At 43.9% G+C, this 239,306-nt stretch overlaps 21 protein-coding genes and 1 long non-coding RNA gene across 36 annotated transcripts; 13 read left to right on the top strand and 9 right to left on the bottom strand.

Annotated features, from left to right (window-relative positions):
* Window positions 1–2,632: 2,632 nt before the first annotated feature.
* Window positions 2,633–3,657, top strand: LOC117188570. Its single transcript, XR_004472664.1, has 2 exons — window positions 2,633–3,000; window positions 3,086–3,657. It is a non-coding gene; the product is annotated as an uncharacterized LOC117188570 (long non-coding RNA).
* A 27,239-nt stretch (window positions 3,658–30,896) lies between these two features.
* LOC108162760 (laminin subunit alpha-1) lies at window positions 30,897–106,027 on the top strand. Of its 4 annotated transcripts, XM_017297642.2 has the most exons (17): window positions 30,899–31,129; window positions 31,180–32,643; window positions 46,362–46,726; window positions 57,895–59,783; window positions 60,083–60,885; window positions 96,835–98,194; window positions 98,256–98,511; window positions 98,578–98,974; window positions 99,664–101,351; window positions 101,411–102,163; window positions 102,223–102,505; window positions 102,588–102,738; window positions 102,806–103,463; window positions 104,515–105,133; window positions 105,202–105,335; window positions 105,399–105,627; window positions 105,694–106,027. In XM_017297642.2, exons 2-17 carry the CDS (start codon window positions 32,202–32,204, stop codon window positions 105,846–105,848), a joined length of 10,182 nt encoding a protein of 3,393 aa, XP_017153131.2. In that variant the 5' UTR covers window positions 30,899–31,129; window positions 31,180–32,201; the 3' UTR covers window positions 105,849–106,027. The 4 variants fall into 4 exon arrangements, 3 of the variants coding, with proteins under 3 accessions (XP_017153132.2, XP_017153131.2, XP_017153133.1); XR_004472775.1 differs by lacking the exons at window positions 105,202–105,335; window positions 105,399–105,627; window positions 105,694–106,027 and adding an exon at window positions 103,651–104,452 and having other exon boundaries at window positions 30,897–31,129; window positions 104,515–104,606; XM_017297643.2 differs by lacking the exons at window positions 104,515–105,133; window positions 105,202–105,335; window positions 105,399–105,627; window positions 105,694–106,027 and adding an exon at window positions 103,651–104,506 and having other exon boundaries at window positions 30,897–31,129.
* Window positions 48,508–51,346, bottom strand: LOC108162761 (modular serine protease-like). Its single transcript, XM_017297646.2, has 3 exons — window positions 50,200–51,346; window positions 49,600–50,137; window positions 48,508–49,537 (listed from the first exon to the last, which is right to left on the bottom strand). The coding sequence occupies exons 1-3, from the start codon at window positions 51,254–51,256 to the stop codon at window positions 49,078–49,080; spliced, it is 2,055 nt and encodes a 684-aa protein (XP_017153135.2). The 5' UTR covers window positions 51,257–51,346; the 3' UTR covers window positions 48,508–49,077.
* Window positions 106,028–106,681: 654 nt separating the features above from the next.
* Window positions 106,682–112,155, top strand: LOC108161131. 4 transcript variants are annotated; one of them, XM_033393617.1, is made up of 8 exons: window positions 106,682–107,017; window positions 107,075–107,451; window positions 107,725–110,957; window positions 111,019–111,173; window positions 111,233–111,321; window positions 111,400–111,443; window positions 111,493–111,600; window positions 111,657–112,155. In XM_033393617.1, exons 1-8 carry the CDS (start codon window positions 106,780–106,782, stop codon window positions 112,027–112,029), a joined length of 4,617 nt encoding a protein of 1,538 aa, XP_033249508.1. In that variant the 5' UTR covers window positions 106,682–106,779; the 3' UTR covers window positions 112,030–112,155. The 4 variants fall into 4 exon arrangements, with proteins under 4 accessions (XP_033249508.1, XP_033249507.1, XP_033249506.1 ...); XM_033393616.1 differs by having other exon boundaries at window positions 107,078–107,451; window positions 111,233–111,443; XM_033393615.1 differs by having other exon boundaries at window positions 106,683–107,017; window positions 111,233–111,443.
* Window positions 112,156–115,454: 3,299 nt separating this feature from the next.
* LOC108161132 (nardilysin-like) lies at window positions 115,455–118,848 on the bottom strand. Its single transcript, XM_033393628.1, has 3 exons — window positions 117,388–118,848; window positions 117,015–117,299; window positions 115,455–116,961 (listed from the first exon to the last, which is right to left on the bottom strand). Exons 1-3 carry the CDS (start codon window positions 118,806–118,808, stop codon window positions 115,926–115,928), a joined length of 2,742 nt encoding a protein of 913 aa, XP_033249519.1. The 5' UTR covers window positions 118,809–118,848; the 3' UTR covers window positions 115,455–115,925.
* Window positions 118,849–121,212: 2,364 nt separating this feature from the next.
* LOC108161673 (non-lysosomal glucosylceramidase) lies at window positions 121,213–134,696 on the top strand. 2 transcript variants are annotated; one of them, XM_017295980.2, is made up of 7 exons: window positions 121,213–121,775; window positions 130,093–130,362; window positions 131,697–132,214; window positions 132,286–132,541; window positions 132,600–132,973; window positions 133,038–133,271; window positions 133,341–134,696. In XM_017295980.2, exons 1-7 carry the CDS (start codon window positions 121,525–121,527, stop codon window positions 134,198–134,200), a joined length of 2,763 nt encoding a protein of 920 aa, XP_017151469.1. In that variant the 5' UTR covers window positions 121,213–121,524; the 3' UTR covers window positions 134,201–134,696. The 2 variants fall into 2 exon arrangements, with proteins under 2 accessions (XP_017151469.1, XP_017151468.1); XM_017295979.2 differs by having other exon boundaries at window positions 131,619–132,214.
* On the bottom strand, window positions 124,025–124,900 carry LOC108161688. Its single transcript, XM_017296001.2, has one exon. It carries the CDS (start codon window positions 124,754–124,756, stop codon window positions 124,502–124,504), a length of 255 nt encoding a protein of 84 aa, XP_017151490.1. The 5' UTR covers window positions 124,757–124,900; the 3' UTR covers window positions 124,025–124,501.
* LOC108161679 lies at window positions 126,547–128,412 on the top strand. The gene is made up of 2 exons (XM_017295986.2): window positions 126,547–126,757; window positions 126,809–128,412. The coding sequence occupies exon 2, from the start codon at window positions 126,813–126,815 to the stop codon at window positions 128,229–128,231; it is 1,419 nt and encodes a 472-aa protein (XP_017151475.1). The 5' UTR covers window positions 126,547–126,757; window positions 126,809–126,812; the 3' UTR covers window positions 128,232–128,412.
* Window positions 134,692–136,278, bottom strand: LOC108161680 (transcription termination factor, mitochondrial). The gene is made up of 3 exons (XM_017295987.2): window positions 135,724–136,278; window positions 135,085–135,665; window positions 134,692–135,020 (listed from the first exon to the last, which is right to left on the bottom strand). The coding sequence occupies exons 1-3, from the start codon at window positions 136,172–136,174 to the stop codon at window positions 134,778–134,780; spliced, it is 1,275 nt and encodes a 424-aa protein (XP_017151476.1). The 5' UTR covers window positions 136,175–136,278; the 3' UTR covers window positions 134,692–134,777.
* A 1,180-nt stretch (window positions 136,279–137,458) lies between these two features.
* On the bottom strand, window positions 137,459–139,968 carry LOC108161684 (defense protein l(2)34Fc). The gene is made up of 2 exons (XM_017295996.2): window positions 139,878–139,968; window positions 137,459–138,070 (listed from the first exon to the last, which is right to left on the bottom strand). The coding sequence occupies exon 2, from the start codon at window positions 138,063–138,065 to the stop codon at window positions 137,586–137,588; it is 480 nt and encodes a 159-aa protein (XP_017151485.1). The 5' UTR covers window positions 138,066–138,070; window positions 139,878–139,968; the 3' UTR covers window positions 137,459–137,585.
* Window positions 139,969–140,791: 823 nt separating this feature from the next.
* Window positions 140,792–141,410, top strand: LOC108161685. Of its 3 annotated transcripts, none has more exons than XM_033392848.1 (2): window positions 140,792–141,069; window positions 141,132–141,410. In XM_033392848.1, the coding sequence occupies exons 1-2, from the start codon at window positions 140,868–140,870 to the stop codon at window positions 141,386–141,388; spliced, it is 459 nt and encodes a 152-aa protein (XP_033248739.1). In that variant the 5' UTR covers window positions 140,792–140,867; the 3' UTR covers window positions 141,389–141,410. The 3 variants fall into 3 exon arrangements, with proteins under 3 accessions (XP_033248739.1, XP_017151486.1, XP_033248740.1); XM_017295997.2 differs by having other exon boundaries at window positions 141,123–141,410; XM_033392849.1 differs by having other exon boundaries at window positions 140,974–141,065; window positions 141,123–141,410.
* LOC108161675 (nucleolar protein 10) lies at window positions 141,405–143,923 on the bottom strand. The gene is made up of 4 exons (XM_017295982.2): window positions 143,760–143,923; window positions 143,302–143,703; window positions 142,528–143,249; window positions 141,405–142,461 (listed from the first exon to the last, which is right to left on the bottom strand). Exons 1-4 carry the CDS (start codon window positions 143,823–143,825, stop codon window positions 141,459–141,461), a joined length of 2,193 nt encoding a protein of 730 aa, XP_017151471.1. The 5' UTR covers window positions 143,826–143,923; the 3' UTR covers window positions 141,405–141,458.
* Window positions 143,924–144,179: 256 nt separating this feature from the next.
* Window positions 144,180–147,500, top strand: LOC108161682 (ras-related protein Rab-14). 2 transcript variants are annotated; one of them, XM_017295992.2, is made up of 5 exons: window positions 144,180–144,509; window positions 146,075–146,188; window positions 146,247–146,427; window positions 146,495–146,677; window positions 146,736–147,500. In XM_017295992.2, the coding sequence occupies exons 2-5, from the start codon at window positions 146,083–146,085 to the stop codon at window positions 146,911–146,913; spliced, it is 648 nt and encodes a 215-aa protein (XP_017151481.1). In that variant the 5' UTR covers window positions 144,180–144,509; window positions 146,075–146,082; the 3' UTR covers window positions 146,914–147,500. The 2 variants fall into 2 exon arrangements, with proteins under 2 accessions (XP_017151481.1, XP_017151480.1); XM_017295991.2 differs by lacking the exon at window positions 144,180–144,509 and adding an exon at window positions 145,736–146,012.
* An 82-nt stretch (window positions 147,501–147,582) lies between these two features.
* Window positions 147,583–151,235, top strand: LOC108161681 (odorant receptor 13a). The gene is made up of 3 exons (XM_033392952.1): window positions 147,583–147,729; window positions 149,884–149,900; window positions 149,969–151,235. Exons 1-3 carry the CDS (start codon window positions 147,593–147,595, stop codon window positions 151,195–151,197), a joined length of 1,383 nt encoding a protein of 460 aa, XP_033248843.1. The 5' UTR covers window positions 147,583–147,592; the 3' UTR covers window positions 151,198–151,235.
* A 1,113-nt stretch (window positions 151,236–152,348) lies between these two features.
* LOC108161687 (nardilysin-like) lies at window positions 152,349–153,407 on the top strand. The gene is made up of 2 exons (XM_017296000.2): window positions 152,349–152,650; window positions 152,703–153,407. Exons 1-2 carry the CDS (start codon window positions 152,589–152,591, stop codon window positions 153,379–153,381), a joined length of 741 nt encoding a protein of 246 aa, XP_017151489.2. The 5' UTR covers window positions 152,349–152,588; the 3' UTR covers window positions 153,382–153,407.
* Window positions 153,408–154,233: 826 nt separating this feature from the next.
* LOC117188662 (insulin-degrading enzyme-like 2) lies at window positions 154,234–155,406 on the top strand. The gene is made up of 3 exons (XM_033392847.1): window positions 154,234–154,320; window positions 154,404–154,688; window positions 154,742–155,406. The coding sequence occupies exons 2-3, from the start codon at window positions 154,459–154,461 to the stop codon at window positions 155,385–155,387; spliced, it is 876 nt and encodes a 291-aa protein (XP_033248738.1). The 5' UTR covers window positions 154,234–154,320; window positions 154,404–154,458; the 3' UTR covers window positions 155,388–155,406.
* Window positions 155,407–157,252: 1,846 nt separating this feature from the next.
* LOC108161677 lies at window positions 157,253–158,941 on the bottom strand. The gene is made up of 5 exons (XM_033392541.1): window positions 158,448–158,941; window positions 158,232–158,386; window positions 157,968–158,172; window positions 157,811–157,918; window positions 157,253–157,754 (listed from the first exon to the last, which is right to left on the bottom strand). Exons 1-5 carry the CDS (start codon window positions 158,627–158,629, stop codon window positions 157,379–157,381), a joined length of 1,026 nt encoding a protein of 341 aa, XP_033248432.1. The 5' UTR covers window positions 158,630–158,941; the 3' UTR covers window positions 157,253–157,378.
* A 2,279-nt stretch (window positions 158,942–161,220) lies between these two features.
* On the top strand, window positions 161,221–163,315 carry LOC108161676 (polypeptide N-acetylgalactosaminyltransferase 35A). Its single transcript, XM_017295983.2, has one exon. The coding sequence runs from the start codon at window positions 161,315–161,317 to the stop codon at window positions 163,169–163,171; it is 1,857 nt and encodes a 618-aa protein (XP_017151472.1). The 5' UTR covers window positions 161,221–161,314; the 3' UTR covers window positions 163,172–163,315.
* Window positions 163,316–164,252: 937 nt separating this feature from the next.
* LOC108161674 (DNA mismatch repair protein spellchecker 1) lies at window positions 164,253–167,926 on the top strand. The gene is made up of 6 exons (XM_017295981.2): window positions 164,253–164,399; window positions 164,455–164,504; window positions 164,555–165,333; window positions 165,389–166,473; window positions 166,553–166,785; window positions 166,842–167,926. The coding sequence occupies exons 1-6, from the start codon at window positions 164,351–164,353 to the stop codon at window positions 167,388–167,390; spliced, it is 2,745 nt and encodes a 914-aa protein (XP_017151470.1). The 5' UTR covers window positions 164,253–164,350; the 3' UTR covers window positions 167,391–167,926.
* Window positions 167,505–201,678, bottom strand: LOC108161672 (voltage-dependent calcium channel subunit alpha-2/delta-3). 2 transcript variants are annotated; one of them, XM_017295977.2, is made up of 11 exons: window positions 201,234–201,678; window positions 172,112–173,441; window positions 171,864–172,040; window positions 171,728–171,805; window positions 171,290–171,666; window positions 171,080–171,231; window positions 170,510–171,015; window positions 170,212–170,454; window positions 170,054–170,147; window positions 169,559–169,983; window positions 167,505–169,479 (listed from the first exon to the last, which is right to left on the bottom strand). In XM_017295977.2, the coding sequence occupies exons 1-11, from the start codon at window positions 201,257–201,259 to the stop codon at window positions 169,369–169,371; spliced, it is 3,519 nt and encodes a 1,172-aa protein (XP_017151466.1). In that variant the 5' UTR covers window positions 201,260–201,678; the 3' UTR covers window positions 167,505–169,368. The 2 variants fall into 2 exon arrangements, with proteins under 2 accessions (XP_017151466.1, XP_017151465.1); XM_017295976.2 differs by lacking the exon at window positions 201,234–201,678 and adding an exon at window positions 179,075–179,884.
* On the bottom strand, window positions 173,355–191,928 carry LOC108161683. Of its 3 annotated transcripts, none has more exons than XM_017295995.2 (2): window positions 191,205–191,928; window positions 173,355–173,441 (listed from the first exon to the last, which is right to left on the bottom strand). In XM_017295995.2, the coding sequence occupies exon 1, from the start codon at window positions 191,837–191,839 to the stop codon at window positions 191,255–191,257; it is 585 nt and encodes a 194-aa protein (XP_017151484.1). In that variant the 5' UTR covers window positions 191,840–191,928; the 3' UTR covers window positions 173,355–173,441; window positions 191,205–191,254. The 3 variants fall into 3 exon arrangements, with proteins under 3 accessions (XP_017151484.1, XP_017151483.1, XP_017151482.1); XM_017295994.2 differs by lacking the exon at window positions 173,355–173,441 and adding an exon at window positions 185,143–186,250; XM_017295993.2 differs by lacking the exon at window positions 173,355–173,441 and adding an exon at window positions 186,170–186,247.
* A 169-nt stretch (window positions 201,679–201,847) lies between the features above and the next one.
* LOC108161689 (accessory gland-specific peptide 70A) lies at window positions 201,848–203,281 on the top strand. Of its 2 annotated transcripts, XR_004472660.1 has the most exons (3): window positions 201,848–202,005; window positions 202,080–202,586; window positions 203,267–203,281. XR_004472660.1 is itself a non-coding variant. In XM_017296002.2 (2 exons), the coding sequence occupies exons 1-2, from the start codon at window positions 201,888–201,890 to the stop codon at window positions 202,133–202,135; spliced, it is 174 nt and encodes a 57-aa protein (XP_017151491.1). In that variant the 5' UTR covers window positions 201,853–201,887; the 3' UTR covers window positions 202,136–202,541. The 2 variants fall into 2 exon arrangements, 1 of the variants encoding a protein (XP_017151491.1); XM_017296002.2 differs by lacking the exon at window positions 203,267–203,281 and having other exon boundaries at window positions 201,853–202,005; window positions 202,080–202,541.
* The last annotated feature ends 36,025 nt before the right edge of the window (window positions 203,282–239,306 follow it).

Here is a 239,306-nt window from a genome sequence, read left to right as displayed (position 1 = left end):
AAAGGGTAGTCTCTCATACGAGGTTGCTCCCTGTCTTACCATATCTGTCGGACTGTCTGTTGGTGCGTGGAATTGTCAGGCACTCATTCACATGCAGACTTCCGAGATGCGACAGACAAATTGAAGAGCAATGAGTGGTCATAGCTGCTGGGCTTCATCTGTACGTGGTAGTCCTAGCAGAGGACCGAAATGTGCTAAAATATGTCAAGACACAGTATGCTATAATTAATTCGAAAGGAAGGGAGGAAGCGAAAACTGGATTAATCCTTAGGATTTGTATCCCTTTTCTGTGCTACTTTATACACAATTATGGACTATTTACCAATAAAAATAATAAAATAAGGTATTAAGAGACTAGATTCAGGGATTGATTCAAAAATGTCTTAAAAATATATGAAGAACTTTCATTTCCACATCTCTGTTGCGCTGTTAACATCCGTGTAATGTTACATTTTCTTCACATTATAAGAAATCAGCTTTATATGGATTGTAGGCACAGTTGAATAGAAGGAATACGTGTGATAAGTCATGGAGATATTGGAGCTCAGACTTTTGCTGGTTGTCTTGGCGATTATCTATATACCGATCCCAATACACTGCGGTAGTAATCAATGCTTTCCTGTTGTAACCCCCGATTGCCATGATATTACACACAACAAAGAGAATGGTATACCCCCACGTGCACCTCCAAGCAATAAAAAATATGACGAAGATATATGGGATGGCGAATGTGGTTTTGTGTATCCACAAGGAAACAGAGGAAATCCACCAAAATATCTGGACTATGACGATTATTCCGGCCCTGGGACCCCCTCCTCTTGGACTTGGCAGCCAGAGCACAATTCATACACGAAACGCCTAACGTATAGTCAAGTCCAGGTCAAAGGTTATCCAGACTCTAGTACGAAAGGAAACGCTAACGCAGGAGACTCTAGTAAGAAAGGTCTAAACCCCTCTGGGATTTGGGAGTCAATAAAAAATTCATTCAGGAAAATCATTAATGAAACGATACCTCAGACAGCAAAGATAAGCCGTAGGCTTAGAAGCAGGAACCTACTTAGAAGATCAGTAATAAGGAAGCTTTTAAGAGGATAAGTTGACTGGTGCTCCTATTTTCACAAAACGCAAGAATTTTCCATTTTCAAAACGAAATGAAAAGTAAACGCTCTTTTATACAACAAAACTAACTTTAATTACAAAAGAAAAAAATTGTTGTCTTATTGAAGCATTAACATAAATTTGATACCATTACCAGTTTAATTTTGTTTGTGTCTTCTTTATATATCTTTTTTTTTTAACCCAACCTCAAAATTGGTTCTGAAATATTTATTGAGCTACTAGTTGTAGGTGTTTTGCAGAGCCAATGAGAGTGAAATGCTTAGCAAAGCGACTAAAGCGGAAGAAATGAACGAAAAAATCCTATTCTTGCTTACAGACACAAATAGGTGGATTACCCACTATGACAACAATGTTTCTTCTTGGAGTAGTATTTTTTAGCCTGTCTATTTTTGAAAAAGGAGCTCGAGGCTGAGGGCGATGGTTAAGGCGGACGACCAAATGGTCAAATGGAGATAAGTAAATTGTCAATTAAATTCCTTAAATATAGGAAGACTTTAATGGCCTTTCGGAGCAGAGCGCCGCAGATTATCTGCTTGCCAAATAGCAAATTATTGGTCTTCAGCCGCACATTTTTATTGTTACAAATTTCTATGTTATTGTTAAGAGTTCTCTCGAATCTTGCTCTTCGTTATCAACGTGTTGTGCTTGTTTATCTATTTATGTGCGAAGCTGCGCTGGATATCACACAACTTGTTTTTACTTAATCAAAACAATTATTCGGCCGATCGGGGATAAAAATCGTTATCCCCACAATGGCTATTATTGGGAAACACTCATCTAAAACAACTAATTGTTGGGAATAGGATACAGGAGCAGCTCGTGTGGTATTAACGAGTAGATGCTGATGCATCATCAGTAGCTGGGGTAGTCCCCCACACGAGGTTGCTCCCCGTCTCCCCATGTCTGTCTTACTGTCTCTTGGTGCGTGCAAATTTCAGGCACTCAATCATATGCAGACTTCCGAGATGACACAGACCAAATGTAGGCAAATTGAAGAGCAACCAGTGGCCATGGCTGCTGGGCTTCATTTGTCCGTGGTAGTCGTTGCCAAGGATCCCGAAATGTTTAAAGATACGTCAAGCCACATTGTGCTATGAATAATTCGAATGGAAGGGAGTAGTCGAAAACTGGTTTAATACCTAGGATTATTTGTATTGGACTATTTACCGGTTAAAATTGTCGGGCAGCTTAAATATTGTAAATTATTTCCAGTAGTGGGGCCCAAAGGAAATGCATTTTGTTGTTGGTTGTCATTTGCAATGCCCACTGTAAAGAACATTTTTTACCGCATATGCAGCGGAATTCTTTCGTCTCTTTATATTGCCTCGTCTTAGCAGCGGACCCGAGCAGCTCTAACGGTCTCGGGTTATCCATTAGATTAACATCCTCGCATTAATCGTTCACCCAATTACCCATAAGTACAATATACATATGCGATAAGTTGGTTTACATATGCAAATAAATTGTGAATTATATAAAAACTCTAGACTTTCATTAAATTCAAAACTCTCAACAGTTAATAAAAACGCTTAGCATCTTAACAAAAATAATAAAATAAAGTATTAAAAGAGTAGCTTCAGGGATTGATTTAAAAATTTCTTGTATCTATGAAGAACTTTCATTTCCACATCTCTGTTGCGCTGTTAACATCCGTGTAATGTTACATTTTCCTCACATTATAAGAAATCAGCTTTATATGGATTGTAGGCACAGTTGAATAGAAGGAATACGTGTGATAAGTCATGGAGATATTGGAGCTCAGACTTTTGCTGGTTGTCTTGGGGACTATCTATATGCCGATCCCAATACACTGCGGTAGTAATCAATGCTTTCCTGTTGTAACCCCCGATTGCCATGATATTACAGACAACAACGAGAATGGTATACCCCCATATACATCTCCAACGAAAAAAAAAGAAGAAGAAGATGGATTAAAAGAAGTATGTGATTTTGTGTTTCCACAAAGGAACAGGGAACATCCACCAAAATATCTGGACTATGACGATTATTCCGGCCCTGGGATGGGATCCTCTTGGATTTGGCAGCCAGAGCACAATTCATACACGAAACGCCTAACGTATAGTCAAGTCCAGGTCAAAGGTTATCCAGACTCTAGTACGAAAGGAAAAACTAACGCAGGAGACTCTACCAAGAAAGGTCTAGACCCCTCTTGGATTTGGCAGCCAAAACACAATTCATTCACAAAACTCCTAAATTTAAGTCAACTGCTAGTGGGCTTCAAAAGGAAACCTAACAGAGTAAAGAAAAGCCGTAGGCTTAGAAGCATGAACCTTCCTAGAAGATCAGTAATAAGGAAGCTTTTAAGAGGATAAGTTGACCCTACTTGATAAAATTTTGATAAAACGACTGGTGCTCCCGTTTTCACAAAACGCAAGATTGTTCCATTTTCAAAATGGAAGCATTTTCCTCGCCGAAATGAAAAGTAAAGTTAAGTTAACGTACAACAAAACTAATCGTGATTGCAAAAGAAATGAGGGACGGACGGACGGACATGGCTCAATCGACTCGGCTAATAATGCTGATCAAGAATATATATACTTTATGGGGTCGGAAACGCATTTTCCCCACATTTTCAGCACAAATCTAATATACACATGCCCTATACTCTTTTTGAGTATTGGGTATAAAAATAGATGTCTTATTGATGCATTACCGTAAGTTTAATACCATTTGGTTTTTGATACCAGTTCGTTAAATAAACAAGTGTTGCATCTTTGAGGTCCTTTTGTTTCGTTTTGCTTCAAAACAAGCAATTGAAAAAATAAATTCAATTTTGGCACGCTGTTTATACCATACGCAGCAACCAGGTCATGGAGAGAAAGATATCACAGAATCATGGGCCTATCAAAAATTTGTGACTAGAGATCCCCGATGCAGATTTTATAAATTAAAACGAGTCGGCACAGAGGGGCAAGATTTGACTCACACTACGAACTGTTTCACAATTCTCGTTTCCTTACTATCAGGGGGGGCACTGCTGCCATGGTAAAGGGGGCACACAGAGGCACACCTCAAGGTGGAGTCATGTCGCCACTACTATGGAATTTGGTGGTCGACGACATCATTAAGAGATTTGAAAGGAAGGCCCCAAAAATAACAGCTTATGCAGACGACATAAGCATACACGAGGTTGCTTCCTGTCTTAACATATCTTTCAGACTGTCTGTTGGTGCGTGGAAATGTCAGGCACTCAGAATCCCGAAATGTTTTAAGATATATGTCAAGCCACATTGTGCTATAATGATTATTTACTAATACAAATTGTTGGGTCAAGCAGATTAAATATTGTAAATTATTTCTAGAGGTGCGGGCCAAAGGAAATGCATTTTGCTGTTGGTTGACATTTGCAAAGCCCGCTGGCTTTGGCTAGTTGCCTTGGCGATCCCAATACACTGCGGTTGTAATCAATGCTTTCCTGTTGTAACCCACGATTGCCATAATATCACAGGCAACAAAGAGAATGGTATACCCTCAGGTGCACGTGCATGTGCAAAATGTTACTTAGGAGCTACAAGAAGAATATACGTAATCCACTGGGCTATAGATTCCTTCGCGGGCATAAAAGCAACTGGACTCGACGAAATATTATACAACTGCCCGGTTATCTTACTGGCAAGAAGAAAATAGCTGGGCGCCCCGGGCGAGAAAGGAATTACTTGCCTTTGTTAAAACTTTGCTTTAAAATCTCATAAGCACTCCCGCGACAGTTAATACTCTCCCATCCGGATAACTTAGGGCCAGCCGAGTTCGGGCTATCTACGGCACCCTTTTACCAAGCTGGTAAGGATAGAGGGTTTATTCAAAGCAATCTATTAGGGAATGACGGAAATCTCCAACTTGCACCTCAGTTGAGGCCACACGACGAAAAAAGTAATAAGTTCTTCTGTATAGATTCTTTACGGTACTAGAGTACTTTGTACTAAAATCGGACGAACTATGTGCATATGTATATAAAATTACGATCATCAACTAACAAGGGGCCGGAACAATGAAATTACATGACATTACATTTCAAGGCATTAACAAATTTAACAAATTTGCACAACACCAAGGGCCTAGATCAAAGGGCAGCCATCCAGTACAGCAGTACTCCCGAAGAAACCTTTACTGGTGAAGAGAGACAGTTTTTAAAGAGGACTCTCGTAGACCTGAAACAAAGGTAGCTAGAAATCCTAGCTACAGTTTTTGTGCTAAAAGTCGAATGCTTTACAGAAATAGCTGTAAATAACATCCACCTGTAAATTTCCTTGAAAACCTCTAATGATGAAACAGGTGAACTCTAATAAATTTGCGGTAGTTGCTGTCAAACCACCTTGTGCTATGATTGATGCGAAAGGAAAGAGAAGGCGAAAACTGCTTTAATCCCTAGGACTTATATCTCTATTCTGTGCCATTATATATATATATAAATATGGCCTATTTACCAATTAAAATAATAAAATAAAGTATTAAAAGTAGCGTCAGGGATGGATTAAATAGTTTCTCATATGTATGCATGAAGAACTTGCATTGCCACATCGCTGTTCCGCTGTTAACATCCGTGTAATATTACATTTTCCTCACATTATAAGAAATCAGCTTTATATCGATTGTAGGCACAGTTGACTAGAGGAATACGTTTGATCAGTTATGGAGATACTAGAGCTCCGACTTTGGCTGGTTGTCCTGGGGATTATCTATATACCGATCCCAATACACTGCCGTCATCGACGTGCACCCCGATCCGATGCAACAAAGGCTGAAGATTTTCGAAATTTGAAATGGGATGGAACATGTGCTTTTGTGTCACGAAGAGAAAACAACGAAGATCCACCAAAATATCTGGACTATCAGGACCATTCCGTCACTATGAGAGAAAGCAGACCAGGCTTAAAGCCAGGGATAGACCCCTCTTGGATTTGGCAGCCAGAACACAAGTCCTATACGAAACTCCTAACGCCAGAGCAACTCATGGTGAAAGGTTTTCCCGAAAATCGCAAGAAAGGAAAAAAAAACACAAATAAGAAAGGGCTAGACCCCTCTTGGATCTGGCAGCCAGAACACAATTCTTTTACGAAACTCCTAAATAAAACTCAACTCGAAGAACCGATCAAGAAAGATAAACGTAGGAAACCAAGCAAATCAAGCAAACCAAAGAAAAGAACCGGTAGGCATAGACACAGAAAGGCTCTTAGAGAATCAGTGATAAGGAGTTTTTTAAGAGGATAAGTTGATCCCACTTTCGGTTTGATAAAAAGCCCACGGAGAATCGCCAAGAGCCATGGTATTGAATGGTATTGCGGTACAAAAAGCACCCAGCGAACTCTGAAATAAATATAAAAATATATATTGCTTAAAATTCTTGCAGTTATTTTTAGTCTAATTGAATTTTCACAAGAACCGATCGCCAGCTTTTTAGTTTTTGAATGTATATGATGCATGAAAAATCAATCATAATAAAAATAAATGTATATATTTTAACAACTATCTGTTCTTAAATCATTTTTAATAGACTTTCGACATCTCCCCGTATATATAATATATTTTCCTGTGAATTTTGAAACACGCGTTTATTTCAACGTCTCATTTCTGTGAAAATCGCATGGATCATTTTCAGCGAACTCATTGACAAATGGTTTTAGCAGTCTCTTAATTGAGTCAAAAAGTATTTCATGGAATGCCTCGTACACCGAATCCATTGTGAAATAAATGAAAAGCCGAAAGAAATTTCAATAAATATGTACAGAGATTTCCTTTTGTCTGCGTTCGGTATACGGAAGCTGGTTTCAGATGGAAATAGCCAACAGAGAATGATATCGGGCGGGCATATTTGGAATGAAATATTTCACATTACCGAATTAATTTGCCGCAGATCGGGGGAACAGAGTCGGAGACAAAGCACGAGGAAATGGGAAAAATGGGAAGGTCAGCCACCTGAACCGGGTGCTGGAGAGAGACTGACTTCTCTCGCCTATTAATCAACAAGTGTCTGTGACAGGTCCAGACAGGCGTGGCCTGGCCTGGCCTGGCCTGCACACTGCGAATCGACAAACTGTGAGTAATATGTTGTATATTATATATTTCAATCCATGTAAAACTCTCACATCAGATTTCTCAAGTCACGCAAATGTTTTTTTCAAGGCGGAAATTGCACAGAGTTCGATACAAAACGGAAGTCAAGTCCCCGCGTAGCAAAGGATAGCAAGTAAAAGTCTCTTATGGACAGATCGCATGCCAGCCAACTACTTGAGAAAAAATGCCTTGTCCAGGAGTAAGAAATGAGGATTGGATGATCGGATGATGGCGTAGACTTGCGTGTTTAATTTTCACAGCGAAATTAAATTATTAAACGAAAGGAGCTTGAGGAATATAATTTACGCTCACACGCCGAAGAGGGGGTGCTCTTCAGAGATAATAAAATAATATTCCTTGAGTAGTTTAATATATTGATAGACTGATAGATGAAGTTAAAATAATTTCGTATAGTAGGAAATGGTAGGGGGCAGCAGCAGCCAGCACACGGGGGGCAGGGGCCTATGAGTGACGATGCTGCTCGGAAATAGTATCTTGAATTTCTCATCCTCTTTAAATTGATCTAACAAAAAAAAAAACACTCACTATTTTAAATCTCTTTTAAAGAATCTTCTGTCTCATACAAAAAAAAAAACCAACATACTCAAACAAGCTCTTCTCTAAAAAATGTTAACTATCTTTTGTTTTTGATTGTCCGGCAGCCAAATATATTTAATGGCCAAAATTGCCCGAACAGCGTTTATAAAAGTTATTAGAGTGCGTCAACGCCAGCAAACGCAAACGCAAAGGCAAACTCCAAACAAAACAAAACAAAAACAAAAACAAAAACAAACAACCTCAATGATTGCCTGCTGTGGGACTCGATGGATGATCAAATTTGCTGTTGCCGCCGCAGTCGTTGCCCAAAAGTGATCATTGACCGTCACGCCTGACGCCCGAAAGCGCTTTCCAAATCCGTGGGCCCCGCAGGTGAGTGGGCGGGTGGGTGGTCGAAGTGGGGGACGGAGATTATCGCTTTCATCGGATGATATGTACATATGCACGGGTTACCTAGAGAGGCAGAAACGAAAACAAACGTTCGCCCGATGGGAGTGCGCCATGGAAAATTAGATTATAGAAAAAAAAAAAAAAACAAGAACAAGACCGAGCAAAATCTACCGTAGTGTGAATAAACTTTTGTTTTGCTTTGGTGTTGTAGGGGCAGCAGCAGCCAGCACACGGGGGCAGGGGCCTATGAGTGACGATGCTGCTCGGTTGTGTTTAGATTAAAATAAATTGGTAGAGGTCGGCGCTGGGGAACACGCTTCCGAATGGTTGCCATGTGTGTGGATTTTACGGCCACGTTAATAGATTGCCTTCAAAATACATACATATATGTTTCAGCTAAATACGCGCAACGGTGTGTAGTGTATTCGATTTTGATGGATTACAATAGGAATTGACGGCAGTGGGAACTGCCTTCATCGAGATGAAGTTACCTGATTTCTCGCAAAGCTATTGCAGAGTATGCGACTATCGTTAGGTATAGAATAAAGTAATAAACTGATAGAGATAATATCTAATAAAATAAGTAAGAACGAAGGTAAAGTAGTTCTTATAGATTATGGATTGTCAAATAGTTGTTGAATATACTGACCATTTAAGCCAACAATAGAGAGTTCTTGGCTTATCCGTTTTGTTTGTCCTCTGATGATTCACTGATTCAATCAATCGTTCTTCGTTATCCCTTTTTATCACTCATTTTCCAAGCGAATTGCACAGCTTGAAGCCCTTGCTTTAAGCCCTAAAAGAAATCCTCATAGATCCCATTTGAACGCCACAAATGTTGAAGGGAGTGTTGCCAAGCATCAAGCTGAATTACCCACCCCAGGCTCAACGCAAGCAAAACGAAAGGCCTGCACAGACAGAAGTCATCATTCCCTTATGTGTCTATAGACTGGTGTTTTATGTATCACTTTCTCTTGTTTCCAGGCACAGCCCGGACATTTACGGGGAACAGGAAAGGCGGGGAGGCAAGTCCTGTCGGATGGCCTGCGCCACAGAATCCAGGCAGACGGCGAAGGGTGCCCTGGATGCATCATCATCATCTATCCGCCATTCGCTTTCAAACAGGATACAAAAACAGTCCCAGCCAAGCCATCCTGCCAAATGTGCTTTCGCCTTTCGTTTAAGATACAACATTTTAGCCTAATTATGCATTTACTTGGCAACTCTCTCCGTTTTGCCCTGCAACATCTAGCAAAAAAACGAGAAACGGAAACGGATGGGACGTTTTCAATGTTTCCATTTTACCAAAACCCCAAATTTGTTGGCATTTTCCCTTAACATTTCAGCTGTTGATGCTTTTTGGGAGGCTTTGCCTCTGCCTCTCTCTCTGCCTCTCTCTCTCGGTCCTCTGTCTGTCTGTAAGGACTCCCTTTGCTATCCTCTGTGTACTGCAGCCTCTTAATTTTATCGATTTCTATCTGCCGAAATGTTGTTCTTGCTTCTGTCGTTTGGCGGCCGTTGCCAAATGGGTTTGGAGAGAGGTTGAGGTAGGGAGAGGCGGTTAGACCATACAAAGTGCTTTTTATTGGTCAGGCGTGGTAAGAGAGAGAGGCAGAGAGAGAGAGAGAGAGAGAGAGTACGGCATAGCCTTGACAACGTGCAGATGATGGTGGAAGGTCCAGTAGCCATGGACTGCGCCTTTTCAGGTTTTTCTTCGCAATTTTTTGTTATTTTTTAGCTCTATAGATTTTTGAGTTTTAAGAGCTAAAAAAGACCATATTGCATAAAGATGAACAATTTTGGCTATCGAAAATCAATATACAAAAGCGTATAATTCAACAAATTATTCGTCCAAAGGCTGGGCCTGCTGAGGCAGCGTAGTTGGCCACGTGCAGAGACTTGACCTTTAGCGGGTTGGTAACTATTTAAATATTAACGAGTGAAGGAAAACCCATGCCGTCAGCTGACGGAACTGTTGCCCACATAGAAGGGAGGGCAGACGAACCCTGATAAAAGAAGCGTTTCTATTATCCACAGACGAATGGAGTGGGAACATGGTATGGTACGAGTATATTGCACACAGACAGGATGCTAGCATCTATGTATCTGCCGTTCTCTCTGTCCAATGGCGAACAGCATTGGCCACAATGGCCTCCACAAATGTTGAGTTCAAGGAGACGTCACCGATGGAGATGTCGCGGTAGCAGCATCCACATAACAGCTGTTGGCCAAGAGCGAGAGACACCAGCGCCTCTCACAGAGAATGCGCAGTACTGTTTCTCAAACTCTAGTTCGCTCCACGAGTATATCCCTGTTGGAACTGCATCTTCAACACTCAACAATTATGCAATGCTACCCTGGCCCCCATATTTGGGGGCTGCTGTGAGCCGAAGCTCTGTAGCTCTCATCAAAAGTCCCTGCTCTTATATTCACCTCACCTCCTCGACGATGACGTCGCAGAACGAAGACTTTTATACGAGTAGCATAGTTTGGTCTCTGCTGCTGACATACACACAACATAATGACGTCAATGTGGGGCGACGTCACTGTTGGGGCCTTCCGTAGTTGAGGCCACCCTCAGGCCAGCATCAGTTGGCCAGGGCTTGGATACGAAGTTTATGGCAGCTCTCAGTGTGGCATAGGTTTCGATTAGACTGAAAGGGGATTCGCCTTCCAATATAAATAGTGAAAGCTATTTAGCAGACTTGATGGAAATCAGCTCTTAAGTTTTTCTTTTCGGTCTGATTTCCTTGAAATAATGCTGCAGCCACGATGAGTGAAGTAAATGACTGACAAAAGCAATAATATGAAATGAAGCATTTTTAAAACCATAATAAATACTCAATGCATGGAGCGAAATCTTATTATTTAATAATAGCCATTAAGGCGCTCCGATGTTCTTGATAAGCATTCTCCGATGGTTCGATTCAATCGAGCTCTACGTATAGTGATGTGCTGATGTGATGTCCGTTCCGTCTGCTGATGAGTGTGGTACTCAGGTGTTGGTGAAACGAGGGAGAAGCGACTAGATTTAGGCATTTGATAATACAATGTTCCTGGTTGATAAATGTTGTTATAAATCTATTGATATGGAATTAAAATCATAAGTATTGTCCGGCAATTATTTCATAATTTATTTTAAGAGCATATCATCAGCCTAGTAGATATGGGGATACGACTAGGCACCCCATTAATAGTGCCGAAGAATATGCTCCATCGGGGTCATGTTAGGTTATACATAGGTGACTCCTACTTTCATTGCGATCTGCGTGCTCTCGTGTATGTTTTAGTCGGGATCGCGCATGTCGGCACCCATACCAAATAGAGATTTCCGTGCGTTTTGTTTATTTGTTGTGAGTCTTTCCTGCGGCTGGCTGCCGTTCGATTCCAGTCGTTCAAATACAACGTTATATTTTTGGATGTCTTTATCGTTAGATCTGTCTGCTAGATAGGCGCCATTTCGGAGTCGATTTTATTTTTGATCTTGTAAACAAAAAGCGCATTCAACACACGAGAGACTGAAATTCAATTTGAATAGACATAGACTAGTCGAAGGGGTCGCATAGTGACCAAGGTTCATCAATATTTAGATATTCATGAAATCGTGGCACTGGAGTTTTCCGGGGAACATGTGGGCGGCTTTTGATTTGGTTTGAATTGCAAGACAATGCCTTGGATTGGAGTTACGTAAAGCCCATGGATTGGTTTGATTGGCTCAACTGATTACAACCCATTGAGGGCATTGAAATGAAGTTCAATCAGTCGATAAGAGATATGTATATATAAATATTTGTATCAGATTACCTAATAAATGTATGCATTAAAGCCACCAGGTACATACGAAAGGGCCAAGTAGAAAAATCTTTTTCCTAAAAATATATATGGGATTATTACTATTAAGGACTTCTTCTCATACATGAAGACACTATAGTTTGTTCTTGGACTATTTACTTTTTAATACTTGTTTTATTCACTTTATTAATTAAGCTTTTTGTTTGAAACACCCCTCATTTGTCCGTACATGGAGGTCGTGCCCGTGCCCGTCCTTCTGTTCAAACACCACGTCCACGCAAGGTGAGGCACACACACACGGAACTGCTTGAATCCCAAGAAATTTGCCATTGGATGGGTTGCCTCTAGTTCTGTTTATTGCATTACTGGTTAAATAATAATAAATACAAGTCAGGGATCACAGAGCGTGCACAGTGTACACGGAAGAAAACCTTGCAACTGGAATATATATTTCCCGTTGCAATCAACATGCTCTGAATCTGTCCATCCTAGAGACTTGGGGCAGGAGTACGAGTATGTGCATCCATTAGAGCATCTGTGCGCCACATGCCGCTACCTCTACCTTGGCCCCAGTTGGCCAACTGGCGGCATCTGCATCGGACTGTCAGCGCAATGAAGTTAAATGGCTTTAAATTCAAATCTCTCAGATGGTTTTTTGCTTCCCATCTGACAGCCTTCTCTTGAATATCAGCCAATCTGTTTATTGACTATATAAAAATATTTCCAGTATACTTGCGAAATGTTTTTCTCCCATCTCGATAATCAATTGTTATCTAAATGCAACTGCAACCTCCGCCACAGACAGCCGAGAAGCACCCCAAGTGCTTCTGTCAGGTCGGACCATTCTGACTAATGGGCTGCTCTACGCATCGGGGCGAACGATTTATGTGGGGGCGTGGCAGCTGTCAAACGGCAGCGTGTGAAAATTGTTAACAAATTGCGGTGTCGAAAAGTTTTAGGAACCGAAATTTCATTGAATTTATATTTAGAAAATATTTATAAATATATTTGTTTCGTTTTTCTGTTGCTTTTGGATGGCATGCATTGGGTCGGTGCACTCAAAAGTGAAATGTGTGAAAAATTGGTGTTAATTTTTCAAAATTGCTGCTGCTGTTTTACTTGGGCTTATTTTTCAGTTAGGCTTTTCGTGTGGGTGGAAATATAGCTTTAATTGACAATTTACTTGGCTCCGTTTGACTAATGGGCTGTGTTCCTGGCACTGTAAATAAGTGCAGGCCGCTTTTTGCTGGAATTTATCAGAGAAACAGTGGTAGTAAAGAAACTATTCAGTATATAGTAATCTAGAATCTTCGCCCTCAGACTCGACCTTAGGCTCCCTTATTGGCCAACAGACTGCGCTAAAGGAGACTACGTTTCTACAGAAAACGGCTTAAATTTTAATATTTACACTAACATTTAAGTGCACCAAAATTTGCCTTTAATGAGGAAATTGTTGAATTTTGATATTAAAATGAAAACATTTGATTTGAATATGTTTCATATTTAAAATAAAAATATATTTTAAATTTAAGTTAAAGATTTTCATATTCATTATTTTAAAGTTTTTTTGTATTTATGGAAATTGTTGTGAAGGATAATTATGTAACTACTTTTGATGGCCATTCTATCGCAATGAGAAGATGGGTAAATACGAACATTGACGAGTGCCACTTGAGTCATGCCCCATCACCATAAGTATTAACGTGATTATTGACGGATCAGCAAACGAATTCTGCCTGCTCATTGGGCCGCATTTGGGTCACCCTCTGGCGAAAATTGATTGCAATTCACACCTGAATATGGAACACATTTCGAGCAATTAACCCACTTTGGAGGGAGGGCTATCTCTGCGCCTGGAGGAGCGATCCGATCCTCCTGCAAATCATGGCCAATTGCGGTAATTTCTGTAAATTACTGCCCCATCAGTCGAGGCATTTTATTGTCGTCGCTTTTGGTACTACGAGTAAGTACATATATTGTAGTAGTACTTTCGCTTTGCTGTGCTCTCTTTCGGTTTTTTCCCAGCCTTGCTTTGTGTTTAATTTGGACTTTTGCCTCATTCGCATTCTACGCACACGCACTTTCTTTAAAGGCAAGACGAAGCCACATTAAGAGAGCAACACCGATGCCTGAGATACCCTTAAAGATTTGTCTCTCCTGTGGAATTTATTTATTTATAATCTATATAGCTATATCTTGGTATGTTTGGATCGTTTCTGGCAGATCCAGATAAAGTACTGGCTGGGCATCAGTATCCGGCTGTCCCCTACTCTTCCTGCTCCTCTGCTTTGCAAGCATCTGAGCAAAATCAAGGTACCCAACGCCACTGTACAGCAGAAATCTTGACTTGAATTCAAGTGCAGAAACGAGACCCGTTACAAGAAATGAGGCACTTCACTCGCCATCTCCCTCTCCCCCTGGGTGGAACGGGGGGTGTGCTGTAATTTCGCAAGATTTTGTAATTTGTGCGCATGCGTCAGTCAGGGCGAACCGTTAGCCGCCGCGGCGGCCGAATCTGCTGCTAAATTCAAAAATAAACAGCAAATGCGCACACGGTTTGCGTAAAGCATTTCGCGTCCAATGAGTAATGGCAAACTGATGCATGAGGCCACTGTGGGGCCTGTCAATTTTGACAGCTTGGCCCATTGTTTGGCTCTCTGTCTCTGTCGCTCGACCGCTTTGTGGAGCAAGGACGTAAAAACCTCCGATTTGGCCAGACCTTGTATTTCCTGCTTTCACCCGCCTTCGGGGCGGTTCGCCCCCACACCCCCCACACCCACACCCACGTGCGCAAGACGCCCAAATACGGTTAGGCAACTCGCGAGTTGCTCGCGGCTCTGACCAAAAGAAAGCTCCATTAAAATAAATCACCTCTTTTAAATGCCCGTGAGGTGTGCCTGTCTGTCCGTCTGCCATCTGTCTGGCTGGGAGCAGATGGTGGGGTGTCATGTGGGCAGGAATATAGGCTGGTGTTTGGGGCTGCCAAATTCAATTTGCATTGAAATGCAGCGAATGTGAATGCGTTGAAAAGGCATGCTAGGGCAACCGTGCGAATTAATCTGGGGAAATAATCTAAATCTTTAATCGGTTCAGCGAAAAGAGCAGCCATATCCCTATGCTTCAAATACTCGTCAGCGTAAAGACATGCCCTCTCATAGAAGGAATTGTATCAGAGTTCAAGGTCAATGACCAAAACGTATATACATATTTTAAAGGAACCTGCGATTAAGAGAGACTAAATGAATGAATCTTTCCTAGTTTTTAAATTCGGGAAATACCGTTTCCATTTCATTGTGCTGTTCAGAGGATTGATTGGCTTTAAATTGAGCTCTGGTTCATCAAAGTTCGAACGACGAGTACCCTAACATTGGCATTGTATTCTCCTTTCAGCAATTAGACGGAAAACATTCTTGGGTCCAATAGCCTATCGATTTCCTCAGGGCGTAGACAAAGACACACACACTTGGACGAAGCCGAAGCCTCGGACTGCACAATCGAAATAATCCGCTTAAGAGACTCGATTTGCAGCCAGAAGCAGAAGCAGAAGCAGGAACAGAGATACAGCCAGAACCAGAAATTGAGCCCAGACGACGTCTGACGACAATTTAAACGTCGTTCGCCCAGTCATTTGCAGTTGGAAACTAAGCTCCAGCCATGTGGGATTTGAATAGATATTGATTTTCACCTGTGCAAATACACGAAAGCCACTAAGATAAGAAGATGGAAAAAGGGCTACGGATAGGGACAGGGACGGGACGGACACGTGAAAAGGCAGGTGGCAGACATGTGATTGCGCCTGAGAGGGGCTAATAAGACTATTTTTATCCACAGAGAGCTACAGGGGGTATCTAGTGGCCTGGCCTGGGATAAGTGGCCAAAGACACCGGCTAATCAAGCCCAAAGCCAAGTGAAGTGCCCCACCCATCAGGCCACCACCCTACCCTGCAGAGGTGACCCACTTGAACATGCGCCGCTCGTGACATTCGACTGGAAAACGTGCAGAAGCGACGGGAAATCGACACATACGAAACAAAGCTGCAGCAGAGGCAAACAAAACGTCGAAACGTGCAGAACGTCACTTTTGGCCACCTCGCAGCGACAGCACCAGAGCCCGAACAGAGATGCGTCACAGCGGAAAAGCAGCGTCAGCCGACAACAGACTGCCGCCAACCGACAGCCGACAGCCGACAGCCGGCAACCGACAACGGCTAAAAGTGTTAAGAAAGAAATGCACTGCACAGAAATAATACGGGAAATCAGGAAATGTAACCAGCGAGAAATGCGCATCGAGGCAACCGGCAACACGCACCACAGACAACACCAAAGGCCCCACCAACAGCAACTTAACACGAAGATAACGCTGTCTTTGTGGCCGAAGCTTCAGATACCCTAGCAGATATATCGCATGGGATGTGCTATCCGATTCAGATAACATTTAAATGAGTTATACTGTGATAATGTGATCCTCTAGTTCGCTTAGCGATTAGCAGGGATCTGTTTTGAAATAGTAAAAGACGCCGCCGGACTTACAGAAGAAAATATCTGTTTAGATGACATGCTTGTTTCCTTGGTTGGCAAACATCTCGTCGAAAACGTAATGCGCACTGCAAGGGTAAATGTATATTCAAATAACAATGTTCACAGTTGTTGAAACTGACAGCTTGACGTTTCGACTCACGCGCCAAACGTCGAACAGCAGAAACAGCAATAGCAACAGCAATCCAAGCAATTCATTCCCGCAGCCGTAACAATAGACGACTCAATGAGGACTTTTGATAGACACATCTGACGACGGCAACACGGCAAATGAATAATATCTGACAATTATTTATGCTTGATTTCTGCAGCATTAAAAAATCGGAGACGCAATCTATTTGATACTTCAATAGAGAATAATCGCAAAAATCAGAGGTCATCTATGCTAAGCTGTCAACTGGAATCGGATATAATTGTAAAATATTTTAAAGAGCTACTTAACCCGATATTTGTACAACTAGGGAAGCAAAATTATGCGACAATATAATGAGACCCAGAACGAGATGTATAGTATATAGCCGGTTATTAAAAAGAAAAGAGCTATTCTAAAGTTTGATGGAGGAGTATCACGAGAATGGAGTTATAAGCGAATAGCCAGAAAGGTGTCTATAACAATGATTCGATCGCAGAATCTCTGTGGTAAAAAAAAAAACCTTTCTTATTTATGATTCTGCTTTTTCGGTTCGACCAGAATGGGGTATATATTTTTCTTTCTTTAGTAGTCTGCATACAAGTTTCGGTTGCTTTAGATGAAATTCGATTTTTTGGAGTTATACAGTACTGTTTTTTTTCCAATAAACGCACAATTGGAACATACCAGTGGAACGAACATCATTAGCGAATGTAAACGTGGTGTTATGCATGATTTTACACTTTTCTGTGTAATCGTAAAAATGTTAAAAATTTCGATTATAATATTTCTTAATTTGATTAAATATATAACCGTAATATGTAAAGCGAACACATATCTCGACTTTCTTCCACAAAACAATCGAAGTGGAATAAAGTGAGAGCATCCTGGTTGGCGCACCACGTTCGTTCAGTTCGAACCCTTTGGAGTCACTAACTATGTAGCCCAAGTAAATGCAATGCTCTATTTCGCGAAAGTTGTCTCAGACTGTTGATCCTCTGGGCATTGGTGAACCCTTTGTGGGTTCCCGTCTTGCCAAGATCACTCTCTGAGGACCAGGCATTTGATACTTGACAATGGCATTGAATTCCTGGTCTGTCTTGACCCAACGCGTAACCAACTCGGCGTCCAGTTCACGGCATTCCTCGTTCGCCACAGACCAGTTCACTGTCTCCCTACCAAAGAAGTACTATCAATTGATGATCTTGGTCAATGGATACGATTTTAGGACAGCAACGATGTGATTACGAGATGATTAGCACAGAAATTGATTCGCTCACTCCGTTTTCGTAGCTCACTCTTTTACCATTACCATTTACTTAACCATCAGTCAGTTGTCCCCTTCTTCTGTCCCAAGCCTTCTCTTGCACTCCAGAACCGTATAATTCAGCATTTAATTTAAAAAATGCTTCAACCGAGAGCTGCTATAATAATTTCTGTTGAATGTTGTTTCTTTGCTTGTTTTATATTTACAATTGACATACGATTTATTGACACACACATTATCCCGGGAACGCCAGATCTGCTAACTCGGGTTTTATGTTGATTTATGGAATAAGACAGTTCACTTTCAATTCTAGTTCAAAGTGTTTGTTTTATTGCCAAGGTTTTCTTAAAGCTTGCATTTGCACAACAGTAATTAGATATAATATTATCTTTGCAGATGTATATTACAAATTTTGGCTAATGGTATCAATTTAAATGTTTTTATTACCATAGGATAAGCAAGGATAAGCAAGGGGAAAAGTGGCAGATGAAAAACCTTGTAAAAAAATTAGGCCTAAAAATTAATAAATTACTAATTTTCAGGAAAACTAGTAGTACTAGTGAGTGATTGAGCATCCAGGATGTTATTTTTGTTTCCAGCAATGAGATCATTAGTCGGCTTAATATTAGCTTTCTCGTGCAACATTCGGGCTGAAAAATACTATGGAGCTTATTTTCTACAGAAAATTTAGAATAACGGTTTATAAAGAAAGAAGCTTTTTATCCAGATTGATCCCTAATTAATTGACCGTGCTTGACCATGATATTTTATTGTTTTCGATTTCTCAATCTTGATTAGGTAGAGAAAAGAAAATGCCACGCTTTTTTGTGGTAAATATGGCTTTGGCAAGGAATACTAACTAATATTATTATTATTAGAATATTAACTAATGATAAATAATTAAATAATGCCATCTGCAAGGTTTAACTCTCGGACATCGTATACTCTACAAAAGCATGCGCATAAGACGAGAAATGCTAAATGACTTGTAAAATATCACCTGGACCCCATATGTTCAATAATAATAATATGTTGATAAATTTCAGGATAGAATAACAAGAGCTAAAAGTTTGATTCAGGCCTTTGCCCACTTAATGGAATGCCAGTGTAGAGATCACGAGAAAAGTTTAACATCATTTCGAAGCACAAAAATCAAATTTGTTGAATGTGTTTTTTAGTGTTTGGAAATCCCGATAGTTTGTTCTATGCACATCTTGACTGCGAGCATATGGAAGCATTTGCATGAAAGAGAAATGCATTCGGAATGCAGTCTTGCCCCAGTTGACCCAGCTGTGATCATTAATAAGTGAACCAGCACCAGGAATAGGCAAACATGCAAGTATCTTGTCCGAAGAACTTGACATCAGTCGCGTGCGATTCATGTTGCTGATGTGCAGTAGGTTGTTATCTTTATATGGTTGGCAGGCAACTGACACTCTCAGCCCAGAGCCCACAAATTAATAGCAATTGGCGCAATATGCAGCTGTAAATTACTGGTTGACCAGCAAAGAAAAGATCGAAAGAAAGAAAGATGCAACGACCCGATCTCTGTGTGGGTTGGCTGCCAGTCGCAGTCGCAGTTGCAGTAGTGTCCCCATAAATAGAGGAATGACATGGGATAGAAAGGCATGCGCTTCAGCACTTGAATACACACACTCGTACATATAGTTAGAAAGAAAGTCGAGTGGAAATTAGTTGGACAATAAATGTCCCGAGTGTGTGTAAGTGTGACCAGGAAGAAATGTCTAGCACTTTGTCATGCTCGGGGCTTAAATTATTTAATGGGTTCTCTGGCTCGTGTAGGAACGTGTTTCGATGTGCAGAGAAACTTTCCTTATTGATAGTACTCGTATCTAAGGCAATTCAATGTCTAATTATTCGTACCTTTTTGGTTGATGTATTTCGAAGGTGACCTTTTTATGAAAGAACAACATTTTCCTTGCCTCTATTTGTCTTGCCTACGCACATGACACTGAAGTTGGTGCATTTCGTAAAATGTTGGAAACCACGCCCAGACCCCCCGATTAGGTGCATAAATATATTAACATAGATATAAGCACCATTGTTATGCGAATTATTAGGTTTCGCAAGGCAATGACGACAACAGCGACCTAGAACAAAACAAACGTATTCCGTGTAATTGGACAAGCGTGTTATTTATTACATCACACAAACAAATTTGCATGCCAAAGGAAGGAAGTTGGTACAGTATGGTAGAAGGAACAACAAGTATCCCAGACATTCCTCGTACCATCCTATGGGGATATCCGGGGCAGCTCCGATGGAAAATAGCAAAGGAAAATGTTGTGCGTGCGTCAGCAAAACTTAATTTGATTTATTTTGCATGGCGGAAAAGTTAACTTAACCTCGTAGAAGCAAAGAAAAGGTGAAAAATTGGTTTATTTTTATGAAACCTGTTGGTAAGTTTCCTCCCTTTGCTAGCAGATCGAAGTAATTAAGGGCTGGTACTTTTTGGAAGCTTTACAATATGTATTTTCAAGTAACTTAATTCAACGCAGCGCAAAAACGGGACTACTCGTGGAAAGCAGAGCGGAAGTATCAGGTATCTGGAACTCCTAGGGACCTTGAATTAAAAATTCAATAGCCAGACTTTTGCGCCTCAGCTCATACACAGTATTTTCTTCTTTTGGAGTGCAATCGTTTACCAGTAGGTGGCGCTATGATAATCGATTTGAAGTTTTTTCGTGGCATACTTTTGGGGATATATACATTTTGCATTAAAATGTATTTAAATGGAGAAATTTGTTTAAAAATTTCTAAAAAATTTAATTCAAAATAAAATTAATTTTTACTTAAATTATTAATTTTTAAATACATTTTTTTTTCATTTTAAATTAAATCTTGTCATTTACATATTTGAATTATTTCTCGGATATTTATTTCGTAATCTGGGAGTGGCATGCTCTTTTATGGGCCAAAGGATCTCCATGATCCAAATCGCTGAATTTTCAAGAAATATTGTAATATTATATTGCGTATTTTGTTCATAACGCTCTAGTAGTATCATAGTGCAGTAGCTCTAAAACTGCAGCGCTTGACGTAATTACTAAGTACTTGTATCTATTGTCTATTTATGTACTTATCCTTATAATTTCTTACCTCATGAGCAGAACAGAAGCTAAATGTAATTTTCTCACCTAATTTGCATGTAATTTGTTGCATCGGCATCCCAGCCTAGCCCTTTGCCCCCTTATATTTCACTGCATGCATGAGAGACCAAAACGCAGTCAATATTTCGGAGCCCTGTTCAGTGCCAGAAAGATGCTTATCGAGGTGACAACAACAACTGAGCCAAATTGGGTTGCGGCTGGTGTTGGCGGTTGGAACGGGGATCCTGAGACAGCACTTTGCATACGTACGGTACGATGTTCCTGTATCAGCGCCAACAAATATCATGTTCATGCTGTGCTCTGTTTTGGTAACCCGATCAGCATTGTTGTTGTTGATGGTCTCTGGGATCATGTCTTCTTTTGGGCAAGCCCAATGCAAGATCATTGGCCCGGCTGGCAACTGTTTGGCTTGTTTGCCAGAGCTTCTGGGATGAGCATGAGCTCTTCGTGGTTCTTGCCTGTTCCCTGATCTGGTTTTTTGTAATGCGGAAGCTGTTTTGGTTTCTACCTTCGGAGGTGTCATTGTTTGCATTTTGGCCATGATTGATTGGATGCTGTCAGAAGCGGTTTATTTTTGTTTTGTCGCAACTAGTGCGAATGCTTTGTTGTTTGTTAGGGCAATGAGAATAGAAGTTGAGCTATGAAGCAGAAGAAGGACGATTTAGGAATCTGAGATTGTCGTCTACCAATTACCAATTTCTCTCGGAATTCTTCCTTATCGATAGCAACACTCTCCGCTTTCTCCACCTTCTTCACACTAGTCGTGCCGTTCGTTCACACCAGCCCACGTCTGCGATTTTCTCCAGTCTCGCGACTCGGAAACTAAACGCTTTCGGCCAACACTTTAATACCTTTAATTACGCCCCAAAATATTATGGTTCAGACTGCAGCTACTGCCTCTTCATACCCGACCCGACACACGATATGATCTGGTGTTTAATCAGAAAAGTAAAGAAAATAAAGTCTGCCCAACGGGATAGCAGGTGGGAGGGGGAGGTGTGTGCGGTACGAGGATACGGGATCCCCTGCGAAGAAGACTGGAATGTTATCAGAGGCGAGGGATCAGCGGCCAGTGTTCAGCAGCCACTGCAAAAGCAATTACATGCCACATACGAGTACTCGTCCATATGAGTGTGCAGTACACCAGTTTAGCCAGCTTCTGCCCGCATTACACCTGACAATGTTGCACGCTGCACACACACACACACACCCCCTCCGATTCCCCACCTGTTGTGTCTCAGCTTACCTTGAACTTCTGCCACTTCTGTTCCGCGGCAGACTGCCACAGCGACTGCTTCTGTTTCGACCAGCTCAGCGCCGCATGCAAATCGTTTGGTTAATAGACGATAATGTACATATAATATTTTGTGATAATTTACGGCTTACATTTCGCTGCTACAAATGCTGTCCCCGGGTCCCCAATCATAAATAATCCCATTGCTGCAGCTATATTGAATATATTTTACGATTCTGTAATGGTTCACTTTATAGCCAGGTGAGGTGTTATTTTTTCTTGTGATACGTGAGTTGCCTATGAATATGTCACATAGTGCGGACTACAGTACCAATATTTCGGGAGAGCTTTTTTTATTTAAATAAACAGTAATCGTAAACAGTATGCAGCCACCTTGAAGTACATATTTACTTTTCCAAATATATCCTCTGTCCTCTTAAAGTGAAATGAAGTTTGTTTCAAATATCGGTCCTCAGTGACAGATCTCGTTTATAACCCATTTGTGCTGGACTTTGCTGGTATTCATAGAAAGGAATTTCGTGGTTCAATCGCACCCACTCCTATCTCTCCCCCAACTATAAATGATCTCTCAATTACTATTTGCATCTCTCGCTGTCTTCCTATCGAACTGCAGACTCAGATATCCGAGCCGTGCAAAAGCGAGAAATGGGGAAAAGTTGATGTTAACCCATTTATGACCCTGTTTCTTTATTGGTGTGTCTAACAATGGCAATTAATGGAGATGCAATACATCGAGCACCATTTTCTATGGCATACCGAACACACTTGCACACAGCACAGAGCAAACTCAGAACCGAGCAGAGAACAGACAACTTTATTAGCTTAATTAAAACTCTTCAAAGGTTCATCAAAGCCTAGGGGGCATAACCGAACCAAACTGAACGGCGGTCCATTGGTTGCGCTTCTCTTGGAAAGAAAAATGCGTTGAATGCCGGCAATTTAGCAAGTTTACAGCTCTCCCGCTCTCCGGTCAGACCTTGCAGCAAATAATGGAAGCCAATCCCCAAGCACAAAGCGCCCAGCACCCCAGTCCCAGTCCCAGTCCCAGTGCCAGTGCCAGTACCAATCCAGTCCCGACTCCCCAGTTGAATGACGTTTTACTTGATTGCAGTTAATTTTTTTCTCTCTTTCTCAGCTGTCTGCTGTCCCTGGTCCCGGGTCCCTGGTCCGAATGCAAATTCCCCATTTCTAGGCTCCCTTCCAAGTGGCTTTGCGGTCGGTCTTGTGGCGCTGAAATCAAATCCATTGAAGCCACAAACTTTTGATTGTTTGTCCCTGGCTGTGGATTAGAGGCATCTTGGTGGAGATCTGAGAGACTGTGAGGGAAGTCGTAATAAAAAGAATTAAGTTGTAAAAGGTTGGCAAAAACGTGTTGAAAGATCTGGTTAGGTCTAAACGAATTCCTTGACTTGCTACAATTTGCATTTGTCTCTGTGGGTTGTTGAAATTTTATCGACCATTAATGGGGGTTTTGTTTAATTCTTGTTTATGAAGTTTATAAAGTTTGTATCTGAATCTGTGATCTGTTGCTACTACTCTTTATAATCGGAGTAAATTAAGGAAAATATTGAGGGCATTAATTTGATTGATATGAAATTTGTTTAACTATATAGTGTTCTATTTAATGGTATCTCAGTCTTCTACAACAAACGAATAATCCCCTTCTGTAGGGCAATGGGAAATGTAAGTTTCATGACTCTTTGATTGTGGCCTCCTCCACAATTCACCGTTGAACTGTTGACCTCTATAGTCCCACAAAGTTGCCCACGAAGTCGTCATTCGAATGACGTCGATGCTGACGATGCGGTTGATGATGACTTGTGTTTGATTTGGACAGTCCCAATCGCCTTCCTCGGGCATGCCTGTGGATTGAAACATTTCGCCAATTGCCAGGGGCAAAGGTTGCAGGAAAGGTCAGTCAGTCGAATGAAGGGAATATGAAAACTGCTCGCTAATAAGCCAGCCAGCCAGTCTCTTAGTCGCTTAGCCATTTACCAAGCCAATTAGATGGAGTGACAGCTTCCGCGGAGAGGAGCCATCCCGTTTTCTGGGACCATGACAAAACGAAAACTTGTTCTTTCCGACTATCCGAATATCAATTACACAATGTGGGGGCTGGGGGCTGGTTCAAATGAGTATCGCATCGGGGAGCAAGTGGGCCTACTCGCTTATCTAATAGAGTCATAAAATACCCACACACATATGTCGTGAGTGACTTTTTCAGCGCTTTTTCACAGATTTACTAATAATGCCAAAGGGGAAAAATAAAAACTTGGGAGCCATTTATGGACGACAGCATTTTTGTGGCAATTAACAGCGTCAGTTTGGTGCACAATTAAACGAAACTGTCAACAATTTATCTTCAACGACGTGACTTCCCAGGAAGACTTTTGCGCCTCCTTAACGGGGCCTAGACGCGGTGGCAATGAGTCTCTCCGACTGGCATGGAGGTGGACTGCATCTGCGACTGCGACTGGAACTGCCACTGTCACTGCCACTGAAAAGTAAAAGGGTCTCGTCTCTCTTCTCTCTAATTGGCACCAAATAAGGGGCCAGAAGCTGGAGCATGGAACTAAATGTCGGCTCAAGGCTGAAGGAATTTCCCTTGTCCATATGAGTTATGTCAAAATGTGACAAAATGCGTGTAGTTGTAGCCTTTCTCCTTTCCCGATAAATCCGCAGCACATTCCGACGAGTCCGGCGCACTGATCACCATTTAAGGTGTTCATTAGTCGCAGGTCACGCTCTAGAAGGGACCCAGAGGCCAAAAATGGTTATAAAATCTCATCAGCAAAAGATCACAAGGCAAAGATCATCATTATCTTCGCCATCGGGATCATCACGATCATCACGGACCCAATGATGAACGCATTGATAATGTCTGGGTCTGGAGCATTGACCATCCATCCATCGATCGATCGATCGCTCAGGGGCCAATCAACTGCATCTGTATGTATGGTTCTTTGTCTTTTTCTCTTTTTGTTGTCGCTTTCCGTGGGCATAACTGTAACTTTTTGTGTACCCTTAAATGCCAAAAGTGGCCTGGCCCGAAACTTGTCCAGTTTTGAAAACGAAAATGAAGCGATTTTCGCGTACCATTTACATTTCGAGCTGAATTTCGATTATTGTCTCTTGATCGGGTACTCCAGGAGGTGTTATGCCCAAAAAGAAATCCGATAACCGACAAGCCAGACTTTCACTTGTCTGGCAGTTGACATGAGGGCAGGGACGGCCAAAGGAGCAACCAGAGCTGCTGGTATCTGCTACTCTCGTACTCTGGAATTAAGTGATTTGTTTGGAATTAAAGATACATTTCCAAAGATAAATTGATTGCCTAAGGTCCAAACGAAACAGAGAAATTAATGACCTTTCGGTAGCCAAAAGGAGGGAGATATCCATGCGTTGGTGTAGGAGTTGCACACTCGAGTTGCAACTTGCAAGTGGCGTCTGGTTAATCAAAATATTTAAAACAGCTTCCCTTGGGGCACAAGACTGCACTTTGTATAAACAAGTCGGGGGCTATAAATAGCTGGCAATGGCAAAGGCAAGGCACAGGCAAAGGATGAGCCGCGGCGTCCAGCTGGCTTCATCAATTATGAGAGGAGAAGAAACTCGAATGGGGTCTACTGGACCCCTCTCTCTCTCCTGACAATTTCATAATATTGCATTAAACAATATGCAACTTAACGAATGCGCTTAATCATTGCATGTGGGGGGAGAACCCTGGGTAGAGGGAGGGAAAGGCGGATGGTGGGGGAGGGCGTTGGAATGGCTTTGTAATTGCGCATGCGCGACATGCCCCAAGCGGCGACAACAACGGGATGGCGGCCCCTTTATATCTGACTCGAGCGCACATTATTCGTATTGATAATGCCTTTTACGCGAGCTGCATTGATTGGCCTCGAATCACAGCTCCCCCAGACACATCTCCACATGGCCCCCATCTCGGACCCAGCTCTTTGGGTGACCTACTAAACGCAGAAAGGTTGCCCGCTCTCGTCACGCAACGTCGAACAGTTCTGGGCGTGATCTGGCATTTCCCTTTCGTTGGACGGAGTGGAACCGAGGCAAGCAGGAAAGTATATGTTGGCTCCAAAGAAATACGAGCATCCATATATATTTCTGGAACTAATAGCTGTGCTAGACTGCGCTAATCTCTGTGTTTAGCGGGAAGATTAGCTGAACCAATGAAATCATGGGGATCTTATAATTGAATTTTAATGAAATGAAATTAGAAATAAATTTCTGTACGATGTGAAAAAGGATAAGAGGAACTCGAAGTGAATTTTATTATCTGTGTTCTCTTTCATAATAAGCATTTCAGTAATAGAATATTCCATCACTCGTTGGGTCCCCTAGAACCCTTCTCAATATGCATGTTCCGCCATCAAATCACCGACTTCAGCCACTTGTAACCCCGCCACATGACTATGCATACCAAACATCTCTTACGATCTTGTAGTCCCATAAAAACGAATAACGAAACTCCTTCGATCCAGTGTATTATGCGCAGACGCAACCTGCCCCAAAACATCTTCTCAGAAATTCCTTTGAAATGACAAAATTATGCCAACCGAATTCCTAATCAACTGAGGGATCAACTGAAGATGCAGCCCAATAGAAACAACTTTTTAGGCAACCACTCGAGTCGTCAGGCTCTTGAAAAACCGAAAACCTCGACCACCCTGTGAGAGGAAAATGTATTTACTAATTTTTCACTGCCTCCACAACAAGAAGATGTTAACGCCTCTTTTTACCCAGCCGAAAAAGGGTTCAGTTCATCCAAAGTTTATGACCTTTTAAGTGTCATGCAGCGCATTTGGATATTGACACTTGGCTCGGTGCGGTTCTGTTTGGTGCGGCGGGGAGTGGAAGTGGATGGATGTTGGGGTATGTAGCCACCAGCTGTGCCCCTGAGCGGCGCTTTGAATGGAGCTACTAATTAGAGAATTTTATGGGAAATTAATTTGACTGCGCCACTTGAAAAATGTTGTAAAATTAAGTTATAATTGTGGGTTCGTTTTCTGGTTTCCAGGTGTTTTCGGGCAACCATGGACAGAGCGGGCAGAAGGTCTACAATCGGAAAATCAGAGCCAGGGGCGTCACTCAAGGTAATTTAATTAGGCAATCCAATTTCATGTGGAAAAACCTATCTCCAGGTGGGAAATTTCAATATGGATAAGTGAAGCAAACGTATGGGATATCTGAAAGCTCACATTTCTTTCATTTCAAATAACAATTAGATCTTTATTCTTTATGAAACTGCCACAAACGTGTGATTTTGTGACTAATAGATGCATCATTCTCGAAGCAAAAAGCATTCACCCACTCAAAGGATCTGTTCCCACGCTGTAACCATTAATTTTCATGGTAAATGCACCAAAAATACTGCCAGGCATTTCCATTTAACAACACTAGCTTATGGTCTTGATCGTACTTGACTTGCCTTGTTAGCACTTGGACAACACTTCACCCACGAGACCGATACTGGGACCGAAACTCGTCGGCAATTTACATAACAAGACCAGTTCCCAAGGCAGTCCCAGGCAGGCAGGCAGACAGACACACATTTTGGGGAGGAGGAGGAAAGACAATCAGTGGCGCTCTACAAAACTCCCGAAGCCTGTCAACGCATAATCCATCAAAAACATGAACAATCCGAGGGACATGTGAGAGTTAACAAACGGGGAACTGTGTGGTGGCAACTACTAGAAACAAACATTAGGAGGGGGCTGGGGCTGGGGCTGGGGCTGGGCTGGGGCTGGGATGGGAGAAGACCCCCTCTGGGCGATCGAAATCAATTTGGCGCTTTACCACACGAACATGCCCCACACATGACACGCCCACCCGTCCGTCTGCGCGTCTGTACGTCCGTGCGTCCGCCTGTTCGTCTGTCTATCTCCACTCGGAGTCGCACAAATGCCCCACAGGAATAGCTCGAACCAGGCCTAGTCGAGACGGAAAAGCCACAGTTACAGCTACTGCCATAGCCAGAGCCAGCGACAGAGCCCAGTCCGATTGAGAGTCAGAGACAGAGCAAGCACCTAGCTCTAATTGGGCATAATTTAAATTCCGCTCGTGAGCGCCATGAATTGTATTTAACGTTTTGGCGCTTCCCCAACTTGGACTGCGACTCTCTTCGGGCTTTTGGCATTGGCGGTAAATTTCATTTGATTTTATTTGGTTTTCCACAGTGTGGCTACTGGCTACTGGCGCAAGGAGCAGAGATCGCAGACGATGATCCTCATGAATACTTCCTTATTTGTTTCCAGCTCTTTCTGGCCTGGCCGGGCACAGCCTGGCTCAATGTGTGTTTGTTTTCAGCTCTCTGCTTAATTGGTTTTGCGCCTCGAGCTGCCCGAGTCACACAGAAATAGAAAAGGAAACAGAAACAGAAACAGCAACAGCAACAGGGAAGATATAGAGAGAACGACGATTGGGATAAAGTTTCGATGCCTTAGTTTTGATTAGGAGGCGGCTATTAGAAAATTGAATATATGTATGTACAAATGTGTGTGGGCTTGGTTCTGTTTTTGCAGTGTGTGAAAGGTTGGGGAATGCGATTTGTATCCAGTGAATGGTATGCCGGCAACCGGCAGCAACGGGTAATGGTCGTGCAGCTCTCAGTGGGTCGTGTGGCGAATGGATGGGTGGGTCATCCATTGAAAAACAATTACTCGGTAATATCCCTGGTAATTGTAGTTTTCACTGTATTCGACATTTTCCCTAGAAAGAGTTAAACTGCAGCCAAATAAATTAACTAATAATGAGAATTAAAATAAATATATAACAAATGTACGTTAGCAGGCAGAGTAGAACAGATGTCGTGATGTGAAGGGCAAGGATGTTATTAATTCGCTAAGCTCTCATTTCATTTTCAATTATCATTCAAGGTAATGTGATTTTGTGGTGATTTTGCATTCAAGGTAACCCATTCGAGAAGGAGGATCAAGAAAACCAGTCCTCCCTGGGTTAGACAGATTGTTTTTCAATCTCTCTTATGACATTCCAATACTTAAAGACCAATTTCAGTGGAACTGCCGGCAGGAAGTCCTGTTCCACTTTTTCAATGACGCATTCTTAGCCTAAAACATCCCTTTCATTCCTTCCATTGGCATCCCAAGGCCAGAAGTGTCCTCTCACCGTCTCTTTCGGTGGCTTCGTTCCCGCCTCTCTTCCTGTTGCGCACTTGCGCCAAACAATTTGTAAGCCATCATTTCAATTAAGATGCATAAATCACGCCGAAATCAGCGGCAATAGCTTCAGCAACAGCAACATCATCATCCCCGTCATGGACATGGTTATCCTCTGCGTACACATCGTTATCCTCAAGTACGTCGGGCACTTAAACCAGCGCTGGGCATGCGCAGTGCGCACAGCCTCCAGAAACCCGTACACACTGAGAGGAGAGACCTTTTTCTTTCTCTCCAATCGCGTTCGAGCTCGTTTCATGTTGATGCCGCCTTGGGTTTGGTTCTCGTTTTTGGTAAACGAACCAATTTAAACGGCGCAACGACAATGGATAAGTGCGGGATGGAGGAGATGGTGTGGGCGCAGGTTAGTTCAATCCTTGTCATGGGATGGATGCCAAGGGATTGGGCATGCCGATGCCGATCCCAATCCCCGGCAATTGCAGCTCTTTTAGCGGGCTCGTGAAACTGCTGTTTCACGCTTCGACAAATGCCCTTTGTGCCGAAGTGCAGCAGCAGCGGCAGCGGCAACAACAAATTGCATCAGATACAAAAGGGCCTCTGCTCTGCTCTGCTCACTTGCAGATAATCGTACGTTCGACATCGGATGGAACGCAAACTTATTAGGAGCAACGAGGTATTTATGTAAGTGCCACACGATTGGGCTGCAAATAGCCGCGGGCAACATGAAACGTGCGCCACCGTAAAACGGCGAAGGATGAGCTCTCGCATGAGTGCAGCCGGCATTTGTATCTTTCAGATACGAGAGCGTTCGAGCCGGCGTTAAGTGCCACAATTCGATGCGCACCTTCAGGGCCTGGCTCTTCACCTGCTGCTTCGCCGAGGGAAACAACAAAATCACCGCAAGGATAATCATAAATGGCCGTAGGACATTTAGAGTCGAGGGAGCAGAAGCAGCAGCAGCAGGCCGTTTAGACCCTCAACCTCCGCCAAACTGTCAAATCGAATTGCCTGACAAACAATACATTGTACAAGAAGTGACGAAGGCAGGGAAAGAAAACAAGGAGCCGACAACAAAGACAAGGGCTTCAAGGACCACAAATATTTTCTTTAACGCACCGGGAGTTTCCCCACGGTTGAGTGCCGGATTTGTTCCCTAGTTAGCCGATACCCCGGGTAAATTCAAGCGAATTGGTCATCGTTTCTCGAAGAAACAGGTAAACATTGAAAGACCAGAGCTAAAGAGAACTGGCACTGACCAAAGAGAGTGTGCCGACATCGAAAGAGAACGAAACTATCGGTGGATCGTAAGTCAGTTTAGAATGTTTCAAAATTGAAAAAGCAGGCATTGAAAAAACAAAGAATCTTAAAATAAGAGAGAGATTTATTTAAATCATTTTGGTAACGGAATTGAAGGAATTTATTGAGGATTAGTGTGCTGGAGCCATTATAACTCAAACTTTCTTATTATCATTAGGTGTTTCTAGTATAACATAATATACCATAACAATCCATTAAGTATATTCTTATCCTGAGCTGTTGCGTTGTATTGATTGGACTGTCTACATGAACAGAAAGGCATCCGTAGCACTTGTATACTTACTTTGGATTTCCAAGGTATCTGTTTCCTTTTTCAGTTAACAGAATATCACAATATAACACTTCAACGGAAAGATCAATGAAATCCCCAATTATGATCAGAAGTGTAAGATTTCTCAACACCTGTTGGTCTGTGTGATAGTATTTTTCTAAGCAATAACTAAAGTAACCAATCACAGAAATAGAATTAAAGGGCCTCTGCGATCGCTGGCGTTGTAGATCCTCTATCCTCGTGGAATAAAGTGGCAAAGGACTATCAATATAATCAGCAGATACCTACTCCGTGGTATGCCCATACGACGTCGTCTGTTTCGTCGGCTTTTCTCCAGTCTCCAGTCTCCAGTACAGTTCGTTTTGAGTGCAACTTCCCGAATGCGATCGTGTCGACACACACACACTCGCGCAGAAACGAGCGACCGCTCGTTTCGTTCGGCCCGAAGTGCAAGCATTCGAATGAACGAACGGCACCAGTTCGCATTTCGAATTTGACGGTCGTTTGCGTAGGACGGAGAGACACGCGCCGCCTATGGTTCCGTTCCGTTCCGGTTGTGATGGGTGAATTCTAGATGATAGTGCCTTCGAGTAGTGCTGCAGTGCGATATATGAGAGTGCAATAAAGTTAAATGGAAATTAAGCGATAAGCCACTGCAAATAATCATAAAGTAATGAATGCAAAAGCAATTTATGCAATTGCCGAGGGCCTGCAACAAGATCGAAAGTGCTGCTGCTGCTTCTGCTGTTGAGTTTCGTCTCGTTTCGCTTCTATCCGCCGCACATCGAGGGGGAGACCGAAATAGCTGCAGAAGAAATTTGTGCCTGTCGCCGAGCGGGAAAGTGTAAATGTGTCTGAAGCCAAAATAAAATTAAATAGCGCAAAAATGTTCGAGTAGAGAAGTTGCAGCAAAATAAAAGTGAGAAATTCGCAAGAGCAAATGTGCAAGAAATGTGCAAATCGAAATAAAAAATTCAAGCGGAAATCGTAAATGAGCTGCAAGCAAATAATACAGCAACAAAAACTACAATCTGTGTGGTGCATACGAGTATTAATCAGATTATGAATGAAAATATCAAGCAATGTGAAGCTTGAGGCTGAATAGGCTTTCTGTGGCAGAAGGAAAAAATCTAATAATTTAAAATAGTTCCAAGTTCAAAGTCGAAAGTGGGAAATGTGTTGCTAGTTAGTGCCTTCAAAAGATTTAACATGCAAATCAGACAGCCACTCATCCGGGGGTACCTGGGCCTGGTCCTGCTCCTGGTCCTGTTTGCCATCGACTGCCAGGCCAAGCGTAAGGGCAAGCGATTACACGGCCTGTCCCCAGCCCAAATGCTCAAGGAATACGACCTGCCAGCTCTCAACGATAGCTCCCAGGAGCTGTCGCAGAGCATTGTCTCCTGGACAGGAGCGCGCATCCAGCAGAAGAGCCAGAAGAAGCAATCGACGCAGTCGACGCAATCAATGCGGCGGCGGAAAACCAAGAGTGGCCTCCTCATAGAAAGTAACATTTCGGAGGAGGAGTCAACTTCAACGGTGACTTCATCATCCCCATACTCGTCGGAGTCCCTCGCCAAGAAAAAATCATCGCAGCGTCGCCGCAACGGGCGATTGCAGAGGCCAGGGGGAGCCGGCAGGCCGAATGCCAATGGTAAGTGCCTATAACTATGGTCAAGTCTTCTAAATATGGTTCTCTGATCGATTTGCTCGAGTTGCTCGGGTTTGGCTTCCTGGTCTCCGTCTCCGGTCTCCGATCTCCGATCTCTGATCTGGTCGTGTGCAGCGTGTCTCGGCTCCATATTTGGTCGCTCAAGTTGAAAGAACTTTCATGTGAAAGTTGTGACAGGAGGAAGAGATTCTTTAATTTTTTGCTTTTTGTCTTTCTTTATATTTTTTTGTAATTCTATACGTTATTACGTGAGAGGTCCAGTTATGGTCCAGCAATGTCGTAGTTGTCGTCGTCGTCGTCGTCGCCTTGGTCTTGGCTTGTTAGCTGCCCCGGCCCTGTGTTGCCCTTGCCGTTGCCGTTGCCAATGCTGTCTGCAGCAGCTCCATGGAATGGAGGAGCTTTGCTTTGTGTTATGTGAACTTTGCCTATTAGGCGGAATATGAAATGCTCGCTCTGGCCTGGCCTGGCCAACAACTGGAGGGAGACTGATCGATCTCTGGCTTTGGCACTGTGAACTCTGTAACCGTTTGAGGGGAATAGGAAACAGTCGTGGTCTAAGGAAGACGTTTCATAGAGTTTTTTCTCCTGCTCATCTTTGGATTGGAACACCGCAAGCTAACCCAGTGCCTCATCCCATTAAAGCGGTTCAAAATCCAAACAGATTCAGACAGCAGTCAAAACAATTTACAGTCTTACCTCCGTACAACAATTGGTACGGCAATTGAATCGAACAACATGGTAATTCCAGTCATGGAACAAAAGCGATCCGCAAAGATGAATAGAGGAACACTCTAGAAACACACGAGTATATGTACAAAATGTGTACTCTGACGTTTAGATGTTCTATGCAGCCCTTGGAGAATGTCTGAGAGACGGGCCTGTGCGGGTTTGAGCACTTCCAGCCAGCACACATGACCCCGTGCTGCAGGAGGGAGGAGTGAAAGAACAGATTGAGGACAACAATAGCGCCAGGGACCACAGTTGTTGTCGCCGTAATTGTGGTCGGGAGTCTGAGGGGCAACGGCAGCAGCACAATGGACAATTGTTAGGTAGGTCGTTTCTAGAGAGAGTCTCTAGAGAGGATAATTGATGGAGGCATGCGTATCGCATTCGGGAAAACCTCACGCGCTAATAGGAACATATGTTTTCGGGCCCCTCTCTGCCGGAGCGGCGGAGGGAGGGATCATCGACCATAACCCACACACATGGCATAGCCAGAAAAGAAAAAGGGTTTATTAAAATATCTTCTCTTCCCGACGAATGCCATTAAATGGTTATAAAACCTAAGTGGCTTATCGTGTCTGCGGCGGAAAACTTTTGTCATAAAAATTTGTTTTGGAAACCGAAAATTTGCTCTGGCTTGAATGCTGGTATTCTTACCAATAAAAGTAGGGAGCTTCCAGGTTGCGTGTCGAAATATTTGGAGAAATTTCATTGTTGGGTTATTATGATAATCGCTCCTCAATGCCAGAGTGTGGCTAATACCGATGTGGCCGATGATTAGTCCAGAAAGATAAGAGCTAATATTATGTGAGAAAGAGTTGAAGAACTCAAAACACATCAGAATGGTCTTCTCAGGCATTCCAAAGTCCACGCAGCTACAAAATCAGGTATTACACATTCACATTCCCATAAGCTCACTCAACTCCTGGAAAAGTGTTTATCAAGTGGCTAAAACCGCCACATCGGGGCAACTTTTTAATGAGTGATCAATTCCGATTGATTTCCGATTCGATAATGATTGTAAATCAATTCCAAATCATTAAATGGTAAGTCGATTCAATGGTACACTTTTCAACGTTTAAGCCTTGAAGACATGAATGCGAATCGATAGAGCAAATTATTGACGATTATTTCGAGCTGCGATGAAACGCAGTTATAACGCCCAAACGAGACTACTTATTGGCATTAATTGATTGATTGATTGGCTTGGCCCGCTCCGCTTCGCTCCTTTCCGTACCGTTTCGTTTGGAGTTGGATTAGAGAAAACGAAAGTTTCCCCATGGCGAAATGGGTCGCCACAGATACGGATACTCGAACAACCAATTCAGAGATACAAAGATACGAGCGACGATTGACCCACGCTGCATTTCCGCTCTGCTCCGAACAGTTCGGGTGTTGTGCTGTCCATTAAGCCATGCCCAATCAGGCACACAGATGGATACCGCAGACACACACTTTATCAGCTCATTAAGCATCTTGTGGATACATTCTTTACACTGGCAGCCATAAGTCATGGCCATACATAGGTATGTATGTATGTACATATGGCCAGCGGCTGTTTGCTGTTCGCTGCCGTTTGTAGAGTGTTTGGGAAGAGTGCACTCTTCATTGATTTTCCCTCAGTTCGCTTCGCTTCGCATTGCCTTGTTTCTGTTTGTTTCTTGTTAACTGCATTACACAATGAATGCCCAACGCCAGAGCCAGAGCGACTGCTGCTTCTGGAAACTTAGATTTGTGGGAAAAATGTTCGGAGGTACAGTCCGTCCCCCTGCTGACTGACCCCTGCTTGTCATTCAGCTTTATTTGCTTTTAATGTTTTATTGACATGTGAAGTTCGTAAAAGTTGAGTGAACTCTGGTCTTTATGGTCGCTTTTCTATTGCCATCGAAAATGCCGCTTCGGCCAGTGCGTGAAAAGCAAAAGTTTTGAACTTGAAGAGGCTTCCCATAAGCCGAATCGATGGGAAAAGATAAATCGTGTATTTATGATGGAACTAATGGAAATGATGTGCCAAGACGGGAGAATATTTCATTTCATCGAATTGCGGCTGCATTTGACTATGATCTACCGCTCATATACGCGTATCGTTCCCTTTGTAACTCGGACTTGTTTATCGCTTATAAATCTCTCATCTCTCACCTGAATACCACCTGAGTACTCCCCTGACTGGCCAGCACAGACCCAGACCCTAGCCCTTTGTTGTGATAATTTATTTAAATGCACTTTATAGATCTGTCGAGTGAGCAACACCTGGCGGCCTGGTTCCCCCTGCACGCCCCAGCGGAAGTGCACATGATGGCAGAAGACAGCTGGCAAGCAAAATAAACGCAACACTGAAAGAAACTCGCTCCATATCCCAGTGTCCATCCAGAGTCCTTAGAAAACATATCAAAACTTGCCCAGAACAAAAGGAAGGATTCCCTTGATGGGAAAACAATTGCCGAACTCATTAAAACACAAACAATAGTCCCTGCTGTTGGATTGGTGGATTGTTCTTGTTCCTTGGTAATTCGATATCGAAACTTAATACATCTCTGGACTGAAACGGTTCTGACAAAGCCTTTTGAAGTCCCTCTGTAAATCAAGCACTCCCGCCGCCACATAAAACTAGAGTTGAGGCGCATTAAAATATTTTTATAGACCACACAACCGAACAGAATAGAAACCGAATGGAACAGAACAGAACTAAGGCCAAGAAGCACAAAACTCCACATGTACTCGTAAATATCCAAAACAAAATACCAACGGGGGGAGTGGCTGGAGTTCGTTTATAAACAAACAGTTCTGCGCTGTGGGCTAAACAATAGCAACTTTAACACCAACTTCGGCTGACCAACAGACGCCACAAATGATCTATGGAAATTCCTCAACATCACCATCAACAGCAGCAACAGCAGCGGCAGCAGCAGCAACAGGCGAAACAAAATGAATCGGAGTTTACACAAATGAGAACGTTTCCCTTTCCCCGTTTTATGCTTAATTGCGGGACCGAGATTTTTGATGGTGGCCCATCTAACCGATGGGATACCAGGTCTCCCAGAAGGGATTGGACTTACTTTGAAGTGACCCCAACTCTCCAGCTGTCCAGCTGGTGCCTGGGTCCCTGGCTCCCTGGTCCGTCCGTCCACGTGTGTTTTGTGTTTGCATTGGCTATAAATTAATGTTATAGACCAAGTTTTGATAAGGCATTGACGCCGTCTGCTCGGCGGCGACGACAACCGCCAGAGCAACAACAACCACGATGACGGCCACCGGAACATTTAACGGGTCAGCTGTGGTTGTTGATGTGCAGTCAGAGTCGGAGTCAGTCGTTGGTGGGTTAAGCGCGCGGGTAGTGTTGGGCGGCATGCCACAACGGACGGACGGACGGACGGACGGACGGGACGGGCCGGCCCGGGCCCAGAGAGTGTATAACAAATTCGAAGCTCGTTAGTGCAGACACTTGAGATAAGAGATGGGAGAGCGAATAAATTGTTTCTAGTCTCCGGATTGTTTTTTCCCCAAGAAGTGGGTCACCATTTGTTGAAGAAGCTATTGTGCAGGGAACAGCTGTCTTTGGTGGAGTTGATGCTATAGAAAGGTGCCCCTTTCGATGCAGACACTAATTGAATCAAAGCTGAATGAAAGGTTCATAAAAATGGGCCATGGGAATAGCAGATGATCTACTACACCAATATAGGAAGATTTATTAAACAAGTACTCCTTAATTATTGTAGGATAATGATATATGTGGGATTCGTCGTACCTGCTGGGCTTCCACAAACGAGGTACATATGATCCCTAGCCTATACCGATTATCGATACCGATACTGAGAGTCGGGTTGGAGGAGCTGGAAATCGTTCGAATCGAGTCGATGTTGCATCATCTGTAATACGTATAAAACTACGAACTATTCTAGACACAATGTACCCCATTTGAAACCAATAATAAATGATATAAGGACTAAATTCCTACATATGTACATATATATTATTTTAATATTATTAATAGGAGATGGCAAAAAGGTTTATCCACAGATTTCACAAATTAATTTCAAAGTATATGAATAACTTCGATCACCATTCGATTTGATAGAAGGCCGACAACTTCTTTGCGTTTATCATTCACAAATAAACTTCTCATCGCCTCCGTATCGTGTGGCAGCGTCGCCCAATCCAACAATACCAGTATATCCCCACATGATCAACAGGTTGAATGGAACACTTTCATGTCTCGTAGCCTCTGCCAAGAGCGGTCGGTCGTTGTCGTTATCAGGCTGTTTGTCAATAGTGTTCGGTCTGATAAACGATCGTTGATCGAATGCCTCGACAACTGTCATTGAACTTCATTGATAAATGCCCAAGGGAAGCAGGTACGACCCCAGGTCTGATTCGGGGAGAGACCAAGATAGAACCCACTGCCGAAAAGTATCGACTTGCGATCCGAGTGATATACTAAACACATACGATGTGTCCTCCAGTTCAGTCCCATGGCTTGCCCAGTGTCGGATTACAGTTTCTACCTGTTGTGACCGTTGTGATAGTCAAGGAACACTCTGGTCGGACGTAATGGCCTTAAATCGTGGCAAATACATCAACATCAAGCCCCTGCGTGTCAGCACAGCCAACTCCTACGCCCTGCACTCCTCCCATCTGTGGAAGATAGAACGCTTTAGTTTGCCTTTCTTGAAAGGGAAACTCATGATTTCCTTCGACGAACGGCGGAAAGCACTCGAAAGTCTTGTGTAAATATTATAGGCAGTCAATCGACTAATAATGCTTTATGTTCGCGCCGAAAGAAGTTCTTCCGTTCATCCGTTCTTCCGAGCTGTGGGGTATTGAAAGCGATTCTCCCCAAACTAATCAAACTGATGAAAGATCAATAAAATAATAGCGGCCTGGTTGATCTTCCCGATTTTTTCCTATGAAATGTGGCACAGGATGTGGGAGCGATGGTGGTGATGCTGGAGCGGGAGTTTCGGCGTTCCTGGGAAACATGCCATCCTATTGATACTCGTACTCCTCTGCTGAGATCAAGGCTGGTGATGAAAGTGCTTTGCTGATCAATCTCGTTGCTATATTACCGCACTGACTCATCCCTCGGACAGACGCAGACGACCTCCACAAGATTATGTTGCAGCATCCTCCTTGTCACTGTCTGTGTATCTTTTACCCACTTACAAGGCGAGTACAAGTGCGCCGACAATCAGCGACAACTTTCCGCCAATCTATTTTGAATGTGGTAGACGACGAGCGAGTGAAGGCGCAACGGTGGCTCATCCATCAACATACAATGCCCAGGGGCTGCTGGAATTAATAGTGGAGGACGGAGAATCGGGGGGAAACTACTGGCAGGCAGACAAGCTGACAGATAGCTGCCGAAACGTGCCTCCGAACATGAGTCACGCATAGAGTGTGAAAATCCGGAGACCCCTCCCGACGATGCAGCTTGGCCCACAAGGGAAGGAATGGCATGCCCCCTGGAAATTGCGGTGTGGCAACGCCCACGCGGAGTTAGTGCAAAATGTTTTCAGGGGACATGAGTAATGGAAAAGTGCAGGATGAGTGCAACCTGGAAAATGGGTTTCCACAAATACACACACACACACACACAGACACACATAGAGTTTTGCCCATTAAAATGCCAAAATCAAGTTGGAGCCTGAAAAGTAATGAAACGACAAAACAAATTGTCTGCAGACACGCGCTGCCAACACGCTGAAAGCCGGTAGAACCGACAGCCGAAACCCGAAAGCCGAAAGCCGTCCGGGAAAGCAGTGGAGCGCAGAAGATCAGGTTCAGCCCCTGGCTGGGGCTCTGGCTCTGGGTTCGGGCTCAGGTTCAAGTCTAGCTGTCGCCTGCCGTTGGCGGCCTGTCTCCTGGCTTGCGGCCTGTCTCCTGACAGCTCTGGGCACCATCAGCAGCAGCCCCAGCATCTCCGCTGGCATCGATTGAAACATTTGGCACTCGTATTGCCATTGATTAGTGTTCTAAATAACGCAACTGTCGTGTATCGGCGGGGAATTGACACGGCGCATGCAAAGCGATCAGCAGATCAGGGTGATCAGGGATGGGATGGGGTCCGATTGGGGCTGGGGGCTATTTGGGGACTGGGATCAGAGAGGCGACCGACTCGACTCGACACGACGCCTGACAAATTGCTTAATTAATACGACTCGAAGGCTATTTGTTGCTGGAACCAGTTATTGACATTTCTTTAATGAAAATTCGAGTTGCTCAGAAAATATTTCGATTTCGTTATTGTAAAAATTACTCTTGACTGCTCTCTGTCCGGCTGTCATAATTATTTTGCGGTTTTTTTGGGGTGTCCTAGAAATATATGCTATGTATGTTTTTATGAGATGCTTGAATGTTCATTAGCGACTCAATCAAAATGATGCTAGGATTCCCATAAGTTCCATCAAGTTTTCGTATCGAACGTTCACTGAATCTTGGCCAGATGGGTATATGCCATTTTCCTGAGCAAAACTGCAGACTTTATAGCCAGTGTCTCGTAGGCTTAACAGTTAGGCCGCTCAATTTGGCTTGGAAATTTCTCAAGCATTTTCGCATTCAACTTAGGAGATAATTCCCCCACAGCTTGTTCAATAAAATCGTTAATTGCCACTCAAATGGACAACATTTCTGTGACGCGGACGCGACAGGATAAAGGCTTATCAAATTGCAATAACAAAAACCAACAGCACCGGCAGAGGAGTGGGGCAAAACTGGTTGGACGGTCCGCTGTGCCGGAGACAGGGCGATAAAAATTTGTAGTCAAAAAGAGAGATACGAATCATCAACAGCGTCAGGCGACATGCGACGTAAACAAGCCAAATTAATGCAATTTCTTCTCAATGTATTGAACGTATTGCATACGTATTGTATGCACTGTAGTATGAACAATTAACCAACTCCTTGGTGGTGCTGGTGGCTTGGACAATTGGCCAAGTCAGTGGCCACTCGGCGGCGCCATCAAATGGTTCAAACGGCGCCTACAGCGCCTACAGATCGTGGCTTCGTCGGCGCCTTTTTACAACCAAAACTAACGCGCTTACGGACCATGTGCTAATTAAATAGTTTACAAGTCAACTCTGATTGCAGGAGGGTTGGCAATGGCGGTGGCGGTGGCGTTGGCGCTGGCACAGGCCCAGGCAAACGAAAACACCGCCAGGATTTATGGCAGTCTGTCCGAAAGTCGAAAAGTTTCGGGGCGGGCCAATGGGTTTATAAACTTGTCTCCGACGACTCTCTTGCGGGTAAATGATTTGTTTATAGCCGATCGCATATAGCGTGTGCCATTAATGGCTGCTGTTTCGGACTAACAGCAGTCCCAGAGGCAGTCCAAGAGGCAGTGGCAGTCAGAGATGGCCGAGCGACCCAGTTAATGTTGACTGAATCGCCGGTTAACTCGTTAAAAAGCCACAAAACACCGACACACTCGTAAATGTAATGCTCTTATGGAGCAATTTTAGAATCGGTTAAGGAATACTAAAGATTGTCATGTAAACAGCTTGGGATATGAGTGAGATCTCTTTTATTTCGATTGAAATTCAATTATTATATTCGATTTTCTTTTGGAATGCAGGTAACCCACCAAGAGGCTCATATCTACGCAAGGTATTTGCATACCACACATAAAGCCGGAGATTATTATAATATTCTTGCGTCATCTTGCAGTCAGACTTATGTATGAGTATCATGTCTCGTTTCGTTTCGCTTCCTTTCTTGTGCACCCAAGAAATTCCTTAACTTCGCTTCAATCTCCCTTAGTTTCCCTTTCTTTTTCTGGCTTTTCCTGTGACTGCCACTGCCACTGCGACTGTGACCCATCCGCAGACATAATCTCAGTCTGTCTAGACAGGCCACAAAGGCGACACAACTTGTCAGCCCCTGTCCGGACCTCGGTCCGGGGGAGATGACTCAGATTTTATAAATTTAATTATGACATTACTTATTATGCGACTCTCGCCTTGACTCGGGACTGGGGCCTGGACCGGGACCGGGACCGGGACCGGGACTCGAGTGAAGAAAAGGGGAATTCTCGAATGATGTAGAGAAGAAGTGAGTAAAAACAATCCAGTAGAAGTCGAGTTATTAATTAAATCTGACAGCTTTTGACAAATTAACAGTGCACCGAAATCTCTGAGAGGGATACCCCCCGCAAAAGAAGTGTGGGCGACTCGTGGCTCTCTCTTCCAGAGGCTTAAGCGCGTTCTCCTGCGGATATCGAGTATCCCAAAGCTCACCCAAACCGAACCCACTCAGGCGAAACTAATGACTGCGATACGAGTATGAGATGGGATCTCAAAGACCCCAAAATGAGATCTCGTTTGCGCCTGCGCAGCATTCAGACCGGCGCAGCGCAATGCAGTGTTGGTAAACACAAGACAAATGCATTTCGAGTGATTGGCAAACACTGCCAGGCCGGCGGGCCATTGAGCCATTCATTTGTCCCCCTTTCCATGCCCCATGCAATGGCCGTATGGATATGGATAATGGCTGAATGGACATTTCGACGCCTTTTCGTGCACTTTAAGACTGCGAGATTGCAAGTGCCCGATAAGAGCTTTTGGCTCGTAAATCGTGATAATTATCGCAGTACAAGTGCCCCGAAGGTTGCACTGCCCCCCACTACCCCAACCCCATCACCAAATATCTTTAAGTTTTCGTGGCGCTTATTAAATTATTAAATGAACCGCTACACGAACAGATTTTGCTGGTGGCTTACACAATTCCGATGCGCGATTAGATAAAAGTCTCGTCAGCTTTGAAGCTCAGGCGAAACGAGTCGCCTAATTAGGCGCCCATAGCTTCTTAGATGGCGATGGGAAAAGTAACCAATTTGAAGGGGACGTCGTGTTCATTCGGGCATTAAGAACATTTTGACAAAATATTTTATTAGCTAGAGAGCAGGATGGGTCGCTAGGGCAAGAAATTGGCAAGAGAAGATCAACAGCACACGGAGAGAACGTATGGATTTATCCCTAAACTAGAGATTAAGTGCTGTCGAAAAGATATCTCTGTGGACTCTGCGGACGGGTCTACTCTTTCTTGAATGTCACACAATTAAAAATCAGATCAGAAACTAAAGCGATGAATTCAACACTTCAAACACGCAAAATTTTCAGCAAACATTTCCTTTCCTTTCGCGACCAAAGTCTAAACCAAACATCCGCATGGAGGAAAGACTTTGAGAACTTTTCTTCGTCTGTGACTGCAGTGACAACTGCAGCAAAAGTTTTACGATTCCCGATGGATGGGCGGGTTCTGGAACGCAGCTGGGAGAGATGGGGGAGATGGCTGAGATGGGAGGGCGGGACTGGTCTGGGTACAGGTACTTGAAAAATTAATGTACCCGGTCGGTGTTGGCAGCCAAACGCTTGACTTGTCCTCGAGGCTCGGGAAAAATGCATAGACAAATGTCAAATATTTATTGAAAATAAACAAAACTGGCTAACAAATAAACAAACTGACAAACAAGACGACGATGACGACGACGACGACGACACGACAAAGATGGGCTTGCAGATGGGGAAGTCAACAGATTTCCAAGAAAAGAAATAAAATGAAGGAAAGAACAACATGGGCATCAAACTGACCAGAACTGAAGATGTTTGGTCATGCATCGGTGCGTCGCCGCTTTAAAAGCCGGGAAACAGTGGGAACCCGAACGGGTTGGGATCGGAGTTGCAGTTGCATCCAAGTGGATGGTCGGATGGATGGATGGATGCTAGACGGATGCTGCATAGTTTGGTTCTTGTTGGGTCTCGTCAGTGGGTGCTTCAAAAGCCGCTGACCGATGGTGAGAAGAACACATGCTCTGTCCACCACATCCACCACCACCAACAATCTCCTGCCAGCAAGCCAACTCCGAGTTGTCTCCTCTCCACTGGGCTACCGGCATTTTCTGACGCGTTCAAGTGGCATCCAGTCCAGGTTCTGGGCTCCAGCTCCAGCTCCAGCTCCAGCTCCATGTTCGCTTGTCTGGGGCTCTGTTCTGTTCGAGTTGTGCTTTGGAAAAATATTTATCCATGCCCGGTCTGGGTCTGGTACTGGGACTGGGTCTGGGGCCCGTTGATCGCGATGAGGTCGATGATAATGATGATGATGATGATGATGATGTTCATCACGATGCCAAGCAATGACTACGGACTGGTCGATGTCGCTGTCGATGACTCTGTCTGTCGGGTTATGCAAGTAATGCTTGATTTGGTATTGAAGACTGGTAGCTGCCACTCGATTGTACTCACTGTTGATGCGAATGTTGTTCCGATGACTCACAAGAAGCATATCAAGTGGTGGGTGATGCACTGAACTCCACTTGGCCTGGACTCCAAGGGGAGCGTGTTGTAGCAAGTAGCATAATTTCAATCAATTTTGATCTGCGTTCACCTTCGGCTAAATGTAGCTGATTGATCCGAGACGAGTTGCATGGTTTACATGGTTATCGAATATGTCTAAAAATGTCTAAAATAAAGCACCCATACCACATCCAAGCTGTTTCAGGTCATTCCTGATTAATTACGAACCATTAAAGGCGCACGGGATTGAAGTAGAAGGAGTCTTTCGATCCGATTCAAATCCAGCTGCCGCCGCCAGCTGAAGAAGTTGAAAGCATTTCACTGTTTTCCAGCATTTCAGTCATATCAACACGGCGCAAAAGATACAGAAATATTTCACTATTTTTGGACAGACTGCTATGGATTTGGCTATCATCCTCCGACTGGTGCAACGTCCATAGTCCATAGTCCATAGTCCCCAGTTCACAGTCCAGCCGGCGGCTGTGCTTATTTTCCTTGTGGCCAATTATGCCACATTGTAGGGGAATTACAGGGGTGCTGCGATTCTCTCTCCTTTCTCTCATTTCCATCTTCATGGCGGTGCTGCTTATTAAGTCGTTCGAATTGCGTTCCAACTTCAAAGATTGCACTGCAATCCAACGCCAATTGTGGGGCAGGGATAGACAGATGGACATACAGAGCAGACAAGCTGCTGTTAAGCTAGTAATCTTGAGTTGTTAGCACTGGGAATCGCATGGAATCGCATGGAATCGCATGGAAAGGAATGCTTCCTGTCAGAGCACAGTTCTCGTGTCCAATCAATTTTCCCCACTCTTTTGCATAACTAAATTGCGTTCAGTTCCAGTAGCCGAAAAGCAGCATACACACTGGTATATCGTAAACTTAATAAAGAGGAGTCCAAAAAAGGCAAATCAAAATCAAAGTTCCCCCGCTCTGGGGCGACCTGACGAAAGAAAGCTGATGCAATTTGACAGCCGGTCCCGGCTACCGAAAAGGAGAATGAAGGACGGTTGGATGGATGGAAGATGGATGGAAGATGGATGGAGAAGTAATCAAAATTGTGGCCATAAATAGGCTTCACTGGAGACTGGGGACTGCCGAATGAGCTTGTGGCTGTTCCTGTGTCTGGGTGGTGCGAAGGTTTCGGCAAACGGCTCAATTACTTGCAAAAATGGGGACAAATGGGAGGGTAAAATTAATGGAATGTCTACAGTGTAAACAGTAATCGAAAGCAATCAAAATTTGAGGACTTCTCCTCAGATCAAATAACAGAGACTAAGTGCTGGGACAGTAGAGATTGAAGAGCAGCACTTCGGTTAATGAGAGCAACCCTTCGGCATTCCAGCTTCAAAGTCATCAATAATTGACACAAATCACGCAAAAAAAAAACCCATAAGCCGAAAGCCGAAACAAAGTTGTATAACTTTCACTTCGAATGCGATCTCCGAAAACTAGGCTTGAAAGCCCCCAAAAACTGTTTATAAGCGATCCAAACAAATGATTTTTGGCCGAAACAGACGGGAAAAGCCTGCCCTGGGCAAAGTTCAAGCATAAAGTGTTAAAAGCGTGAAAGAAAAACTTATCGACAGCTGTCAAAATCACCGCCCAACTCGAGAGGCAACCGCCAAATGGCATTTAAATGTTTTGACAAATGACAAATTTGCGGTAGCCAAAAAATCAAAAAAAAAAAAACTGCTGAGTGGACGCTATGCATGGAGTCGAGTGGAGAGGAGTGGAGTGGTGGCTGCGGGCTGCGGGCTTGAGGTGGCCTTTTCAACGTGTCTGCACCTCCATATTCATTTCCATTTCCATTTCCATGCCCCTCGACTCAATACTCCCCGTGAATATACCACTTGAGTGTACGAATGCATTCACGTTTTCCAGGCGCTGCAGTGCCAACAGCTTAAGTGAGAGAAGTTTAGCTGATTAAATGTTTTGACAAATTGAATGCGCCACAAAAAATGAAAATATTTATAAACTTGCCGTGAACCTTGACAAGGCTGAGCAGAAAAAGAAAGAAAATGTGAACGTTTCGATATAAATATAGTAGTATTATTTCCTGGCTTGGGCTTTGTTTTGAATCCATTATAATGGTATTCTTCAAGTGATTTAATGGAACTTCTCCCATCTATCCAATCCTCCGCCATAGCCCACGAGAGCATGCAATTTTAAAGCAATTACGTCAACAACTTTGTGCTGTTCGCAAGACTTTTCAACTTTTCGTTGACAATTGCCAAAACAGCAGCGGACTGCAATTTGGAGCTGCCAAACATGCAAATGGCATACCAGTACCAGGTCAACTGCCAGGCAACTGCAGCCAGCTGCTGGTCAGCGATACAGTTTATCTCGAAAGTTGTGGCCTTTGTTGTTGCCTGCCACGGCTATCTGTGCACACCGTGAGATACTCGAACTCGTATTCGTACTCGTACAACAACGCTTCTGGTGCAAAGTTCAGAACAGCGCGGACTGGAGGCTGCCCCCTGCCTTGTCACTGATTTATTGGCAGTGTTTTCTTGAGGGCTTGTTCCGACATGTTGGCTGGATCAATTCAATTGATTGGCATGGGAAAAACTGTCAAAGTTTCAACAATCTGCAGAAGTGGATAGATTTCGGGTACCCTCTAAGACTGTAAGACTCTAAGACTCCCTTTGAAGTTCGATTATCTTAACATCAATTGTACTACTTTACTTTCAGTCCTCCGTTTGCTCAACAGCCAGCAGGCCGATGACGTATCCGCTGGCGTCGGATCATTGTCCAGTTCGGGAGGCCTCTATCCGCCGCTCTTCAATGTGGCACCACGGGCCTCGATCACAGTGAATGCCACGTGTGGGCAGAACGGGGCCGAGGAGTACTGCAAGCTGGTCGACGCCTATCCCCACCGGAACTGGGCCAAGCAGTGCGGCACCTGCAATGGCCACTCCTCGGATCGCGCCAAGCAGCGACCCATCGAGTCGCTAATCTCGCCGGGCTCCGGCTTCGAGGAGATCTGGTGGCAGTCCCCGACGCTTCAGGGTGGCCGACACTTCGAGTATGTGACCATCACATTGGATCTCAAGCAGGTGAGTCTGATCAGAGATCATAGATCAGTTGAAAGGAACCCCAGATCGGACTCTTACGCGCGCTGTCATCCAATAACCCGACGATAGAGGCCGCGGAGTCGAGGCTAAGCTCTTGTGACAGACTACAGGCAACAGACGAGCGCTGTGATCCAGTTTGTAATTAAGCCGCTGACTTGTCACTCATTTACATTCGATTTAACGCCAGCTCCATGATCCATCCATGTGCATGTCATGGGCTTGTCCCATTGGAACTTTGAAATATGATCATCGCGACCAAGAGTCCAGCTGGAACTGGAACTGCAACTGTACCTGAAACCAGTCCCAGCCCAGTCTTCATTCAATTCTAAAGCTCAAAATGGCCAACATAAATTGCTTTTGATGGAGTTTTGATTAAGCCATATTAGTTTACATATTATCGGCAAGACTTTCCCCAGTTATGGAAGCGTGATTTCCGGGGTGATTGAGTTGTATTTGATGAAATGTATCTGATACAAGCACCTACCGGAAATGCAATAATCTATGTAGGCGCTGAGGTATTTTATTAGCATAAGGCCCTTACCACAGTACTCTTTCTCTCCGATCTTCTGGATAGTCTCTACAACTACTTCTAGGTCCCCAGTCAAGATCAGTCCACCCAGAAAGTTTCTCACACTTCGAATGGATATTTAAAACTCGATCGAGTGCTAATCGTTCTTCGATAGTGTTAATTGGAATTTCAAATTGGAGCCCACTGCCACCCACAACGACTCGTTCTGCCACCCAATCATCCTCGTCGGCATCTGATCCACACTTTCACAACCTTCCTCCAATAAAACGATAATGTGCTGAGCAAAAGGGAAGAGTGAAATCGGGGAAAAACGTACATCTGTTTAACATCAGCGGACACAAAGTTGACATTTCGAGTGCAGCTTGCACTTGAGACTTCCGAGAGATACATACTCGTATTTCAATGTTTTGATATTATTCTTTCACTGCCACAAGCCCCGGATAGGATCGGATCTGCATCGGCCATAGCGAGGCAGACAAAGACTTTGGCCGGAGAGGCCAAGGCAGAGGCAGGGGCAGAGGCATCGAGTGTACACTTAATTAAAACGAGAAGCAGCCAAGAAGGAGGAACATCCCATCCACATCCACATCCACAGACTGGAAGTAATTCAAAATTAAAAACATTGTTTTTGCATATGCCCCAAAGTATGAAAGATTTATGACAGCCATGCGTATGCGTTCCTCTCCAAGGTTATTAATAAATTCCTGCACGCAATTCCCCCTCGCAAAAGGGAGGGAGAACTCTGCCAGCAGCCTCAGAAGCATTTCAATTAAGTCCTTCACCCCTTCACTTAATTAATTCTTACAGTGCCTAGCAATACTTCTAGATGGAGAAACAGAGACCCAGCTAAAATGTAGCTGTACTAAGCTTTTATGGTTCCACATAGTCAGCACAATATGTATGTAGATGTCAAGCGTTTGGCCATTTGTAAGCTCGATTGTCGCATGTTGAACTACATATTTGGTCAGACATCGACCGACAGGGCAACGGAAAGATCTATGGGTTCCCATGATTATCTCGGTTGCACAGAGGGGAAGCTCGAGAAACGGAAAACGGAGTCAAATGAGGGGCATGTGTCAAAATTTACACGCTCTCATTACGTCGATTTGCCTGAGCGACGAAACAGAATATTTCCCAGCCTGTCAGAGGGCTTGTTCGACTGAACTTCTTTGTTGTTTATTTATTTAAAAATGCATAATTTGTTTGCTCTATCGATTAGATAGAAAAGGTCGAAGTCGATGTAGCAACCGGGATAATATAAAGTGATCTGTCTACCAGATTTCCATAAAATGTGAGCCAGTGTTAAGTAGGTCGCAAAATAGTTTTCCATACAATACTTCCACAACCCACAATTTTGTAATCGGTATTCTAGTGTTTTTGTATGAACAATATCCAAGTATCCCATACAAAATATAAACGTAATGAAGTATTCTTTGGTCAGTGAAAAAATAACGCAAGAAATATGCGAAATAGTGGAGCCGAAGGAACAGACGAACCAACGGCAAATGATTTACCGGGTCAGATAGTACTCGTATATACTATGTATGTATGTTAGAGCGCTTGATTCTTGGCTTATCTCTGTTCTCTTTGTGTTTTGTATTCATTCTGATAAACTTGATCTGTGAATGCAAGTATTTAGCATTTCAGAAAGTAATTTTTCTGTTACGATATTAAATATTTGATTTAATTACTAAGGGCTTTATTCGTACGCAGATCGTGGAAATAATATATGTAACGCTACTTATAGAAATGCAGATAAACTGGGCCGTTACGGAAAGAAGATAAATACGGAACATTGAATGTACTAGCTAGTCGGGCAGATCGAATAAATATTTATATTCTCTTTGATCCAATCTTGAACGTTTTTGGCAACTATGCTGGCGGCAGTCACATCGCCAGAGCAGTTTGTTAGACGATCCACTGCCATCTCTGATCTGCTAACCACACCGACTAAGCACAGAGCTGAGGTTTCACACGGCACGATCACCCCGGCTCCACTGTCCCCATGACAGAGTTTCTTATCGTCTAGTAGGTTTATTCCCACATCGCCACTGTGCTCTTTTCGCACAGTGATGGCACCGGAGACGCTCGTCAAAAAGCCAGTGGCCGACCAAGAAAACACTTCTAAAGATAAACCGTTCAAGTTTATAGGACTTTTCAGGTCGTATGGCAGACAAACAACTTGCAGATCTTCACGGAGCTTTATATGCCTTTTCAGTATGATAATTCCTAGATCGTGGTTGTGGTTATTTTTTTCATACGCTCTAAAATGGAAGATTTTTGGTAAAAAAATATGTTACTCGTATGGCAAAATCCCACTACATACATGTACTTTTCAACCTGTTCAACCGCATAGTACTCTTCAGTAATTGTTATAACCTCGGATCGGTTGCCGGTCGTTCCAACGCGTATTTCGTCTGGCTTCAGATACATTATGCAATGGGCTGCAGTCAATACGACATGCAGTCCGATCAGATTGCCAACACACGCGAATTTATATTGCGTATCGTTCTTATTCGTATAAATGGGTACGACCCAGGATGCGTGATGGGAGTTTGTTGGATCGCCCGATTTGCTAAATGTGACAGCCTTATGGCGCCGAGAGTGGCATCCGTACTCGCACAGTTTAATCTGATTCAAGCACAGGTCCTGCAAGCCCTCCCATACGCCATTTTCGTTGCAAATTACAATGTTCTTATCACTGGTCAGGTCCGTGAAGCCCTCGGCGCATACGAACTCCACCCGGGTATCAGGAGTCAGGGAGTATTTGTCCAACTGACAATTGACGCGTCTTCCATTCTCGCCGTGCTTGCATATGGGACTCATAGAATAAAGTTTGGTTAGCTCGCTCGGATTGCAAAGCTCTGAAAGTGAGACGGAAAGAACTTGTACTAGGAAAAGATACTTTGCAAAACGAGATTCTTACTGGTGCAGCGCGGATTGAAGTCCTCGATTATCCAATGTTTGTTTTGGCATATAATGGTATCGTTAGCGGAGAGGTATGGCAGAAAGTAGTAGTTATTGCGGCACTCGAACTTCACTTGCATATTATGGATGGGTGGTTCGATGATGGTGGAATAGCCGCCTTCGTGAATTTCGTAAATAATCATGGTCTCATTGTTGTACCAGTTCATTGGACAGCCATTTGTGCCATTCGTGTCCGGGTTTCTGTTCTCGAAGACAGGCTTGGTCGGGCGGTGCCAGGACCCGTCGTTCATGCACACATTCCATACTGTGTGATTTTTGCTCTGGCATTGCAGCTCGGCTGGTTGATTGGCATAGACAAATCGTGTTCCGTTCTTCGAATGGAACTTTGTGTTATTGGTGAATACGTAACAACCGCCTGGCGGCTCGATGCAGATCATATCTGGGCCTTTTACCCAGTTTTTTTCCCCGTCGCAGACATTGAACAACTCATCGGATCCGTCCAGGCAGTCGATTTTGTTGTCGCAGATATGCTTTTCATCGACTTTCAGTCCGTTGGCACATTGAAAACAGCCTTTGCAGGGATCCAAACAGACTTCAAGGGACTCATCACGGCCATTGCTACAGTCGATACGGCCATCGCATGTTCTATACTGATGCACGCACTCCCCAGGTAGACATTCGAGTTCTTCACTACTGTTACACATGCCCTGGACTTTCAAGTCCTTGAATCTTAGTACGTCAACCACACACAATTGTGGCAGTTCATCTGTTCCATCAGGGCACTCCGTAATATTGTTGCACATTACTGCGTCGATCATTGCTACACCCGTGGCACAGTAGAATTTCCCCCGCTCCATGTACCCCGGGTGAGCCTTGCACTCTGCGAAGGACTCGTCGCTACCGTACTCACAATCTGGTGTCCCATTACACCGATCATCGAACGAGATACACTTTCCGTCTTCTTCACACTGCCATTCCTTGTCGTTGCAGACTTCCGCTGCATCGCACCCAAGTACGAGTATTGGCAGCCACACGAAAGGCTTCCAATTGAACATTATTGTGCTGTGTTTTGCTTTGAATGTTGTTTCTAAATATTAAAGATTAAAAAACATCCGCCTTTATGTTATGTTGTTGATGAACTGAGCAGCGACTCGCGACTAAATCTTCATTTTGTGAGTACAAAATAAGTTCGCGGATAAAAGATAAATGCCGAATTGCCAGCTTCGCAGTACAGAATCCTAAATACCCTTACAGTTCGACCAGAAGTAGTTAATTTTCTCAGATCGGATAGTGCTGAAAAGTCGGAAGTCAAAGAATTCAAGTTTGGGTTTAATTGTTTAACTAGCGATCTCCTCCTCTGCACTCATCTCCACTCGGCATATATTGAGTATATTGAATCCCTTTCAGTATCGGAGATGGAGCCTTCCAGCGAGAAATTCTCCAGCTAATCTGCGACTCCGCAGTCTCTTCCACAACCGCGGAAGGGAAGCCAAGCCAAGCCATTCTGTGTTGCTCTCTTATCGACATTGGCGTTGACCATATGTATACTATATAAGCATTTTTGTATTTTATTTATTTCTACAACAACTTTTAGAAAAGGGATATTTATTCTATTCTTATTCTAGGTTATACATTGTGTAGGTACGTAAGTGTGTATTTGTATCTGGTGGGCAACTACAAAGCAGCCGCACTAGTAGCGATACCACCACCAGTCGATACTCGTCTATCGATAACCACTCTGAGCGCGGCTGTTGGCGGGAGTCTTTTTTGTCAAGTCGCTGTTGTACTACTACTTATCCAACAATTCAAGAACCATTGTATTTTTTGTTACCACGTCTGAGCCCAATCATACTACATATAAATAAACATTGGAAGATTTTAATTCCTATGAACAATATATACTAGAGGTCAAGCCCCGGTGACACCTTATGCAATAGACAGGTGTATTTATATAATGCCTACGATGTTAGTATATCCTTCTTCTGTGTAGGCCGGATGGGTGTTCCCAGTAATATTTTTGGTCTTAGTTTGCGGCGAGTTCTTTGTGCTAGAGCATTTGGGTGTGAGCGAAGTCTATGTCTATTTGGCTTAGTATTTTAGCTGGAAATATGCTGTAGTCCATAACGCCATATCGGATCAGGTATGGTCATTTGTAGCAGGACTTTGTTTTGAGAATGGTTTGTTGTTTGGGTTGAAATTCCTAGGTATTTGAAGGCATACTGCCTCGGTCTGATAATGTTCCAAGTGAGAAGAGTCCTGGTCATGTGTCTAACGTAGGGACTAATTAGCTGTGCCACATTTATCAGAGACTATGGAGATTTTGGCGATAAGTGTGTCGCTTGGATCATTGGTCGGAATATCATTAGTTTTAAGCATACACGTGTAATGCGTGAACAGGCTGTAAGGTGGAGGGAGAATATATACGAGCATGTATGGATGGATAAATAAATGGTCAGGGAAGATAATCGGAAAATAAACCATTTGGTTTTAGTACATTTTGTAATCACTTTTCGTGAGATCCGAATAATGCCGATCTGCGTTGCAGCTTTACCAGCAGCCAAGATTATATTTGGTTTTGTCAAATGAAGTGTTTTGTCTGTCTGCGTGCTTGGGTTGTGGAAATATCTGAAACATTTGTCACAACTATTTAGAAACACATTAGCGAAGAGATCCCCCAAAACTCCAACCCGAACAAGACCAGAAAAGAAACACAATTTATGACCTCTGACGAACAGTCGACATTGACGTTGGTGTCTCTGTTTGTCTATTCTCGGGCGAAAAATCCGTTGGGACTTGCTGTTGAAGCCGTTCAACGGCCTCTCCCGCCCATGAGTAGATTTTAACAATTAGACTAATCGAGTGATTTACAACAACAACAACAACAACAGGCAGCAGCCAGAAGAAACGACAGGCATGTGTCAGCGATTTGACAGCTTAAAATATTTTCCCCTGCTGGAAACAGGCGACAGTCTCTGACAGTCCTCAAAAGACCGGCCGGTAAGAATTACATATGGCCCGAGAATACCGTCTCTTTGTCTGCCAGTCAGTCAGGAATTCAGGCAGTCGGGCAGTGTGGCAGTTAAACATTCTGTCAGGCTGTCTGTTCCGACAACAATGTCTAGATTTATGCTTGAATTGCTTGGGTAGCGCGTGACTAATTGAAAGTCTAGCGAGAACTCAGGGAATCGCGATTATAGGAACTCCGAGTGCAGAGACTCTCAAACTGTTGGTGAAATAGTTCCATCACATTGAAAGATAGGAGAAGTGCTACGACCGTACATTTACTTAGATATACAGGTACTATAAGCAAGGTCCTCCTATTTCCCAAGTTCGGTTTTAGCTGTATCTGTAGCACATACTTATATCCCATTCTTTTGATGGGGCAAGATCATTTATTAAAACCAGTCGGAGCGCTTGGAGTTGTGGCACAAGTATCGTGACACTCCAATACGCAATTCTCAGTTTCTACTGGTGCTCTTTGCCAAGGCCTTCCCTTTCGGCTTTATGGGATCTTTTTGAATGGAGAAAGATAAATACGAGAAATTCGGTTGATTTTTTTAATATTTTTCCTTCGCTAGACAGCTTTGCGGTCAATCGATGTCCTGGTCCTGATGGCCAGAATTCTTTAGGACTCATTGGAAGGAGCTTTACCAAATACAAGTTCTGACATTTGTTTTCTCCTAGCCGTTTCGAATCTTTTGCCTGAGCTGTGGAAAAATCTGAGATTTTCATTGGATATTGTGGATTTTTATATTTTGTCGGCAGACATCTGACCGGGCTCAGAAATACGAGTACTTGCCATTTTCAATGTTTGATGTTAGTTGTTTGTTGTCGAGTGTGTATCGTTTGCTATAGACATTTAATTGCTTCATTAAATTTAGCCAAATTTGGGAGGAAAAAAACTCAAAAATACGAGTAGTTGGGTATGCGGGCGCTCGAGAGGCCGGTCATTTGGCATCGGTATTGCTTTCGTAACTGTAATTCAAATGTTTGACAAGTTGTTACAACATTCGCTGCACCAGCAACAGCAACAGCAGCAGCAGCAAAAGCAACAAAAGCAATGGCAGCAAGTCCAACTGCCGCCACAACTACGAAAGCAACAAGCAAACCGTGATACAAGCCACGTACGCGACGCATTTTAGGCGCAGCAATTATTTTAATGGTCAATTTATTTATTTGTTTTGGTTGTGATTTCAGTTTTCTTTCTTTTTTAGGATTTTTCCTGTGAATTTTTACTGTGAGGCCTTGTACAGAACGCTTCCGTCTGGCGTCGTGCGTTGCTTCTGCCTCTGCTGCCGCTGCTGCACCAACAGTCTGTTGCATTTGCATACATTTCGTGATTGAAGCTTCGCTTGAAATGTTTTCATGCTATTTACCAGGAAGCCTACCCAGTAATGCCGTCCGTTTGCCGTCGGCTTGTGGCAAGGTCCTCATTTAAAGTCTTTCCTTTGTCAATTTATTAATGTTCAGCTACCTTAGTCATTATATTTGTATCACTGCAAACAGAAAAAACAGAACAAGTAATCAATTCATACTTGAGGTGCAGCCACAGAGTGATTCAAAGATATTCAAAACCACATTCCTTACCAAATGGTAAGCAGCAGCCCGCCCGCTTAGCATTCGAAATGTGCCCCACCGAAAGTGCTTCTACGTACTTGTTCAATTTGGATGATAAAAGTATGCTTTTTAGTGGACGCGGAGCGCAGAGCCAGTTATACAAAACTTTGCTCATTCTTGAGCCGCATTAATGCGCCAATTTTCAGAGATAAAAACTGGCAGCAGACAGAAAACTTTTCGATTACTTCTGAGCGAACGCCAAACAGTGAACAGATAGAAAGACAGAGAAGAAAATGCACGAAAATGCACGAAAATACACGAAAATACACGGGAAAGTAAACATGTCTGCCATGTGGGTTCGGGTTCATTCACCATCGTGGGGGGTGTTATCTGAAAACGTGCCGGCCAAAACAGCCAAAAAACAGACCACAAAACAGCGGATTCTAGTACTTCTTCAAATGGGCCAGAAAACTTTATAATTTGCCAAAAAATATGCCGAGATAGGCCGAGAGTGGCGTGTGGTGTCTAGCAGGCGAAAATAAAACTAAGACCAGAGCCCCAAATTTGTTGTCTTTTATTTGTGGTGTTTCAGTCTGTCTACTTCAATTTCTCGCCTGTTTATTTTTAAAATTTTACGATGTCGTGAGTTTTCCGTTTGCCTCCCTTTTTTTGGCAATTAACTGAACAGCAGACGAGCTTTGGGGCAGAGGAAGTTTTGCTGGCTATGCCTGATGGCTTTTCCTCATTGAGCGATAAATATTTGATTGCCATAAATGTTAATTTAGGTAATTTATGACATGCAATGCTATCTCCCCGCTCCCCATTACTGACCGGCTCCTCTCTGTCTGACCCTGTCCCTGTCCCGGGCGCTGTTGCTGTCCCATTCATATTCGCCTTCCCAACTAAGTTGTCTCGACTGAATAATTTAACAATTCTGTTAGATTCTCTTTGATTTGGCCCTATCAGTTGACAAGTAATCTTGCAACAAGTTGCAGCACTCCTCTCCCTGACCAAATATTTATACTGGGAGTGATCTTCATCGGTCCGTTGGTCTAAACTGATAAAAACGTCAGAGCGCTACCCTTGAGGCCGTCACAGTCTCCTGCCACCTGCCACCTGCCGCCGATTGCAATCTACAACGATTTTCACATCTCCACATGGCAGGAGCAGAAGGAGTCCATGTTCCCCGTCTCTCTTATCTGGAACTTGTTTCTCTTCGACAGGGACAGGCAGCAGGAAGTTGGTTGCTTCGCAGTCCCAGAAGCCCAGGCTGTCTGCTCTCAAGCTCCCAAGCTCTCAAGCTGATTGCGATCAAGGTCTTGGGCAGCAATTTGAGATGGACAACATAATTCAGTGCCGATAGCTTATCGATTTGGTTTCATTGTGCCAAGTTCAGGGGCAGCAGAGCGAATGCAATCCCAATAGAATCGGGAGGAATTGGAATTACCTAGGAGTGCATCATGAAATGAGGTGTAATTGCGGTCTAGAATAATATAGCTAGAGTGAAGCTAAAAATGTCCCTCATCTTTATCCAATCAATCTATTTCAAGATTCGTTAATGAATACAATGCATTTTTCACACACTCCAAACTCTAGTCAAAATCAACTCCAGTTTCTCACTGTTGTAGTGGTTTCACGATACTGGAAATATGCCGCTACACTTTGTGCCCGTCTCTTTAGGCTGCTTGCTTGCTTACGTTATAATCTTATCAGTCGGACAGCTGCTGTTGTTGCAGTAATCGAATACAGGCGGCAAGGCAATCCAATGGAGAACGCACGCATGCGCACACTGGCTTCCCACTCGACTCAGCGACTCGCTTCCTTGGGGTTTTGCTGCACCTATCGCACCGCCTATCTATCGCCTGGTTACATCTGGGGAAAAGTGTGACGAGAAAAACGCTCCTGGCGATGCCATTAGCTACTTAGTGAGTTGGGGTAGGCAACCCGAAGAGGCTTTGAAATTTGATAGAGTTGTTGGGAGCTGGTGAGGATTGCTGGCTGCTCCGCTGCTCTCAGATATCGCAGATATGCATTTGGAATGCTGTTGCCGTTGCCGTTGCCGGAGCCGGTGCCTGGCTTATGATGACTAGCGAAAAGCCGATAGAAAAAAGATAGATCGAAATATCTCGTTAAATGGCGCCATGTGGCCAAAGTCACTGCGTCGTAATCAATTATACACCTTGCCACACCTTCGCCACAAGTCGCCCGTCGAAAAATTCAATTGCATGCCTTTTATTGATTTTTTCCCCTCGTTTCGGCCTGGGCATGGGCCTGTGTGTCTCTTTTTTTGGTCACTGATCCTCGATAGGCGCAACATTTTCAGCGTCAGCGTCTCGCACACGCGACGCTTTTGGCATTTCGCTTTTTGTTTAACAATTTTCCAAATATCGTTTGTCAGCCGGTGCTGCCGGCCACGTTAAAAGAGCCAGGGGGGTCGGGGAAAGGGGTTTCGGGGGGTCGGCGGGTCGCTCTGGGGCTGCGGCTGGTGGGTTGACAGTTTGGAAAATTTATGACGCGACGATGCCAATGGTGGGCTAAAAGATTTCGCTAGCACTAGCATTGGCAGCACTGGCAAAGATATGGACAGTATAGCCAGCTTGTTGGTAGTCGCAGATGCAAAGATATATGTACTTGTACACAACACAGCTGAATAGAAACATCAGCCAGTGACAGAAACAGTGACGTTTGGGTGCGTAGATAATTTATAGTCCATTTGCTCAGTGGCTGTAAGACTAGCAGGCGTGCTACCACCAGTGAGGCCTTAGTGCTGGGAAAATTAGTTAATTTAAATACAAAAACATATCTGAATGAAATAGCGAATGTGGAAGTAGAGGCTGGGTTTACTGTGTACTTTCTTGTTGGACAAAAACCGCGTTACTCTTTAGGGACTGGAGGGATAGGAGACACTGTGATCCTGGATCGAGTTCTTCCTTTTTCTGTAACAGAACTATACTATACTGTAACTATTTCACATATCTGTTCCATAGTATATAGTTAAGAGTAGGGAAGAGTTGATGGAGTGAAAACCGTCTATCGAGTACTTTAATTAAATAAGTTTAATATTTAATGAAAAAGATTCATACACTCTTATACAAAAGTAGTATATTCATTTCCTATCTACCATTTCTATTTTCAGACCTATCAAGTTTTCTTTGTGATGCTCAAGTCGGCCAATTCGCCCCGACCAGCCTCGTGGATACTCGAAAAGTCCCTGGATGGCGTCGACTACGAGCCCTGGCAGTACTTTGGCCTGAGTGATGCGGACTGCAGGCGTCGCTGGAGTCTATCCGGACAGAACGGCAAATACGTTTTCCAGAACGACACCGAGGTCATATGTTCCACGCAGTTCTCGAAGCCTCTGCCCCTGGAGAACGGAGAGCTGCATGTGTCCCTCCTGAAGAATCGTCCGGGGGCCATGGACCAGAGCCCAGAGCTCATGCAGTTCATTACCGCTCGCTACATGAGGATTCGTCTGCAGGGAATGCACTCCACCGCAAATCTGGACAACAGCGTGGACTGGCTGCTCGACTCGCCGTCGCTGGAAAAGCGCAGCTTCTACTCCCTCAAGCAGCTACGGGTGAGTGCCCGACTGGACTGCCACGGACACTCGGATCGAACGCAGGAGGCGCCGGGTAGCCCGGTGGTGCAGTGCGTCTGCCAACACAATGCCTGTGGAGTCCAGTGCGAGGAATGCTGCCCCCTTTTCCAGGATCGACCCTACCGACTGAGCGAAGAGTGCGAGATCTGCCAGTGCCACGGCCACGCGGAAAGCTGCTCATACGACCCCTTCCTGGACAAGGGCATCTGCCAGGGCTGTGCGAACCACACGGCCGGCAATGAGTGTGAGTTCTGCGAGAGCGGATACTACAGGGAACTGGGCTCTGGCCTCACGGAACCATGTGTGGCGTGCAGCTGCGATCCCATCCGTTCCACCGGCAGCTGTCATCCCGAGGGCGGCCGCTGCAATTGCCTGGTGGGCTTCCAGGGCAACCAGTGCCAGGAGTGCGCTCCCGGCTACTACGGAGAGGAGTGCAAGCCGTGCGAGTGTGATGAGAGGGGAACCCTCTCCTCCGACGGCTCCTGCTCCGGCAAATGTCAGTGCAAGCTCAATGTGGAGGGGGAGACCTGCTCCGAGTGCGCTCCCGGGTACTTTGATTTGAGCGATCGGAACCCACTCGGCTGCTCGAGCTGCTGGTGCTCCGGTGTCTCCGATACCTGTCACAGTGCCAAGCTGCAGACATTGGCCTTCGAGACCCTCAACGATTGGAAGCTCACGGACATACAGAGGAAGCAGTGGTTTCCAATATCGGTCGATGCGGAGAAGGGCCTGACCTTTGGCAATGAACCGGACGAACTGGAGGCCATCTACTGGCAGGCACCCTTGGGATACTTGGGCAATCGATTGACCAGCTACGGGGCCAGACTCCAGCTACTGCTCTCGTGGGTTGTGATGCGGGGCGACACCTCGGGAAAGTCCTCGACGGGTCCCAATGTGATCTTGTGCGGCACAAACGGACTGAAGATTGGCTATGCCGATGACTCCTTCGTGGGCCTGGAGGCCAGCCTGAATGTGACCCTAACGGAGGAGGGCTGGTACCATGTGCCGCCCGCCATCAAAGACATCAAGACCAGATTAAGGCGAACCGAGGGAGGGGAATATCATGGGGAGGCGGTGACCCGGTCCCAGTTCCTCTCGGTTCTCGTTTCCCTTGACGCCATGCTCATCCGCGCCGCCTTCCACACCGACCAGGTGGAGACCTCGCTTGTGCGGGCTGTCATCTACTCCGGCGGCGTGGAGCTCGGTGCCCAGGCTTCTACGCAGGTAGAGCAGTGCCTGTGTCCTGCCGGCTACACGGGACTCTCCTGCGAGGGCTGTGCCTTCGGCTATAAACGTATCTACGAGAACTCCACGGAGCACCAGCTGATGAGCAAGTGCATCCCCTGTCCCTGCAACGGTCACTCGAACTCCTGCGACCTGCAGAGCGGAAACTGCGGCGATTGTATGCACAACACATTTGGCGAACGGTAAGTTTTCAAATCGATTTTCCACCTTTAGCCAAGGCACGAACCATGCAAGGTTCTTGAACTTGATAACTCACCGCGAAAAATGCAGTATAAGCTTAGAGCTTTAAAGCTCTTGCATACAATTTTCAATGATGTGGCAACACTGCCAACTAAACAACGATTTTCTAACAACTTTCAATGATGTGGCAACGCAAATGCATTAAAATCATTTTGAACGGTTATTAATTTCTAAAATATTACTTGTCTGCATATCCTTTTTATGATTTTATTTTATTATTAAGCATATTTTTCTTTTCCAGCTGTGAGCGTTGCCAGCTTGGATTTTACGGAAACCCCCTCCAGGGAACGCCTCACGACTGCAAACGTTGTGCTTGTCCGTTGCCCGAGGACTCGAACAACTTCTCGCCCAGCTGCCAGCTGAAGAGCTACAACTACATGGATCTGAATCCGCAGTTCGAGCTGATCGAGCACGCCGAATACATTTGCACGCAGTGCCCAGAGGGGTTCACCGGCGACCACTGCCAGGTGTGCGACGACGGGTACTTTGGGGATCCCCTTCAGATAGGCAGCAGCTGCCAGCGCTGCGACTGCGCCGGCGGACCGTGCAACGTGACCACCGGCGCCTGCATCACCTGCAAGGGCAACACTGAGGGCTGGCACTGCGAGCGCTGCAAGTTGGGCTACTGGGGAGATCCTGCCGTCGGATGCGAGCCCTGCCTCTGCCATGCCGAAGGATCGGAGAGTGGTCTGTGCGATAGCACAGATGGCCAGTGCCTGTGCAAGCCTCGATTCGCCGGACAGAAGTGCGACGATTGCGATACGGGCTTTGCCCATGTGGACCTCCGCTGTCCGCCCTGCAGCTGCGACCCCCTGGGCACTGCTGTCCCTGACACGTGCGACCCACGGACGGGTCAATGCCAGTGCAAGGTGGGCGTCATTGGTGTCAAGTGCCACGAGTGCCAGGATGGATTCTTTGGCCTGAACGTAGATGCCCAGCAGCTGGAGGATCTGGCTGCCCTGCGACTGGCGCAAGACGATGCCGACTGGGAGCTGGTCGCAGAGACCGACGATCCAACAGACGACTCCACGGTGGCCTGCGAGGGTAAGTACCTAAGATTACCTACCATTCATTTAACCGCGCCAAGCGCCTACGAACAAAGAAATGCCTCAGAATGAGCACGCTCTCCTTCTGATAAATCGGGTGCACCAATGAAGAACAGATGTGCGGGTCGGGTCCATCAATAACTTGGAAAACATAATTGAATTTGTGCTCTACATTCGAAGGCAGATGGAAACGAGATGGTGCTCTTTATTGGCCCCAATTTAAAAAGCCTAATGCACAAATCAGTCAAGTTCTCGGTGGGATCATCGATGCATCTGCTTCTACGGCCCAAAGTGGAACACACAGATTTCGAGGATCGGTTGCGTTGTTCTTGAACTTTTTTCGGCAGAATTAAGTGGAGCATGGGATCGTGAATGTAATTTATGCTTTAATTACTATTGAAAAACATTTCTCAACTGCCTAAAATCACGGTATCATCTCGAAATATCTCAGTTTTACATAATCCAAGCATTAGGCAACAGAATTACCATTTTACCTCAAGTCTTCATTGCTTCAAATTCCACTCATCTATCATTCAAAATGCATTACAGGCCCATTACAGGCCCATTGTAATGGGATACTCTATGGTAGCTGGTTCTCCTTGAAGTCGGCTTTTTCATCATTTTTAACACCATTTTACAGAACGGACAATGGGCAGAAAGCCGTCTCCGCCGCCGCCGCCATGGAAGACGGCTCTTCTCGAATAACCATTTGGTGCTTTGGTGCTTTGGTGCTTTGCTGCTTTGGTGTTTTGTGAACCAAAAGCGGCAGCCAGCCTGAAGTAACGCCATGAAGATGGCTTCGTGTTTTCATTGAGTTGTACTTGAACAAGAACTCGGATTGCATAACATTTTCTTTTTATTCAATTTTATGCTTGCAGGCGAGTGCTTCTGTGGGTTTTACACCTGGCTTTTCTGTTTTCTAATTGTTGGTCTGTCATATCTTTATGCTTCAGGTTTCCTCCCTCCATCTTCCGCTCCTCTCCCTACCCTTTGGCTATGCGAATATCTTGTAGCCTCGGCCTTTTGCTGTACTACCATTTCCATTTGTCGGCAGCCACTCTGCGTATTTTATGGGCTACCATCTAAGACTTTGGTTGAGTTCGGGCTACTTGACTTTTGTGTGTGTGGTGGGGGAAGGTGTTTTGAACATAATTGACTTTCAAAGGAAGTTGGAAACTCCAGGAAGAGATACACATCTCTCGGTGTGAGGTTAGTAAGTAACAAGAATCACTGATAAACTGCCATAAAGTCTACTTTTAGGATTTTGAAAATTAGTTATGCTTAAAGCCTCCATAACCATAACTCCAGTAAAAACACACAATCTATAGAATGTGCTTTCGAGCGACAACAACAAATTGATTTATAGCCAATGGCCAAGAAATCTAAGTTATGACAGAGCATAAATGTCAAAAAGTTATGCAAATGGCCTGGACACAGCCCCACAGCAGCCATCTCCAAGCACACTCCACCCAGCACCACCCCACCTTCCACGCCCCACCCCACGCCTCACGCCCCACCCGATCGAACCAAATGAATAACGAGACTTCCCTGGAACAGGTCAAAAAGTGTCGAAAGACACGCCAAAAACCTGGGAGGAGACCGACCACCAAAGATTGTTGTTGCCGTATTTTGCAACATGTTGCAGGCTGTCTGTCGTTGCTGTTTGTCTACCGATGGGCGATGGACGAACGTTTTGGGTCAAAACATCAAGACTCTTACGTGGAAAAACCTCTCGTAATACTTAGTGGAAACATATATTTCAGAGATGTGGATTTTCATGGCACAGTTTGACAGCCACTGGCAGCTCCACTCAAATGGTTCCGGCACTGACGGGGGTCATAAATCTTGGACTTCTGTGCGAATAGATACTAAGTCAGTGAGAAACCACCAGGAAAATGGCAAATGGTAGCCAAAGCCAGTTTCGAGCCTTTCCCTCTGTCGAAGCGATGTCGATGTCTCTTATCGATGCATCAGAAAATCTGCCAAAAGAAAAGACAAGAACTTGGAGACCCTGGCAGTGAAGGCCAGGAAGAACAGTCAATGGCCAAAAACACCCACGCTGGCAAGCCCAGCTGCAGGTGGGAAAGCTCTTTTCTTATAATTAGAAAGTACACTTTTGGGGGAAGAAAAATAAAAATAATTCTCCTGTCGTTGCCTTACAAGCACTCCTCTCCGCTCCTCCAACTGGGACACTATAGCGTACCTATAGACAGACAGACCGACAGACAGGCACTTGGTCATTAGCGAGAAACAAAAGCTCTAGGGGAACAGCAACTATTACCATTACCAACAGTAGCACGTGCGTCTGGGGCCTAAGCCTGGTGCAAATTTATAGCCCACGCATAAAATTGTGCAGCTATCTGAGAAATTAAGCAGCAGGCTACGAGATACATTTAGCCGCTGGTCATATTTTGTAATCAGTTCCATTTGCCGCTCACCGAGCCACATCGAAAACAGACACACTTCTGTGTTTCTCGAGTCGGCCACAGACTCCACACCACAACACACAAACTCAGAGTCCGACTGAGAGTCTGGCTCAGACTGCATGGAGCCACGATGGCCGATAGTGCGGTGTCCAGTTTTAAGACCAAGCCCAGCCGGGCCTAGCCACTTTGGCAATTCGAGCCAAGCGGCATATTTTCATGTGGCCGTTGTTGTTGGCTGCGTTGACATTTTTATGGACATCGGAATGCTCTCGGGCCCCAGACTCCTAAACAGACCCACCAAAAACCAAAAACAAAAAACACATACAGAGGAAAAAATGGCAAACAAAAATCCACTTCGGTTTCCACTTTGACTTTGCCCCCTTTCCGTAGCGGCAAGCTGATTAGCGAAACAATTTCAAATATTTGTGTTAAATAACTTGACAATTAATTGCATTTTGTGGATGTGAATGTGGATCCCCATCCCCCATGTGGATGCGGTTGCGTTTGTTGTGGTTTCGCTGCTCCCCTGAAGGTGGCTCCAGCGGGGTCTTGGCTGAAACAATCGCAGCCAAATGAAGTTATACTCGTTCAATTTGAGAGTGAATTTTGCGGTGGCATTGTCGGTGCCATAAAGAGATCTGAAGGCTATTTTGGGGAGATTAACAGATTAAGGGAAGAGTTTTCAGTCGAAACATTTCCAGGAAATTTGCAAACCAAAATAAAACTCTTCCAACATCTGCAAACAATTTGAAATGCCTGGCTTCTCAACTAGGCCAGACAATTACAACAAAATTATACTCGTAGCGAAGTCGCAAAAAAAAAAAATGCCAACTGGCGCAGTATCTTTTTCATGATGAGGCTGAAAAACTGGCAGAGAAAAAGCTGCTTTATAGACAAGACAGGCCAAGACGGACTCCGGACTCCAAGGTAATCAAGAAGCGTCTAAATGGACAAAATGGAGCACCAACTACTGCTTGTGGCTTGTGGCGCTCCACTCTCGTTGCAGTTGGATCTGTCAACGCATCACTCGAAATGGGGCAAGAGGATCCTCGGGGCAATAAATCTCATATAATTTCCAAACAAATGTGACATAAATCGTCTGGCTAACGGTAGCGGAAGCATGCAAACCGAAACATTGACACTAATGAATGTGGCCAACAAAGTGTAATTGTCAAATGACAATTTGTTAACAATTCGAAGCCCATTCGAAGCCAGGCCAGGCAACAACCAAATTCATTGCCAGCCAAAAGAAGGAGAATATCTTGAGGCAAGCAGCCTTTCAGATGTTCTTGGCAAACTGCAGCAAAACGAAGGGTATGCAAAGTTTTTCAGGCTGATTCATGTGTTTCTGCTAATTAGGAATATATGAGGAATCGGGGATACTAGTACCCTCTACAGATCCAGTCATGCAATACATTGGCTCTGAAACTGTAGCCGGGTCATTATTGAAAAAACTTTTCCGGCAATGCGGGGGACAGGAACAAGGACAAGGCAACCTGGCATTTTGATTTTCTAATTTATGGCCCAGACTTTCGCCTCCTGTGTATCTATATCTTCTACTGGCCTGTTGCCATGTTTTCTCTATCGCCAACGTCCATGTTGTCGTGGTCGTCGTCGTCTGCTTCTCCATTTTGGTCGTGGTGTGATTTTAATTGCTCCTACAAATGTTCTTCGTCGCGCATGCTCCGCAGACTTTTCGACTTTTCGAGTGCAAGTCTATGTAGCGCGGCTCCGGATGGAATTGGGAATTGGGTAAGACAAAGGCAGAGATTTATAGCCGGCCACATGTTTGGGAAGAAAATTTTCGCTATTTTCGTTGTTGTTGAGGGGAGCGTGCGGAGCATGCAATGTTTTCGTTTCAGCTTGATTGCGTGGGTGGAAGGCCGAAGCAGAGACTCCACTAATGGCTTCAGAAATATTAAAAGGCTACTACATAGAACATATATTCAAAAAAATTCCAGTACGGACCGCTCCCACCCATCGGGCACCATTAATAGACGCCTTCTGGCTTGTCACTTGACACTTCGCATCATTTGCATTATTTTCAAAAAATAAAATATATTGATTTCCTGATTATCAGCTTTTACTCCGCTTTATAGTACGATTACAAAACGATCTCTCGAGTCGAACAATCTATTTGAAAATGCCACCCAGCTAAGCCATAAAAAGCTAATCTTTGAAGCTCGAGGAAAATATTAATTAGACAATAATATTTCCAACAAAAAATATATGTGAAGGAAACTCAGATCAGGCGCAGGCATAGGCAAATGCCATTAAAAGGCACAAAATAATTAATAAATTATTTCCAGTCAATAAACTTTTCAAGAGTTTGTATTGCAACATATATTGTGGCTGCGGCTGCGGCTGGGGCGTCCCGCGGATGGGCAAGCGCCGCACCGATCGACTGGAGTCGATGTGGCAGTCGCCCCATGGCGGTTCATTAGGGTCAGGCCCGGAGACTCTGCGCGGAGGCTGTGGACTGTGGGCCGAGTCTCTGCCTTGGCGGTTCATAAAAATTAGTTGGCCATAAAATTAGCCTGGTGGTAGCGGAGAGGGGCTCGGCGCAAGAGGCAAGGGGAGAGGATTCAATTCTCGTAAAATCCACACAAATTGAATTGCACACCATTCATGGAAATCAAATTCCGTTCGCTGTCCATTTTAATTGTCCAATATTTAGATACTTTACGGCATACAGATTTTCTCAATGGGAGTCACAAGAGCCCGAATTTCAGTTCACTTTTCCCAACACACACACACCTGAGGTGCCTGCGAGCACGAGTGCATTGAAGCAAGTAAGGAAGCAAGGAAGTGAGAGGCAGGTGCGAGACTTGTCTAAATACTCGTAGAACTCCACCAGAAGGTGAGAGGCGGGCTGGTGTGACTTTTAGCTGCTCGTAAACAGTCCGCTCTCCAGAAGGTGGAAATGGTCTGGCTGTTGGTGAGGAAAATTGAGTGTCAGTGACATGACAAAGCGATTCATTGGGTGTGTGAGGGCTCTTTATGGGCCCTTTCCCCCTTTCTGACCCTTGGGAAATTTTTCTAAGTGCCACGTATAACCCTATAAGACCAAATTGAATTTACAGTGTGTGCAGTAGAAATTAGACATTAGATACCCATCTATTGAACAGGCCTGACTTGTTCTAGCTTATGTTTATTAATCAGACATATCTCTGCCATTCCATATAGTACGGGATAGACGGGATATACATACGTATGTCCCATAATACGTTATACCTCCATGCTTTCCAACGAAAACTTTCCTCGGCGGATCAAGCAAAATGTTCCGCACTTTCTCCAACTTTAGCCTGGCCTTTTCCCTGTCCCATTCTGATCGTTCCTCAGTCCTGTCATATGTGGGTCCGTGTTCAACCTTCTCTAATCTGAATGACAGCCCGTTGGACTTTTCGGTTTTGCCCAAAAACATTGCCGAAAATATTTTCGTCTTGCTCTTGGGTTTTGTGGCTTCTACGAGTAACAGCACATTGATTGATTACAAAACGTGCGCCGAGCATTTTCACGGCAGCAGCTCAAGCAGCAACAAGGCCTGGCAATTGTTTTTCGCGCAGAGACTTTTCCACAATGGCATTTTCTTCATTTGCGGCTAACAATGGCAGCACTTTGTCACGATTTTTGCCGCACAACTAACAAGACACCGGTAACATGTTGCTAGCGGTGGATTCACTATTCACTGTTCCCTGTTCCCTGTTCACTGCTCACTGCTTACTGTTGCTGCTACCATTTAATGTTGCCCCTGATGCTGTTGCCACGGTGTGCCGTGTTGAATTATCACCGCGCATGTGTGACTAACCTCCCCAGGCGGTGCACAACAAAAAGCGACCCGTCGCACCGCGTTCGGAGCCATAAAAAGCGCCACATTGCCTCGACCGCTCGCCTTTTCGGCTTTCCTCGGCTTCCTCCAGTGCCGCAACCTGTTGCTAATGCTTTCCTCGACCCTGCCTGCTCGATCTTCAGTTCAGTCATAATTTCTGCTGCCAACCGCTGATTCCCAGTCCCAAAAGCAGTCGACGAGAGATTCCTTTTTATTTATGGAGCCCCCAGATTCTCCTTCTCCTTCTACTTCTCCTTCGCCTTCTGCTCTGGCTTCTTCTGATGCAGCTGTGGCTGCCGCTTTGGCTACTGTAGCGTCTTTGAATTTTGACCGTCAGCGGCATGTGGCACGTTAATGATCTTGTTACCCTGGAGACTCAGTCGGGCCCTTTTGCATAGGCCACTGAATGAGGTGTGCAGCTAACGAGCGTTGGCCCCCTTTCTTCGCGTCCAATTGTCTGACTCTGAGTATATGTGTATCTGTATCTCTGTTGCTCTGTGCATGTGTATATGTGATGATATATCTGTGAATCATTAATAGCTGGCAGAGAACTGCGCAGAGCAGGGATCGGTGGAGCTATGAACAGCACGTCGTTCAACTTTATGAATAATATTCTAGGATAGTGGGAATCCCTTCACTTCCGGTACAAGGTTCTCCAACATTCTCTAGCACTTCTCCCTCACAGACCCATATAATAATCTCCAAATAGGAACTGCAAAATCCGAGCGATGGAAATCATACAACGTACACAAATATAACTGCATTTCGCAACATTTCCCCTTCCTTCCAGTCCACTCCTGTTCTGAATGAGCTGCCTCCCTTTGGGTATTTTGATGGCCATTCGATGCATTTTGTTCGTGTTCCGTGCTCTGGACGATTAGCACTTCCCATGCACTCGCCGTCGCACATCGAGCTGAATTTGTTTAGACTGCTGCACTTCCGTTTCGTGGCTCGGACTGGGCCTTTTATGCCAGCTGCTGCTCCAGTAATCAGTCTTGGCAACATCAGCAACACCATCTGCATCTACAGATCCATAGATCCACAGCCATAGACACAGAAAGAGACAGAGACAGAGGCAGAGCCACGGCGACAACGCCAACCTCCTGGAGACAAACAGACACGACACGTCATCAACTTGACATTTAAATTGTGCTCTTGATAAAGTTGCCAACATTTCGTATGAGAGAGAAGGAGGAGGACGAGATGGAGGCCAGGCCTCGACCGGAGACTGGGACTGGGACTGGAGTCCAAGAGTTGGCTACATTGTTGCGAAAACACACAATGCATATCTCGTGGTCAGCTGTCATATTCCCAAAGAGTTGCTCAGATCTCGGTGTGGTCCCCAGAAAATATGTATATCACGCCAGGCAATTACTGTCAAGTCAGGGGACAGCTTTCTTTATCAGCTTGAGGTTCTCATAGATGTGTGTGTGTTGGTGTGTTGGTGTAGTACTTTCGACTGCAACAGTAAATATTATTCTAAAAATCTAGGAAGTAATCTACGTTAGCTTAGTTTTGATAAGAATCTGGATTGTATTTTCATGGGACTCGAGCATGGCGACTTTTTACATGAATTTCTTGATGCACAGCATTGAAGAATTTAATCCTTTTGCTTTATTTTTTCTAAATAGAGTTCCCAAAAGGAAAAACAACCTTTTTAGCAGTGCAATTGTTTTTCTCGTGCTCTCTACCAGAAAATCACGTGGAGAGTGAGCGAGGAAGAAAAACCGAATTTTTCAGTCATTCAATACGTTTTGGGAGTGTCATAACTGATCGAACCAATCGGATACAAGTACCGAACTCCACCGAATAGATTCGGTTGGCTCTTTTTGCAGAGCTCTGATATGGATAATATTTTGTGATCTATCTTTAAAGATAAATGCAAAATTTGCTAAAACTTAGTAGTGATGCATTTGGTTAAGCGTAAAGTTGGGCTTTTGTGAAACCTTCACCGAAACCATCTCCGCATTACCGTTAGAATTCCTTGATTAAAATTTGAACACCTCGTAAAAGAGAGCTTGAGTCATCCAGAGAACCGAGGCGCATCCAACTCGTTTCCAGCTCACATTTTACGGTTATTACAACGTACCCCGGACCATTTCCACTCCACGCATGCCACACACATTAAAATATCGTAAAATTGGACCGAAAATACTGGGGTAATTACTTTTGGTACACACTCGAGAGAGTTGAATGTTTTGCTGAGCCATTAGTTTTATACTACTCGTTATATCGGGACTGAATCGGGACTCTGGCTCGCTGGTTCTCCGGTGACCGCTGAACATGTCAAGTCCATTTAGATAGTAAATGCATTTTGGGGAGAGAGTATCGTGGTTTTATTTTTGTGGGCGTTCCCACCCCACGGACTTTCCCCAAATGCGTTCAATCAATCACCATTTCTCATGACTAGGAGACGGCTGATCGGTTCGGTCAGGCTGCACGCAAGCCCGCGCCAATCCGAGGCGTTTAATCAATGTGGGTATGTAAGTGGTACTCGTACTCCTCTCCGGAGCCACGAACCACTCCTCTTTGCGTGCAATTGACACCCGACAACGTAAATCACAGTTGCAATTAACAACGCAAACGGCGAGGATCATCAGGTAATTCATTTAACAGTTGGCACCGCATCGCACCGCCAGCGGAAATTGTTGTTTGCTCAATAAACGTAAATTGCAATTAAACAAAATTGCTAATTTCAATGATGACAGACCCCATAGATTCGTCGGGTGGGGAGAAGGGCGGCAATACTGGCAAGCAATGGATATTGATGGTCCGTTTTGGTGGATTGAATGCAACGAGGTATGGTTACGGAATACTCCTACCAAAATGCTTACTTGAGATGGGTCTAGATCAGCGATCGACAAGGCCCTATTTTATGTGTATAGGTACGCGTGTCTTCTATCTACGCACACAAGCGCACTTTTGGATCTAACCAATATTTCCGTCGTAACATCTAATAGACATTTAAAACTTAAGTATTTCTTTATGGTGTGTCCGATCGATCAGCATGGGTGGCCACCCAGATACTGCCACTAACTCCGAATAACTTTCCCCATAACCTTACGCTCTCTTCACTCTATCGCTAAAAACAAAGATTTTGCCGCCAACTGCAACAAGCTAAAAAAATCAATTAAAATCAAGACGACAGCTGCCCCAGCTGGGGCAACACCAGCTAAACGGCAAGAGGCAGCAGGGAGAGAGGTAACAGCCAACAACAACATTTGGTCAACGTCAAAATTTAATGCATTTGCACTTGACACGCAAAGGAAGTTGCAACAGTTGCTGCGGCAGTGCAACAGTTGCAACCAGCAAAAAGTTTAGCCTGCCTATGGCCAAAAAAACACCAAAAGGTGGGGGAAAGAGGAAAATACTTGGTGCAGAAACAAGATCAAAAGGTCGAAGATTGCGCTAACCTGGGGACGCCCACTTTTTCGCACGCTCCACGCCGGATACAGGGATACGGGGATACGGGGATGCGCTGATACGCGGATACGTGTATCCAGATAAGCATGGGAGTACGAGTGCTGCACACGAGTGCAATCTATAATAGTGCCTGGTGGGGCCTTGGGGCGCACCTTGAACAACGAGATCTCCGTCGGGGCAGCTGGCCGTAAAGTTAGAAATTGAAAAGAGAAAAAAGTGGCAACGACAGCCGCTGGTGAAATTCTTTCATCAGTTAGCGCTTTCGGTGAAGATTGAATGGAAATAGGCCTTTGGAGGGATTTTGAATGGTGATGGAGATGAGAACACCTACAAGGCAGCGATACAGAGTACATATTTCTCTCTTCTCGTATTCAAACCACCTGACAACCCTGCTGAGAGCCATGCGTACGAGGAGCCTGGCAGCCTGGCAGCCAGGCAGACAGGCAGCGAGGCAGTCCATGTCCATTCAGCTGGCGTAGCCAAAACAACCAATAAATAGTATCAATCACAAGTGATCGCAAACGAGGAGGCTTTGGCTGCACCCAGAGGGTCCCAAGTGGCCAAACTTGCAGCTGTCTGGTCGACCGAAATCCTCCCGGCTCCAGCTTGGGCTTAGCTCAGCAAATAATGATTCATGCGAGAAAAGTAGCGGCAAGAACAGGTTCTAAGTGGCCAAACACCAAACAACGAAACGTGACTGCCAGAGAGTGAGTGAGTGAGCGAGGAGGGCAGCGGATGGAGAAAGGGTTGCTTGGAGCGGCGGACGGTCGCCGATCCTTGTGCGGCACATGTGCAACTGCAACCGCAACTGCAAAGACGACGAGTCGTTCCCCATGCGCTCCGACATTATGGTTCAATAGGTCAACGATGCGTTGAATGGCGACCGAGAGCCGGAGAGACGCCATAAAAGAAAAGATCATTGCATGAAAAATTACAGCGAGACACGTCAATCGTCAAACTGATCTCCCAAACGAGCCATGTAATTGTAATGGACCCGAAACTCTCCGAGCAGGACCGCAGGTAACTGAAACGTACTGCGCGAGGTGGTTCCATCCCAGTTCCATCCCATCCCAGAACCATCCCATCCCATCCAGTCGAACTCCATGGCCGATTGCGATCGCAACAAATCAGAGAAAAGTTGTCTTAAACGCGACTCCTCGACTCGTCCGCTCTTCTCCAATAAGCAATGGGAAATGTGTGTCGGACCACCAGGGGGATCTTGGGCGATCGACGGGATAGCGGCGGCCCGGACGGGGCTCAGTTTGCAGTTTGTCAAAAAGATGTTGGCGTTTTGATAATTTGCTCCACAGCTCCGAAATCGGTGTGTAGGATTTCCTGTTTCTAACTAAAGTTTTTTCTTTTTTTCCATTTTTCTCTTCGTTTTCCATCTTTTTCTTTGGCTTTTCCTTAACCATTTCTGCGAGGCCACAACAAATCTGTGGCTGATTTAAGTCTTTGCATTTACTTATTGTTTCTTTGATGTTATAGGCTTATGGGATTTACTGTACGTACATGTATGTACCTATGTATGTATGGGAGTGTCAGAGTGTCAGAGTGGAATTTTGTGGGCTTGTGGGTTTGAGTTTGACGACAACACTCAGAGAGGCGGGTGCCAAGAAGCTAAGGCGACAGAAAGTCTCTTAAGTGGTTTCTTCTTCCAAATTAAAACACAAACTTGTTACTCTTTTCTGAACGATCATCATAGGGCGATCAGATCCTTCCAGTACACTTCAATAAACAATCATCATGGATTTTGGAATGCCATGTACGTGTACATTCCACTTTGCTCATAAAGTGCGCTATTTTAAGATACATGAACCAATTTATTGAAACCTATTTAAATGCTTGGCTTCCGACGCCCTCAATAGCCAACATGTGACCTTGTTTCTTTGAAATATCACCCCCAACCCAACCCAAAGCAACCCATTCTATGGCAATGATTTCAGATCGCAGTCCCCTGTCCCTCTTAATGGCCCTTTCTTATGGATTTTAATTGTTTCCATTGTAATTTCGGTTTGGTGGCGAGATAAGATCTACAAAGAGCTTTATTTTCGTCTGCACTTCAGCACGTGTTTCCATCTACCAAAGGCAATGGCCTTTCCTCATCGAAACCACTTCTGGAACCATCGTACAAGGCACAGGCACACCCTACCAATGCAGTCGCAGTGCCAGTGCCAGTGCCAGTGCCAGTGCCAGTGCCAGTGCCAGTCTGTGGGGTCTGTCTTCTAGGCCCTAGGTGCATTGTGTATTGTGCATACGTAATTTTGTTCATGGCTAATTAAGTTTTCTGCGTTGTCTGCAACAATTCGATGGAATAGAAATCGGAAAATTTTAATCCCAAGCTTTTCATTATGCGACACTCGTCGATTATGGGCCATAATTTAGAGCGGGTTTCGGCGATTCGGTTTTGTTGGTATTTCGGTATGCATTCTGCTTTTGACACTTTTATAGCTCACTTAGACCGGCCTAACTAATTTGTGACAAAAAGGTTACGAAACCCGACGAGCGAGCCACATGTGCACCACTTTGCCGAACAGCCGAGGAGCAGCTCGGATCGGATCGGATCGATTTGCTTTTAAAATGCCTGGCACGTTTCCAAGACGATTTGCTTTATTGGAAAAAGTAGCCAGCCAGCCAGCCAGCCAGCAGATGATCGAAGCACAAGTTGGTGACTGAGAAGGCGCAGGCTGAGGAGAAGGAGAAGGAGAAGAAAGGAAAGAGAAATAATTTTCCTGCTGCTCTCTGTGCACAGAATGCGGACACACGCAGCGGACTCTGAGTCGACTCGCAGTCGACTCGCAGTCGGACTCGTACTCGTACTCAGACTCGTACTCTCGAACCGGCTGCATATTTTTTGCCCAGAGTCTTGGCAATTAAAATATTGACAGTTGTGTCCGTAGAGAAGAATAATAAGTTTTGTGTTAGATTTCACATGCATAAAGCTTATAGCTCTCCATAGACCGGCCCCTGCTGCGCGTTTTCGGTTTTGGCCAACGAAAGGTTAACGCGACATGTTCATGTGACAATGTCAGCAAAACTGCCGGCAGTCCGGCAGTCCGGCAGTCTGCCAGTCCCGCTGTCCCGCTGTCCCGCTGTCTGTCTTTCCACTCTGTACCGTCTGAAGCGCATAAATAACTGCGTCTGTGACATGGAATGTTTCTTTCGTCCAAGTGTAAAAGGCCCAGCCAGTCGTAGGCCAGATCTCACTGCCCGCCAGTCTGGCCATGTCTGGCGCGGATTGCTATGAGTCTTGGTCTTGGTCTCATAGTCCGAGTCGGAGTCAGAGTCGGCCTCGGAGTAGGAGCCGCTAAGCTGCCGCTGCTGGTAGCAAGGTGCGGTGCCCATATGCAGACAACCCAAAAGCTATTTGTAGCTCACCTCACTGGCTGATTATGGAAAAATTGCAAGATGTTTTCCTTGTGTCGGTTTCTTGTTAGAGTTTGCTTTGCTTTGCAGCCTCAGCCTCAGCCTTAGATTCTTCTGCTTCTGATTTTCCTTTTCTCTTTCCATTGCATCACATCTCAGAGGGGGAAAGAGACGATCTGCCTCATCCGATAAGAAATTAGGTGGGCTGCAGGTGCAGACATCATATTTTGAGGGCGATGTACGGCATAGAGTTGAGATGATATAAGGAAGATTAAGCCTTTCCATGAATCGGATGGGCAAACAAGAAAGTTCCTATCGAAAATAGGTGGAAGGACATTGAAGTACCTTTTCATTTATATGCCACTTTATCATCCAATAGTTCCAGTGGAACATCTTCCTCAGAAAAAGAAGGATATTATATTTTAAGAAATACCAAATATTAAGTATTACTAAGCATTGACTTAATTACTAAATATTTAATGATTATTAAATTTATTTTTGTATTTTTTTTCCTTTTTTTAAGATTTGGTAAATCCGGTTTTACATTCAGTTTGCAAGATTTTAGGAGTTTCAGGGCCAATTTGATCATAATCCTCGATTAATGTCTGGCCGCCATTCTCATATATGTACATATCTTCTTTGCTGGATTCCCCTAAGGAATTAAATTGGGTTTTAGTCCGCTTGACCCCGACAGATTTATACTTTTACGTGGGGTGTGGATTGGCGCATTGTCCTCCTGGAAAATGACCCCAACCCCTGTAAAATTCTCTAGAAAATTCAATAAGAGCAATTTCCAACAATTCTACATTCATGTCTTTCCAGCATACCCAAAACCAGGCCAATCAATATTGATCCTCCGCCGTGAGTTCGCTTATGGCAGGATTCTCGTGGTTGACTTCTGCCGTGCCAATAATTTTGGCAGGAGTCAGGAAAATCAAAGTTAAACTTTTTTTGGGTTCGAATATATTACTTTGTCGAAATCCTCTAACCCATAAAAAATATTTTTTAGAGAATGCTGTGAGCGGTTCTGGGAAAGCTCTGTTACCTTTAGAGAAAAAAAGCAAATTAAAAATGCACACAAACTTCTTTCCCTTCCCTTTACCCAAAAAGAATAAAAAGCTTCTAAAAAAAATAGTGTCTATTCTGAATTATTAATTTCTTAAGCAACTTGCTTCATACCAATAGATGGCATATAATCGTTCACATGAATATGCGATGTGTTATGAAAATCGTTTGGTAGACCATGAAGCATGCCCCAAGAAAATATGCCAGTTGCAAGTGGTTCTGGTTCCACTACAGGATAAAGACAAATGAAGCACCTGCTCTGCTGGCAAATCTTTTGCGAGGGTCCAGCAAGCCGTGACTCGACATCAAACAACAGACCCATCCAAAGGTAGTGCGTAAGAAAGAACCGCAACCAACAAATGTTACATTCAACCAACAAATGTTGCTCCATCCACAAACAAATGCTGCCAACCTGGCGGTTGGACAGGGTTGCGGCCCAGAAGTGATCCCGCTTCGAACATGTTGCAAGTGGTCGTGGGGCCGGCCCCGAGTTGGTTGGGCCTGGCAGCCAGTTCAGTTGCAACGAGACGAGGCGGCTGGATTCATGGAAATCGCTCGCGATCGCGATCGTATAACGGGCTTGTGTGGGAAACTGTCGAAGTCGGGTTCGAGTACAGAAACAAACGAAATAAACGAAAGGCGAAGGCCGGAGAGGAGGAAAAGCATATTTCTTCTTACTGTGTTCTGTTTTATTGTGTGGTATGCACTTCTGAGGAAATGGCAATGCAATGCAAAATCGCATCACATCAGCAATAAAATGTCGACATTGATTTGGGAGAATTTCGATTGATTTCCCCGGTTCGCGCCGCACGTACGGGAAGCAGAACCGCAGAGCCGACAAAAACCTTTTCATTTGCCACGGGTACTCGCGGGCCATTGGATGGATTGATTGCTTGATTGATCTATTTTTGCACTTGATTTGCGACGCACGCGCCGCGGACGCTACGTGACTGGCGCTTCACTCCACTTGGAGTCGTAGTCAGAGGCGAGTCGAGTCGGGGGCAATTATGTTGATTTGTGCAACGCGATCGTGGCGCGTAGTCCTCGTCGTCGTCGATCTACCAATGTTGATAACGAAAAATTTGCAATGCAAAGAAAGAAAATTGATTTGATGATCGCTGATCGCTCATCGCTGATCTCAGCGAGAGATCTCTTCGATCTTGACACGCCCACTATTTGATTACTATTAATGTGTATATCGAAGTAAAGTTTGTTCGTGTGACAGTGAAAAAATCAGTAAGTGAAATTATTCGGAAAGAGTGTGAAAGAGTGGTTTAAAAAACGCTTCAAAAGTGTGTGAGAATATCCCAAAATTATAATTTTAGTACAAAGTATCCTTGACAGTTGCAATATTTTGTGGGCAAAGAGACAAAATATAATTAGTAGATTTCCAAACTTGTTAAATCTTTTAATGGATTCCCTCGAGTCTGGATTTTTTGAAGTAAACAACGCACGAATTCAAATTACTTTTCCAACTAAGCCTTTAACTTTAAAGTGCCCTTTAAGTGTCTCTTTTTGTGTGTTTTTGTTTGGCTTGAAGGTCCAAAGTCTATGATTTGTGGCTGCCCAGGGCCCCATCCCATCCATCGCCGTGTATAAGACGCCTCTGCCTATATGGATTTACATATGTAATTACCAGCAGATGGCTTTCCATAAGTCCAGCCTCCTGCCCTCTGAATAGACGCCTCCAATAAAAGCTGCCTAATTAAAAGTACAAAATCAGTGAGTGGACTGCTAATAGCCGAAATGATTGCGCAAAGCCGTAGAGCCGTAGAGCCGTAGAGCCCCATAACTCATTAGCAGACGCCCAAGAGGTCCATTTAGTGGTAGCCGCTGGACTAGCAAGTGATGATTGGACCTGGACATCATGATGATTAATGGTCTGCAGTGCTAGGCAGCCAACAGATTTATGGGATGAGCCGATGAGCTCCGACTTGCTGGTTTCTGGTTCTGGGAATGCTAATAGAGTTGCAACCTGGAGCCATTGCAGCTGCAGCTAGCCCCCATTCGGGTCTGCTCTTCTTTCTTCTTTCCCCAGAAATCTGTACAGTAGTTGCCTTTTGTCTCTCTGCCACTCTGTTTGCCCAACTCCCAGATAACATTTACAAGACACCAGGGACTTACAAGATGAGTTTTTCCATTAGAAGAATTACATTTCACACTGCCAGCGACAGAGGAAGATAGGCAGTGGGAGACCTCACAGTGTTTGCTCTCCGATAAGCTAGGAATTCGAGTGTATGCCTTCTACAAACAGAGGTTGGCCCCGAGACCAATAGCGCATTCAAATGAGTCTAGGTCCGCAATTGCAAAACTCACGCCCAGTTTTATTTACGATCCCTCGATGATGACTCAACTCTGAACGCGAACAGGCGCGTGTTGCCAAAAAATGAACTGAACAGGAGGAAAGAGAGGCAGAGGGACAGAGAAACATAATCAAAAGGCGGTAATCCAATTAAATGGCTCTGTATCCAAAGACCGGCTGACCCAATTAGGCTCGCTCCCCGATCGATCTGGGGGATAGTCGTCATCGTCTTCGTCTTCGTTGTCGCCGTCATCGTTTCGCATCGCATTGAACTTGAAAGCGGCGCCTTCCCATTGTTTTCCTACGTAGTCCCAGTCCCGATCCCATCTCTCAGCCAGTTTGTTGTGCCGCTCACAAAAAACAAGTTCTAACTCCCTAAATAACAGATCGCATCGGTTTCGATCTAACGGCCGCCCTGCAAAACTCTGGCTCGGCATTTCAAATTGTAGATCAAAGATCAAGCAAAAACTCCAGAGAGAAACCACAAACGAACCACAGAAAAGAACAGCCCAAATTGGCATACCAAACGTAGAGAGAAGCCTGCGGGAGTTCGAAGTTTGACTACCCTATGATTTCGTTCTGCGAGGAGAGTGATCATAAATGTGATCGTATCGCGAATGTGATCATGAGTTGAGTGATGATCAATGATCATTAACGGATACCCAAATAAATAAAACAAACTTGGGAATAGGGCAACGAATATTATGAGAGAGGATCATCAAAATATTATATGGTCTTCGACCCCACATAACTACATAATCATCCAAACCAACGGTGATGCTTGCAACGATCCTTCCGTGCGAATCCCAGAACTGAATTGATGTACTCCGCTTGTCGATATTCTTTGTATTCCAATGCAAGCCATCGCTTAAAATTCCGCGATCATATCACACTTGAATCGATCAGAGGACCGCCCACAAAAGCTGGGCCAAGCACATAAATCTCAATTGTTGATCATTCGGGTCATCTTGAATTTGTCATTCCCAAAGATCATTTGGGACTTACAATTGGCGGATTCTCGCTCTGAATTGGTTAAGATTCAAGTGCTTGAATCGGGCAGATTCTCGTTTGAAAGTTTGCAGCTGGGGATCAGTCGGCCGAGACAAGAGTGCCAGTCAAGCAGTACAAGTGCGGTTGGTCAGACCGATATGCATATGCATTTGCATATGAGTGCCGCTTTCTACGCTCCACACTCTCTGGAGCGGGTAACCCTTTTCCTTTTCCCATGGCCCACGACACACACGATTAATCAAATGACACACAAACACACTCTCAGTGAGAGCGAGAGGCGAGTGGCGAGAGGCAGCCACGATCACTGATTGTTATCCAAAGAGGCATAAACTGACACAAAGTCAAAGTCAAAGTTAAACAATGCAACTTGCTTGAACTCCCGACTAGACGGAGTCTAAGAGCTGGCTCCCCGAGCATGCTGTGTGCGATCTTGACAATTAAGATCAATATCTTGCAGTTACAATGTACAAATATTGCCTTCTCTTCTGTCTGGTCTACCGGAGATGGTGATGGAGACGGAGACGAAGATGGAGACTCTTAAACGGTGCCAGCCTTGGGGTAGAAAACGGAAAAAACAAGCCAGAGAAAATCTGTCTTTCTGACGGTGAAAATCAAATACTCTGGACACGGATAAATAAATTTAATCTATTAGAGAAGAAGGTCAAAAATATTCAATCAAAATGTATCCAAGAGGATCAGATCTATAAATATTCAGATCACGAGGGCTATTCACTATGTGTCTTATTCCGATTCTTAGAGTATAGAACCCAACCGTATCTTTTCCCAGAGTATTTCCCAGACTATATGCAAACAATCCATGGCCTAATGGCGGGGGGATGGCGATTGTTGAGCAAATTAGATGGAGCCTAGGCCGGCCGACGTGAATGTGGATGAAGCAGTCATTGGGCGGCCGGAAAATGCTATAATTATGCAATTCCTCAAAGGCGCTGACGGTGGTCCCCCACATCCTTCCATCGACAGTCTTCACCGCTCCCTCTCTCTCTCTCTCCCTCACTCTTCAAGCCGAGTCAGTCAGACATATAATCTGCAAACGATTCGCGATTTGGAGGCCTCGGAAATTATTGGCTAGCAGTCATGGGTTGAGGCCTTCAAGTAAATTGCCGTAAATCTTTATTTGTGCAGCTACTTAAAGTCCCCGTACCCGTACGCGTACCCATACCCGTACCCGTACCGCAAGACCCTGCCCACTTGCATCGCTAGAGTCGCGCCTGAGGCCGGGGTTAACAAGCCGCCAGCGATTAAGTCATTTCTTATGCCGGTTCATTATTTTCCTCACTATTTTCCTTATGTTTTTCATGCGCCCAGGCATGCGTGGCTACTGGGCTTGTCTGGTCCCTGTCCCTGTCCCCACAGCTACAGCCACTGCCAGCTGTAGTGCAATTTTCCTCATTTTTCTTAGACTAAGCCCGAAATTAATGGAATGTGTGCTGAAAACCCGTTTTTGCACGTCGTTTGCCTCTACCCTGCCTGCCAGTTTGTTGGTAAAATACGAGAGCTTTCGCATTTTCGTATTTCGCATTTATCTCGACAATGCGTGTCTGGAGAGGAGAGTGTCGCCTGCCTCGCGACGCTTGAATTTGTTTTAATTAGATGTGACAATTCTAGGTAATTAGCTGGCGGCTAGTCCGCACACTTGACTGACTCCCGCTCACGAGAGGAAGGTCGCAGGAGGGATGGCAGGATCCGGAATGAGATATCAAATTTCCCCCACTCTATTGATTTGGATTTTTAGCTGATTTTGGCAATGAAATGCGACAGTTTTGCTTCTGTTTTTGTTCGGGTTTAAGTTCAGAAGCTTCAGAAAGAGGACTTCTGCTGAAAAATGGGCTCCTTTCTAAAACTCAACTGTATTTCATTTTGAAAGCATCTACATGGCATTTATTTTCTACCTAAACGTTCAACTTATCCTCAATCAATGCATGGAAAAAGCATGATCCGTATTATTATTTTGGGTAAGATTCAACTATAAAATCTCCTGTCCTCCTCCCCTTTACTCCTCCCATTGGACAGACAAAAAACTAATATTCCGCATCCTCCTCAAGACAGCTAAGATTCTCCACCTGTTGGCAACTTAATTTTCGACTCTTCCTTCTTTCCCCTACCTGCCACACACACACACACTGCACACAACTTCATTAAATGTAACCCACTTAGAGAAACTGTTGTACATTTCGCACATCTCCCAGTGTGCACAATTCACACCAGAAACCGAAACAGGCGAAAAACTGGGGGAAACTCATCATTTAACGCCTTCATAATTCGAATGTAGAAAGAAAAGTTCGGTACGGAGAGAGGGAGAGGAAAACCGCCATAAAGTATTTGAGTATCTTCCAGTGCTCCACCACCAGAGCAACCACCCGCTGACCCGTTTGATCAGTCTCTCGACTGGACATGGCCACATGTGGATTCGCATATATAGTCGTAGAAATGGTTTCGTTTCGTTTTGTTTCTTTCGGTTCGGTTCGGTTCGGTTTTTCCAATCTTTATTGCATAATTGCAATTGAATTGTTTGTAGAGTTTGGATTTTGATTTCGATTTCGTTTTATATTCAGTAGATTGGAAATTGTGTTAATTATTTGATATAGAGCGCCGTAGGCTGCCCGATCGGCACACACATTGGGTGCCAGTGCCAGTACTCCGTCGTAGATTTCCTTTATGAAAAAGTTTATTTTTGGCAACAGGAAGCCCGTTTTGTTTGTTGTTGATGAGCTGCATTTAATGGGAGGTAGTGGCAGTGTGTTGTCTCTCTAGCTGATTCGGTAGTGAAATGATCTAGGACATACGAATACGTCCACTCAGCAGGGGACTTGGAGAAAGGTTCGTACGGGTCCGAATTGAGGCCACAGAAATGGGGCTAATGCTGTTGGTAGTAGCTAATGAAGTTCCCTGATCAACTGATTTATTTCCTTTGATCTATCTCGAGGTAGATCAACAAATGCCTCTCTAGCGATAATCAGAATTGATGGAGCTTGGAAATTGCCTTAATCACTTGATCTTTGGGGTAAACAAAAGTTCTTGATTGCTTTGGAAGGATAGATGAATGTGAGCAATCGAAACATCTTCAAGAAAGTTCTTTTGATCACTGATCGACGATCACTGATCATTCATGAAATCTCCTGAAGAAAGTGATCAGTGCGTTTTCCTTCCCAACATCCCAAGGAGCCACCCGTGTCAAAAGCATTCCAGAGTTTCTTGGAGACATTCACCTCAACCCTGCGAGACCCGTTGGGATGTCTCCCGGCCCCCACATCACATTCAATTAAATCCAATTTGGGATATACATAATTATATACGCACACTGTTCTGGCAGTTTCTCGAAAAATGTTACATTAATTTGGCACTAAACTGTCAGATGGGGAATGCCGTGGCAGGCCCTCACAGTTTCACTGAGAGGTAAACGGCCAGATGAAGCGGTGGTCCACATGGCGAATCTCCTGAATCTCTTGAATGCCTCGGACAAGTTTTCTTCAAATTTAATTGTAATGTGAGAAATTTAAATTAGGTAGCCGAGAGAAGCAGCCTCTTGAGCGTCTCAAAAAAATGGACAGCGACGACCACAAAAGAGCCAAAAGCAAATAAAAATGCCCAGACACAGGCACTGGCAATGACTGAGGAACAGACAGACAGACAGACAGAACAGACAGAAAGCGGAAGATGTCCAAAGAAAACCAAAAATTATGAAAAAATGTTTCTCTTTTTTTCGGTGTTTCAGGGTTTGTTGGGCAAAAGAAGAGGAAAAGATCAAATAACCGAAAGCCGCCGAATTTCAAAGGAAAACAAAAGCTCGCTCACTTATTTGAAATTTTGTTGCTCTTTCAACTAATTTTCCACTTGTGAATACACTCATGAAGTGAATAGAATAGGCCCTGAGCTCACTCTACGCACTGTCCATTTTGCCTATTTGTCAGTCGATACGATATTGGAATATTTACGATCCCCTTTTCATCAGTGGATCCCATCCCCCCCATCTCCGTTTGCGTCATAGGCAGGCATACGGGACTACGAACGAATTGCCTTTTTATAGATGAACAATACTCGTTCCAAACAAATCTCCAGTTGTTTGTTGTTCACAGCTTTAGTTTTTTATGCTTCGCTTTGAAATTTATTACATCACGAATTCGAATTGCGGATTGCGGATTGCGGATTGGTTCGATTCAAGTAATCTTGAATGTACATACATACGAGTATCTGCGATCCTTGAGTTGATCGTTCGTTTTGTTTGTACTTTTACGGTTCGTTCCGTTCCGTTCCGTCGGTGTCCGTCGGTGTCCGTCCCACGTTCTGTGTGCGAATTTGCTTGCAGCTGTGCTTCCTGGAAGATACTCGTATTTATTTTATCTAGCGGATGCTTCAATTCCCAAGCGAGCGGATCCCTTTATAATGAAGTTTTTAAAAACAAGTTTATGGGATTTGCCCAACAAATTTATGCCATCTGTCCCGCCATACATTGTTTGGGTTAATGTTAATACTTCCCTGTTTATCTAGTATTTTGGATCATTTTTAAGGGACCGACCCGACCCAACCCGACCCACTTCGGCACGGATCCCCCACTGGGGAACGAGATATTCCCGCGAGTCTGGGGCAGAGGCAGAATAAACAGGCCCGAAATTCTACAAATTGTAACACATTTGCTTAAGACTCTGCTATTTTTGTATGCCTCCACTAATTAGCTCGCAGACGCAGAGGCAGACCGACCCCACATTACTCGAAATACATCTGATCTGATCTGTGAATGAACCAGAAGCGTAAATTATTCTTTGTTTATTTACGAATTGTCAAATGTTGTTTCTCGTCTGGCTTTTTGTTGGCAAACTTGTTGATTCGTTAATGCAATGGGGCCAGCATATTGTTCGATAAACTAATTAACCAAATTGTTGAAGAGAAGAGTTGAAGGAACTTGTAACCGTTTCTTGCCACAAAATGCAACAACTATCAAGAGGAAAGAGGATCATCCCATAGTAAATTTAAACAAAACACAATAATTTTTCATTAGAAAAAGTGAATGTGAAGAACATGTCTTTCGAGTCAGTGAAAACCGCAAACAAAATGCGGCACAAGAATTGAATGGTAATTCGGGAAAATCGCTCGAAGCCCATAAAAAAAACAACGGAAAATGTCAGCGTCTGACAAACGAACCGTCGAGATGACAGACGCGTTAATAGGGCCACGAAAATTGGAGAAACAAATGGTGGCAGCCACAAAGCCGCATCGAAATACATCATCAAAGTGGCTGCTGCACGTATGCGTCTTTCTAGTCTGCATGACAAAAACGTTGCAGCAGCAGCAGCAACATGCCTCGCCCCAGGGCAACATGCTGCAGCAACATGCGCAAACCAGTGTAAATAGCAGTGTAAATATCAATATAAGCAGCAAATTCAATGAAATTATACAAACGGCAACAGCCAGTGCAACAGCCAGTGCAACGGCTAGTGCAACGGCTACGGGAACGGGATTGGGGGTAGGGGCAGCCACATTTGCATCGGTCACAGCAGCAACAACCATCACTCCAGGACGTCGAAAGTTACGTCGGAAATTTCCACCTCAACAAAATCGAAATTCGACCGTAACGAGGAGGAGAAAGTTCCGGCCACATCTGTATCCCCGGAATGCCACACATGCCACTAGGACAACCACAATGGCAACTGTTTCTGCCACGGCCACAACATTGATACCAAAGATACCCCAACAGCCGTTGCAGCCCTTCAACTATCACTCGCGGGTGCACTCAAGCTTTCAGCAACAGCAGCAGCAGCAACATCATGTGACAGGACAGAGAGAGCAACCAAATGTTGCAGGAGTGCAGCTGAACCAACAACATCAGCAGCACGAGCATATTGTTGCAGTTACACCGCGTTCCCACCTACAGCAACAGCAGCAGCAACATGGCTTTGCCATAGTGCCAGGCTACTACCAACAGCAGCAGCAACAGCAGCAGCAGCAACACAATCTCCTGGGTAACCTTACCCAAAAGCAGCAGCAACATCTCGTAATACACCCCGGTAGCAGCAACTTTCTGCTCTACAGCAATCTGGGCCCAATCCCGCCCTGCCCGCCAGGCCTGTTGGCAGGCCCAGGAGCACGTCTCTATCCGCAACAGCAGCACTTCATTCCCCTGCGATCGACCACCTCCCAGCGCCCAAGGCATCGCGGTAAGCAAATCTTTCCAGCAGATAGCTATAGCAATCACGATTCCTTATTTATTCAATTTTCATTGCTCCTGAGAGAGAAAGAGAAGAGAAAAAGAGCATCTGTCCGGCTGAAAAAGGTGTTAATTACGCTAATAAAAATTGCATTCACAGCAGTTTATGGCATTTAATGTGTTTGAATTGATGCCTAGATGGACCGTGGACCGTGGACCGGGCACCGGCGCCTTCATCGCCTTGTCCATGCGCAATAATTACCCCCAGCGGCGTCTTGCGTAGAAAGCCTGCCTAATTGGTCGGGCCAGTGGACTTCTTTTTCGGTGACCAGGGGAATTCGAAAGGCGCCAGAGAGAATTGCAGCTGTACGAGTAAAGATCAGCTCAAGTTATCCCATATACGTGTTTCAGAGACAGTTCAGAGACAGGAGACAGAAAACAGGGGATGGAATTCCTGTAATTCCTTTCTTAATCCCTTCCCAACATCCGAATAAATCTTACCCAATCTCCATGCAATATATGTGTACTGTATTTTAACTAGCTCCCATCGCAAAATACCAATAAATCCCATTAGGAAAATATAATCAACGAGTTGTCAAACATTTTCCTTATCAACTCAAAGTGTCAATATTTCAAATGTGTACACAAATATTTTGATTGGAGGTTATTCGTGGCTATGGCTGGAGCTGTGGCTGGGACTGGGACTGGGGCGGATTTAATGGTCAAGTATTAGGCAAGTTCGTGTCTCGAGCTGGTTGACAGGCCTCGAAATGGAAGAAGAAAATGGCTCAGAGACTTGCTCTGCTTCGAATAAAAATAAAAATAGACTGCGAGTGCGGCTGGCTGCTGAAAATGTGATTAAAAATCAATTGGGGAAAATGTATAAATTGCCTGCTCGCCTTATTTTTGGCGGCTGCTGTTGCAATTTATTGATTTTCTCTTCCCACTGATTTCTTTTCAGTCCGCTTATGTAATCGAATCAGTCAACAAATTTGCAAGCAAATCAAATTACACACACATTAAAGTGCAGAAAAACTACGAGTACGAGTACGAGTACGAGTATAGGAAGACATTACGCAGAGGCTCTTGGCCAGGCTACCGCACATTGATAGATTGTCCCTGGCGCTGTCGCTGTCGCTGGACCTGGAACTGGGTTCCCCCATTTGGCGCCTGGCAGCTCGGCCCGACGCTCAATTAGCATTTCTGGGAGCACAGCCTCTCAGCTTCAAACCTCAGACATGGCCCCAAACCAGCACGAACCCGGCATTATGTGTAGCGAAAAAAGGGGGGGGGAGACCCAGTTGTGGTCGCCTTTGGGCCATTTTTGGTTATTGGTGTGTAAAGTGGCGCCCAACAGGGGGCCGTTGATGACATTCTCTGCCATCTGTGAGAGTGGGTACGCTGCAGCGCCGGGATTGTTCCATTCGGCCTGGGAATGCCACAACAGGGCACCGCACCGGATTGGAGTCTCTGATTGGAGTCACAGTGGATGGAGGCCCGAATAAACTATGCAAATTGTACCAATTTGATGGTTCATCAATCTTTGGTTCGTTGATGAATGATCCATTCGTGCAACCAAAATTTAATTTGTGAATGCCTGGGCTTTGATTCAAGCTAATCAATCAAATGATTTAGTACTACTCAAAGTATTTGACATTATCTGACATTTTATTCACTTGGCAGAGGCAAAAGAGTTCAATAACGAGGAGATTTTCGTTATATCTTAGTAACTCAATATAAATGTAGCTTTATTTATGTAGATTATAGACAAATTACTCTAAAAATAAACCCTTCATCGAGTTGGTCAATTAGTGACTTCGAAACTGTTCAGCGCGGTGGGAATTTATTCCGTCCTGAACCAAGACAACGACAAGATATCTCCCAATTAAGAGACAAATACACATGTATCCGTACAACTCTCCTCCTCTCCCTCTGACAACGAAGATCATCGGCCCACACTCCCGCAGTGCATTTTCTTTAGGTCAGTGGTTTTTGTAGCCAGACACCCAGACTCCCCCCCAGTGGTGGCCAGCCGCAAGAAAATCCCATAGAGCTGGCTGTCACTAGCATTAAGGCACGCCATGAACAACGAACAACCATAAACCGAGACCGAGACCGAATTCATCGACTATGGCTCTGGCTCTGGCGGGTTAAGCTGCGGCAAATATTGACATTTCCAGTGTCTCCGAGCTCCGAGCTCCGTGCTCCGAGCTCCGTGCTCCGAGATCTCTGCGAGCGGGACGCCAGACAGAAATCGAAGCAGAGGGATAGAGACGGCAAGACAGGGGGACCTACGCCTACATGCATGGCGTATGGCGTTCCATATGGGTGTTCGAGTACGAGTGCCATGGACAGTCCAAGTCAAATCTCGGGGCTCACAACATGTTTCGGGCAAAACGGCGATTTTTTAATTACAATGAAACGTGCCACCAAAACAAACAAACAATGCGCTCGCTAATTGCACATAAAAACGAAAATCACCCAAATCAAAAAGACACAAACCGAAAACGAAAACCAAAAAACAGGAAAAACAAAGCCTCTGGCGGGAGGCCGGGAAGAGGTTAAGCCAGAGCTAGAGAAATACTCGTACTGTAGCAAACTTGATGTAAGCGGAGCAAATGGACGCGCAAACAAAGCCACATAACAAACAAATGAATAAACAAACAAACAAACGAGCCGAGTGACAAATGCAACTGTCAGACTCGGCCCCAGTTTGACAGTAAGCTGCAGTGGCCCACAAACTGTAAGGGCTAGCAGCTCGACACTCGATTGTTGAAGAGTCATTTCTCTATCTGTGTGTGGCATTTGGTCGCGGGATACTGAGAAAATCGGGTCACATGAGCATTTCCAGATCTAAAGATTTCTGCCCTTATTTGTAGTTTGATATTCAGTCAATCTTCTCTACCCCAAACTAACAAAAACCTAAAAAATTAACTTAAATTAATGACAATTATTGGAATATCTATTCCTTAAACATTCAGTGTCTCAAAATATTATCTGAGAGAGAGCATAATTATTAGAGAGCATGGACATGGAGAAAAAATCAGAATCCAGAGACACCCCCACTAGAACCTCCTTCAGCAACCCAATGGTTTTCTTGTTTTATTCACACAATGGTCATGAGAATTCAATCAAATCTAAGAAAATATATTACTTCGCCCAGTGCCAGTCTTACTTGAATTAAATACCACCAATCGAAGATACCATTTATCTGCTAGGATCCATCTACTCGTATATCTTGAAGGAAAATATTAATTCCTCTAGAGTCTGGCGGGTTTTCTTAGTTTGGGTTTTGGTAGCCAGCTTCTGGGTGTTAGAAACCATTAAGCCAAAATATTGCGGCAATTTTCAGCAATCTTTTTCTTCTCGCCTGCTCGCCTGATAATATTTATTATTCAATTTTCATTAAATCTGATTATGCGGAACCCGTTTCGGGCCTCCCTGGCATGAGAGGCTTGGAGTACATGGGAGTGCGGAGAGCCAAAAAATGCAGGCAAATTATTTTTCTGACGCTTAAATTAAGCATTCATTTTGCAACGGCAGAGACTATCATAAATATCTTTGCAGCCGTTTTCGAAGGTGTTGCTGTTGCTGCCTATTGCAACAACAGAAAATTAAATATGAAAAATTCAACACTTTGATGAGTGATTTATTGCGTAAAATGTGAAATAAATGTCGAGTTTGTGGACAAAAGAAATGGAAAACACAATAAATCCATTTCCAATTAAAAGCCAATACAAAATGTGAGGCCAAAGACCGGAAACACGAAACCCTAGCAGCAATCATTTGTGGTCTGGAATGGGGATTGAGGTTAATCAGAGAGAAAATTGAAAATAGATAATATGACACATGGAAATTTCACTTTTCAGTCTATCCGGGGAAAGGGGGATGCGAGTGTCTGCAATACTCGTAAATGGTTCCCGTTCGCCAGAGGTATTTTAGTTTAGTTTCAGGGGTTCAACTGGTTCAGGAATGTGCCCGTAAAGTATTCCTTCCGACTTGGACTGCGACTGCGGCTCCGACTAGGAGTCACGTTTTCATATTTATTTGGTAATTTTGCTTTGAGAAAACAGAGCCCCCACAACGTGTGCCAGGTTGTCTGAGGTCAGAGACGACGGACCAGTAACGGGGACCCGGCGCGGCCCGGCCCGGCCTGCCCCCGAGGCCAAAAGCGAAGCCAGCAACAAACAGAGAAATCCAATAATAACAACACCCTTGCCCTGGCGCCTCCTCGGTCACTTTGATCTATGCACTTCAAATGATTTTTCTGGCGTTGCCGTGTCTGCCTCCGTCGCTGCATGTGTATCTGGATATGTGCCTGTATCTTTGTGCGCGTCGGTGATGTTGTTGTTTGTGCCGATGCGTAAACAACGAAGCGGCAGTTTAAATGAAACGGCAACTTTTTCCCGTCGCGACGTTGAAGCAGCAAAGAAGTTGGCATATACCCGTAACATGTGCCAAACTCTGCGGGTTGGGACGAGTGGGTCTGACTGACTAGTGGTCGTCGGAGGGCAGTCTGGAGTCTGAATGGGTGGCTGGAGGGCGTCGGGACTGGCGGTTACCAAAGTTGTTGAGGCATGGAACCCATCGAAATGGAGCGAAAGGTGCCTTGAAGGTTTTTCGGTTCATGTGGCTTTTTTAATAAAGTAGAGATTCTCAAAAGCTTACGGGGCATACCGACCTCTTTTAGATTCAAGAAATAATTTAATTCAAGAATTCCAGACCAGTTTGGTCCATAGAGAGGTCATTCAGGGCCAATAGGAACCACAAATTTGTAGTGTAACAATTTCAAGCTCCAATTAGTACTGACTGGCTGCGACATGTGACTGACTCGACTCCGCTTTGGTTCCATCCGTCTCTGGTCCCCAGTCACCTTTATGTCCCCACAAAATATCCGGCCATTAATGCCTGGAAACAATTTTTCCCGCTTAATTAAGCAATTCCAATTAAAATCAAAGATATTTCACTTGGATTACGCCCACCGAGGGGCAACACCCACCGAAAAGAGAACCCAGCACTCATGTGTGTACTCGTGTTTCGAATAGACTTGGACCCGTATACTCGTACTTTCGCCTATCAAAAGCTAAACGCAGTCAAAAGTTTAGCGCACTCAAATTGCATTTCCTGTCACTTGGTTGAGATCGCTTGACTGTTCCTCCGCCTCCGTCCCGCCTCGCCCTCGCCTTCGCCTTCGCCTCCTTCTGCTCATGCTCCTGCTCCTGCCAAGCCATTGGCAATGGGTGTGTTCACGTCTGTGGGTCTCCAGATTGGATCGGACGGAGACACCGCTCTGGGTTGCCATTGCCGATGCCGTTGCCGGGCTGTCTGGGGCGGCCGGCTCGCACACACACCCGAGACATGCAAAGTTACCTGTATGTCAGCCCCAGCCTCTGCGATGGCGAACTCTCGATGTGGGAGTGTCCCATGGGTGTATGTAATGTGTGTTTCTCTCCATACGACATCCAATAGCAACAGCAACAGCAACATCAGCATCAACACCAACACCGAAACCGACCATAAACTGAGGCCAGTTACTGTTACATGACATATGATGTCAAAATATGAACAGTAAGCCAAATGATACAATATGGGTTTCTATGAGCCGATTAAACACCCTTGAAATGGATCATTTGTATACTCATTGAAGAAGGACAAGCAAAAACTGGCACCCATCCGCTTTCCGAAAACTTATGACGCACCAGATACCAATTGCAGCATGTGTCGATCAATCAGTTAGAGTATTATTTGCCCATATCTAATGGCCTATTTTTATATATCCTAATCATAGAACCCACTGTACGGGCAATGTTTATCTCTTTGAAAACCAACAATACATTTCCAAAATGTCCGAATAGTATATTGAAAACAATTTTTGAAAAAATCTTGCGCAGATAATCTTTAAATAGAACTACAAATAAAAGTTCTTTCATAGGAAATAAATCGATTCCAAGATCGAACAGCTAAGAGCTTATATGTAGAATAGACAGCCACTAAAAAGTTTATTTGAATATATGAATCGAGTGTCTAAAACATCGATCCCTGAACTTTAGATTGCCACTTTTAATTTCTGACTCCAACGTTCATATTTTACTTCCCGACAATCATTAAAACTCTCAGTTTTTTCACTAAAACAGCTCTCGCCTCAGCTTGCAGTCAAATAAATTGAAATTCGTAAATTTGTAAATGCTCTGACGAAAAGAGCTGGCAATTTTTAATTACACAGCTCTAACAAAGAGGTTTCCTCCTCCTTCAGAAGCCGGTAAGCCGAAGAAGTGCATGCAACCACACCAAAGTGTTTTTGCCTAATTGCAGCTGAGTTTTAATTACAGCGGGCCGCACTTTCGGTCATTTTTAATTAACTTTTAAGGCCCGCACTCGAACCACCCTCGCCTGGGCGGCGGACCACTGCAACAACTGCAAGGCAATCCCTATCTTTATTAGCGACATGTATTTCCAATTTCAAAAGCAGCGGCTATCAAACATTTAAGCCGCACTGAACTCCCTCCCCAGACTCCCCACCCCCACGACAGTCGGTGGGAATAGTTTTCAGTCGCCCAATTTGAAATTGCTGTCGGCAAAAAAAGCAATCTGGAAAACGAAACAATTTTCGATAGCGTGCAAAATTCATTGAGTGCACGGACGGGTATCTGGTTTTATTTCTACCAGTGTGGTGTGGGGGTCGAATAGTTTTGTTAATTGAAATAAAATTCAATTTGACGTTTTTATGGCATGTGGAGATAGTTTGGCTAAATACGTGAGAAGCTGCAGCCGCAGACGCAGCCGCAGATCTGGAGTGTGAAAGTTGTTAGAAAGATGCAGCCAGTGGAAAGAAGCCGGTCCACAGCTCCGGCTTCCCTGCTTCATTTACGATGTGCGAGGGCAAAACGGGCCCCGGGAAATCGGGAAATCGGGAAGCCATAATCATTGATGTTTAATGGTTTTTTTTTTATCCATCTTCACGGCTTAATCCTTATGGGCCCATAATTCTGCTGGCCAAATCCCAAATGATATAGTTTATGCGGCCATATCCAGCGACAGGCAAGCCATCGAGCATATGAATGGTGTTTTTTCTTTCAGTTTTCCTCGCACAATTTCATGGCATTTTATTTTTAGACCCGCCGTCTGGCAGTTGAAATCACTTGAATATGCAGTTTCTCGGGGCTTTGACCATGGGGAGGTCTTAAGACAAGTGGCAAGTGTGGCCGCAAAATGCCTCCTGTACATACTTAATCCGCATATGCAAATTCGATTCTGCCGATGCGGGCACAATTTTCCATCCCATAAACTTTGGTATTACCCCCATGAGGTTTTCCTCCACGCGACTTGGGATTTGGTTTGGCAATCGAACAGCAGTTGAGGCGCGGTGACCTTTTCCAATTCCTATCAAACTGTATGGCCCGCATGATGGATTGGAGCCGGCGTTAATGAATGGCACATTAATTTGCATTTAAATGTGCCAAAAATACTTCGCGCTCTTTTCTGCCTGTCATTGACTAATGAGCGGGCCACGAAAATATTGTACGCAAATTGCAAGCCGAAAAATGGAAACATTTTCGCAGAGCAGAGGCAGGAAACATAAATTACAAGACCCCCGACCAAATAGATTGGATTGGCTGCTAGGCCGCTAAGGAATATGAAAAATATGAAAAACATTTTGTAAATGTCACATTCGCATGGCTAGGAAAACGATCTCCGTGCCAAATTTCAGGCGCACCCCATTTCGAACACTAAGGTATTTCTTTTTTGCTTTTTAAGTTTTCATTTTGTGTGAAGTGTTGGCGGCATTTTGTCGTACCCTGACAGAGGGTACTGGCATTTTTTCTCGAAAATATTTCAACAATTATGAATTTAAAATACATATATCAAATATTGTTCACTGATTTTTCGTTTTCTCTATAGTCTCTCAAGACTCTAAAGGATAGTAAAAAGTACAGTGAAGGATATTTACTCTCATTGTCTTAAGTGTATACAGCTTCGGTGTTATATTTTCTTTTTTGCTATTTTTCCCCCATATTTCGTGGAGTTCCCTGTTGACAGTTTTGTGCGTGCAAATGTATGCACATTAGTTTTTGAGTCTGAGACACGAATCGGCTTTCGGCACATCATTTGAAGAGTCTTCTGTTCATAATGCCAGCAAATTATTTGCGCAAACAGCTTGCAAGTGTTTGGCTTGAGTGGTTTTATTTCTGGCTCTCTAATGTGTTTTATTTTGTCGGTAGTTTCTGATGATTTTGTATGGCCTTAAATGTAGCCTACGTGAGTCGTTTAGATGGGAATCTACAATATAGCAGTAGGAGGTAGCTTGGATAAAACTTGTACGTTTTCCACAGGCCTATACCCGAAAACTATTCGCTGTACTTCGTCGTACTCTGATGTGGGACGATGTCATTGATTTTGATCAGACAAACAATCCTTTAATCATTTTTGTCGAGTTCTATCCAGCAGTGTGTATCCAATTGGGCTCTGTGTGTTGGTGATACATTCAGTCAGTGCGACAAACATATTTCTTTATGAAGATTGTAGTCCAGATTCCATTTCGATTCTCTCGTCTTGCTTTGACATTCGAATCAGACTCTCCCCAAGCTCTGGCTGGCAGCTATAATCTGCCACACGATTTCCTCATCAGGCCTCAGTCAGCTCAATCCGCACTGAAATGTATAAATTGCATACAAGATCGGACTTAATGTGGCCACTTTCAGAGACGCCGCCACTTATCGGGGCGCTGTTGATCCAACACCAACAACAATACCGACACCGAAACACTGGGGAACCATTTATTATGGCAAACAAAATGCTATAATTAATTTTTCTATTATTTTCTCAAATACTCTCAGCCATTAGGAGGAGTAAGTGGAGGAGCCAGAACGGAGCCGGCGAGGAGTCAGACACAATTTCCTGGCCAGCTTAATAGTCCATTAATTTACGAGGGGCACGAAAACAATTGAGATGCAGTGCTACGGACGACGACTACGACTACGAGTGATATGACGTGCCGGGGCAGGTTCGATCAAAGAAGGCATAAATAACGTCCCGACAGGCAGGCGGAGGAGCAGCCGCAGCGAACTGGAACTGGTTCAAGACTTAGCTGTTTCTTCCGCTGGTGGCCGGCCTCGCCGAAATTTATGCAAACGGGTTAATTAACCAAGGCAGAAAAAAGGAGGAGGAAAAACGAAATTCGGAACGCTGGCTACGGGAGTACGTGAGGCTGTTTGGAGAGAGACTCCAGCCGGGTGGTCCTCTCCCACTCCCACTCTCGCTCCCTCTCCCACTCTCTCCTGCTCTCGCTCAATGGCTTTAAATGTGGGTCAACAGTGGGCGGCTAACGAGCCAACAGCCAACCGCCAATAACCGCTCTTACCAAATGCTAAACCAACGGCATTTGTGCTCGTATTCATCATTTCAGACATTTCGGATGCCAACTTATGTACATGTATGCACATATGTATGTATGTATGTATGTATGTATGTACAATATGTATGTATAAATTCGTGCAGTGCCGTGCCGGTCAGTAAGTCAATCACTCAACTCAGCCCCACTCATTTATTCATTTACTCACTTACTCATTTACTCATTCACTCATTCACCCATTGATTCATTCATTTATGCCGTCTGTCAGCCAGCGTGTTGCCACAAGATTGTTATCGCAGTTGCCTACAGACTCTTAATTGCCGCTTGATTACTCGTGGAAATATCGAAAAGCAATCGCTACTATAATGTATACATATATTTATATGCTCTCTATACACTATCTATAAGTCTACGATCTACAATATTACTGGAATTTATAATGATTTAATATAATTTGATGAATGCAATTTTGCTACTTTTCTGTTGTCTGTAAATACGCCCTCAGGCAGGGTATCTGACATTTCCCATAGTTAAATTCATTTTTACGTTTTCCATACAAGTATTTCTTCTGTTGAGTCGAGATTTACGATAATTGATTATCATGCGTTGGTGCTTTTTCGTGGCAAACTGCAGTGCGCATACGCAGCGTTGGCCGAGTACGCAGTGAGCGAATACATAAATCATTTAATCAATATTTTGTCATGTCGATGGTAACAAAAGTTGTGTTGCCCACAAAACACGTGCTCCAAATTAAAGTGAGCTGAGAATGCAAGCATATTTCTTCCATTCGCTGCTGTTTTTTGTTCCTATACTCTAGTGCCGGCCGAAACGCAGGCAACTGTGCAATTAAACTGTCAATTCATAGGTTTTTCTTTTCAGAACTATTAGTATTTTGTTGTTAATTTATTGCATTGCATTTGATTTGTGGTCGTTTGAAAATGTCAGCCAGGTTGACTCTTGGCAGTCGCATTGTGTATACGCCATGTTGTGCAGTGGAAATGACATGGTCCAAGGCCAATATCAAAGCAAGACAGCAGACAGGTTAAATTTGAGGGATTTCGATTGATTATTCCACCAGTGCCTCTCCACCATTGCAATTTCGACTGAGCTACATTGCCTTCCTTTCCATCCAGAAACTTTACATCTAAGTGCACATTCAGCCTACGAGGCACAAGGCAATCCAGCCACTACAACTTCCGCCCATGCAAATGCAGGGAAACCTTCAGGCTTTACGCACATTCAAATCGAGAACCGTTGAACGAACGGAAGTACTCTTAGGACTGCCCACACATGGGATTTCTGACCGCGGACTACTACCACGAACCAGACGGAGAAAAATAGCCGAAGAGCCAAAATAAAGAACGGAAAACGGAAAACAAACATAACGGGCTCATTAATAAAAAATCAAACAAAACGGAGTTGTCAATAAACCAAAAATCAAGAGACTAGCAGACTAGCAGCCAAATGCAAAAGAGTCAGACCCACGCTACAGACTGTTGACCGTGGGTGTACGAGTGACTCCCAAACTGTTGCATGACAGACGCTTTTCCAAGCAGAGCACCAGCCACAGCCAAGACTAGTTATATATATTTATATAAATATATATATATATATATATATATATATATATGTACATGTGGATGTGTAGAAGGCGAAGAGTCGTGATTCTCATTGTACGCTTTAATGACATCATTTGCTCAGACGAAGCATCTGAGTGGCGTCGGTGATTGAACTTTTTATTGGTGGCGCGTTGTCTGAAGAAGTTGTAGCCTTTCTCTCTCGACTCTTTCATTCATGAAAATGCAAATCCCCGAACGCCGGCGAGCACTTGACAGCTGGGCTGCGACTGCAGCCGGAGCAAGTCTTGTCAGGTCCCTGCAACATGCCAAGTGCCTCGAGGCGCAGCTTCCTTCCCCCCATCATCATCATGCTCCCCATCCCTCCAGCGCCATCGACCGCGACATCAACGACGGAGTGGAACCACTATCACCTCTCCCATCGTGTCGCGTGCTATGCTTGTTCATAATTTCATATGTACATCCATTTGGCATACTCTATGGATGCTCGAGAGTTCTTTGCCTTGAATTAAGTCCCACTGAACACAACATATTAATCCTGCCTGCAAAATCTTAATCGATATATTCTCCATTGTCCATTATTACTTCTCCATTTTATGACAAAACTTAATAACAAATAGTTATTGTATTTAAATGTTGATCCTTAAGAACTCAAAAAAATTGATACCTATCGTAAAAAAACACTTCACACTTCCATGTACGATATTGGATAGTAAGATATCCCATTAGAGCATTCAAACTTCATTATTTTAAAAACCAACACGGGTCTCCGAAATTTGTATGCATTTTTCGCCTATTTTTCAGTTTTTTTTTAGATCGTGCAATCAATTTTGAACATTTTCTATAAAGTTTTTTTTGTTTTGCGTTGGTTTTACCGGATTTATGAATGAATTTATTTTCGTATGTGCCTCCTCCTTGTCCACATGCGAGAGTGGAGACTTGTCTGGCTTGGTCCGTTGTCGTTGTCTCCCACAGTTTTTTTGTGTCCATCGTCCATAGTCCATCGTCCGCTTGGGCCGTCGTCGCATTTGTCGTTTGTCGCCCGAATAGGAAACTCTATGCATACGTACATGTGGGCGGGCTTCGAGGTGCTGCCTACGCGCAACCCACAAACCAACTGGCTGGATGACTGCCTGGTGGATACGGGCTGCGGGCTGCGGGCTGCGCGCTGCGGGATGGTGGGTCGTCTGGTTGGTCTGGGGCAGCAGTTGGTTGCTGTTTAGGTGCAGTTAGTTGGCTGCCACTGACAATGGTGCAATGGTGCTTGTGGCCCAGTAACGCAAGCAGTGGAAAGCTGGAGAAATTGGATTTATTAGAGCTGACTCGTACTTTGAGTAACCGCACCAATTGGGAGTAGAGCCTTGCGTCCTAGATGTGTTCTATATTTTGGATCCCCCAAAGGCTCGTACTGATCTTCTTTGCCCTCTCTTTTCTTTCAGAATGCCACTGCAGCAGCGTGGGATCCTTGTCAACGGCCTGTGATAAGCGATCGGGACAGTGCGCCTGTATGGCCAACGTGACGGGCAGACGCTGCGACAAGTGCCGGGCGGGCCACTGGAACCTCACGCAAGGCGTGGGCTGTCACGACTGCCTCTGCGACCCTCACGGATCCCGGGGTGACGAGTGCAATCCGTGGACGGGTCAGTGCGACTGCAAGATCGGAGTGGGTGGCCAGCACTGCAATGAATGCACCGAGGGCTTCTTCGGATTCAGCACCGAGGGCTGCCAGCGCTGCTCGGCTTGCACGGCGGAGGGTCAGATATGCGACTCTCACAACGGACGCTGCATTTGCCCCAAGTTCACCCGCGGATTGGGTTGTGGGCAGTGCGTGCCCGGCACCTGGGGCTGGCAGGCGCGTCTGGGCTGTCGGGAGTGCGAGTGCGATCACATTGGCTCCATTGGCCAGCAGTGCGCTCCGGGAGACGGACAATGCCAGTGCCGAGAGGGCTATGCGGGCAGGAGCTGCGAATCCTGTGCCGCGGGCTACTTTGGCTATCCGGAGTGCAGGCGCTGCGGCTGCAATGCGGACGGCTCTTTCACCCGCGCGGATGGCTTGATTGCCTGCGACTCGAATGGCCAGTGTCCGTGCAAGAGTCTCGTGGTGGGTCTCAAGTGCGACACCTGCATGCAGAGCACTTTCGGGTTGTCCGCCCTCAATCCGGAGGGGTGCACCCGGTGCTTCTGCTTCGGTCGTTCCGGTGAGTGCCAGCAGAGCGACCTATCCTGGGGCCACATACGCATGCCCGAGTCCCGGAACCTCAGTGTCCAGCAGATACGTCCCCAGCACGTGCCGAGCGGAGAGTACGAGTACATTGTGGTGGTCCAGATGGAGGGTACCGTTTTCCATCGCGAAGATGCGGAGATACAGCGCATGAACGACCTTAGCCTGGTGCCGCGATCGACAGGCAATGTCTCCATTGGTGCCTATGGGCAGTTCTACCATCCGCTGTACTTCCAGTTGCCGCCTCAGTTCTATGGGGATCGCACTAGCAGCTACGGTGGCTATCTGTACTTCTCCCTCATCACCGAGGGAGCCCACACTCCGCTGGAGAGACAGATCCTAGCTCAGTACCCGCTGGTGCAGCTGCACGCCCATTCCAAGCTCCTGTTGGACTTCTACGAGTACGAGGAGTTCGAGTACTCCCTGAATGTGACGCATCGCGTGCCGCTCCACGAATCCCTTTGGAAGTATCACCACAATAATCAGGCCGTGGATCGGGGAACTCTCATGGCTGCACTTCAAAACATTCGCCACATTTTCATCCGAGCGTTTGCCTTTGCAGATTTTCAGGAAGTTGTGTAAGTCCTGGGATCCAGCATCTCATTGGATACATATTTGATTCTTCTCTCTTTTTCTTAGCCTTCAGAATGTCCACATGGATGCGGCCATCTTTATAGAGGGCTCTACCAACTTGATTGCCAAGGGTGTGGAGCGCTGTAAGTGTCCCAAGCGCTTTGATGGTCTCTCCTGCCAGGACCCTGGACGATCATTCTATCGCTGGCGCAATACCAGCGATGTGGATAGTGTCTTCATTGAGGACCTGATTGGACGGGCAGCTCCCTGCCATTGCAATGGACGCAGCAGCGATTGTGACAAGGAGTCGGGTGTCTGTCAGGTAAAAAATGGATAAATAAAATTATTCTTGTTCCAATATCTGATTTGCAACCCCATCGACATCCAGAACTGTCGCGCGAACAGTGGAGGAGATCATTGCCAGCAATGCGCCGAGGGCTTCTACGGCGACCCGAACTCTCCGCACGGCTGCCAGGCCTGTCCGTGCCCCGAAACCAATCGCAACTTTGCTCGCGGCTGCAATGTCTGGGACGGCGAAGTGAGTTGTGTGTGCAAGCCCGGTTACACGGGGAGGCTGTGCGAGCGCTGCCATTCCGGCTACTTCGGCAATCCCACGCTGTATCCCAACAGCAGCTGCCAGGCCTGCAACTGCAATCCGGACGGAATCCGAGCCGAGGGCTGCGACTCGGAGACGGGTCAGTGCTATTGTCGGGAGGGTGTCACAGGCCTCAAGTGCAGCAAGTGTCTGGCGGAACGACATCATGTGGTGGACAATGGATGCAGAGGTGAGTCGTCCCTCAAACTAGATGAGTGCTCCAGCAGAGGGATCTCCGAATAATTGATTCATGATCCAAAATGAAATCATTTTGAAAGCTTCTTTACCTTAGGTGTGATACGTTGTGATTCATACGAGTAATACGAGTAAACTAGTACTCTATATACATGTGACAAAACACTAAATGGTGCTAAAACCCGCCTTTAGTCAATTTTTCCGGCCTTCAGTCGAAGAACAGAAGCACTATTTGTGACTACTTGTGTTTCCCAGCAACAAAATTGAACCTGAAATGTAACAGTCGACCATCTCTGTAATCGTATTTCTCTCGCTCTCACAGCATGCTATTCTGCAATGATTGCAGTTACCCAGTTAGCCAAATGTAATGTCATACGGCCATAAGTTAGTTAGCAAGTTTAATGTCATACGCTCATAAATCGTTCCTTTACTTCGTTTGTTTTTGGTTGTCCCTAAACAGCTGTTTTTTGGTCATTGGACTTTTTGCGTAATATTGTTTGCTATGTTTTCATTAGATTCTGTCTTACGTAAATAGTTCTCTAGTTCTCATCATTTGTGTGATCACTGTTTACGGAGAATGATATATGTAATCCCATGAACTGATGAAACCATGGGTCTGATTCTTCTGCCCACCGAAGCTAGCCTTCCTTCGTTAATATCTTTTAATTGAGCACTTTTCTACAGTTTGCGACAATTGTACTCTATTACTCCTGGACTATGTGGAGTTGGTGGGCCATAAGCTGCGTCGCGGGCTCCACAACATGGACCTGACCGGAATACCTGCGCCGTACCTCAAGTTGTCCGATTACGAACGAGCCTACGACACCTGGCGAGGGCGGCAGCAGGACTTCAGCCAGGCCAGGAAACTGCTGCAGGACTATGATACCGCTGGCGTCGTCAAGCTGGATGCCCATGCTGAAAATATGAAGTTCCAGTCGCGCAAGGCGCTGTCCACGATCGGAAAGAGGGAGTTCGCTCTCAAGGCCATGCAGGATGACGCTTCGGTGCAGCAACAGGATGTGGGCCTGGTACGGGCAGAGATACTTCAGACACTGCTCGATTTGAGGAGCTACGGGAAGAGTGCCCAGCACCTCAGTCTGCCGACGGCCCTAAAGCAGGCCCGCTTCTATCTGCAGGCTATCCAGGAGCACCATCAGGGAATTCAGGGCATTCGCAGCACGAACGATTGTGCCTGGCGTCATTTCTACGTCTCGGGCAACGCCTCGGATGCCGCTTTCGACGAGCGGGGTCGGCTGGAGATGCTCTGGCGAGATCTGAACCAGACCAACCATCGTGTGGTGGACTTGCGACTGCAGCTAGATCGCACCCTGGAGGTGGAGAGCGAGGCGGAGGACATAGTGGAGCATGTGCGCAACCTGAATGGCCATACGGCCGAGGCGCATCACGAGCTGAATGACCTGGGCCAGCTGATTGGAAAGTATCTCAACCAGAGCTATCTCGACCAGGGAGAAGAGCTGGCGAGACTCACCCTCGAGCGGCAGTCTCTGCTGAGCGAACATCTGAACCAGCTGGACGGTGCGACTGTTCTCCTGAATGCCACCCTCGGCGTCAAGTCCGAGCAGCAGCGGGAGGTGCGCAAGCACTGGCTGCCAAAGGCGGAGAAACATGCAGATCGTTTGCTGGAGAGGTCGAATGAGTATGCTCGGCAGTTCCAGCCCACGAGGAATGGTGCACGCATTGCCATCCTGGCCAGCTCGGCGCACAGCAACATAACCAAGGCGATCAATGATGCTCGTCAAGGCTCTATCCTTGCCAAGGAACGGGTCTACGATGCCCAGAGAACGCTGTATCCCAGCGATGGCAGCTCCATGATCGAGCGAGCCAAGCACTCGTTGCACCGCTCCAGGCAGCTGCAGCAGGAGGCACTTAAGCAGATGCACAAGTCCAACGTGCTCAAAGAGAAGCTGCATCAGCAGCAGGAGCAGGTGGAGGGCATCAAGGCCACCATCTTCGAGTCAGGGCTGCGCACCAACAACATTTCTAGCCAGTTGCAGACCCTCACCGACAGTTCGGCCCGTCGTCATGCCAAGGAGAGCCTGGATCTGGCCAGGAGAACCGGCGAGCAGATGCGGGCCGAACTTCGAAAGGCTAAGGAGACGGAGGAATCGCTTCAGAATATGCGCAAATCCTTCACCAAGCTCGAGCCCGACTGGGACATCAAGCTCGGCATGGCTCAGGAGAACATATCGCTGACCAAGACCAATCTCCGACTGGCCAACGTGTCGCTCAGCTATCTAGAGCAGCAGGCGGCAAAGGAGCAGCAAGTGTTCGAGTCCTGGAACAATAGCATGGCCAAGCAGTTGCAACAGCTCAGGGACCAGATAGCCAAGGCCAGGCATGCAGCCCAAGCGGTGAGTGGGGGAATCGGACGGGTATTCAGAGTATTATACATTGTTCCTTCCATTTACAGATCGATGTCTCCCTGGAGTCACTGGGTCCCAAGTGCATCCGCTCTTATCTGCCCTCATCGTATGGCCTGAGTACCTCCAACAATTTGCGCCTCAGCTTCGCGTTGGCGAACCACATCGAGAGCTCGCCCCTGATCCAAGTGGAGGGCAGTGAGGGACGCCACATCACCCTGGAGTTGTACAAGCGACGGGTGCGCCTCGTTTGGAATCTGGGGGGGACCACGGCGACTGTCACCCATCCCATGGTGGTGCAGACGCGGGATCCCAAGTACGACGATGCCTGGTACCATGTGGAGGCCAATCGGACGCTCAATCTGGGCAGCTTGTTGGTGCGACGGATGAACAACTATGGGGTGCTGACACCCAGCAGTCCGGTCACCATCACTGGCTCCACAGACACGGAGCACACGCGCTTCTATCAGTCGCGAAACGATCGCATATCCCTTGGTGGCTTCGCCTCGAAGGATCTGCAGCTGACGCCTGGCCTCAATGTGGTCGTGCACCATGTAGAGGTGGACAACAAGCCGCTGGGACTGTGGAACTTTGTGGACAGCGAGGGGCGGTGCGGTGGTTCCATGATCGGTGCCCGCGAATCCTCCGCCTCATCGACGGCACGTCACTTTAACGGTCTGGGCTATGCGCAGCTAATGAAGACCCGTCCCCGGCCATATCGCAAGAATCTGTTCTCTGTGCAGATGACCTTCCGTACTCTGGACGAGAATGCGTTGCTCTTCCTGGCGGTTGATGACAAAAATGTAAGTCACCAAATGACACCACTAGTTGCCAACTCACTTGACGCTTTTTGTTTCCCCAGAATCGCTCGGTGTCGGTAACATTGAGCCGTGGACGCATCATGTTCCGCATTGACTACGGCGACGAGTCCAAGCTGGAGATCAACACCACCAAGAAGTACAATGTGGGTCAGTGGATCAAAATCGAGGCCGCCCGCGAGTTCTCGGCCAAACGAAGCACAGAGAACGGCATGCTCCGCGTGAACAACGATCGTCCCATCTCCGGAGCACCCACACTGCCCGTGAACGCACATTTGCTACCAGATTTGTCGAAGGCTGTCTATTATTTGGGTGGAGTGCCGCCAGGTAAGGATTATAAGCTGATCCTTTGGGCCTTTGAAGGTTTCTTCCTAACGTTCTCTAACGTTATCTTTTTGTTTACTCATAGGCTTCACATCAGGCACGACGAAAGCTCCAGGCGCTGATAATCCCTTCCTTGGCTGCATGACGGATGTTCAGGTGAACGGAGAGACGTACGATCCCCTAGAGAGCTCCAGCTACTTCGGCGTAGAGCCTTCCTGCAAGGACATGATCACAAAGTGAGTAACAAACTTAAACTCCTATATATGTTTTGCTAAAACACTTCTTTTCGGATCTACCTTTCAGGGCTGGGTTCTCGGGGAACGGGTATCTAGAGCTACCTTCGCAGTCGCTGAGGAAGCGCTCGAATACTGCCCTGGTCTTCCGCACCCTACAACCGGACTGTCTCTTGCTCCTGGCCGCCTATCCGCCCGAGGTTCTGGCCGACTACGATGACAAGGACATCAAGGGCAACTACTCAATGAGCCTGGTGGATGGGCAGTTGCACGTGTGGGTCAACTCTGGCCGCAGCTTTGTCAAGCTGTCTTCCAATATCAGTCAGCTGAATGATGGTGAACTGCACGTGATCAACATGATAAAGACTGGTCGCCGGCTGGAGCTGATGGTGGACGATGAGCTGCAGGATGTGCGCAGCCTGAGCGGCAACCCAACGGTCATTAGTCTACCCCGGGAGGCGGGAGGTCTCTACATCGGCGGAGCTCCCCCGCACGAGAGCTTTACGCCGCTGGCGCCCACCTTCGTCAACCTAGAAGGAGCCATTCGGGATGTTGTGTTCAACAACCGGACCGTGAACTTCAACGATGCTCTTACCTTTTCCAATGTCCTGATCGGACGCAATGGTCCCCTGATGGGCAGTCTCAAGGGTGGACTCTACGACGTGTTTCTCAAGACGGAACCGATGATCGGGAAGAGTTTCACGGCCTCGCCGGAGGGCTGCAAGCGGGTGAGTTGCTAAGGCTGTTTCCTTCTTTTTGGCTTGGTATGGGAAATTGGTGAGGAAATTGGGGAGAAGAGACTTGGATGGGACTGCGACTGTAACTGTCCATCCCTATCCGCAACCCTGCATGCAAATTGTGGCTGCCTAACTCCATCTTAAACTCAAACTCAAACGTTTCTCTTTGTTCTTATAGGATTTTAGTTGCTAAGCAATTATGTCAAAGCTGCTACGCTAAAAGCTTCAAGCGCTGCGCCTTAAGAAAGCTCATTTGTATACTAATTTCGCCTAAACATTAAACACAAACACACAAAACAAAACAAAAAGCTAACCAAACAAAGCTACTCTATGTGGTCTACATGTGGATTAATATAACCTTTATATAAACATCATCAAAGATACATATAACCTCAGCTCAGTCATAGCTGGAAAGTTGTCCTACGTAATCATGATCATGAAAGTAAAAGCGCAACGAAAAGATAGACGGGCCATCATGTTCGTGTTCATGTTTATGGAGGACAACTTGGCTAGCGTTAAGTCCGGAAGAGGATTGGTTCAAGCTCCTAGGCGCATCGGGTCCTCGGCTAACACAAAAAAGCGCTATAATCATAGTTAATAATCATCTTTTTTACGACATATATTTTTTGTAAATATTTCATATGACTTTTTTGCTACACGATAAGTACGGCTCCGAAGCTCAGTCTAGTCCTTAAGATTCACACCACTCATATCAACGCTTTGTGTACGTTTTTGCTTTCATAAATGTATCATACGATTAACACTTGCTTACCTACTTCGCGACCACAACACGGACATTTGATTGTTATCACAACATTTTTAAATCACGTTTCAAATAAAAAATTTTTATAACAAAAAAAAACCGAACAAAAATCATGGAAAAGTTTTTATTCTTAACCCAATCCAATCCAATCTCTCGGAGTGTTCTCTCTGGGAGATCGCTACGCTTAGAGCTCAGAAACTAACACAAAGTCGTCGGGGTGAGTTGAGTTCCTCGATAGATTAAGTAGGTCCCGGGACTAATTCGGGCTCTTTCTTGCAGATCGGCAGCTACTCCTACGAGCCGAATGCGTTCAAGTTCGGAGACGAGATTTACAGCTACTCGCAGCTGAAGCTGCCCGAGCGCCGCTTCTGGCAGCGCAACTTCCGCCTGAGCTTCGACTTCCGCTCCTTCTATCCCAACGGCATGCTCTACCTATCCCCTGGGAGCAAGGAGAAGCCCAAGCACTACGTGGTACTTCTGCTCAAAGACGGACAGCTGGTCCTGGTCGTGCGAGGTCGTCGTCGTGAGGAGCTCCAGCTCACCGCGAAGCTCAACGATGGCGAGTGGCACCGGGTGACTGTCAGCTGTCATGAGCGCAAGGTCACGATGTCAGTGGAGATCGGCCGAACGGACCAGAAGACCTCCGCCCAAATGAAGTTGCCGAAAAAGATTGGGGCCTCGCAGCTGCTGCTGGTCGGCGGCCTGCCCCAGGCCCCAGTAAAGGTGGCATCGGAGCTCTACATGCGACTGGAGCCTTTTAAGGGCTGCTTGCGACGCGTTACCATCAACAATAGCACCCAGGACCTGGCCCGTCCCGGCAAGCACTCGAATGTGGGACAGTGCTTTCCCACCGTCGAAAGAGGCAGCTACTTCCCCGGCGATGCCTATGCCATATATAGTGAGTTATACCTGTTATGTACAGCAATCAGAAATCTTGGTGTCCTAACAATTGTTTCATTTTGACAGAGAAAAACTTTCATGTGGGAAAATATCTGGACCTGGAAACGGAATTTCGAACGTCGGAATTATCGGGAATATTGCTGAGTGTGTCCGAGCCAAGTGGATTCCCAGCTCTATCGTTGGAGCTTCACAACGGCAATGTAGGAGAAAATCCAGTGTGTTCCGTGATTATATCTAAATTGTATCTCTTTGTCATTTTGCAGATCGTTTTCTCCTGCGATCTGGGGGATGGAGTGCCCCTGCGTCTGGAGTCGGCATTGCCTGGGAAGTATGCCCTGTGCGACAACAAGTGGCATAACATTTCGGCTCTCTACGATGGCGAGCAGATTGTCCTTAGAATCGATCAGCTGCCAGCCGTCATCAGTGCTGGAAACCCACGGAACACGGGCAAGGTGCAAACCCGTTCTCCCCTCTACATAGGCGGGCTGCCAGGTATAGGAACAAACATATGCCCTATGGGAAAATCAAGCAAAAATACTTATATCTCTGGCCTTTCAGATGTTGCTCCCAGCGGATCGCTGCTGTCGAGGGAGAACTTCAAGGGCTGCATCCGAAACGTGTCCATACGCAACGAGAAGCGCGACTGGATCGATATGGACGATCTGCGTAACGTCCTGCTCAGCGAGTGCCTCGTGTCCAGCGATGATACGTAGCTGAAGAACTGTCCGGCCGCCGTCCGGGGCGTTTCTGGTTCCTGTTGACGACACACCAAAACTTTTTCCAAATGTATTGTGATCAATTACGAGTTTTATAGCCTATCACTGCCATATAAGTTAGCCTAGCATAGGATTAGCTTTGGATATTCATATGAATAGTACATTTCTCAACTGAACTTACTTAAAACTTTCATTGCCAGTGACTGCATTTCGAAATCCGCAATCTGATTTGTATTTATATCGCTTATTTATCCCAGTTATTCTTCACACTCGCTCTCATTTATTTATTTTATGTTTTAAAAGAGGCTTTAAGTTTGTATTTCTTTTCATTCGTTTTAACCGAATCTCCTGCTTGTACAGTCCAAAACGAGATAATTACCATTAAGTAGAATTAGTTTATACGACTTTCATTTGTACATAGAAGCGGCCATTTAGCCTGTAAGCATCATAGCATTTAGATGTAGTATTGGCATCTATATAAATTAAATAAAAAACCATTTATTAAATCGATAAACAATGCGTTGTCATTTCGTGCAGCGGAGCCATAAGTTAATTGTTTACTAAGATATTTATAAATAATTCCGTTTAAACTAGTTTCGTGGGATTATGATTTAAATAAACAGATAAGCTCGGGATTTAATATTAATACTTACTAATATTATAGTACCCTCTGTGAGGATGTAATTTGGTTCTGCCCTTCCTTTTGACACCAAGGGTTGTATAAGGGTTTAAGTTTGACAGAGCTTGTTTAATGTTTGAAGATATTTGATGGCTTCCTAAATTTTAGTTGTCTTTGAAAATTTGAATAGCTCTCTGGGAGATTTGTGTCGCATATCTGGTTCATCAAAAATAAAATAAAAATAATAAAATCCATTATCCATTATTTATATATAGTAGCACATATATATATTTTGTAATACTCCACACAATGAACACGGATCGGAGCAGCCGACGAGGAAACAGGCCATCCGTGAGTGATCACGCCTATCATGTCTACTGCGTTAACTTCTACGACAATGGGCTGAGTGCGCTTCGAGACGAGTTTATAAGACGAATCAAGTGCGGTCTGCGCCGATCTCTTTTCGTTATAGATGTAGAAAATGAGGTGCAGTTGGCCATCCAGCAGCAGGACCTGCGTATCTCAAAGGCGTATTCCAAGAGGACGGGTAAGTGGATATGTAAGTGGACCATCAGCAGGCCCGACAGTCACCACAAATTTCTAGTAGGAACAAACGAGCTAATGTCCACGGATCCCGTCAGCATTACCATGCAACGAATACGAGAGAGCGTGGCCGAGTACGAAAATATAAGCAGGAATATCGACCAGGAGCTGCACTTTAATCTTTATGAATATTGGCAGAAGAACACTCCGGCCGAGCTGAAAAATATCTCGACCGACCCCAACAAGGAGCGAGCATCTAGAACAAAGAATACATTAGACACAATGCGCACCAATGCCACTGCTTCCAGGAAGACAACCAAATCCAAGGCCGAAAAGGGATCTAGCGAAATGTCGAAAATGGAGAAAATTGAGTGCGTGTCTGTCACGGCCAAGGACCACCATAAAGTTGGCAAAGGGAAGCCGCTGTCCAAGCGCATGGTAAGCGAGTTGGTTAAATTATGTGCAACAGTTTTAGGGAGTCGCAAATAGTATGTAATGAAAAGCCGAATACTAGGCACCAACTCATTTATTCCTGCTCAGCCAGGTCCGTCCCGTCCATCTGTAGAAATCCCAAGATCTCAAGGTCCATAGAATTGGATACTATTTGAAATAGTTACAGAGTGGATACTAAGGGATTTGTTGCTCCCTATACTATTGTGACTTTTCTAAACCTTTTCTATAAATCACTGCTCTACCTGCTGTTCTCTGTAGTATATCAATGATAACCCTCTGACGACGAAGATCATGATCCTGGTCATTGGCCAATTCGACAATGATTTCTACAAGTCCCTGCTGGCCAACCATCAGCCAGTTCGAGCAATAATCCACTTCCTACCCGAGGAGTGCGCTTACGATCTGCTGGTGCCGCGTCCACGCCGGGAGCGGTATCTACAGGAGACCATTGAAAACATCCAAAAAGACATTCATTCGCTGCGCAAGAGGACGGCCACCAAGCGCGTGGGCATATTCCAGCAACAGCTTCCCCAGATGTCCGCCTGCCTGGCGACTAAGTTCACGGACGACATCTTCAATCAGCTGAGCTGGTTCGTGTACGATTTGGAGACGCTGCGGGAACAGTACGTATCGTACTACCTAGCGCCCTACCAGGAGATCAATGTGAAGATGAGCCCGGACGCCAACATGCTGGACAGTTTCCACATGGCCGAGTCGCTCAGCATTCAGGGGCACTACCTGAAGTCTCAGATGCCAGCAGCCAGGGCTGACGTTGGGACCATCTATCTCTACGTAGAGTCCCTAATGAGCATATTTGGCAATCCCAGGGAGCTGATGACCGAGATGGAGGTCCTACTGCTGGCAAATCCCACTTCTGCGGCGCAGACACGGATGCTTGACAAAGTCAAGGTCTATGCGAATGCCTTTAAGAGCATTGTGAAGCTGTCCAAGAACGAACGACTGTTTGTCGAACAGGGAAATTCTCTGCTAAGCAGCATTCTCTCCTACATGGATCAGTCGTTAATGACCAATGTCTACCACGGCTGTCTCGAGTACAACGTGATGCGACGCTACTTCACCAGTGGCTACATCACCGAATCCCTTCCGTACTCACCCTACAACGGTGAGTTGGAGCCCATCTTCCTTCCCAAGTACGCCCAGCTCTATCTCACGGACGATGCGGTGACGCAGCGCATCATAGAGCTGGTCAACGACTACGATGACATCACCGTGGAGGAAGTCTTCCCCAGTGTGAAGCTCTACACCTTCAGGCGGGCTCTCAACGAGGTCTTCGAGCAGCAGAAACAGACTGTGCTCCCCACCCGCCTGTGCTTCAGGGACTTTACCCTCTTTGAGATGGAGCAGTTCTTAAATGATCTGGTGACCCCCCAGATGTTCGATGAGGCCATGGAGCAGAACGAGAACATGGCTATGGCTCATAGCATTGCCACAATGCACGGCCTTGAGAACGAGCCAATGAAAATTAAGTGCAAGGGGGGTCAGCGTCTCAGCATCGATCCACATGTATTTGTTCGGCCGCAGTCGCTGAAGGCGCAGATAAAAGACAAGGAGAAGGAGGAACACACACCAGCGATCGCAGCTAATTTAGAAAGTACGAGGAGTACAAAAAGTCTGCGGCAGTCCAAGACTAGCCTACAGGCGAAGTTCAATTTGACTGGGAGTGGGGGAACAAACTTACCATACATTGGACTGGGACCCAATCATCCCATGCTCAAGGGCTACAACCTAGACGACACACAGCAGAAGATCAAGTCCAAGACCTCCACGTACTTCTTCGAGGAAGGCCGGATCACGCTGTACGAGGAAAAGTGGAATTTCCGGCAGATGAACAAGTGCCTCTCGCTGAACATCGACGGCCATCATGTGCACTTCAAGGGCTCTGCCAAAAGTGTGGGTACCACGGATGGAAATATTCGCGTTGAGTCGAAAAACGGAATTAGCCTAAGAGTACTGCTCTCGGACAAGGAGTGTGCCAAGGCTGTGGTAAACTACCCAAACGGACTGAGCACCTACTGCCATGACACGCATGCCGAGCACCTGTGGTCCATTCAGGAGAACCAGCTGGACGAGAGCCGTCGAGTCTGTACCCCATACGGCTGCGTCATTGTCTACTACAACAACAGCTCCACTGTACTGATAATGCGATACAATGGAGAGGTGTATCATCTGTTTAGCTATACCGAAGCGGAGGTCGAGGAGGAGGAGGAAGCAGCAACCGAGTTCATCAATGCATGCTCCACCCAATCCACCTACAGCAGTTACCAACCCCTTTCCAACGATATCAAGAAGAGAAAAAGTCGCGATGTAAGATCTTCGCAGAATGTTCGTTCCTCGGGCGGCGCCGATAGCCTCTCTCGCCCCTCAGTTCAAAGCAAGACCTCCAAGGAATCTTCCGCAGCCCGCAAGCAGCGACTGGCCAAGTCCAAGCAGGCGGCAGTTCTGTTCGCCAGCATTGACTTTGAGCTCAAATATCTCAAGTTCATCATGGGCTTGTACAACCTCAGCTACAAGCATCTCAAGCTGATCACCTCGATGGGCAGTGTTGTACACGTGCAGACGGACGGGAAGATCTGGTGCGGGAAGCCCTTCAAGAACACCGAATGGCACGACTACTATGCCAATGAGTCGTATTCGATGCGGAATGATGGTGTCAAGGTAATATGGACGAAAGAGGAAACGAGATGCTACCACAGAGACGGCACGATCATCAGGACTGGCACTATTGAGGGCTGGGATCCGGGCGTCTTGGTGGACGAGATAGATGCCGAGATAAGTTCCAGTAGCTCGCATCGCGCACTAGTACGTAGGACTACCAAAGTGGTTGGTGTCCCCCCCAACCCCCTGTATATCAATATTGCGGAGGCTGATCCTTTCAAACCAGTTGGTCAGGGGTCAGCGAGCTCTCGGGGTAGCCTTCAGAGCATAGCAACAGAGGTGCCAAGGAAAATGAGTATAAGTGAATATCTTGTAGAAGAGGAGGGAGAGGAGGTCATCATCTGTGACATGAGCTTCATAACCTACATCCCGGATAGTTATTTCATTCAGCACCAGCTCTATGCCGGCATCCACTTCACCTTCACACACCTCACGGACGTGGATCTGAAGATTGAGACGGAGGTGTTTATGTGTGACAACCTTAAGATTCGGCTGTACAAGGCGCCACAGATCGAAGAGCTGAATCCAGCTGAGGCCAAAGATGTATCCACCGTTGGTGATGCTGCAGAACATCAATTGCCTGCTTTTCAAGCAAGCCAATCTTCCGAGGCAGACTCAGATGAGTGGATGAAGAGGAGAAATCATGCTTCCATCAGTGGTGGGGGGTCCTCGCAACCGCCACCGCCACCGCCTTTCGAGAGCGCAATGGTGGATATAGAAGGCATCAACCTTCGGATAACTGTCAGCGAGAAGCAGGCCGTTGTCACGACCCGGTTGCGTAAGTTTGGATGCGACGAAAATGCCCTGGTCGTTCGGTAAGCGGCAACTGTAGAATGTTCGACCAATTCACCCAACGACCAACGGTCTTTCCCTCAGTGAGGATATCACGCTACAGGTGGACTTTGACAAAAATCTGTCGACCACATTTCGCAATTGGGTCGAAATACTGACCAAGTTCATCAACTGCTTTTGTCCCAAGTGGAGGACCGTCTACTTCCTAGAATCTTCCTCAACGGAGTGTAAAAGAAAGGGTAAATAATCACACCATCCATCATCCGTCCATATCAACTTCCTACCAGGTCCTTTGCAGGCTTTGAGCTGGTTAGATCGATTCCTCCCCTGGGCAAGTACAACTTCTGTGCTGGCAACTACTTCATCGATGTGAATGAGCTAATGTCGGTAAACAATCGCATGAAAAACGATTTTGATTTTTATGACAGTGATATGGTTAAATTTCCACGTTTTCCACTCTATAAGACAGGGCCGCAACCAATTTCATTTCCTATGGTTTTAAATGCCAAGTACGTATTGAGCAGCGCATGGAATTTTTTCTAAGAATATGGTTTTTAGGATCTTTGTAGAGCTACCTACACAGCTGGCCAACTCGGATCGGATTCATCACTTCATCAATCCCTTTGACCGGATCAAGTTCAGAAAGCTGCGGCATCGTTTCAACGAGTGAGTGCTGCAGAGAAGCCAAAACCTTGTTCAGTTTTTATTGCCTTTATTTTCAGGTCGGTTCTGTTCCATCTTCATCCGCGTCTGCGTCAATTGGTGCAGCAAGAGATCAGCAAGCGCAGCTGGGCGAAACATCATCAGGAACAGCAGCGACGCAACTTATCAGAGCAGCAGCGCCTGACCCTCTACCTGGCTATGCTGAAGCACAAGGTGTATCCAAATTACTTCCAGTTCAGGGACCAGTTCTACTACCATATTCGCAACATTGACTTCTTCGAGTTCATGGCCATCAAGTGCAGCGAGAAGGCCAATCCCGAACATTACCGTGAGCACATCGATGAAACAGAAGAGTCCACTGCACCGCCAGCAGTACCCACAAAGAAGAACAAGAAATGCTTGTGCCCCAAGTACGTCAAGTCGCTGCAATAGCAAATACGAGTACCATGCCCACCTACTACTTACGCCTACACAAGTCGAAATAAAGCTGCGTACAACCAAAGACAACATAACTAGTCTATTTATATTGTCTTTGGTATAGCTATGTGTTCACTCAAACATTTATTTCTTTTATTCACAATTTGGGCCTGCTTATTTCATTCAAATGACCGTATGTCAGACCATAATAGACTTTTCAAACTGACTAACTGCAAAAAAATTAGAGAATGTATTAAGCTAATGAGCTTTTTCACTTGCTCTTGGATTTAAGTTCATAAGAAGTCGATGTTGTTTATATATTACGCCGCAGTGGTAGTGGCCGAAAACGATAGAAAGTTGTTGTATAGTGGGATGCATATATACAGCGCGATTCAAATGTCTGTAACTGCAAGATCGTATGCAGGTGCAAGATCAGATCAAGACAATAGAAATGAAGGCGATAATGATGACGATCGGCTCAAGACTGACTAAAGAAAGAGAGTTTTAGAGAATCGAAAGAACAGCTAAGATATCAATACACAGGTAACTTTGAACGGCTTTATTCCCCCGACCTTTATCTGGAAATTGGCAGACGTGTCGGGAATATTCCCCAACGTTTGATTAATTTTCAATAACTGATCATCATTTTCAGCAAGCACTTCAGAAACCACTTTCATCTTTACCTGATGAGTGTATTTTGTCTTTCATTTCATTGTTGTCATCGTCTGCCACTTTCAACTGGGGGAAATTATCGAGGATTGCACAGATCCGCGATACAAACTTCCTGCCTTAAATCTATGTTATGGTCTCCGTATCCCCTGGCGAGCGAGTTTTTCCTTTGCACCTGATGACCTTGCTGTCGATTCACAACTCAACTGATTTCAAATGACAATCATATGCTAAAGTCTCAATGTATGGACAGATCTGCCTCCGATTGACTTCGACTGCGATCGAGGAGCAGCCCTTTGTAGCATATCACATACAACGATTGTTGTGTGTGGCGGTGCCACTCGAGCTGGTCGGGGGTGTATCGGGCAGGACTGGTGCACGCGCTGGCTCCGGCTGTATGATCGGTAGTATGGGGGGGTTCCTATACTGGTCCTTTCCTATACGTGCTCGCGTCGATGCCTTATCTTATTATTATTTTTTTCGCGTGCGATACCCTGCGTATGACCGTATGACTAGTGTTAGGGGGTTGGGGAAGGAGGATGAGGAGGCTGGGGGAATTAGAAGGGACAAAGGAATTAAGGGGACAGGGAAGTGGGCTTCCGCGTTGCATACCCGAACCGACGGGTAGCTGTGCTGGTGTTGGATGCAACAGCCATGGCCCTCCCAACCTTGATCATCCTAATTCCGAAGAAAATATGGCTTATGGATGATCCCTTTTCTCGCCGGGGGTCATACCTCACTCTCCCTCATCGATCCCTGCATGGCTCCTAAACAAAAATCTTCTAACAATTCATTTCCAAATCTTTAACAATATTTATTTTTATCGATAGTGCCTAAAGCTAAATACATGGGTAGAAGGAAAATGATATATAGTTATGGGGTGAGTATAAGCTAGGGCAATAAGAGAATTAAAACTATAGGAATAATAATTTTAAATAATAGGAATAAAATATATGATCTCAAAAACAGGTGGTAGGGTACTGGGAATAATTTAACGAATAATAACAATAATAATGAATATTTAAGTAGGAACTTTTGTTATTTAAGATTTCTTCATTTTCGGTATTTTTGTATTAATGCAAAAGTAAGGGTAACTAATCACCGTCGCATAGGTGTGAAGCACCTGCTGCCGCTGATCTGCGCTAAAGCTTACAGCTTCCAAAGCTCTTGAGCTTTGCGTGGGCTTAAGGCCTCTTTACAACAAAAAAAGCTCCAACATAATTTAGGGAAAAATCAAAGACTACGGGCGACCGGGCTCATGTATGGTTTTTTCTTTTGTCTCTTTATGTTAAAAGTTTATAAACGTTAACTGGGAGTTTGTTCACTTACGTACTTTCATGTTCCGGCCACGTCCAAAAGATCTTTCGGCGAGGGGAATACCTGTAAGTTTTAGAGAGAGAGCACACACACATGCACACGCATGACCACGGCTAACACCAGATTATCTTGATCTTCTTTTTCTTTTTGTTTAGGGCTTTTTTTTTGAGCATATATAGTTCATAAATCAAATTATTCCATCTTTAACTTCTATATTTTATACTTTATTCAATATTTATTCGTTTATTTAGATTCGTTGGGGTAGGTCTTGATCCATAGACCAAGGTGTGGGCGCACGGAAAAAGCTCCAAGCAGCTGGTTTCGTTTTATATGCACAAAGGGGTCAACGGCCTAACAAGCGCACATAAGTTCTTTGGGAATAAACGCACAATGGGCCACAAGAGGATCATACGAGTTCTGCCCGTTCCGTTGGGGTTTATTTAATACATTTAACCTTCACATGTCATGATCTGGCTTTTAGGTTAGGGCGAAGCACGGTGACAAAAAAAATTCGGGTCAGGGTCTCTTTTTCCTTGGACAAGTCTGGTTATTCCTGGCAAGGAAGATCACTTGGCACTTTTTGTTTAAGGCTCTTGGCCCGGTGGCTGGATGGCCCACTCTCGGTCGCGACGGCTCGCGTTGGGGCGGCGAAGAGCTCGCTGCTGCCGGCGCTAAAGCTCGGAAACGGCTGAGGGGCCGCTCTCTGTCGGCGCTGAAGCTCGGGAACTGCTGAAGGGCTCGCTGTGGTGGATGGCGTTGGGGCTTTAGGTGGAGCTTCCCAACTCTACGGTGGACCGCGTTGGCGGAGGGCGTTGGGGCGTTGGGTGGAGCTTCCCAACTCTACGGTGGCCCGCTTTGGGGCGATCGTCAGAAAATTCGCACCATCCTCTGCACCGTGGATCGGGGATTGGTTTCTCGTCTGGGTGGATGGGGTCTTTCTTCCGAAAGGCCGGCGGATCGTGCTGATCTCCCAAGAACATTTATTTGATTTTTACCTTTTATTAATTTTTTTTTTTTTTTTTTTTTGAGCTGGATAAGTACGTCCGTACTGTTCGGATACCACGAGGAGAGAGCGAGCTGCTTCTCCCGGAAATCAAGGCCTCATCCCCTCGTTCTTCCCTTTTTCTTTTCGATTTGTCAAAATGACAGTGGGAGGAGGAGGCCGATTAAAACGTCAGCCAAACAAAATAATATGGGCAGCCCACGGTGACGAAGCGCACCCAGTAGATGGCGTGTTAAAAGCTTAGCTTTCTTGGACCCAACAGAAGACTTAGCCTATTCGCGTAGCATAATTTTAGGGAAAATTAAGACGTCGATGCAAACAATTTTTTCTTACAACAAGCGCACTACACCTTCTAAAGCTATGTTTGTAGCTATAAGCCCAGTCGTGATAAGAACTTGCCGTTCGCCTCTTCTGCCACGGACTGAGTCTACGCAGATTAAACACGTCTTCTTTGTTTGTGGCGTAGGAGATTTATTATACATTTAGTTGATCAAAATTACAAATTACATTTAAAGGAACATGTTCTCAGAGCTCAGCAGACTAACCCACACTTACTGGTCACCGCCGTTTGCAGCTGTCAGCTTCTCTGATTTCAGGATCTTGTCGACGGGAAACACATCTATGTAAGATTTGTAAGATTTGTAAGACGATCAGACAGATACGACATTTCGCAAGTCTATATCCATATGTGAAGATGATGATTATATTCTTGTAATTTTCTTGTAATATTAATATTGAACTAAACTTAGAAATTCATCTATGTATATCCATATGTGAAGTTAATGATAAATGTATGGGAAATTAAATTCAAAAAAAAAAAATTAGAAATTCATCCGTAGACGGATTTGACTGGGTTGTATGCAAATCTTTGTTCTGCAAATCTTAATTCTGCCATAGAAAATCGGCGACGGCTGCGGTACGTCTAGTTTCCTTCAGCACATGGTTCTACAGAGCGCTTTGGGTAAATCTCGAGACCGCTTCTGAATTCGGCAATGACACTGTTCATGACTTCTAATTCGTGTTCGTATTCCATTTCGTATTCGACATCGTCTTCCTCTTCGACATCGTCCTCCTCTTCGTATTCGTCTTCGTCCTCCCCTTCGTCTTCGACATCGTCTTCCTCTTCGTCTACTGTATCTGACGGTTGGTGTCCTATGACTTGAATAGACAGTTCGCGCCAATCGGTATCGAATAGGAAGCGAGTGACATCCGATTTGGTTAGAGTGCGCAACACATCGGCCTTCTTCTGTCTACGACCGAAGATATAGTCCCCGCCGATGATCTCGCGAAAATTGTCTGCCACCTCATCCAACAGAGTATGTGCAGGGGCAACTCCCAAATGGAGAAGGTCGTCTACCCAGGATGCAAAGCATTTGGCATCCATTTGCATGGGAATCATACAAACCTTACAGCGAAATACCTCAATCTCGTTCTGCATTTGTTTGGCGCTGTCCTCTTCAAAAGTCTCCTTCAAGTTTACCGTAAGGGTATAGCCGACAATGCCGTTTTTGACGTGGACCCAGCCATTAATCCCTTCGCCGACTTTCTTGAGATACAAGTCCGGGCTATTGAACAACGTATTCAAGAGGTCGAGTATGGCCTCCACGCGTAAAGAGTTTTCTCCGACTTGGTAGAAGTTGTTGATATTAGTGGTTGTAGTGTGGTGGCAGGCGGTTTCGCAGCAGAAGACTGGGCGGTGCTGCGGAAGCTTTACGATGCGATTCTCTACGAGCCTATGATCTTTAATGGGCTCGCATTTCAACCGGCTGAGTACCGAATTAAGCACCTTGTGGGCTGACTCCTCCGTGTAGTTTCCCTGTACGAGGGCCTTGATGTACATCTCTTGCGGTAACTTCTGGGCAAACACCTTGAAATCCTCCATGGTGATGTCTTTAAGGAACTTGTACTGGTCAATTGTGGCCCATGGATTTTCTCCAAGCACACGGGCGAGGATGTCCCTAAAATCACAGATTATAATTCGAAATGCAGATATAATATGGAGATCACTTACGTTGCTAACTGGGATGGACATTTCAGTAGTTCTAAGTAGGATTCGCCCAGCATCTTGAGGCAGGTGGTGAGTAAACATTCACAGAGGGTGGCGCCCACACTGACCATACCTTCGGCAATGGCCTCCACAATCAGATGGAGCTTTTCATTGTAGCCCTTCACAAATAGCCGCAAACCATTGTCGTAAACCATGAAGCAGTAGGTGAGATTTGCCTTTTCGGCGAGAGCCATTTCCTTGTGCACGTGCGCTTTCACCAATGAAACGTACAAGTCGCACATAGCAGCGCTACAAAAAAAAAAGAGGAGCGTCAAGAAAGAACTATTGGAAATACATTCGATGACTAGATGGCTAGTGTGAAATATAAATCGCTTACTTCTTCGCACTCTGACTCAGCAGCGGCGTGATGAAAAAGAAGCATAAGTAGGCCTGCGGCTTCCCAAATTTGTCATCCTGTCGGAACCACAGCTCGCAGGTGTCTGTCTTTACCAACCTCTTGGGGTAAGGTGGCAGCGTGGGCTTGCCCTGCTCATTCCAGAATATCTTGAAGTCGTGGGCCACAAAGGGATTGGCTTCGGGTAGAAAGAGCTCATCAATGGGCTCTGATTCGATCCACAGCTTCTTCCACTTTGCTGGCATCGGTAAAGTGGTGTACTCGGTGCCGAACCACTCCTCCCGCTTGTCGTATGGCATGCCCTCGTACGGCTCTTGCGAGGTAATCATTAGATTGAATTTAAAACTGTTCAGGTGGCCGATCAGTTCGGACAGGTGCTGCTCGTCGGTGTCGAAGTAGAGCTCCCTGGCGGTGAGTATATCCTTGGGGGGATAGTATTTGCTTTTGAAGACCAGTTCATCGACATCGTGTTTATAGATACGGTCAGGGAGACGAAACTCTGCGACCTTACTCTTCTGCTGCTGTTCGTACAACTGACGCAAGGAACCGCTGGAACAGTTGGAGAAGACCTTCAAATAGGCAAAGGTGGCGGACAGAACCTGATCGATGTGCTGAAATCCCTCGTCGGTGAGGCCAATGTCCACTTTAAAAAATGAGTGCATTGAGTGTAGATTGAAGCCGGTCTCGTCTATGCCAGCATGGAGATGGTGGGCCCAGTGGCGGCGCTCCAGGTAGGCGTAGAGACTACCGTTTCCCTTGTACTCGATCAGGTAGGAGAGAAACTTATCCGGATTGCTGTGATAGTACTGACGCATGTTAGGAAGCACCCAGGTTAGCTCAAACTTGCGCCATTTCTCCACGGCCTTCACGAGGAAGACTTGCTCGTGGAACGCCGGACGGAAGGCGTTGCGGTAATCGAACTTGGTCAGGTCGGGCGCCTTGATGTCATTGCGGAGCAGCTTGGAAAAGTGGCGTACCACCATGTTCTCTAGCACATCGATAGGCATGATACCCTGCAGGCACACGTACATGCGATTGGCCGCATAGTTATCGCGCCAGGCATCGTGAAGGGCTCTGTGCAGGGCACTGTCATCGACTTTATCCTTAAGCGATTTCATGTTACCCCAGTTAAAGGAGCCATGCGGATAGCCATCGGTGGCCAGACTGGCGAGCAGCTGGTTGCGACGAAATACATCATTTTGCACCTTCTGCTGAAACTCAGAGTCCACGAGAGCGCGGGCACGTTCCATCGTCTCCTGCACCATCAACGGATGCTTCAGAGAGAACATTAAGTATTCTAGACTCGAATCCAAGTGTTCACAGTAAGGAGAAAAGCGTGTCCTCGCTGAAGATTGATGAGGAGCATTCGCCGCCGTTTTTTTCCACATGCGCAAAGAAGACATTCTCCGCCGAATCTGGCTTGCTGCCCATGAATACCATATGTTGCAGAAGTTGGGCCAGGCCCTGATAGTTGCACGGATCGGCGAATGGACCGTGGTCGATCATCAAGGCACAGGAGGAGTTATTGGGAAATCCAATGCCAACCGATGGTGCCGAAACGATCAAAACTTGTAACCCATTGCCCAGCACAAGAGATCTAAAAGGCAATTGAGTATCTTTTCGATGGCGTGTCTCACCAATTCACTTACTTGTACATTTTCCTGTCGTTCTCCGATTTGTGGGGATCCTCCAGATGCTTTACTTCCGCCATTATAATGTGTCGTCTAATGACACAGTGCTTAACTATACGTTGGACCTAAATGCGAGTTTTATTTTAATTAGTTTCGATTAGTTAATTGGGTTTGATATTATAAAATCCGCCAACGCCAACTTCACAAAAAACCAATATGGAGGAAATGGCGGGAGACAACTTTCAGTGGTGGCGTTCCGTTCTTGCGATAGTATCGATCGCTCAGAACCATCGATTGACTTAAAGTCGTATCGTATTTCAGTATATCGTATCACACTAGAAAAGGCACCGAGACCAGATGTAAAATGTAGATGTAGTCTTTGTTGTGACAGGTAACAACGATGATTTACTATTACTCTGAAATAATATTGGCTGTTCTGAATAGGCTGTGCTTGTTGAATAAAATTGTTTTGGTACAAATATTAAGATAAGATAATAAACTATGGTTCCATGCGAGCTCGTAGTTCTAGGATATGCAAAGACGGCTTACCGTTTAGTTGAAAAGAAAGAATTGTCTTGGTTCCTTAGATTCCCTAGGAATAGTTTTCCATCAACTCGTTTTTCCTCCAAATAATACTAAGAACTGGTCTACTATTAATACAAATAGGCAACAGTCCGCGCAATTTAAAGTTGAGTTCTGCCATATTAGGATATTTCAGGTTAGATCTAGTATTTCTATACCCGATACCTAAAATGAGTAAAGGGGTATATTGGATTTATATTTTGTATCTAGTCTTCTGTGATATGACACTGTTACAAGTGTATTTCAAACATACGCCGCCTTCCGCCCCCACAAAGAACCTTTGCCCATCGCTAAAAATAGGCGCCCAGATCTCAGAGACTACCCACAATCTTAGAGAATGATTCTATCTACCAGATATGAATTGTGAATTTGAATCACATGAGATCATTTTTATAGCCAAAAGGAACAAATTTTCAGTGGCTGCGCAGCGCCCGACGACACGCGCAGACTGATTTTCTGTCTCTCTTTAATATTAACGGCGTCTGCCGGAGGAGACACCACTCTTACTCTACAAACCAAACCGACTTTTTCTGATATATTTGGCACTTTACAAATTTTTAATGAATTCTTTTACTGAGCATGAATATTTTTTACATATATATATATATTTAATATATTTAAAAAAAAAGGTTTTTATTTCAATAACCATATGTGTATTACATCTCGTTGTAATGAACTTTGCAATTCTGATATGCTGACATAGGCAGCTTTAAAGTCAATATACGGCTTATTCCATGCAGTAGCAGCTAAACGATTTTCGAAAGAGATAAAATACATATATATATATACGCTATATTAATGTTGGGACTCACCTCCAATGTTTCAGTTGACTTAGTGTAATGTCATCGGCCATTAGTTAGTTAGCAAAGCCTAATGTCATAAGCTCATAACTCTTAATGGGTACGCAAAATTGAGCACAACCTTCCTGTAGCTAAGACCGATTTCGGTATATCAATGCTTTGCCAATCGAACTTTATCTGGCAAACAGCCTGCCCGGCCCTTTTATTAAATATATTTTGACGTCGAAATATAATTGTATATTTAATCAATTTAAACAATTATTAAACTTCATTTCTGCATACTTATATCTCTCACTCATTCACTTTTAAACAACTTCTCTTTGGCGCGCACTGATCGTATCCAGTCGATAGTATCGGTAGCAGTTTGGCGAGATTGTTTGTCGCTTTCGTGTTGGGTTTTTTCATCACAAAAATATTGTAGAAAATTGATGCATTTATCTGATAAAATTACTTGTTCAGATCTGAAGGTCTTAGCTAGCTTGTTATCCTACGCCGAAAATCCGAATCGAGGAATATGATTTCTAATCATGACGGGAACGATTAACCCATTGTCGACCAGTGGGTATTAAAATACTCTCCACAAAAATTATGAATCTTGAAGAATGTTAGCGCAGTTTAGGTGGAACACATCGGGGTCCTTTTTTAAGCAAAGATAAGGGATAGGATGGACCTACAAGATTAATTACTATTATTATAATTATTAGTATATTTTCTGCGGTTTAGCCCAAGTTGTTATCTTGTTTAACTAAAGGGGGTTTGCGTGGGCTAAGTTCGGTTTATCGGTATTCACTTTATTCCGCCGCCAGAACTAATTTTAGTCGCGTCCAATAACTAACTAGAACGGCACCGGGTTGAGAGCGAAGCACACGCGTCCAATTTCGTTGTGTTTTTGTAAATAAACAAAGTTAAAAAATACGAAAGCGCAACGAACGGGGAAGGCGAGACAAAATAAATAAAACAGAATCTTCTTGCTGTCCAGCCGAGTGTTTTCGTTGCACTAGTGCTCTCTAACTAATTCCATTGAGGCATAATATGCCTTGCATGGTACTTAATTAAAGCTACTAAAAAACTAACCTGTCGCAGGCGCACTAATCGAGTCACAAGCAATGGCAGCAACCGGCGAAACAGCAGAAGCAGCGCCAACAGTGCTGGGCAATAGGAATGCCGTTTTCGACGAAAAGCTTAATCGGGCGGAGGAAGAGAAGAAGGAGGCGAGTGCCGACGAGCCCAACGAGATCACGGCCGTGCCGCGCTACGGCCTCAAGCTGAAGTTCGGTCATGCGTGGCCTGAGCGGAGGATCCAAAATGTCCGGGCATCCATCCGGCAAACGCTGCCCTTGGTTCCCCTTGTCTGCAGGTGCGATATATGTGTACACTGTTTTCTGATTCTGATAGTGATGCTGATGCTGTTGGGGGGTGGAGCAGGGGCGGACCGATACGTTCATACATAATTAATCGAGGCACAATAATGCGAAATCAATAACCGGTCCCAAGAATACCCCAACAGGAGTGACACCGAGCGGGGCAGGACCCTCTCCCGCGGGCCTTTGCGTGCCAAATATAGCGCCAGGACCTGGCCAACACACAGATACACAGTAGGCTCGACTCGTAAATTGGATTCCATTGTGGTCTCGTTGCCAGCTTAATGACATTAAAAACGGCAGCGGGACAGGCTAAGAGGACACCAACACGCGAGGGACTGAAGTGGAGCGTGTGGGGATAGATGGAGCTTATGCTTCTATAGATAACGTAAGGGGCAATCTACATTTGCGTTCAGGGCGATGTTCATTGAAAGTTTATGATTAAAAACATCCTAGAAAAAGCCACAAAGTGGAGTATCTCTTTGCCCCAATGGAACCATCTTGTTGAAGAGTGCTAAGACTCTTTTGCGTTCTCTTATTAATGTATCCTCATAGATATATTTCATCTTTGAATATAAAATAATTATGGTATGAATAGCCAAACTCGTACCAATGTTGGCGTTAGCCGCAAGACCTCCCCACCTCACCTTCTGTCTGCCCGCATTGGCGCCAAGTTGGGCGTCCTGTTTGCGTGTCCCGGCCACATTTTCGGAGCTACGAACAAACAAAAAGAACCCACACACCCATAAGAGCTAACTTTTTGAGCTGCCTTTTCCCAGAGAGCGTGAGAGGGTTGACAGGAGTTTCTTCAGCATAGCACATTCTCGTATTTTTCTTGCCGGGAATCACAGCATTAACTGACCTAACAAACTATTCCATGCAGAACGGAGTGCCCTGAACTCTTCTGTGCCAAATATTGGTCGTCGTTCAGCTTAGTATATGAATCAGGGAACTTGAAATGTTATTAAAGTTTTAAAAGTACACAGCTGATTTGTTTGTTAGGGTGTGACTAAGCATTGATTTCATTTGTTTGACGTGTGTTTGGGGAACTCGAATTGATTGTGCCCCTGCCTGCCTGTGCTCAAAGGTATTTTATAATCTCCAAATATGGCAGCAGCTTGCTTATCAGTTAATATTGATAGGTGCCTGCGGTGGGTTGTGATTGATAGCCTTAATAATCCGCTTACAACAAAAGTGTACCGTATATTTATAGTTTGAACAATACTCATCCATGCACACAGAAGTCATTCGATATATCGGCACCACTTCATACCCAACTCTTGTTAAAAAAACATTTCCCCTCTTGAAGTTCCGCAGAAAAGCGCTTGCTCGCATCTAATTTCTTGGCCAAAAAGTTCCCATCGCCACTCTCCGACTGCAATATATCCGATATCGTTTCGTACTTCTAAAAATCATTATTCACCAACGAAAGTCTCTGTTCTTGTGGGAATTCCACGAACCTTTCTCTTATCTAAAGGCATTTTTGAAAGCTCACTTTTGATTTCCATGACGTTGCACAATGGTTTACCCTCACAGAGAGATACGAGTAGCATAACACGCTCGTTCCCCACTGTAGGGAGGGAGTCGTAAAACTGTTGGCTACTACGAGCCTCATGCCGGCAGGTATCAGACCAGGTCTGATGTTATAGCATTATCAAGAGGTGTGGAAAGTAATCTGGGTTGATAGCTCTTCTATTTTAATAAGTGAATACCTTTTAGGCAACATTTATCTGGCTGACTGATAACCTATGACTGCATCAATGAGATCACCATAAAAGTCGTAAAATAGGCCCTACGATTAAATGCAAAACTCCAGCACTGACCTGGCTTATAAGTATTACAAATCCAGAGAACTACTTGCACATTTCCTGTGGACCATTATCTATAACTCCCTCTTTTTTCCGATTAAATATTTATACTCGACCACACATATAAGTCAAGGAGCGATTAGAGAAGTCCAATGAAGGTTGACTAGCCTGAGAGAATTCTCGTATTCGATTGATAAGGCTATATTGTGTGTACTACAATCCGATCCATTGAGAGTAATATTTGTGAACTTTCTTGTGGCCGTTCCGTTTTTGTTCTTCTGCAGATATAACCATAATAATCTCTGAATCTTTAATTATAAATTCTGCCTAGTTTTGGAAACTGTCATCATATTGCTTTTTGAAAAGAGACTGTTGAGCCACTGGTCTTCTTCAGAAGCGTAACTCGATTGATTTGATTAATCACAACAACAAGAAGCTTTCGATTAAGTAATTTGTTTTATTTCGATTTGTAATGCCATGGCCAACGGTGCCAGACGACGGAGCTCGTGCTTGCGATGACTATCGGTGCCTCCCTCGCAGCTCTCGCCAGTGACGAACGATAAGAAAAGAGGGATACAGCGATTAAGGGGAGGGACAACAATAGCAACCAGCTGCGATAGGTTCAGAGATCTGATCTCCGTAATGCTTTTTGTGCTGCAATGGGCAGGCGCTTAGTCGAAAAGAGACTAAAACAAAGTCTCCTGTATTAACCAGCAAAAGCCCTTTATTTCACATGAGCAATATTGAAGGAGATACGGGTCTGTCCTCCTTTCAGGCTTTCAATTTGAATGCCTCGAGCTCTTGCTCGAGTTCAACGTAACTTTTTCCGTTCTTAAGCTTCATTTCCAAAGAATGTTACAAAAAGGCTAAGCATTTCTTCAAGCATCAGGTGGATGTGCCTCCCATTCGCCGCACTAGGAAAAATAGCTATTGCGAAATGCTCGTGTTTCCGAGTTTCGCGCTGGCTGGATCCGGGGACTCTGTACCGTTGCCTCAGGACCGGGTGGACGATTCAATCGTTCTGCGTCATGTTCCGCCGTCTGGCCCTGGGCCGAGGAGCGCGGCTCGGGTGTGCGGTAGAACTCCGTTTGCCTTTGACGCGGATACCGCTCGCAGGTGTGGATTGTCAGGCCGCTCGGAAAATATTGCACTCGTGAGTTGTTGGGCATTTTTGTTTTTAGATGGAAACTTTTTCCATTTCTTTTTGTACTGAAAATGTTGCGTGTTTTTTTTTCTACCGAAAATATTTAACAAAGATTTTTGTATGTTTTGGAATTTTTAATTTTGATCTGTATTTTGACACAGTTCCCACAATTTCCGTTTCCTGATTGCCAACTACTTTTCACCCAATTCCAATCCGATTCAGCAGCAGCGTCTTTGCCCCAAAACAAATTATGTGAAAGCAGAGCAGAGTGCCTGGCGCCAGCCGGGAAAAGCATAAACCCAACCCTGCTATTCAGACCCCATCCAGCATGTCTGTCACACATCAAACGCTTTTGGCACAGCTCCCAACGAGATGTGTGCATATGCCCTGCTTGAGCTCCTCCTTGAGCCATCCGATAAGCAAGGAGCGTCTTCAGTGTCTGTGGAAAGAAATCTGCGAGTGGGAATGGAAACAGAAAGCTCACAGCCCCCTGGCATGTGCACTTCCAAATGGAAAATGGAAACTGGAAAAAATAAAAAATTTAATTTTCCTTTACGTATTTTCCCTCTCCATGCATTCAAGTTGTACGCCTATGCAGACGGAGCACTTTCCTCATTGTTTTTCCATGTTAAGGCATTTTCCCCCGTCACCGCTGACGAAGCATTTCTGTGACGAGAGAGGAGAATATTCTGCATGGTAGGACATAAGCGAGCTCCCTAGGGGAAAACATTGTAGTTTGAGGAGTTTGAAGCCTCTTCAAGACTGAGTCGGAGTCGGAGTCCCTCCTGGGTTTTGCTCTCAACTTGTCGCATTTTGTTTATTTTTGATTTGCGCCCAGTACTGTGTTATTTTTCCGTTGGTTGAATGGCGACTTTAGATTGGAGATTTGATATTTATAGACTTTTCCAGTGCGGGTCCAGCGCTGAATGGTGGGGAGGAATGGAAATACATTTACTGTGACTAAATCTGATGGGCTCTGTGTCGAGAGGGCATGAGGATAAAATGTGCAATGACCTCACTCGGAATTAGTTAGTTTAAAAGACACGAACACTTCATGGAACAAACTTCTGTAATCTTCTGCTTCGGCTGTGGACGGACTTCATCTTATTTACCACCTTTGCTTCTTGACAATCCCCTGTCCACGTTCCTTCAACAAATTTGACCCCAACCCGCAAGAACTTATCCGATTTCCCAGACAACAACAAAGTTGTGCATTCATTGGAGACGGCAATCCATCCGTGTACATAGTACCCCAACCCCCAATGCTGGTCCGACCAACTTCATTTGTTACTTGCCACAAGCAATTTGTGCCCCTCTCCCTGTCGCCGCGCCATCCTGCCCCATTTGCACCTTGACGTCACTTGACCCACGCTGACCCCAGCACCAACTCCTCGCCTGCAATTTCACAAATTGTGTGGAACAGAAAAGCTTCTGCCCCCCCACCCAAAAAAATTTACATGGCAGCGAAATGTGGCTAGATTCGGGACAGGCTGGGCCTTTCGGCGGGGTTCTAACTCAATTAAAAACTATTTTCGTGCCATGGCAGAAGCCTTGGACTGAAGCATCTGGCTTGCGAAAGTTTTGCTGATTAAACACACAGAATGGCGATAAGGAATGTTCAGACTTAAGTTTAATGTCGATTGTAATGCCAGTCAACTCTTTTACCAACTGTGTAATAAGGAGAATTCGTTCGACAAACGATCGAATTGGGAATGCCAAACTCACCCCAAATATATGTAGAAATTAGTAATTTTTAAATTTTTGAACTCCCCTATAAACAGAATCGAAAGCGCCTGCGAAGGGATTGTCATACGATCTTTTTGACTAGATTTTCGGGTAGAATTGGGCAGTTTCTGGACAACAAGTAATCGAAACATATGCTTCAAATTCAGCCATAAAGTCAGCCTTTAAATATATATTCATATATCAGTCGAGAGTCACATGCTCTGGTGAGCCAGTCTCAGTAATTCTCATTCGAAGGCGAGCGAACGTTTTGCATTGTTGATAAAGAGGGAACCCCTAAAGGGTAAGTTCTGGTGTCCTACAGCCAGCACTGATCTTCAGGCCCACCGCTTAGGAAGATGAATCGCCACGAGAATGTCGTATGCAGGGGATGCAGAAAGATGGGGTTCACAGGACGCTGCTACCGCTGCCTGAGCTGCCCGAACTTCGACATCTGTGCGGACTGCTATGACCTGGACTTCACCACAGAGAGCCATCTGTTCGACCATCCGGTGAAGTGTGTGTACACCCCGGCCGATGTGGAGCTCTACTTCGAGGGGGAGTACATCAGCAGTGACCCCCCGCAGAGCTACAGGTGCCCCTACTGCAAGCAGTGGGGCTTCAACGAGGCCACGTTCCTGGAGCACATCTCGGGAATGCACCCCAACGCCAGCCCACTGCTGGTCTCCACCATGATCACCTTGTTCGAGCAGCAACAGGCCTCCCGCATGTTTCTCGAGAACGAGCAGCTGGCCGCCATGACGGCAGCTGCAAACTCGCGCAACGAGCAGATGAACCACACTGAGAGCACCCTGGTCCTCCGACTGGAGCCACTCAATCCCGACGGCAGCTACCGGAGGGAGTCATCAAAAACACAGACGGTGTTTGGCGATGCGGCCGTGGATCGACGGGTCGTGCTACGTCGGCCCGCATCAGGGTCGGAGGAAGTCCCTGATGTGACCACTCGTGGAGGAGTGTCTGGCAGACGACGAAGTGTCCTCAGAGCTCCAGGGGGGCTCAGCTTCAATTTGCGCACAATCGAAGAGGAAAATTTTGAAAACTCGAGCTACCCAGCCCCGTCAAATGAATCCCAACAGGCACCGCCCGTCTCGTCGCTCCCGAGCCACCAAATGATGAACGACATGATGCGCTACTTTGGGACCACCCCGGTCCCGACCAGCCGACCCAGTCGGCCCAGGACTCCAGTGTTTGGGCAGAGCCCTCTGTTCCACAACGGCCTGGCACCAGGCAGGCGATACTTTTCCCACGAAACAGGTCGAAGCTTTTTCGTTGCGGATGCGTTTCCTGAGTCTGGGATCGGTCTGCCCCACCAGATGACTGATCTGCCAGCTTTCAGCGCGGCACCACCGATGACCGCCACGCACGATCCACCTGTTCCGACGCCACTTGACTCGGGTGCCACACTGCCCCTCGAAGACCATGACGCCTTCACCCAGAGCTTGAACGAAGCTATGATCAAGAGCCTGATGACCTCCATGGAGAAGCCGCCCCCACAGGAGAAGCGGGACACCCGGTACCTCTGCAGTCCCTTTCTTTCCCACGCAACGCGGGAGTCCCCGGAGCAGAACGCGTTCCTAGCCCACCGGGCCGAGTTTGTGTCCCAGCTCCTGGCCTCGACACTGCAGGAGGAGGAGGCTGAGGGTCTTAGAATCTTCGCAGTCGACGGGCAGAATCGTCCCACTCAAGCACCACAGATGAAATCTTTCCCGAGTTGCGATCTCGCCGGGGCTGGCGATGCGGATATTTCTCCGCGCTAAACGATCGCAGCTCCGATCTCTCTCATACGACATGCGTATGAGAGGCTGTCCAAACCAGCAATGTTTTATATTTTAAGGATTGTGAAATTTCCAGTTTTGTTTTCGGATGACTTTGAAACTCTTGCTTCGAGAAGAGAGCATTAAATTTGTAGCGCTATACAGTGTTTTAGGCTTAAACAAATGTGTACTTAGAAAGTTCTACACTTTCCCTGCAGTTTCAATGGCCGTCAGGAGACTACTCCATAGAGCCAAGACGGACCAGTGCACGCTCCAAAACGAGGACACTCCGACAGAGTGAACAATCTCGGGAGGGATAGGAAAGTGTACTACACAACTGCTCCTCCGGTTCTACAAATATTAGTTATTTATCTTACGCTATCGAATTTACTGAGTAACAGCGCGGCATCGCTGATTTGTACCAAGTACTTGTAAATATTTAAACATTTGAGATACGATTTGTCGGACCGCTGTAATAATTTATCATTCAAATAATTCAAATTTGAAGATACGTATGAGGGCATCTCTAAAGATGGAATTGGATGGATGGAACTCCTTCGATGAGTGACAAATCCTGATTTTGTTGGTCTGTCATAACGATGTTACATTCACATTTATTCATAATCCTATCATAGCACGAAGGCGCTTAGTTCTCTTTATCGAGTTTGCACTATGTCTTTGGGGTAATTAAAGAGTCACGGGCTCCCACCCAATTGGCTTGAAACCACTGCCATCTTCATACATTTCCTCGTTCAGCAATTTTCCCATTTCGTTAATTATTTTAAATGGGAAAATATGCAGCGTTCTGAAACTGTCTGTGGGATGTGAATACAGAATATCTCTTTAATTGAATACTCGGAAAATTGGATAATTGGATAAAAGACATTAAAGTGCACCTTTCCGTCGCTTATCCTGTTGGGCTTTTGCTGCGTTTGTGAAGGCCGAGCATGAATTTAAAAGGACTGCCAGTAGTGAATCTCCGTATTTTATTGTGATAGCCATTTGAACACCCAATAAAAATTAAATGTACCTGTACACCGGAATATTCGTCCCATTAAAATTCTAAACGGTTGACGCAAAAGGTGTGTCTGGGTGCTTGCGCCGTTTAAAGCGTCTTCCAGAGGTGCGTTTCGAATGGCAAACAGAACCCTCAATGAACCACGAAAAACAATGTAGACTGTGTACAAAGATCGGGTTGAGTTATACCATACTCCATGATACTCGTAGTTGTTTAAAGCTTAAAAATATATAGAAATACCCGGAGAATGCTTAAGAAGTCCTTTACAAATCTCTTGAGGCTCAGCTGTAATAGGCTCTACTAGACATCTGCGTGGCCTCACTCACTCTCAGCCCCACTAATTCATTCGTGCCTCTTCGCTTAAACGTTGTGCGAACGAGTCTTAAGTCTTACTCAAATCATTATGAGCATTGTTGATACTAGTACTCGTGAGTCCTTAGGTGTGCGCATCTTCAGTCCAGAGATTCCCGAATATATTGTAAGGCAATATATTCAGAAACAATCATGTGACTATGGGGCTTTGGCCCTAGTACTCGCCACGGTCACTGGGGCCTTGCACTTGATTTTGTCAACCACTGAGACGTTTGCCGACCTTCACAGAGGAAGAATCGCTAAGCTGTGACAGCCGTTACATTCGATGTGCGTGTGTATGTCGACTCCCCAAACGGAAAGCTCACACAATTATGACATCATCGGGGTCAGGGGCAGGCAATTGGATTGGGTTGGCGCTGGGGCGGTAGGGCGATATGGCGATTGTGCACGGGAAATGGAAATGTAATGGAAATGGGGAAACTTCAGCAGCTGAAATCTGATTTTTCACTCTGTCTCCTGCTCTCGTCCCAATAGATATGCGGCCTACTACTGGAAAGTGTCGCGTGAAGGTCGTCGAGTGTACATGGACTACTACTACATGGAGAACGGAAAGCAGATTTATGGCGTGCCCATCGGCGGGATAGGCGGAGGCACCATTGGACGGGGCTTTGCGGGCGAGTTCTGTCGCTTCCAGATGCGTCCCGGCATCTATGAGTACAATGTGGTGCAGGCCAACCAGTTTATAGTGACCATCAAAGATCAGAAGGGCTGCACCATCTTTCAAAGTCTACTCTCCAAGTGCAGGTAAGAATAACCTTTACACTTTTCTGTATTCCTCCGCCGCGCCCTGTGTACTACATGACTTTTGCAACCAGCCAAACCCTTCAAAATGTAGATACTTTTCACGTTACGTAGCTATGTACATCTTTATTGTCATTTTCTGAACATTTCTTTGCCTGGAATTTGTGTTCTTTTATGCCTGATTCGCGTTGCTTGCATGCTTTCAATGTCCTATTCTTTCGCTTTCTTTGAATCTTAATTTCGTATTCGTAAGAATACAGGCCTTTATTGTTATTTTTTGCATATCTTGATGTCGCGAGTACTTGTACATGATGTAGCGTGCCTGAATTATTCGTGTACAATTTGATGGGCACGACAGGTAGTGCAGTGGATTTTTTGGGCAGTTGGGCTTCTTAATAATTGACAGCAATTTCATAAATATAAAAACTCTAATCTGATACATTTAAATGAGTATTGAACTGGAACTGTCGGCATTTATCATAGAAATCCGTTATTACAGGTATTTAAACGCGTGAATCAAACAGACATTTAAATAGTGACCATTTATTATATAATTCTATGGCTAATTTTCCTTATTTGGGTGAAAAAACGATCTTTACGATCCTTTTACCGGCATACACACTTCTAACCACACTCTAAGCAAATCGATAAAATCATTTTCGGTATATGCAGATTACATACAGCATTCCTGTACCCAACCAAAAATACGAATAACCCGCTCTCTATGTACATAAACACATTACAACAATGGATTTCATTACGATTACTTCTCATTGAAACGCTGTTTGGTCTTTCCTGTACTGCTTTATGTATTTCACCTCTAAAAACAACAGTTTTCTCCCTCAAAATCCATATGGAAGTGTGGGCTAACCACCTACTCTGTAGAGCACTGTAACATTTCAAACACTAACCCTAGCTAATCCTCCCAAGCGGCGATGGTTCTGCTGTACGAAAATTTGAAGCGAACTGACACAATAATTTCGAAATAATATTTTTCTCTCATTCTGGATGCACACCACATAAATACGAACTATTAAACACGCAACCTATCGACAACACCTACAACATCATCACTGGGATATACTATGTATGGTGCGGATATACACATATCCAAATCGGATGTGGGGTATCTGGGTTATCTACTGATACGACGAATGTCGTACTCGTAATGGGGGCTTTTTGGCTTTGTTGCGCTTTGAACTTTGGTTACGATTTGGTTTTGCTTATGCTTTGCCACATGCGACATGCACCACATCTAGCACCATGTCGAGGGGCAACAACGGCAGCGATCCGGATGCCGATGGGGAGAAAACTAAATGTCAACTGCCCAATTGCAGCAGCCGCCCCAAGCAGCCGCTGAGTGCCTGGCACTCCAACATCGAGGACGCACGGTGCAGCTACACGGGCCTGTACCCCCGCTCCTGGACCGAGTACGATCTCTCCCACTATGGGGTTCGACTGGTGTGTCGCCAGGTCTCGCCCGTCATCCCGCACGAGTACCGGGACTCCAGCCTGCCGTGTGCTGTCTTTGTGTGGAGTGTGGAGAACGTGTGCGACCAGGAGCGCATAGTCTCCATCACGTTCTCCTTCAAGAACGGCACGGGCAACAAGAAGCAGGACGCCGAGGGCGGGGCCGAGTCGCAGCTGATCAGCGCAGGCAATGCAAAGGGTGTCGCCATTCGCCAAAAGATCGCCGACATGCCGTGCAGCTACAACCTGGCCTGTCGCGTCCTGCCAGAGATCAGCATCACGCGCTGTCCCCAGTTCGACCCGGCTGGCAGCGGAGAGCAGCTGTGGGCTCAGCTGAAGGAGCACGGCCAGCTCAGTGAGCAGCCCACCGGGGAAACCCTGAAAAGTGAGTGACAGAAACCAATAACAGCAAACCATTGAACCCCCTTTCTTAATCTGTGTCTCTCTCTCTCCTAGCCAAAGACATTGGCGTCGCTGTCTGCGCCCAACTAGCCCTGAAGCCCCAGGCCTCGCACGATCTGGAGTTTGTCCTGGCGTGGGACATGCCTAGAATTCAGTTCCCCAGGAAGATGCAGACGCACATGCGCTACTACACTAAATACTTTGACGACAGCGGCGAATCGGGACCAAAGATATGCGAGTATGCTCTGAAGCAGTACCCCAGCTGGGAGCGACTAATTGATGCCTGGCAGCGGCCCATACTCAGCGATGAGTACGTCCCATTAAAGTCCCATCAGAGACTATTGTAACTAGCAACTCTTTCCTCCTAGTACTCTACCCGACTGGTACAAGTGCGCCATATTCAATCAGCTCTACTTTATCTCAGACGGGGGAACCATCTGGCTGAAGTGCGACTCATCGCTGGGCAAGGAGCTGGCCTACGACGATCCGCGGCTGGCCTATGGGCGTTTCGGCTACTTGGAGGGGCACGAGTATCGCATGTACAACACCTACGATGTTCACTTCTATGCCTCTCCGGCACTGGCCCATCTCTGGCCAAACCTGCAGGTGAGCCTGCAGTACGACTTCAAGGATGCCATTGCAGCCGAGCTGAGCGACACCCGAAAGATGCTGTACGACGGCAAAGTGATGCCGCGCAAGGTCAAGAACTGTGTGCCCCATGATCTGGGCGATCCCGATGAAGGCAGGTCCCAGACACTGAAACATTTAAAAAGAAGGAATTAATGCTACACTTCGTTTTGTTGCAGAACCCTTTACCCTGATCAATTGCTATAACATTCACGATGTAAACGATTGGAAGGATCTCAATACCAAGTTTGTGCTGCAGGTCTACAGGGACTACTATGTCCTGAATGAACTGGCCCAGACACAAGCGGACAATGCTAGCAAGTTTAGCTCCATTGAGTTCATCGACAAGGAAAGCCTGTACGAAATGTACACGCAGGACAACAAGCGCAAGAACTCGTCGGACGAGAAGCAGCGTAAGTCCCTCGGCCACAGAAATACTTTATGGACTGACTGACTTTATCGACTGAATTTTTTTCCTGCAGAGAATCGCAAGTCAGCCTCTATGTATATCAACGAAACCAATGGCAAAGTGTATCTCATGGATGCGATTGGCTATCTGAAGGCAATGTACGGAGCCTGTAAGGCCATCATGGAGCGAACCATTGAGTATGACAAGGACAACGATGGTCTTATCGAGAACACCAAAATGCCGGATCAGACCTACGACTCTTGGGTGATGGACGGACCCAGTGCGTACTGCTCAGGCCTGTGGCTGGCCGCTCTGCAGGCAATGTCGGCCATGGCCACCATTCTGGACCAGCCGAACGATTGCCTTCGCTTTCAGGACATCCTGGAGAAGGGCAAGCGATCTCTGGAGGAGAAGCTTTGGAACGGCAGCTACTATCGCTTCGATCTCTCGCCCAGCCATCGGGACACGATTATGGCGGATCAGCTGTGCGGCCATTGGTATTTAAAGTCGTGTGGCTTTGATTACGAAATCTATCCCAAGGAGAATGTGCGCACAGCTCTCAAGAGGATCTACGACAACAACGTGATGGGATTCCACGAGGGCAACATTGGGGCGGCCAACGGCTTCATAGCCAATGCGGCAGACCCCTCCAAGCCTGGCCATGTGGACAATAGCAATATCCAAGCAGAGGAGGTGTGGCCCGGAGTGGTCTATGCCCTTGCAGCCACCATGATACAGGAGGGCATGTTCGAGGAAGCCTTCCAGACGGCCGGCGGAATGTACAAGACCCTCTCGGAGCGCATCGGCATGAACTTCGAGACGCCCGAGGCCCTGTACGGCGAGAAGCGCTATCGCTCCATTGGCTACATGCGGCCATTGAGCATCTGGTCGATGCAGGTGGCACTGGAGCGGCGCAGAGCGCTGCGAGACTAAGTCGAGAGTAAAACCGAACCCCAGTCTATTTACGTGCTACACAACCAAAGATATTTCTAAGCGAGCACAAAGAGGTTCTTAGCTTGTAATTTAATCATTTTTCGAAGTGGGAAACGTAACGAGCTTAGTGGCAGGCTGTCGGCGGGAGTGGAATTACAATGATGGTATTCCAGTTCATAAACAATAGCTTTACATATATGTATTTCCAAGCTGCGATCCGTTGGCTGCTTACTCCACGTCTTCTCTAGCTATATATCCACACATAATTCAATCTGCTACCCTCTGTTGAAGTACAACTACGAAATGGTATTCAAATGGAGCACAAAACGTATTTAAATTTAAATGTTAGCTAAGCAAAATATTTAAATCAATTATATGTCTGTTTCAATTAATTATGTATGTCTTAAGCCAGTATTTCAATGTTTTAACGCGTTGCTGTCTTGAGTAAATGTGAACAAAGATGCAGAATTCAACAAGCATCTCTCGCAGTGTTCAATGTATCACGGCATTATTTATTACTGATCGAAACGAATTTGCAACTTAAAGAACCAACTTATTGAAACAATACTCTCCCTGCTCATGGGTCAGCAGGTGTTTGCTGAGATCTCACTTGGCTCTTCCAATGCTCTAGGAACTTCTCATACTCCCTCCTGCTGCGACAAAGGATTACCAGGGAGGAGGGGCGACACCCGTGGCTCTTGAGCTCCTCCACACGGGCCTGGGTAGTCTTCAGGCTGTGGCACAGAATACGAGGAACTTGGGCTATCTCAAATCGTGAGAATTTTGCCTCATCCAGCAAGTAGTCCAGCACCTCCTTTATCTGCAAAATAAGTAGCCAACATGTTGCGTTATCTGTGTTTCGCAAATTTGAAAGCGCTGCTTGCCTTTGTAACCCGCACAGTATGCACCTGCGGGTGTCTGTCCATGATCACTTTGGTTTCACTCACGCTAAACCCCAAGCGATGGCCTAAGTACTCCACCACGGAGGAGTGCTTTCCAAGCACTTGGAGCTCATCCAACGACAGCTTGAGGGAGCGTTGTAGTATGAGCTCGGGACAACGAACCATCCACGGCATGATCTTGTCCTTCTTTGCCCGCTTCGCCCTCTCCAAGCGCAACTGCACAGACCGCGGGGTGTACCGAAAGGCCCACAGATCCTTCAGTATGTTGATGGGCGACACATTGTAGTCGATCATATGCTGTAGGTTCTTCTCAAACATTTCGTAGGGCATCTCCAGTATGAAGAGCCGCTTGGACAGGTACTTGGTCACTATCTCCGGGCTCACCTGCAGACTCTCGCTGATGTAGTAGACGCGATTCTGCTGCGGTATCGTCTTCATTTCTGCATTGAGGGCGGATACAAGCTTGCGGAGGCGTGGAACAGTCAGACGCAGGAAGGGAACAAAGTGATTCAAGTCCCGAATGTTCATCGACTTTATTAGCTCCAGTTTCAGCTGCAGGCGCTCTGTGGGAACATACCTGTAGACATAAGAAAGACGCTCAGCAGAAGAAGATGTACTCACTGTTGTCCAGCGAAAGAAGCCAGGGATACTCCACAAAGCTGCGTTTGCTAACGCCCTCCAGTTCCAGCAGGTCCAGCGTCATCGTCAGAGAGCGACTGCGGTAGCTGCGGTGCACCGAATCATCGCCCATAATCCGCTGGAGCTCGGAATCGGTTAGACGGAAGCGTTCCCTCAGTGTGTCAATGAGCACGCTGGCTCTTGTGCCCGTTTCCTGCTCCAGGCGATAAGGCACGTACTCATTGTCCGCCTCGTGGCCGGTGCTCGCTGTGGTGGCCGCAGACGCCGTCAGCACGGACTTCCTTGGCCTTGCTTGGCTTTCATACTCGTACTGTGTGAAGAACGTGCGTCTCGAGCAGACAACTGTAGCCGCTCTAGCCAGAACTGGAGCTATTGCCGTGGTTGTGTGAAGCCTGAGTGCAAGCTCAAAACTTCGCAGCAAATTTCGCAACATTCCAAACAGCTGGACTGGAAAAAATCCAGTAAAACCGTTTAATCTTAAAAATTACAAAACAATTTCTTGAGGCCGGCGCAGCACTGTTGTCATTTTAGCTTATTTTAAGCTAGATTTTCCTTATTTTACAATCAAATAGCTTGAAAAATAATTGACATGCTTATAACTTGAAATCTAGCTTATATCAATATAAATTTGCTTATGTTAGCCTAAAGAAATGTAATACAAGACATTTTTTGTTTTTTGATTGTATTGTAATATTTGGTCATTTTTATCGAGAAAAAGGCACCAATTGGTGCCAATTTGTGCGAATTACGGCAGCATGCTTTCGTTAAAAAACATATTGTGTCCAATACAAGCATGGCACAAACTAACAAAATCAATTTTGTTGGAAAGTCCTCAAAAACAGAGGAGCAGAAGGCTTCACTGCACATTTTACAGTATATAGTACGGACATAGCACCTATCGACCATGTATCCCAACTAATAATGAAGTGAAGTGAAATCAGTTCATTACTTTAATTAAAAATTTAAAAAAAGAATTTCAGTAAAATTCAATTATCCATATGTGTTTACGGTTAGCTTATTTTTAAGCGCAAATTTTTAAATTTTAACTTATTTTAGCTCACCTTTTTCTGTAATCTAGCTTATCGTAACTCTCAAAATATGGCAGAACTGCGCCTCAGGCGTTTCGCTCATGACGATTGAACGAACTTAACCCACTTAAGCCTCCATTATTTAAACAGTTCAACGACTACAGGTAACTAGCAAAAAAAAAATTAACGATAATAAATTCTTCTTGACATATCTTTCACCTCAACTGCGCTCAAACTATTCAATTTTCATTATTTTCGGTGGAATATTAAAATACCCCCTTGGCTTACAGTGGGCTAATCGTTCTCCGAAAAGGATTGGAAACCATATTCCTCGATTATCATATTCCGTCAAATATTACTAGCTTGATAAAACTTTCAGCATTGTCCACATAATTTAATCCGATTATTGAATCAATTTTCTACTTGATTGGCTTATTTTTAATAGTTGCATTTATTGGGTCTTGTCTAAAAAAAAGGTTTTAGCGAAAGAGGTCAAACAAATAACGTAAACGGTCATTCTGCTGCCACCTTGTTGAACATTGTGATGCTGAACAGCTGACTGGTTGGACAATCGGAAGATGACTTGTATGAGACACATCTTACGGTACTTGAGTATCGACATCTCAGCCGTTTTTTTTTTATTTAATTTGAAAACCCCTTACAGTTCCTGAATCAAATGCAACATTTTCTTTAAAGAAATTCATTAACTGTTGACTTTATTCCAAAAAATACTTGGTTCCAAATTGATTTGGAACATTAACGGTCAACTCCATTATAGATTATGAAATATCTATCACAAATACTGAGTTACTGCAGTTACTCCACGTCAAGGTCTTTGGTGACTCGTCCCACCCAGTAGACGAAACCAGTTTGTACCACAGTAGCCATGAACTTGACGTTGCCCTTGTAGCCTGCTGGTGGGATCCATTCGAATTTGACGCTAGTCAGTGGACTGCCCTTGGTGGCCTTCAGGTGAGTCAGCGTGTCTGCCTCGCCCGAGCAGTCCAGTGTCTGGGAATGGGCGGAATCGACCACCTTAAATTGGCCCACCACCCGGTTCTGTCCGTCGCGGGCCTGGATCATGAAGCCAAGGAACTCATCACCGCCGAGGGCAAGCTCTAGTTTCTGGCCGTGTAGGACGTGCGGGGGACCATCTATTCTGTACGGGGGCTTCTCCGTCTGCAGCTTAGCCCCGTGCTGTGGCGTCAGGTCCCGACAGGCGGCCTTGGGAGCGCCTTCCGAGTAGGCGTGGACACTGATGGCCAGGCAGGCAGCGATCACGAGGAATCGGAACATTGTCGCTGTGCGGGAAGAAAGGGGGATAATTATAGTCAATCACTAGCATTTATTTAAATTTTTCAATAAATAAGTTCCTCTGTGGCTGCTGCTGCTTTTACATTCGCATGGCTTTTAGCAGCATTCAGTTGCTTTTCGTTCATTAATTAATTAACATCTGCACTGAAGTGAGACTTTTTGCCGTGAGGCCTTGGCCAGCTTGACTCTGTGGTGTAGTTTGAGTTTTTATAAATGTATATTTTGTTCAAAAATTTTTACATACATATATCTACATACATACATATGTACATATGAATATGCAATTATAAATGCATCGGAAACCTGCCCCGATTATGCAGTTTGCCAGCGCCGTCTTTATTATGCAGTTTGTTCAGTTTCTATCGCGAGTCATGCCATACATACATACATATGTATGTATATTTGCAAACATATGTTTGGCACAGCCTTGGCAGTTGACAGCTGGGGATTCTAATCTAATATCTGAGAGTGGGCTGGAACCTTTTTGTAACTGCCAGAGATTGAACTCTGAAGAACAAGTTGGAGCATCATAAATACTTTTAGCACTTTGCGTGCTTCAGTTTGGGTAAACGAACAAAACCAATTGACAGTTCAAGCACGCTTTTCTCATAAATCTTCCATTCGCAAAAATACGACGAAGAAGGAGACAAACGGAGATCTGCACATACTGTGTGTGTATAATCAAACAATTATAAACTTGGCCAACTTGCAAGCTGATTAAAACAGATTTGTCAAAATCAATAATCTGGTTTTTCAGCCAAACACGAAAACTTTGAAAACCCGTTTTTAGTACATCATTTCCATACGATATGAACGATAGACTTTATAATTATTTTCTGAATTGTCACTACTCTTCGATTATAATCGAGTTAAAGTGCTTGACAATTGGAGAATCGTGTACAACATTAAATGTTTAATGCTTCCTCAGACAAACTTCAGGTTCAAGGTAGATCTGAGTGAAGTCGAGTGTGGGGTCCGATCTAATTGAGCGGCAAATCTCTTGTCGCAGCTCTTGGACCCGAGCTCGAACAGTTCGAAGAGACCTTGTCAACCAACGCCTAAGACCCCAGCGCGAAGACAAGACCCGATTTGTTTTCTTGCAATATGCTAAAGTTCAGCATTGGACAAGTTAATGTCTACGTCTGCGCCAAGTCTCGCCTTACTTTGTCTTCTGTTTTTCTCGTTTCTCTATCCGTGTGTTTATGGGCCTTTGTCCAACCGGTTGTTGGATTTGTTTAGATAAAATCTCATTGGTAATTTAATTTTTTTGGTTTTTGCGTATTTCTGTGCCTGCTATTACGCTAAGCTCTGGGCAGAGGCCGGAATTATCCCGGCTCTGTGATATATGTATTATGATTATCAAATGGCTGGATGGAGTTGCTGAAGCTTGAAGTTCCCATAGAATTCAAAACTATGGAAACTCATTTTAAACGGCAGGCCAAACGTTAAATGTAAATACAGTAATTAAGGGAAGATTCAAAACAATAGGCTAATACTATTATTATATCGTATAAGGTCTGTCGGTTAGATTTACAGAATCTTAAGTGGCTATAGTAAAGAACTTTGAGTTAATTGCATGGGTCCATTGCAATGCCATTGAGAGGACTTTAATGTGTTCGTAGCAGCTCACAGAATGACAGTGCAACAGCCTAGGACAAAGAATTTTTCATTTGTTTCTCTAAAAGAAAAGACACCACACTACAGAAATTTCCAGCCTTCCACTAAACTGATCTGATCGCTTGGGATCATCAATAGTATTATCCACTTATCCACTTTGGTACTAGTATTACATACCACTCTTAGAGAAAGACTAGCACAAACGATTCAAAAGAAAAACTTGAAATGAGCTGAAAATTCTACAACAGCTTCGTATTTATACGAAAAAGGGATCTGCAATACAAGCTTCTGAGCTTTGCCGATCGATTGGACTAAAAAGCAGCTTCGGTCTGACACAAAAGCTCCAGCCCAGCATGTAAAATGACAGTATACAATTCAGTTCATGGGGACGGGAGCGCCCTAGGAATAGAAAAGCTACAATGGAAGACTAAGCTATGACTAAGGTGTTTACTTCGGACTAAAAAACTAATGCCAGGTTAATTAGCAATTCGATCACAGAAAAACTCGCAATCTACAATTTGCTAATAAATGTCACACCTTGGCAGTAGAAAGCTGGATCAGTATGAATAGATTAACTTAGGAAATCGATATGAGGCCTGTTCCGGAACTCATTTTTGAACAGATCACGCGACAACATGGTCAGTTCTGTTCCTGGCTCTAATTGTAACATATTTTGGAAAGTCAATTTACTTGATCGACTGGAATTCAAGTTTCCAATAGTAGGATAATAGAATTATTGACTTTCTAAAATATTTATCAGTAGTATATTTTACAGAAAAGGTACTAAGCACTAAATAATTATGATAGAATTGTAGTATTAGTGCAGCTACATATAAATATACTATCCTTTAAATAAAATAAATAAATAATTTCCCAAAGACATAATTTCATTCTCATTTTCTAGTTAATTCAGTTTTCCAAGAACCGAATCCTTACAAAAATCAAAAAGTTATAACTAATTTAAAGGAATATACATAAGTACATACTATAAGTACACGACTATATATACAAAACTATTCAATGCCAAGCAATTTATCGGTTTGCATCTCTGATTTAAAGAGTGTGACATTTGGAGAATGCATGTACTATAATTTGATTTATTCGCCAGTCTAGTAGGCCATCCTGTCGGTTTCTCAATCTCTGTCTTCTGAAACATATTATTTCTCCATGAAAAGCATGGGGGCAGAACAATCGGCTTTATGGGCTTCCACACAATTCGGACAGCCCGAAGAGACCTTAAAACTGGTAAATTCGGAATTGTTTTTTAGTTCGTATTTCGAAAAAATGGCAAAGCCCAAGACGGGTCCTGTGACACAAGCTCTACTGCGTTTGGTGGAAAACATGCCAAAAAGAAGAGAATCATTTGTAAGTAAGTAACTCTCCCGATTTCAAAGGATCAGGTATTCAGATATAACCAAGCAGAAGGTGCAGCTGCACCACAAACGAATATGAGTTCAGGAAAGAATGGAGAGGAAGATGATGATTTCGACTACAGTGATGGTGGCTTCGTAATAGATTCCATGGCACACATAGAGGAAGAGAGGTACGACGATCACCTGGACTTGGAGCCTCTGCAGATAGCCGAATTCGAGTCCACGGATGAGTATGATATAGTCGCTGAGCCAGTTGACCCTTGTCCAATGCAAGATGCCCTGCCGATGTTCGAGTTGAATGTGGATGACTTTTGAGCAAAGGAACTAAATATTAATTTAAAATATGAATTTATTTACAAAGCTAATTGCAATTTGTTCAACCTCCCTACTTAAAGTTAACCTTTTTTAGCCTCAGCGATTTGATGGGTCTGACGATACTTCTCCTCTCGTCGCGATGCTTCTTCAGCTCCGCCTCGCGTTTCTTGGCGTGGTACTGTGACTTCTTCTGCTTGTTCACCTCGAAGGTCATTTGTCGATTGCCCAACGAGCGGCCCACATTGGTCACCTGACTTTCCAGCTGGGACATGACGCGTACTCGATCCTGCAGGCTGGCCTGCTTTATTCGCTTCTGCATAAGGCTGTTTCCTTGGTGCTGATCAAGCGGTGTCATTGTGAAGCGTTTGGGAATTGCATTGGTGGATGGATTATGGTAATTTCCATTTTTCAAGGGTCTTGCTTGGTCATTATTGGCTTCCTTTTGAAGCTGTTTATTATCTTCTGCTTCTCCTACCTCCTCCTCTTCCTCTGCCTCATCCTCGCGCAGCCGCTTCACCTGTTTGTAGGCCTGTTTCATTTCCTTGACATATTCCCGTCTGTCATCGTCATCCGAAGAGGCCTCATCACCACTCTCCTCTTCCTTCTCGCGGTCGCTCTTTTCAAAACCGAACAGATCCTCGTCATTATCGCTGTCGTCCCGTTGCTGAGCCTCATCGGCATGCAGCTCGGCCACTCTAGCCACCTCCACCCTCTGCTTCAACTCCTTGGCCTTGGACTTGTCCAAGCGGTTGAGAACAGGAGCCAGAAGACGATACTCCTCCGCCTCTTTGTTGACCGCAAAGTCAGAGTTCTCGAACATGGCCTTGAAACGTGAATCCTCGAGAAGATTGGGCACATTGCGCTGCTTGGCATTGTTTGAGGGATTGGCCTGCTCGTCCATAATCTTGAGAGCCAACTCCTTGTTGACTTTTGGCAGTTTCGAATCGATCTGCAGACGCGACTTTCTCTCGCTTTCGATCTCCTGCCGGATCTTATCCTTGCGGAACCGGTCAAAGGCGAAGGGTTCAACAACAGCCTTGGCCTTATTATACAAACGAGCGTCCATAAAGTAGCTAAAAAAAGAACAAATTTATTTCCCAAACGGCTCAATCCAAGATTAAGTTCTGCTTTGCACTCACCCATGCATGTAGCCCTTGAGTAGATTGGTGCCAACAAGATGTTCCATGCCCAATTCTGCCAGCTCCTTTGCCGTAACAAACTGATAGTCATCGTAGACATTCTCCAGAACCTCCGATTCGATCTCCTCGGTGAGATTGTCCAGGAACGAGCACCAACGGGGAGCCGGTCCCATTGCGGGGACGTAGTAGGTCAACATTTTCACATCTTCTTGGGCCAGGAAGAACATGCCCGTATCGGGTATGGTACAGAAATCGTTGAACGAGCTGGTTGACTCCACATAGGCGATCTGCTTGCCCGTCTGCTCATCCCACAGCTTCAGCGTCGCCTCGTCCAAGCTATAAACAGCATTCTGGGCAGGGTTAAAGGCCAACCGTTTGATAGGCAGTCGATTCAGGTGATTCTTTACTAGCAGTGGCTGCTTGGCACGTATATCGTAGATAAGAACATGACCAGAGGCTGTGCCCACAGCCATATGCAAACCACTACGATATTTTAGAGCTGTTACTGAGGGAAACTCCTTGACTCCGGGCAATTTCATAGCCACGTCCAAGGTGGAGCAGCGTTGCTTTGTTCGCGGGTCCCATGCCTCAACTGTGCCCTCTTTAGAGCCGGCAACGAGCAGATGATGCTCGGGGTTCACATCGCACGCGTTCAGACAGCTGGCATCTGTCTCAAAGGGCTGTAGGAACTGTCCACGCTCCAGATTCAGTCGATAAATATCCTAGAAAAGAAGAGATCAGAATGGAAAAGGGATCGATGGTGTTTATGCTCACCTTGCCCACTCCCACAATGTACATATCACAGCTGGGCTTGTGGTACTTTATGTCTCGTCCAAAGCGTGGAATCCTGAGCCTATAATGCCGTCCGTGGGCCGCGTGAATTTCTACATAGCGGTCGCATTGCAGGAACACCATTTTACAATAGTCGTCGCTAATGACTTCGAACGTGGTCACCTCAGAGTCAAAGCAGCGCTCAAATTTGATGGAGAGATTGGAGACTTCAAAGCATTTGACACGCGGCTTGTACGTGCCTGTGGCTAGGATGTATTGCTGGTCGGGACTCATGCGAATGCTGGTGCACACGCCGGGCATGTCAAAGTCTTGGATGAGCTCGATCTGCCGCCGCGAGTCTACCTTCTTCATCAGCTTTGACTTCTTCCGCCGATCCGTCAGCCACTAAAAGAGACAACTTTCATTTGGCTGCTTCATTTCTTAAATAAGATTTAACTTACATCCGGCACCGACTTTCCGGCACTCAGGTTGTATATTTTCACATCGTTAACTTCGTTCACGAACATGTTTTCGGCAATATATTAAAAAAATACTGCACATAAACAAACGAAGAGGTCCGCAACACGTGTGCCCCGCTAGAGCTGCAAAGTCAATCGATAGTATAAATACAATCGGTTGTGGAAATGGATTGTTTGAAGCAGAGCTGCATTTTCAGTGCGCAATGTGCTCAAATGCGCATTAAATTGTTTCATAAATTTCCATTTTTTCGGATTCAATATTTACATTCCAAATTTTACGTGTGTGTTTGCAAACCTGTAAAAGTAATAGCAAAATTATTTGGTTACTTTCTTGCCCAGATTTAGCCGCGTATCTATCGATAGTGAACAAAATTCGATAGATACGATAGCACTCACGACGGTATTGCTGCTCTAATCGATACGCTGTATGCAAAAACAAGAAAACGCAAAAGAAAAGTTTCTACTGTTTTTGTGTAATTTGGCAAGTAACAATAATTAAATCAATACCATTTTGGTCGCCTTGCCCTTGCCCATCACACCAGTGCGTGTATGTGCACAATACTGTACTGCAGTTTGAATTCGAAGATATCTGGTTGAAAAATCTGCTTGCCCGAAAACAACAATAGACACACACAGGCGCACAGGTACACACACAGGAACACGCAGCCCCCCGCAGCACTTCGTAACGTAACCGCCCTACATTCCATCCGCTCCCTAAGGTGAACTAAAACGGTGAGTAATATTGCGGTATGCTCGTGTCTAAGCCAATTATAAGCGCTGTGTTTCTGATTAAATTATTTAAAATGGAAAACTATCTGCCGAAGAGTGGTGGGTGGTGGATTGGTTGTTCCTGACGCGTCATACTTTCCCATGTACTAAAAGTGTACTCGCTCTCTCCCTCTCTCTTCCGCTCTTAATTTTTCTGTATTTTGCTGAGTACTCCTTCCCCCGCGCTGCCCGTATCCACTGTAACTGTATCCACCCCTCCAATTGCTTTCGCCGTTGTTTTGGGTCCGCCTTTGTGCCTTTGTGCTTCTCGTGCACACTGTGCACTGCACCCCCTGGTTGGTAGGTGCGGTGTGCTGGACTGATCCATTCTACGCATCTTAGACCTCACAGTTTCCGCCCCCCTCCCAACTTCAGCCGCTCAGCGCTTCTTTGGCTGGGTGGCCTCTTGTGTGTCGACTGATAAGACTCGAGACCAGCGACCCGGACAAATCTAAATTTCATGTCGCGGGATGCCAGGGAGTCATAAAATTGATTATTATTGTGCCGTTTCAAAAGCAATTAAACGGTATGGCGGGTATGCGGATCGCAGGGGGCTCACGTATCATACCCAAGTCTTGGAAGTAGGTCAAGAGTGTCTGAGAAAAGATTTTTACTTTTCTTCCCATTGCCTAGCCCCTTTTTACAAAGATAATGTATAGTGAAAGCTCTCTAACTTACTTTTAGATTCATCCGGGATTACTAGTACTAGTTAATAATTTGTAGACCTGATGAGTCTCTTTATTATGAACAAGAGTATGAGAAATTATTTTGTTTTGCTTACCATGTAAAAATAGGCAGATAAACAGCTACATACCAACGCAAGTATTTCTGGGACTTGCGATATACTCGAAGAGGGAATGAATGAGCGAAAGCGCATATCGAAAGGCTAGTGAAACAGCTAGTGTTCCTGGTAATCTTCAATTGCATTCAACTGCCACGCTGGCACCGCGACCTTGAGACCAGTCTCGTCTCACTTCAGTCAATGGTATGCTCCATTCACTTGCGCCCCTCGCAAGCACGGCCCCTATAAAAGCCCGCGGGGCGATGCTGACACTTCAGCAACTTCACATCAAGTGTCATGCGTGCTGCCCCCTGGAGGGTTTTGCCCGCCTCAACATCAGTTTGGCTTTTTCGTTGGGTTCGATTCAGTGATCAAAGAAACCTGGTCGGCTGTTCAAATACAGGCATGCCTAGAAAAATATCGGGGGCAGCTCACAAAAAAGGGGGAGCAAAATGTTGTGAAGTTGGAGTCACCTCGACGCCGCAGAACGAATTGATGTAGCGCGGCAATAACTTGATAAGCATTCTGTGGTAGTTCCCGTGCATATGCCTGCATAAATATAGCACAAACCTCTTTGTTGACTGCTTGCTTTGGTTGAAGGGTCAGCACAATGGCTGTCAAGATGAGCAAAATACGAGGCATTGCGAACAAACTGCACGAACGCATAGACTGTCTTATTGAAAAATGTGTGGATGTTGCCGAAGAAGCTGGTTTTTGGAAGTGACTAAATTTCTTTGTCCTCTTGCAGGTCCCAATATGACGGCAGCCCCGTACAACTATAACTACATCTTCAAATATATCATCATCGGGGACATGGGCGTGGGAAAGTCCTGCCTGCTGCATCAGTTTACCGAAAAAAAATGTGAGTAGATCTCCAGCGAAATATCGCGCCTTCCACTAAACTATTCACTTTTCTCAAGTCATGGCCAATTGCCCGCACACCATCGGCGTGGAGTTTGGCACGCGCATCATCGAGGTGGACGACAAAAAAATCAAGCTACAGATCTGGGACACAGCGGGCCAGGAGCGATTCCGGGCAGTTACACGCTCCTACTACAGAGGAGCCGCCGGCGCCCTAATGGTTTATGATATAACGAGACGGTGAGCAGATTCAAAGGAAGATCCTAATCTGTAAGACTCGAGCTTAGTTCTTATGCAATTTTTTTAGCTCCACGTACAATCACTTGAGCAGCTGGCTCACCGACACGCGCAATCTCACAAACCCCAGCACTGTAATATTTCTGATTGGTAACAAGTCCGACCTGGAGAGCACTCGTGAAGTGACCTACGAGGAGGCCAAGGAGTTTGCCGACGAGAATGGCCTCATGTTTCTCGAAGCAAGTGCAATGACGTAAGTATAAACCAGCAGGAAATTAAGTGCAATTCCGAAATAAAATTTATTCCAACAGTGGACAAAATGTTGAGGAAGCTTTTCTCGAAACCGCACGCAAGATCTATCAGAACATCCAGGAGGGACGGCTCGATCTGAATGCGTCCGAGTCAGGGGTGCAGCACCGACCCTCGCAGCCAACACGAACCTCTCTAAGTAGCGAGGCCGCGAATGTCAAGGATCAGTGCTCGTGCTAAATGGATAAACCTTAACTTTACACACTCCTAGTTATAAAAATCTATCTTAATTTTTAGCCCAACTCGTAATCATAATGATTTCCGATCTATCGAAAGCAAGCAAGAAACCAATGTATCTATCTAGTTGAATGATTCAATTAGTCGTGGACGTGTGAACAGAACAACTAAACCAAAATATAAAAGCCCCCCTCCCCATAAATAAGCAAACATTCAACATTTGTATAATGGAGAAAGAATATTTATTAGCAAATAGATACAATTGTTGGTTAGCGCGAGTATTTCCCACGGATCGTTAAAGAAACCAAAGTTTTGACTATGAAATTTCGAAAGGTTTATCGCTCTATACCATACACTTAAGAGTTTGGTACACACACACCTTAGATACTTTCGTTCTATAAACCTTGTGTTTTGTTGGCTCTATCTCTGTATATATATGAATTTTGTATCTCCTTTATAAACACTTTTTTGTTGAGTATTTGTTGTAGACGCGTGCGAAGTAATAAGTAAACGAACAATGTTATATGAATATTAACGACGTATTAATGGCATAATGCAATAGGAAATAAAGAATTGGTATTTATAAAACCCCCAATATGAATGACTTTCCATCTCTAATTCAAATGCTAAATAGAACTACTGTCGTGCGTTTGAAAAGAAGAGCAATCATCAAATCAAGTCAATGACTCATCGCACACTTGGGCGCCCTGTGCTGCCTGTGTTCTTGCATTTGTATGATTTCCGTTTCTTGCAAATTAGTAAGAAATGGGTCTATACAACTTGTAGTGTCATACTTGCGCATCAGATTAGAAATCTTTTGTCCATTTCACAATTATAAATGCCAGCAATTCCAGAACCGCAGAACAATCGAAGAATACGGGAGAATACATACGTGTGCACCCATTAATTAAAATACGCAGGAACCACAACACAAAACAAAAATTTAAAAAAGCATAAAATCAAATACTTTCACACTATTTTATGTGTGTTACAGAAGCACATGCAACGCGGCTCGAACCGAACGAGAGCCAGAGCCTGGGACCCAATGCAGAAAATTCGGTTGCTATGTTTTCGTTGTATGAACTGACACACATGTATATATATTATATTATCAAAGACTATACAATACCCCGATGTTTCATGAGGGACCAAAAAGATGATTAGTGTTGTCCCGTAGAAACTCCTCTTTTCATCTACATCCGGCCCCGCTGCCTACACGGCTTCATCTGTTCAGTCAATGGCTTGGGCAGCTGAGTCGGTGCCAGAATCTAACAACAAATACACAGTCTTCGGGGAGGCGCAGAGAAAACGTACTTTTCGGTTTGAAAAATTCCAAGAACAGATACGCCGAAAAAACCCAAAAAGAAAACAACAATCTTTGATACACCAAACTGATGGTTGAGACAGAGGTCTATGCAGCGTTTCCATTTTTGGAAATTTTCGGACCGAAAATTGTGCCCCGGCTGTCATTTAACATAACACATCACGGGAGTGAAGGTTGTTTATACTTTTCCACCCGGAGGCCTGTGAAAACATACTTCGTACATAAACCGCAACATACATATGTAGAGCGATCCCGTTTGCCACCTTTTTATATACAAAATGACAAATTCATGATTAAACGAGGTGAAACGGTGTGAATTGCTGCGGACACCGCAACTCTACAGTTATACCCGATACTAAGTCAGTATGGCTCTCCTGCGGCAGACGCCGCTAATATTGAACCACACGACAAAGAGTGCGTGCGAGAGAGACAGAAAATCAGTCTGAGCGTGACGTCGGGCGCTGCGTAGCCACTGAAAATTGATTTCTTGCTTTTGGCTACAAAAATGATCCGATCTGATCCAGATTTAGCAATCTGATAGATATGGTCATTATCTATGATTCTGCGTTTTTAGTTTTCTCGAATGTGCAATATTGTGGATGCAACAGATTTTCGTCTTTTGTGGGGGCGGAAGGGGGTGGGGCGAAATTCTGAGATATACGTTTAATAGTGAGATCTAACAGAAGTGCGGATACCAAATTTGGTTTCTCTAGCCTTAATAGTCTCTGAGATTTGTGGATGCCCCAGATTTTCGTCCTTTGCGGGGGCGGAAGGGGGTGTGGCGAAATTTGGACACGAAACGGTCAAGGTCCGATATCACAGGAGTGTGGATACCAAATTTGGTTGCTCTGGCTCTTATAGGTTCTGAGATCCTTGAACTCATATTTTGCAATTGACAAAACCGACCATGAAACCTGTGTGTTAGAGAGAGACAGAGCGAGAAAGAATGAAATTATTTTCTTGATTCTGGCTATAATCATTATACGATCTGGTTCAGATTTTGCACTGTAGAAGATATGGTCATCCTCACCGATTCTGCGTTTTTGGTTTTATCGTATCTTTAAAAATGTGGATGCCACAGATTTTCGTCCTTTGTGGGGGCGGAAGTGGGCGGGGCGAAGTTTTGAAATATTTTTGTAGCAGTGACATATCATTGAAGTCTGGATCCAAAACATCGTCGCCCTAGCTCTTATAGTCTTTGAGCACTAGGCGCTTAAGGGGACGGACGGACGGACGGACGGACGGACGGACGGACGGACGGACAGACAGACAGGGCTCAATCGACTCGGCTATTGATGCTGATCAAGAATATATATACTTTATGGGGTCGGAAACGATTCCTTCTGGACGTTACACACATCCACTTTTACCACAAATCTAATATACCCCAATACTCATTTTGAGTATCGGGTATAATAAAACAGAAATATGACAAAAAAAATACTCTTGTTTTGCCAAATTTTTGTGTATTTAAGGAAACTTAACTGTAAGCTTCGTATCACCGACTATTTAAACCGTATAATTTGGTAGCTACCCTGGTGAAGGCTTTTAATGAATATTTTAAGGACGTCCATTACACGCCGCAGGCCGGTATTTGACTCATATAAAATTCTCTTTCAAATTTCCTATACATTTAGAAATTTAATCAGATATAAAAGCGTTATCGGTCAGTTCTTTCCATTGACAAGGCACTGGTACTTCAAAAAGTCATGTTTAACCTACAGCAATACACAGCTATCACTTTTCGTTTACCAGTTCAATGTGTCTGGCTGAAGCTGAATGGCTCTTGGCCATTTGTGCCCTCATCAAGGAAGGATAACAGCTCAATGTGTTCTACACTATACACCGCGTGGGCTTGGTACGTCATAGCATCCGTTGGTATAACGATCGGGTTTCAAACAGCATATTTGGTAACCCACCTTTCCGATATTATTATGACTACGGAAAATTGTTGCACCACATTCATGGGCGCCCTAAACTTTGTGAGATTGCTTCATTTACGATTTAACCAGCGAAAATTTCGGCAATTAATTGAACAATTTGAACGCGATATTTGGATTCCAGAAAACACCCACATCAGTGTTAACGCCGAGTGCCATAAGCGAATGTTCACCTTTACCATCATGACGGGTCTGCTTTCCTGTCTAATCTGTATGTACTGCGCCCTGCCGTTGGTGGAAATATTCTTTCGTACTGGAGTAGACGCAGTAGAGAAACCATTTCCCTATAAAATGCTGTTCCCATACGATACGTACAGCAGTTGGATGCGTTATGTGTTCACCTACATGTTTACGTCGTATGCCGGTATTTGTGTGGTGACCACATTGTTTGCCGAAGATTCAATTTTTGGGTTTTTCATAACGTACACCTGTGGACAGTTTCGACTGCTGCATGAACGTGTCGACAACGTACTGACTGCGGCTAAAGAACGAGCTGACAAGCAACATTTGCAGCTGCAACGACTGCACAATATTGTTCAACAGCACAACAAAATTATCAGGTTCGCCAAGTGCTTGGAAGACTTTTTTAATCCCATACTCTTGGTGAATCTAATGATTTCATCGCTTCTAATTTGCATGGTTGGCTTTCAAATAATTACTGGAACAAATATGTTCATTGGAGAATACGTTAAATTTATTGTGTACATATCCTCCGCGATTTCACAGTTATATGTGCTTTGTGAAAATGGTGATGCGTTGATTATACACTCCACAAATACAGCACGCCACCTCTATGGATGTGATTGGGAGAATCCAGACATAAGCAATTTTTATTCATACACTTCCATGAGCCATCAGTTCCGTAATGACTTAAGATTTATGATACTGTGTAGTCACCGACCAGTCAGAATAACGGCGTTTAAATTTTCAACTCTCTCTCTTCAAAGCTTTACGGCGATTCTAAGTACATCAATGAGCTATTTCACATTACTGCGTTCGCTTTACTACGAAGATCAATTGTAAAAGATTCTCTCACGCATATCATATAATAAATAGCACTTTTCCCCAAAAAAAAACTTTTTAAATTTATTTATAAATTCTAAGTTCTCTAACATTAGTCTGCATTACATAATAGTGTTAGCAAGTTGGATGTTTGGTGGGATGGGATTAAAATTTATAGCCGTTTTTATGGATTGTTTAAAAACTAAAGCATCGTATTTATCTATAAGTAATTCCACTTTTAACGACAGGAAATGTTGTGAGTTGCTGCTACGGCCGCATCTCTACATTTAGACGCGATAGATAGTCAGTATGGCTTTCCTCCGCCAGACAGCGATAACATTGAACGATAAAGAGAGTGTGCACTGCAAATTGATTTGTTCCTTTTGGTTATAAGAATGACCCGATCTGATCCAGATTCGGCAATCTGATAGATATGGTCATTTTCTATAATTGTTTTTTTTTTGTCTTTTTGTTTCTTGCATCTGTAAAATTGTGGATGCCACAGATTTTCGTTCTTTGCGGGGGCGGAAGAGGGTGGGGGGAAATTTTGAGATACACTTGTAACAGTGACATATCACAAAAGTCTGGATACAAAATGTCGTTGCTCTAGCTTGCATATCCTCTGAGCACTAGGCGCTAGGCGCAGTAAGACTCGGCTATTGGTGCTGATCAAGATTATATGTACTTTTCGGTCGGAAACGCTTCCTTCTGAACGTTACACAAATCCATTTTCACCACAAATCTAATACTCCCCAATACTCATTTTGAGTATCGGGTATAAAAACTCCCATCACTGAAAACATCTGATTTGTTTTAAATTGCGCGGATTGTTGCCTATTTGTATTAATAGTAGACCAGTTCTTAGTATTATTTGGAGTAAAAACGAGTTGATGGAAAACTATTCCTAGGGAATCTAATGAACCAAGACAATTCTTTAATTTCAACTGAACGGTAAATTTCAAGGTTCTTTGCATATCCTAGAACTACGAGCTCGCATGGAACCATAGTTTATTATCTTATCTTAATATTTGTACCAAAACGATTTTATTCAACAAGCCCAGCCTATTCAGAACAGCCAATATTATTTCAGAGTAATAGTAAACCATCGTTGTTACCTGCCACAACAAAGACTACATCTACATCTTACATCTGGTCTCGGTGCCTTTTCTAGTGTGATACGATATACTGAAATACGATACGATGGTTCTGAGCGATCGATACTATCGCAAGAACGGAAGGCCACCACTGAAAGTTGTCTTCCGCCATTTCCTCCATATTGGTTTTTTTGTGAAGTTGGCGTTGGCGGATTTTATAATATCAAACCCAATTAACTAATCGAAACTAATTAAAATAAAACTCGCATTTAGGTCCAACGTATAGTTAAGCACTGTGTCATTAGACGACACATTATAATGGCGGAAGTAAAGCATCTGGAGGATCCCCACAAATCGGAGAACGACAGGAAAATGTACAAGTAAGTGAATTGGTGAGACACGCCATCGAAAAGATACTCAATTGCCTTTTAGATCTCTTGTGCTGGGCAATGGGTTACAAGTTTTGATCGTTTCGGCACCATCGGTTGGCATTGGATTTCCCAATAACTCCTCCTGTGCCTTGATGATCGACCACGGTCCATTCGCCGATCCGTGCAACTATCAGGGCCTGGCCCACCTTCTGCAACATATGGTATTCATGGGCAGCAAGCCAGATTCGGCGGAGAATGTCTTCTTTGCGCATGTGGAAAAAAACGGCGGCGAATGCTCCTCATCAATCTTCAGCGAGGACACGCTTTTCTCCTTTACTGTGCCCGATGAACACTTGGATTCGAGTCTAGAATACTTAATGTTCTCTCTGAAGCATCCGTTGATGGTGCAGGAGACGATGGAACGTGCCCGCGCTCTCGTGGACTCTGAGTTTCAGCAGAAGGTGCAAAATGATGTATTTCGTCGCAACCAGCTGCTCGCCAGTCTGGCCACCGATGGCTATCCGCATGGCTCCTTTAACTGGGGTAACATGAAATCGCTTAAGGATAAAGTCGATGACAGTGCCCTGCACAGAGCCCTTCACGATGCCTGGCGCGATAACTATGCGGCCAATCGCATGTACGTGTGCCTGCAGGGTATCATGCCTATCGATGTGCTAGAGAACATGGTGGTACGCCACTTTTCCAAGCTGCTCGCAATGACATCAAGGCGCCCGACCTGACCAAGTTCGATTACCGCAACGCCTTCCGTCCGGCGTTCCACGAGCAAGTCTTCCTCGTGAAGGCCGTGGAGAAATGGCGCAAGTTTGAGCTAACCTGGGTGCTTCCTAACATGCGTCAGTACTATCACAGCAATCCGGATAAGTTTCTCTCCTACCTGATCGAGTACAAGGGAAACGGTAGTCTCTACGCCTACCTGGAGCGCCGCCACTGGGCCCACCATCTCCATGCTGGCATAGACGAGACCGGCTTCAATCTACACTCAATGCACTCATTTTTTAAAGTGGACATTGGCCTCACCGACGTGGGATTTCAGCACATCGATCAGGTTCTGTCCGCCACCTTTGCCTATTTGAAGGTCTTCTCCAACTGTTCCAGCGGTTCCTTGCGTCAGTTGTACGAACAGCAGCAGAAGAGTAAGGTCGCAGAGTTTCGTCTCCCTGACCGTATCTATAAACACGATGTCGATGAACTGGTCTTCAAAAGCAAATACTATCCCCCCAAGGATATACTCACCGCCAGGGAGCTCTACTTCGACACCGACGAGCAGCACCTGTCCGAACTGATCGGCCACCTGAACAGTTTTAAATTCAATCTAATGATTACCTCGCAAGAGCCGTACGAGGGCATGCCATACGACAAGCGGGAGGAGTGGTTCGGCACCGAGTACACCACTTTACCGATGCCAGCAAAGTGGAAGAAGCTGTGGATCGAATCAGAGCCCATTGATGAGCTCTACCCGAAGCCAATCCCTTTGTGGCCCACGACTTCAAGATATTCTGGAATGAGCAGGGCAAGCCCGCGCTGCCACCTTACCCCAAGAGGTTGGTAAAGACAGACACCTGCGAGCTGTGGTTCCGACAGGATGACAAATTTGGGAAGCCGCAGGCCTACTTATGCTTCTTTTTCATCACGCCGCTGCTGAGTCAGAGTGCGAAGAAGTAAGCGATATTTCACACTAGCCATCTAGTCATCGAATGTATTTCCAATAGTTCTTTCTTGACGCTCCTCTTTTTTTTTGTAGCGCTGCTATGTGCGACTTGTACGTTTCATTGGTGTAAGCGCACGTGCACAAGGAAATGGTTCTCGCCGAAAAGGCAAATCTCACCTACTGCTTCATGGTTTACGACAATGGTTTGCGGCTATTTGTGAAGGGCTACAATGAAAAGCTCCATCTGATTGTGGAGGCCATTGCCGAAGGTATGGTCAGTGTGGGCGCCACCCTCTGTGAATATTTACTCACCACCTGCCTCAAGATGCAGGGCGAATCCTACTTAGAACTACTGAAATGTCCATCCCAGTTAGCAACGTAAGTGATCTCCATATTATATCTGCATTTCGAATTATAATCTGTCATTTTAGGGACATCCTCGCCCGTGTGCTTGGAGAAAATCCATGGCCCACAATTGACCAGTACAAGTTCCTTAAAGACATCACCATGGAGGATTTCAAGGTGTTTGCCCAGAAGTTACCGCAAGAGATGTACATCAAGGCCCTCGTACAGGGAAACTACACGGAGGAGTCAGCCCACAAGGTGCTTAATTCGGTACTCAGCCGGTTGAAATGCGAGCCTATTAAAGATCATCGGCTCGTAGAGAATAGCATCGTAAAGCTTCCGCAGAACCGCCCAGTCTTCTGCTGCGACACCGCCTGCCACCACACTACAACCACTAATATCACGAACTTCTACCAAATCGGAGCAAACTCTTTACGCGTGGAGGCCATACTCGACCTCTTGAATACGTTGTTCAATAGCCCGGACTTGTATCTCAAGAAACTCGGCGAAGAGATTAATGGCTGGGTCCACGTCAAAAACGGCATTGTCGGCTATACCCTTACGGTAAACTTGAAGGAGACTTTTGAAGAGGACAGCGCCAAACAAATGCAGAACGAGATTGAGGTATTTCGCTGTAAGGTTTGTATGATTCCCATGCAAATGGATGCCAAATGCTTTGCATCCTGGGTAGACGACCTTCTCCATTGGGGACTTGCCCTGGGGGGGACTTGACATACTCTGTTGGATGAGGTGGCAGACAATTTTCGCGAGATCATCGGCGGGGACTATATCTTCGGTCGTAGACAGAAGAAGGCCGATGTGTTGCGCACTCTAACCAAATCGGATGTCACTCGCTTCCTATTCGACACCGATTGGCGCGAACTGTCTATTCATGTCATAGGACACCAACCGTCAGATACAGTAGACGAAGAGGAAGACGATGTCGAAGACGAAGGGGAGGACGAAGACGAATACGAAGAGGAGGACGATGTCGAAGAGGAAGACGATGTCGAATACGAAATGGAATACGAACACGAATTAGAAGTCATGAACAGTGTCATTGCCGAATTCAGAAGCGGTCTCGAGATTTACCCAAAGCGCTCTGTAGAACCATGTGCTGAAGGAAACTAGACGTACCGCAGCCGTCGCCGATTTTCTATGGCAGAATTAAGATTTGCAGAACAAAGATTTGCATACAACCCAGTCAAATCCGTCTACGGATGAATTTCTAATTATTTTTTTTTGAATTTAATTTTCCATACATTTATCATTAACTTCACATATGGATATACATAGATGAATTTCTAAGTTTAGTTCAATATTAATATTACAAGAAAATTACAAGAATATAATCATCATCTTCACATATGGATATAGACTTGCGAAATGTCGTATCAGTCTGATCGTCTTACAAATCTTACAAATCTTACATAGATGTGTTTCCCGTCGACAAGATCCTGAAATCAGAGAAGCTGACAGCTGCAAACGGCGGTGACCAGTAAGTGTGGGTTAGTCTGCTGAGCTCTGAGAACATGTTCCTTTAAATGTAATTTGTAATTTTGATCAACTAAATGTATAATAAATCTCCTACGCCACAAACAAAGAAGACGTGTTTAATCTGCGTAGACTCAGTCCGTGGCAGAAGAGGCGAACGGCAAGTTCTTATCACGACTGGGCTTATAGCTACAAACATAGCTTTAGAAGGGCTGCTCCTCGATCGCAGTCGAAGTCAATCGGAGGCAGATCTGTCCATACATTGAGACTTTAGCATATGATTGTCATTTGAAATCAGTTGAGTTGTGAATCGACAGCAAGGTCATCAGGTGCAAAGGAAAAGCTCGCTCGCCAGGGGATACGGAGACCATAACATAGATTTAAGGCAGGAAGTTTGTATCGCGGATCTGTGCAATCCTCGATAATTTCCCCCAGTTGAAAGTGGCAGCCGATGACAGCAATGAAATGAAAGACAAAATACACTCATCAGGTAAAGATAAAAGTGGTTTCTGAAGTGCTTGCTGAAAATGATGATCAGTTATTTAAAATTAATCAAACGTTGGGGAATATTCCCGGCCAGTGTGCCAATTTCCAGATAAAGGTCGGGGGAATAAAGCCGTTCGAAGCTACCTGTGTATTGATATCTTAGCTGTTCTTTCGCGCTCTATCGCTCGTGCTCGGCTTAGCAGCAGCCCCGAGATTCTCTAAAACTCTCTTTCTTTAGTCAGTCTTGAGCCGATCGTCATCATTATCGCCTTCATTTCTATTGTATTGATCTGATCTTGCACCTGCATACGATCTTGCAGTTACAGACATTTGAATCGCGCTGTATATATGCATCCCACTACAGAACAACTTTCTATCGTTTTCGGCCACTGCCGCGTAATATATAAACCTCATAAAGTACATACTTGTATATGTATATTACAAAACAACATCGACTTCTTATGAACTTAAATCCAAGAGCAAGTGAAAAAGCTCATTAGCTTAATACATTCTCTAATTTTTTTGCAGTTAGTCAGTTTGAAAAGTCTATTATGGTCTGACATACGGTCATTTGAATGAAATAAGCAGGCCCAAATTGTGAATAAAAGAAATAAATGTTTGAGTGAACACATAGCTATACCAAAGACAATATAAATAGACTAGTTATGTTGTCTTTGGTTGTACGCAGCTTTATTTCGACTTGTGTAGGCGTAAGTAGTAGGTGGGCATGGTACTCGTATTTGCTATTGCAGCGACTTGACGTACTTGGGGCACAAGCATTTCTTGTTCTTCTTCTTTGTGGGTACTGCTGGCGGTGCAGTGGACTCTTCTGTTTCATCGATGTGCTCACGGTAATGTTCGGGATTGGCATTCTCGCTGCACTTGATGGCCATGAACTCGAAGAAGTCAATGTTGCGAATATGGTAGTAGAACTGGTCCCTGAACTGGAAGTAATTTGAATACACCTTGTGCTTCAGCATAGCCAGGTAGAGGGTCAGGCGCTGCTGCTCTGATAAGTTGCGTCGCTGCTGTTCCTGATGATGTTTCGCCCAGCTGCGCTTGCTGATCTCTTGCTGCACCAATTGACGCAGACGCGGATGAAGATGGAACAGAACCGACCTGAAAATAAAGGCAATAAAAACTGAACAAGGTTTTGGCTTCTCTGCAGCACTCACTCGTTGAAACGATGCCGCAGCTTTCTGAACTTGATCCGGTCAAAGGGATTGATGAAGTGATGAATCCGATCCGAGTTGGCCAGCTGTGTAGGTAGCTCTACAAAGATCCTAAAAACCATATTCTTAGAAAAAATTCCATGCGCTGCTCAATACGTACTTGGCATTTAAAACCATAGGAAATTCAATTGGTTGCGGCCCTGTCTTATAGAGTGGAAAACGTGGAAATTTAACCATATCACTGTCATAAAAATCAAAATCGTTTTTCATGCGATTGTTTACCGACATTAGCTCATTCACATCGATGAAGTAGTTGCCAGCACAGAAGTTGTACTTGCCCAGGGGAGGAATCGATCTAAATCGATCTGCAAAGGACCTGGTAGGAAGTTGATACGGACGGATGATGGATAATGTGATTATTTACCCTTTCTTTTACACTCCGTTGAGGAAGATTCTAGGAAGTAGACGGTCCTCCACTTGGGACAAAAGCAGTTGATGAACTTGGTCAGTATTTCGACCCAATTGCGAAATGTGGTCGACAGATTTTTGTCAAAGTCCACCTGTAGCGTGATATCCTTACTGAGAGAAAGACCGTTGGTTTTTGGGTGAATTGGTCGAACATTCTACAGTTGCCGCTTACCGAACGACCAGGGCATTTTCGTCGCATCCAAACTTACGCAACCGGGTCGTGACAACGGCCTGCTTCTCGCTGACAGTTATCCGAAGGTTGATGCCTTCTATATCCACCATTGCGCTCTCGAAAGGCGGTGGCGGTGGCGAGGACCCCGCACCACTGATGGAAGCATGATTTCTCCTCTTCATCCACTCATCTGAGTCTGCCTCGGAAGATTGGCTTGCTTGAAAAGCAGACAATTGATGTTCTGCAGCATCACCAACGGTGGATACATCTTTGGCCTCAGCTGGATTCAGCTCTTCGATCTGTGGCGCCTTGTACAGCCGAATCTTAAGGTTGTCACACAGATCCACGTCCGTGAGGTGTGTGCCGGCATAGAGCTGCTGCTGAATGAAATAACTATCCGGAACCAAATAGGCAGCGGGCTGGAGTACCAGTACCCCACGCGACCCTACTATAAAGCGTCTACTGAAAATAAAAATGACTTCGTAATGATTACACTATATATTCTTGATCAGCATCAATAGCCGAGTCGATTGAGCCATGTTTGTCTGTCCGTCCCTATCAGCGCCTAGTGCTCAAAGACTATAAGAGCTAGAGCATCTATATTTTGTATAGACTTCTGTGAAATGTCACTGTTACAAGTACATATATTTCAAAACATCGCCCCACCCCTTCCGCCCCCACAAAGAGTGAAAATCTGTGGCATCCACATTTTTAAAGATACGATAAAACCAAAAACGCAGAATCGTAGAGGATTACTATATCTTCTAGAATGCAAAATCTGAACCAGATCGTATAATTATTATAGCCATAATCAAAAAAAATTTCATTCTCTCTCGCTCTGTCTCTCTCCAACACACAGGTTTCATGGTCGGCTTTGCCTTTTACAAAATCTGAGTTCCTGGATCTCAGAGAATATGAAAGGTAGAGCAACCAATCTTTTGATCCACACTCCTGTGATATCGAACTTACACAAGTGTTTTTCAAAATTTTTCCCACTCCCTTCCACCCCGAATTGCCGAATCTGGATCAGATTATTATAGCAAAAATGAAAATCAATTTGCAGTAGCTACGCAGCGCCCGACGTCACGCTCAGACTGATTTTCTGTCTCTCTCGCACGCACTCTTTGTCGTGTCGTTTAATATTAGCGGCGTCTGCCGGAGGAGAGCCATACTGACTATGTATGTATGTATTGGGTAAAAATGTAGAGTTGCGGTCGCAGCAGCAACTCACAACGTTCCCCCTCGTTTTTTTTTTAAATCTGGTATTTTTTACTGATTTTTTCAAAGGTAGTGCTTTTAAATAGCTTAAGTGTCTTACGCCTGGTTGAATTAAACATTGCGATACTGAGAAACTAATGAACGCAGCTATTAATCCTACCCGAACATTTTGTAGCTTAAGCTTAGCTACGGTATGGACAATATTAAGCTTTCAAATCCAAAATTGGTAATTTTTTAACGTTTTTTCGAGTTTTGTACATTAAAAACTCTGAAAAAGTCGAAATAAATTCATATCTTGTATTCCTGTATTTTTGTTGAATCGGCATGTTAATTGGGCGTCGTTTAAGGTATGTCAAATTTTGCCTTTTAATTCCGATAAGTTCCTTCCCAAATGACATTTAACCGCTAAGAACGGTTTAGTGTACAAAAAATTGTTGGTTTGGAGAAAACGGCTGCTCCTTAACCGTTTAGTGTAACCGGTGTTGCATAGTGTTATCATTGAAAGAAAAATAAAGTTTTTATGTAAATCATGTTTTTCTAGGTCTATTTTGTATAGACCCGATTTAAAAATAGCAATTTGAATTATAGTACCTACAAAATTGTGCACCTTACAGCACATTGTGTGCATTTGCAGCTGTTAAATTTCTATGCTCAAAACCGATTTGTATCGATAAGTCCTATGGAAAATCACTAACCATACAGGTACTGTAAAATGTGGTAAAATTTAGAAAAAATATCCCATAATTACCATTTCGAAGACTAGATCTTTTTAGCCCAGAGTCACCATAGGCAGCGTCGTTTTTAGTCATGTATAAAAAAAATTATACTTTTTTTCCATACGATACAACGATAACTACAAATTTTTCAGCTTATTTCGGTTGATTTGCCATTTTTACAGAATAGGGTCTGGCACTCAGCACAGCTTTACCAAATGTATTTTATATAAAACTCTAAATCTCTTTTTCCACTTTTGATTTTGGTATCGATATCATCGGACAATTTTAAACCGCAATAAATTAAATCAAAATCGAAAACAAATAAAAATAAGTTAAAATAAGGAGATCTATTAATATTTTTTTTTAACAGTTTTTTTTGCTTTTGACATGCGTCAAACTGTACGCCAAAAGTTTCATCTGTACAGTTCTGCAATAATCAATTGTTTTAAAATAACTCCTCTTTTTAGAGTGTGACAGGTGTTGGGCTTTTGAAAATTTGAATAGTCGATCGGTAATAGAAGTTTCACATTACTTTGGAGGATCTGTTGCTATTGGCTGTTTTTCGGGAGATTGACTTTTCAGAGATGTAAGATCATTTTAAATAAAATTGACTGCAAGTTGTGCTATGTTATTAGACCTAAATCCCTCTTTTTTTAATCGTGCGTCTAAAATCATAATTTTTTAATTAATTTACCAGTCTTGCGCTTCAAAAACTTGTCCATTTATTTATCAAAATTCAGCTAACACCACCATTCCAGATATTTCCAATTTTGTCATACAAAATGAACTATTTTGCCCGGGCTAATTTTTTAAACATCGATATTATCGATAGCGTTATCGACTTTTTCCCAACCCTAATGCAAATTACCAAACTAATTTATTCACAATGACGAAATAGTGTCCGAAACGGGCTACGTAAACGAATCTCGACCTATGATGCAAATCAAACGACTACTCTGCAAGTCCTGCACCTTGGGCACCATGCTAGTAGCCGCTGTGTGGATCCTGGCCCTCCTACTATACAGCCATAATCTTAATAGCTCCATAAACACGGCTGGCTGGAAGTTCAACAAATCGAATGCTTCTCCCAGAGCCGAGCTTAGCTATCAGGCAAGGGTCACCAGTGGCTGCACTCCCAGCTCTTCCAACACTTCCACAGCAGCCGCAGCGGTTCCTGTGGAGCCGCTGGAGCTCCTGGGAGTCGTGCGAAACAAGCAGGACAAGTACATTCGTGACATTGGATATAAGCACCATGCATTCAATGCCTTGGTATCCAACAACATTGGCCTGTACCGCGAGATTCCGGACACGCGGCACAAGGTCTGCGACAGGAGCGAGACCAGCGAGGCGGAGCAACTGCCTCAAGCCTCGGTCATCATGTGTTTCTACAACGAGCACAAAATGACCCTGATGCGGTCCATCAGGACAGTCCTAGAGCGCACGCCCAGCTACCTGCTTAAAGAGATTGTCCTAGTCGACGACCATAGCGACCTGCCCGAGCTGGAGTTCCACCTGCATGGCGATCTCCGCGCCCGTCTCAAGTACGATAACTTGAGGTACGTGAAGAACAACAAGCGGGAGGGCCTGATCCGCTCTCGTGTCATTGGCGCAAGAGAGGCCGTCGGAGATGTCCTGGTCTTTCTGGATTCGCACATCGAGGTGAATCGACAGTGGCTGGAACCGCTGCTGCGCCTTATTAAGGCGGAGAACGCGTCCCTCGCCGTTCCAGTCATCGACCTGATCAACGCAGATACCTTCGAGTACACCCCCAGTCCGCTGGTGCGCGGAGGATTTAACTGGGGATTGCACTTCAGGTGGGAGAACCTTCCCGAAGGAACACTCAAGGTGCCCGAGGACTTTCGTGGTCCTTTCCGCTCGCCCACCATGGCCGGCGGCCTGTTTGCCGTAAATCGGTTATACTTCCAGGACATAGGCGAGTACGACATGGCCATGGATATCTGGGGTGGCGAGAACATAGAGATCTCCTTTCGAGTGTGGCAGTGTGGCGGCGCCATTAAGATTGTGCCCTGCTCCAGAGTGGGCCACATCTTTCGGAAACGTCGCCCCTACACCGCTCCAGACGGGGCCAACACCATGCTAAAGAACTCCCTGCGCCTGGCCTACGTCTGGATGGACAAGTACAAGGACTTCTATCTCAAGCACGAGAAGGTGGCCAAGGATTATGACTATGGAGACATTAGCGATCGGCTGCAGCTGCGGGAGCGCCTTCAGTGTCGGGACTTTGAGTGGTACCTGCGAAACGTCTATCCGGAGCTTCATATACCAGGCGAGGAGCCAAAGAAGTCAGCATCTGGTCCCGTCTTCCAACCCTGGCACTCGAGGAAACGTAACTACATTGACTTCTACATGCTCCGGCTGGCGGGGACGGAGCTCTGTGCGTCCGTGATGGCACCCAAGGTGAAAGGATTCTGGAAGAAGGGCAGCTCCCTGCAACTCCAGCCATGCCGTTGCACGCCGAACCAACTGTGGTACGAGACAGAAAAGTCGGAGATCATACTGGACAAGCTTCTCTGTCTGGAGGCCTCGGGCGATTCCCAAGTTATTATCAACAAATGCCACGAGATGCTGGGGGACCAGCAGTGGCGGCACACCCGCAACTCCAACAGCCCCGTCTACAATATGGCGAAGGGCACGTGCCTCCGAGCAGCGTCTCCGGCGGTGGGCGCCCTAATAAGTCTGGACCTGTGCTCCAAGACGGGTGGCCTGGGAGGCGCCTGGGACATTGTCCAGCAGAAGAAGGACGTGGAAAAGGCGGATAGGGCGCTGTGAGCGGACGGTTTTGCAGGCGCAATACAATATTAGACTGATAACTGTTTAGGTGCAAAGTGTATTATGTTTTGTATTATGTATTTTTGCATGAACTTTAATGATAACTATGGAAAAACAAAATCAAATAAAATCGCATTCAACGGACTTCCCATTGCACATTGGGCCAGAAGGCTGATATTCTGGCATAGAAACAAAAGTCATCATAGTACATACCTTGGCTAGGAAATCTGCATTTATGTTTTTGATTTTATTGCACCGCTGAAAGGTTTGCAGTCCTTCAACGTCAGATGTCAGTTAAATGGGCGGGAATCTTTTGCTGGAGTTTGATTGCTTGTAAATGTTGTAAATTTAAAGAATAAGTGAATGGAAAAAATGGATCAGAAAGGTCGGGGTACTTAGAATGTCTATACAAAAAAAGTTTTGTTCATATTTCTTGGCTTTTTTTGTATGTGCGTATTAATTTGTGCCTTCTAGAATCGGAGAAAACTTAACCAACTTGCCTGTCTATTCTGGTCCACAACTTTTTTCGTGCCATCTTGTGCCACTTACTAACTATGTTAAATTAATGTAAAAAGTGTATAGTAACTAATGTATATTCAATTAATGATGAAAAATGTAAAAAGATTCATTTTTAATGGCTATTGTCTTAAATAAGCAGTAATAGAAGAAATATATAAATAATCATCAAAAACAACAGTAAAAATTGTTCGTTATATGGGCGGTAGTGGTGGACGTGATAGGATTGGTTTAAGTTTAAGTCTCTAACATAATTTTTCGAATTTATGCCAAAAATTCGCTTGCCTGTGCGTTGGAGAGATAAAATTATAATTCCATTTCCAATTGATAGCAAACGTATTGGATTTCCCCAATAGATGAACAATTTTGACTAGTGCATTAAATATGAGTTATAACTTTGTAGACACTAGGAAAATTGAAATAAAGTTTATTGTATTGGAATTTTTGCTGTTCAGGTTGCGCCTAACAGCACACTCTACCTCCACAAACGAGGAATGTGTATAATATAACTTTAATTCGTCAGTATATTTACGGTATATTTGTTAAATGAGACGGTATATTTCTGAGGGTCACACTGAATCAGGTAGATTTCGCATTTTTAATAAAAACCGGCGCGAAATTTTGTCATTTGTTTAAACCATAAAGCATAAAACATAAAACACCATGCAAGCCAAAGCCACTGAAAGCCGTCGGGAGCCAACGCTGCACATGGGTAAGTTCAAAGCATTCAAAGAAAACGCAAGTACTGAAAATTCCTTTTCGTTTAGACACAAATGCGCGTCGCAATTTCATAAAGTACCATGCCAAGCTCGGCGAGGTAAGTCTTGCCCCGATGAGAATCAGAACATTCTAGCTTGTTTTTCACAGAAACCCAGCACCACAGTTCGCTTTTACGATCACTCGGACTGCTATACGGTTAACGGCAGCGATGACTGCGAGCTTGTGGCTAAGATTGTCTACAAGTCCACTGCGTTTATTGGGGCCCTGCTGCCCGACGACAAGGAGACTCTGCAGTTCGTGGCCCTGTCAAAGGGTAACTTTGAGATGGCAGTGCGGGAGCTGCTCCTGGTGAGGAATTTGCGCGTTGAGGTCTACGTGAAGCGTAATGAATGGCAGCTGGAGTACCGCGGGTCTCCGGGCAATCTGCTACAGTTCGAGGACATCTTGTTTGCCAACAAGGAGGTCTTAGTGAGCAACAACATGATCTCACTTCAGGTCAAACTCGAGGGTGGCGCCCAGCGACGCGTGGGCGTGGCCAGTGTGGAGCAGAATGATTGTCAGTTCCAATTGCTCGAGTTTCTAGACGACGACTTCTTCACGGAGCTGGAGGCTACGGTTGTCCTCTTGGGGCCGAAGGAGTGTTTACTACCCTCGGTAGAAGGAGAATATGTGCCAGTCAAAGCTTTGCTGGAGCGGAATGGTGTGATGATTACTGTGCCCAAGAAGAGCAGCGCCAACGATCTCTTGCAGGACCTGAATCGTTTGTTGCGATTCGCCAAAGGTCAGCAAGAGGATGCCACCGGGCTGAAGGAGCTGCAAATGCTGCTGGCTTCGGAATCCCTAAAGGTGGCCATAAAGTACTTGGACTTGGTCAACGACGCTGGCAACTTGGGACACTACGAAATCAAGCAACTAGATCTAAAGCGGTGGGTATATGAAACGCGTCCGCAAACACTTTCAATAAAATTAGTTTTATTCCAGATTTGTCCATTTGGACTCGGCTGCTGTAGGTGCCTTAAACATTATGCCCAAGCCGGGGACTCATCCGTCCATGCCCTCGTATCGCTGGCAAAGCATTTTGGGTGTCCTGGATCACTGCAGAACTCCTCAGGGCCACCGACTCATGGGAAAGTGGGTGAAACAACCACTGCGTAGCCAGGAGATTCTAAACGACCGTCATAACATCGTAGAGTGTCTTTTGGAGTCGTCAGATACCCTCGAGACCCTTAGCTTGGATTATCTAAAGCGCATTCCAGACATTCTGATGCTGACGAAGAAGTTGATGCGCCGCAAAGCCACGTTGCAGGACCTGTTTCGCATCTATCAGGTCATATTACGAACTCCCAAGATTGTGCAGGTTCTGCTTAGTCTTGAGAACTCGACGGTCGAGAGTGTGATTTGCTCTCCCTTTAAAAGCTTCCTAGAGGATCTAACCGGGCTCAAGCAGATGGTCGAGCAAGTAGTCGACTTTGAGGCGATCGAAAGGGGAGAGTACCTGGTCAAATCCTCCTTTGACAGCCGCCTGATGGAGCTCCAGGAGACGATGAATGAGTTGTACGACAAAATGGAGCGCCTGAAGTCCAAGTGCAACGATGAACTGGATCTGGACAGCAAGCAGATCAAGCTGGAGAATGTGGCCAAGTTGGGATACCATTTCCGTACAACCCTGAAGGATGACTCTGTGCTTCGCAAGAAAAAAAACTATCGCATCGTAGACGTGATCAAGGGCGGTGTGCGCTTCACCTCCGACAAACTGGAGGGCTATGCCGATGAGTTTGCCAGCTGTCACAGTCGCTACGAGGAACAGCAACTATCGATCGTTGAGGAGATCATACAGGTCGCTGTAGGCTACGCTGCTCCATTGACCTCTCTTAACAATGAACTGGCCCAGCTGGACTGTTTGGTCAGCTTCGCTATCGCCGCCCGCAGTGCTCCCACTCCCTATGTCCGTCCCAACATGCTAGCAGAAGGAGCTGGGAAACTGGTTCTGACGGATGTGCGTCATCCCTGCCTGGAGCTGCAAGAACATGTTAGCTTCATAGCCAACAGTGTTTACTTCAAGAAGGGTGAGCTCAATATCAAAGTTATAAACCTATGAGGAAACATTTGAATGCGTCTGATATGCATCTTCTCTGATCGGTTTAGACAAATGCAACATGTTCATCATCACGGGCCCCAACATGGGCGGAAAGAGCACATACATACGCTCAGTTGGGACTGCCGTACTGATGGCCCATGTTGGTGCCTTTGTGCCTTGCGGCATGGCCACCATCAGTATGGTGGATTCAATTCTGGGTCGTGTGGGAGCCAGCGACAATATTATAAAGGGCTTAAGTACTTTCATGGTGGAGATGATTGAGACTTCGGGTATTATAAGGGTAAGTGCATGAGAGGTTCTTTTTATGTGAGATGTTAAAGGTCTCTTTCTCCTTAGACTGCTACTGACAAGTCATTGGTCATTATCGACGAGTTGGGACGCGGAACATCGACCTACGAGGGTTGTGGGATTGCCTGGTCAATTGCCGAGCATCTGGCCAAGGAAACCAAATGCTTCACGCTCTTCGCCACCCACTTCCATGAGATTACCAAGCTGGCCGAGACTTTGCCAACAGTAAAAAACTGTCACATGGCTGCGTTGGCCGACGCCGACAACTTTACGCTGCTCTACCAGGTGCGTCCTGGTGTGATGGAGAAGAGCTTTGGGATTCAGGTGGCCCGTCTCGCAAACTTCCCCGAGAATGTGGTGCAGAATGCCCAGGAGGTATACAATGAGTTTGAGGACGAGCATGCAGACAAAAAGAACCAGGAGGACAAGGCATTGCTTGAGAAGATTCAGGTCGCCATTCAGCAGCTCTCGACGGCTGGCAACAATACGGAAATAAATGTAGAGGACCTTACTCAGCTGGTCACACAGTTTACGCAGGACATCAAGCAACTAGACAGCGACTACTTCAAGTCTGTTCTGGCCTCCAGTGAGGCTTAGGTATTGAAGGTTGTCTAAGATTCAGCTAAGATTTAGCGATGGAGCAGTATTACTTTGGATTTTGGAATGAAGTGCAGGAATACCAATTCCATAAGATCACATACCATTTCATTATTTAAACATGTATTGGTCTTTTTATTTACTTAATAGTTGTAGGTTCTTTTTCCTTCATATTTTTCTTGGTTTGTGTACATCTTTTTTTTTTGTCAGTTTTAAACCGCTTTTTGTTTTAAACATCAAAAGTTCGAATTCGCACGAACGTCTATGCATTTATATTGCTAAGGAAATTTAAAATTGTTTATCATTTTCAGTTTCAGTGGACATTTCTTGTACAATGTGTATACGTGTCGAATTCCAAAAGGTAGTAATTAATAAGAGCGATAAACTCAAAGAGATGAATACTCGTATTACAATATGTGTTCTTTATGAATTTGCAGCAAATCCACGTATACCGTTATAAGTAGATTTAGTTTCGTAATAGTTTTATACATTTTACAACGTTTAAACACTCCAAAAAATAAATATTGTATTAGCAATTTGGTTGGTTTAAAAAATTACATTTAATAGTTAACTGTTTACTTTTCAATTATCCTTACTCCTCACTGTCGGCTCCTCCTCAGCACCGCTTCGGGGACACGTCCCCCATTTTGATTTCATTCACTTGAAAATAATCTTAATTTAAATTGTTTTTTTTTTTCGTTTAACACTTGTCTACTTTTGTTTTCAGTTTTCAATGCATAAATTCATAAAGTTCATAAATTGTTTCCACATTCGAAATACGATACAAAGGCAATTAGGTTTTGGTATTCAATTTGGGATTCGTTTTGGTTTTTGTTTCTCTCCTTTTGTGTGTAACTGTTGCTAAGATTTTTGACTAAGTGAAAGGCCAGAAAAGAACAATGAGGAAACTTATCATCAATGATTGAGGGAAGGGAACAAGTATTGCATACTCGTACTGTGCAGGTGGTCTTATTCGGGTGTTATCAATCTGTGCGCTCTTACATTGTTAATTCTGCTCGTTACAAAATAGGGTAAATTTAATAAAATACACAATACGGTACAAAACAACTGGGAAAACCTAGTTTTTGTTGCCATGTAAACGTTAAATATAGTACATATTTGTAATTAATTAACCCATTTGTGTATAAATCCATTTTGATTGTAAACAAAAAAGCTAACCAATATCGGTCTTTTTCAGTTGGGACAAAAGGGACGAAATATTTATAATATTCTTAAGGGTGAGTGTTTATGGGTTTCGTGTGCCTTCTCATTAATATTTTTTCACTTGTTATATTATGTATTTTCATAAATTTGTATCTTTATAAAAATCAACTAAGTTTTATAAAATTACAAAAATAATTGTCGTTAGAATTATTTTCGTTTGCTTACATAATTGGTTTCCGTCTCTTATTTTTGGTTTTGTTTTGTTTGTTTTGTTAATATTTGGCATGGGTTGTACCATAATAAACTATCAAAATAGTCAATGAAACGTGGGTCTTTAGCTAGAGGCGTTATGTATATAAAAACTTAACCTGCTAACATTCTATGAAACTGACGGTCTAGGGCACTAGGGCACCCGAAACATATCGTTTCCGGGTCTTGCGGTTTTTCTTTTTATATTTAATTTATGCTTTGTATAGTTGGATTTACAATTTAGCCTCGCTTCCAGCATTCTCCATCAATATATCAATACATCTATAAAGTAAGACCAGTTTCTTAACCTTTGGCGTCGTTTGTAAGTCTAAAAGTTGAAATTGCTCTCGCTAAAAGTGGTTTAGTTCCAAAGATTGTGCCAGTTTTGGTTTGGTTTTGCTTGTTAAACATTCGACTAGAATTGGACTACAGAATAGTTTACAATCTATAGGAAACGAAAAGTATATATATATGTGTGTAATTATAATCAACAAATCCATCAACGTCGTTCGCATACTCGTATAGTACATAATTGTATATAGTTGTGTGTATATACTAGTATAATCTAACGCATAAAGCAGCGCGTCAAGTAAAACATCAAAATTATGGTCAGCGGCAGCAGCTGGAGCGTCAGACCCAGCCGCGAGGCATTGCCGCAATAGGTGTACAGTTCCTCCTAAGGACGAGGGATAGATGAGTATCAGAAAGTTAGAAAGTTAGGACAGCTACTAAGAGTATTTTCAAAATGCACTTACATCCTCGTGTTCTGTGTAGCACTCTTCGATGCGTCGCCTCTCGTAGAAACTCATATTGAGCTTGTAGCAGGGAAACTCCTTGCTGTACTCCAGTATCGGCTGGGGCTCGGTTGTGAGACGGACACTTCGCGACGGCATCAAGACATTGACCACGACCAGCAGCAGGTTAGAGTTGGGTATCTTCTTGACGAGAAACGGGCGGGTCGATGGGACCTCAACAAAGTCGTTGATGCCTATCAGGGCAGCGGGCTGGAGGGCATAGAGCGTGGACCGCATGTCGCAGGGATGGTAGATGGGATCCGGTTCGGGTTCCTGGAACAAGGCATTCTCATCATCGCTGTCTTCTTTGGGCTTGGCAGCCGAGGCTGAATTACTCTCCCCCACGGCTACGTATTCGTCCTCAATTTCGTCCGTGTATTCCATGACTGCAATATATATAAATATATATATAATGCTTTTTGGGGATGCAGGGAATCCAACGATTTAATCACTTACAGGGTGCTCCATCCACCCACCATTGGATCCTCTGGTATTGAAAGAAGATCCGGGCCACCAGCCACTTCCATCCTAGACTCAGCAGGCGCAGGGGCTGTGTGTAAATGAACGAAAAAAATTGTAAAGCGAATCCCACAGAGCCATCCACTACGACATACATGCAGCAAGCTGTGTCCATCGCTGTTTGTCTTTGGCTCCTCCTTGCACTGCACCTGGTAGTCGTACACCTCGATGGCCTGGAAGATGCCCTTCTCCACCATGGCAGCCATGACGTCGCCATGGAATTCGCCAAAGAACTTACCCGTGGTGTTCATATTCTGTCCAATCACAATGTAGGCGTTATTGTCGATGACCACACAGTCCACATCGTCGTCGGTGCAGATGGGCAGGCAATGGTTGCACTATAAGAAAAGGTAATTACAATGATAGCACTTTTCAGGGCTTGCCTTGACTTACGTTATCTACGGCGGTGATGCTGAAGAATCGCTCCCACATGCGGGTGTGGGAGAACTGAAAGCCCACGACGCACGCGGGTGCCTCCTTGCCACCATCTCGCGGGAAGATGGCATGCGAGGCGGTCACCTTGAGGTCGCTATCCTCCATTGGATCGTTGTAGTGCTTCACGGAGTACACGAAGCTCTCCGTACGATCCTCGTGATGTTGCAGAATTGCGCTTTTGTACCAGGTCTCGTCGATGGCCGTAGTATGGTAGTCGCCGAACTCCCGATCCGTGTCCACCTCCACCTCTCCAAAGATGAATTGCCAGCGGGTAAGCCCACTCATTGTGGCCACGAATCGCAGCGTGGCCCCGAAGCGTGTGATCAGTTGGCGCTCCTCCTCGTTCTCAAACTTCCACTCGCCATAGCTGTAGTTTGTCACCTTGGCGTCGAAGATGAGCAGGTGGACCAGCTCCTTATTGCAATAGTAGGCATCGTCGCCGAGGGTCTTGCGGCCGCAGTTCACTGTTGATGGGCACTTTCTGGGTAAGATAGATGGCTGGGGATTGAGGATGGAAGGAATACATACAATCATCTTTGTCATCCCAATCCGACTCATCCTCTGCATATTGCTCTGCCCATTTCCAGTCGTCCTTGACCATCTTGCCCAGAAACTCACGCAACTCCGCTTCCGGCGTCTTGAACTCGTGGCCCTCTAGATAGTGATACTTGCAGTAGACCCTATGGGAAAGCATACATATATTGTATTCTAGTGAGGAATGGGGCTACTGCTACCCACCAGTCTGGATGCACTTTCCAGTTCTCCCCAATGAAGAAGTCTGATATATTGACCTTCATGTGAATGTTCTTGAGCACCTCTTCGCCGACCTTGATCCACGTCTTTCCATACTCGCTGGGCATCACAATGCCCAATGTGAATGGCGTGTTGGGCAGGGGGGCAAAGAAGTAGTCCTGCATCTCCTCCGACACGCGTCGCATCTTGTCGTAGTGGAATTTCACTGAGATGTCCTTGAACTCCTTGGCCTCATGGCGCACCATGGCGCTGCGTATCTTCAGGATCGATTCACCTGGCTCGCGTGGACTCCGATCCTCGAAGAGATGCTCGACTTCGGTGAAGTCGATGCTGTTGTAGTTGGGATTCATCTTGCCATTAGTCTGCAAGGCGCAGAGAAGATATTAGGATTCGCACCGTTAGAAATTGATAGCCCACACTCACCCCAAGGGGTCGCAGGTCGGGATGCAGAAGAACATACCCGTTGTTGGACACCACAAAGGAGTACCCATTGACGCCCAGCTAGAAAGGATTGGGTTGTGCATTAGGACAAGCAGACTGGCATACATCAAGGACTCACCTTGTAGGGAAGCGTCAGCTTGTCTATGTCCTCCACGGGCACGTCTGTTCCTGCCACGCCCAACAGACGCGCCCTTCGATTGGTGCTGTTCTCGTGGCGATAGAACCGGTCGAAGGCGGGCACTCCAACCGCTATCATGAGACGTGGCCGTCGATCATCCGAGGTTTTTGGATCATACTAAGGGCACCACAAAAGGAGAGATTCGAGCTTATGTTTTATAGGAAAGGCTAGGGTTCCCGGCCGCTCACCGTCTTGTCCGTGAAGGCGTGTGTCCAGGTGGGCGGATGCTGTTCATTTTGCAGCACCAAGGGCGTGGCTATGACATCGACGTACTTGAGCACCTCCTCGTGCACCTCGTCCAGGGACTGGACATGCGAATAGTAGCCGCGATTTAGGCAAGCCATCCACTGGATCTCGCGTACCTTCGTGACCTCCTTGCCCAGAAGGTACGTGAATATCCGGACGTTCATTTTGGAGGTGCCATTCTCGCCATTCCCCCAGTTGTACTTCTGGAAAACATCGGTGGTGTTGCCGGCCACGCCGTCGGTGACCAGCATGATGGCCTGATTGCAGGTGGAGGTCGCGTTGCAGTGTCGCTTCTCGTAATAGGTGCGCAGTAGTTGGAAGGCCTTTTCGTAGGCGAGTGTGAGGTTGGCGTAGCCCTCCGGGTCCGGCAAATTGGCGATGGCTTCGTTGAAGACTTCGATGTTCTCGGGCGTGGCCTGCACGAGGGCTCCGTTGAAGCAGGGTATAATGTCGTCCACGCCGGCGGAGTAGTTGAAGATGGTAAAGAAGTCGTTGTTGGAGAAGGTGTCGAGGATGCTGCGGATAGTGAACTTGGCCACGTGATGCCGGAAGCCGGTCATCGAGCCGGAGTGGTCCAGCAGGATGACAATGTCCTTCGAGCACGTAGCCGTCTCAATGTACCAGGATCGCTTGCGACAGTCGTAGATGTCGGCGTCCAGTCGATTGGGTCGCGGATCCGTCCATTGAGAGGCGGGATAGTGACGCAGTATGCCCGTGTCGGAGCCAAAGTACTGCCAGGAGAGGGCCGGATCCGATTGATAGTTCTGCCGGAAGACCTCGTCCAGCTGCTCAGACCACATGATGGTCTTCAGCACGCGCTTCGACCGATCCCAAACGTTGGAGGGCACATGCACCGAGCTGTGCTCCGTGTCCACGGGCGTGTTGTAGAAGTGCGTGTCCGGATTGAGTTCCATCTCTCGGTACATCCACGCAAACTCGGCCTGATTCTCCTCCAGCTCCTCGGAGCTGTTCCCGTTGAACGTCGAGTACTTGCTGGAGAAGTAGGTGTAGTTGGCCTCGGCGTAGGTGAGGTTGAACTCGAAGTTCTCATTGACGCTCTCCGCCTTCTCCTGGATGCAGCGCACGGCGTCCATTTTGCGGGCCAGCATCTTGCCCACATTGGCCGTAATTGACTTGATCAGCTCGGTGCCGTTCTTCAGCTCTACACGGGCATTGTACTCCTTGTACTTCTCCTTGATCTCCTGCGATTTGGTGATTTTCTGGGCCAGCAGGAACAGCTCGTCCCCAAACTGTGTAGCCCACTTGCCCACGCTGAAACGAAACGAACAGAGGAGACCCTGTTAGAAAATCTGGCCACTCTGCAGAGTCTACCTAAAGTCGCAAATGTCAACCACCTGTCCGAGCTCCACTAATTCAATTAGCCCACATGCTCGTGGGGGGTTCGTCAAGGGGAGGTGTGGCGGCGCGAGATGTTTGTGGAAAAAGCAAGGTGTATTCTCAGGGAAAGGTACTTAATGGTGGTGACAGCCCGGCCACCCATCCAGCGACAGCGACGCCAGCGTTTTCACCACAATCAGCTGTGAATGGCCTATGCCAGTGTGTGTCTGTGGTGAGAAATCAACAAGTGCCTGCGCGCGCACATTCTCTCATTTGTACTACTTTCTCTTAGTTACACTAACACATGCTCTCTCTTAACCTACAGTGTGTTCTGTTATATTCTAAGATTCAATAAGTTCGGACAACCAATAAGCAAAGAATTAACTAATTACTAATAAATATTTGTTACGAGTTCCACAAGTAACTATTAGCGGAGAAATAATCACGATTCAAGTTTTTAATCAAGGTTTATTTTTAAAAAGATGTAATTGCTTAAGAGATATTTTTTTCGATACCACAATCAGTAAGGGATATTTCCAATCATAAAATAACATGATTACAGAACAATTCAGAAGTACTGTGGTACTTAAATACTGTGATATGTACTATAGTACACCTCAATCAAATTACTTTCTTAAGGAGAGTTACTTGATCTCTCGAAATAAAACAATCACTTTGGGTGGATCGCCTCTTTTGGATCGCCAATTTTCAATCCTTATTCATCTAAAAAGCAAAACTGTCCCTCCAATCTAATCTGCCATTTGCTGAGAATCACTTCCGTCGAATGATATCAATCAAGAAAAATAAAAATACATAATAATAAAATAGGTTACAATGGGGCACTCGTTGGCCTAGATTTTCTTCAAGTGTAAGTTCAGCAATTATTATAAACATTTGATGGATTGGGGGGCCTGCGCATGACTGCACTATATTATGTGATCTCTCTCTTGCTCTCCATTTGTACGGGAGGGGCGCTCTTGTTGGGGAATTGATGGTGCGACCGCTGCCGGCGGCGCTGCTTCGCCATTTTCATTTCACTTCTGTCGCCGACGCGACGTTGCCTTTGACACAGTTATTCCGCCCCGCACATGCACACGCACCCTCGAAAAGGTTTGTCGTCCGTTTCTAGTGGGAAATGGATGATACCTCTCCGGGTTTTATTGCGTCCTGGAATTGTTCAATTAATTTGGCCACATCGCTTGGTGTGTGGCCGTACTCGTATCTTGTTTGTCATTGTTTTAGATGGCTCTTATTATCTACGTCAAACAACAACACACATGGCACAGTTTTCAACTGGTGCTCTCTGGTGCGGTAACTACTTATCAGACCACGTCCGCCTAGGAGCACAGTCGAATAAACGAATCAGCAAGTTACATACAAGTACAGCAGGTGTCTAAAGCGGGGTACTATACCCACGGATTTCTCAACATTATTCAAACGAGTATAAAGTATTTTTTCATTGGGATCAATTTATATTTGTCGTGTTCCCATTCGAAGGCAAAAGACTCAAATCATGCCCAACTTAGAGATGAACAGCTGAAAAATCGGATTATTATTATATGCAGAATGAGCAACAACTCTCTATCTGTTTCTGTCAGGATAAACGGTGGAATGAATTAACATTATACAGTAGAGTCCGGTTATAACGACACTCAAGGCACCGACGATTTTACGTCGTTATGACCGGAAGACGCTCTAACCGAAAGGAGAAAAAAAAAATTAGTTTTTCTTTATTTTATGGTTGCCATGTTCGTAATAGGTTTTTAAATAGACCAAATTAATTTTGTAACCAAAAAAAATAACAATAACATGTTTTTTTTTCATGAAAACTCGTATACATATACATAATTCATAATATAACAAGATTAATTTCTATGTGTGGTTTTTCTTTGTATTCTTATTTTAAATAATCAGTAATTTTTGATTGTTTAGCAGAAGTTTTTGACATATAAAAACAATCGCGCACAGCATTATTTAAACGTGATATGCTGTGCGTTAAGCTCTCGTCATTACAATTTGTATGGAATCTATTCAAAATTTCTGCAGCCTTAAATCGCCAAATCATTGTCAATAAGAACATATTCATCCAGTTCTTCCTTTGAAATGGGTGCCGATCATTGATAAATACATACATTTCTAACAGCGTCGCGTAATGCTTAATTTGTTTGGCATTATTTCGCTGTATTTTTCTTCGGCACGTCGCAATAGCCAGTTGAATTGTGAAAAATATCGTCGGTATAAGCGGTTTGTCGCTAATAGCGGAGACGTACTAAGCGAAGGCGCTTTCATATAAGTTTGTATAGGGACCAATCAAGTCATCGAATTTTCGTCGCTATGACCGGACGGACGCTATAAGCAGAGTCGTTATAGCCGGACTCTACTGTATAAATCATAAGTTTACACATACGCAGACTGAGTATCGGGTATACACGTAGAGCCGCGGCCCTTGCCTCATCTCTCAACATACAAAATCGTTTTAATTGAATTGTAGTGAGATATATGGTCCGAAATATTCGAATTTATAAAGCTTTGGAATGATATGATAAGAAAGAGTTACGGAAATCCCGGAACGAAGCTTCCACTGGGAGGAGCGTAGTTTAAAGCGAATCCAAGGTATTGTGTCCTCTTAAAGAGATTTCACTGCTGATGGAAATATGTATATTGTGGGCAGGTCGGATAGCAAAACGTGCGCATTTTCTGTTTGCGGCATTGCCAAACACATTTTCAACATTGTTTTACATTTTAGATTGATTTTTTATTGCTGCTCCCTAGCGGTACAGATGGCCATATTCTATTAATGTTGGCATTGCGGCAAAAGCCCCGCCTCTCCTTTAAATATTCTGTGTAATGGAAACATTAAATCTTTTTGGGTTTTCTCTCCTTCTCCAGGCCAACATTTTGTGGCTTTTTGGTAGCGCTAATTTGGTTTGGAAAACTAATTTTTTTTCCCATAAATATTTGATTATTAATGCCCCTTTGATGTAGGCTGCTAATTGGACTTTTACTTAATTCTAAATTGAGTGGCCTTGCGACAGTTTTATGAGTCAGTCGCTTAGCTGTTTGCCGATCTTTGTTGAGTTTTTTTCTTTCTCGATTGTGCTCTAAGGAAATTCACATAAATACAAATATATATTCGATATCAAATATAATAACTGAACATTTATTTATAATTTTCTGTTGAATGTTTGCTCAATAATTTTGCATAAGCGAGATTCTTTGACGTACATATATATGTACTCTTAAAAAAGTAATACTCCAACCATCTGCCATATAAAACTTTTGGACTTTTGGAAAATAAATTATAAATGCTAGCATATATTGATTCGAATACCATAAAAATAGGAATGTCTATTAATAATCGATTAAATGGAAAAGCGTAGATGTAAAATGTCGGAAAGAAAGGGCGAGACGTTATTGGTGGATTCATTGAATTCTTAAATGTAAACAGTTTTGCGCTTTAGGAGTGTTCGAGTTACAGAAAACTGTACAAATGATAAACATTTCATTGAGCACCCCCTTTCGTATAAAATATACCTAAAAAGTACGTAAATTTGACAAAAATCTTCATTAACTACGTTTTAGTGCTCGGTAGTTCTTTAGATCCTATTGTACAAATACCCACTACCATCCCCACTTACTAGATTCTAAAAATTAATTACCTATTCTTAACAAAATAAGGCTCTTCTTTATCATATTCTATCAACTTGCATAATTTTCTTTTGGAATCAATGTGCATACAACTTGTATTTTATGCAATGTGTGCACATATTTTCTTTATTTAATTAAAATTATGAAATTATTATAAATTATTACGAACATTTGCCATGGGAGCAAACAAACAAATAATCCTACAAAAATGTCCAGCCAAGCCGTCTAGTTACTTAAATTAATTGCAGAACTTTCGGCATGATGTTTAGCGGTCCCAACGAATGTCCAATAAAATATTCATTAGCCGTAAATAGGCGTCGCTGGTTCTACCGCTCTACCGTTCTACCTGTTTGCGTCGTTCCCCAAGTCAACATGTCAGACAAATAATTTCTTTATGTGACTTTATGAAAAGTTGGGGCCCAAAACAAAATGCGAAGCGTCTCGACCCCCAAGCAGCCAACTCGGCGACCCAAAGTGAGACGGAGGGAATGAGTAGAAGTGGGAAAAAATGCTGACGCATACATTCACGGAGAATGAAGAAAAAAAATGCTCGAAACAAAAGACAAAATGCTTAAACACGCAATGCGAAATGGCCGAAAGAAGGTGCGTGGGGTTCGACTCTAAAAATACCCCGGGGGAAATCTAGTGGTCATAAAACTGAAAAGTCATGAAGCAAAGATGTGATTGAATATTTATTTGCCATTTGTTAGGACTTCCATCAAAATTCATGTTGGAATTGCAGGTTGCGGAAGTCCATGAAGGCTTTGACGTAAGGATTTAATTATTGTTAGTTACTTATCTTATTTTATTTGATTTTTTTCACAGCTCAGTTTGCTACAAAACTAATTAACTCACAAGACACAAAACTTAAGTTCGATCACAAGCCATCGAGGAAATGTTGCACATATAAAAGGAATCATTTTGGTAGATTGCCAAAGGATGCCGTTTCGGGAATAAATATCTGAGTGAATGCTTTAGCGATTGGAGCTGAAGATTCACTACAAGTAAACAGTATTTTCTTTAAAAAAATGTCTGGATAAGAAAAGTCTAAATGTACGTATGTGCTTTTATCCATAGAGCGCTGGATGTTTAAGACTCAAACTGAATGATGTTCACACACGAATTGAATGCATTAAACAATCAATATATTTCCATTGAATCCTAAATCCTATAAAGTCAATAGTCAATCATGAACTGAATGATAATTTTAATGTTAGACTAATTTTAATGTAGGTTGCAATGAAAGCCCGAAATAATTTGAAGTAAAAGCCAATTGCCATGAACTATATAATCAGTTGACAGGAATGCAAATACTGAGTTTTGAGATAAGCGGATTTTATATCAATTAAAGTCCGTTGAAAGCGGACGACAATAGACCGTGAACCGTGAGATTTTACACTAGCATTGACCAGGATTTTCTGACCAGGATGTCTGTTGCTGTCTAATTTATGTAAAATTACTCAGCGGTACAAGGTACATTATTGTGAAATTGAGGAGAAAATAATCTGTGAAAATAAGCTGATAATATTCGATATACGGGCACCCACAGCCCAGCCCAATAAGCCCACTTAATGCCTACAGGGAGTTTCCGTGAAGAAATAGCACGAGGGAACTGGCGGCTGCCAAACAAAATTAGCATAAAATGTACGAAAAATTAACGAGCGACATCGAAAACGAGACGAAGACGGCCACAGGGACCGGCAGGGGCAGGAGCACGAGTACGAGCAGGAGTAGGGCTGTAAGGGGAATACGAGTAACATCAGTGACAGAGACGATGATGATAGGAACACGCCCCTTAATTGACTTGTTTTCAAGAGCCCCTACAAGGGATACGCGCGGGTATGCGTGTCGAACATGTCGAACTGCTCGTTCGAGTATCTATGCCGGCCAGGACGGCCCCCTTTTGAGGGAAAACTTACGCTTCATCTGCAGCCGAGGCCTGCACCAAGATGGACGAGGATGAGGTGGAACCGCCGCCATACGGCGTCACTGGCGGCCCGCAAATCAGCAACAACAACAGCGGTTGGGAGACGAGAAATGCGGTCAAAATGACAGCAAAATGTGTCATCAACTTTTCGCATAAACCAAACATTTTTCTCGCATTTTCCTTGTTGTTGCGCTACGACGATTCTCGCTGGGATTGGGATTGGGTATGGATCTGGACACTATGGCATCGACAGGGCGCTTCTCGCAACCGCACCGCACCGCACTTTAAGCAGAGCAGAGCGAGAACCCCTCAAAATTGATATACAATTTTGGGTGGAGTCGCAGCGCTGACAGCGACAGCGACGCCAGCAGCGACGGGATTTTCTTTCTTGGTTTTATTTTCGCTCTTTATTTTCACCACAAACCGAACGACCAACGACACACTGGGCGTATGCGTAATGCAAATAATAATAACAATAATCGTGATTATTGCGTACACCCGTAGGCCACGTAAACACTGCAGAAAATATAACTTTTCATTTCGGCTCGGCAAGGTGGACAAGATGTGATTCTCGTAATTTATTTTCGTATTTTAGTTTTCTTCAGCTGTGCGTAGAAATTTTCTATATATAAACGCTTGCTCTTAGTGCGGGGCTCCGAACGCTTTTTGATTACACATATGGAGCACACTGTCACTGCCTGCGTGTGTATGGGTGTATACGTGTGAACGGGTGTGTGTGTGTGTGGGGCCCGAGTCGGAGGCTTCCGGGTTTTCCGAGCCACGAACCGCCGACGTTGAAGAGCTGCGAATGACTGAAAATGTGGAAATTCCTTGTGAAAGCGAGAAGCGTAAAATCTCTTTTGGGTCTCTCTTCTGTGTGGCGCTCTTTGGTGTCCTATTTTTAGTCGCTCTCCTCGGTCGCTCGACCGCTCGACCGTTCTGCCGTGTTTACATTTTGCCGCCGCCCGCTTTTCCGGAACAGCTGTTCCCGTTAGCTTTCCTTTATCTATTGATTTTGCCACGAGGGAATTCGTCGAATTTTCCTCGCGTTCCCTTTTGTGCCGCATATTCACAACAGAGAGAAGGAGCGCCTTTCCCCGTTTCTTATTTTTGTAAGAGATATCTGTGGAAGAGAATTGCAAGAGTCTCATGTGGCTGAGTTTTGACAATTGTTCGGAATTGTGCTAGGAAATATCATTAATCATTACTCAGATGACTGTCGATTTCTTTTATGGTTATATTGTTTATAAGTATACATATATATGGAAGTAGTCATTCCGTTAATGGTTGAGAAATCACTCTAAAAAAGATTCAGCTGTGGGACTCGATCAGAAGATTGCTCAGAAGTCTATTATATTATTGGCTCACGTCTGACCAAACTATTTGGTATTGGTTACTAATGTTTCAGCTTCTAGGAAATTTTTCTACCAAATAAAAACAAGTGTTCGCTTTTTGGGATTATTTTAACATGTTTATGAATTATAATGAAATATTTGTTTTCGATCCATCGACACTTATTTATGAAGAAATGAAACTTACTGAGCTTTATCTGAAAATTTTAAGTTTTTTTTTTATATTTATTTATTTTAGTTAAATATATATGTCCATGTGCCAAAGATAACGATTATAACGATAACGAAAAATAAACACCGCCAATATACGCCGTTGTTTCGCTAAAATTATTTTATAAATTCTTAAAGCTTTAGAACAAAATCTTCCTTTTGGTCAAATTAAAATACGCTTAAATTTCACAAAAAGTATGTCTCTGGCGTGGCTTGTGAGCAGTGGGTGACAGAAAACTGAGTTAGGGGCGAGGTTTCAGGTTTAGGACATGAACTGCATATCAAAGGTTGATCCTTTAAAAGTCACTATGCCCCATCAATACGAAATTGACTTTCCATTCAAGGTAATCATATTTCGAGGCTAATATAGTACGTCCCTGGATGCTGACGTAATTGCTCTCTGCCACATCCATATGCCGCCTGAATATTTCATGTGCTGCAAACAGACTGTGGGGGACTATCGTCTCGACATAATCCCGGTTCAGACATTCTGCGTGCGTTTAGCAAGAAAATCCAATTTCAGTGGGCGAAACCCGAAACAAAAGCCCCAACCATTTTCCGCATATGCACACACACGAATATACGTGGAACAGGACGACAAAGTTCAAGTGCGCCTACCGCACATCAGTAGTCGGGCCGACAAACTCACGCCTACTACCAGGACACCAGGACATCAAGGACGTGCAGGAAGCCACGTATCATCACACATATGTATAGCCTCATAGTCGCTCTGATGGCTATGAGGAGCCAGAGTCCTACCCAGAGCCACAAGAGGCGATGCCTGCCAGCCCTCGCCAGCTTTGCCATGCCATGATGATGATGACAACGCACTTAGTCAAATTTTTAATGAACTCAACAACGTTTTACTTTTACAAAAAAGAAAAAATATAAAGTAAGGGCCAAAAGTCGGGTATTTCGACTATAACATACCCGCTACGTGAATTCATTTGGAATCCTTATAGAAATTAAAACTGCAGCAACAACATAAAAATAAGGGGAAGGAGATGGGAACAGATTGCGGTCTATACTTAGACTTCAAATAATTAGCTTTCTATAGCTTGTCTCTTCATCTACTTGGCTAGTGATCTGAAAGGGAATTACAAGAGGCTTATGAATTGGGCTTAACTCAATATGAACACAGAATACCCTACACGTATCCTACAAGAACGAGGTATAACAACTAGAGGAGCACATTATGAAGGACACTCTTGAAGTGCAATTGCCTGCAGTTGTCTGCACTGACAAAGGGACGAGCGAAAAAAGTTCTCAGTGGCATTTCAGGTTTGCTTGTCATACTGCAGGTAGGTTAAATGATGAGCACACTTTCGAGGGCAGCCAACCCAACCCACAGTCCCAGCACCAGCAGCAGCAACACCACCAGCACTACTTACTGCGGGGCATGATAATGCTCATAATTGTGGCAGCTGTGGCACACATATTTTCCGGATGAGAAGGAAAGATGGGGACCCGTGTGTGTTCTCTACGCTGGTGTCACGTACCACAGCTGTTTGGTTCCCCACCTTTTAGGCGGTTAAAGTGTGCGGAAAGCCAGTCAGCGAAATACCGCAAAATGCTGGAAAAGCGCATTTCATTTGCATGAAATTATGAGCAGCCGAAATCTGTGTCATATTCTCCAGCGCTGCTGACGCTACTCGTACGTTGGGTGCCTCGAGAAGTGCCTACAAAAGAACTCTCCACCACTCATGGAAAACTTAGTTCTATTGGAGATACATAGATAGACAAGAAGAAAGTACTAATCGAGTCGAGCGCTTTGGAGCATATAATAAACTTTTTTGCCATTGGAAACTTTTTCGCCAGTCCTTCGGAATGAGGATGTGAAGACCCCTGAGGGCAATTGCTTTGACAATATTTCGCAACATCAACTTTCATTTTCCTTTCATTTTTCGATTCTTTTCTCTTTCATTTCTTTTCTCCTTTTGCTTCCAATAAAAAACAGAGAATTGATAATCAAGAAAGTGATATAAAAGGAAAGCGAAAACAAAAAATATAGGAAGGAGAAGGCACCTCAATCATTGATTTGCGTCGGGGTGCTCGAGTGACAGTGTTACTTGGTTCGACCAGAAGGCGCTTGGGGTCATTTTCAAGAAGTTAATAAAGTTCTCGTTAATTACTATCGTTCTGTCGGCATTCGTTGATTGATCCATACAGGAATTGTACGAAACTCGTATATATTTATATATGTACATATTTAATAATCTTTATAGCACCCTGTGTGGTCCAATGCCCATCAATTTCTTGGGCACCCTACCTACTTTTGTTGTTGTTTTCGCCGCCGCTGCTCTTGACTACGGTCACCAGTGCAACACCAACAGCAGGAGGAAGAAGGCAGAAATGAAAAAAAAAATAAGTAAGGAAAAATAGGTTGACACCAGTGTCAGTTGTCATTTCCATTTTGCTGTTTGGATTGGCGCCAATTGCGCGAGCATTTTTCCTTTCCTTTTTCGTTTTTGGCAGGGCACTTATGAATGTTTTACATGTTTATTGGATTGTTTTTTATACAGTATCGCAAAGTATAAATATTATCGCAACGAAAACTATGAGAGAATGAAGCTAAAATTATACTTGCTAACGATCGATTTATTTAATTTATTTAATTAAATTGAATATACAATTGTTTCTATTCTAGAGACATGTTTAGATACATTTTACATTAAATTCCGAATTGATCCATTTTTCTACACTTTAAGCTAATAAAATGGAATACAACTTGGAAAATATTATACAGTATGCTCAATTCCGTCAGAGATACGAATACAAGTATGTATAAAGTAAAGCTATTTTCAGCGAATTGAGGGTCTTGAATAATACATTTAGGAATTTTCTAAATGCGTTCAAATTGTGTAGTATACATTTCAGAGATGGGCTTAAAGCTGTATCCACCCTGGCCAAGGTTCGTGCCTCGTTTACTCCTGTGTTCTCCTATTCAGCCTTGTTTTTCACGGTTGGCTGGCTACGTTTTATAGTCCAATAGCGCATCAGCATCATTTCATTTTGACCGCAAGTCCTTTACCCAAAATTGTCCACGTACGTGAGGCAGTATCTGTACGAGTATGTTTGTGCCCAGTGAGCGGAAATAACCGGCACCCCGAGCGTGTTAAGAGTTCGAACAAGCTAAAATGTTTCAAAATAATCTATAATGTAGTTGTCGTGTTCGCCAGTTGCCCGTCATCCATCCTTTGTCCTCTGTCCGGAGTGCTGTGCTGCATCCAGTGTTGTTTTGGCAGAGTTGAACAAATGAGAGCGTTAAAAGGGCTTAAACAGCTTTAGCGTGGTTTACTTAAGAGCTTATTCGAATTTTGGTTTTGATTTAATTACTGGAGGGCTCATTTGAATTTTGGTTTTCGTTTAATTGCATATCAATTACGCTGAGCGTGCTAAAAGCCCAATGAACACGCATTATCAGGCCAAACAAAAGCAAAAACAAAAACGACAGTAAGTCCATTAATTACGCTCGGATGCTACCGAGACGGCGCTGTTACGTTGCCGTTACCCTGTTACTGTTAACTGCGAGTCGAGTGTCAAAGTCGTTCTGGCCGGAAAGTGAACGTATGTATAGTGCCATAATTTATGAACTTGCACCCGTTTCGTGGGGTCTGCTCTTGTTTCTCTGTGAGTTATGGCCCTTGTACGTGTCGAGGACCTTTTCTCTTCTCTCCACTCTCCACTCCCCACTCCCCGATGGGCAATGACAGCAAAACTGACATATTTGTTTGGGATCTCCTCTCTTTATACATAAATTTGTCGCCTTAATGTCAGATTGCACAATGCAGTAGCGAAAACATGCGAGCTGTTACGTATGCAGCCGGATTTCAATTCATTTATACACACATTCTGCTAATTAGTATTTCGTAGCCATTATTTGCCCAAAATCACTGGCATGTGGCATTTGCGGCTTTCTCTGCCACACCAAACCGCTAATTAGTTGTGATTTATTGCTTTCACTGCTGTCAGATAGACAGTAATCCGACTCTTGGTGCAAATATGATTTTAATATCTTCCATACATCATGAAAACATTCTTAAATTGCTCGTCAAAATATGAATTAGAATTGGATTTTATTATCAGCTGACTATGCTTTCGTCATCATTTATTATATCCTGATCAGGCGTCATCAGCCGCAAGAAATGTAATTTCGAAAAAAGCCAGCATCATGAATATAGGTGCTATGCACACAGAATTATGTTCCTCTTTAGTCATTTAATTCCGAATATTTTCGTTGGAATACGTTTTTTGTCCCGTTTGTTTTTGTACAGAGATTATAATTGTAAATTTCTGTTTAAGGAGATTCTCAGCTCGAACTTGAAGTCAAGCAAAGCTGTCGTTGTCCATTTCATAATGTCAAAACAATTTAACGGAATCCTTATCCTCAATTGCTTGGGCACACAGCTTTCATTGGATTTGTCCTGGAGAAACCGAAAATCTGTTTGTGACATTGTTTATGTGCCGGCTCAGCCGTTCTCAATGCGATTTGCTCCTTATAATGGCCAGAGTTCAAGCCTGGGCCGTTTTTCTTGGCAGCCCCGTTTTAATTAGGCGAGAGGGCTTTCGGGAGGATTTGCCTTCCAATCCGCTTGCCTAATTCCCGACCAGGCACTTTGCTTAATTTATCTTTTCAGTGGAAACTCTTGGTCCGGTCATGTTCAATTAATTTGTTCCGCCCTTGAAAGTCAGCGGAAATAAAAAGATTTCGAGAACGAGAAGCAATGAAGGGAAATGCGAAGGATCTCTGCAGGGCCCCAAGGGTTCTCACACCTAATGTGGTTTCCGAGCCTGCAAATTGTTTCGGTTTCGGGTATCGCTCAACTTTATGAAAGCGTTTCAACGCCTCTGAGCTATGAATAGAGCTGCGTTCAGGCAAATCGATAATTGCTTTTGTTGCACAGGAGATTCACGAGCTCAATTACGGTTAAATTAAATTCAATTAACCGAAAATTAGTCTTCGACTGGATATTTAACCCGATCCGAGCATGGGGCCTAAAGGCGATTTGCACACCCTAACGAGATATGACTCCCCCATTGTATGGTTACCTCGAGTTCCTTCTTCGTCCCTCATTTACACAATACGAGGGTCTTTAATTAATTTCCTTTGACATCGTCACACTGACATTCCGGGGACAAGACGTTGACACTCACAAGAGGAGCGGACTCCTAGAGGCATCCGGAGTATTTAACCTTGTTGCTCGTGACGATGACAGACAGCTGCAGAGGGACCAGTAGCTACCAGGAGAATCGTATCCCTCCTCTCCTTACATTTCGCTCATCCATCGCATCCCGGCACTGGATCGGGCGTTGTTCCACTTGCCCACATTTTCGGAGGACACGTCCATTGTCTCGTTGACTGATGATGGGCGGCGTATGATTTATGGGACTCAGACGCTTCGCTTCGTCTTCCCACGACATGCGAAAAATCTATTCAGTTTTCTTTTTGCTAAAGTTTTGCCATCGAAAAAACGTTAACTGTAGTTGGCTTATAAACGGTACAGCAAAAAGGTTCTAGTTTTTTCTTCATAACAATCCATGTCAGCCGGTCATGCTAACGACTTGACCTTTAAAATTTTGCTGGTACGAGTATGTGGTGAATTCTGCTGAAAATGAATGGAATGTTTGATTAGTTTGGGATAGTTTTGGCTAGACTGTGTAAAAAATTGTGGGAAGTTTGCATAAGGTTAGAAAGGCTACTTTTCATATGACATATGATTCATATGACAGATGGAGGGGTAATGTGTGATCCGATGGGAATCGTAATTGGTAGGAAACCATTTTCGGTACCCTGATTAAATCAAGCTTCTTTAAAAAAAAGTATTTTTAAAGGTGCCCAAGCCAAATAGAACCCCAAGTTAATTTTTCTATTGTCTTGCAAAAATGCCTTCTTAATTAGCTAACAGAAAAGCTCAGCGAATTTTTCTTTGTGCCTTTAACGAACATCTCAGTGAACTTCGGATAATGTCACATCCATTGCTTCATTACACTAATGACTGAAGGCAGGCGCCGATAGCAAAAGGAACACCTGACATTTGCACGGCGACAAAGACGACGACGACGCTCCCGAGAAAGGAAGAATCAGAGGCGAGGCCGACAAGTGTTGAGATTCCATTGCCATTGTGCACCTAATTAAAGTGTAAACAATGGAAGAAGGAGGCGGGGACTCCCCGAGCTGCATTCGACGTCGCACCGAAGGGATTCCTTTGATACGAAGTGGCACCTTAGGCCATTCCAATTGTGGCCACAATGCGCTGACATCGACTTGGCTGGCATTGGGCGATGGGTAAGTGCTCATAAAGGCATTCGCTTTTGTTGAGATGATTGGCACCATTGTCAACACTTGACCAAACAGTTTGCCTCTGTCGCCGTCGCGTCGCCGTATCTGCGAGTGTTTGTGCATGTGTCGGTTCCGGCTGAATATTCATAGGCCAATGTGCCGACTCGGCAGGATCCTGTCGCTCATGCATTATGCAATCTCCCATCCGCAGCAGCAGCACCATCAGCAGCAGCAACTCAGCGACAACAATGCCAATGGTGCTGACTTTGACGAGTGTTCTCGCAGTCCGCACACAAATGAACACAAAAAAAAGTACGAACCGCAGACCAGAGAACTACGACTATGTAGGACTATGAGATACCTGCTTGAGTATTGGAGGAAGACAAAGGCATTTAAAGAGCAGAAATATTCTGTCATTCTGGCAGTAAAAACATATTCCTAATGTCTTTGTGTACAACTATGTGAATCATTTCGAATCGATTAGCCATAATACACATATTGTTTGATCTTTGATGATGTGTCTGGGATAGTTCATGGAATGGAAATTCTTCCTTCTACTTGCTGTATCTCTAGGAATTCAATATACCGCGATTAGCTACCAGTGACAGGTAACCAAGCAGAATGCATTGCTAAATGGCTATTGAAGTGAGCCTTTTGTATGTGTGTCCTGGTCTGTAAATCGATTTGTGGAATAAATGAATACGAATGATGTCGTCAAAGTTGATTGTTGATTTCTTCGCAAAAAGCCATTGTAGATTGCCTAATGAGAATTTATAAAGAGAATACTTTTGACTATATTTGATAAACATTAAGGGACATCGTAACCCGTTTAGGATGACATTTTTGTTTCAAATGTATTTCTCTGGCTTGTAATTCTACATTGGACTGGACCTCTAAAAATATTCTACACGATAATTGGATGGTGGAAACATTAAATAGTTATTTGCAAAGCTCACTTAAAGCTTCCATGACACTCTTAGAATCTCCTTGAACCTCGAAAGCTTTCGAATGCTGAAAGGATAACTTTTATTGGACAGGGACATTTTAACATAAAAAGCTTCCGACTGCCATAAGCTTTTCAAGAATTCTGTCAATTGTTTACTTTGGAAAAACTGTTGATAAAGGGAGCTATGTTGTAGGTTTATATAAAATACATACATAAAATAAGGATAAAATAACATACTATGTATGAATCTATATAAATATATAGATCTATTCAATAACCAACTTATTTTTTTCGTGACATTTATATGACTACAAACTTCTGCAAAAATTTAACGTAGCGTGCAATCCAATCAACGAAAACCGAAAATGACTTTAACTAATTTCGATTAATTACAATTAAATGGGACAAAAGCCAACGCAAAGTTATTATCGATGTGGAGAGCTTAATGAAAACCAATCGAGCATATTTCAAAGGGTATAAACGACAACAGCAAAAGCAACAAAAGCAACAAAAGCATCAACGAGAGCGGAATCAGGAGCAGCAGCAACAATTTACAAAAATGACCTCAATTTGATTGTTTTCAGGAAGTTCAGCGATGCGATGCATGTGTGCGTGAGTGCCTATCCATGTGTTTGTAGGCGAATTGCATGACAAATATTCAATTATTTTTCATTAAAGCAGCATTATTGATATAAATGCAATTTTGGTATGCGTAATTAATTTGTGTTCCTTCAATTTCCTTGGTGTTCATCTAAATAGAGGCATACTTTTTTCTTCCTTTGGTTAGTTTTGGTTAGCCCGTTAGAGTAGAGCCTTAGCTTGAAGTCCCGCAAGATCAGTGTGTGTCTTACAGTCTCGACAGTCTCTGCCGACATTGAAATATTATAACTCTATAAAGGATTTTATTCAACACATTCATTTATATGACACGTATTTGAATATGAGTGTAGTTATTTAAATTACACTCAATTTAAGTTCAAGCTCTATGCCAGCCCCCCCCCACTCAGCATTAAAAAGAAATTCCTAAATGTTGTAAATACCAGTGCCATAACTTGGAAGGCATACAAAATATTTGTTCATAATAAATAAAAATTTTCCGGAGGGAAATGCGCAGAATGCAGCAACACGGAGGGAAAATAAAATGTCCGCACAATGAAGCTGGAAAATGGACTCAGTGTCAAAGGCCGTGGACCAGGCAGTGGCCGAGCCAAAAGGAGGAGAGCCAGCGTACAACAATCAGCTAAAGTACAGCCACAGAACAGATGGAGAGTGCATCTCTGAGTGTTGTCGACTCATGAGAGCGGACAACTCCAGCGATTATCATTTATTCACAACAAATATCCCACATACCACTCGCTCATTCACGTCTCCCCATGAGTTTGAGGGATGTGCAGAGAGTGGACTGAAAGTGGCAGCTGGAAAAGCTTAAGTCGGGGACTTAAGAGGATAGAAAGAAATGACTCGTTGACGCATTCCACTCTTTGAAAAGTTCGTTACTCTACTATTTAACGATTCAGAGAATAGCTTATGAATGAATTCAATAATATTTTTTAATTAAAAAATACCTTTGGGGTTTATCTTAGAGTTAAGCTGAAGTAATAAAATACATATATATAAATAATTAAAAATTGTTGAAAAGTAAATTGAAAATTGGAACTTTTACATCCTTGTATGAGAATTAATCGTGGTCTGTCTTGTCTGTCAGTCGTGGAAAAGATACTGAAAAGAGCCAATGTTCCCGAAGTCGGGCGATGACTGAAAACTGAGAAATATAATACGAGATGATCTACAGATCATCTATAAATGGAATTATTTGAAGATAAGATTCTTATAAAAACGGATGGAAAGAAATATGGATAGATCGACTTGTCTTTTGATACTGATTTATATTAAATTTGAAAAAAAAACCCTTTGGAATGACCGGAAATTTTTACAAATTTAGTTTTAGTGTCATCCATCTAGGAAATCTATCCATCGGTTTAGCTCTAGTTCTTCGCAGGTCAGCATTTGGAATTTTGGTTCTTTTGCCCCCATTCGTTTCTGCAATTTTCGTTGGGGCATCACGTAGTCCAAGGCCTCCACCCTATCACTCCACATACTTTATGGGCGTCAGCAGGAGCCGCAGCAGACGATGAAAAGTTTGGCCCACACCCACACTCCCACACATACACACATAGAAAGTACGTACAGATACAGATACTACGTACATATTTTATGAAATTTAATGCAGCTGATAATAAAATGTGCACCAGGAGGGACACAAACCCCGCAACGGAAGCCGACGGGGAGTGATGTTTGGGCCAAAGTGCAGTGCGCATAATTCATGGACTTAAAAGCGTTAAATAGAATGCAGCATGCAGGAGCAGGACGGCCATCGCTATGTGGCTGAGATGGTCGCCCAGTAATAAGCCTAATATGTATGTAAATGGTGGCAAGCGGGCCAAAAACTGTGGCAAATTGCAGACCAGCCAAAATCAGAACCAGAATCGGAAACAGACCAGAGTCGGGTATGGGTACGGGTACGGGTACGGGTACGGGTCCTTGTCCCCGGGCATGGGTCTCGCCGCCCTCTATCTCTGGTGTGTCCAAATTTATGTGGATTGCGTGACCTTCGTGCATTTGTGCGTGATAAATCAATTTCATTGCAATTTGTAATTGTGTAAAATGTATTTTCAATTTGCCCAGCCCCACATCACCCCGCGCAGCAAGGAGTGCAGGCGGTGGTGGAGGTGGAGGTGGGGTGGAGGGAGCGGGAAATGCATGATTTTGGTCACATTTCCAATTGTCAATGAGATTTCAAATCTCCGAGATTTATGCGTTGCAGTCTCACCAGCCGCACACACAATGGGCATTTTGTCCGGTATGTCAAGCAATTTCTAAGCCATTATATATGTATGTTCCATTTCCACGTGCCGGCGTGTGTGTTGGACTGTGTGTCTGTAAATTTCTGTTTTTGGTTTCATGATTTATGTATGGCCACCAAAAGCCAAACCAAATCAGACCACATCCCACATCCCACACCCGGAGAACCCTGCCCGGCACAAAGACTAATTGCATTTGGTTAAGTTTAACCTAAGAAATTTTGAGGATGTATTGAATAGGCCAGCTGGCCGAGCTCTCATCTTTCCTTCCCCCGTTGATCACGAGCTAAGCAAAAAAGAAAACTGTTGAGTGTACTTTGCACGAGACCAAAATTTGGTTACCAGAAATTATAAAGACAGAATCCGTATTTGCAGTGCAGGTGTGCAAAAAATTAATGGGTTAAAAAGAGAATTGTATGACCATTCCTAAGATTTTTTATTGAGTATGAGTATCGGGTATAAAAATGACTTACCTTTTTTAAAGTTTTAAGACCGATTTATTTAAATCTGCTCAAAATGTGTTTCATTTTGGGGGCGCAGTGAGTGCGTAGGTCATTAGAAACATGGTCCCAGCGTTGGTCATTATAGCCAGATTACAACCAAAATCCTTTAGAAAACAAATATGGTCAGCGGCATATCTTCCGAAGAACGATATGCCAACCACTCCGAAGTACACGGGGTTGTTGTCGTCATTGTTAGCCAAGTACGCCATTGAACCGATGTTCCCCAATAGTGCAAGATCTTTAAGCCATTCCGTTAAGCCAGGGTCTGAATCGTCGAGAATCTTGTCCACCACATCATAGATTAGTGGTATAATGGTCAACAAATGGAGCATAGCCACTCCTGAGAGATCCGATTTTAGATAAAACTCGATGTTAGCCATGGGCAACGGCATGACCTCCAAAATGGTGGACGAAATGACAAATGCGAATCCGCCTTCGTCAACATCCGCAACTGGCAACGCACGCAGCAGGCCCGCTATGCCTTCGACCAAGCAAAATCCAGCCACAACATATCCATAAGGATGCTCTGCGCTAGAAAGGTTGCGCATTGTGTAAATACAAGCTGCGATAAGCAACAGATTTGCAAATAGTTCTCCAATAATCATTTTACTATTTTTAGAATTTAGAGGGGAAAACTGTTAATTTGTATATTTTCTTGATGAGAAACCGAATATGTTGAGTTAAAAATTCTGACAGTCATGTCAAGAATCACATGACTCTCCGATTTCAAAGGTCTCCTCAGTCTAAAAACTTAGATACTAGATTGAGCTGAATCCTCCCCGACGATGGCGTCTGGGCAATGGACACAGCCACAGACAACTAGGAGTAGGAATGCATTGCCGCATGCCCAATGGACAAGCATCTTCCCTGATAGCTTAATGTCGGGCGAACAGGCCCAAGTCGGGGTGCGCACACTTTTATTGATGGAGTTCTTGCAATATTGGCCGGACTGAAACGTAAGTAAGTATGAACTTGTTCGTGGGAACAGGAAGAAGGCTTTCGGCATTAAATTTATAAAAATAGCAGCCCCATCTGTTATCATCGGTTTGGGGCCCAAATGTGTCACCATTCATTCCTTGACGGCAGCTGTCTTCTCCTTCCATGTGCTGACAGTCTGACAGCTCTGGGGAGTGGGAGTCAACTAATGCTGGCATGTTTTGAAACCTTTTGTAGGTTTAAGAAAAGAGTGTAAAAAAGCATTAAAATTTTTTTAGAATTGTTTGCATAGCAAATTTTTACGTTGTTTAAAGGTGAATATTAATTTCGCTTAAAATTAATCTCAAATTTTTCTTAGTTTTCTGGTTGGTGTTAATTTTCCACATATATTTTATACCTACGATACCACTTATGAGATATCCTCTTTGTAGATATTTTAAGTAAATCTTAATCATAATACTGGCCCAGGCGGATAAGTAATCGGCGTCACCAAAAGATCCCATTTCTAACCACACATAAATACTTTTTACGATCAGTGTTTTCTATCAGCTAAGAAAGTTTCAGTCGGTTAATAATTTTTTCGGGAGTTTTAATGATTAATTATCTAATGATTCTATCTAATGATACAAATAATTTTAATGTATATGTTTAAAGGAATATATACATATACGTATATTTGCACCTTTCGGTGCAATTTGAACGAATTTGATCGAATTTTGAACTATTCGGAAAACGGAAAAAATGCAACTGATACGCATCAACGTACAAAAAATCGGAATGATATTCGATGAGCGCAGCGCAGGATGAAACAAGCAGCGAGAGATGGCTAAGGCTCTAAATATTTCTCGTGAACGTGTTGGGAATGTTTTTCGCGAATATTTAAATATGAGTAATCTTTCGTCAAGGGCGAAGCCGCGATTGCTCTCAGCGGAAAACAAACGCCACCGCTCGAAAAAGAGTTCGGCATTGTCGGCCAACAAAGTGAGGGCTGGGTTTTCTGGGATGCCCGAGCGCATAATCATGTGGATTAACTGGAAAAAGGCAGAACCATTATTGGAGAATACTACTCCAATCTTTTGGTACGATTCGATTTAGAACTGATGAAAAAAATCACATGACGAAGAAAAAAGTCTATCAGTTTCACCAGGACAGCGCTCCCGCTCACAAGAGCGTTGTCGCCATGATAAAATTGTATGAATTAAACTACGAAATTTACCAACCCCCCGTTCTCCAGATTGGACACCCTATGACTATCTCTCTCAAAACTTAAAAAATGGCTAGGTGAAAAGAAATTTCAGTCTGTAACACAAACGACTATTTTGAGCGCCTGCACAAATCCTATTTATGGAAGTTATTTACAAACTTTGCTAACCATTTATTATGTAAAAAAAATATTGTAAAAAAACGTGGTTTCTTTGATGGGACGACTTTTTATCAGAGCACATTCGTAGCTGTATAAGTTTTATTATTATACCCGATACTCAAAATGAGTATTGGAGTATATTAAATTTGTGGTAAAAGTGGATGTGTGTAACGTCCAGAAGGAATCGTTTTCGACCCAATAGCATCAATAGCCGAGTCGATTAAGCCCTGTCTGTCCGTCTGTCCGTCCGTCCACCTATCCGCCTGTCCGCCAGAATCAAGAAAACAATTTCATTCTTTCTCGCTCTGTCTCTCTCTAACACACAGGTTTCATGGTCGGTTTTGCCAATTGACCGTTTTGTGTCACAATTTCGCCACACCCCCTTCCGCCCCCGCAAAGGACGAAAATCTGAGGCATCCACAAATCTCAGAGACTATTAAGGCTAGAGTAACCAAATTTGGTATCCTCACTTCTGTTAGATCTCACTATAAAACGTATATCTCAAAATTTCGCCCCACCCCCTTCCGCCCCCACAAAAGACGAAAATCTGTTGCATCCACAATATTGCACATTCGAGAAAACTAAAAACGCAGAATCATAGATAATGACCATATCTATCAGATTGCCGAATCTGGATCAGATCGGATCGATTTTATAGCCAAAAAGAACAAATCTATTTTCAGTGTCTACGCAGCGCCGGACGTCACGCTCAGACTGATTTTCTGTCTCTCTCGCACGCATTCTATGTCGTGTCGTGCAATGTTAGCGCCGTCTGATGGAGGAGAGCCATACTGACTAAGTATAGGGTAAAAATGTAGAGTTGCGGTCTCCGCAGCAACTCACAACGTTCCCCCTCATTTTTTTTACTTAATTTGATCAATAAATATTCAAGATAACAATGCCTTTAATAAATAATTCCTCAGTTTGATCTTAGCACTTTTTATTTTAATTTAAGTAGATCTGTAGGATTTTTTTGTAAAAATAAATCGCTCATCTTAATGATTTTGTATGATATATTGCTTTGAATTATAGTTGATAATAGACAACAAATCATCGTCTGTCGATATTATAATATTGAAATAATTTTCAGCCATTGCCGTTGGTAATTAAAAGCCAATTTCTCATATTTGAACTCATTGATTTGGCAAATGCCTCAGTTCAGAGGCTCGAATTTAATGTATTTACCATAATTCAAACGAAATTCATGCCCAATTCGTTGTTAATTCATGCAAATTCTGTTTACTCAGTAGAGCGCCTAACCTAAGGGCAATTAAGCTAATATAAAAAGCGATAAACAAAATACATACTGAATAACCAAGCTTGCACAAAGCCAAACAAAAATGAACACGAAACCGAGTGCTAAGCGAGTAATTTAATCTGCATCATTAATCAAGAGGGCGTACGCTCTGATTATGCCACTGAATCAGAGCCCAGAATGCATTAAATTTCTAGCAAAACAAAAAATACGAGTGCGACAACAACTCTCTCAGAGACACACAATGTTAATTTGGTCAATGGTTTCTGATAAAATCGATAGCGAAATGCGAGCGGAATTTTCACCTGTAAGGCCAGCAAATAAACAAGCTGAAAATAGCGCCAAATGCAGAGCAGAAAATTACTCAACTTTAATTAACAAGTTTTTTGCACGGCACGCTATAGAATGCGCCGTGAATGCATTTAAATTGACTTTTTTGCAAGTGAATAGCAATTAAAATAATTATACATAAAGCTCTGTCCAAATTGGATAGCAGCAAAAGGACATCAACAAAACTATGCCATCAACAGAAACCAAACTCGAGCAATCTTTCCATTTTATACAATGGCTGAAGGAATTACAATTTTAGTTAGACAGGTGAACCGTTAGTATATATATATGTATATATAGCTGCAGACTTCATATTGTTTGTTTTTGTTACCCGATACTCAAAATGAGTATTGAGGTATATTAGATTTGTGGTGAAAATGGATGTGTGTAACGTCCAGAAGGAATCGTTTCCGACCCCATAAAGTATATATATTCGATTGAGCCCTGTCTGTCTGTCCGTCTTTCCGTCCGTCCGTCCGTCCGTCTGTCCGTCCCTATCAGCGCCTAGTGCTCAAAGACTATAAGAGCTAGAGCAACGACGTTTTATATCCGGACTTCTGTGATATGTCACTGCTACAAGTATATTTCAAAACTTTGCCCCGCCCACTTCTGCCCCCACAAAAAGCGAAAATCTGTGGCATCCAAAAATTCAAAGATACGAGAAAACTGAAAACGCAGAATCGTAGAGGATGACTATATGTTCTAGAGTGTAAAATCTGAACCAGATCGTATAATTAATGTAGCCAGAATCAAGAAAACAATTTCATTCTTTCTCGCTCTGTCTCTCTCTAACACACAGGTTTCATGGTCGGTTTTGCCAATTGCAAAATATGAGTTCAAGGATCTCAGAACCTATAAGAGCCAGAGCAACCAAATTTGGTATCCACACTACTGTGATATCGGACCTTGACCGTTTTATGTCACAATTTTGCCACACCCCCTTCCGCCCCCGCAAAGGACGAAAGTCTGGGGCATCCACAAATCTCAGAGACTATTAAGGCTAGAGTAACCAAATTTGGTATCCGCACTTCTGTTAGATCTCACTATAAAACGTATATCTCAAAATTTCGCCCCACCCCCTTCCGCCCCCACAAAAAACGAAAATCTGTTGCGTCCTCAATATTGCAGATTCGAGAAAACTAAAAACGCAGAATCATAGAGAATGACCATATCTATGCGGTTGCTGAATCTGGATCAGATCGGCTAATTTGTATAGCCAAAAGCAAGAAATCAATTTGCAGTGGCTACGCAGCGCCCGACGTCACGCTCAGACTGATTTTCTGTCTCTCTCGCACGCATTCTATGTCGTGTCGATTAATATTAGCAGCGTCTGCCGGAGGAGAGCCATACTGACTAAGTATAGGGTATAAATGTAGAGTTGCGGTGTCCGCAGCAACTCACAACGTTCCCCTCGTTTTTTTTTATTGTTTTGTTGTTTTTACATATAAAATTTAAGTCGTAATAACGGAACGGAATAAGAATACGATCGATGTTGGGACAGCTCTAAAGAAAGTTTATGATTAACCTAACTCTTGACACTTATAGTCGAGGAGACATACATCCTAGATAAAGAGTATTCAAAGCAGAGTCTTAAAATGTTATGAGCAATAAACAATCGATTTCAACTAACAACAGATCCTTAAGTCTTTATTCGGTTAAATCCCATTCGGAATACCCACTGTGGCTATGTTGAATAATCTCATAATTTTACTTGACCTGGATTGCTCGGCATTGTAGTTGCTGTCTTGTGCTTATTACGAGAATTTTTGGCAAATTATTCAATGCAGTAAATGGGTGGCATTACACATTCCTCTGGTTAAAGCGGCTTAAATAAATTCCAAAGGCTCAATGGGCATTACAGGGCATGGCACACACACATTCTGAGGCAAAAATAAAGCATTATTCCCCAACAAAAGATAAATTGCAGTCGAGTCAAGGTCTGGGCTTGTCTGAACGGCTGATGAACTGACCATTCGGATACTGGTGAGTGGACAGGCCTAGGCATGCAGGACGAAAAATGTCAATTGGGCTTCAAGTAGCACACACACATATCTTTGCCTGCCCCTCTGGCTCTCTGTGCCTCTGAGTGCCTCTTTCTTTGACCTTCATCGTAGAGGAGGCATGCTTGTTAGTGGCAAAGCAAGTTAAGAGCTTGACACTGATGAGTGTCAAATTAGTCCAAGCAAAATGTCAAACAAGAGGCCAAGTTGAGGGTTGGTTGAACTCCAAATATTTTGCATGTCAGGGAAAACTGGTCTGATTTTGGGAAGTGTACGAGTGAGTAAATTCCATTAAGACATCAACTACTCGTACATTATGCTGCAGCGTTTTCTGGGGAAGTGCACATCTGATATTCAAAAGTGGAAACCTCATTCCGTTTCAGTAAATTTTCCAATGCATATTCATAGGGGTATGCTTTGATGCATTTCAAACTACACAAAATTTTCTTGCTGACTTGCAGCAATAAAACTTTATTATTACGTTGCTTTGCTTTTTTCTGTTTTTTGTTTTATTATTCTGCTCTCTCTGACTCGTTTTGGCAAACATCAAATATGATTCGAGTATTCGGAGGCAGGGAAATTCTAAAACATTTACATAAGTGCTAATTTCCTAATAAAAATTCAAAAGTAAATGCAAATGCAAATTGCGAGTGGCTGGGGGAGAGCACAAAGTCAGAGTCTCGGAGCAAGAGTCGCTCGGCTCGGTATATTTATGCATGAATGGAATTCAATTTGCATAATTAAAGTAAAATGCATAGCCACTGCTAGTAAATTCATAAATAATCCAGCAATAGTAGTATATGGATTACAGCACAGGAGAGAAAAAACAAATCATTTCTCAATGTTTACTACACCATAGGAAAATTATGCAAACTAAAATGTAATACAATTGAATGTCAAAAGTCTTGTGTTTGCCCAAATGATTAAATTGTGATTATGCTATGGAAGCTCCTGAATGCACAAAAAACGCAGTGGCGAAAAATTAAAAGTCATCAGAGCGTATGAGTGATTGTCATGTGCCCGACTAAGTCAACCCATTAAGGCTGTCTAGCCCTAGTCATTAGGTATAATGGTTTCCGAGCATGTGCTGGTCGGTAATCCATTGGCTTATCTTACCCCTACTCTCGCCTCCGTTCCTTATAAGCTCGGCCATATGTCGGCTGCTTGGCCAAAAACTTTTACGCATGCCACGTCCAGTCCGAAAGCCATAAAAGAGTTATCAGTTTTAATGAGGCTGAAAAAAAAACGCCCGTATAGAGCTCTTGAAAACTTTGTCTAACTGTTGAACGATTGCGGCCGACACTTGCAATATTTTATATTTATTTGGAAAAAAATATCGGTATTCATTTACTTCTATGCACATTTAAAATTGCTTTTAAATTTGTGTACATTTGTTTCCATTTGTTTGTCATTTTGTGCTGTAAAAATCAATTGACCTAATTTTGATGGCTTTGAAATTGGTTTTTTGTCCCGCACGAAATGCCATTGTTGGAAAGTATTTTAATTATTTTATGTGACATTTAAAGGATTTGCTTTTGGTTTTTGTTGCTTCGTTTTTATCTCTGTCCAATTTGTTTGTCCCCCCAGGACTTTAAAGTGCATTAAAGTATGATAACATAACACAAACGAAGTTTAATTCGAGTTAATATTCATGGGCTCTTCATTTGAACAAGACACTTTCATGTTTTATTTTGGTTTCTATCATATGCAGAAAAGAAGAGTAATAAGGACTTGGTGTTATATCGAAAACAAAACGTTTTGAAAACCTAATCCGTAAAGGTAAATGAAAAACGATTGATTGAAAGACGAATGATTGTCTCACAAATTTGTGAGTATTAGCCGGCGCCGCGGAAGAAGGAACAATGGCTGTAAAATGTATCAGTTATGGAAAATCGATATGCTATGGTATGGGATGCTGCATAATTAATATTCGGATTAATTGTGGGAGGCGACGGCTCACCCGCTACCTAATCAATCAAACGCGTTTCTATAAAGATTCGATTTTTTGATTTGATCAAAAATGAATAACTAAGAACCAAGAATATATTTTATTACAGATCAGGATAAATATTTTCTCTGCACATAGCTTTAAAGAAATTCATTCGGGGAAAGAAAAATCCAGCCCCCACGTAATCAGCGACCCCAAAAACCCCCGAGCAACGAGTTTCACGCAAATCCGATGAATTTTTTTACCCGATACTCAAAATGAGTATTGGGGTATATTAGATTTGTGGAAAAAGTGTATGTGTGTAAAGTCCAGAAGGAATCGTTTCCGACCCCATAAAGTATATATATTCTTGATTAGCATGAATAGCCGAGTCGATTGAGCCCTGTCTGTCTGTCCGTCCGTCCGTCTGTCCGTCCTCTTCAGCGCCTAGTGCTCAAAGACTATAAAAGCTAGAGCAACGATGTTTTGGATCCAGACTTCTATGAAGAATAAAAGAATCTGCTACAAGTATATTTCAAAACTTTGCCCCGCCAACTTCTGCCCCCACAAAAGGCGAAAATCTGTGGCATCCAAAAATTCAAAGATACGAGAAAACTGAAAACGCAGAATCGTAGAGGATGACTATATGTTCTAGAGTGTAAAATCTGAACCAGATCGTATAATTAATGTAGCCAGAATCAAGAAAACAATTTCATTCTTTCTCGCTCTGTCTCTCTCTAACACACAGGTTTCATGGTCGGTTTTGCCAATTGCAAAATATGAGTTCAAGGATCTCAGAACCCATAAGAGCTAGAGCAACCAAATTTGGTATCCACACTCCTGTGATATCGGACCTTGACCGTTTTATGTCACAATTTTGCCACACCCCCTTCCGTCCCCGCAAAGAACGAAAATCTGGGGCATCCACAAATCTCAGAGACTATTAACGCTAGAGTAACCAAATTTGGTATCCGCACTCCTGTTAGATCTCACTATAAAACGTATATCTCAAAATTTGTTTTTTTCTGGTTAGAAAAAAAACATGATGTGATGTAAAAAATTTGACCTTGGATTCGTGTTCAGGGCCCCAAAATACATAGGGATAGGAAACTCTGGTCAGCCGCGCACGATACTTTTTTTGTCAGTCTGTGATATCATATTTAAAAAATAGATACTAAGAGTACGTTGTATATTAGTTGGAAAATCTTAATCTCTCAAATCTAAAATTAATCTTATTTTCCAGTATATTTTTTCTAAATTTTTACTTTGAAGACTGTGTTGTTGTATTTTTGTTGTATATGTAGGTACTTTAATTTGTTGTCTTTCCAAGTTTCGGTTGTAAAAATCGATGGATTAATGGTTCAGGTGCAGCCGTTTGACTGAATGCCGCATTTTGCCGTAAAAAAAAATATAACACAAGAAACTAATTCATTTCAACTTTTCCCGAGTTTTCAAAGTCAAAATTTCAAAATAATCCGCAAAAAAATTTAATTTAAAAGCTTAATATTTTCAAGACGGTAAGCTTAAGCTACAAAGTGCTTGGGTCCCATTTATAGCTAAATTTATCAGCTTTTCAGAATTCAGATTTTTTAAATTAACAAAAAGAAATCAAAGAAAAAAAAAATTTTAAAAAAAAGCAAACCAAAAAAAAATTCGGTTTGGTGCACAGCGGAAATGTTCAGTTTATTACGTTCAGTTTTTTTTACGTATTTCCTTTATTCAAATTGTTGTTACATTTTCTCATGTTTTTCACTTCGTGCTGTTAAGCGCACAATTTAGTGCATTGCCGAATCTGGCTGCGTCAACTGTTAGCACAAAAACGCAATCGTTTTTGAGGTTGGGTTAAAAAACAAATTATTGATGGAGAATACACAAGCTAAATCGACCTGTTGTCAAATTTATGTTAATGCTTCAATAAGTAATCTTGTTTTTTCCTTTAGATATTAAGATTAGTTTTGTGATATTAAAAGCTTTTTACTTTTCATTTCAGCGAGGAAAATTCTTCTGTCTTGAAAACAGAAAAATCTTGCGTTTTATGAAAACGGGAGCACAATTTAAATTACCGGAACCGATCATGTGCATATGATCAATAAAAACAAACCAATATTTTTGTCCCGAGATTATTTTCCAAATTTGTTGAAACTCAGCCTATTTGTAAATATTTCTACTATACCCACTTTTTACTCACAAGGATCGTTGGTAAGAAAACGGCATTCTCTCGCTCAAACTTTGACCTCCATTTTTCAGCGGCTACTCAGGACAGTCCAGGCAGGCAGGAGGACTGAAAACGAACAAGCTGCAAGTTCTCTTCTCCGTCTCCGTCTGCTTTCCGCCTTTCACTCTTTCAGCTCCAGTTGCCGGAGCGACGATTTCTTGGATAAAACTTATTGGCAGTCAGTGCCAGCGACCGGCAACAATGCATCGTTGATTTCCATAGCCTGAGGGGTTATGATTACCACAAAATCATGCTAATTTCAGTGACTGAGCAATGACGACATATTATGGCCATCGAATTGCGGGATTTTAGTCGTCCCTTCAGCACTGGCTTAGTTTCATCTGTTCTCAGACCAGACTTTGAAGATTACATGACTTTTGGTAACTCCAATCATCAGATATGGGAAATGACACCACCGCAGCTGGTGTCAAATGTGTCCTTCAATACTCGTAGATCGTATTCACTTCCGCTATTACTAATAATCGTATCTAATCTGAGACATTAACGTACCATATCATAAGCATATCGAATGGTTATAGTACCCATGTATTATCCAACAATTTCTGCTTATAAATAGCCTAGCTAATGGACTAGCTCGAACCAGACTCAAAGCTCAGACAACCAGAAATGAAGGTCGCAACTTCAGCAATGCTACTCCTTATGCTCGTGGAAGTTGCTGTGGGCGTGCAGGCCTGGGGCCTTATGTCTTCGCGAAGGCCAACGCCACAGAAAAGCCAAGCACAATGTAAGTAAATTCGGCTGATTAATTCTTCAAACAAAATACATTTTTAATCGGACTCTTCTCCTTCTCGCCAACAGTTCAGAAATGGTGTAGACTTAACTTTGGTCCGGCCTGGGGTGGCAGGGGATGCTAGACAAAAAGAAGTCATCTAGGATGCAGCTTAGTCGTACTTAACCATCGCAATTCTCGACTGAGTAAATAAGAAAATATATTTTCTTGTCAGATTTGGACAGACTGCACCGATTCTTAATTTTTTAAAACTTATCCTGTCTCAATTGTCTGTTGTATCTCTCTGTAGATAGTGTCTTATTTTCACAAATACCAATCTTTCTATACTTTATCTATTGCACTCTCAGCAACAATGGACAAAAATTCGTATCTTTATTTCAATTTGTGTATTTTGTCCTTTATTTTTGTTTATCTCTGAAATACTTTGAACTCTTTTAATTGCCTAATCACTTCCCCAGCTAGCTATATTATGATATAATCTCAATATAAATTAAACCATACCCGAGGCATATCGAATGGGTACAGTTCCATACATGGTAGTTCTTCTTCTTGGGAGTTATGTACTACATCACATGGTAACAGCCCAATTGTAAGGGATTTGGGGGCTACCGTAGAGCGAGAAGCTTACAGAGTCTCCAACACAGTAATGCAACGATTTCAATTGGCAAAGAAATATACGTTTATCAATATATGAATAGAATAACCACGCGCTCCTTAAAATCTCAAGATCTCAAAAACTATTAAATTCTCAAAAAAACTAAAATATTCACCCGTATTGGGTCAAAACTGTTCTTATATCATTTTAAACTGCGTATATTTTTAGCTGCATTTTCTGAAAGTTATATTAATATTTATCCTGCCGACTAGGAAATATTGAGTTTTGAGAAACACTACTCAGATATTAAATTTATTTGATCTGAGATGGTGATTTGATATACATATAAATATATGGCCCCGGGTTTTCCGTAGTGATACTTTAGTCCAGAACGCCAGTTTTTATTATAAGTAGTCTTTACTTATGAATATTTTCGAGTGAGACTTTGGCAGCGAATTAAATGGCGTCGATCGTTGAGGCTGTGTTCTCTTCTCTCTTTGTTCGACGGCCGCTTCTAGTCTCTCTCTCTCTGTTACTTGCTCTGTTATCTCTACAGACTCTGTTGCTCTCTGTGGCTTCCTACCAAATCCCACATATGGCTAACAGATCTACAACTTTACTGCTTATCAATAATTATCAATAAATCAATAAATATTTTAGCTGGTTTACCGATGCCATGATGCACAGATTTACTGCTCGATTTACTGCTACAACTTTGACAAAGTAACCGTCCGCGATGCCTCCGCTTCTGAGCTACGTGAAGTTCGATACTCGGAAAATTAACCATCGCGACTCTAAACTTTTCGACAACGACTGTACTTTCTTATTTTTCTCATGTGACCTAATGCCAATAAATGTGATGTTTAAATTAATTTGAAAGTGTTCAATAGCCAGCTGAATTAATTTGTAATAATCAGAGCTGGCATAATCACCGAATAAAATGCAAGTTAAATAACTAAAAACCAAACAAACATGTTTGCATTCAATTAAAATTACAAAGCCCAGACCTGGCCCAAACAAACAAGGCTGGAATTGAGCGGCAATATGGCGTTGGCATTATGCTATTAGAGACAAATTAAAGGTGAGCTGCAGTCTCAAGCGGATTTTGTGCACTCCAGCACACACCACACAGAGAATATGCAATTATGCGTTGCAGAATTTGTGCAATTGGAAAAAGCAGTTAATTAAATTTGGAAAGCATGATTTCTGGGTTGAGTTTGGGTTGAAATGCGAATGATTTTAATCAAGCTCATATTCAATTTATAAGCTCAGCAGCCTCTCAGTCGGAAGCGTTTAATTAAGCGAAGCGAGATATTCCATTTAAATATTATTACTTTAATCGTGCCAATTTGCCAAAGGACAAAAGGCACAAAGGATGTGGGAGTAATCAATGAGGGAAAGGGAAAGGAGAAGCGAAGCAGAATTGAAATTTCGGCAAGCTTTTTAAGCGATTTAACATGCCATAAAATACTCGTAAATATGATGGTCAATAAATGCGATAATAAAATGTGTTCAGGAAAATACAACTATAGCAGAAAATGCTTCCTCAGGGACATTCGAGGATATACACGCATACTTATACGTATACACACATGCTTCTGCAGAGATATGTGGATATATGTATGTACAATGGACCCGCATCAGAAGAAGGAAACCATTGAAGCAATCAGGCAGTCCATGACCACAGTTACTACATTCCGTCCCATTCCAATCCATTCCATTCCCATCCCATCCGAGTCCCCTTCCGGCTCCAGCTCCTCTATTCGATTATGATAAAATGCCTTTAGGTGACCACAGCATGCAAAAGATGGTGGGGGCGCCGGATCGGGATCGGGTTTTGGAAAGACCTCCGAAGAGCCCAAAATAATAATCGTGCGCATAAATAAAACATTTTAAATCAAGTGGTTTCCCCCACATTCGAAATAAGCAAACAAACAAACAAACAGACAGACCAAACGGAATGGGAAAGGATACAGTCCTGCGAGTGGGAGGAGAAAAAACTGAAATTGAAAGTCAAGACATGAAATATTTATGTATTGTGGGTTCTCCGAAAGTTTTGTGGGTGCGTTGCCATCTTGGCATGTTTGCTATTTGTGGTTTATATGCCAATAAATAAAAACCTTTGGCCAGGCCCACACCATACCCTCCCGAACCCGAGCAACAGACCCAGCAAATTTTAAAGTGTGTCCGTTCGGTGCTCACCAAACTGTAACCAAGTGAACCCACCAATCTGTTTGGTCTGAGGCTCTCCTGAATGACCCTCACTCTCACTGGGACGAACAAATTGTTAGTTGAACTTTGCTCTGGCCGAGTTCCGTTCCCTCTTGATTGAGCTTTAGGTTTTAAGGGTCTCCACCGGCCCCTGTGCCCGCACCTGCACCTCCAGCTCTTGTCCGGCTCTTGTCTCTGTCAGCAAACTATTTGCACTTGGTTTTGGCTATAAAATTGCATAATAAATGTAGCTACAATTTTTGCTCTGGCCGATAAATGTGTAAATTATTTTCAGTACTTGTTTCTGCTCTCCACTTCAGTAAATTTGAATGTTGAGGAGCTTTCTTTTATGTCCTCTTGGAAAGTGGAAAGTGGCAGATTGGTCGGATGAAGTGCGTCCAAGTACTGTACTGTGGAATGGAAAGGTACTCAAAGAAGTGGACCGACTGAATTCACTTGATGCATTCAATGGAATCAAAAATACTAATCTGTAAAATACAATATTTTCGATGAAGAGATTTTGTTGTTTTGTTATTTTTTGCACATACGAATATAGTATTTTCTTGATCAGGATCTGCAAAATACCCTTTGTGATCTGGATGAAGACTGCTCCTCAGCTGTCGTTTGCTTTCTAAACTTTCTAACACAACTAACTGGATGAAGATCTTTTGACAATAACAGAGATTCTCTTTGATAAATAGGTGTCAAAATGATGCCAACTAAAAATTGACTTGCCTTAACATGTAATAAGATGATGATTAATCTTAAAATTGTATTCTCCAAGGCTTACAAAATTCCGTGCTCGTATAAAAGAAAAGGCTTACGACATCCCTTATTAAATATTACTAAAACCTACAAGAACTCTCTGTATTTTTCGTATCAGTCTCTTACAACATAGTTTTTCCTCGTTCTTTTCGTCATGTAAACCGTTTTTGTGGACTTCCCATACATCGGTGCCCATCCACAAACAATGTCGAGCGACCAACGCCATTGTGTGGTCTGTGAAAAGAAAATTTCAAGGCACAGCGGTAGAAGGACTCGCTAAGAAGTTAATCAGAATCTGTCAGCAGTGCCGGGGGTATTCAAGGAGCCAAGAGACCGACTTGGCTCTTGTGACACTACCCGGCAGGACGGCATTCTCAAAGAGATTTCTTGGCCTGGGGCAAGCATGCTACGAGTAAGGCCTAAAATGGGAGATGGCAAATGCTGCTTAGCCTTTCCGAGATCGGCCGACAAGTTATTTAATTTATTATAAAACATTGATATATGTATTATGTTTATTCATGCCCCATCTACCAGGGACGACCTGCTTCTGCTCCTGCTCCTAGTCCTCAGCCTGCGCCTCATCATCCTCATTGGATGTTCTGGTCGCCTGCCACGAGGAAATGAAAAAGTTTTAGGCTCAGATGCTCCCTCCTAGGAAGGAGGTCTTGCGAGTGCCAGAGGCGACTGGCTTTTTGTGTTTTGCTGTTGGGATCCGCCCAATCTTCCTCCCCCGACCTGAGGGTCTTTGAATTTTCACTTAGGCTCTTTGCATAATCAAGATAAACGATAAGTAAATTTATCTTTATTAACAAATCTTTAACGTGGCCTGGTAATTTATTTGCGGTCTCGGCATCGCCTGGCCTCTGTTAAGCAAACTCTCTTCGATTGCCCTTTTTTCGTTTGGCTGGTCTTTAAATTGACTAACGGTCTACAGCTTTCACTCTCACAGGTGCGGGTTTGGTAAGGTCAAGCAGTCAGTTTTGTTGGTTAGTTATTACACCTAGTTTATCTTGCCACTCGGCAAAGGTTCGCTCGATGGGCTTATGAGGTTTGCAACGTTAAACAAAAGTCTCCTAGAAAGTTTGAATACAATTTTTTTTAACCTCTATTATTAAAAAGATAATCGATATGCAAAAAGAGGAGAAATTAGTCCTAATTGAAAGGATGGATCCAGTTTCCGTACTTTGAAAGCATGTATCAATATCAATTACTCCCACAAAATATTCCTATTCCAAGAATGATAATTTTAAACTATGTATAATATTTCCTTATTCGGCTGTCTCCCAATATAAGTGTTTCCTTGGTTGTCCCTTGCCCTACCGGAGCTACGGTTCAAACCGTTCCGTAGCAAACACGTTCCGCGGAAACAATCATGCTTGCAATAGTTTCCTGCCTGATTGTAAAGCGATTATCTATATGTATGGCTTAAATATGTGGATGTGCAGCGCTGGTCTGTCCGGCTGGAGTCGCCTAGCCGTAGCTCCAGGGGCTGGGCCCGGCAACGGCAACGGCTGCAGCTCTGCGGCGTTCCTTTCACGGCATAAAGGATGTGCAGCCGGCATACATGACTTCCGTCTGAGGGAAAATAAAGAAAACGAATTGAGTGCAGGACAACAGCGACGGCAGGAATGATGGAGGGAACGCGGAGGAAAAGCATCCAAGAATGCCACTGATTAAAGTCAGCCGGGAAAGCAGCACACACACATGCACACAGGAAAAAAAAGGAGAAAACCTGGTAAGCGACTAAAATAGCTTCGGTATTGGTTTACTTTGCCTCTACCCATAAAGTAAATAAGGAATTCGAGATGCAGTCAGCACTGAAAGGAGCTAAAGCAGAAGCAAAAGCAGAAGTAGTTGTTGGAGAAGCAGCAGTAGCCGTATCCGTACTCGGAGGAGCTAAAAAGGCATTAAAGGATTACGTAGCTTGGAATTTACTATCATATGGCGATTGGCAACCTGCATCTATGTTCCGCTTGCTGCCATGCGGAATTTATAAAATATAAAATAAGTATTAAGGCAAAGGCAAACGACAAAAGGAAATTATAAAAATTGAGATACACATCACAAAGAATTTGAAATAAAGTATGGGTTCCTTTAACTTCTGTAAGTGGATTTATCAGAAACGTTGAGAATTACTGTTTGAGGAAACAATATAATACAATTATACTCTCTTTTACTTCGTATAAGACCGCTCGTGCATCGCGTTGCATCCAATATAGTGATATTCCGACAACGAGTACGGTCGTTTGACATTAGACAATAAAAATGCCCACGTTTCCAAATTATAGTCTCACGCGTAAGTTTAACTTAAAGAATAACAACTTGATATCCCTCAGAAAATTGAATTGTCTGATAATCTCTTGCAAATACCTGAGCAATCAATCAATTTCCGCACTTTTGTTGTTCATCGTGATCCACTTATCCCAGGCAGCCACCCAGTCACCCAGCCACCTGTTCCGCCGTCATCCCAAACACAATCGCACAAATAAAACTTCAATTAATTGAATATCAGAGAGTAAAGTGCCCACAATTCAGGCCATTCTGCGGCGTGGGGTGAACATTATACGCGGCTCGGCTTGGATCGGCCAGGCTCGTCGCGTCATTCAGGACATGACTCAATCCAACAATCATCCCAGGCCCCAGGATGGGGAAACAAAGTATAAAGTGATAAGACCAACAGAGATGGCGGGAAGAGATGAAGATGGAGGGAGCTCAGCACAAGCCAGGAAACAAGTGAAACAAGCCATATAAAAGTTTTTGCCCACACAACAAGAATGGTTCCATACATACATACTTATGTATGTGCATATGTATGGGAGAGTATGGGAGAGTGTGGCTGTGGAGAAAGTCCCTTTTATTTGGCCGCAGCTAATTGTTTTTCGTTACGCTACGCATACCAATGCATTTAGCCATTGGCCAGGACCATAACTCTCGAGTGTTTTATGGCCTCACGCACGGCAGGACAATATCTTACCGCCAGATATCCTTCCCTCCATGCGGACAACAGGGACAACACGGACACGAGCCCCCGTGCGGCCGTACACCCGTACTCCACATACTTGTGCGTGGTCCAAGCCATAAAATAAACCATATACGGAAAAGCAAACACTTGGAAATTTATTAATGTTTTGGTCAGCAGCTCAAACTTCAATTCCGATTGCAATTCCACCTTCAGCTCCGATTTCCAATCACAGTTCCCTATGTTGACTCAATCTGTCAAAAGCTTAAAATCTCATTTAACGCTTTCCGTGCTTCATTGCCAATTTAATTGGCTTTTGCCGTATTACTCGTAAGAAGAATCAAACCCAAAGACAATTTAATTAATCGAAATAGAGAAAAGCAGCATACTCTTACTTTAAGCCATGTGCAGTGGTCTTTCAGCATTACTCTGCTGAGTAGTCCACGAAACAATAGAAGACACAATTCACATGTCTTTGTGTGAGACCATTGTTCATTACTGGCTGCTCCACGCCTCGTTTACTTTGGCTTCACTCTCACTTTGTCTCTGTCTTTGTCCTCCTTTCTGTCTTGCTGCTCTTCCTTTGCTTTAGCTCCTCTTATTCGCCCCCATTTTCTGTGCGGAGAACAAACATTTTTGTGAAATGAGCCGCAATAAGTTGAAAATGCTTTATGGTTTCAATTGTTGCTATCTGGCGTGAGGATGAGAGCATTTTTGGTGGGTTCATTAGGACAAAACGGCAAAGGAATTAGCCGCTGGAAGCACGAGTACAGCAGTGAATTACGAAAATTAACGGAAGTGTTCACTTCAGTGTTCACCCTGGATGCGATATTAATTAGTTTAATTTCCATTCAATGTGGAGAGTTTGTTTACAAAAGTTGTAAACAGATCTCAAAAGATCTCTCATCGACCCTAAGAATGATTTAGATCTGTAAAAAGCTCTTTAAGTAATCATTTACAATTTTTAATAGTTATAATAATTATGAATCATTTCCTCATCGTTTTGTTTTATCGAGAATTAAAATTTTGAACTAGCATTTACCCATTACAATGTTCTGTGACAACATTTAGTTGTTAGGGCAAAAACTTTATTGCAATGTTAATTGTGAAAATTAAGCTGAAAAAGAAAGATGAGCACAGTACGGCAGTGAGATACCCTATACTCAAAAAATTTGAATACAGAGGCTAGCCTCTTGCGAGCTCGTTTGCGAGCGTTTTGCGACACAAGAAGTAGAGCTCAGACAAAAGTCTCGCTTGCGAGCTCGTTTGCGAGCATTTTGCGGAACTCTCGCAAAAGGCATGTTTGTTGGTTTGCTGGGCTATAAAGGAAAACAATGAGTCAAACAGCTGGGTGTAATGGTATTCTGATATTATGAAATTTGCCGGAGTGGTAAACCTTGGTTTTATACCTTTTTCTTGTTTTTCTGAATTTAATGAGGGCAAACCTTTCCGTACATCTGAAAAGTATTTACTGTATTTAAAATTTGATATACCCGTATAGTGTTTGGACTTTGCCCTATTGCAAAGCTATTCAATAAAAATTGTATCTTGCGTTTTAAACAGTAAACAACAGCAAAGGCTATGTACCCCTCTTTCTCTAAGAGTACCGAGTGTATCCAGTTTCCTGCACACTTACATCCCTTTTGCCGCAACGAGCCCTAAACACAGGAAAATAACAAAATGCAGAACATCAGCAGTAACAACAGGAACAGATACAGGAACAGAAACAGTAACAACAAGGATGGCGCAATCTGGACAACAGTAAAAACCACATGCCAACACTTAATGCCAACCACGCTAGATGGGGGCTGCTGGCCAGGACCAGGGCCTGGCTCATATTATGCTTAATTATAAGCGCTTATACGTATGCAGAAGGGCGGCTGGACAGCCCTCATGCCCGTAATACAGGCTAGGCTGGGCAGTTTCCAGAAGCACTCGCACTCCTCGTCTGAGGCTTCTCTGGAGCAACTGCATTGACCAAAAGTTTGGTGCACCAAAAAGTTTTCCTTGCCGGCAGCTTTATGTCAAAGCAAAGGGCGCCAGCAACAGAAGCACACAAGAAGCAGGACTCCTGTCATGTCTTCGACATGGCCGCAGAAAGTTTCGAGCAAGGGGTCGGTATAAGTACGAGTGGTGGGCTACAGATCGTGAAGCTTATCGCTGTCGTTCTTTATGTGGTAGCACAGCCACAAAGAAAACACAAAAATGCTATTAATGTTTGTTTTCTAAAGGCTCTAAAGCCGTAATAAAACCAGAACTGGAATAATATATATTTCAATGTGGCATATGGGATAATATGAAGTTGCATAACGCACTCAAGAAGACTCAAAATATAATGAATATCAGCACGATTACATTTCATACTGATTTGGACTCACCATAGAACGTAACATGATTAAGAAATATTCAATAACAGCATACTGTGCACATTTCCTAAATGTTCTATGGCGATTTCCCCTTCTTATGAGTATGTATAGGGAATATTTTATGACGACATCATTAAAGTTCATTACTTAAGGTTTCCTGCAGTGTCTGCGCTGCCATTTTGTTGCAGCATGCAAATATATCAAAACTTGAGTCTGTCTATGCCCGGGTGGAATCGTCGCCGAGATGCCCAGACTCCTCGAGACTGCTTGCTGATGCTGAAGATTTATTATTTATCAGTGCAGATTGTGCAACTACTTTGTTGCTCGTTCCCCGAACCCTTCTCTGGGGCTCGGTCATGTGTGCAGCATAAGATTGCTTAGACGCACACACACACACACGCACGGAAGCAATGTGAGGTCCTGTACTCTAGCTGGGGCATATGTAGGTATATCCTTTGGCGAGAAATCTATATGCATTGTCTTGTTGCAGTCTGTGACTCAAAATGCAGATTGTTTACTGATGCTAGATGGTATTTTCAATGGCTTCTTGCCATGTCTCGAATTGCCAATGGAAATTGCCTTGATTTTGTTTTTGCTGCTGCAGTTCTGCATACGAGTATGAGTATATGTGCAAAAGAGCGGATAGATGGGATGACTTAGGTATTAAAGAGATGAAAAAAGTTCGCAGTTCATCATCATCATAGTTATCATAGGGCATCACAGGGCAAACAAATCGAGGCAAATACTCCACTGTATTATTCCTCAGCTATATTTTAATCCGCTTCGAAAGTCCAAGTCAAACACTTTCTGAAGGAGAACAAAGGGACGACTGAGCCTCCGGCACAATCCCACATGACCTTATCTTCCCTCAGTGCTGCTAAACAATTCAATTACGGGCATAAACAAACAAACAAACAAAAAACAAGGAAAACAACAAAAAGAAACTTTGCCAAGTTACTGGAGAAAACAAAAATTAAATGAAAATGAAAACTAGACACGCAGACGGAAAGCTGAAAATGATCTAAGTATTTCGTGCAAATGAAAGCAGAAAATTCATTTTTTGCCGCAGTCAGCTGACGTTATCTGTGCCTCCTGCCCCGGCCCCGGCCCATGCCCATTCCCATGCCCCTGTCCATGCCCCTGACGCTCCCCCTCCCTGACCTGCTGCTTCTTCGCTGCATTTAACTAATTGCGATAATTAATTAGGACTAACAACTGGAGTTGGCTGAAAGTCTGTGCAATCCAGCCGACTGCATCGGGGGAACGGGAATAAGGAGAACAACAGCAGGAACAGGAACAGGAACAGCAATTGCGACAAGGAACAGCCCAGAGCACGTAAAGAACGCCTACGGAGACGGAGGTCCCGACCCCAGGTCCTGGATGTGTGCTAAGAGCAGGGGATTATCAAATTGATATATAAACTTTGCCTTCTGGGCTTTATGCATAATGGTGTTAATGGTCTTACTTGACTTTCTACTTTTACATTGGTCTTCTCTTCGTGTCGTACTGCGGCTAAGTTTTCTTAAGGAATAATTATCCCTCAGTTTACATATGGGGCATATACTAGTGAGACAGCTTGTTGGGTAAGTTGAAAATCATAAAAAATGTATAATTTTATGTAACTCTAGTAGCTGCTAGTGAAATGGTTTTGATTATTCTCGATAAATTAATAATAATAATATAAATTCGGAAAATCGAATGCAGAGTGAGTGAGAAAAACATCCGAAATATTTGATATCTGATAAAGTTAAAGTGACGAAACCTGCTTCGATTAACGAAGGCTAAGACGTTGATTCTAACTGATCGAACGAAGCAAATCGGTGCTCGAACTCAACCGAATCGATTCGGTGCATGCAGGTGTCTAGTATGTTTTATTATATTGTTATATAGGGAATATAAAATTAGTCCCCTTAAACAAGTCTCTTACGTGCCGTTAGGTTAGGTTAGGTTAAGGCGGTAGCCGGGAGGGGTGGGGGGGGGGGGGGGGGGGGGATAAGAGCCTCCCGCCCCCAAGCTCACTTGGACCTATAAAAGTTCCGTTGTGTTGCCGCATAAGCAAGTGCTCCTTCGCGTTGCCCGATCCGTGAGAGCATACTACTGCAGGTTAAGGGCAGTCCCATCCGGTGGCTTGGATGTATTTGGACAAGGTCCCTGGTTTGATTACGGACAGGTCCGAAATGTCCGTGAGGAAAGCGGCCCCGAGAATTCGAAGACGACGATTTCCAAGGGCTGGGCAGTGGCAGAAGAAGTGGGGGACCGATTCCTCCTCCTCCTCGTCGCGACAACTCCTGCAGAAGTCGTTATGAGGGATTGACAGTCTAGAGGCGTGAGTGCCGATCTGCCAGTGTCCCGTAATGGCTCTAGTAACTGCAGAGCACTGTGCTCTGCTGAGTTTATACAGCTCTGCTGAGCGCTTCTTCGATCGATATGGCCATATCAATCTTGAGACTTTACAGGAAACGGTTTGCTGCCATCTCCTATTGGCATTTTGCTCGAACAATTCGTGCGTTAGGAGCCTGCACGTAGCCAAGGGCATCGCTACTTGCTCCCTCTCCGGTAGGAGAGGAATCGTAGTACCCTGCCTGGCTAGCTCGTCGGCGGCGTCATTCCCCTCGATGTCCCTGTGGCCGGGGACCCATATAAGGAGGAGATCTAACTGATCTGCGATCTCGTGCAGAGACCTGCGGCAGTCATTTACAGTCGCTGAGTTCGACGATATTGAGCCTAGAGCTTTGATAGCTGCTTGGCTGTCCGAGAAGACGCACACTAAGTGGGTATCTAGAAGTAGTTTGGAGACGATCGAAATGGCCTCCTTGATGGCTTCAACCTCCGCTTGGAACACACTACAGTGATCCGGGAGCCTGAAGCAATGACTGATGTTCAGCTCGCTGCAGTAGACTCCGCCTCCCACGCGGCCGTCTAGCTTTGAGCCATCAGTGTAGAAGTGGACCGCATTTGCAGGTCCTGGTTCGCCCATCTCCCAGTCCTCCCTAGGTGGGATTGATACCTGGAAGGGCGTCGAGAGGTGATCACTAGGAATACAGTAATCTGTCCTCTCTGGTAATTGCGGGAGTCTCATCAGGATGCCCGAGTGCCCAACCGCGGATGCTTTTCACAGTCTGGCTTCTCTCATTCTGAGGGCGGAAAGTGTTGCCACCTTCTTTCCCATGAGATCCACAGGAAGGAGGTCCAGCACAGTATCCAGGGCTTCCCTTGGAGTAGTGCGTAGCCCGCCAGTTATGCATAGCTCTGCCATGCTTTGAACTCTGCTGAGTTTATTGAGGCATGTCCTTCTGTCCAAGGCTGGCCACCATACCACCACTCCATAGAGCATGGTTGGTCGTATGATGGCGGTGTAGAGCCACCGAACTATATAGGGGGTCATTCCCCATTTTAGTCCGATGGCTTTCCTGCAAGTATAGAGGGCCACTGTGGCCTTCTTTACTCTATCCTCTATGCTCAATTTCCAATCGAGCTTTCTATCGAGGATTAGGCCAAGATACTTGGCGTTGTTGCTGAAGACTAGCGTTTCCCCACATAGTCTTGGGGGAATCAGTACCGGAACATTGTACTTCCTAGTGAAAAGCACCAGTTCCGTTTTAGACGGGTTGACGCCTAACCCGCATTTGTGTGCCCATTTCGACATTTTCGTGAGAGTACTTGTCATGCACTCACACAACGTCTGCGGAAATTTTCCGGAGAATGCTATGGCAACATCGTCCGCGTACGCCACTACACGGCAGCCACCCGCCTCTATCTCCCGCAGCAGTGTGTTCACTGCCACGTTCCATAGAAGGGGCGAGAGGACTCCGCCCTGCGGTGTGCCTCTGCTGACAAATCTGGTACACGTTGACGTCCCCAGTGATGCCTCAACCGTCCTGCATTGTAGCATCTGATCGATCAGGCTCACCGTCCTGGAGTCAACGCCCAGATCCGTCAGTGCGCCCGTGATGGCGGTCGGAAGGATGTTGTTAAAGGCGCCTTCTATGTCGAGGAAGGCTACTAGGGTGTACTCCTTAAAGTTAAGGGACGCTTTGATGATCGATGTGATCGAGTGTAGGGCCGTTTCGGTGGATCTTCCCTTCCGATAGGCATGCTGGGAGTCTGAGATCAGACTGGACGGAATGCACGCCGTGAGATGCAGCCCCAGGAGCCGCTCCATCGCCTTTAGAAGAAAAGACGATAGACTTATGGGTCTGAAATCTTTTGGGGCAGTGTGCGAGGGCTTGCCTGCCTTGGGTATGAATACGACTTTGGTCTGAAGCCAGGTGTCAGGAATGCACCCGTGGGAGAAGATTCCCTCGTAAATTATTTTGAGCCAATTAATGGCTTTATGTCCCGCGTGAATCAGTTGGGCAGGGAAAATGCCGTCTGGCCCCGCGGACTTGTAGGGTTTAAAGCTTCTGATCGCCCAGGAAATGTTCTCCTGGCTTAGCAGTCTTAGCAGTGCCGTTTGTCGTGCTTTAAATATTTCCTTCAGTTAGAATTAATTACTATCGTACCATGCAAACGATGACCTAATAGTACAGATAGTTCGTCCAAAGTTTTCCTTTTCAGGAAAATTTCTTTTACGCTTAAATACTTTTAGAAACTCTTGCGCTGCCAAGGGATTTTTTCATTCGGGGAGTTTCTGCGTCGAAATTAATTTCACTTCATTAATTAATGAGACTTTCACGGGCCTCTGGCGCGGTGGGTACCGGCACTGTTCTCCTCCTGTTTGACAACCACACTCAAATAGTAATCAAGTTTCTTTCACTTGCAGACCATGCATGAAAAACTCCCAACTTGTTTTCCAAATGCTGACTTTTTCACTTCAACACTTGGGCCTTCCACGAGAGGCCCAGGGGAGAGATAGACACTGAGAGAATGGGAGCGAACTCTTTCGCCCCATCCCCCTATTTTTGCATAACAAAGCGACAAGCAGGGGCAGTCTGGCAGGGGGAGGGAAAGAGGCAGCGTTGCAATTTATTTAATAAAAAACGCGATGTCGACGACCCACGCAATTGAAACTTTTTCAACCGCAAAATACTAAAGCATACTTCTAGGCAATAACGTAATTCAAATGCCCCGTAGACGACGACACCAACACAAACTTTGCACATTTTTGCCCAAAAATAAAAAAAACCAAAGGGAAGGATAGATGCCCTTGTAGCTTGATCGTTGCAAGTAATAGAATCTCGCATAGTGATCCGATTTGTATCTGACTGCAGTGTTTGACGATTGAGAAGATTATTTTCAGGAATTGCTTTCCTAAAGCGCCTATCCGATCATAGCGACTATGAATATTTCAGGCAACGTAAAGATAGTTGTGTGATAGCTATTTCGACATAGGTTAAACATTGTTTGACTAGTGTTTAGACTTCAGCTGAACGTCAGTCTTCAAGTCGACTGTTGACACCAAATGTTTATGGCTTTTTGGATCGGAAAAATATGCGTTTCAAAAATCTCGTTTCAAACTCATCATACCCAATGCAAGGGTATGGAAAACTGAACTCAGCTGAAAACTAAAAACACTCGCACAAGCAGAGAAAAACTTTTTCCAAAAATGGCGTAAATTGTTGGGTCCCCAGAAGCAGAACCCTTTAGTCCAGCCCCCTTTGCCGTTCTCTCCTGCCGCACTCCAACCCCATCTATTCTTTGGGTAAATAGTGAGGAGCAGAGGGTGACCAAGTGGGAAAGTCAAAGCCTTGCGCGGCATTTACTAAAATATTCATGGCTTGGTGCGTCGACACTCGTCAGCGATGGGGCACGAGGGGGGGGGACTGGCCCAGAGATTTGGTGGAAGTAGGGTCGGAAGGTCGAACTGCTAACTGGCTTTTGGACTTGAATTGGTTTCGGCCGGCCCGGTCCCGCCGCTAGCTAGCTCGCTCGGCATTTTGCTCTTTTTGTTTATGACACGAATGAGCGAAGTTTTTGATATTTGTTGATTGCTTTTCGGCTCTGATTGTGGGCGTCGGTGGCATGTTGATGAAGAGGGCATGGTCAGACGGGTAGAAACAAATCTATTTGAAATTTTGATTTCATGTTGTTGCGAGTCTCAGTTTCGAAAGTTGTTTAATTGTCTTGCACAGGGTGAGTTGATGAGAGTCGGGATCAATATTTATTATAGTTTCGAGTCGAGATTTCCGTCTGACACTAAGTAAATAACATATACTTGTTTTTAATAGTTGGAGCTTGTCTTTAAAATACTGGAGCTGGTTATTCTTATAAAAAATTCCATTAAATTGTATTTCGATTCAGTTACTTAGCCGCTGATTCATCGCTCGTGTCTCCACATATACCCCTTGCGCTTTATCCCCCATTAACAATAAATTCTCTCCAATCAAAACACTTTTGTTTTGCATTTCCCACGCCTGATAAAATAAACGGAGACATTGGCAAATGTTTTCCTTGCCAGCAGTGCGAGGGACTGAATTACTTTCGTGGAAATTCCTTTGTGTACTTTCTTGGATATGCATAACAGAACTGAATCACATTTCAAATATGTATGGGTGAAGTACAGCTACCGGTGGGAGTACCACCACATTTAAATGGAGGAGGCTTATGGAGCTTATTACTTGAGACGCATTCCTTCCTTCCTTATCGCTGATTCAGTAAAATTTCGTGAAGAAGGGGAGGGGAGTGAATAAGAAAACTGCTAGGAAGGAGAAAATATATTATTTGTTGAATAAACTAACGCGAGGACTAAACACTTTAATATTTAATTAAAAAGAAGTTTGGAAGAACCGCAAAATTTGTAAAACTACAAATAAATTTTTAAATGTCTTATCCAACAGGTCCTTAATAATATAACTCGATCTAAAACATGTTCTTTCCTCATCTACGTGGCATTTTGATTTTCAAGCTCAAGCCCTCTCACATCAAGATTCAATGTAATTATTGTAACTACTCGTAGTTATGGTCTCCATCTGGTGGGAAATTGACTTTCTTAGATAATCGTAACTAATTGCGAATTCCGCAATGCGACCTCCAACTTCACAGTGTTTGCTGTGGCCTCAAAAGCAATTTGTCCATTTCATGCCATAAACTGGCCAACTAGAATTTCGTAATAGCCCCGATAACAATGGGCTGGCTGGCACATCAGCATCAGCATGAGTACGGGTACAAGCAAGCTCACCTTGAACGACGGCTGGGGATGGGACGGGACAGGAGATACACAAAGATAGCCAAGGATAGTTGGCAGGTTGGATTAACCCCGTTCCTTAGCCGCAGTCGGCGACAAGACACTTGAATGGCAGTTGGTGGATGTTGAGGTTGCTTGCTGGCTGTCGACTGATGGGCTTCTGGGCTACTGGGTTGCTGGACTGCTGGACTGATAAGTGCTGGTTATGAGGGAGCCAGGGCCAGTACTCGTACTCGGGAACCATTTAGGTCCATGACAACAAATGGCCATGCCAAATGGCTGTCAACGACAGATGCTTCTGTTTCTGTAGGTTCCGCCTGCTGACGTTATTTGCATTTGCATTCGCTCTCTTTCACATACTCCGCTTCGGCTGAGGCTATTTTTAGCAAATTTTGATTGATTATTGCATAATATGGTATAAATTTAACGTATTAGTATTTATGCATAATTTGTATATAGTACATACATAAACCCATTATGCGAATAAAAATATCTCATAATCGGCCATAAACAATGAAAGAAAAAGTTTATAAATATCTGCAATATCCCTCAATGCAAATTGATTGGCATGGACGTAAAAAATATGCGAACATGGCCACCGGAAATGAGCAAAAACACAGAGACTGCGAGAGTGGAAAAAACGTGCAATAAGAGATGAATGGATGGATGGATGGATGTAGATGGAATCGTGGCTGTGTTTCACCTATTATTGTTGTTGCTGTCATTAATGTTCGATCTTTGTTGCTGTGCTTTATGGCCGCATCCCCTGCTGGGAAGCCCGACTCGTTTTGGCCCGTTGATTACAATTCGCTTCCGGCAGTCATTAATTTTTATTTAGCACATTTTCGGACTCCACGAAACTTCCAGGAGAGAGAAAGATAGACTGAGAGTGAGAGAGAGAGAGAGACAGATGGTCAGAGAAATCGGTGGTTCCCCGTGCAGAGGTAAGAAAAATGGCGCAAGGACAGCCCCGAGTCGGGAATATGAATAAATTATGGTTATGTGTGGGCGTTGGTATGGATCTCTCTCTCCCTCTCTCACTGTCCTGTTCCCTCTCTTCCTCCACGTGTGTATGGGTGTATGGCATGCGGGTGTGCGTGTGGAAGTGACGGAAACGGAAAGTGTGTTAATTTCCGACAGCAAAATGTTTACGCTTCTGATGGACGTGCAGTGCAATTGATTTCAATGGAACGGCGGCACAAAGAAAAAAACTGCTGCCGAAATTGAGGCCCAGAGGTGCAACATGTTCAGCAAAAACACGGAATGATATTTTTATTTATTTACACACATACAAAATATTTGTGGGAAATATAATTCGTAATATTTACGTACATATATGTACAGATAGAGAGACATTTTATGTACCAGTTAAGAAGTTAAATTAAGATCATAGGAGAGTGTGGTACGGGTAAGGATGGACCTCATTCCTATAGTTATTCCAGATGCATAATGTTCGTCCATGAAAATCGCATGGAAAGCACTCATTTATTATTCATTCAATATTAATTCAGGCATTAAAACACACTGCGATGACCTCTCCAAAATATATCATTAAAAAATACTTTCATTTTGCATTAACCAAACGCCCATATCCTGTAGAGCTATCATTGTCCGATTTATTGCCACCAAGGGCAATGTGGGGCCACTTACTCCCGTACCTCTTGCTCGCTCAGTGCCAGAACAAAGGCCCAGCTCCATCAGCTCCAACAGCTCCGACATCTCCGACACCTCCGATGTCCGCAGGTGAACTTCATTTGCATATGTCGGCTTCGCTCAGCAGTTTTCCTTTTTGCCCTCTTTTCCATCACTTTTTTTGTTTTTGATTTTTCCTCACACACATTTTTACTCCGCTTTCCTCCGATTCAGGGGTGTGACCACCCCTGCCACTTGCTTTATTTGAACGCCCACTTTTGTTTATCCTTTTCGCCTACTTCTCTTTGTTTTCCCGTACATGCAACATGTAAAATGCATTCGAGTTGAACTTGTAAGGAATTGCTCGGGAAAACGAGTTTCCATTATATAAGTATTGGCAAGTATTCGTACATATATGAATCTGCGTGCGTTGGGAAAGTGTTTAATATCCATTACCATCGAGAAAGGAAATGAAAAGCTATCCAATATTGAAACTGAAATCGTTGACGCACCATACTTAAAAAATGTAATTTTATTGGAATTTCGTAAAAATCAAAAACAATATCTTGATACAAATACGAATAAGTAACCTTTAAAGTCCCTTAAAGATTAAATGTAAAATATATTGCAAACGGATCGTTTATGTTGCATTTAAAGATCTTAAAAAATTTGGAATGAATTTTCTATGAAATGATACAATTAAATATTCGTGACTTCGGTTTAAATTTTGCTGGCAATTGCTCTAACCGCCTAATTGTTGGGACAACAGAGTCATAAAAGCCCACTAGCAACAGGTGGCACGGTTCCGAATAAAACTCGGGAAAAAATAACAATAAATTGTGCAGCCGTAGCCGTAGCCGGAATACAGACATGACCCAATGCCGGACGCCGGCCCACGATATAACATTTTACGAGCATCACACACACACACACCCGTGCGCTCTTGCACACGCACTTAGGCCGCCGTTTCCGTTTCCGCTCGGTAAATGTTTCATTTTGTTGTTTTCGGGGTTTCTTCTGTTTCGTTTCGCCTAAGGGGAATTCCGAGACCGAAACCAAGAACCGCCGCCTGTCACTCACTAAACGACTCCGCAGTGTATGTGTGTGGGTGTGTGTTGGCCAAAGTTAATGTCCAACATGCTTGTCCATATGTCAGTTAGTACTGCCCTTCCCCTTGGCCTTCCGCTGGCAGGTTGTCCAAAGACCCACAGTCGCAGTGGCTGCGTATGGGTAAGAGCCATGTGTTGGCTTCCGAGACAAAATGGCTTAAGTAGTCACTTTTTGTGCTTATGCCTGGACTTTGGTTTAATTAATTACAAGATTAATGTGGGTGTGTGTGTGTGTGTGCGTGTGTGGGTGAGCGGCATGTGTGCGAGTGTGTCTGGCCACACTGTTAGACGTTGGACATTTGCTAAAGTGCGTGTGACGCTGTCGCAGATGAGTTCATGCCACATAACAGAGCAAGTAATTGCATTCACACCCCACGCATTTGTCATTAGCAATGTGAGCACGGTGTGAGGGAACGACCCGTCGAGTGTACATATAGTCATATAGAAGGGGAATGTAAGTAAACTAATGCCTGACAGTGCATTCATTAATGCTTTTCTGCTTTTAAAATGAAATGATCATGATCAACACTTTATTCGTATTTTTGTTATATTTTTCACAAAATGTACAATAACTGATGAATAGGGATTGATCGCCGAAGCATATCGTATGTTATGATGTCATGTTTGATCAATTCTTGTATCCTCCTATATAATGTTCGTTATTTCAAAAAGTTCGACACTGGAAGTGACGGGACAATGCAACTGGCGCATAATTAATTCAAAAGATGTAATCTTTATTACCGAATTTTAAGCATTATTTATTGTCGTGTGTCCCGCTGCTGTTTCCCGCCAATATCCTCTCTCCTCCCTCCACCCATCGCTCAATTCGTTTTTTGGTAGATGTCAACATTTTAATTAATCCTCCGGAACGCTCAATTTCAGTGCGGTTTTGTCAGTCGGCATGTTAACAATCATCCAGATAGGGATGTTTCCCGACTCCCCCTACTATTAGCCCCACTGTAACTGACATCTGTCAACACTCATTAGCTCAGTGCGTGGATGTTGGTACTCGTGCGGGTATTTTATTTTTTGGTGATTGATGTGACTGTTATTCAAATATATGTATGACACACGAAAAACATGGAAAGAAAGCTTTAAATTTCATGTACAGGACAGGGCATACAATTTTTGATATTTGATGGAGCAGCAGGGCCAGAGCTGATTCTCGTAGAGAGGTTTCTCTTCTTTACATTCAAATGGCGTGCCAGGGCAGAGTCCTCTCCTCTTCTCTCCTCTCTTCTCCGGCCCTAACCTTTTTTTGCTAAAGAGCCTTTCAACTTTCGATATGTAATCCTTTGATTGATGCGCCCAACGTCAAAGCACGGACTCACCCATGCACACGCCCGCACACAACACCTACGCCTCATGTTCGCCCGCCCATCGGCCTTGGTCCTGGGCGGGAGAATGAGTACGAGTAGAAGCAGGAGCAGGAGCGCCAGCAGGCGGAGCAGCAGTAGCTACCAAAATCAACGCCTATGCAAATTTACCGAAGGACGAAGGTGAGACGAGAGACGTCTGATAGAGAGATGCGAGTGGCGGTAGGGATTTGAGAGTGGGGCAGATACAGTGGAAGAGTAAGAGTAAGAGGCAGATGAGTGTTAGACATATGATGACAAAGACGATTTTCGCATTTTTGCTTTTTGATTAGCCAGCCATTGGCTTGGGAATCCTTGCAAGGATGCGTCGAGCGAGGAAAGCTGATGCCGGCTCGCCTATAGTTCGTTCCTGCTCGGTTTTCCGGGCCCAAGTGAATTTTCAGCTAAGTTGGGGAAACTGTAACTGTAACTGCAACTGTTGGACTAGCCGTAGCCCTAAACAGCAGCAGCCACAAAGCAAGGCATTTGATTAGCCCAAATGGAAATCATACAAAGCTGTCCAGGATGAATGCTGCAACTGCAGTTGCTGCAGCCTCCGCCTCCGTCTGCGGAACAAAGCCGCAAATAAGCCTGCACAGACAACAGGCAAAGTGGAGGCAGTGCTCGCATTGCTACTCGGACATGATTCTCTTCTGGAACTGGTGGGGACTCAGCATAAGGAGATTCATTTTGTTGTGTGATTGGTTCGGCCTGGAGTGGAATATTGTCAGGAGAGAGGTAATTGCCTTGGAACCGAAATTCGACGTTCAACGTTCGGCATTCGAAATGCGACTTTGAGTTAATTGTGTGGTATATCTCCATATTTGTTTTCAGCCTATTTAATTTTTGCATTTCCGTATTAGGATTTCAGTTTTTGGTCTCCATTTACAGATATCCGTTTTCGGACAATTCCCGTCGTTTCAAGAGATCAAACTGTGCAATGTCTTCGATTCTCATTTTTGGGGCAGTGGTTCTTCATTGCTCAGGCATATTATTGTCTTTTTTTAAAACGCAGAGAGTACTGCTAACACACGATGTATGTATGTACATTTTCCTGAAATTTCAAGCTATTCGATTTAATTAGAAGGCATAATGGAAAAATACGTATATATTGCTGCCAATGCGTTGGTGGCATCTGGGGCAGGCAAGCCACAAAAAGTCATTCTTAAAGCTTAGCCGCTCAGCGAACCGCATTTTGATATCTGCGAAAACCACTGGACGTTGTCCGAAAAAGCCACGAAATACAAATTGAAATCAATTAGCTAATTATGGTGCAGAGTGCAACCGCAATGTGACAGTGACAGCGTGGGAGGGGCAGCAAAGTTAAAGCTGACTTTAAACCGGTATCGATTGAAGTGCCACATCCCGGAGTCGGTCATGGCCCAAATAGGTTAGCCGGGCTGGTCTGCTGCACTTGAAATTCATAAGCCGACGAGACACCACCCCATCCCACCCGCCCCGACCAGACCAGACCAGACCAGACCCAGGTTGCGGCTCGCTAACGATTTGGCAGAAAGCGATTTTATAATGCAAATTCCTTCTCTCATGGTTCGGAAACTTCTTCCGAATAACTTCTCCAATGAGCGGCAACGAGAATTTCTGTTTGCCGGCACCCATGCTGTCGCTGGATAATTGAAATCACATAGCGCGGGTGGCATGTGGCAGGAAGGCGAAAAGGTGTGCCCAGGTGGATCTAACTTCGCACTCTGGCAATAATATTATTGAAGGATTAAAGTTTAAACTTTTAAGTGCAAAAACACTTCAATTCAATTGTGAGTGTGTGTGCCTCTGTGTGCGTCTGTGTGTATGGGGCTGCTGGGCTCAGAGCTCGGAGAGTCTATAAGGGCGTGTGGTGGAGCGCTCTTTAAGCCAGGAGTGGTCTACAACTTTTTGTTGCGGCTTTGTTAGGGGTACCACAGCCACAAAGTTGCATTTGTTGCCTGTAGTTGCAGTTGCCCTGCACCGCGTGTTTTCTTATGGTTTTCTGAACTTTAAAAATAAAGTCTGAACCTGAATAGTTTAAATTAACCAGGGAACCAGAGAACCACCAGAGCGGGAGACTTTTAAAGGCATCAATCGAAACAATTTTAGAATTTTAAAACGATTTCGTCTTTGTTATATGCAGAGGAAAGTAGCTTTCTCCTTTCGTGTAATAAATAAGTTAAACTAATTCAGTTAACTATTAATTCACTTTTTATTATTCGGTATTAATACCGATATATCGAACTATTTGGACATATGTGTACTCCAGTGCGGAACACTGTTAAAGAAGAAAGAAATGCTTTCCCCACATAGAATTTTACGGGTCCTGCTATTCATATTTCCGGCCGTATCCTTTTTTCGCAGTCTCACGGTGATGAAGAAAAGTCCTTACAAGTTACGAATTTTGAAATCCTAAAGCTTAGAGCTATGCCGCAATAATAAAGACACTCCAGAACAGTAGGGTCCTTTTGCAGGATTTTTCATGTATGTTATTGTAGCAGAATCTTCTGGTATTTTCCTTCTTTCTTAGTGAAAATTCTTTTTTTCGTATATCTTGATTTCCTTCCATTCTTCGACCATCCCTTAGCCTCAGTAATGCCTCTCCAAATACGAGAAACCATATTCGTTCCCTACTGGCCGTAGGCAGATCGCTATGTCAGCATATATTTGTTAACGATTCCTCAAAAATTAAATAAGCATTACATTAAACTGCATAATGGCAGGCAAATATGATGGGAAACATAGTCCCAGAGCGCATAAAAAACGAAGGAAAAAGAATAACACTTAGGAGGACACTGGAGAGAAGGAGGACCGCCTGCCACCAGCAGCTCCGGCGCGTCGGGGGACGCTCTCAACGGGAGGCCATCCTTCCTCTTTCCATTCCATCATTGACAAGTGGCCTTTAAATGAAGTGAAGAAGCCAAAGCTGTTGCCGTCTTCTGCAGCTGATGACGACGACGATGGGCGATGGTCGAAGGCGAATGGGGGCGGGGTCGGGCGGCGACGACGACGATGATAACAGCCAGGCCAAGAGCTGTCCTTGACTATTAGTTGTCATGTTGTAAGGGCTCAATTCCCGTTTCTCCTTGTTCTAGTTCCTGGCCTTTTTTTCGTTTCCACATTTCTCAACACGGTAAAGGAATGCAGAGCGGGCCATTTCTCTTGCAACTTCGTGTACAACAATGCTTCCTTCTTCTTCTTTGAAGTTTTTCCGCGACTTTCACTTGAGTGCTTGCAGCAGCATCAGCAGCATCACTAGCAGAAGTGGGAGTGGCTGGAGGAGGGGTCGCGTTTAAGTGATAATCCTGACTTATGCTGCGAGTAATGTTGCTAAACTGTTGACTGCACTTTCACTTCACTTTAACTTTTCCCCGCCTTTCGTCGGTTTAAGCCACGCAAAATGTTTGGCTTAAGCTTGCGTTCCTTTATTTCCTGCATACGAGTGGCATGCTGTGTGCAGTACATATCAAACACTAAGACTGGATCCAGCTTAGGACTCAGAAATTACTAGTCGGAGCTATACAAACTGTTAAAGTTAGGATAAAATTAAGTCGTAGATGAAAGATAAATCAAGAATACATTCACAGTACATTCGCCTCGAAAGATTCTAACTTTTCTCTTGAAACGATTGTATACTGAGAAATCCCATTAAAAATGGAAACAGGTTGTATGTAAACGGATTGTTGAACCATAATTTGTCGGCTACGAATCCGATGAGCTGGTAGAATCTACCAGTAAAATATATATTTATTGTGCTACATACGATAGTGTTTTTCAAAAATGAATACGTTGATGTACTTAAAGAACAAGATTCTATGATTTATTCACTTATATAAACAAAAACCGATCCCCAAATTTAACCCATTAACACAAGTGGAGAAACACTTATCCAATATAGTCCCAAAATTGACAGACCCGCAGTCACGATGTTTACTTTAAGTTAATTTAACCTCACTGTTAAATCATATTTAAGGCTCGGATTTAAAGAACTAAAATCAGTTCGAATATACAACTGAACTTACAATAGTCTACACTTTTCTTTTAAGGTCTTAGCAAAGTACATAAAACTTAAAATTATGTTTTACTTTCTTGTGATCCCTTACTGCTACTCAATTTTCATATATTCAGAATAATATTCATTAATTTTTTCATCTTTTCAACTGTTTGCGTATGTATTCCCTGGACGGATTTTCCTGCAATGTCTGGATAGTTTTTGAAGATCTCTATAAATTTATATATTTATTTGCATCTAACACGATATAGACACGCATTTGTTGTCGACGGCTGACATTTCGGGCCCAAATGCCAGTTGCTTGAATTCCAGAAATACTTTTACTCTTTCTTGCTTCCTTCATGTCAGCCCTCCCACAACCATTCCCACTCTGTCAGTCAGAGTTCCGCTCGCATTTCCACTCCTTCTGCTTGTGGTTTTGCCTTTGCGGCTTATGCAACTGAAGAGAAAACGTTGCTCACGTTTTCGTGAATTGATTTGCGAGCATTTTTGTGGTGGTTGGGTGGATTGGGGGGTCTCACAGGTTACCCCCTTTCGCAACCCCTTTGGCCCGGCCTTGTCTTCTGCCCCTCATTCATAATGAATAATTTCCGCACGAATTGAATTGAATGGCCAAAATGGTTTTGCCGGCTTGTGCCGTTTCTGCCTAATGGCCATTATTATTATTAGGATTATTATGATTACGATTACAGCCGTAGAGCGGAATATTATAGTGCTTTTCTGTCCGCCTTTTTGGTCTGTTCAATAGTTTTCCCTCACGATTTTTCGTGTAGCTCGGTTTCCATTTGAATAGATTGACGTTCAATGGCAAACTTCCAGTTAATATTTGATGATTTATTGCGTTTTTAATTATTGTGTAAGGCACCGAAAAAGAACCTAACCTCTGGGCTTGGTTCCTTGTGTTTTGTAATTTGATTAATTAGTTGTAGGACCGAATCGGAAAGGTGAAATCAACAGCATGTACATACACTTATACAGGACAAAACTCCGACCAATTGTTTATTCGCTATTTTATCGATTATCGTTGTCGACGAATTGACATACATTCAAAAGTGTGATAGTATAGAATCTTGCCTTCTCATCTAAGTCTCGTATTTGTTTCTAGAATTTATTTGAATAATAAATGTTTCTTCTTCTATGATACGAAAGACAAATATATTTGCCTTTATATTCATTCAAAATAATAAAATTTATATAAAGGACAGTATGATGATCCATATTTATTGATCCATATGTTGTCCATATCAATCTAAGGAAGATTATAGCTAACCGTTTCATCCGGTAACTACGGGTTATTTATAAAAGAAAAACAAATCTCAGTCGTACAATACAACAATATTAATTGAAACGCCACACGGAGAAAATTGACACAAAAAAGTAAACGAAAGAAGAGAAGTGCGAAATTCGCAAAAAAATTAAATTTCAACCAATTTCGAAATACTTTCATTTGAGGCAATATCCGAAACAATATTTCCATTAATTGGCAAATAAAAACAATGGGAAGAAACACACAAAACGCAAGCACGAAATCATATGCTGCCTCCCATATCCCGTGTCAGATTGGAGTGCGTGGAATAAAATGGCGAAAAAATCAAGACCAAAAAATCCAAATAACCAAATGCGAATTATCAAAAAGGCAGAGTCCAACACCAAAAGCTTTTATGTACTCAATAAAAGTGTTTTTGTAAAACAAGCAAAAAAGTGAACAAACCAAATTACACACACACAAAAACGCACACGCAGACAGGGGGCTATTCTCAAACATGGGCAAAATAAGCCAACAACAATCAAATTTGACCAACAAAAACTTGTGCAATAATAACTGCATTTGGCCATTGAATGTTATTGCATTAGTTTGTCTGGAAAGGGGGAGGAAGGGGGCAAAGCAGCGGGAAATGCAGCTAAAAAGGAAGCGCCGAGAATGAGGAAAATCGCATTCCAGCAAAAAACTTTTTGCCAAATGACACTATGGCATAAAAATTGCATTATCCCCTTTGATCTGATTGTTTTCCTTTATTTCTGTGGCCTGGACTGTGCTCGTGTTCGTAGGCAAGACCTCGTTACAATCAAAGACCAATCATGGCAGAATGAACCGAGGGATTCTGTTATTGCAATACCCGTAATTGTTTCAAATTTTGCTGTTGAACTAAAATAAAAAACCCTCGTTTAAATATAAATATATATAAATAAATATTAAAAAAATGATCAAAAGATGCTTGATAAATATTAAATTAAATTAAATTTTAAAAGCTTTTATATGTGTTCTTCTCGAGAGAATTAGTATTCATAGAATTCACCAGCACCCTTTGAGAGCCGATTGTTTAGATTGTCCAGAAGTACACTCTCATTTTTGGGAATACATTTTTTGTGCATAGGAGTAGTCAGAAAATAAAGAAAATTAATTTCTTCCCCAATATTTTTTTTAAGCAAGTTTCGGGAGCACGGAGGCTCTAAGGATGTCTATATGCAATTCACAAGTATGCTTAATGAGCGAGTATATGTGTGTTCATCTGTATACTGACGAAGATTTTGCAGAATGTTTTTCTATCTATCTCTGGCCATAAAGTAGAAAATATCGAAGAACTTTGTTAAATCGGTTGCTCTGTTAAGGAATTTTGCCTGCTTGTAATTAATCACCATCCATTAATGAAGTCAGGATGCATGCTGGGACGAGTATGTATTCTGGACCATGTTAATGAGGAGCTCTGAGTGCTGTTTACGATCCCAGAGGAAGGAGCAGGTTTCGAACTAATTGAAGACAAATAGCCGAGGTTGCCTTCTAGTATCTCCATCGTCTTGGGCTTGGGTAGGGGCGTTTGTCGGTCTCTTGCTGAATCTTTTACAGGCAAACACTGGCTCCGTGGATTCCGGTAAGAGGTAGAAATATAATTTAACTTATTAATGGACTATTTCTGTACAAATATGCGAGTACACCTATGAATTTCAATGCAGTCAAAACGCCCTTTTCCAATTGAGCGAAAATGGAGCTGGAAAATGAGTGCCAAACAATGCCATAAACAAGGAAAACGAAACCGACACGAAGTAACACGTGAGGCTCCCCGTCCCCGCCTCATACGATGCGATAAGTCAAAACAATTATTATTATGGGAGCGAAAAACCGCAAAAAGTACGGGGGAATCTGGGACACATGAAACGAGACTCTGGCATGTCCTGACATGGCTAAACAAGCACAAGCTGATTCAATTTAAAGGTTCAAAAACTTTGTGCAAATCTTTGTATAATTTTGGTCTGTCTAAATCTCCTGTTTGGTTGTGGCTTTGATTCGGGGGGCACCTCTGTCGCATAGCTAATCTTCTTTTTTTGGCGGTGGGCGACCGGGGTAGATGCAATGTTAACCATGATGATGACGATGGCAACCAAATTCCGGCCACGAAGTGACAAACGCATTGAGCAAATACATTTTGTTGGCCAACAAAAATGCCAGACCCGAATCACATTACACTCGTGGACGACCTCTCTCTCTGTCTCTCTCGTTTTTTCCGTCTCTCGGGCATGCGCCTTTCGGTTTTCCTCGAAAGTAGAACGGAAAAGGAGAACACCTGCAGTTCACCATCGAAAATCTACAAGTGGTCGCCGGCTTTTGAGGAAACTCTGATTTTCTTGGGGTATCGGTCGTACTGTGGTGTGCTTTCGGTGAACTGCTTGCTGATGATGGAGGGGAAAATTATAGTACTGTGGTATGTTTGGCAAACTGCTTTCCCATGGTGAAGGGGAAAGTTATAGTATTTTGGTGTGTTAAGTAAACTGCTTGCTCATGATGGAGGAGAGTATTTTTCATGTTAATAAAATAATGAAAGCAGTGTATATTTTAGAATGAACTAAGGACAAAATTACGAAATTGTAAAAAGATTCGAATACCCATTTTTTCAAAATAGTCCGTACAATTTTGTACCTATAATATGCAGAAATCACCGTCAGTTCATGCGGATATACAAGTAATTAAATCAGTATAAACATAGCCTAAAGTCCTACCCATGCTTCTCTGTTTCTATTCCGCTAGGTAACTCCAGTCCACAGAAGGTAACCACGTATGAAAAAAGCTCATTTTCACCGCCAATCAGACGAGATTTCCGCATGGAAAGTCCGACGATTGCTCAACGCGACGCAGCGAAATTTTGCTTAAAAAATAGTCTATTGTATCCATTGGTGTGTAATTATTTTTGGAACCAGAGAACGGATATATGTTCTAGTTTTTCTGCTATAATAAATAGCTTCAAAAGCGTTGATCAGTGAAAACTGTATATAGAGAGATCGGATAATAATGAATTTTGCTACTCCGATATTGTATTTTTTATTTTCTGCTATAGGTTTTTTCTTGATTACCTATGGGATTGTAATGTGTAAGGCAATAAAGTCATTGAATTCAAAGAAATTAGCTTGATCGTTTCTTATACCCCTTTTGAAAATATTGTAAGTCTGAGTATTTTTGGAAAAACATTTCAATTAATGTCCAAATAAATGATATGTGCTCCTGTCATCTTCCTCCGACATTCGAATATTTTTCCATCTTCTGCAAACTCTAGCCACAAATCCAGGAGCAATTCAACCGAGTGGCACGTGACAAAGACCCGAACCTGCCGTAAGTCACGTGAAATGGAGCACCAGAACTGGGAAGCCCTTCTGCGACCTGTCACGCAGGCAGGAGTCAAAGCTGCTGCGTGCGAAACTTTAGCGAAATACTGCCGCAAATAATTGCATAAGATGAGCAGAAAGAGCGGAAAAAGGGAGAACTTGTTGCATGCTTCAAGGCGTTTGTGGCCTTCTGATTGCGTGTTAAGTAGCAGTGCGGGTGCATTCGAGGGGGCTAAAGTGGGTGGCCTAATGTGGGTGGGGGTGTGTTAACGGATTGCGAATGTAAAGTGGATTTGCCTTGGTGATGCAAAAATTCAAAAGAGGAATATGGGGAATAATAATAACCAATTTTATTGTAAACTATTAAAGTTGCTCCGAACGATGTCATTTAGAAGCTTGATTCTAATGTGCGAATGGACTTCACAAACAGGATTGAATCTAGATCCGTGAAGATGAGCAAGCCGTTCAATAGTTCAGGTAGTTGCACTTTTCCTGACTCATGTTTAAATTTGAGAGCATCAAAATGGAGACATTCTTTGTCCAACGCACCAATCATTTGTAAATGCCCGATATACATGTTTTAGTTTTTTGCCATTTTCTCCATAGGGGTTATTTAACTACCGCCGCGATTGTTTTTGAAGCTCTTTTGACCCTTTTATTTTGCACCAGTTACCAATAAAACATATTGGCCGAACAAATTTAAGTTGCTATTTAATTCAATTATGTTCCCTTTTCTCCTCGTTAAATACAAAGAACACTTCGGTTACAAATATCAACCCGAAAACCAATCCACAATCCACAAAGCAACTGAACCAAAAATTTGAACGGGGACAGCAAGCATATTGTACCGGTATGGTAGACATACGATGCCAACAGATCCCGAAAGAGAGAGAGAGAGAGGAAGAGTCATATGTAAATGTACATATTTATTGCTACAATTTCTAAACTAATTTAGCACGGCCGCCCCAGAGTTTGCACTCCCCTGCCTCGGCCTCTGTCATACAACATCATGTAATATATGCAAAACAGAAGGAAAACAAAACCGAAACTGGAAACAAACCAAACCAAACCCACCCAAACGGAAGCAGTGCACTGCTCCGAACTTTTGTCATCCCATAGATATGGTAGTTTGAGCACAAATATACAAACATGTACTATGTAAACCATGTAACAATTCAGGCCAAATTCTGACCAAATATGATCGGAGAACCTATGGCAACTAATTAGGCAACAAATGATTGACACATGATGGTCTGTCTGTCCTGTGTGCGACAGATCTGTTGTCTGGGTGCAAATACCATCCAAAGAATGGAATCCCCTTCTTCGATTTTGTGTTGAGTAAATATTTATGCCAGACCCCTGGGCTAATTGCCGAAAACGTTTTACCCAAACATTCCCAAAAGTGTCTTTTCATTGCTTCACCGAGTAAATATTTATAAATAATTAGGAGAAGAAACAGACAAAGGGGGAATTGTGCAGAGGTGGGGTCTAACTTAACTAATTTTCTAATTAAAATCGCATTACACACAACCGGAGACTAGACCCACAAAGTGCATATTCAGTATTTACAGAGTATGGACCATTGTTGGTTTACTTACATTTGCTGCAAAAACATTTCGTTGTAATCCCAATTGAGGTGGCCAATCTTCAACCGCACGTTGTCCCCATCTCTCTTTCTCTTTTTTACATCTACATCTACATCTACCTCTTTCTCTTTTTCTCTCCCTGCATGTGTTAATGAACAAATTTCTGCAATTTTGTAATGCGAAAAGGTGCATAAACTTTATTTAGATTTATTACTGATGTGTGTATAGTATTTCAGTTGTACACACGTGTGCTTGTGCGTCTGTTTTTGTATTATATTACAAACATTTTAATTAGATCTGAGTGTTTCTCTGTGGCGCCCCTGAAAATGCAGTTCTGTAATCCAGTTGATGGGCGACTTAAAAATTAAACAACTTTATTCAGAGATGGCATGTTTTTTTTTTATATTTCAACTTAAACAACTGGTGCACTGTGTACATATGTTTCATTATATAGGTATGGTTACCATATCCATCGTCAGAACAATACCTGAGGCAGTCCTTTGTGTTTATAGAGATACACAGAAGTTTGAAGGATTACTTTGATTCTTTTGATTTATATTTATGAGTACTAAACTCAACTTAAACAACATTTTCGTAGTATCTAGACTCGAAATAATTTTAAGCCGAAGTCTATCTGCTATTCCTGACATAAGTCCTTCCTGACATCTCTTGACTGTTTCTGAAGTCCATCAGTCCATGCAACAAGACTCTGTAAGGACGAACAATGTGAAATTTGAATGGTCTTTGCGAACTCTGAGATTCATTGTGGCAAAAAGATGCTTCCCACACTAATTCAGCATTTGATACCCCATAGTGTGTCAATTAGAGGACCAGACATTTGCATTAAGTGCTCCTGGCAACGGGTAACGGGCAGCGGGTGTGCAGGAAATACAGCCTGCAGGCAGGCTGCAAGCAGGGAAGGGCCACTCCATGCAGGAACAGGATGAACTTTGAACCCGAATTTTATGATATGTGAGACCTCAACTTGCGAGTAAAACCGTCGTGAGTGCATCCTAAGTGCCAAGATTTCTACTTACTCCAGCATCTGACAGAGCAGGAAGCACTTAATAATTTCTAAACAATTGTTTGTGTCTTTTGCGAACAAAAGGCAGACATCATCCTCATCATTGTCTACAGCGATTGCGGGGGAGGGACGATGGGTCGATGGACTACGTGCCATGCTACGGGTACTGCACATCATCTGAAACTGTACATCATAATTATCTAAATGCAGTCGGTGGCCGAAAATATTCTTGGTTTAGCGTGTGAAAATCGAGTTTCGACCGCATACGAAATTACAAACCAAAGACCGGAAAACCAGACATACAAAATATGAAGTCTGGCTCAGTGTTCGAGTCTGATGGTGCCACGGACACGAGGACGGACACGGACATCGAGATGAACCTGAACGGAACCGAACCAAACCAAACCGAACGGAACGGGACAGTGACATGTTTGTAATTAGCACTTCGGCCACGGCATGGCAATGGATTGGCCGTCCTCTGGGCAATGGCTATTCGGTTGGTCTGGTAGTGGTAGGTGGGTAGGTCATGCTTTTGCAGGCCCGAAATTATAGAGGGGATATAGACAGGATTGATGCAAGTGCGTGGCAAAAATCAACACGCAAATTAGTTTATAATTTCGCGCACATTTCGTCAGATTCCGTCAGAAGCCAGATAATTACGATTGACCGAATGGAAGTCGCCAAAATGTAAATTACAGGCGGGAGTCATGTTTCGCTCTATGGAAATAGCTATTTGAGATGGCCAAAAGGAAGTGGTTCGGCGACCATTAGAGGCAGATTCTGATCGATTTGCTAGTAATTGAAAGGAAAATGGAGCTGGCGAAAGTGGAACATGTTGATGAAAGCTCTTTAATCGATGGCAAAACCGATTTAGAAAGAGCTAAAGCTATTATTTCTGATTCTGTTTATGGAAATAAAGAACTATGTACCATTCACATAATTTTCATTTCCTTCGGCGGGTCTTTCCATCGCCGTTTTTTCCCCGGTGAAATGCTGCTTTAACCTCATTACCCCTATAAGCAAGAGAAGCATCACTGTGCTATCAAAAATTCTGCTTGGAAAAATTTAATTTGCTCTACCTTTGATTTCTTGTAAAGCAAGCCAAACAAATTTAAGTTGGCTCCAAAGAGCTTCTTTTTTCGAATCGTTGGAGTCAACTCATGTGCCAGGAGAAGCGAGGATGGCAACGGGGAGAGACAGAGAGACAGAAAACGCGTTGGGAGAATTGTAAAATAAATTTGTTTTAATGCCGCCAACAAGTGAATTTTTCTGCAAACGGAAATGAGCCATGCCCCAAGGGAGGGTTAAGGAGTCGGCTGAAAGTGTGGATTAATGTAATGCAATGCAAATGCGATTCAAGTGAATCAAACTGTAAATGCATTAAATCTATTAGAGGCATTTCATCAACTGTCGGCGGCCCTAACTCGATTATCTCCATTTTATGTATAAGAAATCAAGTTTTTCCGAGGCAGGGAAATTTACTTATCAGCCGAAGAACTCAATCAGCAGAAGGAGCGGAGCGGAAAATAATCTGAGACTGTCCCACAGCCCTCTTACAAGGCGTTAATATGACAGTTTACAGAGAGCAGACCAAAGAGATGATTGCCTGACGCGTCTTTTTAATGCATTTGCTTTTATTTGAAGGGATCTAGACTTGAGGATACCTGGCATTCGTACGTATATAGGCGTATCGATATATTGTATGATCAGCGAGATTTCGGAGAATTTAACAGAATATATTGAACACTATCAGTAAATGTCCTTTAGTTGCTAGACTCAACTACAGCTCTCCCCTATATTTTGTGATACTTATTTATTTGCAGTTAGAGCCACCGTCAACTCACAACTTTGCATCATTTTTCTTCACATGGGCACGTACATAAATGTTATGTTGACTTCCTGCGTTTGAGTTCCCGATTGACTTGACTTGGACTTTGCCTCTGGCGTTGGCTGACTGCCTGACCGGCCCCTGGGCATGCTCTGTTCTGGCCTGGTCTAGATGGAGCCATAGCCAGTCAGTTGGCGGCCTGTAAAGGCGGATTTGTGTTGCCCTTAGCTGGCTCTTGCACTGTGCTGTGCCTGTGCCCTCCTTTCGCTGGCCTCTGGGCCCTGACGATGCAGTCGGATTGTTCGGCACGGCACAGTGGCGGCAACAGCTTATATTATTTATCTAGTTTTATTTTCAGTTGTTTTCACTCTGATGCAGGGCGGGTGGGAAGTGGGATACAGAATGATGATAGATAAAGTATTTAGAGGAGTGTCTTCTGGGCTTTCTTTTGGTGTTGTTTTAAACTATTGATTTCTGTTAAAGATTGAAATCTATTTTTGGTCAAAAGTTAGGAAGCTAGGAATCTCGAGGAATTTTCAGGTTCTAGTAAAAAGAGAGAAAAACATGCATGAATATATTTTCATCTCGACCATTTCCTGACTCGTTACTTCTCAATCAACTATAAATCAAACATATTCCCAATCGCTTACACAATTTCCATTTGCTTCATTTACCGATGCGCCTCGACTCGTCTCGTCTAGTCCCACAATCCCAGTTCCAGCCACACTCCCACGGGGATTTTCACATGGTTAAGTTGAACGTCCGCTGCCACAGACGGCAATGATTAGCAGTTGAAATCTTATGCAACGCCGGATTGCCCGAGAGTCTTGGGGGAGGTCCCAATCTGCGGCGTCTCTACCGCCGCCTCCTCCTTCTCCGGCTTATGCGGAAACTCGGAATATTGACACATACCCCAACCGTATACAAATGAGCAAAAGGGGAAGCTTGAGCTGGGCCTGGCCGTAGGGGAAATTCTGCTTGTGTGAATCTGTTTTGGGGCTTGCCTTCGATTAGGTATTCAATGTGGCCGGATATCTCTAGTCGGGCAAGGCAATTACAATTGGCCACGTGCTCACTTTTGGGTGTGCGGGGACAAGAAATGGAAGCGTGATTCCTTAATTTGCTTAAAATTTAAGCAGCTTTTCAATTTAGAAAAGTCACTCCCATAAGAACATATGTCCTTCAATGTTATGAAGCCTTTTCAATTCGATAATGTTTTTCTAATTCTGCAAATATATGTGTACCAATAATCTCTGTTCTATCCCATCATTCAGTGTGGCACACATATATATTGAGGAGTAAAACTTTGTTCGTGTCTATTCGTTGGGCCTATCACGCTGCCATCTCTAGTTTCTGGGCATTCAATAGGGGAGTTGTTAACGCAAAAATTTTGGTCAATATGTATCCTCAATGGAAATAGGCAGATGGCGTGGCGAAGCGAAGGAGTGGGATGAAGGCGTAGTGGGATCATATTTAATAAAGGACCCCCCTAAAACAAGCTTAATCTGCCTCTTGTGGAGTCTCCTGGGCGGTTTACCACCCGTCGCTGCGTTGTGAGAGTGGAGTGGAATATGAGGCACATTCTGATGAGGCAACGCAAGCTTCACTTCGTTGTTCTGGGCGTACTTGCCCGTACTTTTTGTTGGCCCTTTTCGTTTTGTTGTTGTTGTTGTCAGACAGGATATTACACCTCGGATTTTTTCGCTGTCTTTCACTCTCGCCCGCTGTGACATATTTCTATGGCTGTACTCCTCCCTTGGCCCGCTGAGTGAGAGTTTTCAGCCAGCCAGACACATTTTTCTGGCGTGTTCGCATCCGTCGCTGGTATTTTTTTCCGATTTTTTTTTTTTTTTTCTTTTATCTTATAAACATTGTCAGCGTGTGCTCTTGTCTCAGATTGTTGCATATATCTGCCGACAGTCCTTGAGCGCTTTATTGTTTTAATATGTTAAATCGTTAGTTGCCTGAAATTTATATTCTTTAATATGTGCCACTTATGAAAAACGTATTTATAAAATGGGGAACATTTTTCACACAGAACATTATCTCTGCAGAGCCGAGTGCTGCTCTATTTTGTATAATTAAAGCGTACCATGGACTTACCATGGTAAATATATATGTAGAATGTATTACAACATTAGATTCGGGAGCTGCACGTGGACAGAGTAGGCCATCAAAGTTAGTTTGTCAAGCGATATTAAACGATGCATTTTTCATAAATTTGTTAGGCAGGTCCTTTGTAAGAGAAATCTTTTTGTCGTTAAAAGAAAAAAGGGAACCTCATCAAAATTCATTGCCTACTTAAAATAAAGTTACCCGAGCTGTAAAAAATGTTGCTGTACATCAAAAAAGAAGTAGCAAAATGGGTGAAGATTCTTTTCATAATATTTATGTGTAAAGTTTTTTGGAAATTGTTAAAAAGATGATATACTGTATACAAACTATATACGATCATCTCTATAGTAAACAGGATTCACTTTAATGCTCATTAGAAATTACTAAAAATATACATTTAAAATAGTTTCTAAGTTTGACTAATTTTTAAGCCTTCTACTATTAATAGCACACATATAAAGGCATGTTCCAGACATCGTTTATTGTGGAAATAGTACTCTTTAAGAGTAATTGTTTGGAACTAGGTATTTCTTAACTTTTATATTTTTAGCTACTCGTAGGTGCTTACATATGTACATCTGTTCATGTGCATAAAATTCATTATGACTTCCTTCTAGCACAAAACTGTTTCTAATTGACATTCCTTTATCGACACAAAACTAATTTCCATACATTTATCAACACTTCCCGTGGCCTGGCCCTTTGGCGAACGTAATTTATTCTTCTTTGCCGACTGCTACCGTTTGTGCTGCTGTTGTGTTGTGTTCTGTTCCTTTTTTCGATTGTTTTTTTTTCTTCTGAACATCCGGCGGGTAAATAGGTATGGTACGAGTTTATGCACCCCAAACCCGGTACGAAATTAGCCCGTTTTCTAATGAAACAATATACAGATACGAGGGGAGCTTCGGGTCTGTCTGTACTGATAAAAGTACAAAAGATAATGCCAGCGGCAGTTGTGCGAACTGAACTCCTCCTACGTATACGATACGAGTGTTCCCCACATAACTCAGCTCGGTTGATTTTGAAGCACAATTTTCTTGTTTGTGGTTTTTTTCCGTGTTCGGCGTAGGGCTTCCCTCTTCCCGTTTCCCGCTTTGTTTGTACTTATGCTCTACGTGCGGTTAATCGCAAATGAGCAACGTTATTCCTCGTACACATAATGAGCCCAATTAGGCTTGCGGCAAAAACTAAATGCCGTGTGCAGCTTGTGTAATGGGCCGTCTAACTATGCGTAGTACTCCTTCCCCGGTTCAGGCCCAGGCCCAGGCCCACAGCACAATTACGAGTATGTTAACGGCTTTACATCTCGTCCGATTACCCAAGCCCATAAGAGGGAGCAGCATACCCAACTTTAAGTTCTTCAATCAGCGCACTCAGTCTTCCCGTCCGTCTGTCTGTCCATCAGTCTGTTTGTCAGTAAGCCATTTTATGCTGCGATGATGCTGATTTTGATGCTGATGCTGTGCTGCAGACTTGCTGGCGTCCAACGGCAAAGCAAACTACTTTATGAACTGGCGCTGCAGTTGTTGCCCGCCGCCATTTTATGGATCCATTTTGATTGGAACTTTGGACTGCCGAATGCCATTCGAATGGGCCAAGTTGTTGGCAGTTCTTTCGGTTTATGGTCTCAACTTTTTTACAGTTCTTCTTATTATGTTAGTAACTTTAGATAGAGCCAAGATATTGAATGACACCCATTTTGAGGTAATTATGCTAGTATGCTTTGAGCGGTTTTTAATGCTTCTGAGTGTACTTGTTTTGTGGACGATTCATTGATATTTTTACACTTGCAGGGCATTCTATTTTGGTCAGATAAAGGCATCTGTAACCCTTTAGCTATATACAAGCATTATTGATGATTATGGCAAGCCTTGCCTGAAACTTTCAGGTAAATGTGAAGAAATATAAAAATGCATAAACAGTAAAATATATAAAATTAACCAAAAATATGGGCGGAATATGAAAAAAAGCTGAAATGGAACAGCAAGGAAATTTTCTTGAAGTTTTTAGCTGAAAGTGATACCTTTTAATCAATGCACT

The sequence above is a fragment of the Drosophila miranda genome, chromosome 4 (assembly GCF_003369915.1).
Source record: "Drosophila miranda strain MSH22 chromosome 4, D.miranda_PacBio2.1, whole genome shotgun sequence".
NCBI lineage: Eukaryota > Metazoa > Arthropoda > Insecta > Diptera > Drosophilidae > Drosophila > Drosophila miranda.
Note: the sequence above shows the minus strand (reverse complement) of the source record. Positions and strands in the feature narration are given on the sequence as shown.

What these genes read in the sequence shown, in the direction of transcription:
- LOC108161689 (XM_017296002.2), top strand. Translation starts at nt 201,888, where the DNA reads ATGAAGGTCGCAACTTCAGCAATGCTACTCCTTATGCTCGTGGAAGTT. An exon ending in ACAGAAAAGCCAAGCACAAT is followed by an intron (nt 202,006 to 202,079) that starts GTAAGTAAATTC and finishes TCTCGCCAACAG; the next exon opens with TTCAGAAATGGTGTAGACTT.
- LOC108161687 (XM_017296000.2), top strand. Translation starts at nt 152,589, where the DNA reads ATGGCGGAAGTAAAGCATCTGGAGGATCCCCACAAATCGGAGAACGAC. An exon ending in AACGACAGGAAAATGTACAA is followed by an intron (nt 152,651 to 152,702) that starts GTAAGTGAATTG and finishes ATTGCCTTTTAG; the next exon opens with ATCTCTTGTGCTGGGCAATG.
- LOC108162761 (XM_017297646.2), bottom strand. Translation starts at nt 51,256, where the DNA reads ATGTTCAATTGGAAGCCTTTCGTGTGGCTGCCAATACTCGTACTTGGG. An exon ending in CTTCAATCCGCGCTGCACCA is followed by an intron (nt 50,138 to 50,199) that starts GTAAGAATCTCG and finishes TCTCACTTTCAG; the next exon opens with AGCTTTGCAATCCGAGCGAG. An exon ending in GAACAGGTTGAAAAGTACAT is followed by an intron (nt 49,538 to 49,599) that starts GTATGTAGTGGG and finishes CTTCCATTTTAG; the next exon opens with AGCGTATGAAAAAAATAACC.
- LOC108161131 (XM_033393615.1), top strand. Translation starts at nt 106,780, where the DNA reads ATGAACACGGATCGGAGCAGCCGACGAGGAAACAGGCCATCCGTGAGT. An exon ending in AACGGAGTGTAAAAGAAAGG is followed by an intron (nt 111,174 to 111,232) that starts GTAAATAATCAC and finishes GGTCCTTTGCAG; the next exon opens with GCTTTGAGCTGGTTAGATCG. An exon ending in CCTATGGTTTTAAATGCCAA is followed by an intron (nt 111,444 to 111,492) that starts GTACGTATTGAG and finishes TATGGTTTTTAG; the next exon opens with GATCTTTGTAGAGCTACCTA.
- LOC108161674 (XM_017295981.2), top strand. Translation starts at nt 164,351, where the DNA reads ATGCAAGCCAAAGCCACTGAAAGCCGTCGGGAGCCAACGCTGCACATG. An exon ending in AAGCAACTAGATCTAAAGCG is followed by an intron (nt 165,334 to 165,388) that starts GTGGGTATATGA and finishes GTTTTATTCCAG; the next exon opens with ATTTGTCCATTTGGACTCGG. An exon ending in AGACTTCGGGTATTATAAGG is followed by an intron (nt 166,786 to 166,841) that starts GTAAGTGCATGA and finishes CTTTCTCCTTAG; the next exon opens with ACTGCTACTGACAAGTCATT.
- LOC108161672 (XM_017295976.2), bottom strand. Translation starts at nt 179,247, where the DNA reads ATGTTTGGTTTATGCGAAAAGTTGATGACACATTTTGCTGTCATTTTG. An exon ending in GCCTCGGCTGCAGATGAAGC is followed by an intron (nt 173,442 to 179,074) that starts GTAAGTTTTCCC and finishes GTTTCGTTTCAG; the next exon opens with CGTGGGCAAGTGGGCTACAC. An exon ending in TGGAAAGTGCATCCAGACTG is followed by an intron (nt 171,232 to 171,289) that starts GTGGGTAGCAGT and finishes GCTTTCCCATAG; the next exon opens with GGTCTACTGCAAGTATCACT.
- LOC108161682 (XM_017295991.2), top strand. Translation starts at nt 145,937, where the DNA reads ATGGCTGTCAAGATGAGCAAAATACGAGGCATTGCGAACAAACTGCAC. An exon ending in GTTTATGATATAACGAGACG is followed by an intron (nt 146,428 to 146,494) that starts GTGAGCAGATTC and finishes CAATTTTTTTAG; the next exon opens with CTCCACGTACAATCACTTGA. An exon ending in CTCGAAGCAAGTGCAATGAC is followed by an intron (nt 146,678 to 146,735) that starts GTAAGTATAAAC and finishes TTATTCCAACAG; the next exon opens with TGGACAAAATGTTGAGGAAG.
- LOC108161684 (XM_017295996.2), bottom strand. Translation starts at nt 138,065, where the DNA reads ATGTTCCGATTCCTCGTGATCGCTGCCTGCCTGGCCATCAGTGTCCAC.
- LOC108161679 (XM_017295986.2), top strand. Translation starts at nt 126,813, where the DNA reads ATGAATCGCCACGAGAATGTCGTATGCAGGGGATGCAGAAAGATGGGG.
- LOC108161683 (XM_017295995.2), bottom strand. Translation starts at nt 191,839, where the DNA reads ATGATTATTGGAGAACTATTTGCAAATCTGTTGCTTATCGCAGCTTGT.
- LOC108161673 (XM_017295979.2), top strand. Translation starts at nt 121,525, where the DNA reads ATGGCAGCAACCGGCGAAACAGCAGAAGCAGCGCCAACAGTGCTGGGC. An exon ending in AGTCTACTCTCCAAGTGCAG is followed by an intron (nt 130,363 to 131,618) that starts GTAAGAATAACC and finishes CACCACATCTAG; the next exon opens with CACCATGTCGAGGGGCAACA. An exon ending in TCTGGGCGATCCCGATGAAG is followed by an intron (nt 132,974 to 133,037) that starts GCAGGTCCCAGA and finishes GTTTTGTTGCAG; the next exon opens with AACCCTTTACCCTGATCAAT.
- LOC108161675 (XM_017295982.2), bottom strand. Translation starts at nt 143,825, where the DNA reads ATGTTCGTGAACGAAGTTAACGATGTGAAAATATACAACCTGAGTGCC. An exon ending in CCGGAAAGTCGGTGCCGGAT is followed by an intron (nt 143,704 to 143,759) that starts GTAAGTTAAATC and finishes TGTCTCTTTTAG; the next exon opens with TGGCTGACGGATCGGCGGAA. An exon ending in ACATTGTGGGAGTGGGCAAG is followed by an intron (nt 143,250 to 143,301) that starts GTGAGCATAAAC and finishes CTTCTTTTCTAG; the next exon opens with GATATTTATCGACTGAATCT.
- LOC108161132 (XM_033393628.1), bottom strand. Translation starts at nt 118,808, where the DNA reads ATGTCTTCTTTGCGCATGTGGAAAAAAACGGCGGCGAATGCTCCTCAT. An exon ending in CTGAGTCAGAGTGCGAAGAA is followed by an intron (nt 117,300 to 117,387) that starts GTAAGCGATTTA and finishes TTTTTTTTGTAG; the next exon opens with CGCTGCTATGTGCGACTTGT. An exon ending in TGTCCATCCCAGTTAGCAAC is followed by an intron (nt 116,962 to 117,014) that starts GTAAGTGATCTC and finishes CTGTGATTTTAG; the next exon opens with GGACATCCTCGCCCGTGTGC.
- LOC108161688 (XM_017296001.2), bottom strand. Translation starts at nt 124,756, where the DNA reads ATGCCCAACAACTCACGAGTGCAATATTTTCCGAGCGGCCTGACAATC.
- LOC108162760 (XM_017297642.2), top strand. Translation starts at nt 32,202, where the DNA reads ATGCAAATCAGACAGCCACTCATCCGGGGGTACCTGGGCCTGGTCCTG. An exon ending in GCAGATTTTCAGGAAGTTGT is followed by an intron (nt 98,195 to 98,255) that starts GTAAGTCCTGGG and finishes TCTTTTTCTTAG; the next exon opens with CCTTCAGAATGTCCACATGG. An exon ending in GGTGGACAATGGATGCAGAG is followed by an intron (nt 98,975 to 99,663) that starts GTGAGTCGTCCC and finishes ACTTTTCTACAG; the next exon opens with TTTGCGACAATTGTACTCTA.
- LOC108161676 (XM_017295983.2), top strand. Translation starts at nt 161,315, where the DNA reads ATGATGCAAATCAAACGACTACTCTGCAAGTCCTGCACCTTGGGCACC.
- LOC108161685 (XM_017295997.2), top strand. Translation starts at nt 140,868, where the DNA reads ATGAAAAGCATGGGGGCAGAACAATCGGCTTTATGGGCTTCCACACAA. An exon ending in AAGAAGAGAATCATTTGTAA is followed by an intron (nt 141,070 to 141,122) that starts GTAAGTAACTCT and finishes ATAACCAAGCAG; the next exon opens with AAGGTGCAGCTGCACCACAA.
- LOC117188662 (XM_033392847.1), top strand. Translation starts at nt 154,459, where the DNA reads ATGGTTCTCGCCGAAAAGGCAAATCTCACCTACTGCTTCATGGTTTAC. An exon ending in TGTCCATCCCAGTTAGCAAC is followed by an intron (nt 154,689 to 154,741) that starts GTAAGTGATCTC and finishes CTGTCATTTTAG; the next exon opens with GGACATCCTCGCCCGTGTGC.
- LOC108161677 (XM_033392541.1), bottom strand. Translation starts at nt 158,629, where the DNA reads ATGAAGAGGAGAAATCATGCTTCCATCAGTGGTGCGGGGTCCTCGCCA. An exon ending in AACGGAGTGTAAAAGAAAGG is followed by an intron (nt 158,173 to 158,231) that starts GTAAATAATCAC and finishes GGTCCTTTGCAG; the next exon opens with ATCGATTTAGATCGATTCCT. An exon ending in CTGCGGCATCGTTTCAACGA is followed by an intron (nt 157,755 to 157,810) that starts GTGAGTGCTGCA and finishes CTTTATTTTCAG; the next exon opens with GTCGGTTCTGTTCCATCTTC.
- LOC108161681 (XM_033392952.1), top strand. Translation starts at nt 147,593, where the DNA reads ATGACTCATCGCACACTTGGGCGCCCTGTGCTGCCTGTGTTCTTGCAT.
- LOC108161680 (XM_017295987.2), bottom strand. Translation starts at nt 136,174, where the DNA reads ATGTTGCGAAATTTGCTGCGAAGTTTTGAGCTTGCACTCAGGCTTCAC. An exon ending in GCTTCTTTCGCTGGACAACA is followed by an intron (nt 135,666 to 135,723) that starts GTGAGTACATCT and finishes ATGTTCCCACAG; the next exon opens with AGCGCCTGCAGCTGAAACTG. An exon ending in ATACTGTGCGGGTTACAAAG is followed by an intron (nt 135,021 to 135,084) that starts GCAAGCAGCGCT and finishes CTTATTTTGCAG; the next exon opens with ATAAAGGAGGTGCTGGACTA.